General features: G+C 40.4%; 2 protein-coding genes across 4 annotated transcripts; one reads left to right on the top strand and one right to left on the bottom strand.

Moving 5' to 3' along the window:
- The first annotated feature begins 89,514 nt into the window (after positions 1-89,514).
- BHLHE22 (basic helix-loop-helix family member e22) lies at positions 89,515-92,663 on the top strand. The gene has a single exon (XM_048938775.1). The coding sequence runs from the start codon at positions 90,312-90,314 to the stop codon at positions 91,227-91,229; it is 918 nt and encodes a 305-aa protein (XP_048794732.1). The 5' UTR covers positions 89,515-90,311; the 3' UTR covers positions 91,230-92,663.
- A 6,718-nt stretch (positions 92,664-99,381) lies between these two features.
- LOC125690437 (cytochrome P450 7B1) lies at positions 99,382-221,222 on the bottom strand. 3 transcript variants are annotated; one of them, XM_048938767.1, is made up of 6 exons: positions 221,012-221,222; positions 120,768-120,904; positions 113,538-114,134; positions 112,887-113,093; positions 106,445-106,623; positions 99,382-102,493 (listed from the first exon to the last, which is right to left on the bottom strand). In XM_048938767.1, exons 1-6 carry the CDS (start codon positions 221,104-221,106, stop codon positions 102,197-102,199), a joined length of 1,512 nt encoding a protein of 503 aa, XP_048794724.1. In that variant the 5' UTR covers positions 221,107-221,222; the 3' UTR covers positions 99,382-102,196. The 3 variants fall into 3 exon arrangements, with proteins under 3 accessions (XP_048794724.1, XP_048794726.1, XP_048794725.1); XM_048938769.1 differs by lacking the exon at positions 221,012-221,222 and adding an exon at positions 174,742-174,760; XM_048938768.1 differs by lacking the exon at positions 221,012-221,222 and adding an exon at positions 171,136-171,164.
- Positions 221,223-288,358: the final 67,136 nt, after the last annotated feature.

Raw genomic sequence — 288,358 nt, 5'->3', positions numbered from 1 at the left:
TTTTTCCTGCAATCCACAGGGGATTCAGTGTTTGCTGTCTCAGTGCATTTGTTAAATAAAAAATAGTACAAATTGCTTTTTTATCTAAGGTACAGCTGTGCCTGTCCTGCTAATGGTCTGAACTCTGGATTTTGCCATCATGTTCTCCACTCAAAATAAACAGTTTTTTTCCAGTGAGCTAAACATATCAGTACAAAGTTACTCAAATAATTTTCACGGGGGTAAGAGACATGAATTTAATAATATGGGCTATGAGATCATCATCTATGCATATTTCATTACAGAGAGATACCAACTCACTTAAGAATAATTAAACATCCTTAAAAAATGATCAGAAGATAACAAAGAAGAAAAGATCCCCCTGATTTCCCCCCGAGAATTAAAGCCTCACTTCTCGGATCCTTTAAGATCCTTTCCCACTGCTCCCTTCACACAGAGGGGTGTGAAGATTTTCCCTTAAATCTCAGTTCCTTCTCACCCCCAGCGCTCACCGTTGAGCCCTCTGCAATACACAGCACTAGAAAATCAGGAGCAACAACAACAACAGCGAGCCCACCACTGCCCTCAGCAGAGCCAATAAACGGCACATTTGCCTCTCTCTCACACCCTCTGGGAACGAGTCCTCACACCACCATGGCCCTGACACCTCATCCATCAGCTCCTCACGCACGGGAGCAAACCCCACAGCAAACCTCTTCTCTCCTACGCCATCGCCAGAGCTGAGGCCCAGATGAGGAGCAGCCTTGTCTTCCAGCACAGCAAGGATGAACCTCGAGGATCATACACCATGGCAATCTGACCTCAAGCCATCCTTACTTGCAAAACAAAGTCTCCATCATCTTCAGAGCAAGAAGGGAAGAGAGTGAGAGAGAAAACAGGGGTGGGGGTAGGGAGAAAGTCCAGTCCCCTGTGACCTGATTGGAAACTTTGTTGTGGAAAAAAAAAAAAAGAAAAAAAAAGCTTTGGCCAGTTGAGAAAGTGCCTATGGTTGCTCTTGTATTGGGAGGGTCTGTTCTGGGCTTCTCAATCTTCTTTTCTCTCTCTCTTCCCCCCCTCTTTCTCCCCTTCTCTTGTTTCGAAAGGGGCCTCTGGTCAGCGCTGATTAATAAGTGTTTTTTGTTGTGAAGTGTTGAATAATAGAAGATGGCCGATGACCCAGGAAAGACTAAACCTTGTGCTACTTTATTGTGGCAAGCTGAGAAAGGGGCTTTAGGACAGAGACCCCAAGCACTGACCCGCACACATCCTGCGGATTCCCTATTCATTCTCACAGCCTTACAGTCGCCCAGAGCTCCCATTGTTTGCCAAGCAACAATAGAGATTTTGCACAGAAAGTAAAGCTCTTTTCAGATTCCTCCCTCATGTTTTGCATTTGGGGAAACAACCATCCTCAACATTTTTTTCCCTTAAATGAATATCAGGAAAACTCCTAGGATTTGGGGTTTTATTCCCATCTCTCAAGACTTTCTAAATAAACCTTAGAAAACAAACATTTCCTCTTAATAAATGCTTTCTATATTTTTTTAATTACACAACACGTTTTTCCTGGAGAACTGCTTCCCTAGTGATTTGGGGAGGGGGGGGTGGAAATGAAATTTATTTACTTAGCATATCACTATGCTTTAATGCACATTACATATCTGTGCGGTTCCTAAAAATAACCATATTCGAGCATCCTCTCTTTTGAGTGGGAGCCAGCTGAAAAGTGCTGCTGCTTTCCAAAAAAAGAAGACTGAAATCTCTAGGTTTATTTCTGCCCTGATTAGGTGAGCCTGGCTGTTATCTGCTCGCAGCCTGGCCCCTTCCCCAAACAAAGGGTCCATCTGTAGACACCAAGAAGGGCAAACGCCATGCACAACCACTCTGTTTTACCAGTAGGGCCCGAGCCACCATTCCCATTCCAACCCTAAGCATTATTGGCAGTCTGGGTGGGAACACAACAAGGTGGATCAGAGCCCCAGAATTGCGGAGTTCAGTTTAGTCATATTCCCTGGCCATTATAATGCGTGTTTCCATTCCTCTGTGGCCTCCACTCACATGTCACGAAGCAGCTGGGCGGTCTGGTTGTGCCTGGTGGGGTTTGGGTGTTGGGTTGTGCCTTGTTTTTGCAGTCTGTGCATCTTGTGAATCTACTGGGCACTGAAAAATAATAATAGTAATAATAAACAGGGGGAAGTTGCAAATCAATAGGACAAATTCCTGTCAAATGGCTCAGAATCTCTTCCTCCTCGGTTACAGGAATGTCTAAGAGGTGACTGCTCACATCAGGCCCACTGCTCTCCCGATGCTCAGACCTGCGCAGGAGGTGAGGGAGGGAGGAGACCGAGAAGCCCGAGCACCCGAAAGGGGAACAACAGTCTTTATGAAAGACGCTCGCTGGGCAGCAGAATTATCTCGGGGGAGGGGGAGTGGGGGGGGGGGGGGGGGGGGGGTTGGGAGGGGGAAGAGGCGTTGTAAAATACCCATTTGCAAAGGGCTTTCAAGCTGAAACTCTTTCATCGGCGGCGAAAGGGGAGGGGGAGGCAGGGCGGGGGCTTGGAGCCCCCAACCTCTCCATTTGTCAGCGCCGCAGAGGAGGGGTCGTAAAGGCGGCGGGACAAGGGGTGGGCTGCCTGGTGGTCCGGGGGCTCGAAGCGGGCGGCAGCCACTAGTGCGATGAGCGCGGGGGCTCAGCCGGAGGGAGCCCTGAACATCCCTGCGAGGGGACACGCCGGCCTCGGCTTTCACTTTCATGGCCACCAGAGCTACTTAAAGCATTGGGAAGGGGAGAAAGGGAAGAAAAAAAGAGGGGGAGTTGGGTGGGGGGGGGAAGCGCCCTTGCTCTATTGTTCCCCTGCTCGATTGATATGCTAATTCCCCTTGTGAGGGCATAACAAAGAACACCTTGCACTTCTGAAAGACTTTTGTGTCCTGGCCGGAGAAGTTTATTATCAACTAATTAGCAACAACTTCTAGCAATGAGTTGAGTTACATTTTCATAAGCTTTGAACAAACATCCTGAGCTGCGTTGTGTCAGGGGTGATAGGCTTGCTAAGGAAAATAGAGTCCTAAATCAGGGAAAGAGGTTTAATAATTAGCGCCTGCTGTACATGGAGCCTCTGTCGACGTCGGTCTTCCACCGAAGCGTTTGATTCGCGTTGCTTCCAGGCTTGCAAAGGATCGTGACACTCACTCTACCAAACAAAATCTTACTCGAGGATGACTAGCCACTTTTTTCTCACGTTAAGGCTCTCTTCTTGCAAGCAAAGAGCATTTCAGGCTGCCCTGATAATGCACCAAGGATAATCAGTCTGTGAAGGAGCTCAATACAATTAACCTATACTCAAATTAATATTATTTAGAGAGGCTAGGTTTAGACAGTCTGGTACTTCAAATATAAAAATTGTCTGGGGAACAGGAAGGTTGTATTTGAAATGACAAACAGAAAACCTCTTTATATTTCACGGTTGTTTTGTTGTTGTTGTTTGTTTGTTTGTTTTTGTTGTTATTTTTACTTGTTACTCATACCACAGCCCTTCCAAGGGACAGAACTGGCCCAGGACTAGCTTAGTTCAGTGCTGTTTCCATCGCATGCTTTTTGTCCATCATTGGAAGGAAAAGTGTATCCTCTTTCATTGGTTTAAAGTGAACCTAGGAAAAAGCAATAAGACTTTATTTTTACTAATGTAGCAAGCACCAGTTATTTTCTTTCTGGCTTTACGTAAACAGAATGGAGCAGAAAATCTTCTGAGGCAAAGTACACTCTAACCAAGTTTACTGGTTTTTAATGGCTGTACACTGAGAGCCCCGCGTTATGCTGTGGGGGTGGTTTTCTCTCAAGGTGTGAGGTTTTCTGGGGGGTGGGGTTGATACTGTTGCTCAGACCATTACCAAATCGTTTCTTCAGTTTTTGGATCTGCAGCCTGGACTTCCCCTGGTCCTGAGGAGAGCTCTGAGGAGCTGTGGGCCTCAGGCCCATTCAGATGCACTGCTTGTTGGGACGCAGAAGCGAGCAGCCTCACTGCCACCACTTAGCAATTCACCTTATTCTATGCCATTTGGCTCATGGAATGGGTAAACATACTTTCAATCTTTCTGCCTCTTTCTGTCCCCTTCTCCAAGAGATTTCATTTGTTTAAAATCCTAAAAGGTGGTACGAGGTCTTACTGCAGCCCAGTAATGTAAGGGGTAGGAGTGGATTAGATTCCTTCATTTCCTTTCGGTAATCCTAAATGCAGCTATCTCTGGTTCCCTAATCTCCTCTAGAGTCGGATTACCGCCCATTTGAGCGAGTGCAGCTGGAATTAGGAGATGAGAAGGATGGAAAGAAAGTGCCAAGTACTGCTGAGGTTACCACAGAGTTGGCATGGCCCAGCCCTGCACACCCCATGCTCCCCTATGGGGCTGCAGGACCAGGGGTGGCACCCAGCATCCTGCTCAGTCCTGCTGTTTTCCTTCAGTCGCAGCTCCCATCACCAGGACTGGCCTCATGGCAGGCTGCTGCCGGCCCTCCATGTATTCATCAGATACAAGAAGCACCCAGTCATACAGGGATGCATATATATTTTCATGTATATGTATCTATATGTACATATATATGGAAGCACCTGTGCTGCCCAGAAGAAAGAATACACAAAACATAGCAACCAATGGGTGGAGTGAGTGCTACCATGTTGACACACATCTCTGAATCCCATATATATGTGTGAGACTGTTTTTTGAAACAATCTCTCATATTCAGTTGAAATGGGACATTCTGGCATGGGTATTTAAGATTAAAGGTTTATTTTGAAAGGCTGTAATCCTTCCAGGGAGATTTTGTTGATACAGGACTTCACTGGAAAGTAATTGTGGGTTGCACAGGTTGACCTTTGCAGGGTGCAGGTCTGCCCAGCAGAGAAACATGGGGCATCCATTCAGTGGAAAACTCTGCAAACCGTCTTAGCGAGCACGCAAGTTCAGGAATTTATTTAAAAGGTTACAATTAGTGGTTCGATTGTCAAAGCTGGGGATGTGGCATTTTTACATGGAGTGAAATACATGATTTAATTATAGTAAAAAGGAAAAAAAAAAAAAAAAAAGACAGGCCTTCTGCACAAATTGGAGGCAGCGAAATGCTCTTTTGTGCCTGCAGCTCTAAGGAGGCTGTGATGCATGTGAAGGAAAGCAACTGACTTAACTCACTGGGATTCAGGGAATGACCTGCCCTCTTTTGGAAAAAAAAAAAAAAAAAAAAAAAAAAAAAAAAAAAAAAAAAGATGAAGAAGGAGAAGGAGAAGGAGAAGAGTAAGTGTGCATGTGTATGTGTGTGTGTGTGCGTGCGCGTGCATGTGCATGCATGTTCGTGTGAGAGAGAGGGAGAGAGGAGGGGGAGGCACACACAGTGCTGCTTTCCTGAGCTGCCGCTTCCCAAGCAGAAACTATCGGGAGAAACGCAGCGTCTTGGCTCTTTCCTGCATTTACACAATGAAATCACTGCTTTATTCCTTCTAACGGGCTGCTTTTGTTTGCATCCACTCCGAGACATGGACAATGGGAACAAACAAGTGCTTAAAATCAAATAGACAAAAAAAAAAGAGAGAGAGAGAGAGAAAGAAAAAGCTCAACCATGCTGGGATGCTGGGATGAGGATTACTCGTTTAGCTCTGACTGTAAGTACAAATCTCCTGCTGCATTTCTGTGAGCTACTGAGAGGCTGTTACAGTTTGGGTTTGAGTTGTTCAGGTTTGGCTTGCTTCTTTGTTGTTCTCTCTCTTTTTAATATCATCGCCTCTTTATCAGCCTCCTGCCGAGTTACTTAAATAAGGCAAAAAAAGGGAGAGCAGCCCCACATAGAGCGGAGCAGAGCGGAGTCAGGAGCAGGAGGCAGGGAGGCAGAAGACAAGGGTGGGAGATAGGGAGGTAAGGAGGTAAAGAGGCAGGAGACAGGAGATAGGGAGGTAGGAAGGTAGAAGCGGGGAGGCAAAAGGCAGAAGACAGGAGGCAGCTGAGCTGCGGGAGTCCTGCGATCGCAGGCAGTGTGCTGGAATGTTGGGTCTTGGTGGTGCTAGGGACACGGGTATTTTCAACATCAACATGTGAGCTTAGCTGGGCTGGAAAGGCATTTTTCTGGCACGGGTCTGTGTGCGCCTGCATGCATGCATACACATCCTCAGGCAGCGTGGTCTTGCTTGAGTCTCTTTGCTTCAACATAAGCACGCCCAACTTGAAGGAATGCGGTGGACAAAGCATCTTTCCAGCTGTTTTTATTTTGTTTTATTGGGCGGTTTATTTTTTGGTTTTGAGATTTTGTTTTTTTCCCTCGTGCGTACAAGTGACAGCAGGACCCGGCAGGACTTGATTTAAATAACCAAGATAAAAAATGCCTTCCTCTCTCCTCAGCCAGCTGCTTTTCTCCCCCTCCCCTCCTTTCTTCCTTTCTTTACATATGTGAGCATTCCTGGGAAAGCGGATCGGGCAGAGGGAAAGGCTTTTGAAACGGTGGGGGAAAATGTAAGAGAATTCAGAGGGTCCGGGCTTTCTTTGTGTGGTACTGAAGCCGCGGAGCTGCTTTGTGCTTTGGAAGGAGAAAATGGCGAGTCCTATTGTGTTTAGGCCATTTTCTTCCGGTACAAGGGTTTTCCCCCAAATCCTAAATACCTCAGGGCTCTTTTGAAATAAGTCTCCCAGACCACGAAGAGTGAATGGCTGCAGCTCTGCCTTTTCCCCAGCCAGTAATGCCTCCTATTTGAGAGAGCCCACAGATTTCTCCTTGCAAGGCGGCTGCACAATTCCTACAGCCGCTGCCTGCAGAGCCTCTCTCATAGGAGCAGCAATTGGAGCTTCTCTTACCACGTTCTTCAGTTCATGGGGACAGGTTATGGGAAGAAGGCACACTGAAGAAATAATTACCTAAGCACTGTCCTTGCTATAAAATGCTAAAGAGAAACGTTAGCCAGCTAGGGGAGGGGGAAGTTCATCAGAGAAAAGACTTGTGAACCATGGAGTGAGGATCTGACTCACGCATTAAATTACTTAAACTTTATATATATGTATATACATGTATGAGAGTGTATGTATGTGCATATGCACGCAGCTGTGTAGATGGAGGATGCTTTAGGTTAGGAAAGAGGTTGTGTAGATTTATTGTGAGGTTTTAGAACATATTTAACCATTGTCGACAAGTTATTTCCGTTGTAATATGCAAAGAAAAGACAGCATACAACCTTTCAAGTCACCCTGGAGGCTATACTGCTTACCGAAAGTCACCTCTGAATTTGTACGTTAATCCGTTTAAGGAAACAATTGAGAATCCGAGGTTTTAAGACCGTTGTCGGATATTAACCACTTTTCTTTGTAACGTAGGCTTGCCCAGGCATCAGTGATTAAAAGCACTTTGTAACTAGGGAGCTGCCAAATATACCCCAGCAAAGGCAGATTCCAGCCCCCTGCCCTTCCAAGGTGCTGAATAAAGGCATATATCTGTGCTTATTACTACTCATAGAGCAGAAGCGGTCCCGTCGCCCTTGGCGGCAGCTGCCGGCCCTCGCAGCGCCCGCCGGTCAGCACCATGGACAGAGCGCGGGCGCGCGGCGGGCGCGGAGCGGCTGTCACCCGCGGGAACGAGGGGTCACCCGGGCTGTGGGCACGCACAGGGCGGCGGGATGCCTCGCCGGGCCGCCCTCCTCGCCTTCTTTTCCTTGTGACTGCCAGAGTTCCCGAACAAAAGACCGAAGAAACGACATTTAGAATCTTCCGTCATGAGAGCAAGCTCTATTACACGCTACCAGCTTTCTCTTCTTACTGCCCGTAAAAGAAGTAGAAAGATTTCTCCATTCTGCTGCTTTTTATTTTTTTACCCTTTCCGAGGCAAAAATAAATCTACTGCTCACATCAGCTGAATGGCAGTGGTGTAAATTAAATTGATTTCATCAGTGATCAAGTTCCACAATTGGAAAAATTAAATGCCACTTTGACAGACAAGGATAATATGGAGCAGATCTATAAGGCGGCTCCTTTGAACAACAACAACAACAACGTCAACCCAACAGGAGGCCAGGTAGTGGAGATCCCTTCTTCCTCATCCTGCTCTGTTATGTCACATCATTAAGTTTGCCTTTCTGCGGCACCAAAATGATTGAGACCATTGTTTGATGCAAAGGGACTGACAGTGATGAGTCATGGACTCTATGCCACAGCAAAGGCAACAGACAGACAAGGCTCTCAGGCAAATTTCTCTTTTATTTCGCTCACGCTTCCAATCAGACTCCCCTTTCAGATGCACTTTGCTGCCCTTCCAGCTCATCCCAAAGCTCTGCATCTGCCAGCACCAAACCAGAGCTGAGCTCTGAGAACGACAACTTGCTCTGTGGCCACTTAGGAATGGCACAAACACGCACACGGGGGCCGTTGAACAGAAAAACCGACTTCTGTACCTCCCACAGGCCCCTCTGAGAGGAGGCCTTGAGCAACCTCGAGGCTCTGCAGAGCACCGCAGCACTTCAGAGCCGCAGAGCGGGCGTAGGGCTGTGCTGCCCAGCACCTGCCTGTGTCGCAGAGGGGACAAAGCCCACAAAGGCTGTTGGCACACAAGGGCTGGGGGTGGCAGTGGTGCAGTGAGGAGGGATTGGTGATTTGGGAGAGCGGCCTTTGGATGAGCCTGGGAGCGGACTCCTCTTCCTCTCCAACTGTACAGATTCATGTGACATTGAGGCTGGGGAGGTGGGAGGAAGGCGGAGTGGGGGGGAGGGAGAAGAGCAAGAGAGAAAGGGGAGGGTTGAACTTTCCACCAGGCTCGGCTTTTCACACCTTTCTCTCCCCATCGTGCAAGAGGACGTTTGGGGAGAGAGTGGCCTGGTGGGGTCCCCTCTGAGCGGGTCCCCCTCGACCTTGCGGGGACCCGGCCGGGCGGTGCGGGGCTGGGATTGTGCCGGATTTCAAGGACACGGGAGATGATCGGGACTTTGGGAGCCAACATCTGCCTGGCTGGTGACGTCAGCAGCCCCGTGTAATCCTCTTGTACTGAAGGCAGATGCCTTATTTGTTTGGCTGGAGAGGCATTAATCCCTAATTCTGGAGCAGCAAGCGAGGGGGAGAGACCGGACCGCTTCTTACCCCCCAACAACCGCTCACGGGGCTCTCCTCCTCTCTGCGCTCTGCAGCTCCGGTTGGGCGGAGGACGAATTAGCCCTCGGCAGGTTTGACCATTTGCCTTTTTATTACTTCAAAAACAAAAATATTTGGAGAGGGTTCATAGTTTCTTTTTTTGCTTGTTGTTGTTTGGATACTTGGGTTTCTCCCCATGCACTCCATGCTCCTCAAGCCGAGAAAGAAAAGGGAACTGCTGTGTTGTTGGTTTTTATTCCTTTCCACTCTTCCACTCTCATCCATTTTCCTCTTTATATATATATATTTTTTTTCTTGGGAGGGGTGGGAGTAGGCTGGATATTTCCGCAGTGGCGGGCAGGAGTTCTCCCCGTGCCGGTTCCCATCGCGCCGCAGAGCCCCGAGCGCCTGCCCGCCCCGGCTCTGCGGTGATGGGCGTTTCGCCTCTCCCTGCTCGGCCGCAGAGGCTGGGGGCTGGCCGGCCCTAGTTCCGCGTCAGTCCGCGGCCCCCCTCCGCTTCCCTTTCCATCCCTTCCCTTCCTCCCCATCCCCTTCCCTCCCCGCCCTTCCCCTGCTCTGCCTCCCCCCTCTCCCTTTTGTCATTGGCAACCGCGCGGCGTGCGGGCTCCTGGAGCCCGTCCCTCCCCGCCTGCCTTTCTAATTCTCTCGCTTTGTCTCTTTTCCAGGCGCCCGCACGCAGGAGCCGCGCTGCCGAGGGAGGGGGGACCTAAGCCTCCTGCCCGCCTCGCCCCCGGATGCCCTGGCAAGCGGCGGAACAGCCCCCGGGAAGCCCAGGTCGCCGCCGGAGCCCAGCGCAGCGCAGCCCTCTCCCTCCCGGGCCCGAGGCCCCCGGCAGCAGTCGAGGTCAGCCCGCATGGTTCGGGGGGTCCGGCCGGGTCGGTGCTCCCGGCGCGCCGGCGGCACAAGGGGCAGAACGGTCCCGTCCTGAGCGCTGAGAGACGGCCGCAACCGTAACAATAAGAATACAAAGCGTAGGCTGGTTTTTAATTTTTTTTTCCTAATTATTATTATTATTCTAATGAGTTCATCCTTCATTTCCTCGCTCGCACAGCTCGGTGTAGGCAGGCCAGATGGGCTGCCCCGACCCTCCCGGGAAAAGGGCAGGTGCGAGCGAGTTACATTTTTTTTTTTTTTTTCCTCTTTACAAAGCGAGATGCCACGTCCCGGACTTTTGCTTCTCCCCGCCGCCCCCGGCCGGGAGGAGCGGTCCGCCCCGGCTGCGGTTCTCCCTGGCCGAGCGGGCCCTGCGGCCGCTGTGCGCCCACAGCCGTCGGGGCGCTGATGCCCAGTGAGGACGAAATTACCACCTGGGAGTGCGCGATCTGCACGCGCTTCATTTCTGTGATTTTTCTTTTTAGTCTATTTCGCACTTATCGAACAGCTTCCTGGGCATTGCAAACAGCAGATGGGCGAGTAGAAAAATTGGAGAGCGAATTACACCCAGCCCAGGATGGGACCGCGGCGGAAGGGAACCGCCTTTTTTTTTTTTTTTTTTCCTTTTTTCTTTCTTTTCTTTTTTTTTTTTTCTTTCTTCTTATATTTTTCCCCCCGGAGATACGTCGCCATTCTATTTACAGAGAGAAGGCGCGTGAGCGCTCCCAGGCTCTGCCTCTCCGTGTTCACAGCGGACCTTGATTTAATGTCATACAATTAAGGCACGCGGTGAATGCCAAGAGCGGATCCTCCAGGCGGCATTAAGGAACTCGCTAAGCATAACGCTATCAATAAAAGCAATAGCAGTCTGTCTCGAATCAGAAAGGAGAGGGGAAAAAAAAGAGCAGTGACAGGCTCGGAGCCTGTACTCACCTCTGCGGGACGCGCGGCCGAAGGGGCGGCAGACACGGGCGCTCCCGGCAGAGATAAGGCGGCTCTGCAGAGCACCGAAGCGGAACGGTGGCGGCGGTGATTTGCGAGGCAGTGCGTCCCGACCTCTCGCTTTCCTGGGCTAAGCCATGTAACGTCGCTAATGGGAAATAAATACATTTTTTTCTGCTATTAATCACCGCGAGGATCGTTCTTTGCGCATCGCCCCGGCGGCAGCTAGAGGTGTCCGCGGGGCTCCGCGGCGCGCTCAGCGCGGAGGACGAGGAATGCGGGATCGAGGGGCCGCGGAGCTGCGTGCGGGACAGAGCTGCGGGCGGCGTTTGCGTCCCCAGGGGCGGCGGGAGCACCGCGCGGTGTGGGCACGGCGAGGGGAGAGCGGAGCGCTGCAGGATGGCTGTGTGTGCGCAGGGCCGGAGCGGTGCGTGATGGCGAGGGCTCGGGGGAGGCTGGCGGCGGGAAGCGGGGGGGCGGCGGCGGCGGCACTGAGGCGCGAGTGGAGGCAGTGCATGCGCGGCCGGGGCAGCGGAGACAGGGCTCCGTTGGAGGCGGCGGCAGCGGGGCCGCGGAGGTGCGGTGAGCGGAGGGTGCTGGGAGGGGAGAGGCCGCGGGGCTCCGTCGGCGGCGGCGCCTTTGTTACGCGGGGTCCGAACAAAGGAGTGGCGGGGCCGGGCCGGGCCGGGAGGGGCGGCTGCCGGCGCTGTCCCTGGTGCTGGCGGAGGCGCCCGGCTGCGCGGCTCCGTCCCGAGAGGAGAGCGTCCTCCGGCGGGGCGGGCGCGGAAGGAAAGCGGGGATCCGGACCGGGCAGGGCGCGGCTGTGAGAAGGGCTGTGAAGCGGGTCGGCCCTGTGCGCCTGCCCCGATCGGGTCTACGGGTGCGTAACCCAGAGCATCCCTCCCGGCAAGTCCGCCTCCGGCCCGGCGGAGAAATAGCCGGGATGGAAGCAGGTCCCTCAGGGGCTCCGTCCCGCTGTCAGTCGCGCTCCTGTCCCGGCCATCGCCAGGCGGCGCACGGCACCCCGGCGGCCCCGTTCTGAGCTGCCCTCTCCCGACCGGCGGCACTGCCGGCAAGATCAGGGATGCCTTCAAAGACCAGATAAGGCAAACCAACCCTGTAACAGTAATAACAAGAGCAATAATAATAGCAGTGCTATCCGCTCGGGGTTGTAGTCGTTGCCTTATCTCTTCTTGTGCTCAGCGAAGAGCAGTGATCACAGTTCTATTTTTTTGCCAAAGATTGGAGTGCAGACTGGAATGGTCATCTTCTCAGAAAGGGTATGAAGGGCACAATCCCTGTCCGTTCCTCGGCATCTCTCTCTTCCACTCACCTTTGAATTGACCTTGTGTGGGCCAGCTGACAGAGGAGGCACATGAGATACTCTGTATCCAGCTCAGCAAATTGGGATCAAATCTCTCCCCATGCACTGCCTGCTCCTGCCATTCCACAGAGTGGTTCTCATTTTTTGTTTAGAGGTCTCTGTATGTGTACAGACCCCTGTGTGCACAGATTTGCACATCCGTGTGTGTTTATGCAGGTTTAGATTGTAACACTAAACTTCTCAGCACTTCTTGTTTATTTTGTAAGACCTATAGCCTCATAAGTTCTCAGAGGGGCTGAGCGAGGAGCAGAGCAAAGATCATCTTCCCTTGCTTTGTGCATGAGCCAGAAAGAGCTGCAGACCAGATTGCCCCTTGCACAGGCAGAGAGTGGGGAGGGCTTTTCAGCCCCGTGTGTGAACTGAAATGTCCAGTTAAACTGTAGGATTGCAAAGCTTAGTTGCTTTCTCATGCATCAAGGCACTGTGCCCATCATAACTCACTTATATTATTTTTCTTGCAAACAGAAGCTAAAGATTCGTTATAAATAATATACAGTACCATAGCAAAAGAGATATAAATATGTACATGAAACTGCCACTGTAGTCTCCCAGTGTATGCTTTAAAATATTTCTTCAGGCTTGGAAAGAAACTGAGGTCTTTTTTTTTTTTTTTTTTTTTTTTTTTTTTTTTTTTTTTTTAAAGACGGAGCCTTCTTCTGTAAAATTTCCAAAGACATGGAACATTGACACTTTCTCACTTGCAGCAGCAATAATAATGGTGGTGTTGATGATGTAGCACATGAAAAATGGATGTAATTTAAGGTCTGATCTAGCAGAAACCTGGGTAATGCCACTGTGCATTTCTCGCTTTGATGTCATATTGCAGCAGCAGGAACAGTGAGGTTCTGGTGGCAGCCGCTGAAAGCGACCAGTGTTTAATATTAACCACTTTCCTTCCTCCTTCCAGAAAGGAACTAAAGCCCTGCTCTCATCAGCTTTTCCTGTGGGCAGCCTGATTTCTGACACTAACCCCATCGTGGCTTCCCACGGTGAGCCCCCTTTGCAGTAAGAAACCTCAAGACCCTCATTCCTTTCAATTCTCCCCATTTTTTCTTTCTGAAGAGAAGCTCCTCCGGAGCCACGGGAGCGGAGGGCGGCAGGGCTCTGCCCTTTGGAGCGGATGGGGCGCTGCGGGGCACGGCGCTCCGCCGCCCGCCATTGTGGCGCCCCCTGGCGGCTGCGGTGGGCGCACGCCGCAGCACAACCCGGCACTGCGCAGCATAGCGCAGCGCAACGCGGTGCCCCGCACTCCCTCTGCGGTGGAGTTGGAGCGCCTTCGAGCGTTTTGCAATGCAAAGCGGGGCATCTTTTCATGGTTCTCCTTTGGAAATCAAAGCTATGCCTGTCAGGCACATTCGGTGCTGTAAAATACGGGCTGTGAGACAAAAATATGAAGGGCAATGGTTTGCTGCTTGCCTAGTAGGGCTGCTGAGGTAATCTAGGGCATCACTGTTATCCAGAGACCTGTGATCCTCTTACTGTAAGAGGCAGTGCCAAGTTATTGCCCAGTTGCAGAGAAGGGCTTTCTTCAGAAAGTTAAAACGAAGCCTTTAACCGGGCTTATGAATCAGTCTAATTAAATGCCCACGTTTCATTTTATTTCACCTGTCCTCCTGTATTCAAAGCAGCAGTTACAAAACACGTAGCCGTACAAGCTGCTGAGCCCAGGTAAGTGAGGCAGTGAGCAAAGCAAACCCTCCTCAGGACAAGCACTCTCCCACTGCCTGCGCGACCACAGCCTGCCCTGGGAGCAGCACCTTCCACAGCATCTGCACCAAGAGATGTAGACCTGAAGCACCATGTCCAGCACCCCAAGGCTTGGTGCACAAAACCACAGTGGGACAATGTATGAGCCAACTAGGAAGGTATGACATGAGATTCATTTCCACGCTCTGCACAAACCTCTTTTCATTTCTTTTGTATTATTTAGCTCCGTTGATGCTGATGAATTACCACAATAACTAAGGAGTAAGATAATAGCAGATAGTAATTTGCACTCTAAAGTGAATTAATTTTCTTTTAATCAGCCATTGCTAAATAGCATGGTGGGAATAGAGTACAGTGTTTCTTAATGTTAAGTATTTGCTCGCCTGAAGTAGTGCTAAAAAAATATGACTGCTCAGGAGAAGCCCTGCAAAACAAGGGAAAGATACCAAATCTGAAATACACTGCTATGATAAAGCATAACTGAAGGACCATTTGATTTACCTTTAACACCTGGAAATAATGAAATTAATTTCATGTACTTTTCATGCTTCGGTTAGCTTATAATTCACTGTATTAACGTAATTCTGTTCATTAGGCAGAGAAAGTACAGGTTGAGTGTTAAACAATTTTAACTTAAATATGCACTTATTACTTAGCCAAAAGTAGTTAAAATCTAATCTAAGGTTGTTATTTGAGTCAATAGCATATTTTATGTAAGCATTCTGTACAAGAAAATACAAGATGAAACATTCTGTTTACAGCGTCAAACTGTGTACTTGTAAATTGATTATAATTAATCCAGCTGGTAACAGGGTTAGTAAGCAAGGCAACAGCATTTGTTTCTTAACAATCCCACCAGACAACTGTGGAGTTCTTTAAAGATATCTCTTTACAGTGCCTGGAACAGGGAATAATCAAACACTGGTCTTCTCTACTACGAATTTTAAAGCACACAATGGTTTTGTGCCTTTTTATGACATTTTTGTATGAAGGAACTGTTTGGTCTTTTCCAAACATAAAACTCACCCCTTACAACATCCAAATCTCACTAACCTGATCTGTTAGAGATACTGAATGTATTTTAGCCATCTAAAGAGTTATGCTTTGATTTAGTACTATGCATCGTAAGCATAGGACAGTCAGGTGAGGGAACACTTTTCAGTGAAAACTGCACAGATCACATTAAAATATTCCTACATTTACACCATTATTTTTCAAACCCATTTATTGTTGTTGTTATTTGTTCTTTCTTTGGATTATATACTTTTTGTCTACAGATATTCATGGATAAAATGAAAAGAGCAGCTTTGACAGTAAACTAAAAGAACATTCTTTAATTTTTTACCATATACCCTGTCAGGTAATCTGGCAGTTGGGTTTAAATGGATTTAAGATTAAGAAAATTGGGATATCTCTGACTTATTAAGCATGGTGAATTAAAAAAATAATAACTTTAAAAGTCTGTTGCTAATTAAAGCCATATTTAGTAAGATGTTGACCTATTTTAAGGATTTTTGTAGTTCTTCATCTCTGTTCTGTACAGGACTCTGAAGATAGAATAAATCATTTGCTTAAAAAGAGTGCCAGAAATAGAAAGAAAGAAAGAAAGAAAGAAAGAAAGAAAGAAAGAAAGAAAGAAAGAAAGAAAGAGAGAGAGAGAGAGAGAGAGAGAGAAGAAAGAAAGAAAGAGAGAAAGAGAGAAAGAGAAAGAATCCAAAGTTTTTCTTCTTTGTATTTCTTTGGCTCAATATCAATCAGTTAAAATGTCAGATTACCTCCCTTAGTCAAATCAGTGAAAGCATGCATAGTTTACAGGTCACAAGTATTTTTGCAATACTTAGAAAGCCCAGTCTTCTAAATTAACGGGAAAAAAGAAGAAAGTTTAGTTTATCACCATCAGTATAAAATTGAAATAGTGTATGTGTTTATTCAGATAGATCTTCTGCATTTACATCTTCACAAACTCAATTTTAGCATGCTTGACGTTTTCGCAAGACCCTTAAGGCCAGGAGTAAGGTTTAAGCACGCAGGATGAAGATTTGAAGTGCATAGGATGTAGTACACATTTGGAAAGGAATTCTTTCCTTCTTTGCATGAAGCCTCGGTTCTGGCTGGCTCTGCAGCATGCATTGCAGGCCCCATCTGTGTTCAGGCCCCAAAATTGTGCAGTGGGGTGAGTGAACAGATAGACAGGATACAGCAAACACTTGAGCTGAATGTTCATACGTATCAAACAAATTGCACAGGTCATGGGTACCCGTCATGGGTATTCATATACTGAAGTCAATTAAATATCATCTAATGCTATATGTGTGCGAAACAGAGAATTCATTCTGTATTATAAGACAAAGTGTTCAACAATAGCAGAAATGGTCCCCAAACACTTTTCCTGGTCTGTGAAAATTGTCAGACTTTTCGAAAATTACCTAAAAAGGGACATAATGATTTCAAGGATTGAGAACAGTAGAAATGGAATGAGATGTCACGTAAGGATGTGGAAGATCACACTCTGGAGTTAAAAAGAGATTATTTCATGTTATAAGTTAGGACTGCAGTGGCCGGGGGAAGTAGGTGGAAAGTATTTTGGTATTTGATTTGATTGCATAGTATCAGCATATGATATCCACCTAGAGAAGGAAAAAAAAAAAAAAAAGAAAGAAAGAAAAAAAAAAAAAGGCCAGTGAGCTGTTATTATGGGAAATTATTTTATGTTATAACCTTAGGTGCAAGCAAGGCTTCACTGGGAATACTATGTGCAGTCATAGTCAGGAAAAGGGTTGCCAAGACAGCAAAGAGAAATAGGAACCTCCTGTCTGTAAGGTGGTCAGAAGCTGGTGCATTGGCTCAGCAAAATGAAGTCAAAGGTGGAGGTGTGATGGCTGTTTTGAAGTGTCTAAGAAGAAGGAAGATTAGGCAAAGAAATGGTTGTGCTTCAGTGTGGAAGCACAGACGCTGGCTTGGAAATAAATGATGTAATCCAAGCATAAAGGGAAGTAAATTCATGTACACTCATAAGACTAGTGAAGGTGGGGAACACTGACTTGCAGTGGGAGTAACTGAATTCATTTACTGAAGATTATGCAGTAGATGATTTTTTTTTTTCTAACAAACTGAAATACCAAAAAAAAAAAAAAAAAAAAAAGAGAGAGCATTCTAAAATAAAAGATTAGTTTGAAAGAGGGAATGAGAGAAAGCAGATGACCAAGAGCAAGAGAACAAGAATATGAGAGAGAAACAAGGCAAAGAAGAAAGAGGAGGAGGGAAGGGAAAAGAGTTGTTTTCAAATAAAAGGAACTGTTTACAATAAGTATTTGAATCCACTCATTTGAAGTACTTTTGAGTTGGGTCATTTACCAAAATGTACTCCTTTTTTATTTCAATGAATCAGCATTTTCTTTCATACCAAAAAAATTGTTACAAAACCTCAAATCCACTACTACACAAATAAGTTTCTGTTCTTTCAAGTTTTCCTTCACTTGTGATGCATAATCTGTATATTGATACAGGCTTAAATACGTAAAAAATATGGGAAGCTTACAGGAACACAAAATTGGACTATGTGGCGATTTGTTTATCGTTGCTGGAAAGAAATTCTCACTTAACGTTCTCCAAATCAAGGGATTCAAAAGCTTTATTAACTTTTGTGATTTTAAACACGGAGACAAGGAAAACACAAAGCCTCTTTTTCTTTGGTAAGTTATGTGGGCTGAGAGGAGAACTTTGGCTATTTTTATTTTCTGCTGACCACATAGAGGCAAAGAATTCAACTGCCGGACACTCATAATTAAGTGTGCATTTGAGCTCAGATGTACTGGATTTTGTTTGCATGGTCATTTGAACATAGGCATATATAAGTTCCAAAAATACATACAAATAAATTATACACCTAATATCAACTTTATTATATTAATGTATTTTCAGATAATCACTGGTTCATGCAGGCATGCTACATCATAAATGATCTTCAACAATATATAGCAGTATTTGTGTTAAAATATTTTTATTTTCCGTCAATTTTTGAGGCAAAGCAAACACTGGAATAGAAGACATCTAATGAAGCAAAAGTTTGAGGAAATCACAAATGCAGGAACATGAGTGGTTAGAACTGAATGCTCTTCACTGCTTTTACCTTCTCTGTCTACAAACATGACTCTGTGTCCAGACGCAGCACATGAGCCTCCACATGACTGTTCTACGGCTCATGAGTGGGAGTGAAGGAGAAAAGAAGGAAGACTGCCCAAGTCAATCCAACTGGAAACAGCAAAAGTGCCTGGAACATAACAGGAGTATAGAAGCTCACTTTATTTGAACGAATGCGACCGATCCTGAGTAGACAGGAGGACTGAGATATTATACAAAATTAAATCAAGAGAAATAATTCTCCAGTTTCAGAAGATTGCACTGCAATACAGAGAAGCACAGAAGTGATGCAAAGAGCAACAGGACTGTGAAAATTGCATTAAAGTATTTTGGTTTGTTGTTTTATTTTTTGTTTGTTTGCTTGCTTTTGTTTTTTATTTTTAATACATTTTCTTCAATTGTGTATCATCATCCTTTTATGTTGAGCTTAAGACATTTTTATAAGCAAGTTCATTTCCAGCAAATATTAACACTTGGTAAGTAAGCACAAAAATCCCCACATTTTTATATCTTCATGTGCTCATGCTCTCACTGAATTACTCAAGCACCTCTACCAATCAAGTAAGGACAATTCTGTTCAACAAGAAAGATCCACAAAAAGATTTCAAGTAATAAAGAATGACTTCAAAGAGCTGTTTTTTGATGAAATCTGAAACATCTACTGAGCATATTAGAGAAAGCTGTGTCTGTTCACACATAGGTTGGATTCTGGACCACAGCATATCTTTCCTTAACCCACGTGAAGAAAGATGAAGGGAAAGGAGATGGGGATAAACCTTGAGCACTGAAGCTGTGATTTCAAGCCAAAGTCTGTCCTTATGGAGCCTTATGGAGGGATTATGAAAGGCTTCTACGGAACAGGAAAACAAGTCCTTCTTTCTTCCTATGTACATCAGAGGAGTGAGCAAAACGGAAAGACCCGGAATTGAGAAAGAACAGTAAAGGAGAGCAGTAAGTTAATCCAGACAGGAAAATGCAGAAACAACTCTCATAAAGGATTTGCAAAGATAAGTTATAACAAATCTGAGAGAAGGTTGGACGATCGTGTTAAATAATTCTGAAATAATTATTGTAGAATGAGTGGGAGAAATCTGGCTTTGAATTTGTTAGAATTATACAGAAACATTAAAGTATTGTCTCATCAACACACACATTAATTAATGTAACACAAATCAATGTAATGCATAACAGATTTGCATAATCTCCCTATATGAAATCTGATGTTTCCCTGTTCTGCTTCTGTTTGCCTCTCTATGTTTTTCTTAATTTTAGAAACTGTCCTACTTGCAGCTATGGCTTTCCTGGCGGAGAATGACAGGGTGGGATTTTAGTCATCAATGCTGCTCAGCTAGGGAGTCGAATTGTGTTAAATGAACCCTCTACTGCTTCATGAGATGCTGTTGAGCTTGGACACCTGAGCTGCCTGCAGGATTTCTCTTTCCTAGGAGAGATGGCACATTTACAAAGTGATTTCAAAGGAAAGGAGTTAGTGACCATCATACCAGTGGTTCATGTTTTCTGAAGGTTCTAGAGGAAAACACAACTATCCAACTTACCAACCAACCAACCAAACAAACAAACAAACCCAAAAAGCATCTGGAGAGGTAGTTAAGCAGCTACTAATGAATTTCTTACATTTTTCCTAACAGTAAGGGAAAGTTTAGTGAAATAGAGGATCCTACATGCTCAAAAATTGTCCAAAGTCTCCCATACAAGCAGCTTCAGAAAAATTCCAAAGAAAAAGCACTTGGAAGAAAAAAAAAAAAAAAAAAAAAAAAAAAAAAAAAGTCATCTATGTTCTCTCTTTACTTTGTAGTTTTTAAAAAGCTTTTGGAAAAGTTCATCGTCTGTGAAAAATCACAGCCTGGTGGAAAATATCCTAATTTATCGTTTCAGTATGATACCACAAGGATACTCAACTACTGAAACAAGAAAAAGCAATTTTAAGAAGTATATTTACCCACTTTTCTTCCTCTGAATGTGATACAGCAGGACTGACTACCATTTCTGCAAGGCCTGCAGAACCAATTCAACAGCCTCAAACAAAAATATTGCCAGACAACCAGTATCTCAATGCACCAGTATCTATAATCTCCCAGCTGATGACATCTCACTGTGGAAAACCATAGGAATAAGAACTTGCATGTGAGGCCTCATTTCAGTACCAGCACTCAGTCCAGACTACCACCCTACAGCACATGAGATCTGCCCACGCTGGCAGCAGTGGATAATCATGCATATGTGTTTCACACAGCCATCAAGCTGTGTCCCCCACGCCAGGCTGTGGGCAGCACAATAGAGCTTGTTTAAGTTCCATTTAAAGCTTCTCTGTTCCCAGAATAAAAAAACTGTGGCAACTGTGGTACTGGTCATTATAAAAGCTCTGTCACTGGAAGCAATTAATAATAAAGTGGAACAAAAACTTACACGGGCCAATCTCTGGCAGGGCAGATGAGCAGCTTGCAAATGTTACATTTTCAGGACCTAATTCATGAGATTCTATCTGCTGCTCTGCTACTTTTCTGTATAACTGTATAACAAAGTAGGGATGGCAGAGACTGCTTAATCAGGATAGTCTAACCTATGGGCAATTATCCAAAATCTCATACTTTCTAAATTCTGTGCGGAAGAGAAATGGAGCTTAAGAGCTCTGTAGGGATCAGAGCTGCTAACTGAATTGTAAGAGGGGCTCTGGGGATTGGAATGGGAATAATGAGAAAATCTGTATATTCAGCATGAAGAACACTCCCAATTTAACTACAGCTACGTGTAAATTAAATTTGTATTTAATGTTTAGAGCCATACAGTCCACTTTCAAATTTCTCATGGAACAGCACTGGGAGACATTGTATAGCCAGTGATTGTTCCCTCTTTTGTTATTAGTGTGACTGAGAGGAAGTCCTGGGAAACTTGATCAAGCATATTTGGAAGTACAATCATACAACCAGACTGTCCTGCTGGCTCCCCCTTTATCAGGTTACAGCATCATGCTATGTGGTTATTTATTTCCATTTGTCATGTTAAATGTCACATGTATCTGTATACACACTGATATACACTCATATTTATAACACATCTACTAAAATGAAGATGTCTGGAAAAGCTATATAGTACTGGAGTTACAAAATAAGAGGAAAAAAGTCTTCCAGAATACTTCATCCTATGCTTTCTTCCATTATTCCTTTGGCAAAACATAAAGTGCTTCCAACATATTTAACTTACTTAAGTCTGAAGACATCCTTGATATTTACATTTATTTCTAATCCAGTTCTTTAGTTGCTTAATCAGTTTAGAAAAACTTCTCTGTTCAGGAAAGTACTTAAACATGCACAGAAGGACATTCTTAAAGGTAAGTGTCTTCCTAAATAAATCTTATAATTTAATGTTAATAAACACTCCTTAATAAACCATCACATTTGACAAGTGTCTGCAATGCAGTGATGCTTTTATACTCTTTCATATTGCTTAGTTTTTACTACTAAGAAAAAAAATAGGACATGGAAAGGTGTAAATTTTTGTAAGCCAAGATTAAAATGGTTTTGAAAATCTCATTTTCAGCAACACAACTTCAGAAAATCAAGTTCACCATGATAAACTCAATGTCTGAGGATCCACCATCAGTAATTATTTTGGAAATCTTGACCTAATCTTCTAGGCAAGCAGTTATATCCATGGCAACAAACAACTTGGCTTCCTGTTTGATGCACCAATGATTGAATTGTGACTACTTGTTGGGATTGATCACAGCTGATATGTGCAAATGAGCATGAGTGTGTGTGTCTGTGTTTGTATGTGTACAAAGCATAAACCACATAAACTCTCAAGGAGGGAGTGAGCTCCCTTTCCACAGACTCAATCAGACAAGGCTATCTGAATATAAACAAAGTGTTCCTGTAACACTCTCATCACATCTCCTCTTCCTCTGCAAAAATCATGCATGTTAAACTCAAGAATTGGGCGAATTCTGCAATCAAGGACTTTCAGCTGTGGTACAACAAAGCTTGTGCAGAAACAGACAGCGGCTTTAGCAAGGGCATTTCCACTTTCCCTGTCAGTGTTCCTGGCTATGAACTCATGCTCTCCCACTGCTCTTTCAGCCGTGGAGCTCTAGTGTGAATCTCCTTGCAAGACTGTTGTGAAACCTGTTCTCCTCACACAGTTCAGCAAATAGTACCTTCACGTGCTGTATTTGCACAGTTGAAGGAAAAGCACAGTGAATAAGCAACAGGAAATAGAGAGAGGTGACAGGGAAAAAAGCCAACAATGTCACAGGATCTATAGGAACAATAGCAGACCTTGATCACTGGTCACATTTTATAAAAGTCTAGGGACTATCTGTAAGCTCTGAATTGTTCCTCAGTAGCATAATTTGACAGATGTCCTGAAAAGTAATCTTACACCAGAAGAACTCAGAGGAAGAAGATGATCTAAATGCGTGTGGCATGTAAATCCAATCAGCTGCACTTGCCACACAAGAGGGATTTATCCTCTCTTTGGATTTTTAGTTTTATAATGGCCATGGTGATCTTAGGTGCATCCCTGGTGTACTTAATGTATATAGAGCAGAGCAGAGCAGGGCGGAGCGGAATGGAATGGAATGGAATGGAATGGAATGGAATGGAATGGAATGGAATGGAACGGAATGGTATAGAATAGTTGGAAAAGATATACAAAGATCCAACTGCCAGACTGCTTCAGGGATAACAAAAATTAAAGCATATTAATGAGTCCTCTTGAATAGTGACAGGTGTGGGGCATCAACCATTTCTTTAGGAATTCTATTGAGGGTATTTGATCACCCTCAAGGTAAAGAAATGTTTCCTAATGCCCAGTTTGATCCTTCCCTGGTGCTGCTCTTTGCCATTCCCATCCTACCAATGGTTCCCAGGAGCAGAGCCTGGCACCTTCCCTTTCTTCCCTCTCAGGAGCTGCAGAGAGCAGTGAGGTCAACTCTCGGCCTCCTGTTCTCCAGAGTGGACACGCTAGCCACTCTCACACAACATTTCCAGCTCTGCTACCACTTTTGTTGCCCTCCTCTGGATGCCTTCAATGACCTTAACATCACTTCTATATTGTGGAGAAAAGGACAGCATGCAGTATATGTGAGACTGCACCAATGCAAAATGTAACAGGACAATCATGTGATTGTCTGGCTATGCTGTGCTTAAGGCATTCCACAAAGTGTTTAGCTCTTTATTTTCTTAATAAAGCGGAACTGGTTAGAAATAAAGTTTTGCAGAAAAAGTGGAGATTTCAAAATTCATGCTTTCAAAATTTGTATAAAAAGAGAAATAACATTTATCATATGTTATTGGAGGGGAGGTTACACATCAAAATACCCATATATCCATGCATAAGAGAGCAAAAGACATCTCTTCCCCTGCCCACCTCCACTCCTTCTTACTAAGCTCCCCTTCCAAAGCAGAGCAGCCCAGATGTCAGACCAACCCCAGCAGAGACACCCAGGTCAGTTCTGCCCCTGCAGAATTTCCATCTTGCTCCTTCCGAGCCTTGCTATTGAGATTTTCTCAAAGACAACACAACCTCTTCTTCCTCAGCAGTGAGAAAAGGAATGTGCTATTGTGCGCCATGTTGCAGCTATTTGTGTAGCCTCTCTCACTATGAGCATTTGGCAAACTCCCATCTCTTGAGAAACTGCATTTAGTTTGTGGCACTGCTACAAAAGTAGACTGTGAAAGCAGCACTTCTACTAACACACCAGTAAAAATCCCAAACTAGATATTTTGAAGGTGATGTCAATCCAACATTCCTCCTACACATGTGAAACCAAAAATTGCCATAAAGACTGCTATAGATTAAAATTCTCTTAAATGGGCTGTTACAATAAATAAGCAAATTAGTTCTTAGAACCATAGAACACAGTTCCAGTCAGAACAGCGCAGAAGAGTTGGGTTACATCAGGCATATTTTCAAGTCTGTTATCAAAACTATCAATCATGTTCCATCTAACAAGAATCCTGCAACATTATAACTTCAGCAAATACAGAGATTGTCATAGGAATGAAGATTGCTTTAAAATTGTCTTTGCTGTGAAGCACAAAGTTTGCGTTCCTGTAGCTGTATCTGTCTCTACTGACCTCAGCCAACCTGCAGGAAGATGTAAACAAGATAAAAGCTGTCTAGAGCTACATGAGCTAACCACAGCCTGCCTGTGGACTATGGATACAATCTCTCCATTTTGTCTCAGATAGACAGGAAAGAAAAATATTCTCAGTTACCTTGATGACAGAAACCTCAGAGATAGATTGAAGATCCCCAATCAGAAAGAAAGATGTTACTCAGCTTTAATGTGGTGCTGGCAAACTTCACTCGGATGGAGGCATCAGAGCCAGAGATGTAGCTATCCCTCGTATCAACAATGTCTGGATAATCTCAACTGGAAACACTAAAATCTGTCCATCGACTATAATGAGAACATACAGGTTTATAAGCACTACAGATTTACTATACTTCTGCCCAGGGCCTACTTGCATACTTTAGAGAGCAGTCTTTTTGAGGAGAAAACATAAGACAGACTGACTTATAAGATGGTGATGAGTTCAGTTTCATGTAAAATCCAGTATAAATTGAACAGCAATTATAACATTACTCTTGCTTTCCCTATATTGACCCTTTGCTTCTGTGCATGGGAACATATGCCTAAGTTTTGTTTGTGGTCAGCTTATAGATTACATATAGGCTGTGATGCCTTGTGGGTCACCAACTCACCACTGGCTACTGATGAGAAACATCACAGTCTCTCTGAAAGTCCAGTAATTTATCATAGCATGAGTAAATAGGATAACAATGACAAATGCTTCCTATAAGAAAGAGGAAAATGAATCATGAAATAGCCTGAGCACTCAGTGTAACTGTCCTTCTTAATCTCAGACACTCCAAAGAGGCACTCCAAAGCCAGGGCTCTGCCCTTCCAGGCTTTATATGCATAAGCATATTGACCTCCTGTCTACTGAACTTGGATGGATAAACAACCTTCAAAAAAGAAGAAAGATGAAAAGGAGAGGAAGAGGGAGAAGAAGGAGGAAAAGTAGAGGGAGAAGGAGGAGAAGGAGAAGGGGAGCATAGGATGCATTCCATCACAGTTCAGCTTCTGTAGTAGTTGGGAGTAAAGTCTCAGCTGAAAGAAGGCAGGTAAGAACCAAATCTGTAACTTATTTCCTTACACACCAGAGTGGTCACTGCACTTAACCTAGTTTGACAAGTCCCACATTCATTAACCCTTATGGCTAATTCTTTCTCAGAGATAAAAGGGATGAAGGAGCTGTAGTTAGCAGTGGAGAGCTGGAAATATTCTCACTAGCCAGTATTCTAGTACTAACCACCATATTGCAATAAGTGCTATGAATGTGAACTCCCAAGATGCCTAATGCTGAGGGAAGGGTGAAACAAAAAAATGGTACTTCCTGTAAAACTAGGAAAATGTTAAAAATGCTTGGTGTCATAACTTGCAACCTTGTTGTGAAATCCAGTCATTTTGCTGATATATAAAAAACCTTCTACTCCATTGTATAGTTTGCTTTTATTTGCATGAAGGGACAGAGAGATTGTACTTGCTTAAGCTTGGTTCCCTATGAGAAATACCCGACTTCTGGGGATGAACCTGCTCACAGAGGTGCCTGTATCTCTTTACCTGCTCTGAAGGAGCTCTAAATCAGTCTGGATGTATCTCAGCACTAAAGTCAGGCAAAGTTAATCTTCAGTTTCCCTTACCCCCTTCTCCAGAAGGGTCTGAAAACTGTAAGATTTGGACCCATTACACCGAGTGCAAACATATAGGAAGAAACACTCTAGACCCCAGGGCATGGTAGATCTTTTAGAACAGTGTAAAAGCTAACAGAGCCATATTTTTTCCTTTTAAGACTCCCTTGGTAATGTGATATCTGCATCTACTGATAGACCAAAACCAATTTTCTTGGTCTTGCATTCATAGCACTTCCTTTAGAGGAATTAGGTCTCTTCCTGGTTGAAACAAATCAAATAGTGTTTGATCTATATGTTTCAGATGATTAAAACACATTCACTTGTGAAACTCCTTATTTCCTGCAACAAGGAGTGAATTTTTCAGATTATGCACATAACAAAAAAGACATAAATTGTGTCAGTCATATCCATAAGCAGCATGCAAGCTAGCAGAAGCTATTACATTTCAGTTACACAGGTGTGATAAATTACTCAGTCAACTGACATCTGGAATGAACTACAAATTGTTCTAAAAGTTCTTTTACAAAGATTTTTATATTATTAATTTGCTCTGTATGTCAAAGCATATCACACACACAGCTACCTTGAAATTAATTAGCATTCTCAGAGATCACACTGAAAAGACCCACAAAACCACTGGAATAATCTCAAAGATACCAGGAGGTTAAGATGTGCCGAAACAACTTGTCTTTGACATATTTCCTTCAACCCATCTCTGAAAATAAAATACAATAAATTATTTTAAAACAAACTCTCTGTAATGTATCCGTAATTTATAGAAATTATGTTTAGAGGCTTAGATTTCATTTGCAATTTATATCACTAAAAACAAAGTATTTAGAAAGAAAAAAATGGTGTATTTTTATTCATTTTCTATCAGCTCAAACCCACACCTAAAGAAAATTTCCCGAGTTTACTGCAGTCCTTCAAAATACCTACCTAGGAGAATTCTTTCATTAACATCTCAATAAAAATATTCTGTTATCTGTCAGATCATAGAAAACAGGGTTAAATTCAACAGCATTTTTATTATTATTATTTTTGGCACAGATGGAATCTTGTTGAAATCTTGCTAAAATACTATATTTCCAAAGTGCTTATTACATTTCTTTCCTTAAAAACAGAATATTTCACCCAAAGCCTGTATTGGTAGATACAGTAAACAAAAAATAAATAAATAAATAAATAAAAAATCACAGAGAGGAATTAGAATATGTCATTACGGGTGTCCAGGAAGCATGATTGGTTACATGGCAGCATAAGATGACGTGAAATACTTTTCTTACCCCTGATTGCAGCAGATAGCTCAGAAAGCAGGAATAGATGGAATGCAGGACACCCAAATTTGGTAGTTCCTGCTTCCAGGATTTTGAGCTTCACAAATTACTGCAAATTATTTAGCAGTGATTCTGAAATATGCTCTACAAAGGAGGTGCTAGATGCCCACTCACCAAGCTGCCGGATTCTTCATAGCATTTACCGCCTATATCTATGTGCCACTGAATACAATTTCTTATGAATATAGAAAGCATATGTCTTTAAATATGTAAAGGCTTATTAACTCTCTTCTACCCAGCAACAAAAATTTCACTTTCAGAAATATCATATTTGAAGGTGTATCAAAAATTCAGTTAGTAAGTGACATCAGCTTGCAGAATGAAGGCACCATAGTCATCAAGAACTCCGTGTTCCGAGATTGCTTTTCAAAATAAGAGGTATGTGAATTAATTTCTTAATGGCTTCCCACAGTCTTTGGTTTGAACTTAAAAAGGGAATCATGAAGACTGCAATGGAAAAAAAAACCTTCAAAATTGACATAACTCAGAACACGTGTACAGAAACACCTGCCCAGATCTGCGGAAAGCCTGAGACCATGTTAAGAGTGAAACAAAGAAGGGAAAAATATATTTTACGAGCATGTTCCCTGAACAGGCAGTAGTACCAAACAAACAGTACAGTCAGCAAGAAGCCCAAGATTATCAACAAGATGTATGTTGGGAGGTTCAGATTGGATATTCAGAAAATTTCTTCTCTGAAAGAGTGACTGAGCGCTGGAATGGGCTGCCCAGGGAGGTGGTGGAGCCGCTGCCCCTGGAGGTGCTCAAGAAATGTTTAGATGCAGTACTAAGCAACATTGTTTAGTGAGGACATACTGGTGGTAGGTGAACAGTTGGACTGGATGATTTTTTCCAACCTTGGCGATTCAATAATTCTGTGATTCTGTGTGAATGGAAAACAGAAGCCTTTCAGCACTACTGGTCTTATCCATATCACATAGTTGAGGCAAATGCAGGTACCTAAACTACAGACATTTTGTTCCCTCCCATGGGTTTTCCTTACATCCTTCTCAGCTGACACCAGAGGCAATTTAGGCTGTGTCTGACTTAGTGCATATCACAGCCTGACAGGGTGGATATGTAAAGCGTAGGCTTGAGAAAAGAGCTCAGCATTCCCAGCTTGGTCAGGGAAGTGCTTCAGCTTCCAGTGTTCTTCTGAGGTCTAAAACTTAACAGGAACTGTGTGTTTGGTGAGTGTTTCTTCTGTACTTCTTCCAGAAAGACTTCTTGATCTCACTCTAAAAAGTCCAATTCACGCCCTGTGAGATTACTCCATGATATGATCCGAAGTACTGTAAGGTCACATGAGTGCTCCTGATCCAAAGTAAAGGGGCTATACAGCAGGGCTATATATCAGAGGCTATGCAGACTATCAAATCATAGAATCATAGAATGGCCTGGGTTGAAAAGAACCACAATGATCATCTAGTTTTGACTCCCCCACCTTGGACAGGGTTGCCAACCACCAGACCAGACTGCCCAGAGCCACATCCAGCCTGGCCTTGAATGCCTCCAGGTATGGGGCATCCACAACCTCCTTGGGCAACCTGTTCCAGTGCGTCACCACCCCCTGTGTGAAAAACTTCCTCCTAGTATCTAATCTAAACCTCCCCTGTCTCAGTTTAAAATCATTTCCCCTTGCAAGCAAGAAAATGTTTTGACAGTGCAAATATCCTCTCTGGCTTTTCACATTATATCTTCTGAATTATATTTAAGTAAACTGCCTAAAGCAGTCTGACCCAGGTGCTGCCAGCATCACCCCTTTGTTAGACGCGTAAAGGACAGAAGGCTGCTTTCGTTCTGTTGGAAGTTCTTGATGTCCTGCCACAAGCGTACTCAGGAACAGCATATTTCTTCCGAAGATGCCCCCGTTGTTAGACATCATTGTAACAAGCCCCATTCTGCTCCGAGCCGGGACAAAGCTGCGCGCCGAAGCGGAGCGGCGGGAGGGGGAGCTCCGGGGCGGCCTCCGCTTCGCAGCTCTCAGCCCGGTCGCGTGGTGCCATCTAGTGACCGCCGTCTGGCACCGCACGGCTCGGCTCGGCTCTGTGCCTCTGGCTGGCAGAGAAAACCACGCATCTTCAGCCAGAAAGCAGGCACGATCCAAAGGGAGTCCCCAGGATCAACCCTTAGTTGGAGGTCCATGACATCATAAACACAAACGTTTCCCTAGGGACAGAGTGGCAGGAAGGAAGGCAAAACAGATCGGCGCTATATTGTTACCATCTCAATAACAGCCTAGAGCCAGGGCTAACCAGACTCAGAACTAGAAATTAGAAATTGGTATGGCCCAGGACCAAAGTGAGGCAGTGGTAGTGTGAGACGAGGCTAGAGTAATTACAGATTTTATCTGCAAGGACATAGTGACATACTACCCTAAACCTAATCGTACTACCCTGAACCATTGCCCTAGGGTAGTATGGTTAGGTTGTGGTTGGACTCGATGATCTTTAAGGTATTTTCCAACCTGAGCAATTCTATGATTCTATGACATGTTTCTATAGTTCTGGCTACACCAGCTAGTTTAGTAAAGACAAAATCTCCAAGACAAGTTCTTTCTTATGGAGTTCATGAGTAATTCTGCAGTATGTTGATTGATACGGAAGCCAAAGTATAGTCAACAAGAATGTTCAGAACCTATGAATAAGGCTCCTGATATTAGCCCAGAATTAATGAGGCATGAATTTGCAGGGGAAAAGGAAGATGTGTTGATCAACTGTCTGGCTTTTTACGCCTATGAGATTTTCAGCATACAATTCAAACATTTAGTCACCTTTAAAAGAAGTTTCAGATTCTAATACAGACATAATGCCAGGAGCTTTGGGGTTATTAAAGAGGGAAAAATCCCTCCCTATCACATAATTGAAAGAGTTCGTAGTACTTTTTTTTACTGAAAAGATCAAGACTAGAGCAATCAAGCTAGCATGCCCGTTTAAAGGAGTTTATAAGCCCATGGCCCCCCACACAGGGTGTCAACTTGTTCTGGCATAGGCATCAAAAAAAAGGCCTTTCAACTTGTTCTGGCATAATCATCATATTTTCAGTGAAGCTTTTAGCATTTTTCTATTTCTCTAACTGTCAGTAGGCAGTATTCATCCACCAGCATGCAAGATATTAAGATTCATTAATTACATTAAGATAAGACATGAGAACTCAGCAGCTCTTTCCACTTGAACTATCTATGTAGGAGTCTTTTCCCTGCATGCTTGCTATGGGAACAAAAGAGACTGCCATCCCTCCTCCCAGCCATGGCTGACAGCCTATGATAGACTATCTGGCAAGCTGCAGATACATTACTAGCTTACTGGGAAGGCTCAGGAGACATCTATGATGCCATTTTCAGGCAGGGCCCAGCACCTGCTAAAAGGTTGGATAATTCCCAATTGAGAGATCCTTTATGAAATGCCCTCCTGAGGGTTCTGAATGTTTTATTTAGTATTTTCACATCAAATGACTATACAAGGACTTGAAGCATGTCTCTATCTCTTGAGGGACACATCTCCTGATATTACCGTTCAGGGCCCTTCAAGCTGTCTTGTCTTTCATATATACCTCATCTCTCAACTGGTGATGAAGGATAACCTCTTTTGGCACTTCCTTCAACTGATCTGGACAACCCTGGAGTACGCATGAGTTAACTTCCTGCAGCTCTGCATCCTGATTGACGCTTTGTTGTATCAACTGGATCCTCCCCTCGAGATATGAAGACTTTGTCATATGCTGACAGGCACAGTTGTTCCACAAAGCAACTTGAGTTTTATTCTAAAAGAGTTGCTTTGTCTCGGACAGCTTAATTAACACAACCTTTTCTGAGTAAAATTCTGCCTAAACTTTTTTTTCTTCTTTTTTTTCCCAAAGCCACAACTTCAAAGCAACTATCCTTTAATATGTAATGTCATATTGTTATTTCTAATACCCACTTTGTAAGAACATAAAGAGAAGTGAACCAAGCTTTTACTTGTACTAATCACTAATGCTACACAAGGATGACCATTCACTTGAAAAGACTAGAGAAACAGCATAAGGTGAGAAAACTTTTTCCATTATAAATCAGAGAGATTAGAGAGTTGGAAGGGAAGACAACTATAAAAAAAAAAAGAAAGAAAGAAAAGAAAAGAGAGAAAGAAAAGAAAAGAAAGAAAGAAAAGAAAAAGAAAGAAAGAAAAAGAAGAGAAAATAGTACTATTTGTGTGTTTGTTTCTTTTCCTTTTTTTTCTCCCACATTTAATAGCCTGGCAGACTGATGTTCAGGAAATAAAAGCACACTTTTCATGGTACATCTCATTTGGCCTGGTGATGATGCTTGGCCTCCACAGCAGAATTCATCTAGTTTGACTGGGAGTTCAGACTATAACACATCTTCCCTGGCTGTCCACAAGAAAACAATGCTGGTCATGCAGATTGCCAAGAACACGATAGTAAAGCAGCCTGCAAGGAGACCCCACCTGGCAAAGTTGTGCTACTGTCATAATCAACTGCTAAATGCCAGATATAATAGCAAGAAATGTGCCAGAAAATAAGTATTCTGCTTCATGAGTTGTCATTGCGTCCAGAAGGGCACACACAAAAAATTCCATGTAAGAGTAAAGCAAAGTAAGTAAACAGCCTGCAGTAACAATAACCTGAGAGTCAGATGAGTACAACCAAATAGCTGTGCAAAACAACTGCATTTTATTATCAATTTTCCAAGATTTTGGTGTAATTTAGAAGGGCTTCAATCTTGCCACCTGGGATTCAGAAGGATAAGTCAAGCATCTAGGTCTAGGTTTCCATAAGTATTTCTGATTTTGGACTACTCATTTTCAAATGCACCTATATGAGTAGGTCTCAAGCACCATCGGACTCAACAGAAGGAAGATGTGAGTCAAAAAACTGCCTTTGGATATGCAGTAACTATCACAGATGGATGAGTTATCTGTGCCCACAATTACTTCAGCACTAAACTATGTTGAGAAGGATTGCACACAATGTTTAAATACCATGAAATATACAGTCCCAACAAATAAACCTACTTAAAGCCCATTCTACCCAATGCAAGCTCAGGCAATAGGCTGCAACTAAAAAAGCAAATAATCTTAATCTACGTATCTTCCAATAGTAAACAGGAAGAACTGATTTTTTCCTCCAGCCTCTGCTCTGTCCTCTCAAAGAGTTTGCCCCACAGATATCCCACCTTCTTTTTACCTTTCTTTTATATATCTTCCTCATGTTCAGATGAAATGTCAGTCTCCTATTTTAAGCCACAGTTTATGCAAGATGAACCTTTCAGTTAACCACACAACATTTGCAAAAGCAGACTCTAGGAGGATTCCTAGGTTCTTGTCCTAGATGTCCCCCCACACTTATTTAATCAAGTCTGTAAAAAGAAAGTTCACAATGTGATAACTATGTTCATTTTGGTCACACCCCACCCAACCATATGCTGTTGTTTTTTAGCACACATGGAATTTTTGCACGCTAGCAATATGTTGGAGCTTTTTGGATTTTAAGTGCTGAAATTAAATTACTTCTGGTGTGAAAACTGAAACCACCTCCAGCAACACGCAAGAATTTCTGAAATTGTTGTAAATTCCACAATATCTTCAGTGAGGAATGGAGGAGCTGTACCTCTTCTTTACTGTTTTCTTAAATCAGTTTACAGTGCAGAGATGCTTCAGCTAACTCGCTTAGGGCACATATACACAGCATATTGTAGTGTGGCATGAGCATGGTGCGGCTTTGGAAATAATTAGCCCTGTTGAAGGCAAGCAGACAAAGACAAAGTGGTAACATAGCAACATTTTGCTTGAGATTTTTTGATTAAAACATACCAGCAGAAAACACAGAGAGCTACAAGTCATTTATTCCAATGTGTGGTATTTCATGCTTGTTTTGCATAAAAAAAAAAAAAGTAATGCATGATGAAAGCATCCAAATAATTTTTTTTTCTTTTAGTGAACCAGCTGCAGTTTAAACACATCCTTATATGATTCAAAAAAGTAGAAAATGGAAGAAACACTGCAGTTCCTTCCTCCAGATGGAAAGTTTTTGTTACTCAAAGACACTAATAAGTCATTACTTATCACATATCTGCCACAGTTAGTTTTAAAGGTATTAATTTCTCTTTCCTGAGAACTGATGGAAACTCAGAATGTATAGCATCAGATTTAAGAAATAACTTTTGATACACATTTTGCATTCACCAATAACAAGAAAAAAATAAATTTGTGTTATGAAGCTGCTTCTTCTGGATCTGGGATACATTTGCTACATCGATAATGTGCTTTATTGTTCCATTTACAATTTTTAAACACTCAGTTGTACCATATTCAAATAACTTACTATATATAGCTCCAATCATAAATATTCAAGAATCCTGTAATTTTTAATGTACTTACCCACATGCCACCACAGTGATACACTTAACAAGTACTCTAGGAAAGAAAAAGAAACAGAAAAGGAGTTCCCAATTTCTCAAGCTAAGTCAGGAGCAGTCCTTTCTCCAGGTAATAGATTCATTACTGTAGGAGGCTGTCACAGAGCTCAGCCTCTAACACAGAGAGAGAAAAAGAAAACATTGTCTCACAAGAATGCACTTCTTCTTTGATTCCACCCATCCTGAGTAGCACAGGAACATCTCTCTTGTTCTGCCACCCCAACACCTCCCTTTCTTTCTCTTCTATCTTTGGTTCTTATCATCACTTTGATAGATATTCCTGCCAGTAAAGATTTGAAACATTTCTCCATTCTCTACCTTCTGAAAGCCAGCTACCCTACCCATTAAATAATTCCATGGCTGAATGAAGGCATCGTTTCCTTTTCCTCTCCCAGATCACTCTCCAAATAATGGGCTGCTTTCGTCCACCTCATTCTCTTTCGCGGTGCACAAAGGGCATATTCATTCAATGAAATGTGGATTTCTACCTCTTTCCTGTCTGCTCTTTCCTGTTCTGCTGGAAATGTAGCTTCTTTTCCTTCCACCTCTTCACCATATGAGACCCAAAGAAAGCTGATTTACTTTCCCAATTTCTCTTCCTTGCTCTGTCTTCCTGAGTACATTCATTTCTCCTACTTTGTTTTAGTTTTGTATCGCTAAAGGCTTCTGACCTCTATTAGAGCATACTGAGTACTTCGTAAGTTTACACAGAGACACACTTTCCAATTTCAGCACAGAGATGACCCTCAGGCCTTGCACATGGGGAAGGTTTCTATCCTGTTCACAAACCCTGCAGACCTTCTACCAGAAGACAGCCAGATTGCAAGAAGCCAGAGTCACTATTGTGACACTTCTTGGGCTTTTATTAATTACCAACAATATATTACAGTTTATTAAAGTGGGAGTTGCCTTCTTGCTTGATTGTTCCTGCCTTAACACCACACCATACTATGAAATAGAGTATTTCTGAAGTCACAAATGAGAATTGTCCTGGAATTATGCAAAAAGCAACAATGAGAAGAAAATGAAACTAAAGGGAATAGAAAAGCCTGAATGTTAAGCCACAGTGTTTGGCTAAGATATTTCAGTAACTGACATGACATAAACCTAAACCTTAGGCACTGATGGCATGGTACCATTGAAAGTGTTAGCATAAGCAAAAACATTTAATGGGAACCTCTAGTAAGAACTCCACACCAAACCTCATTTTCACTCTATTTGGATCCCTTTTGTCTTCCTTACTGCAATGATTCAAGCACTGAAGCATTTCTTGACAGAACAGTCTCAAAAAGTCTATTCTAAATTCAGAACACTTCCACTTCAATTATGGTGGAATTAGGAAATACTTTTAGTCAAATTTCCAGTTGTAATATTGAGTTTAAAAAGCACAGAACTGTTTTGAGGTTTATAGACATATAACGAGCTCAAGGGGAAAAATAAAAGGAGAAAAAAAAATCTTTCGAGAGCTTTTCACTCAAAACACTTAAGAGAGATAAGGAAAAGTATTATTTTCACCATCTCTGAGAAAAGCAATATGTTACAGGTAAATCTTCCATCACCCTCAGCGAATGTGATTTTTTAAAAGAAAACAAACACCTCCCTTTCCAAAAACAAACCTTAAATTAAAACTTCTTTGCAGAAGCTTAGATACTTCTTGAATAAGCCTTAAGTACACACAGATGTGGTTTTTTGTTTGTTTGTTTTTAGAACAAAGACTCACAAAGATCAGCTTCTTTCAGTATTCCTCTATCATCACAAACCAGCAGGAATCACAATGAGTAACACCTGCTTAGGAGGCTCAGGAAAATGCTGGCATCTACTTTTACTTCCAGGAAAACCCAAGCATAGGTCTGAAGTGTTTTGCAGACCCTGGAACATTATTTTATTGGATTCTAAATATAAATGTTTATTATGATTTGTGGTTCAAGCAAGCAGCATTCTGCACTGGTGTATTACAGAGCCAAAGGAAGGTCTACTGACGATATGGCATGATATCTTTCCTCCATTTAAATGTTCAGAACTACCTTTGGACAATTAGACATAAGACTATATCCCTAAATTTGCATAAAATGAGAATCACACAGATGGACAACACATGCTTCCCATAAGTCCAGTGTGAAAATTACTCTATCACTTGTCGTTGTACCCAATCTTTCCACATTTCTGGCAATTCACATCTTAAACAAACAAGAATTGTGACAAGCAAAACAGATGGTCTCTCCTCCTCCTTCCTAAAAAGTTCCAAACGCACATTTCCCAAAATTCTTGCTTTATAATGGTGCCGTTCCACTTGTCATAGCAGTTTTGAAAGAACTTTTGGTAATACACAAATAGCAGGCCTGAGTTTCATTTACACTCAAGTCCAGCAAAACCTGCCCCTGAGTGCCAAGGGCCCACACAGGAGGTGAGCTAAAACCCCCAGAACTTCAAGGTGAATTTGGAGAGGTGTCAGTCAAGCCATTTAAAGAGACTTGCCATTTAAAGGCTGAGTGAAAATTCTGTTTCCTTCTCCGTTTATGATCTAGGTTATTACCTGGCATTTTGTGTGAGCGCATTATGCAATATGTGAATTATCAAACCTAGAAATTTGCTAAGGAAAGAATGTCCTGCCACAAGGTAAGCACATAAGTACATTATGTGTGGCATGTAAACCCTTTCACTGGGAGTATTCACAATGGAGATACAGCTACGAATGGCTTTGTGTGCCGCTATAGCCTTAGAGCATATCAACTTTCTGATTCCTCTTTTCTCTCTGCTCCATGTGGTCTGCTCACACGTGCCAACTATGGCAACAGTTATTCATCTCTGCAGTGTTTAGAGATGGTACAGGCAAATGTGCCTTACAGGGGTTATGGAGAGATGGATCACCATATGCTAGGAACTTTTGAACAAGCTGATGATGGGAAAGAGTGTCAAGTACAGAAAGATCTTTGAGGAACCCATAAACAAAACCCTCAGAAGAGAACTGAAAGGTAAGCAAGTGCAAAAATGTGTCCAAGAGTGTAAACTGGTTTGGTCTCTAAGCAACACAGCCCGAAAAAGCAACTCCTTATTTCACAAGAAACAAGTATTAATAAACAATACATCCATCCCAGAATCATACCAGTAACTTCCTCAGCCCTTGCAATACCATCTCACAAGCTATGCAACTACATGCATACTACTCCCTCACTCTTATACTAAAAGCCTGTGCCCTTTTTATTTTAGACAAGGAATTGCACATTTCTCAGTAAAAGTTTTATGTGTAAATTCAGATGCTTGTAAATATGAAAAGGAAATGACAGAAATGCACACTTCATGCACCTGTTGTATACAAGACAGAATGCTTGTTTTCTATCCATATATTTTCACAGAGTGAAAATTGTCTTCTATCCGTAAACCACTTTATTCATTGAAGTTAGTTCCATAATTGAGTGGATAGCACCTAAGGCTGATTTTCTGTTAAAATAGAGAATGCAGAGCCTCTTGCTAATGATCAGGATCTGCCACTCTCACTTACACTGAATATCATATCACTTCTAGAATTGTCTCTTTAGTTCTTGCTGACTAGGTCAAGTCATTATTAAATTAGGCTGAGCAGTTATTTATGCCAAAAATACTCCTACTGGTAATACTAGACTATTTCTGGAATAAATTACTGTTCGTGTTTATCCCTGCCATTGTTCCCATCCACTACGTAATGCAGAACACAGCAGAAGTAAGGGTAACATCATATTAAAATGCATGACAAAATAAGAAGTCTTCCCTGAAACATTTCTGAACTCATGTACTTCTATCTAAACATAACTGCTAAAATCTCAATCTATTGAGGGTAAATATGTACCTATACTTTTAACAGGAGGATTGGACTTGATGATCCCCGTAGGTCCATCCTACCCCTACAATTCTGTGGTTCTGTGATACTGCTAGATCAAGACCTACATCGCTGGTAGTCAGTACGCAAAACCAAAAGAAAGATTTAAGATTGTGTGATACTTGTAATCCGAAAAATAATATAGATGCGTTAACCTATTACTTCGTGAAGGGTACATTCCAAAGACTGAAAACTTCTATCTGATTATATATTCAGTACATGCGATCACTCGTTTCCCCATTCTGCTCTGGCAGTGTGTTTTGATCCTCACTTGAAGGGATCAGTTGTGAAGCAAAAAGCTCATTCACTTTCTATACCCAGACAGCTTATTGGAGTTTCTGCTTTGCTGTTAAAAGCTGTGTCAACACTACAGTCAGGACAAACTCTCTGTTTCAGTTGCATTCAAAACTAAACGATGTATCTCTAGATTTAGTGCTTACATCTAGAAAATGGATATTTTTTAAGAATGGTAACTTATCTAAATATGAACAATGGTTTTTTTTTAATTTTTTTTTTTTTTCTGATGAGAAGCATCATGCTAGCTTACAAGCCAAAACATAGAACTCATTTTGCTTGACACAAATGGGCCCAGCCCATGAAGTGTGGAAAAAAAAGATTTGTTAATAAGAAGTGCATATAATTTATCAGCACAGTGTTTCCTTCCAGGAACATGGATCACTCTGTTATCATCAGCTACAGAAGGACTCCAACATCATCAGAAGAGTAATTACACCACACTAATGATAGGCAGCTATGCACAACCTCTGCCTCTCAACACTTATGAGGTGGAAACTGGAAGGCAAAAAGCAAGGAGATACCTGGAAACAGCTGTGTCGTTTGCCATGTTACCTTCTGGTGATGAAAAATGCTGATGCAGGAGCATCCTCACCAGCCAACTTCAAAGGATCTGTGTCCCTCCTGATATACCTACAGGAATCTGCCTGTTTGAGGATATGAGGGATATGAGAGCATTGTGTAAGGAAGAAATGACATAGGCCAACTTCTTTAAAACTAATCGCCACCGTCTGGCAATTTTTTTGGCTTGCAGCCACCCTCAGCAGCCATTCAGAACTGCCAGGTGGTTCTATCTTTCCAGCAGGATGATTTGGCAGAGATTTTGAAATGAAGCAATTCTTAGTGAGAATCATCTGCCCTTTCCAAACAGAATTATCTCGAACACTTGATTACATTTCAATCCATTATAGATATTTTTCAATTCAAATTAACTGACAGCATTTTTTGCCCTAACTTGTCTGGCTGATTGTGCTTCATAATGACTTTGCAGTATTTCTGCACATTACCTTTGCTCAGGAATGGACTGTATTATGAAAATTGGCAGAATATATTGTAAATGGAAATTAAAATTTGATAATCTTGGTAAATAGGAACTTCGTATTGATAAAAACTTGTGAGCTACAAACTTCCTGCCAAATGGTATCTCATCTTCAGCAGTAGAACTTACTAAAAGAAAGAACTGATACTGGTTGCTAAATGAGAGCAGACGTTGTTGAGAGGCTGTTAACGTATTTAATTTTTATTATAAAACATTTAATAGTCAAATGAAAACCTGAATTAATTTTATAAATTTTCTGATCTCACAAAGATTCTTGAAACTCTTCTAATTTTTATGAGTTTTAGTTCCCACTCATATTATTCCTGAGTTGGTATTAAAAATAGACATCTTTTTTATTTCAGAACTTAATCTTATTTGCACCATGAAGAGTTAGAGTTAAAAAAAAAAAAAAATAGTAACCTACCCACTTGCATCACAGTTCAGTGATATCACCGTGCATGTCTGCTGGAGGAAGCCACCCAAGTTGCTTAGACAACATATATATTATCCTCATCTTGTCTTTTTACATGTGGATAGCTCACAGCTGTAAGTTCCGTGCCTTTTATCCCCTGCACTTCCAGTTGCCCTGCTCTTTAACATCAGATGAGCCTTTCAACTGTAATTGGTCACTTACCTATCAAAGAAGGAAAACCATGCCAAGTGAATTCACTACAGGTTGAACTTTATTACCCATAATTCTTGCCATTACAAGTAGTACATTTGCAATCAACAGAACAAAGTATCAGGTTTTGTTTTTTGCTACAAGACAAAAACTGTAATTAGCTAAACATCATAATCACGAGTTTCACAATGACTAGAAGACTGAAATAAACACCTTCACAGTTATTTTAAGACCAGTGGGGAGTTTTCTAAGCTTGTCGTCTTTCATAGCAGCTTGTATAGCTTTTTTTCTAGCAATTCCTTCTGTGGAATTCTGTGGAATTCCACTAATCTGTGGTTTAGATGTAGCAGTTTTCATCCTTTTTTACTTGAACTTTTCAGTGAGAGGTGTTAACTTCTGTCAAGGCTCTGGGCAGTAAAGCTTCCTACTTAAACTCTCCTTTGAGATCTCTTAGAAATAGTCTATGGAGCCCAGCGGAGTCCTGACTAAATTGATTAGAGTTTATTATATTCACTGCTTCAACTATTTGCATCCCCATCACCAAAAAGTGCTCTCTGCTCACACAGACCCAGGCTACCCTACAGAGAGCAGTAAAACTTCGATCCAGATGTGATGCTTATGGAATGGGGGAGCCAAGGAAGACTTTCCCCCCACCCAGTGTAAGTGTGCCACCATCTGGACAGTGGTCTCAATCACTTTTTCCAGACCACCAAAATCCTGAGTTCTGAGGTCAGTTTTGCTAGGGGGGTCCAATACACTGTGCACCAGAACCAAAAGCCATCTGCATCCATGTAATGCTGAATCCTGCTTAGCCCAACCAGAAGGAAATTAAAAGCTTTTTGGTACTAGTTCTGTAACCCACTGCTGAAAGCAGATCTGATCATCAAGCGTTGCAATTCATTTTCAGATATTGAATTGGACATGCAAAAATCTAAGTCATTTGCCTCTGTCTTTGGACCACTCCCCTCCTTTCCATTTCACCCACTGCAATAAGCACATGAACTGCATCACCACTCAAATTAGAGGATGGCTTAGAAGTTTTTGCATTCTCTTATGCACTGACAAGCAAGTCTTCTTTACAAAGAGTGCTAAAGTAAAATACAAATGGACTTGGAGAGCAGGAGACCAGCAAACCAACCTAATGAATGTTAGGGCATTGGCCCTCCAGGTGAGGAGCAAACTGTATAGAAAATTCTTCCCTTCAGAGAGATAGATGCAGCTCAGCAAAATCTCTGTTTTTCACTGCTGGCTTGAGGCCCTACAGTTTATAAGCTCACTAGATTTCCTTCAAGTTTCATTATTTGTCACAGCATTCCCAGGTCAGCTCAGACTGTTTCTTCTTGAGTGAAATCTCTAGATTATGTTATTAAACCCTCCTAATGGAACATTACTCATTCTTCTTGGAAGCAGTGTGCCTTAGTGAGTAATTTTTTAAGTGATCAGATTTGGAATGGACTAAAATGCGATAAAAGTGCTACATAAACCAAGATAAAATTGAAAGACTGCATTTATAAAGTAGGTCCATCTAATGTTTGATAATAAGAAGGAAAGAGAGATCCCTACTGAAGAGATCTTTGTTCAAAACATCTGCCCTCACTAGGCAGTAAATTGATCAACATCCTATTCTTAGGAAGGCAGAAAGTAACTTACCACAACTGGGCTGTGAACTTAAAATTTGTCTTAGAAGAAATTCAAACTTAGAAAATCCATGCATTCCATATTTTACGAGAGAAAGAAAGAAAATTGTCCACATTTCGTTCAACTGTTCTGTGAATAAGCATTGTGAGATTAAATATTCCACTGTGTAACTCAGAGTACAGACTGTGACATGACCACAGCACCACACTGTAGGTTCATACAGCATGCAAAATAGATGATGTGAAAAGTTGTATTGAACTTTTCCTTGTACCTTCTCTCAAGGGAAGGTTTGGGCACTGCCACAGCCCAATCTTTCATTGAATATGAAATCATTTATTGGTACTTGGAAGTTTCTACTTGGATGTCATTTCACAGCAACTAGTCCATACACATTATGAATTTGTCTCATCAGCATGCCCTGGAGATGTGAGCAAAGGCACTTCACAGAAGGTAGGCTTAGGCACAAGGTATTGGGGTCCAGTTTAGTTGATTGTTCTTCAGGTAGTTTTCCAAGCATAATGCAGTAGAATAAAATGAAGATAATTTTCATACATATAATTCCCACAGCATAACATTTCTGTAGTAGAAATAGAGAGGTCATTGACTTGTCCGTGTTATATTTCTGAGGTGATCTTACAAACAAACCATTAACTGTCTGCAATCAGAGTATTCCTACTAGTTAGCAACTGAATTAAAGTTGCAAAGGCAAATTCCTGCTCTAAGTTTCACTTTACATCACTGTATTATTCCTTTTGCACGTCTTGAAGAAAAAATATTCACTTTAGGCACAGCTAAATATTCTTTCTATTGTCCATGCCCTTTCTATCTGCTCTGTTTCACCTGTTACTCCCCTTGCAAGGGCCAGTCATTTCCTTGCCATAGGCTCAGGATTTTGTCCTCTACCAGCTATTCCAAACAGTATTTTTTTCCAAGTTACTTCTTTCCTACCATTTATTTATCTGGTGTTTATCTTTTTACAATTTATTTATTTATTTATTTATTTTGCATTACAGTGAGGCACTTTTGAAAGGAAGCAAGACAAGGTGAGAAAGTTCAGCACTATTACCAGCTGAAAGCCAGAGCCTTATAACTGAAAGTGCTAGAGAATCTCAGCTAAAGAGTATTGCTGGCAGCTCCATCTTCAACGGTTGAAGTGTGCCACAACTGTGTCTTTCAATGTCAATGCAAAGATGACAGTTACCTCATGATTACTAAGCATTGCCTCAGTCAAATTCTCGTGATGCTGAGCTCTCCAACTTAGCAACAATAGTACTATAACTTCAACAGCTAGAGGAGGAAAAAGAAACTACAATAAGTTAGTAAAATTACTGGTTGTTTAAATTACATCTGCACCAAGAAAGCTCACAAACCTCCCAGCTAACCTCTCTAGCACAAATTACAGACCCTGAACTTGCTTTAGAGACAGTCACCAAACAATATAGAGTTTCCTTGTCTCATTGTCCCAGAAAAATCTTTAGATACAGTTTAGGCTATTCTCTGCTTTTGAGGAAGAATCCTGTAACAGCTGTACCACAGGCAGGATTTGAGCTTCTTGTCGGTAAAATGCAACTCTTGTTTTTAACTGATCAGCTGATCTATGTGATTCTATAGTTCATATAACACGTAGAACGAGTTGTAAAGCAAAGCTTTCCTAAATCAAGCTCAAGTACCTCTCAGCGATGGTATTTAACCTATTACATAGTCAGTATATTTTCCAGGTTAAACACAGGCCAAGAAGAATTATAACCACTTTGTCTTTTTGTCATTATCCTGCAGGAAAAAGGAAGAAGTGAAGAAGCTGAAAAAAACCTCCATGTCAAAAGATTATTCAGTGTCTGACACTTAGTGGCCAAAATCTAGTATTGCAGTTACAGCCAAACTACAGAAATCAATGCCTCCTCAAAAATAACCCATTTCAGAAGTGGCCACACTCAGAACATCAAAAGAAATATTAAATGACACACAGTCAAGCATCTTAGTGGTTTATAAGGATGTATTTTTAAACTACAGGGTCAATACAGTGAGAATAAAGCCAGGGTTTCAATTATAGATAACAGAATATGAAGAGAGGTCACAAAATCCAAACACTGTAATTTAGGCATTTCCGAATTAGCGAAATAATTTGTCTAATCATATATTACTGCCAACGTGCTCTTTTCTTTTTTCACATTTTTGTGCCTTAAAAAATCTAGTCACATTATTAACATACTTTGAAAAACTCAATAGTTGGCTTATGCCAACTACTTGAGAAAGTTTGAGAGAAAAAGTATTAAAATGTCATGTTATTCTGCCAAAATATTGTCTACACACAATCACTGCAGTCAGTTTATTTCAAAATAAGCCATGAATTAAAAATAAATAGATGCAACTAAGAATTAGTAACAAACTTCATGAAGATACGTGCTGCAAGAGAAATCCAAATGTCAAAGTACATTTTTGTAAGGCACCCTGTAAAAATTATTACAGCATGAAGCAGTGAAAATAACATTTAAAAAGAAATGCCATACAAAAAAAAGATGCTCCCTAAAAGTCTCTCATGGCATGGTATCAGAGGAGTTTGGGTTTTGTTTTGTATCCACAGACCTACGTTCAAGACAGACCGGTGTGAAACCCAACCACATGTGACAGGGATGAGAATGTACTCTTCTGAGAACATTAGCTACAAAACGTGGTGTGACTAAACCACTCTAGCCTTAGTGAATAACCTCAGCTGATGGTCAGCATCAGAAACACAGGTTTAGTGAACCACAGATTCAGTGAACTTCATTCCTCCAAGAAATGGGCAGCTCCTCTGCTCTGGGCTGAACAAACCCAGGGACTTCAGCTGCTCCTCATATACCTTGCCCTCCAGACTCTTCTTCATCTCTGTAGCCCTCCTTTGGACACTCTCTAATAATATGTGTTCTGCTGTATCTCATATTTAAAAACTAGGAAGAGCTCATCAATGATGTGAAGGTTTGGGGCAGCCTTGGCTGCAGTGACTGTGGTATGGTGGATCCAGAGAAGAGAGAGAAAAGCCAATAGTGGGATCCCTGTATCTGCACCTGAAGAGACTCAGGCCTTCCAAAATCACGGACCCCTGAGACTAGTGGGAAAATCTGGATAAAAGAAGATTTACCTTCATTGGGAGGGCTCAGGTTAGGGAATATTTAAACAAACCGAACGCAGGAAGCAAGTGCGTGGGCCTGACTGAATGCACCTATGAGTGCTGAGGGAGCTGGCTGGTGTAAACGTGAGGCCACTCTCAATTATCTTTGAAAGGTCAGATTGATCAGGAGGATTCCTGAGGACTGGAAGAAAGCAGCTGTCACTCCTGCCTTCAGGGACAAGAAGGAGGATTTGAGGAACTACAGGCCAGTCAGCCTCATTTCATTCCTAGGAAGGTGATGGAGAAGCTAATCCTGGAAGACATTTCCAAGAGAAGAATCAAAACAGAGTCATGGGTTCCATGAAATGGACTATGTAGTATCTTCATCATCACTTGATCTTTTAAAGCATTTCTGTAAAAAAGTTTAGGAGAAATAGCTCCTAACTTGCTCATCCAAGGTGAGTCAGAGAATTAGTTAATAATGACAAGCCTACTACTTTTATCTCACAACTCAGTATTGCTCAAAGAATGAGAATGGCAGATTTCTGATGGACAATAATATTCAATGTTACACCTTATTAGACCTGACATGATGCCCTGAGCAGCTGAAAAAATAATTCCTTATTAACAATCAAACTAAATATGGTTTTAGTTGGTTTTAGATTTTTACTATAACTACACCATTAAACAGAGCAGTCTTCTGATAAAAATTATTCTGACAGTTTTGACAAATGACCTGCAATTTTGGTAAGTGTTGTATGTCCTCAAACTAACTGTAAAACTTGTACCATTCTATAGTGTGCTGTTTGTAAGGAAAAGAGGTAACAAAAACACTTACCAGAAAAGTTTTTCAGGTATTATAGAGAACTTTCAAATGCCTTCTGTTTTGACAAAACTAATTTGTCATTAGTTAGGTTTTTATCTTTAGAAATCTACCTATTCAGGCGCAGTAGTAGTATTTTAAAAGAAGCCTTGAGCTCTACTCTTCAAAAGAAACAGTAACAATGAGTGATGGGAAAAGATAACTTAAAATGTCACTAGATAGAATCTGTTAATCCTTTTTGGAGTAAACATTTTTGATAAAGCAAAGGCATTCATGAACATTGTCTGCTGGTGTCAGAACAAGTCAGGAGCCAATGCTTCAGTATTCTTGTGCAAGAAAAATGCAATCAAGCAAGGGGCAAACTAAATTCAGTAAAAAGCAAACAAACAAACAAAAAAACCTGCAGTTTTTTAAAAGCCTTGCTTTCAGTGAAAACTATCTTGCCAACTTTTATCTCACATCCATCAGAAGGCAAAATTCTGATGTTAGGTATTCTTTTGCACACATATGCATCATGTTTGGTCTAAGGCCTGTTAGTCCAGAAGAGTTTGATTTAGAAGACGAAATTTCATTTTTTGAGGCAGAAATAAAATACTTGATTATTTGAATGTGTGTCTTTCTGTAATCTTTACTGAAGAAGACAAATTAATGACTACAGAAAAGTGAGATGATGAAAGATAATATTAGTTTGCAGGACTGCTAAAATCAAGCACGCATATATATGCTCCAGTACATACATATCTATATGCATTATATTCCTTGTATCTGACAGTAGAAAACCAACCTTCATCTGCATTAGGGGTGAAAATGCACTCTGCAAATGAGGATACAGCCTCTCCAGTACTGTTTGAAAATAATGTGACTGAAGCTACGTCAAGACCTTTAGTTACCTGCTTCCTTGTCAAGAAAATCAGGGCTGCTAAAGTCTTCCATGGTATCATGGGAATATGTTTGGCGGATGCTATTTCACTGGTAGCTTTTTGGCTTGAACTGACATTTCTCACAATTCATACCCATCAGTGTCAGAAACTATATCAGGTTTTACAGCAAAGTTTCTGCATCAGCCTTAGAGGGTGTCAGTCAGCTTGCACTCTCAACAGCCAGACGGGCTCGTCGGGCAGCAGGACTCCCAGCTGCGCTAAAAGCAGTCTGCACAAACACTCATGCTAGACACCTAACCATCCTGACAGCAGATATGCTCAGAAGAGGGAACACTTTTCCCCACACAGCTGATGCTTTCCCTCCCTGTAACTGTAATAGCATTTCTCTGGATGTAGGAGTTAGTGTTACTATAGTAGAGTGTTTTAGCTTGTGTTTGTTGAAAGGTGTTTGATAGTAAGTGCAGGGCTGAACGAATGTGTCATCTGCCAGACTCTGTACGCACTGGGTAGAAGAGAAAGAAGCTGAGCAACCAAGCTGTTTTCAAAACATATCCCCCAGTGATTACAGGGTTTGATTGGCTGCATCCCCCTGTATCTCATCTCAATACCTTGTTTAGATTCTATCTTTGGAAGAAAGACTCTGAATACAGGAGACAAAACGGTAAAATTAATATCTGAAACAATTTTTCAGTCTGTGTCCTACAAACAAAAGGGTACTGTTGTTTTAAACTCCAGAAGGAATACTCATTTTAAACCAGCTAATAACATAAAGAATTTCAGGAAATTTCAATTCTATATTCTAATCTTCTTGCAAGAACCTATTTTATCACCACTTCATGTCAGATTTTCATTAATATCTTTTCTAAATGTATAATCAGCCACCACAACCTGAAAATAAAAACAGAATCTAGCTCCTAAAAGAGCAAGATGTTTTGAGCTTCTGTCTTTATATGGGAATACCTAGGGAAATGACCATTCCAAGATTTCATAGTCAAACTTCAGTTCTTGTTGCACTAAGCCTCTATGACTCAGTGAAAAAATTACCCACAAGGTTCAAGTTTATTTGCATGTATTAAAAAGCAATGACTAACTCCAATCTAATATTTTTACTAAAAAAAACTCATTTCCATCATCAATAAAACTCACATTTGGCCACTTGTGTGTGTGAGGATGCTTAAATGAGATCTCAAAACAAAGATGTAGTTCAAACACTGCTCCAGATACAAATTTGCTTGTAACTTCCCTGCTTGAAATTTTCAGTGAATTGAGACCTGCAGCCTTCTACTTGCCACAAACACTTAAAACATATATTCAGACCTTTCCTAGAATAAAGCATATAAGGCTTCTACCAGAGAAAGAAAAATAAATAACTTTTGACCGATGATTACAAGTAGAACCAACAGCAAATAAATTAACAAAAAGGAGTAGTTAACATGAGGAAACAGCAAAGTTAGTATGCTTAGAAGCTATCCATCTAGTTATCATGTCACAGGAAATAAATTTTCAACATTTTTCATGGAAAAATTGATCTACTGAGATCACTCGGTGGAACAGTTGGAAAAGAGAAACATTCTACTACCAGTTTTGAGAACCTGAGGGCAAAACTGTCATTTTTGCCCCTTCGTCAACTTTGGGAATAAAATGGAGAGAAGTGTGCACTGAAACACAAATTTCAACACATCTTCCACAAGTTGGACTTGAATTAGGGAGTATTCACATTACAGACTGCAGCTGTTAAAAGTCCCAGCATAGACTTCAAGAAGTATTTTATTGTGCAGATTCACCATTCTATCTCATATTTGCACTAGTGGCTTTGATTTCCAGTGTTTGAAGGAACCAGTGAAAGTCACAGACTGAAGGAGTTTGAAGACATCAGAGAATATCCTACAGAAACAGGGATGTGTATGCAGTATGGCTGGAAAAGGAAAATCCGTGCTTATTCTTCCATCTTGTTTATGTGATTCTTGCACAAGGAGAGCAAGATTTTCATACAGGAAGGTTAAAATGATATCTACCATATTTATCTATGCTATTTGTAGCATACTTTTCTCTTTCCACTTTTTCCTATTGCCGCAGATGTTCAATGCCAACAAAAGTAATGAGTGACCTGAATTCACCTTTAAATCCCTTATTATTAAATCCTTTATTTATTTAAATAAATAAAGGAAACTTGAACAGCCTGTATCTACTGAAATAACAGTGTTATTGCAACAGCTTTCGATAATAAACTCCTAACTGGACTGACAAAAGTCTCATCTTTGATGAATATCTACTCTAATCATCTTGATACAGAACAAGATGTTTACTTTAATGTTTATTTTCTAGAAACACATCAAGACTTCATTGTTCGAATTACTGCATAAATACATAGCTTAGAAACAGTCACTGGTGACCATTATTCATGGATGCAGAGGTCTTAAATGATTCAGATTCTGTTTAACTCACATCCTCAATAATTACTGCTACAAAAGGGAACAAGTTTTAAAGAACAGGATGTGAAATTAATGTTCTGAAGAATCTGTAAAACAAAATCTCTGCAGATTTTTTCTCGAGTTCACTGTGTATTGTTACCGACTCCTAATGACTCAATCAGAAGCCTTCATTTTAAATAGGTAGGAAGCATGTGTTGCTCATAATAAAAACAAAAGACAATGGTTAGATAACTAGAAACTTTCCGAATTATTTTATATCACTTTAGACAATGTGATGTTGTGCTCTTGCTTTCATGAGAATATACGGGGTTAAAGTCATTGGACTGCGATGTAGAAACTAGACCAACTCAATCAACATCCATGAGTCTCCACTTAGCTCTGAGCCAAAGTTGTTGGAATGCTTACTGTAAAATTCTTTGGGACATCCATTTGAAAATTAGAAGTAGGTTTTTCCTACTATTCTTGTCTTTAATGAATCTAATAAATGGATTTTAAAATAAATAAATAAGCAAATAAATAAAAGCTCATCACATGGTATTTAGACAGCTGCAGACCTAACATTAGATTAGGTAATGGACAAACATTTCTATTCTAAGACATGAAAAACATGTTTTACAAAGATTAGCTGAACAGCTCTTTTGAATTCATAGATATTTAAACAAATGCTCTGTGATACAGACCTGTTTCAGAATTACTGACTTCGCTAATTGACTGTACCATGTGGCGCTACGTTTCATTTCCCATTTGGTTTGAAGTCATGCAATCGAGTGTTCACAATACCAGGTGATGCAAACCATTTGCACTACAAAACATAATTTAAGTGACTTATTTGTATGAAGTATCTGATAAGTACTCCTGGATAATAAAAACAGTTGAGCAGACAAAGACTATTTAAAGGCAATGAAACAGAAAACATTTTGGCAAATGTAATCAGGTATCAAATATTTCATAAAATCAGAAAATTCCAGAATTATAGAACTATTTTTGTTGAAAGGGACCCTTGAAGGCCATCTAGCACAACATCCCTGCATTGAACAGGGACACCTACACCTACATCAGGTTGCTCAAGTCCCCATTCAGCCTGACCTTGAATGGCTCCAGGGACAGGGCATCCACCATCTCTCTGGGCAAGATGTTTCAGTGCCTCAGCAAACTTACTGTAAAAAACTTCTTCCTTATATCCAATTGGAATCTCTCCTCTTTTAGTTTGAAATAATTTCTCCCTATCTTATTAAAAAAAAAAAAAAAAAACAACCTTGCTAAAGAGTGAGCAGCCTTCTTTGTTATATCTCCTCTTCAAATGCTGAAAGGTCACTCTCAGGTCTCCCCAGAGGCTTCTCTTCTGCAGGCTGAATAGCCCCATCTCTCTCAGCATGTCTTCATAGAGGAGATGTTCCACCCCTTGGATCATTTGTGTGGCCCTCCTCTGGATGTGCTCCAACAGGTCCATGTCTCTCCTGTACTGAGGACTCCACAACTGGATGCAGTACTGCAGGTGAGGCCTCAACAGCACAGAGGAAGGGGCAGAATCACCTCCCTCAATTTGCTGACCATGCTTCTTTTGATGCATCCCAGGACATGCTTGGCTTTCCAGGCAGTGAGGACAAATTGCTGGCTCATTTTCAGCCTGTCACCCACCAGTATCCTCAAGCCCTTTATAGCAGGGCTGTGTTCAATAAATTCGTACAGTTTAAATTTTTGTATTAATTTGAAACTTTGAATGCTCAACAATCTGATGAAATTTTCTCAACTTATTTGAGATGCGTCCAGATATAGTAGAGTGATATCATAACTAATGTTTGTATTGTAACTATAAGGTGTTAATCTAACTAATGAAGTAACTACCTAGCTTGTTGTTTTGTTTTTGTTTTTGTTGTTTTGCATATTCACTTCAACAGCTTGGTAAAAAGATATGACCAGTAGGTTTGATAGACAACCTCCAGGGTTCCTTTACAAACTATTTGCTACTTTGAGACTATTTCCAGAGAATTCCTGAGGTTTATAATGGAGTAAATACTGCATTCAGATAAAACATTTGCATAGAAATATTTTATGTTCTTCTCTAAATTTAATAATGTTCTTCCTGATATGCAAGGACTGTATCATCATAGAAAATAAGGCTAGATGAAGAAGGTGCATGTAGTCTATCTCCCTTGTTTGAGTCCATCTAGTCCATGATAATCATTTCATTATGAAGCTGACATCCATAATAATTCAATAACAAAAGTTCTGTTAGTACCATAGGACACTGAATGGGCAATTAAAGAGAAAGTTGATTTCACATAGAAAGTTTTCCATTTAATTTCACACATTTGGTGGTATACATGTCAATTATGAAAAGCTCAGGGCAATACAAGATGAATTTATCCACTGAAGATTGTTCCCTAGGAGCTATCCTTTGACCATTCAAGAGCAATAACACTACAGCTGCATCACTGAGGGAACAGAATTTCTCTGAAGACTGAAAAAGTTGTGGTGTTTTATTTTGTTTCAAATTTGAAGACATAGTCAAAACAGAGAACAGAAAAATATGTACATCATGGCAAACAGTGAGGTAAGAGACCAAAAACATGCAAGGTCATAGTGCAAGTAATGGAGGATAAAACCATTGCAGTGGTTCAGGAGAGAAAAGTGATAAGGGAAAACAAGTAGTAATAGATGTCCAGATAAAAAAGGGGTGAGGAACGGTTAAGCTAGTGGATATAAAGAAGACTGTACTAATCTTAATCATTGGACAGAAACAAACAATAAAAAAAAACTTGTACACAGGTATATTTTCCATAATTCAATTTCCAAAAAATCTTTAAAAGCCTTGATTTCAATTTCTTTTTTTTACTTTTAGGTTTCCTAGAGCTGGCATATCACTGCAACAATGGATCCTTCCCGAGTACATCTGCATGTTTTAACATTGTGTTCAGATGCAGGCAGATGTCATCTGTCATCCTGCTATCTATCAAGGCAGACAAGGAACAACACAGGAAGATGTGATAAACTAAAAAACTACACAGTGAATAGTATTGCTCAACTTCAGTTCCTTATCAAAAACATAAGCTTTCTTCTGTTTCAACTCCCTCATACTGATCCAAGGAGTCATTGTTTTCTATGAAGTACAGGAACGTGTTGAATTGAGAGCTATTTTGAATAGATTTTCTGCCTATAAACTTCTTGGTCTCATCCCATCGCAAAGAATAAAAAACAAGCAGTCTGTAACCACTCTTCCAGGGATAGAGAAAGGATAAACAGCTAGAGAACTTGCGAGACATCTCTGAAAATCGTGTCAACTCGTTGATGGATACTTTTAAATTCAATTCAATTCACTGTTTTGAAAAATTGTCTCTTTTTTTGTTTGCATTTAACTCCTGCCTTTATGCATGCATCTGTTTTAAACAAACCTTATGACTATTGATCCAGTGAAGTTTTAACAGGCACTTAACAAGAAGTCTTGCATTCTGAGTATGAGTATATCCTGAAAAGATATGTGTTGGCAAAATTTCTTTAACCAGAATCATTATTTCAGACCTTAACAGTCTCTAAAGTTTGATGATATGGTATATTCACTGGCCCAGATATCATCTTCTTTTCTCTCTTCTTTCAGTGGTAGTCAAATGAAAATCCAAAATCTAAACATCTATTAGGGAAAGCATAGAATTTGCTTACAATAACACAGTCAAATCCTTTGTGCAGTGTCAGAAATTTCCACTTAAAAAATGTGGGCTTAGAAAAAAAATGCAAAGATTTTGACTGTGAAGAAATCTTCAACCTAAAATACTGATTTTTAAATGAGTAAGATCCCTATTTTTCTAAAAATCGAAGGACCCTGGACTTGTACTACTTGCTCAGTTAATGTTAAACGGAGACATTTTATTTAGTTTGTTTGAAACCAGTCTTACCAATATGAAATGTGCCACAAGGTGATACAAAAGGAAGTGGGATATAAGAAGAAACAGAAATTAAATTGATCAGTCAAAGTAAAATGAAAAGTACATATATAAGTGACACCTATCTCTCATCATATGTTCTCTTGTTACTGAATAAACACATTCCATTTTGTCAGGAAAATACCAGCAGCTTTTGCATCTCTCTCACATCCATCATGAGAGGGCTGAGGGTAGCTTTACCACAGTCAGGGACCATTCTCCACACAAGCAGGTTGTTCTGCCCCTCTAAATGAGTGCAAAACTTGGGCTGTCAAGTTTTCCTCCATCTCTTCCGTGGTGCTCTTTCAGCTATGATTCAGCCTTCAGCAGATGAACTGAGATTTGCCTGGAACCTGCCTCACGATTTGTACTATCTGTTGTTTTCTTTTTTAAAAATCAACAGAATTTGAGGCAAAGTTTTGGGAAGCGAGCTGTGCAGCAGGACAACTGATGCCACCAACATTACACTCCTTGTGACAGTTTGTGGCTCGCTCAGCCTGCGATTGTCTTCTTCCACAGAGCTACACCTACCAATTACTTTTGGTGTCTGTCGCGGAGCTGTCAGCCCCTGATCAGCTGTCAGGGAGGCTGAATTTCACTCCTTCTGTGCCTCATCACAAAGCCCCTGGCTGACAGGCTTCCTGCGGTGTGTGCATCTGACTGCCATGGCATGCTGCCAGCTGAATTCGCCCCCGCCAAGACCACGCTTCAGGTGTTTGAGCTGTGCTCCCTGCCAGGCTTGCCAGGGAATGGGGAAACATGGGTTACAATGAGGGTCAGCAGCACAGAGAAGAATGGAGCAGCACAAGGCGTGGCAGTGGCCTTGCTTCCACTCCTGGACCCCTCAGTATGTGCTCCTTCCTTTCACCCCATGGTAATCCTCCTGGGGAGCAAGCCTATCTGCTGCCTCAGCTCTTTTATCGGGTGCACTTCTTATGAGCAGTTCTGGCCCCGGAATCAGCCCTACACAGAGTGGAGGGATATGGGTATTCAGTTCCATGCACATCAAATGGATTGAAACAATGTGCCCACACAGAGGGAAGTCCCAGTCATTCCAAGCACAGAGAGGTCAAAACTTCAGAGCAGAAATCACTATGTCATCCATTATATTTATCTTTTCAGTGTAGCCTCTTAGAATCATAGAATCATTAAGGCTGGAAAAGACTATTAAGAACATCTGGTCGAATCACCATCCCATCGCAACCATGCCCACTAAATCATGTCCCTCAGCCTACATCCCCTCCATTTCCAAGTCTCTTGAACAGCTCCAGGGACAGTAATGCCACCACCTTCTTGGACAGCCTGTTCCGATGCCTCACAGTATTCAACTCAAACCTCCCCTGGAGCAATTTAAGACCTCGTCTTGTTGCTAGTTACCTAGGAGAAGGGGCAGACCCCCATCTCACTAAAAGCTCTTTTCAGACAGTTGTAGGGAAAGATAAAGTCTCCCTTGAGTCTTCTCTTCATCAGACTAAACAATCCCAGTTCCTTCAGCCTCTCCTTGTAAGACTTGTTCTCCAGGCCCCTCGCAGCTTTGCTGCTCTTCTCTGGACATGCTCTGGGCCTCAATATCTTTATTGTACTGAGGGGCCCAAAGATGAACACAGAACTCGAGGTGCAGCCTCACCAGTGCAGAATACAGGTGAACAGTCACCTCCCTACTCCTGCTCTGAATCTCTGCACCTTTTAACTACTGTTAGTGTTAACTTGCTCACATCTGCTTGTGTTCCTCTTTCTTGTGCTCTGTCTCCTCAGAAAAGCTCAATCAAGTCCAGTCCCTTTGCACCTGGGTGCTTCAGATCCACAGCTCAAGCTGTAGAGAGGAATTAATGGAAAGAGTGCTTTGGCCTTTGAAATTAAAGAATAGACTCTTGCAACTGTGGAAAATGCGTGGAAGTATTTCACATCAAATCTCTAAGATAAAGTCAATCTATATGCATAAAAAATACTGCACATTATTGGCTTCCCATGCAGAAGACAGACCCAAATGACCCTGCTGAGCCTTGCTACAGGCATGAATGAAGCAACTTAGCTAAACTGCTGGCTGCCTCAAGAAATGAGTGCCATGGTCTATTTTTCACAAGTAGGTTTCATTTGGCAGCTAATCAGCCAAAAATTGAGATATTTAAAAAAAAAAAAAAAAAAAAAAAAAAAAAAAAAAGCCATGCACAAAGCCATAGTGATGTGGCCATCTTCTCTTTCTTTGTTTATAACCACTATAATCTGAAGCCTAGGTAGAAACTCAAGTGCTGTTTTTCCTTTTCTTTTACATATAGTTGTATTTACACATGCATATACAGTTCTACACACTCCAATTATTTTTGCAACTTTTCCTTTAAGTATTTAAAAATAAAAATAAACAGTAGGAGAGGAAATTGTTTTCTACAGCACAGCTGAATTAAAAGACCTAGGCATGTCCTTTTCCAAACCATAACCCTCCTTCCTTTTTTTCTACACTAAACTTGAAAGTGTTTTCTGATAGCAGCTCAGCTGTTCTAAGAAAAATCATGATTTTATGTTTTGAGATGCAATTTTGAAACAGTTATTTTAGTAGTTCTTTGAAATCACAAAGGGAGACCCATTTTCAGCATTTAGATACAGTTGCTCCTGATTTTCTTCAGGAAAGGATGACAACAGCAATAAAAATCATACTGCTGTTAAACGCTGACACTGTCTGAATGTTTTTTGTCCCTTTCAGATGGAAGAAGATAGGCTAATATTGTGAAAATTTTTGAAAATAGAAAAACACTTCCCTTTTTTCTAGTATATGCAACTAGGTGTGTGAATTGCCCTTCACTTTTCCCTAAAAAACATTTCTCGTGGGACTGTAGTGTGATGCTACAAGGTGGGCTAGGTTTGAAAAGAAAACAAAAGAAGAGCAAGTAATGCGTGCCTTGGTGGCAACATGCAAGATCTGACAAGTCTGGAAATGAATCAGCATAATTCATCACCTATCAGTAGGCTGCTCGGTATTTCGTTCCACATTAAATGGAGTAAGAAGAGGAAGGAGCATCATAGGAGCAATGTTTCATCCTAGCTGCAGGAGTGACTTGTATTTGGGAACTACCATTAGTTCTTGTTCCTCAGTTTGAGATCGAATCAAGTTTCCAGAGCGCTCTGGTGGCATGTTTTTCTTAAAGTTTCTTCAAAACAAAGTTTCTTCAAAAACTTTGTTGTAGCTCAGCATAGAAACAAATGGATACAGTTCTGGGCTGGACAAAGAAATTGAGCTAAACGACCTCACGGTGCCTCTCCTGACCTCTGAAAACGGCTCAGGGAGCACTCAATTTCTCTCCCAGAACAGAAAGAGCAGATTTCTGCCCAACAGCTTCCAGAGGTGGTGGCATATTCTTCCCCTCCAGGGAAATGAAAGCGGTAAACACCTCTTAAAAGCTCTGATCTGTTCTTTTCACGAGGTTTGCTTTATTCTATGTGGCTTGATTTCTTTGCAGTAAACAACAAAGGAAAATGATTTTACAAAGGGACTTGGGTATGGAGTACATTCTTCCCTGTCTTCAGCCTGCCAAGGCCCTTTGTTAATTATCATTTTGTCTGGAGTTTCAAGTAAGATTGAGACTGTATGTCATTCTTACCCCTTACTCTGTTCCTTGCTCATGCTATCTTCTTACCAAGCCATGGCCTCTAAGGAATAAGTGCAAAAGTTTTCAATGGAGAACGGAAAGAATGAGGCTACAACTTTGTGTTACTATCAGGAAGGAAAAAAAAAAAAAAAAAAAAAAAAAAAAAAGCCTGTGCAAGAAGATAATTTAGAAAGCCAACTAGCTATTCTGCAAACAGATCATAAGGTTGTCTGGTTAATATACACCCAAAAAGGTAATCTACAGCATATGCCACAATTTCCTGATCTCCTCAGTCTGGCTCCACAGTATTACTCCTATTTATAGACTGCAAAACAAGAATAGTCCAGAGCAAATGCTTAGTCTGATATTCCGTGTAAGAGAGATTTTAACATTCCCCTACATCAATTCTTGATCCAAGTCCAAGAGTCTATTTATCTAGTCCATTAGTTTTCAACCTTTTACAATTTGCATACCCTTAAACTTTTCAATAGGCTTGAGTATACTGTAGAAACATTTCAGGCCCACTGGTAATGAACTTGTCCTTCCTGATAGCCTTTCTTAGACCCTTTTGCAGTAGCCAAAGTTCTCACAAACATACAGAGAGAGAGAGAAAAAAAAAAAAAAAAGCAACACATGTACCTTTCAAAAAGCATCCAGTCTTTAGTTTAAATAAATTAAATAGACATTTTAAGTTAATTAAGGAGTCTCCCACAGCAATGATTAATAAATTACCATCACAAATAAATCTCACAATTTCTTACCCAAATTTCCCTTGTTTCAGGCAGCGTTCACTGTTTCTGTTTGCTGGCTAAGCTGAAAAGCCCTCCATTAACCATGCTCCTCTCCTGATGTGGACTCTCAGAGACAGATTGTGCTGCCCTTTTGCCTTCCCTTTGATAAGTTAAATGGATTGAGCTTCCCCCAGCCACACTATAGGATATGTTTCCCCACCCATTAATCATTCTCCATTATAATGTAAACAAAACCAAAAGATATTAACTACACTCTTTGTACTTCTCTGTTCGTACTTATGCTACTGCCTGGTTTAAAAGACAATTTTATCAAACTAAGTTATAGATCATTAAGCTGAAAAAAAGTTTGCCCGTTACTGCTGTTTTACCATCTTGCCCCATCTTGTCTCATTAGCAGGAGCTGATTGAGCATGAAGGTGTTCCCTGGCTGTCAGTAGATAAAGTAGGTGCTCTTGGCTTTCATCTGTTCTGAATTCTCCTTGTCTCATTATCTTCACAAGGTCAGATTCTTTGACACCGGGACTGCTTGCTTAGCACTCCATTCTGGTAATTACTTGCCTGGCAACCTTAACCATAAGTAGATTGCATGTATATGGCAGCAATGAAAGTATCAGCATACAGGCCAACAGCCATATATCCATATAACACAAATACCATTAGAAATGTGTTCATTCTACTGATGTAATTGTTATGCTTCCATATTATCACACTGCTGCAAGCATGATGTACATATTAAAATGCATGGTTTATATTGCAGCACTGAAAATAGAGTTGCAATTCAGCTTATTTTTAGGGCCAATCCCATGGTCTTTTTTCTGCAAGAACTGTAAAGGACTTATTCAGGAAGGGCTGAACTGCATTTCTCCTTTGAATGTGCTTTTATCCTGTGCTTAAAAGATGTACTCAGCTCTTTAAATTACAAAGTTGATAGAGAGTTTGGGAAAATTCGGAAGGTGATACTCATTGCTAATATAAAGACTATCCTCAAATCAGTTCACAGTCTTCTGCAAAATGAATGTTTTCCCTTTAATCTGTTTATTGTGAGAAAACAAAAATGTAGGATGTGATGGATGCCTCATAGAGCTCCCCTTCTATTCAATTCTACATTTACAAAATTACTTCCTCCAAGCAAATCTTACCTTCAGAGTTGGTCAGCAATATCAGACTGTATTTGATTTATTTATATCTGCCAAATTGTAACAGTAACATGTATTTTATTTATATTGAAAGAAAATTAACAAAAATGATAAAAATGTGAATGCTCAATGCCTAAACAAAAATACCTTCATACCACTGCAGTTCAAACTCATTTATAGCAGATTTAAACATATTTCTTCTGCTAATGCAGTGCATCCTCAGATCATCTCATTCTTCTTAATGTGTCAGCGATATTCAGATTTATGACAAAGCTTTCAAATCACCTATTCAATGTGATCTCAAAGGTGGTCAAATATCTAAATAAAAATCTGCCCACGAGGCACAGGGGAAAGGTATCAGGTTGCACTTAGATTATGACATTTATTGAAGGCAGTCACATCATTCATATTTCACAGATGGAAAAACTTACACCCTGAGAAATTAGATGACTTGGCACTAATCATACAGCAAGTTAGAAGTAAACTTAGATCTGCTGTATCTTCATTTCCTAATCTAATCGTTCTAGCTCATTTTATTTTGAACTCTCCCATAGTCACAGACACAGGCTCCGTAATGAACCTTACCTTTCCCACATGAAAGCCCCTGCTTTGCTTCCACTTCTCTCCACAGCTCACAGCCCTGCCTCCCAGGCTGAGTTTTTCCTACTGTCCTCTTCCCTGCTCTCCATCTAGATAGAAAATCTATCCTAAGCTTGAAGCATCTTCAGTAACAGACATTCTTGCCCCGAAATGGTGCTTTATTTTCACTCAATTCAAAATCCCAATTAAAGTCAGCTGAAGACAGTAGCCCCACTCTCCCTTCTCCTTTCCCCTCTTTAAATCTAAGTTTCCTCCCCTTTGTCCCTTAAACTGTACTAACAGTTTTTAAATAAAGTTCTGCTTCATTTACCAGTATAGAGATGCCTGTAGAGGCTGAGTCTCTTGGTTTTCAATTTACAGGGTGAAGCTTTTTGGAAAACTTTTGTCTTCTTCTCAATAAATCTATTCCAATTTACGGTAGCAAGTGAAGATCTTAGTCTTAGCACTTGAAGCCCCAGGCATGTTTTGTCAGAACAATCCTTTAACCATCTGCAAGATGGCATTCACTGGAATACGGTCCATCTAGAGGCAGTACATGTCCTGACATTCCCACTATCTGGTCCACCTTCTAGTGCCTTTTACTAAATGCACTGATGCCATAGGGCACATATTATATATCTGCCTCCTGTCTTAGACTGAAAATATATCTGTGCCTGTTACATACGCACAGAGATGAGATAGTAATATATTTGAGTATATATATATATATATATATATATACTTGTATAATATATATATACTTGCCATGTGCTTTTCTTTCAGCTTTTAATATCCAAATACAAAGGTTACACTCCATGAGACCTCATGGAGACTCCATGAGGTTTTACTACTATCATCATCACTTAACATTAAAAAATGAAAACTGCTCTATGACAATATTCAGCAAACAAGAGAATTGTGTTGAGGAAAACTGCCTTTCATTTCATGAGGAACAATGGCTCATGGTGTTCACTGATATGTTTCACTGAACACACTAATAATCCATTGGTTGTTTGAAGATGGCCAAAGAGTCAGAGTATCACTGCAGAGTCCTGTGCATTAGCTTAGTCTCTCACAGTATATAGTTTACAGAAGCTGATAAACAAACAGTGGAAAGAAAGCTATGTATATTTCAATGTTTGTCTTAGCTTTAAAGTCTGCCTTATGGTGCAGCAGGTAGGATGCAACATCTTCACAGCCTTCAAGCTGATGATCCACCTTCTACTCTTCTCTTTCACACAGATGCTGGGGACACTGCTTTCTTCTAAGAACCTTCTCCTTTGGCGAAGTTTGAAGTTTTCCTCTTTCCTGCATTCTTCACTGAAAGATTTCTTAGTCCTGAACTCACTCAGAACAGAGAACTTCTTTCTCTTTCTCACAGCAGATCAATATTTACACTCTCCTGCTTTGGAAAACTGGTGCCCTGAGTACATTTTTTTTCATCACTTGAGAAAAAGTGATTTAGTTACTGTTTGTCTGCTTTCACTTAGGTAGTCTGTAATAAGATGTTTTCCATCCATCTAGACAGCAGCCAAATCTGAATGTGAAGTTTTTTCTTGTTCTGAAATTTATACCCTATGAAAAATATATGTTTGCTGACATGACAGCTGGGACCAATGCACATAGTGCTTCACTGAGATTAGGAGGAATGTTAGCTCCCTTCAGGAAACCTAAGGGTTGAGAGAAGTAAATAGGAGGTAGCCAAAACATACTAAGTAAGCAATTAGTGCCTTGTATTAGGAAGAGGAACTTTTCAGGGATGAAAAAAGAGAAACTTAGGGTGGCAGGCAAAGGAAGATTTACAGTAAATGAAGACAGAAAATGAAGGAAAAAAAAAATCATCTTTGATGCTGAAATCGAATGGAATCTTGAATTTTCAGACTGGGTTTACAAATCTTCATTTTGAGCATAGGAAGCAATATCCTAGAAACCTTCCATGGAAAGTAGACCAATCTTGCATCTCTGTAAGAATGCCTATGGAAGACAAGTTCAAGCAGAATATTTTACCACTTTTCCAGGATCTCTTTTTTCAAAGAACATATGTGGGATGGGATAGTTTTTTTTCCCTGAATTACAATCTGCAGCAGTTATTGCTCTTTGTTTCCTTTGGGAAGTTCATAGTGTCTCTCCAAATAGATACACATTGCACACTGACAAATGATAAACACATCCAAAAAACAGTTATGGTTTATTAACCACAACAACACAGCTTTCTCCTCAAGTCTTAACCCAGTTTTAGGAAAGACAGCAGCCAAGCCAATGCTCTAATTCAGCTTTCATTCCCAAGGCAGGCCTGAAAAAGAAGCAGAGTATGATGCAGATAGTCACCCATCATCAACTGGTGTAATGTAAACAACTGAGGTCTTTGATCCCAAGAACCTACAGAGGGATTAAAGCATCTTAGAACACTGGGCATTCATCAATGACACGGAGTTCAGCAACGAAAAATATCAATTGCTACACTTGGGAGGGAGTAATGCTGGACACAAGCACAGGCTAGGAGACGAGTGGCTGGAAAGGAACTCAACAGAAAGGTACCTGAGGTATTGGTGACAGCAGCTCAGCATGAGCCAGCAGTATGCTCCAGCAGCAACAAGGGCAAAAGACATTCTGGGGCTCATTAAACACAGGATAGCCAGTTAACCAAAAGAGGTAATTCTTCCACTACTTAGCATTGGTGTGTCTTCACCTTCAATACAGTGAGAAGTTCCAAGTATCCTAAAAGGGATATTAAGCTTACTGGCAACTGTGCTGGCAAATGGTCTAGAAGGCAAGTTTTTGAGGAGAGGCTGAGAACACTGTGTTGCCCATTCTTGAGAAGTGGAAGCTGAGAGATTACCTCATTGCTCTCTGCAGCTCCCTGAGTAGGGAAGCAGAAGGGGAGGTGCCAGGCTCTGGTTCTTGGTAACAATCAGTAGAACACTAAGGAATGGCATAAAACTTTGCCAGGGAAGTTCTGAGTGGACCACTGAAACCGTCAATAGTGTTTTGTTTCATGGAGTTGGGATTTTCCAGTAAAATCTTGTTCTAAGAGGAAATTTGCAACCAATTCTACCATGGAACTGCATAAGTCTTGTGCTTGATTTCTTTGGAAGTTTGTCACAATAAAAACATAACAATATAAAGAGATATATTATATAAAGGGGGAGATTGTATTACTCCTGTACTCCACTACATCTGTAGTGGTTAAAACAGCTGTTGTGACAAATGACCACATTAGCCTTATGCACCACCAAAGTCCTGTTCAGGACATTTTGTCAGACATAAGTGATGTGTGAGTACTCTGTTGGCACTCTGCACAAAGGTCAGTTCATCCCATGTAACATTGATAAAGTGTGGCCCTTTATCCCTAAGTTTAACCTAGAACTGCAGATCCAGCTATCTCAGCAGATTCCTGAGCTGCTGCCTCTGCAGCATGTTAAGAGTTTCCCACCAGTATTAAAACCATTGACCCAGCCCAGCTTGTTTTATTTCCTCATTTACCCAGGGAGAAAGACTCTGATATTTTTTTATTTTTCATGAAGGACGATGTATGACGAGTCTTTGTGGGTCTTCTTCAGTGTAAACAGGCAGTAATTCTTAAGGTCAAACAAGTACAGATTCTCAGGAATGAGAAATTAATAGGGATATACAAAATGTCAGAACTCAAGTTTGTAGAATTTGCTAAAATACAGACAAATTGGAATCTGACAAAAATGAATTGTGTTTAATAACCCTTAAAGATGTGATTCCTGAAGCATACTGTAGTACCCAAGTCTCTTCTTGTCCAACTTCTTTCATCTTCATTTGTACTAGACAAAGACTAGTGAAAATAACTTTTAAACTTTCAGTAATAAGATCAGTTATAAAATCACTTACTTTATAACACATTAAAATGCTTTTTTTCACTATTGCTTTTTTTAACCTTCCTGATTATTTTTAGTGACTGCAGTTTCCAGCTTAATAGAACCCCCTTCTCCCAAAGCAGCCCAGTGCATCAGGGAAGGGTGCCAGGCAGACACAAAAAGCAGCACTGTCTTTTACCCTCTGAGCTCCAAGGTCGTGCCAAACCTTGTGACTCCAGATGGAGCAACACTAAGTCCTGGCTATCAAGCCAGAGAAATGAAATAATATACAGGCTTTGGCTAATTCAGTCAGGTGGATTATAACTGATGTGGAACAGAGGCAGAATGGGGTCACATGTAGGTAGACCTCATGGGGAAATCACAAGACCTTGAGGGGTGAATTACAGAACAGTATGTAACTCTTCATTTGTGCCTCTTATGTAAGTCTTTAAATCTGTGATGCCTTTCTAATATTGGCATCAGTTCAACTTTATCATCAGTCCATACAGATGAACTATTTTTAATTTATGTCATTGTCAAATCTGTTTCACTGAAAGTACAGAATCAAATTATCTAAGAATAATGAAAATAAAAAGGTGAATATTGATTTGCTATTTATTCCACATTGCCCTACTGGATACTTCTTGGTCAGATTCATAGATTAACCCTACAATTTAGAGCTCTAAAACCAGAAGAACCCATGGAATTTTGAAGTTGCTTGCAGTGAGCAGTGAATCTGAATAAATCCAAAGTGAAACAGAAATGAGAGGTAGAACTGCTCAGAAGAGGAATCATGTATGTCAGTTCCTCTGCTTTCAGGAAGAGGAAAATGGAGCTGCTGGTACTCGCTCTTCAATGCCACAGTCCAATAATGGATACTGTAATTACCCACAAGAAGGGTATCTCTGGCACAATTTATTTCAGTTCAAAGTTTAGGTAAAATTTGAGGAGAAGCACAAAGTGGATGTGAGCTAAGTGGGCAGGCACTCAACATCTGAGTGAACAGCATATTTAAGAGGCTCAGTGCTTCTCACTCAGGCTCTCTTAGGTTGTGCCTGCGCTAACAAATAAAATCAGTCAGGGCAAAGGCTGAAGTCCATGACCACTCAAAGAGGTCAGACCGCTTTCTGGCACAATTTTTGTCTGTGACAAGCAGCAGCATCCCAGGCTGCCTAGGCATGGCTCAGAGCACAGTACATGTCAGGGTGCAGGCCCAGCCAGTGCGTTGGATATTGCACCTTTTTTTCCAAGGGAGAAGAGAGCTTTGGCATGCAGAGGTGCATGTGTTGAGCTGCTTGGCTGCACTGCCAGAAACTTGTCCTGGACTATTCTTCAGCAGCACAGTGACATGGCACAGCTTAGCCAGGTTGTCACCAAAAGACATTTTTTTTCATATCCTTCTGTTTGCTTTTGCATGTCAAATGGGCGTGAACTCTCACACTCTACAATTGATGTACATGCATTGACAAAGTCAGCTGGTCCACTCAGAGACCTCTCCATACATAATCTGGAGCTGCAGCACAATCTTTCTCCCAGTTTGCAGTTACTCATTAGCTCCTCACAAAAAGTTGAGACCTTAAGCCCATATTCTAAACCTATCAGATTATACATTGCTGAAGCAATCAATTCTTTTTTCTTCTTAAAGTATGGTTTCAGAGTTTCTACACTTCTGACAGAAAACAAGAAATACAGGACTTCCTCTCTCTGTCATTCAAAATTTGTGTTTCAAACTGAAAGATGTCCATATTTCACCTAAAAAGACTTTGCATCATAGTTTACATGACTTTACTTTTTTTTACTCATCTCAGACAGTCCTCTTCTATGTTTTATGCTTGATTAATTATCTAAGCATCTAGATATAGAATAAAGGAAAAAAACACACTGAAATAGCACAACTATTTCCATATTTATTCCACTCAATGTTTTTTGATGCAGTTACACTGCTCAGAGTTCTCGTAAGACTGATAAATTTCAAATATAGGTAAAAACTTTGTTTCCAGATGGGTACATAATGTAAGGAAACAAACTAAGTTTATCTTCACCAAGTGAAAAAAGTCTCAAGAAAAAGATTTGTCTCCCTCCATTTCATCCATTTAACTATTTATCAGTCTGGATATTCTTGCTTTTAATAATATCCAATCCTATTTAGATTCTTATTCTATGCAACATCCTAGTACAAGGAATTCCCCCATCTGTTACCTTTTATTATTACTGAGCATTTCACCTCTCGGATCCACAGAACGGACCCTGATTTCTAAATCCATCTTTACCTCTCTAAATTGACTGTTAGCACATTTATCACAGAAACTGTCAAAACCAAGGTTAGAGGCGGTCACATTATCACCCAAAAGACAGTCGTGTTTTATGTGCACTGTCTCAAACTATGTGAGCTTTTAAAGAATGCTTAGCAATGCAGAATGTGGGATGAGCCTGGGATTTGAATTTTGCTCCGCCTGAGCCATGGGCTAACAATCTGTTTAGGGATTAGCCAATTTCTAGTCCTCATCACTGTCAGTCATACCCAGGGGACATTAGCATTTCCAAAGTACAGGCAGCCTTGTTCTCCTGGGAGGAAACTCAGGACTCCCACCTCATACAGTTAAGGATTAGGAAATAGAGAGTGAGAAGATTTGAATCTGAATGGGACCCCCTGAAAGCCCCGGAAATGGGTTAGCACCTGAAGGCAGGTGTACTTTCCCAAATCAGGGCTCTTCTTTCTGTGCTACCTGGAGGCAGAGCAATGCAGGGTACCACAGGACTGAGGAAAGCATCTCCAGCCTGAATGCTGAATAAAGAAATGGAGAAAGATCTTCCTTTATATGACCCTAGAGACAAAAAAAAAAAAAAAAAGGTTTTTTTTTTTTTTTTTTTTTTTTTTGCAACCTCTTGTCAGTGACTTTATAGTGTTCTGTTACATTATCATATTTCACTTTTTCCAAACCTTTTGCACTCTCCTGATTTTAGGCATAGCTAGCAAAGCACTAAGCCTAGCAATTCTACAGGAGCAGTAACCCCTTAAAATGAGCTAAAATCCTAAGTAGAGTTCATTTAGTTTAACTGATTATTGTAACAGAACACACCTCTGCTTCGTTGTATAAAGTCTTCCAAAAACTGGAAGAGCCTGGGACTTTATGGAAGAATTGTCTTCTGATCACCAGAAGTAACATGGAAAGCTTCCAGTCAGGAGCAGGAATTAGCGAGGAGAAAACACATTATAAGAATGGGCCACAGATGTAAGCACTCACTCCCCAAGTTCAGCAATCAGATGAAATAAAGGTAGTTAACAGTTTCCTGACTAATGTCATCTTGAACATCTGCAGATCACACATATCTGCTTCCTATCTTCTCCCTCCCTTAAAATAAACAAGCTGCTGCTCCTGTCTTATACAAAAATTGATCATCACAATGGGTGCAGCCATCAGCCAACTAAGTCTGGAGCTAGTTTTTAAGAATCAGTAATCTGTGTGTTGAAATAATACTTGTCAATAGCAGCTTTTAAACTGAATGCTTTGACATCTGCTTTTTATACTGAAGCCACTCCTTCACCATTGGTATACCAAAGCAGAAAGAACAGCATCACCTGTAGTGGCACAGTAACACTGTGTTTCTGGAAGCTAGTGAACTGCCTTTTAGGCACTATCAGAACTAAATTATCAGTAAGTAGGAAAGCATCTGAATCATGCAGACAGTTTCACAGTTGCTGGAAGGCATTATATTACTGCCACTTGCCTTTGTAGTAATGTCAGCCCCATGTGTAAAGAGGATAGCGAGAGATCTGTTCTCTGGCTCAAAGCACACACAGTGCAATACCATATGGTCCCATCAGAAGGAACTGTGGGTGCTCACAGCCAATCAGGATCAACCTCTCAATTAGGCAGATCACAGGGTTCAAACACAAAGGAGAAGTGGTAACTCCCAGCAATGCTCTTATCCTCCTAACCATGTTATTTCACTGTTGGGTCATTGCTGAAAGGCTGTGGAGGAAAAAAAGTGCTTTAAGGAGGAGGTGTCACAGTGTGTCATTTATAAGCAGTGAATTATATTGCATCATATGCATTTGTAACACATCCACGTGGACAGGTGCAGATCCATGCAGACTGCCTGGTCGGTGCTCTCAGATGGCTGGATACAAGCCAGCTCTACTCTAGAAGCTGTTTAGACACAAACCAGTAATATGCACAGCCTGTCACCAGGCCTTACTGACTTGCACACAGTAAAACACCAATATGGTTCTCTGGACCAGAAATGGCTCATGGCTGTACAGCTCAGAGCATGGGGACACACCTTGCAACTACATCCACCCTCAGGAGGTGCCACAAAGGTCCCCCAAATCTCGCCAGACTCACTAAAGAAGGTGCCAACATCTGAGTTGGAGGCACTGGTGTAGGGCACTTTCAAACTCAGACAGAATTTCAAATGAAGTCTTTGCTAGAGGGATTAATATCTATATGGGTCTTATCTCTCTTTGACGTTTGTCTTCTATTTTTTTTTTTTTCAATGTTCATAGATATGCTGATAGAAAAAAAAATATCAGTGTTGCATGTCTTTCAAGCATATGGCTCTCCTTAGAGCCAGCAAGGCTTTTGTATGAAAAATGAATATGAAATCCAAGCAAGACTTTAGTACAGCAAGTAAATTTCTTCCAACGCCATGTAAAACAAACAAAAAGAGGAAAGAAAAGGTAGGAAATCTGTTAGGTAATTGAACTACCAGTGAGCTTAACTCAGGTACACAGGCTACCTCAAAGAAAAGATACAGAACAAGCGGACAAACAAACAAAAATCTCCTTAGAGATCGCACCAGTCAGCCGGCCAGAAAAAAATGCCAAAGCAACAGTGTATTGGTGCCATCTGGCTACTTTTCCTCTCTCAGATGGCTCCCTGCCATATTCCTGACCAGGATATTGGAAGAACCAGATACAGGCCACATCCAAAAAATCCTCGCAGGTTTTATACTGGGCCCAGTGGATGCTGGAACAGGTTTCTGGGAATCAATGTTAAATAAATGTCATGCAGTGTGAACATGCCTGAAAAGACTAATAGCTGAATACCAAATCTGTGTGCTTACGGCACACTGGGACTTCAGCAGCAGTAAAACAGCCCCACATTCAAGACACTTCAGGTTAACAGGGAGCAGCGCACAGAAATGTGCTGGCTTTTCCTCTGTGGTTAGTTTTCACTTCAAACTTCTCTTTCAGATCTGAAACAAGACTGTTGTCTTGAGGAAGACAAGATTTGGGGTCATTTTGCCAGAAACTGGTCTCTACCTAAGTTAAAGAAAGCCAGGTTGTGATTATCAGACAGTTGTATTTATTTTGTTTGACATAAATGCAATCTAGGGATCGAAAGCAAAACACTACATATTCAAAAGATAATTCACAGTTTTAGATATCAACTGAAAATCAAAATATGCACCATTTGCAGTCAGCAACATTCGCAAACCACATGTATAGGGTATGTACAGCTGGTGTAGAATTTAATTTGAATGCTATTTATGTGCTATGCATGCTGCATATAAAACAGACTGTCAACTGTTCACTTCCAAAAAAGGAAATAAGACACAAAAATTAAACCAGCAAGCCCTAGGAGCCTCAAGTTTTCAAAACAAGAACAATGGTCAGAATAAGGTTTACATCACCTGATTTCACAAGCTGATTTTGGCAGCTTAACAGAACCATGCATTCTTTTTCTGTGCTTCACTAAAACATCGTGCAGTTTGTAATTGTTTATGTGAGGTTATAAAATTCATCTCTCTCTGAGGCACAGGAATGACCCCAGCCTAGTGAATATATTTCTCTTGGATTTTTTCAGCTTCTAATATTTTAATACAAATAATTTATATCTGAAATGATTTTAGTGCTTTTAAAAAGTTTAAGATTGCCGGATTTTTAAGAGAGAAATGTTGTTTATTCATATAACTTACACAGTACAGGCCTCTGCAGTGCAAGTTTCCTGACTCTGTCCTAATAAATAAGCAAAACACAGCTCCTCTCATTGGAGACTTGCAAACTCTACTTCATGTTTGCTTGATCTCAACTAATATGACAGATTTGCACCCCACCTATTTGTTATTTTGCAAGCTAGATCAGAATTACCATTGAATAACTCATGTTATTCACTTTGACTTTCTGAAAAAGATAAAAAATAAAACCCCAAACTTTCCTTCATTGAAACTCTTCCCCCCTTATTTTCTCTAAGAATGTGAATGGAATTCAGCCCTATGCAAAAACAGTACTTGGGTCACCACTACTGAAAGCAGATACTGATAGTCAGAAGTGGAAAGGATCCTATTTATTATAAAAGACACCGGGTGATCTCCTTTAGAGCTTGAGCAAATATTGTATGGAATAATAAAATAAACTACTAAATTGTCAGGTCTGTGTCAGTAAATGAAATAAACAGTGGTCATTCGATGACCTTGAAAGAAAATGGAATGGTATTGTGCGTCCAAACTCTTTTCTACCCAAAACAATGTGGCCCATTCTTACTGTCTATTGAGAGTTCTTGCTACCTACTAAATGCTAGACATTCTCTGTAAGAAATAGCTTACTCCATGTGACCTCAAGATGAGAAGGATCTCTAAAGCAGTCAGATCTCTCCATTGTCCCATAATACTCAAGGAAATGAGGATTCTTTCTACCACCACTGCCAGTGGATGTCTAATAAAATAACAAATATGGGACTAATTCAATCTGGAATTACAGAGTGCTCAACTACATTTTGGCTGTTAAGCAATATGCTCTGAGGATACTTCTCAAACAATCCATCCATTCTATGTTTAAAACAGATTACCTGACAAAACTGATTTTTTTGTCCCCAGTTTACAAAAGGCATTTTATGATCTGGAAAGTAATAAAGTCTTAAGGTGATTTTAAGGAATTTTTACTTTGGTATAAACATGTATTTGAATCTCAGAAACTGAATTTTTCTCCTTAAGCACTTATTGAATCTTTGCCCTTCTTATCAGATATTTTAAGAGATGTACATTAATTTGCAAATATCTCTACAGAAATTCATGCTTGCTGGGGAAGATGAGTAGGAAAGTAAAGATTTCAAGAGTGAAGACTTCAGCTTTCTCAGGAATCTCATAGGAGGCAACTGTGAAGGGTAAATGGAATCAGAAAAGCTTGCAGTTCTTGAAGAACTACTTCCTCCGAGGACAAGAATGGTCCATCCCAATACTCAAGAAAACAGCAGATGTATTAGGATATAGACTTGTCTTTAAAGAGATATAGGATAAAAATCCTTTGGGGAAAGGCAGCATGGAAGAAATGGAATGAGAGAAAGGCTACAAAGAAGAATATCATAAACATTGAGATTTAAAATATTATTATTTATCAATATTATAAATATTGAGAGATGTCTTAAGAAAGTCAGATCTCACCTGAAGTTGACTTTTGCTAGGGATGTGAAGGACAACAAGAACTTCTACCATTGTTTTAGTAGTAGCAGTAAATAAACACTGAACAAGGAAAAAGAATCCATTTATGAACGAAACAGCTGATCTACTGACAGTTAATACAAATAAGACTGATTTACTCAATGCCTTTTCTGTTTCAGTCTTCTCCAAAAAACAGTCTTCCAGTCCTCCTTGCTTAGAAAGTTTCATAAGGAGAAGGATAAGCAGTGGCTGAGGAGCAGATAGGGATTATGTAAAAGTAGATGACCCATTTATCAAGCTAAGTCCAAGGGTGCTCAGAAACCTGGTCAATGTCCTTTCAGACATTTCAGTGTCCTGCCATCTTTGAAAAGTTAAGGAGACTGGGGAAGATCCACACCTCTGCAAGCATTACACTCATCTTCAGAAAAGGCAAAAAGGACCATCCAGGAAATCAGCCAATCAGCTGCACTTTGGTCCCTGGAAAAAAACAAGGAGCAAGACATCTTGGAAGACATTTCTGGACACTTGAAGCTGATGACTGAGGAAAGTCAGCATGTATTTTGTAGAGCTGTTATGCCAGATCAACCTGATTCTCTTTCACAACAGCCTATATATATGCCCAAGAGTAAGGCCAGCAAACAGAGGGATCTAGATAGGCTGGAAGAACTGGTCAATTAGAACTTTAAAAAATTTACTCCAGCCCAATGCCAAGTCCTGCATGTGGGAAGGGAGAACTCATTGCAGAGATAAAAGCTGGAAACACAATAGCTGTGGGGAAGTTCTGCAGGAAAGGACATTAGGTTTTTGTAGACAGCAAGCTAAATACGAGCCTGCAACACATTCTGGCAGACAAAAAAGGACAATAGCATCCAGGATTCTATCAATGGCAGTTTGACTAAAACATCAAAGAGCATGAGTATTCTACTTTGCTCATCAACTCTTAGATGACATCTAGAGTAATGCCTCAGGTTTTGCCCTCACTGGCACAAGGAACAAGTTCAGCAGAAGAGCAAAAAGGTGGTCAAGGGAAAGAGCACTTGCCCTGTGAAAAGAAGCTGAGAGACCTAGCCTTGCTCAGCCTGGAGAAGAAGGGTTCTCATAGCAACCTTCCAGTACCCACAAGGTGGTTCTCAATAGGATGGAGCCAGGCATGTATGTGGATATATGACTTCAAAGCCTGAGCAGGAGTTTAGGCTACAAACCTAATCATTTGAGGATTATGTGATTCTGTTTTGCCACCAATATTCATGTAATACCCAGTCTTCATTATTTAATCCTAACATATGCATGTGTAGGGCAAAATTATTCCTGCAGTGGATCAAAAACTTGTCAGTTCTTTGAATTTGTAACCCATATTCCTTTCTATAGAAAGATTAACCACCACAAAACACAGGGATCTTCTTTCCCACTTCCTAGCTGGAGTAAGTAAGTAAGATAGCAGGAAAGTGTTCTTCACCAAGACTGTGATCAGGCACTGGAACAGGCTTATCAGGGAAGTGACTATGGCACTGGTCTTGATGGAGGTCAAGAAGCATCTGAACAATGCTCTCATCATGTGCTCTGATTTTGGGTGATCCTGCATGGGGCCACGGGTTGTATTAGATGATCTTCACCTTCAAACTTGAGATATTCCGATTCTATGATTCTGTGATTTTAAAAGCACTTCCCAGATTCTCTATGCCTTTTTCACAACACCATTCATAGATTAGGCTTCTGAAGTTTTCACATAGGTTTTTTCTTCCACACTGTCTTTTTAAGTTGGCTGATGTCTCTACAGATCATACTGAACAAATGGGTGAAGTTTCTAGCACCACATGGGTGCAAAACCTTTGAAGCTTCATGAGTTTCAGAGACTGAGAGGTAACACTGTAATAAATAATATTAAATAAAATAAAGCATGTGTTTCTCTCTGTTGTGGATTGTTTCCCACCTCCTTCACTTATAAAGCGTAAGTCCTTGGAATACCAAAACAAAGAAATATAGAATAGGAGGGATATGATATTATTCTACAGATATTTCAGAAGCAAAGTTAAAATTAGGAAAAATGCAGCCCTGCTACTAAATGGGGCAGGGCACCCTGGTGATATGAGACAAGAAAAAGGACAAAATACTCAATATCTTCTTTGCTTCAGTCTTTACCAGTAAGACAAATCTTCAGAAACTGCATGCCTCTGAGAACAGAAAGTGCAGAGCAAGGAAGACTTACCCATGGTGGAGGAGAGCAAGGTCAGGGAAAACTTAGACAAACAGAACATACGCAATTGCATGGATCTGACAGGTTGCACCAAGTCCTGAGGGAATCGGCTGATGTCATTGTGAGGTCCCTCTCAGTTGCCTTTGAAACATCTTGGAGACCTGGGAAATAAGTGCCATTCCTATCCTCTAGAAGTACAAGAAGCAAGATCTGAGGAACTACAAAGCAGTCAACCTTATCTCAGTCCCTGGGAAGATGATGAAAATGCTCTCAGAAACCATTTCTAAACACAAGAAAGGCAAGAAAGTGACTGGGAATAGTCCATATGGATTTATGAAGGGAAAATCATGCTTAACCAGTCTGGATAGCATTCTACAATGAGATAACTAACTTGATGACAAGGGGGAGAACCTTGCTGTCCTTGATTTTAGTAAGGCTGTCTCCTGTAACACCACATCTCCCATTGTCTCCCACAGCATATCACAAAGTACAAATTAGATAAGGGGCAGTGAGATAGATTGAAAACTGACTGAACAACCAGGCAGAAATCACAACAGAGAGCTGTGATCAGCAGCACAATGTTCATTTGTAGTCAAACCAATATTGATGTATTGCAGAGTTCAAAATGGAGTCAACACCATTCCGACTTTTCACTAGTAACCTGAATGTAAAGTTAGGACGAATTGAATGGACTGAACAATTGGCTGTTCATGAAGTTGTACACAGGGAAATGCCAGCTCCTGCATCTGGGGAGGAAAAATCTCCCAGTACCAGTATGCCATGGAGGATGACCAGCAAGAAAGCACTTCTGCAGAGAAGGATTTTTAAGCTGATCGTGAGACAACAGTGCATCCGCGCTGCAAAAAATAAACAAAGAATGAGTGCATCCTGGACTGTGTTAGGAAAAGCATTGCCAACAGATCAAGGGAGATGATCCTTCCTCTCTTCTTAGCACTCATGAGGCCGATGTGGGGTGATGTGTCCAGTTCTGGACTCCACAGTACAAGAGAGAGATAAACTTACTGAAGGGTTACTAAGCTGTTTAAGGGTATGAAGCATCTCTCATATGAGGAGAAGTTGAATGGTCTGGGAATGTTTAGCCTAAGTAAGAGACAGCTCTTATAAGGGAGAATCTTATCTTATTATTTTTTAAATTTTACTTACATAATTTTTAAATAAGGGTTAGATAAGCATAATTAGGGATCAGTTAGTGATTTATTAGCACTTTATTTTACATGAAGATTAATTGCTAGTGATCCACGGTGCCTCTAAAAAGAATGTGCTTTGCCCTTAAATGCATAGCAGTTCTTATCTATATTTTCCTTTTTACTTACTTAAAAATACCCATCAGGGAACTACAATTATCTAAGCAGAATGTGGTAATTTGTAATGACATATCACATATGAAACCAGTTAAAACTTGCTCTGTTCCTGTGGTATAGTTTGGGGTGTCTTCTTGTTTTATAGAAAAATACAAAGAAAAAAAAATGCTATTTTGCAAGTTAACCATGCAGTTTGCATAAGTCTACCGTATTTTGCATTTATCAACTTCGATATGGACAGATGTATTTTCTGTTCATCATAAAATTGTGTAGATTTATTTTAAAAGGGTTACAGCATTTATACATGCCCTGACTCTCTCTAGTGGTTGTAATATTTAATCAGATAGTATGTTCTCCAATGAAAACAATAATACAATGTTGACTTATTTTTGTGCTTAGTAAATTCTACACTAAAGAGAGAAGATGGTTGGTTTGAACAGGCAGAAGGACTGCTTTGTTCTTCTTACAGATGATGTAAAGCATGCTAGAAAGAGTGGAAAGTTGTCAAAGCATGTTTGCAGTCTTCTGCTCTGCACTATTTGCAACTGCTTTGCTTCCTAGAGTTCCCCTCTCCACGCTTAAGATGATAAGGTTCTGCAGACAGCTGCTCACAGTGTAAGACAACTGTAAAACTGCTGTTTTTACTGCAGCCAGCAAAGGGAAATTACTGTCTAATTTTTCATTATAATCACTATCATTATATTCTATTTGTGCATTGTATAAAAAAAGTACAAAGCGGTATTAAAAAGCCAGATTTAAGAAAAATAGATGGAATTTTGCAGAAGCTCTTCCTCTAGACTTTATCACCAAAATTCTTCTCCTGTGCTGTAATAAGAGATAGCCTTTCCATTTGTTCAGAGGGCTGGAGCACCTCTCTTATGAAGAAAGGCTGGAGGAACTGGGGTTGTACAGACTGGAGAAGAGTCCAGGAAGACCTTGCTGTGGCATTCCAGTACTTGAAGGGAGCTTATAAACAAGATGGTGATTGACTTTTTATATGATCTGATAGTGATGGGACAAGGAGAAATGTTTTTAAACTAAAAGAGGGGAGATTTAGGTTATATATTATGCAGAAATTCAATATTCAGAGAGTGGTGAGGCACTGGCACAGGCTGCCCAGAGAAACTGTGGATGCTCCATCTCTGAGGGCATTCGAGGCCAGGTTAGATGGGCCCCTGGGCAACTGATCTGGTGATAGACATGCTCACAGCAGGGGGTTGGGACTGGATGAGTTTTAAGGTGTCTTCCAACACAAGCCATTCTGTGATTCCATGATCTTACGATGAAATGACTGCCTGGTAGACAACGTGAGAGCAGTGAGTCTACTTACACTTTGTTAGGGCTTTTGACACATCCCATTGATGGGTGGGTCAGATGAGCGCACAGTGAGGTGCACTGAAAAGCTGCAGGAGAGTCTGGCCCAGGGGGCTGCACACTGCCAAGTGTGAGCAAGGCCTAAGGGCACTGATTCCTTTCTGCTTAAGCTCTGGCACTGGGGCAGGAACAGCCAGAGAGTAGTCTGGTGCTAAAGGGAAGCAGTGGAGTGGTAGCAACCAGTGCATGCCTCCGAGCAGGGCTGAGGCTGGTGACTGCCAGCGGAGGCTGGGGACCTGCACTGCTGGCACTCTAGATACCCAGGAGACCACCACAAGGGCACCTCCAGCTGCCCCTCTCTGCAGATGGGCACAGCATGTCTGGCACTTGAGCTCTCAGAAGCCTCAGAATATGTTGAGGCCATGGCTCTCAAACACTGATAGGCATGGAGCATCAACCACCTCTCTAGAAAGCCTCTTCTAGTGCTTGACCATCCTCACAGTAATTTTTCTTATCAACATGTATAAAAACTTGATGGAAATAAATGGATAAAAGGGAGTCAAGATCTCAGCAGTTCTTATAGATGAGACAAGAGACAATGGGCATAAATTAAAAACAGGAGATTCCACCTGAAAGTGCTTTTTTACTGTGAGGCTGGTTGAAGCACAGACAGGTTGCTCAAAGAGGTTTTGAAGTCTCCATCTGTAGAAGATTTCAAGACAAATGGACATGAATCTGGGCAACCGGTTCTAGATGGCCCTATCTGAGTGTGGGCTTGAACCCAATGACCTTCAGCGATCCCTTCCAACCTCAACTATTCCGTGATTCTGTGACTGATTGTATTTTAAGATTTAGAACTCATAATAAAAATGTTAACAGTTAATTAGACCGTGATGATTTTTTTTCTGTCACTGTGATAGTTTCTCATCAGCTGAAGCCTCTGAATTGTAGAATCACCAAAGTTGGAAAAGACCTAGAAGATCATCCAACCATCCACCAATTACCAATAGCTCTCACTAAACCATGTCCCTCAACGCATCTAAACATTCCTTGAGCACCTCCCTTGAGCACCTCCAGGGACAGTGACTTCACCACCCCCCTAGGCAGCCCATTCCAGTGTCTGACCACTCTTTCAGCAAAGTAGTATTTCCTAACATCCAGCCTGAATCTCCCCTGGTGCAACTTGAGTCCATTCCCTCTCATCCTGTCACTAGTTACATGACAGAAGAAGCTGATCCCCAGCTCACTACAGCCTCCCTTCAGGTACTTATATAGAGCAATAATGTCTCCCCTGAGCCTCCTCCAGGCTAAACAATTCCAGCTCCCTCAGCTGCTCCTCATAAGACTTGTGTTCCAGACTCCTCACCAGCTTCACTGCCCTTCTCTGGACATGCTCCAGGGTCTCAATGTCTTTCTTGAAGTGAGGGGTCCAAAATTGAACAGAGAATCAAAAATCAGTCGCTGAATCAATCAAGACAAACTGTCTGCTCCAAAGAGTTGCTCCAGCTTACTCAGAAATTAGAAGCTATTTCTGACAAGTCAAGAAAAATATCTGCAGTCTAAATCAGATGAAAGTTAGATCAAAATGTACAACTTAGTTTATCAACGTTTCTCTTTGTTTCTTGTGCTGAACCTTTTCTGTAGTCTGTGAAGTGCTAGTAAAGAGGGATAAAAGTATGGTAATATCATGCCACATCTTAAAAACAAAAACGACTTAGTTGTGAATGTCATCTTGACAAAGAATGGAGGACAGTATTGTTAAGGGGAAAAAAACTGGAACACCAAGTACAACTCAGGCTAGGGAAGTTATAAATGGGGAATATCAAGTAGGGGACAGCTTCATATTCAGGCTTCATTTTCAAGTGCCACTTCAAGAGCCACTGAGCTCTTGAACCAGTGCAGATGGAGTAGTGCCCAGTTCTGTTGCCCACCTCTCAGGAAGGCAGCTCATAATAGTGAAAGGAAATGGAAATAAACCAGAGTGACTGAGAGGTGTTTTAGCATGATAAACTCGAGGAATCCAAAATGCTGATTTTAACAAATGTGAAGTTAATGGCTTCATTACTTGAGTTAAAAGTGATCGTTAGCCTAGACATAGAAGGTATAAAAATGCAATGCCAAGGAGCCAGATTCAAACCAGGAGAAAGCTGCATGCTTTAAAGCTATGGGAACAGCTGCCATTGGTACAATTTCTCTAAGGTCATGGTACATTAACACAGGAAACTGAAACATTATGATTTTCTTTCCTAAAGACACAATCTAGTTTAAACTAATTCATGACAGTCTTCTGCATTGACACAGCAGGTCAGATCAGATGCTCACAGTAGTTCTTTGGGGCATTTCAACCATAATCTGTACTTTATTACTCTCTTTCTCTCCTCTGGAGTGTCACATGCATCTAAACGCTGCTCATACAAGTACACAAGCCTGCAACTGCTAAAGGAGGATGAATTGCACCCTTGCTCCGTAGCACTGAAGCCCACATGTTTTCTGCTGCTGCATTTGACTTTGGCCCCAAAAAAAAAAAAAAAAGAGAGAGAGAGAACAGCTGTTGTTTAGAATCCTTAAGAGCCAAGGAGCCCGACAGAGGTCTGCTCCACATGCTGCCTTTGTGTGAATAGATCAGCACATAGCTACAGAAGCACAACACAACAGCAGTTTCCGTAGAGCAAGTGCCAGCACAACCCCAAAACACACTTTCCTACACCTTCCCTTCACAGGCACACACTGCCGTCTTTGTCACCTTCCTAGAGTAAATACAATAAAGTCCTCCAATTTCTTATAAACAAACTATTAATTAGATGAACTGATGCTGAATTAGACATTTGTCATTTGGACCTCTAGGTCTACCCTGATGCAGCCTTTTCCTGACTGTGTCATGTTTTGGGACTCAGTCAAATCTACCTGCTGGTTGTTGCCTGAAAATGTCTTGTGCAAAGCAATCCACTTAATAACTCTATCCTGCTCTCCTTTTGGCAGAGCATTTGTCCATCTGGAATCACAACCTCCTCTGACCACCAGTCTACCTCTCACAACACAACTGATATCCTCACATATACCTATCTGCCTTTAGCACGTGGTGGCAGTTCGTAGTTACACTGGTCTTGCCTTATCTCCCTCTTTTATTCTCTCTTGATTTATAACAGATTATTTGCGTCGATTTCTCATGAGAAATCCAAAGCTGTGTAGACCCTGTTTCTTTGGCAGCATTCTGTAATAGCGGTACTAAACATAGTCAGAAGTCGAATTTGTAGACCTTTTTTTTTTTCAATGGGTACTTTTTTTTAACAGTGACAGTTTAAAAAAAATGAAAAAGAAAAAGAAACAGATTGAAGAAAATGAGGACTAACGGGCTCTTACCTAAGCCTACTTTACTGTGAACTGCTAAACTGATGTCCACTTAGCTGAGACTGTGTGATTCTAAATGGTGCCTGCTGTTCCAGGCAGATCAGTGAAAATGATCTGAAATACAAAAATGTCCCATTTAGTCACAGCAAGACCGTCTCAGGGAAGTGAGAAAAGAGAGGACAGTGAGGTTACTCAAACACCTCAGCAAATAATCTATGTCAAATCTGACCTAAAGGGACAAATCTTCCCTGCACCTGCTGTGTGGGGGATGTGTATGGGGATAGCTAGTCTTTGTGTCCTTTTGCTTTAATTTCTCTGTATGTTTTGCATAAATGATAACCCTGAAGAGTGTTCGAACACTCCATTTCTTTGCAGACATTATAGTATTCCTCTAGCATTCCCCTTGAATTTTCTAGTTGCCAGATGATTTTTGTGGATTTTTTGGGGGAAGGGGAGGAGGAAGTTTTTCCTGTAAAAGTTCAAGAATCACAGTGCAAGCTGGTATCAAATCATTTGAAATAAAATATAGTATAATAAAATCCCACTTAGTTCCTACCCTTTCCTCAAATGGACAGTACTTTTTTGTTCGAAACAAGTTGTTCTGGCTGCCCTACATTAATATCTCTATTTTTTTCTTCCAAGGTTTCATTGCAGCTATTGGCAGCTGTTGCATGCCTTTCATTTGAAATTGAATGGGTTTCTATTTTTCTCCTAACATAATATAAACATGAAATAGCACTAGACTTCGTTTCACTGCATTTCTATCAAGTACAGAACCTCAGTCAGGTTTGTGTTCAGTCTGTGGAATCACTAATTTGGAGCTGAAAGAAAAAATTCTATAAGCCCAAAGTAGAAGCTGTCCACCCTGCTTAGTGATGTCAGTAAATGATGTATGGTCTGTCTCTGAGCATAAATGTCTTTACTCTTCATTATTAAGGTAAAAATGTTTAAATCCAAGGACTGAAACTAATCAACTTTGAGTTTCTATTGGTTCAAAAAATCCACTGGCTCTCTTTACCCCTTAATTTGACCAGTTCAGTAGGACAAATTTCTACCCATCATTTGGCATCCTGGGGAAACTATGCATCCTTCACTTATCAGCTGAAATAGCCTCAGTAATGGAGGTCCCAGCTTTCAGCTTTCAAACTGGATCCATATATCTTTTACCTCTTACTATATTAACAACTTTACCTTAAAAAAGAAAGAAAGAAAGAAAAAAAGAAGCAAGAACCTTGTTATCTTTGCAGTAACATTAAGCCTTTTATGCAAAAGCTCTTCAGGTCCCATAATCTATTATTTTCAAAATATCTTTGAGCCTAATGTAATACGTACCCTCAAGGCTGACTGCAGCCACTAGGACATTCCCATCTGGCCTGCCATCTTGTCAGTAGCAGACAGAAACCAGATGTTCAAGGAATTAAATTCATGGGGACAGATGAACTTCTTCCCATGCCTTCCCAGCCTGGTGTGGAGAGAAACACATCACTACTGTGCCCATCACAGCTGGGGTGAGGATGAGAGGGTTAATAGAACTGTTTCTGCCCTGCCCTGGTTTGTTCATTAGAATCCAAATTAAAATCTCAAATGTCTCCTTGCTTTCTTATTGAGCACCTAGACACATAAGCAAGATAATTTGATATAAGCAGGGCATAAAACACAATAACTCCTTGAGTGCACTCTTGTCTCAGGCTAAAGCTCCTCATCACATGGTACATGAGAAGTAATGTATATAAACCCACATTTAGCACAGGATGAGTGCATGTAGCCATTGCATGTAAACAGGGAGCTTACAGGACCCAAATGCAAACATGGTCTTTCCCTACAATTTATTCTTTTGTTGATACCATGATGAGTAAGTCCAGGAAATGCAGGGTGTGCAGCTGTATCTGACTCCTGACCCACAGGCCCTACAGATACACTATAGGTACACTAAACTGTAGCCTTTTCTCCTTGCTGAAGGCATTTGGAGGAGGAGGAGCTTAGAGTAGAAAAGATTCTTCAGGCTGCCCAAAGAGGTGATGAGTCACCATCCCTGGAGATGTTCAAGAAACAAGTAGATATGGCACTGAAGGAGATGGGTTAGTGGGCATGGTGGTGGTGGGTTGATGGTTGGATTTGATGATCTTAAAGGTCTTATCCAACATGACTCCATGATTTCTTGGTCCATAACAGAGTCAATTTAACTGAGCATTGCAAAAGAAGTAATGTACAATTTTTTCCAAAATACCAAAATATCATATGAGTAGAACAGACACCAACAAAGTGTATTAGAAAGGTTGAGGGAAAGTATTATTTTAATAGTTAAAGAGAAGGTAGCTTCAGGGAGGACTCCCTGATTACCAGTGCCACTGAGATCAGCCACTGGCACTAGCAAAGCCAGCACTATTTGTGCCAGTTTCCCAGTGGGAGTGATTGATTAGAGCTGGTTGATCTTGCTCTGTCCAGAGCAGGTGCAGAGCAAATTTGCCCTGACTCAGTCAATTAACTTTATCAGAGAATCAGAATCAACAGCATGAATATAATAACTGTGTGCTACAGGCTCTGTGTCTCTCACTATGCCTGCTCTCGTGCTACCAGCATAATCCTGAACTCATCACTAAAAATGGTGACCAAATCTTGTAATGTGTTGACACTTCAGCTCAGGTTCATCCCATGTGTGGGCAGAAGGTTTGTGAGCTCACTGGATCTATGCTCCACTGCAACATGGGTTTCATTCAGCATAGAGAAAAGAAGGGAGATCAAAATAGAAAAATCAAAATAGAAAATTTTGATTTTTTGAAAAATCAAAAATTGGACCAAAAGACCAGATGTCCAAATGCCCAAAGGGCAAACCTGGTATGTGCCATGTGACACAGAACCTGTGTCCCCTGGGTGACAGGTTTACCTGAGCTGAAGGCAGTGCTGCAGCCTCCATCTTCCATACTTCTGCCATTATGTCAGGAAATTCCTACATAGTTACCTATGGCCAAAGTTAGGAGAGAGAGACAAGGAAAATCCCTTGCCTAAAACATGTGCCTCAGGAACCCTCAAGCAAGCATCCTTTGAGTCTAATGGCCACTCAGATTGGCATGAAGCTGACCTCAGCTAAGTCTCCTTGCAGGCTGCTTGTTTTGTTCCTGGTCCAACCAGTACATTAATCAGGGCTTCTTTCACAGAATCACAGAATCAACAAGGTTGGAAAAGTTCATCCAGTCCAATCATCTACCTACTGCCAATATTTACCCACTAAATCATGTATCTGAGTACAACATTTAAATGTTTATTGAACACCTCCAGGGATGGTGACTCCACCACCACCCTGAGCAGCCCATTGCAGTGTCTGAACACTCCTTCAGAGAAGAGGTTTTTCCTAACATCCAACCCAAATCTCCCCTGGTGCAACTCGAAGCCATTCCTTCTAGTCCTGTAGCTAGTTAAGCAGAAGAAGAGGCTGATCCCCACCTTGCCACAGTCTCCTTTCAGGTGGCTGCAGGGAGCAATGAGGTCTCCCAGAACCTTATATTCTCCAGACTAAACAATCCCAGCTCCTTCAGCCTCTCCTCATAAGACTTGTGCTCCAGATCCCTCACCAGCCTTGTTGCCCTCCTCTGAACACACTCCTAGGTCTCAGTGTCTTTCTTGTAGTGAGAGGCCCAAAACTGAACACAGTACTCCAGATTTAGCCTCACCAGTGCTGAGTACAGAGGGATGATCACCGCCCTGATCTTGCTGGCAACATACCTCTAATACAGACCAGGATGCCATTGGCTTTCTTGGTGCACTGGGCACACTCATGTTTAGATGAGAATCAACATTTACCCCCAGGTCTCTGCCATAAGACTGCATTGCCTGGGGTGGTTGCAGCCAAAGTGCAGGACCCAACACTTGGTATTGTTGAACCTCATCCCATTGGCCTCAGTCCAGCGATCCAGCCTGTAATCCCAATTCCTGCATTAGGAATTTCCTGTATTAATTTCCTGCATTAATTTCTAGCATTAACCCAGTGTCATGCTGTATGTAGAGGCACGTACAGGGCTGAGATGTGAAGAGGCTGCCTGTGCCCTTTCCTTGAGTGCCTCAATAGCTCACAAGTCCCTAGCTACAATCTTAGACATTCTGTAAATTAGGTGCCTAGTCTTGCCTCAGGCCACGTCGTTTGTTTTCATGCCCATTTGAATTCAAATAAATCAAATTGTTGTCCAAACGGATGGTCAGCAAGAGAAGTTGGACCGTCATGGAGTGAATAAGTCTGAAATATGTTTAGATCTCACTGCAGACTTGCCTCTTGAGAGATGACTGTCACCTTGGTGGATTCAGCCTGCAGGTCTGTGGAATCCTTGCCTCCAGCAGACCTCTCCTGGAATAATCCAATAACTCTGCAGAGGAAACAACAGTAAGTCTCTGTGACAGCCCAAGGAGGGGCTAAGGACGCTAAGTGCTTCTGTCAGCCCTCAAGCGTTGACTGGTCACTCGTCCTTACTCTCAGAAAGGAAGCGGTGCGTCAGCTCTGTAGTACCTGAGCATTTCTGGGTATCTGAAGCTGTGCTACAAAATGCTCTGAATAAGCCGAAGTTTCTCTAAAAGCTGAGCTGTAGTGCTCTGGGATTTTTTTCTATGTTGTCCTCTGCCCTTATTCCAAAGGACAAAGCTACCAGCACAGTGAAGAGCAACCCTAAGGCTGCCACCTCACCTGCCCGTGCCTCACTGTTCTTCTTCCATAGAATCATAGAATGGCCTGGGTTGAAAAGGACCACAATGATATCTAGTTTCAGCCCTCTTGCAGGGCAGGGTCACCAGCCACCAGTCCAGGCTGCCCAGAGCCACATCCAGCCTGGCCTTGAATGCCTCCAGGGATGGGGCATCCACAACCTCCTTGGGCAACCTGTTCCAATGTGTCACCACCCTATGAGTGAAAAGCTTCCTCATAATGTCTATCCTAAACCTCTCCTGTCTCAGTTTAAAACCATTCCCCCTTGTCCTATTACTATCCACCATCGTAAACAACCATTCCCCCTCTTGTTTATAAGCTCCCTTCAAGTACTGGAAGGTCACAATGAGGTCTCCCCAGAGCTTTCTTTTCTCCAAGCTAAACAAGCCCAGTTCCTGCATAGGAACTTTTCCTCATAGGAGAGGTGCTCCAGCCCTCTGATCATCTTAGTGGCCCTGCACTGGACCCGCTCCAAGAACTCCACATCCTTCCTGTACTGGGGCCCCAGGTCTGAACGCAGTACTCCAGATGGAGCCTCACAAGATCTGAGTAGAAGGGGACAACCACCTCCCTCTCCATGCTGGCCACCCCTTTTTTAAAGCAGCCCAGAACACAGTTGCCCTTCCAGACTGCAAGCGCACACTGCTGGCTCATGTCCAGCTTCTCATCCACCAGGACCCCCAAGTCCTTCTCCACAGGGCTGCTCTCAGGGTGTTCTTGCACTTGGCCTTACTGAACCTCATTAGGTTCACATGGACCCACTTCCCCAGCCTGTCCAGGTCCCCCTGGATGGCTTCCTTTCCCTCCAATGTATTGACTACACAGCTCAGCTTGCTGTCATCTGCAAACTTGCTAAGGGTGCACTAGGTTCCATCGTCTATGTCATTGATAAATGACATTGGTCCTTCCCTTGGTGTGGCTGCAGTGTGGTGGGATCCTCCAGTCTGCAGCAGCAGCTCTCTGCCCACACACAGCCCATGGTAGAAGCAGGGCTGAAGCTGGCTGATCTCATCCCTGGATCAAATTGCAAACTCAAATCCCATCGCAATGGTTTGGCTCAAAAGCACGATGAGCTTGTGTCACAGTGCTAATCAGAGCTAGGCACTGTTACAAGGAACTCTCTTCCTGGTCGTGATCTCTGCTGTTATTAAAGGATATTGTCACTTTGAAAACAGGGTTGTTCCATCTCAAAACGAAGCATGGCCATATGGTATATGAAGAAAGAACACAAGGAATCAAGAGAGCAAAAGCAAGCAAGGAAGAGAAAGATGAAAAAAAAATACAGAAAGAAAATGAGAGGCAGAAGGACAGAGACAGACAGTCAGATACCAGTGAGATGTTACTTCCTCTCTTCTGTTACATGCCATTTCCCCAAACCAGTCTGCAGCCAGAATCACTGTATTATACTACAGTAAAGGAAAATAAAAAGAGTACCCAGGAGAAGAAATGTGATGTGAAAAAGGGAAAAGTTCCCCTACCTCAGATTATGTGCAATTCCAGGCAGCGTAACCATGAAACATGAGCTGAGATATCCCAGTTTCTGTGAACGTGCTATGTTTTAGAGGATGTTACTCTTGTAGCTTCTAAACTTCATGATATAAACAGCAAACCTAATTCTGAAAAAAGCACCTACCACACCTTATTTCCATAACCAGGAGCTCACACCTTTAAATCAAAAGTCAGTTGAGTTGGAAAAGGTTTAAGTTTTTTCAATAAATTACTTTTTATAATGACTATAAAAGTTATATAGCACACAGAGGCTTGCTCGAGGTAGATACTTTACTGTACCCGAATTGCTGGGAATGCTTCCCGAGACATAAAGCTGACAATCAGACATCTGAGTGTGTTTGAAAAACATCATCTACCTGGAGATTAAAGTGTGAATTCAACAAAGTAATCCAGGAAGGAAATCTTTTGTTCTTCCTTATTACTTAGCATGGCGACAGAAGTGCTTAATGAGAAAAGAGCTTACACCTTATTTCAAAAATAGTTGAAATATAGGAAGAATCTGAAAACTGAATTATTTTTCTCTGTTAAATATATGGATTTTTACTCTTACTGAGCTGTATTTCAGCACATTTTTATATTTTATGTCCATGATAACTTATTAAACTTATAAAATTACCTTATTTATAGAGTGTAACAGAGTTGCTAGCAATAGCACCTGTATTTTTCAGTACAACTATGTAGATGTGTCCAGATTGTAGATGAGCTTTTAATTACAAAGGGAAAGGAATTGCTAGGAATAAAAGATGTTTGTTGTTCTACGAAGAAGGGAACAAAAGAGGTGATGATGCTAAGTTAGCAAATACACTGAACTGCTTTTTAAAGAAAAATAAAGCACAATCAGAAAAGAAATCCATGTAGCAAGAATTGTTGAGAGAAGGTCATAAGAAAGGTTGAAGGGGGAAGAAACTGAGTATGTGAAACTGAGCATATCCGTAGGATATGCCTCATAAGGAGAGAAGGGAATTCACTAATGAACTTATCCAAACTACTGACAATTATTTTAAAGCATTTGTGGAGAATTAGTGAGCTCTACAAAGTCTGAAAAGAAAGGGGAACGTGTTACTGGTCTTTAAAAATGGCAGGGGAAGAGGAAGAGAAAGAGCGATCCTGTCATCTACCATCTGGTAAGCCTAACTTCAGGCTGCAGTAATATAGCAGGGAAAATATTAAAAGGTAAAAGTCCTGAGCACTTAGGGGAAAATGGATCCGCAGCCAATAAACAGCATGGATTTATAAAGAAGGAAAGAAAGGCACACACAGGCATTTTTTTCTTCCTGTAATTGCAAAGTGGTGACTGAAGGGAACATAGTAGGTGTAATATACGTGCCTACCAACATATAGATTTGGAGTATGGGCTTCAGTAAATTAAATAAGATCCAGCAGTGAGACCAAGAAAAAAAAATCCAATGTAATTTTTGGACTTGTAACACAGAGGCATCGTGTCAGATAGCCAGGAAGTGATAGATGTCTCTCTCAGTACACAATACTGATGAGATAGCACCTCGACTGCTGCTTTCAAATTTAAGTACTTTCAGTACCAATAAAGGTGAACTGGAAGGAGTTCAAGAAGCATGGAAGGGAAGGGAAAGGAAAGGAAGAGCCTATTGGCAATGAAATATTAACTGAAAATAAACGTCTCCAGCTCGGCCAAATGGGAGTGAGGAGAGTAAGCTCAGTGCCACACTTGTTACAGTGGAAAGTTTCCAGTATAAAGAAAATAGAATTGAGCGTAAGCATAAAAGATGGACATGGAGTAAATATCAACTGCTCATGGCCAGCACTTCAACCCCCACTCCTGCTGAAACCCATCCTGACATTTCTTGGGAGTGTTTGAAAGGGACGGAGAATGAAGACTTGCACTGAAACCTAGTGATTAGATAGATCTGCATAGGGCAGAACTCAGGCTGAAACAAATACCTAAGCACTGCAGATTGCTCAGTCAATCCAGGGCATATTTGCTAAGGAAGGAAGGAAGGAGATAGGTAAATTGGATGAATAGGAATGGATAAAGTCTCGAAGATGCAAAAAAGAGGAGAAAGAAAGGAAGGAAGGGAGGAAGGGAGGAAGGGAGGAAGGGAGGAAGGGAGGAAGGGAGGAAAGGAAGGAAAGGAAGGAAAGGAAGGAAAGGACGGAAAGGAAGGAAGGAAAGGACGGAAAGGACGGAAAGGAAGGAAGGAAGGAAGGAAGGAAGGAAGGAAGGAAGGAAGGAAGGAAGGAAGGAAGGAAGGAAGGAAGGAAGGAAGGAAGGAAGGAAGGAAGGAAGGAAGGAAGGAAGGAAGGAAGGAAGGAAGGAAGGAAGGAAGGAAGGAAGGAAGGAAGGAAGGAAGGAAGGAAGGAAGGAAGGAAGGAAGGAAGGAAGGAAGGAAGGAAGGAAGGAAGGAAGGAAGGAAGGAAGGAAGGAAGGAAGGAAGGAAGGAAGGAAGGAAGGAAGGAAGGAAGGAAGGAAGGAAGGAAGGAAGGAAGGAAGGAAGGAAGGAAGGAAGGAAGGAAGGAAGGAAGGAGGAAGAAGGAAGGAAGGAAGGAAGGAAGGAAGGAAGGAAGGAAGGAAGGAAGGAAGGAAGGAAGGAAGGAAGGAAGGAAGGAAGGAAGGAAGGAAGGAAGGAAGGAAGGAAGGAAGGAAGGAAGGAAGGAAGGAAGGAAGGAAGGAAGGAAGGAAGGGAAACACATTGATTTAGGTAAGACCTTTTGGTTTTCCCCATAAACCTCAGCATAATGCCGCAGCATTTGTGCACCCAGTTTTGCCTCTGAAACTCAAATACCACCAGGTTCTTCTAGACTATTTCAAGTACACACATTCCATGATTTGGGACCATGTAAATGTGTAGATAAAACATACAGAGTCTTTTGACTCCTACCCAAGCCCATCCCTTACCCCCTAGGCTTCGGCTTTCAAAGCAGCACAGTCAGATGGCAATTCTTCTCGGTGCCCCCAACCCCACGCCGGCCCTTCCCTGCAGCCCGAGCCGAGCCCGGCGCCTCGCAGGAGCCCTGCACTGCGCCCGCTGCCCAGGAGATGGTGCTGTGGATTTTGGATCGGGAGTGCCGCGTCGGGACCGGGGCTCTGCCCGTCGTCTGCGGGGAAGGGGTCGGTTAGAGGCCGGGGGTCTCCCCGGGGACCCTCAGGTGGCACAGATCTCTCAGACTTTTCCTTCCTTACTCCTAGGGCCGCCCATTTCTGGAGGAGCGGGGCCGCACTCTCACTCCAGTACGGTTCATATGTGCCCCGCTATAGAGTCAGCACCTGTGCAGCTCTCCCTTCGCTTCACGGCGCCGGGATGGGGAGATGCTCCCCCCGCAGCCCGGGGACGTCCTTCACCCTTACATGGAGCCCTTGCCAAGTCGGGAATTCACAGACTTCTGCGGAGACGCCTGTGAGGGCTGTACACTAAGAGGGGCTGCAGTGGGGCCGTCATTGTCATTATTTTTAACCCTTTATTTTTCTTCACCTCGAACTCACATGAACTTTGCCAACGAGAGAAGAACAAACGCAGGGATCTGCAGGGAAGGCAGAGCTCTCCTCGAGTCCCGCGGCTGTCCGGGCAGCTCGGTCCCGGCGTGCGGTGTTGGAGCCGGGGACAGGCGGACCGGGAGCTGCGTGAAACCTTCGGCCTGAATCCCACCTCTCAGCTCTCCTCTCCGTCCGGCTGCGGCCGGAGAGGGAACGCGGTCGGGATGCTCACTGCGGGCCGGGCCGCGCTCCCTCCTGCGGCTGAGGGCCGCTCCTACCCCGAAATAACGCGCAACCAATGGCAGAGGGCCACGGTGCAATTAAAGCAGGTAACGAGGATCTGGACAGATGTGTTTTCATTGCGCTGTAAGATAAACGCGATGTTAAATGCCTGACAACTTCCCAGAAGCAATCAGCAAAAGTTTACGAGTGCATAAACCTCAAAGACCATTCCTCGGTGTTTTTATAAGCCCCGCATTTAGAGCTTCTATAAATTCTTCTGTCCGCTCCCAAACTCAAGTTCTTGAGACTACCGAACAGCTCGGGCAGCGAGACGGTGACGGGGTGGGCAAAAAGATCGGACGGACGGAGAGAAACAGCAGACGGAGAGAGCGCACCTGGGGGAGAGCGGAGAGGAGGAGGCCGGGAGTGCAGTCGGCCCGACGGGACGGGCCCCGAAGGGTCAGGCAGAAGGGAGGGAGGGGCAGAGAAAGCGATGAGTGGAGAGGGATGGAGACGGAGATCTCTGTCTTCGAAGCTGCCAGCGGTGAAACGTTCCCCTTAGCCGTCAAATCGGAGTAACAGCGTCCGTCATCCTCAAGTGACCGCGTGATTTTCATAAGGTGGCTTTGATTGAAATTTAAAATAACAATAATAATAATAAATAAATACTCTGCGGTGACAAACGCCTTTGTTGAAGGTCCCAAGGAAAAGGAAGTTGCTAATGGTGGGCGGGGGGGAAAGGCAAAATGCTTTTGGATCGCTAACGATGGAGGTTAACGCGTGGCAAGGGGTGGGCAGCTCGGTGGCTGCTCGCTTGGCCGGGACCAGGGAGAGGAGCAAGGGCAGGGAAGGGACAGGGCTGGAGCAGCCCGTCCTTCAGGGCCCGGCTGGCCTGGGGACACCCGGTGCCGGGGTGTGCATTGTAAGGTCCGCATTATAGTCCTGTCCTCGCTCTCTGAAATCTCAGTCAATTACTCGGAGATCCGCAGCTTGGCTCCTTTTCATTCTTTCCAGGTGAAAATTCAAACGTTTGCTGTTGTCGCCTGCTCCTTTCTTCCCTGAAACAAGGCACCCAACTGTTCCCATATTACCATTCAAAAACAGGTTCTGTGGCAAAGCTCATTTGTGAATCTATTACAGAGATTAATAGATTATTTCTCCTTTTTCAACTAATTCTCAGTGGGGAAATTTAACCATATGGTAAGGAGAGAATTAGAATTTCATCACATTAGAGCAAAATGTAATGAAAAGAGTCCAACACCTGGGGCCAACTCCGAAAGACACAATTAAAAGGTTTTTAATGAAAGCGGGGAAACCAAAAAATTTCATAGCCCTCGGTAATTCTGCCCCATAAGGATGATTTAGTAGAAGCGTTGGGAAATATTGTCTTTACTGATGTCGCCGAAACGAAAACCCGCCGCTAAATAGTGGGTGCTCTCAGAGCGCTCCGCAGTGGAGAAGGAGAGCGGCTCTGAGCGGGGAGCGGCTGACGGAGCCCGGCGGGAGGGGGGGCGGGGGGTGCGGGGTCCCGGGCTGCCAACGGAGCGGAGCCCCGAGAGAGGGACGGAGAGAGGGAGGGCGCTGTCAAGAGTTGGGGGATCGTCTTAAAAAGTTTGGTGGGTTCGGGACCGTCTTGGTAGGTTCGGGTCTTACTTGGTGGGTTTGGGGCTTTCTCTGCCCTCTCTCCTCCCCAGATCGAGGTAAATGCCGGGGATTTATTTTTCCATAGGGACGCGCGGGATAAGCATTAGCAAGAGGCAATCTGCTGCTTGGAGAGGAGGGGAACCTCCTCGCGGTTCGGGATCTCTCTGCGGGTGGGGGTGGAGAAGGCTGGGACCCCCCCCCCCCCCCCCCCGCCCCCGGGAGCACCTCGGCTCGAGCTGGGCCGGGGCTTCTCAGTTGTCTCTCTCTTTTTTTTTTTTTTCTTTTCCCTTCCGCGGGGAGGGGGGGAAGGGAGGGGGCTCTGAGTGGATGTAAACGCGGGGGGCGGGTGGGCTGCGGGGGGGTGGGGGGGGAAGAGGGTGTCCCTCCGCCCGCACGGCCGAGGCAGTGGGAGTCGGGCGGCTCCGGCGCGGCGCGGGGCTGCAATTTGCTGAAGGAGGCAAAGAACATCCTTCGATCTAAGTAGGGCTTTTAGTGTGCTCATTGATGAGTGAAAGTCGCCACACATGTCAAGCTAAAGGCAGTTGTTGGGTTACTAACAGGACACAACGTCTTGCAAACATATGCGTTAAGCTGTGTATACAGATGGCAGCGAGAATAATGGAGCGGGCGCCGCTTATAAAGCTCGGGCTGCTGCCTGCCTGCAGACCTGGGAAATGAAACTATTCAGACTCGGGGCCAGATAGCGCCTGGGATTGTTTGTTACCGTTTTAATCCTATTAATTAAAACGTTAACCTGATTGGGTAGAAAGCTCTGTCCCAACAGGCGACTCTTCTCCATAATAACCTACTCTCCGAGATAATGATGTAAAAGACTCCCCCGTCTGCGGCGGCTGCTGGTTGATGGGTCCGGAAATCTCTTGAAGGTGAATCCAAGCAAGATAAACGGTGGAAGCGGCGCGGCTGGCAGCGCACAATGCCCCAGCGCGGCGCCTGCTGAGGGCGAGCCGGAGCCGGAGCTGCAGCGGGAGCCGCCGCCGGAGCACAGCCAGCCGCCGCCGGAACCCGGAGCGGAGCGGGGCCACCGAGCGCGGCGCAGCCCCGCCGGGAGCCGGGAGGCGCCTTTCGCCCGCGGGACGCCGGGGAGCCGCCCGCCGCGGCGCGGAGGAGCCTTGGAGGAGCGGGCCGGGAGCTGAGGGGGGCGGAGGAGGCGGAGGCGCCGATGGAGCGGGCGCTGGGGCTGCCCGCGGAAGAGGACCTCTTCCACAAGAGCCTCGCCGCCTCGGCCAAGCGCATGGAGTCCGCCTTCCGCTCGCCCCCGGGGCTCGACCTCTCCCACCCGCGCGACCGCCAGCCCTCGCCGCTCGCCTGCTACGAAGCGCCGGAGCCCGAGGCGCTGCTTCAGCCCGGCGTCGGCGGAGATCCGCTGGCGCTGCCGCCGGGCTCCGTCTGCGTCAAGTACGGCGAGAGCGCCAGCCGCAGCTCGGTGGCCGAGAGCAGCGGCGGCGAGCAGAGCCCCGACGACGACAGCGACGGCCGCTGCGAGCTGCTGCTGCGCGGCGCCGGGGGGGACCCGCGCGACGCTTCGCCGGCGGCGGGCGGCGGCGGCGGCGGCGGCCCGGGAGGAGGGGGGGGCGGGGGGCTGAAGGCTGCCGAGGGCGGCTGCTCCAACGGGCACGGGCACGGCGGCAGCAAGAAGTCCAAGGAGCAGAAGGCGCTGCGCCTCAACATCAACGCGCGGGAGCGGCGGCGGATGCACGACCTGAACGACGCGCTGGACGAGCTGCGGGCCGTCATCCCCTACGCGCACAGCCCCTCGGTGAGGAAGCTCTCCAAGATCGCCACGCTGCTGCTGGCCAAGAACTACATCCTCATGCAGGCTCAGGCCCTGGAGGAGATGCGGCGCCTCGTGGCTTATCTCAACCAGGGCCAGGCCATCTCGGCCGCCTCCCTGCCCAGCTCCGCCGCGGCGGCGGCGGCGGCGGCGGCCGCGCTGCATCCCGCCCTCGGCGCCTACGAGCAGGCGGCGGGGTACCCGTTCAGCGCCGGGCTGCCTCCCGCCACCTCCTGCCCGGAGAAATGTGCCATCTTCAACAGCGTCTCTTCCAGTCTCTGCAAACAGTGCACGGAGAAGCCTTAAGCCGCGCCGAGCCCCGCCGCCGCCGCCTCTGCCTCCGCCGCGGCCCCGGGGAGATGAGAGGGAAGGAAAGGGCGCCGGGGGGCCGCGGCCGGGCCGGGCCGGGGGGCGCAGGGGCGGCGGAGGGACTGAGAGCCGCCCGGATCCCCGCCGCCCTCCGCTCCGAGCGCTCCGCGGGCTCCGCCGGGACGGGACGGCCGCGAGAGGGGGCCGGGGCGGGAGAAGGGGCGGCGGGGGGCGAACACTGCAGCGGGGAGCCGCGGGCTGAGCCCCGGGGGGGCCGCTGCATGTCCGGACAATGGGGCGGCTGAGAAACAGCGGCCGGGAGGGAGACAGAGCGCGGGTACGGGGGAGCGGAGCCGTATCCTGGCCCGCCCAGCACCGAGCGGTCCAGGTGATGGGGAGCGGAGGTGGATGGGACAAATCAGAGAGGGCACGCGAACGTAGGGTTTTTTTTTTTCTTTTTTTCTTTTTCTTTTTTTTTTTAATTATTAGCAGTATTATTATAATTCTTCTGAGCCAGGAAACAAACAAACTTGAAATGTAAACTTCTTATTTAAGCGACTCGCAGAAACAAAGAGACTGGAGCATTGCTTATGGAAGACTTTGTATTTTTTAGCGTCTCGAAACTTTGATCCCGTGCAAACGCGCAAAGTTTTGGTGAGAGTGATTAAAAAAAAAAAATAGGAAAAAAAAAAAAAAACCCAAAAAACTACGAGAGAGATTAAAAAAAAAAAAAAAAAAAAAAAAAAAAAAAGCCTCCCCGATCCGAACCCCTCCTCCGTGTATGGCTGAAAGCACCGCGTTTCTGAACGAGGGATCTGTGTGCACCTCGTCCTCCCCCACCCGCAGCGCTGTACAGACGGGACGTATTTATTTGTTCTTCTTTGGGTGATCCTCCCGCCCCGCCGGTAGTTCTCATGTGTTAAGGTCAGGGGTCTTCTGTGCGGTTACTTTATAATGCTTCTAAAATTCTGTTTATGGATGAACTTAAAACTGTGTGCCAAGTGTTGAAAGCGTTTATTTGCCAACACCGTATAACCGGAACTGTTGCTGTACCCGAGCTGCTGAGGTTTCTGAAAGGTCATCTTGGATTTTTGAGTTGCATCATCCCTGTATCTCAATTGAGCTTTAATAAATCGCTTCAGTCCAAAAATGACAGGAAAGGTGTATTCTTCGTGGCTCGGCCACTGATTTGGGAAAGGGCTTTGCGTTAGGGCAGGTGATGGCCGTTCCCTTTTCCCGGGCTCAGAGCAAAAGCTGCTATGCGAATATCGCCAATGTTTCCCAGGGCGCTGTGTTTGCAGAGGTATCGTTTGGACCGCTTTTAATGTGTACGTAAATCATTCCTTTCCGACCGTGGATGATAATCTTGAAGTTGAAACACTTGAAAATACTTTGGGCTGATTTCCCGAGAGCGTGTGGAGTTCTTTTCTTTTTTGGGGGGTGGGAGGGAGGGCGGGATGGGCTTTTTTTTTTTTTTTTTGGGCGGGGGGGGGGGGGGAGGGAAGAAAGATGAAGAGCAAGAAGGAGCTATTTTCCCAAAGTGAGCCTTCCGCTTGAGTTTGCATGGCTGGGTGCTGCCTCTCTGCCAGTTGTAAATCCGGATTTTGTAATTATTCTTTTCTTTTCTTTCCAACCCCGAGTCCTGCTATTTTCCTCTCCTCGCAGATAATATAAATTCGGACTGTCAGGTTGGATGGCGCAATGGGAGCCGTGATGGATCTGTTGGCAGGTCACGGATGTGTAAAGAGTGATATATATTAAATAGGTCAATCAGATTATGACAGCAATGTACGATCGTTTGTATGTGTACCTATGTCGGAAAGAATCTTTATTAAAATATTTTGAACAAACGTTTGTAATCGCGCTGTGCTTTGTGTTAAACATTTACCTCCAGGTTTAAGGAGGTGGACGAGGGGGGTGGGGGGAAAGGGCATGTGGAGGGATGACTCCTTTCCTTTGCTCCCCAGTGCCTCCCCCCCCGCAGCCCTCGGTTGCCTCCGACGAGGGGCTCCTGCTCGGAGGTCTTCCTCTCCTATTGGGCCCCGACTGCCACTCCAGACCCCCTTCTCTCCGTCCCCGAGTTTTGGGGCCGCCTCCCCCCCCAGGCCGATGCCCTCCATACCTCCGCTCCCGTCGGCAGCCCCGCACGGGGGGAGGGAGGAGAAGGGGATCAATCTTTTCCGCTCCACTTCCCATCAGAAAAGATTAATCAGAACCTGTAACTTTTCAGGAAACATAACTGTAAAGTGCCACGGAGCGGTGGGAAGGCGGCCCGGAGAGGGTGGGCAGCTCAGCCCCCGGGCGCCGGGAGCAGCGTCTCTCAGCATTTGCGAGACAAAGGCTGGGTGCGTCTAATTATGATTATTAAAACAATTTCCATGACGATGTCTAATATTATGTTAATTTGAAAACAACTGTGTATGAAAACTGTCGACTATAATACCTAAATTCATTTAATGAAACACATCGTTAAGGCAATTAAACCTCCTGGATGTGATTAAGGAACATAATTACGACACTGTTCTGCGCCATAATTGGGTGTCTTTAATCAAGGGGTAAAGTGATCAGCAACACAGCCATTAGTTTGTATTGTTCCGTCTCTGCTGTCCATCATTCTGATTAGGAATTAACCACCGCCACCAGCTTGGCGTGGTGCGTGCCCGTGTGTGTGTGTGTGTGTGTGTGTGTGCTCACAGCATCGGGGAGGTGTTTGCCTCAAGACTCAGCACTCGGTACCTCTGGTTTCCTAGAGGGCTGCCGGGGGCTGTCCCCTCGACGAGGTCACGTCGGAGCGGCGGGTGCCGGAGGAGGAACTCCGAGCTCGGCCGGGGGCTGCGGGGACTGCGTGGACTGCCGCTCCCCATCGGGGCCGGAGGGGTGAGCGGCTCTCACCGCCGCTCCGTTAACCTCTCTTCTTCCTTTCCTGCAGATGGACGTGGCCGAGGTTTCTCCCTCCCGCTCCCCAATCCTGGCTCCGCCGGCGGGGAGGAGGAGGGAGGGAAGAGTAACGCCAACTCTTTGCCGTCCAGGCCGGCCCTGGGAGCTCGCTTGTCACCTCCAGGCTTTTTCCGAGGGGGCAGCGTGGTGAGGGGTGCTGCCACCCCCTGTGTCCTCCTGCAGCGTCTCCGGGCGGCGCTGGCAGAGCCTCCCCCGCCCCGCCTAACGCCTGGCTGATGGAAAGAAACGTGGTCCTTTCCAAAAAGCCCCCCATGTCCGCAGCCGCACCGCGCCGCATCTCCCCACCTCGGACCCTTCCCCGGCCCTTACCCCGGCTCTGAGCCCGAAATGGTCCCAGCATGAGTGACATTGGCTTTCCTAATGTGATGACTTATGAAAGATATAATCATGTGTTAAATTGAATCCTCTGCTTAACTGTTAATGGTGTGCTCTGGGCACATTTACGTATTAGATGCTATGGTAACTAATTACCACTAGAAGAAGGGATAATACACTTTCCAGACTTTGACAAATAATTATGAGTGTTCACATCCCTGCTAGCAGCAGTGGCGGCGGATCTGCTGGAATGAGTAAGTGACTAAATGAATGGGTAAGTGAACTTGTGTGCATGGAGGGACCGCATAACGGATAGTGGTCAAGTGAGTTTTCTTATTAAAACCTTTAATGAAAATGTGATTTAGAGTGGAAGAGGGGGGGAGGGGAGGGAAGTGCGACGCTAACTCTAAACGTAATTAAATCACGCAATATAAACATCGGAAACATAAATAAGTTTGCTTTTAATTAAAACGCGGCAGTCAAAGTAAATTATCCACGTGTTCGGAAACTTTGCGGCAATTAACACTCGGGTTCTTGTGCCGAAGAGAGGATGTTGGGGGTGCGAATTCAATGACTCGGGACCCCACAGCTCTCCCCGCAGCGTCGCTTGCGTTCCCATAGGCCAGAAGGGGACCGAGGTTCCCAGCAGAGCCGCTCCCGGCCGGGGCGGGATAAAACTTGGGGTAGCACACCTAAAGGGCCGAGCTCAGAGCCGCTGGCAGCCGCACGTCGTCCCATCATCCCTGTGTCCCCGCGTCCCCATCAGCCCCGTGTCCTCGCATTCCCCTTCCCTCCCCCGCGCTCCGCCACCCCCCCGGGGCCGTTCGGACTCTGCCCCGACGCGGCCGTCCCGCAGCCTCGGAGGGGTTAATTCCTTCCCCCGCTGCCCTTGTCCTCGCAACCCGACTCCGAAACGTGTCATAAAAGAAGAAGCGAATTGATGGTCTGTTTCGAGCACTTTACTGCTGTGTTTTTAAATTCATATACGCGCATGTAAGAACTATGATCTGTGGATAATTTGAGATGCCGTAGGGAAGTGATGCGGTTTAGCTCCAACACAACCGTTTGCTTACCGTTTGAAAATAAAGAGAAAGACGCACTTCGAACAGAGACAAAGCTGAACGTCTAATGACAGCCATAAACTGCCAGACAGCCATAAATTAACGTCTTCATCAAACACTGAGGGGATCAGCGCTTATCTAAATCAACAATTATTTCTTCCAAGAAGTTGCCGAACAGATTGCCCCTCTAATACTATTTTTAAACCCCTGTAATTGAGGATTAGGGGCCAACAATCGCCTTTCCAGTGTAAACCTCCTCACCACCGGCTCCGAACTCACCCAGCGCTCCGAGCGGGCTCACTAGGAAACCTCTTCGGGCTCCCGTCCCCGTCCGGGCTGCTATAAGAAGGGCGGCCGGCTCTCCCTGCTTATTCTCAGGGGCTCTGGGGAGTGGAGAGCGCCGAGAACAGGGAATCGGAGAGCGGGCAGCACGGCACCCACGGCTGAGGTGGGACGGGCTCAGCCCCGGGGTGCGGAGCCGGGGCAGCGGGAAGGGCGCTGCACTGAGCGTCCGAAGCGGCTTCGGAAGTCCACGGCGGCTTCTGAAGTCTCTGCCGGGAAGAGTTCCTCCATGGGAGGCTATGGAAGACGCGCTCCGCAGCCGGGCGGTTCACTGGCTGGCAGCGTGGGAATGTGCCTGCGGGAGGCTGGCGGCTGAACTCTTGGGAAGACGGGGGTAGGGGGGAAGAGGAGCTGATGCAGAAGTTCATCGGCAAAAGTCACCACGGGGCATTTCCTTACTGTTCCCTTTGTTGCCAGATCCCAGACTTGCGGTCAACTTTCTTGTGATAACAAGTGTTGTTTAAAGGGAAAAACAAATAATAGTAATACAAGCAGCGTAGCAAAATACGGCAAGACAGACTACTGCAATGCTCATGGCAGAGACAGGCTGCTTTTGAGGTGCAAATAGTTGGGAAGATATGCACACTGATGCTATTACAGAAGGTGTGCAACCACAACCTCAGTACTTGAGGTCCCAGGGAAACCTGCTGCACATCACAGATGCAGCTTTGTGTTGTACGAGGATCAAGATTCCACTACATTTCAGTACTTCGCTTCCACGTGAAAAAAATCATATTTTAAAGATTTGCATATTTGCTTCTTTGTATGCAGCAACTGCTTACTCATACTTACTAACATTTATGAATACAGCCATTCAGCATCAGTGCACAGGTGTAGCTGTAAGTGGTTCTTTTGTAATTAGACCAGTTTCTTGGTGTGCTGCAGGTATTTGGACACGGCTGGCTGTGGTACAGGCACATGTTCAGGTAATGGGCAGGAAAAGACTTCACTTGCTATGGTCTGACAGTTGAAATAGCTCCATTCATATGAATTAAGCATGTGTCATGCATAAATTGATGTCTCGATTTTAAAATAAAATGCGATGTAAGTAACATCAAAAAAGCACCTGGTGTCCAAACAAATATTAGACATAATACAGTACCAGGAACTACTATAATCCTCTCTCCTCCCCCCCTCCAAATCTGCCTTTCACACCACAAAGAAAAGCTCACGCAGAAGAATGGCCTTCAGGGTACCTAAAACAACATCGCTTTTTATTTCTGAGCTTTTGAAATAATCTGGAGGCAGTGGAATTAAAAAGTTACAGAACCATGTAGAAAATGCAGAAAAATGCTGCATGTCCCTCTTCTGTGCAACGTATCTCCAGCAGTCCTCACAGATACACCTCACATACATTTCTGCATGATGGAATGAAGAAAAGAGATCTCTTTAGGCTGTGTGTGAAATAGCTACTGGCAGAATTCATAGCGACAGTGCTGCTTAGAAAAGCCAAGTTGTGCTTTGCTGGTGCAGTGCAGTACACTGAAACAATTTTTGATCATTTCTCCTTCTAAAGTGAATGATCTAAGAGTGCAGAGTATTTAACAGCAGGTAGTACATCTACTGCACAGAGATTTGGCAAAAGGAAAGGACTAGGAGCTGTATTTAAGAAGCGATCTTTATACTGGGAATGCGTATCTCTAGTCTGATTCAGGATAATGCCCTAGGAATGTCCGAGGTCCCACATTCCTCCTGATAGGAAACTGCTTTAATTTGATGGGGTGTAAAGAAGAGGCGATCATTTCCTAAATTCCAAGAAGATGCTCCATGCCAGTACTGAATTAAAGGCTTTTTTTGTTTTTCTTACAGAAATATTTTTCAAGATCAAGCAGCACAAAAGTGCTGTGTGCTGTGTTTTAAAATGAAAGCAATAGTTGTGTATCTGTGAGAAAAGTGCAAATGCAAGGTGGAAAAAAATCAACACAGATGCTCATTCAATATTAAAATAGATATATTTTTATGCGTCCTTGAAATACAAAAATCACTTCAGATGTTAGATAACTAAAATAATGAAGTTTCAATTTTCTTGCTTAGAAATTCACAATGTATCTTATTCGACCTAAGAGCTATAATGATGGATATTAACTATTAAAGTGAAGCCTAACCACTGTCTATCTATATACAAAATGTCAGTTTTTGCAATTAAGAGTAATTCACAATCTTCTGAACTACAGAAGCTTCAATAACGATGACATAAAAGATCATTTGTAATTCTACAAGAGAAATTTACAGATCAGCAATCACTCAAAAAAAAAAAAAAAAAAGTAATAATAATAAAAGAAAAGAAGTGCAATGCCAAAAAACAGTGACGTGCACAACGTTCTAAACAGCTCTTACATTCTGACATGGTTTTAGATTATTACATGATGTTTCAGCAGAGATGTGGAAGTCAAATTTGCAAAGAGGTGCACATACAGCAGCATGATTCTTTGAGACACAGAGCGGGTTAGTGAGTTGGTGGTGGGTCACAGCAACAGTGAACGACAGTGCAGAACAAAGTGTAAATTAAAAGAATAGTGGTAAAAAAAAAAATCACATTTCAGCATTCACATTACTAATGATGAATTCACTTTCCTGCTCAGGTGCTACAGATGAGACATCCTGATTTAATAAACCTATTTTATATCAGAAGAGTTTTTTTTCTCCCTTAACAGCAGATGACAGTATCAATATAACTGTGCAGTGATAGCCTGTAACTAGGCCAGTACAGCCCAGCACAGTCACTTGTAACACCTAGCGGGCTCCCCATGTCACCCAAGGCAGAGTGGAGGCTGCCCTGGCCCTGCAGTATTCTCTAGCTGTCCGAATGATCAGCAGTGAGGCCAGCCCTCCATAGCTGACAGCTGACCACATGCCAACACAGCTACTGCAGGTTTCTACGTGAGTGGCTTAGCCATCACAGTGCCTAATTGACCGGCACCAAGCTGGTACCTCCTGGATGCTATGGCCAAACACACAAAGCTGGTCTTCTTCCCTGGGCAGCACTCTGTGGCCATCTTGGCTCCAGTCAGGCCTCTAGGGATCCTGCAGGCCTGTCCCGTTTTGCTGCTTATCAACCAGGAATTACCAACACCATGGACCTTGTTCCCTGCTCCAAGGAGAACAAGCTGCTCCCAGTCAGCCGGCTGCTGACTCACCGGGTCGCTGCTCAGCTGCAGAGTCTGTGAAACAGCAGGATGGCCAGGCCTAATGCTTCTTCTCTCCTGCTCTAACACTGACTTTAAAGCACTGAGCCTTACCGTGCCTGCAAAAGGATGCAGGTCCCACCTCAGTGATGCACCGCTCTCAAGCAAAAGCCATCCATCAGGGATGCAGCTTCAGGCCTTGCTCCAAGTTCCGTCATTTTGGTTCCTGAGCAAAAAGTGCAACAGGCTGACTTCATACCACGAAAGCCCTGTCACCCTGTGTGATGTGAGGTGTGTTCTCCAACTCCGAGGCACAGCTTCTGAGTGCTCTCACAGAGCTTTCCTTCAGCTCCCAGAAGGACTCTGACGCCTTGTTTCTTTCCTTTTTCTTTTTTTTTAAATGAAAAAGAGAGGCCTACAACTTTAATTTGCTGGTTTAGAAGCAATCTAGATCTCCTTTTAATTCCAAAACAGATACTCTACAAACTGATTAGCAATTAATCTGAAATTACTAATGATTTGCATGTACTTCTGGCACAAAAGTGTCCCACTACATTACACTGCAGCCTGTGCTATACTAATTCAAAATCCTAAAAACAAGTCTTATGTTTAAAACAAAAATCTACTGTTATTTTTGCAGTTGCTTCAGGTTTGTTTCAAAGCTGGATGCCAAAGAAAGACTTATCCTAACTGTGGTATGAGATATTCTACAGCTTAAACAATAATGTAATACAGTCAACAGTGTAATGATATCAGCGTATCCTCTTTCAATAAAATAGGCTCTAGTGTCCAAACTGAATTGTGAGCTATGGCTGAGTACAAAATAACTCAGAGTAACTCCTACCAAGTAAGTACAGCAGTAAGTAACTTGAATGCAAGAATCTCTCCATAAAAACAAATTTTATTCTGTGACAAAAAGCAATAATCAGCTTCTGGTGTTGATTAAATGTTGAAGCAAAGTTAAGGCATTTAATCAACCGCAAAGCCCATTTAATGTAACTGTACACCAACACTGTAGGCATTATTGATATTACATATGAAGAGAAAATATCCATCTCACAAAAACACGATTTCCTACTCAGAGGATTTGGAATGTGGCTGTGCCAATGTCTGAAAGCCTTTCAATTGATGTTTATTTAGGATAGGTGCTTTACATGAATAACTAAACAGTCTTCTACATGAGTAACAACAAATAATTCTAAACTTTAGCAAGAAAATAGCAGTTTTCATCTATAGGCTACCAAGTGCTTACGAGACAAGTAAAATTTCTGATTTTGGAAGACATGCAAGATTGAGGCACAAAAGATTTCAGCTGAGAATTCTCAAAATGAACCAGTGGCTCCGATGCTCTACTGGGAAAAGACAAATCCAGCTGAAGTTTGCAGAACTTTGTGTCTCTTGTTTGAAGTAGAGTATCAGGTAATTTTTTTGAGCATCACTAACTCTGTCAGAGCAGGACACTCTGAAACACAGGAATGCAGACAATGAGAAAAATATTTTTAATGATTTGCTTTGCGCTGACTAATAATGAATTTGGAGACTCCAACTCCAGATGAGCTGGCAGTTCATCCGACAGTGTCCAGACAAGGGTAATAGTTCTGTGGTTGTTTAGTGACTTAGCAAGTTGCAAATTCTGGCGCAGAATAGATTCAGGCTTTACTGCACAGGCTAACCTGCACTTGCAGCGATTATACATCTTTCTTTCACTCTGACTTCTATGTTTGATGACGGGACATTTGGGAGCATCATGTAGAGCACTGTTGTTCATCAGCTGGCAATGTGGGCAGAACTTTGGCTGGTGTTTCTCAATCAGAATTTTTTGGGAACACAAAGCAAGGCCAACAAACATGGCTGGTCTCACATAACAGTTATGCTCACGGCAAATTGAGACTGGACAGCCTCCATCTCCAAAGTGAGAGAGGATCTCACTAGAGAGATACAGGGTCTAAAATCTTACATTTTGCAAACTGCACAGCAAAATAAATTAATGTTTGAAACAGGATCACCCAGTGGCGCAGGTTGTGCAGCCCACCTGCAGTCAACTACTGTGTCTGCCTGGTGTTTTTACTTGCTCAGATTTTGGGCCCAAAGAAGAGCCTGTTTTCCATCTTGCAGAGAGATAATTTTGTTTCCAAACAGAGGTCACACTAGTCTGCTTATGCACAGCTTAGGCACATTAAAATACTATTAAAAAGCAGTTTTAGACACTACACTTATCCTTGAAGCCCTCTCATTCTTTTGCCTTTTTGGAGAAACTAACAAACACAATAAATTGTCAAACTAAACACACAGATATGCTACTAGTAAAATGGTAAGACAGACATAAGGTAATTTTTGAGATGATGGAATCATTTCAAATGGGCTCATAAATTTTCTCTCTGAAGAGTATACATTTTTTGGCTCAAAAACCCAAACAGCTAATTTCAGCTTGATCCAAAACCTATTAAAATCAACAGAATCTCCCCTATGACTTCAGTTGGCTGCAGGAAACATCACAAATTTTGCAAATCACCCCCATTCCATATAGCTTCCATTACATCTCCCAGATAAGGACTAAGACACCCATAAAAGGGAACAGAGTAAACACAAAGTTAGAATAATGATCTCTAAAAAATCCCTTCACCCTCTAGAATTAAGACCCCCCATTCACACTATTATTTTTCTACAAGCAGACGATGTCATGCTTCCTGGTGGTTGGTGACTTCTCAATCCAACAAGGGAGAACATCATGGCACAGTGATGGTAGGAGGTCTTTTGGCTCTGTCAGTATGCCTGCAATGCATCTGGACTGTCAAGTTTCTGAAGAATATTTCCCTATATGTGGCTACTGAGCCTATTTCCAATGTGATGGCCTGGATTCAGCTTGCGATCATCTTCCCCCAAACCCTACTGAACTCATGGCCAAGAGTATGGGGATCCTTCGTATTGGAATGGTTTACTCAGCCAAGTTCTTGTCATCTCACCTCAGCAGAACATGGGCAGGACAAACAGAGGCTCTTATGTCTCTGTGTGTGTCATCTACCTCCAGCCCACGGGCTTTTCTCCTCAGAAAAAAAGGAAGGAGCTGAAAGCAGAGAGGGTAAAAGCAAATACTTCCAAAAATACAAAGCTGAGTGAGGAAACAGAGGAAACAGAGATTAGTAGAAGGCACAGAGGCAATCGTTCAATTTCTTAAGGACCTCAGCTTGTAACGAAAGGCAATATCAGCGTCTGGCAGGAGGATACCAAGGCCCATACGACTGTTATCAAGTCTGACAGCTTTGTTTTCCCCTAGTTCTACATCAAAATGAGCCAAAAGTAAGAAAAGAAACATCTTCATCTCATTCATCGCGAGGAACCTCCCTGGACACATGCTGATCCCAGAGCCAAAGGGCATTAGGAAATACTTCAGTTTTCTTCCTGCCTTATAGAATGTAGTTTTCTTTTTGCCATTCTCTATGTAGCGATCAAACTTGTACTCCTGAAAATTAAAGAGAAAGAGTGAGTGAGAGATATCTAACAAAACAGTTGCATGAGTAGCTTTGTTTGCATGACTGCGATGCTTCTTAAACCCCCCAAAAAAGATAAAGAGGAAGACAAGGAGCTGACAGCTTTTCCTTTTCAGCCGGTTCCCTGAAGTTTCATTAACTCCCTTTTTCTTCCCTGCAAGGAAAACTACTTAAATCCACTTACTTAGCTCAGCCCTTTTACATCAAGCTCCTTCAGCTCCCATGTCTCATTCACTACAGTGTCTGGCCTGTATTGATTGCAATTAGATTTTGACTGCTTTGTAGCAGGGATAATGAACCTTAGTGGAAGGACAATTTCTTGTAAAGCATCATATGTACTTGGTGTGGTACATACATCATGAATAAGGATAATCCACAAATGCTTATGAATAAATTAATGCACTGCACTGATACTGATCCTGTCCTTGCAAGGTAAAGCAAAATCCTTTTTTTTTTTTTTTGCACCCAGTGATGCACATTATTCAAAAAACAGGCCCAATACTTTACAGCCAGTTTTACCCCTCGGGTGGAGATCGTTGCTGCTTAATTTGCCACATCTGACCTTCACATGGCTTGCTCCAGAATCAGTGAGCAAAGTTGGAACTGCCAGTGACTGACCATTAAAAAGAATGTGCTTTCAAGTGAGGTTTGAGGTTGAGTTTGTAGCTTGCACTCCATAAACTGAACATCTTTCTGACTATTTTCCAGCAGCAGGATCACTGTTTAGAGATAATTCATGTTTTTGAATGAAGGAGATCTGGCACCCTCACTCAGTCAACGGCAAATTAACCACTTACAAAATCCTCCTGCATGCTTTGAATAAAAATGACAGACACTTCTTGCTTATGGTCACTCATTAGCATTTGTCCTGCTTTGCATACATCTGCTATAGCAGCAGCCATTTGGAGCTGGCTGGGAACAAGTCAGTCAGACAGAAACCACCTCAACTGATTAAAAAAACCCAAATAACACAATGATAAAACACACTGATACTGATCTACCCATTAGATTAACAGCTCTGAAAACCCCACACTGAGGGTCTGGCTGACAAGAAAAACAGCAGCAGGGGAAGTGGCCTACGAGAAAGGGACAAGGGGAAGGGAGGGAATACAACTTTGGATGTTGATGACCAGGAGCCTTTTTCTCTAAATGGCAAGGGCCTGGATCTCCCAGATAGCTAAAGGCAGTTGTACGTGTGTTTTCACCAGGAAGTACTTCTTTTCAGTTTTTGTGAAAGGAAGCATATTTTTTTTTTGGTCTAAATTACTGCGTCATCTGAAGGAGCACAGTAACAAGTGAAAGCCCAGAATACCCCCTCTTCCTTAAAAAAGAATCTCTTCCTGAATTATAAATTCCACTGTCAGATAAGAACTGTAACTGTCTGAAAAGAAAAACCCAAAGCTCTTCACTTCACAGGAGCATTTCCACAGGATGCACTCCTGCTGTCTGGAACTATTGGGAATGGATGTATTGCACACATACACATACAGGGCCAAGCCTTTCTCATAAGCTTTCTCACAATCGTAAGAGCCACCTGAAAACTGTAGTTCATTTTAACAAAAATTAATGTGCTGTGCAAGGAACTGAAAAAGCAGAAAACATGTGTGATATCAAAATCACGCTTGTGTTGTTGGGGCCATTAGGCTGTGATAATTTTTATAGAGCTAGTGAGATTGCTTTTAAAGAAAGGCTAGCTTTTTGACAACAAAGGGGATTTCAGCCATGCACGAGGCCTTCTTGGAAGGGAGACTGGCAATTGTGGTGAGGAAGATGTGAAGAAACTGGAGATAATGTTCTTTGTGAATGGTCTGCTCACTGTATTAGGAAAACAGGAATCTCCTATGACTTGTATAAGTCTCACTCCGTCATGTCCTGTATTTAGCTTTGTTTGGGAAGCCCCCTTGTAGGGTTTCCTGCAAGGTTTCCTTTTCTTTTATTCTAGGGAATTTGCAGAGTTCCGTTTACTGAGCTCTTAACTGTGCTGTGATTTGCAGGTTTACTTATCCACTTTACAAAAATGGACTCATTTATTTAGACTTTCAGTGGAGAAAGAGGTCAACAATATATGCTTACACATATACAATATGGTGCCAAAGCAGAAGATAACTTGATAGCTCTTAAATTTATGTATCCAGGAGAAAAGCATCGCTACAAAATTATCTCGTCAAGCTGCCTGTTTTCCCAGGAAAGTTTTCCCTAAATACTTGACAAGCTCAAGACTGCACCTTTCAAAAAATTCATTCTCCATTTCTATCTGATCTTCAGTAGTTATTGTTGAAAGCACACTGCATATTTTAAGAACCAAACAGAACACTGATTTCCCCACTTTTCGAGAGGGCCCATGTGCTGAAATCAAAGTACTGCAATGTGTGGATTGCTCATTCACTATCAAAAAGATAAAATATATGAACTAAAGCTGTACTGTGAAAGCTGAGCAGAACTGATACCAAGCAGATATATTCAAGGAATGGAAATATGGTAATGTATTCTTACAATTATTGAATAAGGGAGGGGGGCACAGCTACCACTCTGATGCTTTAGTCTAGGACCTAAACAAACAGATGGACTTTTGACAAATCAATAATGTTCTCCAAAATAAAGTGTTAAGAATAAAACGAAAAAAAAGCTTATTTGTTAGCTGTGACTTTTTAAGGATAAAAGTATTAATTAACTATTTGCCAATACATTATTATTTTTTAAAATCACTAATTTTATCAGTAGTCTTTACCTTCATTTTGGGTGGGAACAGATAGCAGGGTCCTACTGGATATTATTTCCATTTTCATGGCTCTTGTGATCATACCTGTCTCTACATCCTGCTCCTTCTAACCCTAACACACACCACAACTCCCCTCCGCCTCTGGCAGGGTTCCTGTATAGCACGATGATGCCCTTCACCAACAAGGCATCTGAATCTCATCCTTCCTTTGCAATCCCACATACACATCTTTACCCTTAAATTCCCCAAAAGTAGAGCCTTTGGGAACAGCATCTCTAATACGAGGTTTCTATAAACATGTGAACACGCCTAATGGAATCATGGAATAATGGAATCATGGAATAATGGAATCACACCTCATGGAAATCAGCACGGTAGGGAGAAGGCTGCTTTCTTAGGGTAAGGGGGATGAGGAGTGATTCAGGAAAAGCTCCCATCTCTACAGCTGAAAAGGCCAGATTACAGACAGCCTCACTTCCTACGTGGCACACTGGACCACGGACAGCGACCGAGTGGAATAACCTACTGCAGACTCAGACTATTTAATTTGCATGCAGGTGGTGAACTTCTGAAGCCATATTAAGGCTGAGGCAGGGTGGATTAATTTCGAGTCTTTGATATTCATTAACTTGAGCGTCAGAGAAAAATACAAGGAGATGACACAATTACCCTCGGAGCTTCGCTGTGGAGCAACAGCTTTACGGTCTCAAGTTCACAACGCTATACTAATTGATAGAGAAGGGGTGAATCCCTATGAAGAGAGGTGAAAAAGCATAAGGCTCAAGTAAGTCACTGCTATTATAGGGCTTCAGAGAGTCAATGATGCTTTGGGGGCACTTAGCTAAATGGCCCACATTATTTGCTATTTAAACCACCTTCTATTATTCAGCCCTCCTTGGGTATCAAATGATCCACTGACAAACAAAACCCACATTTAGCCTAAAGTTTATGGTAGTCAATGTGTAATTGTCAATTCCTTTGAAAGCAGTAGCAGTCAGTCTCATCACCATATTTCTCTCTTCAGGCCATGAATCTTTTGACCTGTAGGGCCCTCAAAAATACATCTGAAAGTCAGAAGATTTGTTCCACAAGAAGGAACAGCAGGAAAAAAAAAAAAAAAGAAACAACAAAAATACCCTTCACAAAAGGCCTGGCTGCCACAATGTGCCTGAAGTAGGAAGAGCGGCACCAGCTGAGCATTTACCTTAGGATCTTCATAGACCTCGGGGTCCATGTGCAAAATCTGAGGGTAAAGGGCTATCCAGTCTCCTTTCCTCAAACTGACTTCCTGATCCCCTTCGAGCTTGAGAACAAAATCCTCCTGGCTGATGCGAATGTTCATGGAAGATGAGCACATCCGTAAACTCTCGTTTAAGGCACTCTCTGTGATTAAACAAAAGCGGAGGGGGGGAAGCATCAGAAATATGGGAGATGACTGCAAGTTATACATGGCTGCAGCTGCTGCATTTCGACAGGTTTAGTAGGGCAGGCTAAAGGAGGAAAAAAAACAACAACAAAAAAAACCAAACCATAAACAAAACAAAACATGAACCAGACACTATGAGAAGGTACTAAACAGTCCCGCAGGGCGGGGGCCGCGGCTCTGAGCACTGCGATGTGATTCTCGCTGATGGTTCTGAGAAACTGTGTCGGCTGGAGGCAGCTCCGGATTTTGGGTAGAAAGTCATTATTCAGGCACCATGTTGAAAACAACACAATCAGAAGACATGAATGCTTTGTGCATTTCCTTTCATTTTGGAGCTTGAGAGCAAATACCAGCGAAAGCATTCGCAGAGCTATTCAGCTTGCCTTTCAGAAGCTGTTGGGTGTAGAGGCACAACTACATGCTAGAAAAAACACTTCGCTTGCTAGTCTGAGGATTTTTAAATTTATTTGCTTTGTTTTCAGTGAGCGACACTGCCAAATGGTAGCATCTCTTATGGACAAAGTGAATGAAAGCAATTCATTATCTTCCTGGGAGTTTTAAGAGAGAAAGACACTTTTAATTGTCAAAGAGAAAACAAAACACAGCCCTTTCAGTACAGGAGAAGCTCAGTTTCTGTCTCCACCATCACATCCTGGAAAGCTCCAGAAGCTGAATGTCCTTGCTTTCCCAGTGGCCTTCACCTTTTGCTCCTAGCACGACAGATTTTATGGCTAATTTCCGGCAATTTATCCTGGCAGTTTGAGGAGGAATTCCTTTGGGAATAATATGCATAATTTGCATAAATCATTCTGATAGCATGTATATCAGCATGTAGCTCCTGTCTAAGGCTGCATCTCTCACTTTGTAATCAAAACTGACTATTTTTCCACCAGCATGTATGGGTGCTGTTATATGTGACTGGATTCCTTCTAATCGTCAGCTTGAAAAACAGCCTAAAATTGGGTTTCATTTTCTCATAACAATCCATTTGTGCCCATTTTTATGTTTGGGGATATCAAATAAGCCTTCTCTAAGCATTCACCAAGGCGCTGTAACTGCTGCACCCGAAAGGTTAGCTTATTAGAGACAGTAGCTACCCAGTGTAGATGCAGCTGAAAAAAATAATAACAAATGCTCTTTCACTAAAAATTAAATCTGGTGCAGCATGCATAGCAAATAAAGTGGCCCTGGATGCTTTCTTGCAAGAGGTTTTTCCTTAAGCATGCATTTGTCTAAAGAAATGAGGCTGCGGTCAGCTCTGTGTGGCCAGCGCCGTGATTCAATGTGACGTACAGTGAGTCTGTGCATATTCTTTTGGACTGCCTTCGTTACTATAATCAGGCAGAGTCAAATCGGCTTGTTGGTGACGAAGCCAGAGAAGAACCCTGGTTCCAGAATATGGCCTCTACTGCGAATAGCCACAAGGCACCTGACACGATAGATTTCAACTGGCAGTGCTCTGGCAACAAAACTTTGCATGGTACAAAGGAAGGGTCCAGCCTCCACTCCCAGTCTGCCCTCAACCTTCAAAACGCACAGCTCGGAACGCCACAGTTTTGGAAACGGCGGTGACGCATGTGGCAACACCATTCACCCAGGAAATCAAATGGGGTCGGGGGGGTGGGGAGAGCAAAAAAGGAAAAATAATTATTGCAGCGCTGCTGTGAAATACCGGGTCTGTGTTTAACTTGACCAGTGCTGCAGTCACATCCTATCGGGGGCCGTCCTCTCGCAGAGCGCAGCAGTCGGTGCCCACTGCCGGATCGCAGATGACAATCGGGCAGCATATCTTATGCAGAAGTTAATCACAATAATGGAACACAAAGTGTGGCTTAGCGGTCAGATCGTAAATGACAAATCTGTTTTACCTTCCAGTACCAGTTATGTGTAGAAGGCGAGCTTGGCTCTAGCTCTGAGCGATCATGCCGATAATCATTAGATGACAAAAGTAATGAGTCACATTATGATCAACAAAGGAGGATGGAAGCTTATACTGGTTTGCAGGCAAACATTAAAAAAAGAGACAGTCAGCTTTCCCCAAATGCCGGGGCTATACGTTGGGAGGAATGACAACTGCACAATAAAGCTGCAGCCTTTGCTTGCAGTTGTCATAGTTGAGCAGACACCAGCCATCGCCGCTGACAGACCAGCTGGGTAGCTTGGGAGGCCTTCCATTCTGCACCATGAGGTACAGTAAATTATCCAGCGTGGTAGAGCAACATCTGTTTCTGTGCTTGTGCCGAACAAACAAGGCAATTTAAAGCATACCAAGGGATAACCAAGCAGCAAATGAGCATGACCCTCATTTTTTTCCCCTTCTTACACACATGAGATGCTAAACTTTGCTGTACACTCACTACATAAAGAAGCCAGGCTGTTGTTTGATAAGGTGTTGTCAGAGAGATTTAACATATTTTCTAGAGAGAGAGAGAGAGAAATATCTCATAGTATTGTTATTCTTAGAATCCTCCCACTTCTCTCTTCATTCCTCTTATACTAAAGCTAGCACTCAGTCTACAATTCATTCTGGATTTTTTTTTTAAACTGTTTCAATATACTTATAAATATTCAGTCTTTAAACCCTAATTTGCTATACTTAGTTCACATGCCTTCAAGCATTTGTCTTCCAATTTCCACTGAATAAATGCGTACTAATGAGAAATAGAGCAAGCTGCTGAGGCAAAGCTGGGTGACTTGAGCCTGGCCTGCCACCAGCTTGTGATAGGCAGGCAAATTGAGTTAAAATGAAAAGTCTTGTCAGCTGAAATACAACATGGTAGCCAAACAGCAAGCTGTCAATCATCCAGCCAAAACAAGGGACTGCAGGTAATAAAAGGTCACTGTGAATCATAAGTGCATTTGGCTTTCATAGGCAAGTTAATTTTAATTAAACATGATCTCGATCTGTAAATGTTTTATAAAACTTATTGTGCATAATGGATTGTTAATTTTACACTAACAGCAGGTAATAGGGTACTATAATTATTAGAGTGCATTATAGGAAAAAAGCAATTGGGTATGCAAATATTTGGGGGGGGGGGGGAGGGTCGCTAACTCACATGCACAGCAGTGTGCCTACACACATGACAATTGGAAACAACTACATCTGTATCTTCCTAAGAATTACATGGTACTGCCCAGCCGCCTCCAGGAAAAATATATTTATTTACCTTAACCCAAATAACGATGTTAATGCTTATTGCTCGTGTTACAGTTACACACTCTGCGTTAGCTCTTTTGGGGTTCCTGTCCTTTTGTCTATACAAAACGATTTTTCAAGCTGTGCTTTCTTTGCAGGAAATCTCCGGGATTCAGCAGTGACCTGGGGCAAGAATACTTCACCATATAAATGAATGGACTAATACTGAACAAACGAACTGACTAAACATGCCTAGCGTTACACATGCACTAAGTGTATTTCTGCTCTACCCTTTGCATTTCCCTTATAACCATAAAAACCGACAGACCGTTCTCATGTATCGTTTACCGTATTAGAGCTCCATTGTGAGTCATAATGACTAATAATGTATGTTACTCTGTGCACACAAGCACGCGTGTTTTGGTTGCTGGAAAAGTCTTAAGCAGACAACACGAAGTGCGCTGCCCCAGAAATGCCATCGAAAGAAAATAATCAGGGCCACAATGTGTGACAAGAGGGTTGAAAGCTTTTTCTTTTTTTTTTTTAAACCACATACCTGTGTTTTGAATTTGGAAGTAAACTGGGACATGTCATTCCCTAGACCCAATGAAAGTGGCCACAATAACAACAATGCCTCTCAGAAGGGCTTTTTAGCAATTCCTGCTTGCTCTCCATAGCATGAGGAATCCAAAAAAAGGCTCTTGTTTCAGCAGGCCAAAAAGAGGACGGGGAATCAGAGTGCTTAAAACAGGAGAAAGAGATGACAAGGTGATAAATAGACAAGAACCCCACCTGGCTGCCTTACCCAGGAACAGAGACACAAATTCCCATTTCTCTGTGCTGCAGGTCAGTACAGGGGGAGAGGGAGGAGGACAGGCTCCTTCTCATATGCCACGGCCAGAAAGCTGTAGGTACTCTAAGTGTGGGCGGGGTTGGCTCATGGCTTTCTCCACACAGCTGCCAGTGGAGATGGGGAATTCCTGCTGCACAAGCAATGAAAATTTGAACCTTTGTTCCTTCTATACATTTACTAAAAAAACATCCCTTTCTCCTTTCCACTGAAGCATGAATTTAATTCTCTTATGGTACAGTTTTTTTTCTATATTATTATTTTATGGGACAGTATCCAGCCCTTTAAGACTTAAGTGCCAGAAGAATTGAAATCATTTCTTACATATCATATTATGTTTAACACCATTATAAAATTTAACAAAAGTGTAACTTGAATACTACGGAATACTACGAAGTAAGATGCAGCATTTTCCTCTTAACACGTGTATCAATGATCCTGAGACCTCTGACAGTTTCAAGGAACAGCAAGAGGATGACATGGTCAATGTCGGAAACTGTTTATCCCATTTTTCACCAGGTGATTTTAGTGCGTTCTGTGCTTTTATTTTTCTTATTCCTGCACTTCTGGGGTACTTTTGTTTTTCCCTTACCAATTTCACCTCTTGTCTCCAATTAAAAAATAAATTTTATCTTGACCATCGTAGGAAAAATTCTTCTCAGAAAGAGTGATGAGGTAATGGAAAAGGCTGCCCAGGGAGGTGGAGCAGTCACCGTCCCCTGAAAGTTTTCAAGAAAAGGGCGGATGTGGCACTTAGGGACATGGTGTAGTGGGCACTGTGGGGATGGGCTGATGGTTCCACTAGATGATCTCAGAAGTCTTCTCTAACCTTTATGAATCTATGACTTTATGATCTCGATGCTTGGCAACTTTTCTTCTCTATTATCTTTTGCTGGATGCTAACTCAGATGTGAAACAATTTTACTTGTGTTCCTAAGTTACATGAATTGCTTAGAATGTCACGTTACTCTTGTTATTGGATATCTTCCCATCATCAAAAGCCTTCTCCATCAACTACAGATAAATCTGCATCAAAAGAGCTGTAACTCCAGATGAAACCAACTTACTAGAGCCACAATGTATTTGGTTAACAACAATGCTTTAATAAGAAGTAGCTGAATCAAACTCAATTTTAAATTTGTGCTATGAGAGACAATTCAGATTGAACCACAGGCTCTCAGTATATGCCATACTGGAGAGTGGAATCCTTTATGTAAATGCTCACCAGGTGCACTGATCCCACACTGCTTTACTACTCCATCTCATAACAGCTTCATTTTAGAGCAGACCACCAGGTCAGGACAGGAGCAGCCGAAACACACAGAGCTATGCTCAGCTTTATTGGGGGATTGCTGTCAGCATCTCAAACAAAAGGGATATTCACCCTTTATGCCTTTGTAGAGCTCCTGTCTATTCTGATAGCACTATCTATGGGGATTTTCAGATGCTTTGAAGCTAGGCTGCTCCCTGCTACACACACCTATGAATACTTTCCTCTCTCCTCCCCCAGGCTAATTTCATCATTCATCTGACCAGTGTCTGTGCGCTAGGAAGTGAAGTGAAACCACTGGGCCCTGAAGGCTCATCCAACCCCAGAACACAACTTCCCAATGTGACTGGCCAGAGTCCTTCTGTGAGCCACTGGTCTACAACTGGGAGACCTGGATCTCCCTCTCTGTTTTGAATCAAGGTACTGCTTTCAGTACTCAAAATGTCATTTCTCATCTGGAAAGCTTTAGTTCTTCTCTTTAGTTCAGAGGCATAGCTATGCTGAAGCCTGCTTTAGAACTCTTTTTATCACGTTAGGGAGAGAAAAAGAAAGAAACTGCTTGTGAAAAAATTACATTTGCAGTTTAAATGCATTACCCTACTTTAATTTCAGAAAAGGGTCTTTCTTGGCAGTACCATGCTGAAGTATTTGAAATGCATTAACACTTCGGCAGATGCTCAGAATCAAGCAACTTAATAGGCATCAACTTTTTTCAAATAATTGCAAAGCTTCGATTTAGCCTTTTGCATACCTTGCATAGTTAATTACCTAGGCTTTAATGTTTACATGCAATGAGAGTATCTACAGCTATAAACTACATAATTTATAATTGATGTAAATGGGTGTTATTATGTCAATTAGGCAGCTGTGTCCTCCACCTTCTCAGTAAACAGAAATGAGTGATAAACCCAGTTTGCAGGGAGAGACCCTCTTCTCTTGCTAACAGATAAAAATAAATTACCCAGGTAGACCAGGTTGTCCAATTGTTCTCTGGTGAGGTGGATGTTATACGTGGGCCCTCTCTTCTGACCTGTTGACTGCAGCAAATGGTCAATCTCGTCACGCACCGCTGCGAGAGCTTCTGGGTGCCGCAGCAGATAATACATGGCCCAGAATGTAGCTGGAATCGTGTTTCCCACAGAGGCCCACAGGAAGGCAAAATGATGTGCTGGGAGAAAATAAGTGAAAAGGAAGATTAATAGCGTTTATTACACTGATTAGATTTGCAGTGTGCTAATTAAAAGATGTTAGGACACAGACCCAGCCAAGGATCAGTGAATGCTAATGAGGACCAATAGGCTTCTGAAGTCTAATTTTCTGCTTAATGAGAATAGTTTGAAATGTAATGTCGGGGGGGTGGGGGGGAATAAGGGGAGTAAATGCAGCTCAGTTATAATCTTTCTCATTATCACCATTAAGTATCTTGTTTTACCATCTCAGCACAAAAAAAAAATCAATTATCATAGAGGGTTGTTTCAGAGTAAAACATTTTATCATTAGCCAATTAGAAAGAACATAAAAAAATTTCAAGGTCGCCATTTTGCCTTTTTATTTCAAAGGTCTATAGTAAATTATTTTATTTTAGACAAGCTATCATTCATAAGTTTCCTACCTGCTTTGTCATAATCTCCAAGCAGCTCATATTTCTCAAATATATCTTGTCTGGCTTGGACCACTTTTGACCCTCCCAGCCATTTTGTCATGTTCTGAAGTAAAAAATGATGTATAAGCTCCTTCCGAACCTTCTTGGTAGCTCCTAGCAACTCAATTGGTATGTTTGCAGCTAAATAGGGAAAGCTGGCATCAAACTTGATAAATTTGTCTCTGATTTCACTAATAACTTTGCGGCCATCTGCAGCAGGAACTCTTCCATATAGTGTTACAAAACTGGCTTCAAACATTACAGAGCAGCAGAATTTGTACATTTTTTCTGTTTCCCAATCTGTTGCTTGTGAGCATTTCCATTCAAATATATCCTGGAGATTTTTCATCATGTGGTCAGAAATTATTTCCAAAGGCTTGCCTTGTAGATACTGGTAGATTCTGTGCAGGTTTTCCTTGAGATCGGGGAATTTTACATTTGACAAAGCTGGGTAGTCAAAAGTTTTGGAAGCCATCTTATCAGCAAATTCGTGGAACTCAAGTTGTTTGCTATTTCGGATGACGTAAACATATTGAAACGGGTCCATGATAAAGGTAATATATCTGCCTGAATAGAAGAAAAGAAAAAACAGACACGTGGCTTTGTACTCTGATGCTTTTAAAGGTAATAACTGAAAATAAGTACCATCAACATCTGGAAGAACATCAAGAGAATTGCCAAAGAAAAGATCTGTGAGGAGATCTGCAAAGAAAAAAAAAAGAAAAAAAAAAAAAAAGGAAAAAAAAAAAAAAGGAAGATATAACATATTGTATTTAGTTTTGGAAGAAAACACAATACTTACTCTCCTTGTAAGGATTTCACCTGCATGTACTTTCACAGCACTTCTAAAATCAGCACGAAAACACATTCCAATTGTGGACTGATCTACTGGTTTTGGAAACAATAGGGTGTGACCTGCAATTATGGCACTTTGGAATAAATCAGTTACTACCCCAGTATGACTACCTCAGATATTACATTTATGAAATGTAATGTGGGATCATAGCAGCATTGTAATTTTTTTTTTTTTTTTTAATAGCACTAAGAGATTTTCGTATTTCATCTGCATAGAGGAAAGTCTATGAGGGAGGCTCAAGTGGAAAACTTGTTACCTAGGCAGATTTTCTTCAAGGAGATGACATCTAGACTGAAAATCTGCTGGCAATAGTTTTAATTGCATGTTGTAAAGCCCCAACATTTAAAGCTACATCTGTATTTTCCTTTCATGGTGTCTCAATTTTTTTTTGCTAAGAAGTTGCTTAGTATCAGTAAAATGACCACAACGGAATCTGACTTTGAAGCCCTGGCTTACAAAAGAGGATCTTACTCTTACAGTGCTTGCCATTATGGGGTACGCACTGACCTGGCACGATCATTCATTGTGTAAGAGTGCATGGAAAACTTTATGGCCTTCTTGATGCACTTGAGGAGCTCTACAGCAGATTCTCCAGCTTTGGATAGTAAGGTACAGCACTGCCATGGTACGATGACTTTTGAAATTGCCTATACCAGAAAAAAAATCTAAATTTTCCCCCAAGTTTGAAGTAAACTAATGAAGAACATTTTGGTGAACTATTATGAATCAAAATGCTAATACTCCCAAAGCTCAAGTAAGCCTTAACTCTTTATGGGTGATTCCCATGTTAAGTCTAAATTTAGAGCTCTAGATTCTTAACTTGCAGGGACAGGTGCATTAGGGAAAAAAGGTACCCATTAAAATGTACACATTCTCTGTGAAATATCCTAGCTATAAACCCAGAAAACATCAAAGCTTATCATACTTACAGTCTAATTCTGTCTTACTAGAGGGACAAATCTCCTTTGATTTTAATGGGAATGCTACATGCTTAACTGAGGGCCAAATTTGGCTCTGTGACAGATGTCCTGAGATAAAGTAGTCACTACCACTAAAAATGTCAACAAGTATCCATGGTTACCATGTAGTGATATTTGAATGATCTTAGTTATTCCATATCCTGACTTGCACATACACACCCTGCTCTGTGGCAAAGATGGGTGCACTCTGGACTTTCTTTGCAATAATAACCAGCTGGTGAAATTTTCATCCCATTTACACTCCCTGCAATCCCAGTGAAACAAAGGGAACACGAGGGAAAAATCGAAACAGAATCTCACCCCCTTCTTCTCAACAATGTGTGAAGGTTTTTGAAGTACTCATGTAGTTTGCTTTACTGTAATGTAACAAACTACAGATATAAATCAATTTTGAAGAGCAAGAAATCAGCCTGATGAAGAGATCCTCAATTCCCAGTCATTTTCCTGACCATTTCTTCCTTTCCAAGGCTCTTACAAATTTTTAGCCCCTTAATTTTTTTTTACTCTAGCAGGATATTCCCAAGCCTTTGTGAAGAGTCCCAGCACTGCTCTCCCTGCACTCCTCTCACCCCATCTTTCTCACAATTGCACACTCTTCACTGAGGCCACCATCTTTGTGATCAAAGCTTGGAAAGAATGCCCATTGGAGTGATTTTTAATAAATAGACTTGGAGTGTTATTAACCCTAAAGATGAAAGCTGGCTTCCTAACTTTGCGTTTACAGGGTAAACAATTTAAGTTAAGATTTTTAATTAATATTAATTTAAACCATCTGTCCACCATCTGCTTATTTCTGATGCAAAATATGAGTTTCTTTGTGATCTTTAATCAGACTCTTAGCAAACACACATCAATTCTTATCATTTTTAAGCAAGAAAATAATTTTCTGCAAATGGGTTTTCAGACAAACAAACTATTTTAGCAATAATTTTAAATCAAAATTCCCTCAACACTAGCACATACTTTGGAAAAGAAAAACTCTGACAAACTGAATAGCACAGATCCTTATTTTTATTATTCTCATCAGGTTCCTGGTAGCAAAAAGTAAGTATATACCAAAATAGAATTCATTTTGTAGAATCAGCTTGGGCTCCAGACCATAGCATTGCAAGTTGGTGATATATGTAAACACACAAAACAAAATACTTTGTTACTGTATTTATGCAATGTCTCTATAGTCAGAATAGTGGAACCCCTCTATAACAAAGGCAGATTGTGTATGTACCTCACAGAGGATCCACAGAATCACAGAATGGCCAGGATTGGAAGGGACCTCAAGGATCATGAATCTCCAACCCCCCTGCCACATGCAGGGCCACCAACTTCCACATTCAATACCAGACCAGGCTGCCCAGGGCCCCATCCAACCTGGCCTTGAACACCTCCAGGGACGGGGCATCTACAGCCTTTCTGGACAGCCTGTTCCAGCACCTCACCACTCTCTCTGTAAAGAACTTCCCCCTGACATCCAACCTAAATCTCCCCTCTCTCAACTGAAAACCATTTCCCAATTTTAGATCTCTTTGTTAGAAAAAGACTAAAATGTAGGACTAATTAACTGCAGTTAGAAAGTTATTGTTGCAAGAGTACGGGTGCTTACAGACATTAATATCATGCCCTGCACACAGACACAGCACCACAGGTTTGCTCCAGTGCCTTCTGGAGATACTGATGACAATTACAAACTCATGCCCCAACACCTCCCATACCCTAGGCAGACTTTTAAACAGCAAACAACCAAACTTTCTGACCTCAATATACTATTTTGAGGTATCATCAATACTGCCATGAATTTTGCTTTTCAGATAATTTTGTTTTCTGCAGTTGAGGTCTCTTCCCACTTAACATCCCTGGTGGTGTAAAATATCAACAAATGCAAAGTTCTTCCTCAAGATTCTCCTTTCTCTGCAGTATTTTAAAATGCAGCTGCCCCTCCCCTCCAATACCATTCCACTGCAGCTAATGCCAAGAACTACCTCTTGCAGTGGTCTTTTCTAAAACAGTACCAAAATACTGATGCTCATGATTTTCCATCAGAGTACTGGTAAAGGTAAATGACAGATCAGCCAAAAGTGGAGGCACGCCACATGCTTTCCAATTTAGGAAGATTTAAATATTGAACATGTTTATAAAGAAACCACTAGGGACAAAGCCTGTCCTTGTTAGAATATAAAAAATTCCTTTGGCATAAAAGAGCAAGTAGACTTGTCCATACAGAAATGTCACACTGAAAATCCCAATAGTTTAAGTCACGGAGCTATTTTATTTAGTACAATAGAAACAAGTCAAAGTAATAGATGTATACTTGTTTCTGTAAAAAGCCCTCTGAGTTATTTTAATATGGATACAGAAAATTTATACTCCTTGTCCAATCCTTCAGTTTGCATTACAACCGTGCTGCAAATAGCCTGGTTATCTCCATTTAGTTTATAAACTCTCCTAGAAATAGAAGATTGATGTGAAAAATATGAAAATTGTCAACTTTGGTAAATCTGAGCACAGAAGCCAGTATTTGTATGATAGTTAAGAAATTACTCTAATAATGCATTCCGGAGCTTTTTAATGCTAATGATGAAAGACAAGCGTTTCATATGCCATATAATGATGGATGTTATTTCAGTAATGCTTGCAGCAGACTTCAGCTTTGTAAGCTGAATGGAAATTACCTTTTGCCTAAGACAGAAAAATGTGGTACGTTACTGTAGGCGTGTCATGATTTAAAAGATAAGAATGACTTATTAGCAGAATTAAAAAAGGCCACATGTGCTCAGCAAAAGCACCGAAAGACAGATTACTTTATTAAGATTTGAGTCAGACAATCTCATAGATGGCGTTGCAATGCCCACTGTCATTTCTAATAACGTACCAGGAAAAGGAGACAAAGTTTAGAGCGGGAAACTGTGACAAAACTGCTTCAAGATCGTTAAGTTCTTACCTAGCTGTCTGCCTACGCTGCTGATCCTTAGCAAGCAGAAAGGCTGAGCCAGGAAGTACTACCATCTAAAAACAACAGACTCGGGAGCTTTCTCTCTCATCCCTTCCTTCTTCTTTTCTTTTCTCTTCCTCTCTTTTCCTTTTCTGAAGACTATCGCTTTTACGTAATCGTCCTCTTATTAGGAAGATTCTGCTGAACTGCTGACAATGATGTACAGTAGTGCTTCGCCGGTATGACGTTTGGGGAAAACGATTCTGCTGCACCACCACACAAAACCAATTAGAGAACTATTTTCTGCGACAGGTCAGGAATTTACATTGTTTCTCATAGAAAGATGTGCTTTTTAATTTCTTTATTAAGATGACATCCATGTCCCTTGCGACTTTTAGGTATGACAATCATTTGCTCATCACATGGGAAAGTACAATCAGCGAAATCGCATTACCGGTACGGGGCAATGCCAGAAACTCCAAGCATCGTTCCACATTTTCCAAATGAACTACTTTGAGAGCCAATAATTAGAACAATACATATTGATAGGATTTGTTGACAGGACCTGTAGTCCCTCACCAGGGGGGTAAAGCAATGATAGCACATACACAGCCGGCTGCGTTATGTTTGCTGAGCATACAAACATCATCTTTGTCAAATCAAAGAGATGCACAGAAAGCCTGTACATCTCAACATCAAGACAGGATACGAGCTACTAACTGGCTTCGTCTTCCCTTCTGAGTTGTGGCTGACAGGCCGTTTCTGCTTAGTGAAGTCCTGATGGTCAGTATTTTTAGACTGGAAAGAAGTCAAGATAGCATCTCTGATACGACCAATTCACAGAATCAAAGACTTCTCTGTATAGGGTTGAAATGACATCCATAACTCACTATTTGCTTTAACCTGCATCAACGAAGGTTTCCTCAGAATGCTTAAACACAGGGGGATTAGTAGAAAAGGAATTCCGTTTATTGTGCCAACAGAAATTAGTTAAACTAAATTATGTTCACAGATTGCTGAAAGACACAAATCTCTAAATACAGTCTTAAACAAAACAATAAAAATAAAAAAATATTTAATTAAACACATTACGGATTCTCAGGCGTGACTGCATTTCCTTTTGTGAATGCACTGAGAGTCTTTCAATAATTATTAATTTTGACTCATAAGAAGCCATTACTGTGTGTAGTATGAATGTACATCAACAATAAAAAAGAGAATATTTCACAAAAAAGTTAGTCTTGTAGATGAACTCATTTTCAAGATACAGAAATATCTAAACATACCAGTTTCCAAAGGAAAAAAAACAACACAAATGAATAAAAAAGCACAGTTAACAGCAGTAAAAATGCCCTTCTAAAAGACAAAGAACACAATAAGAGGGAGTAAAAATGTATTAATTAAACATACTGCATGCAAATTACTTGATTTTCGAAGGAAAAAAATTGTATTGCAAAATAATTAAATGGAAAACTAAAAATAATGTCACCATCAAAAAAATTACAAAGCAAACTTTGTACTTTCATTTTTCTTTGAAACTCTTTAAAAATACAAGGATAGCTAAAAGTGGGGTAGAGGACTCTGAAATAATAATTGATGCAACTATAAAACTGATCATTTGAACAAGGATCTCAGCTTTCAGGAGGGGCAAAAGCTCCATTCTACTGACCCTGTCAGGTAAGAGTTTATCTTTTCCTGAACAAAGGAAACTAGTTGATTTTAAGTTGATTTTAGTAAAAAGTGTGTATGTGTATACACACAGGTATATATCTAAATTTATATATTTAGTTTTCATTCAAAAATCCAGTTTCCTTCTGTGCTTTCCTTATGCTTTTAAGCATCTACGTGAAATCACTCAAACGTCTGTATTCAAGCTAGTGTAGTAAAACAGCTATAAATACAGAAAGCAGCAAGGTTGTATCATACTTTATTATATTGTTATTTTCCGCAAGCACGATCAGAGTAAGAGACTGGCAATGGGAAGTTTCTGTGTTCTAGTCCTGATTGTATCACTGAGTCAATGTGTCATTCATTCCCTTGTGTTCCTGTCAACCAGTTGTAGAATGTGTGAGAACATATCCTGCACTTTTTTTTCTAAAGTGTTTTCTAAATTTAATCTGATATTTTTTCTGTGCAGTGTCAAGATGATGTTAGTTTTGCCTTCCTTAGGAAAAAAGCAATACACATTTAGATGTGTTCCTACATTACACTACAAATTCCGTTGATATGCATGTATACCTACAGCTACATACAAATACACATACTCATAATTAAATCCTGTGGATACTTATGACATTATAATACATTTGAATTTAACATATTGTGTCCTGTGCTACAGAGGAATGTTTTTAGTTACATAAGATTCTAAAGTAAGCATCTGAATTGCTATTTAATATCACTGATGGAAAAACCAAGAGAATTACTGAAACATTTCTCACCAGCAATATGTACAGTGAAAATATCTCCAAGTTTCTTTTGCTGATCCAGTAAGAATTTGAAAGCATCTTTTCTAAAAAGCAGAGCCTTCCCCAGGTAAGGAATCCATCCATTTATTAGTGGGGGCTCTCCAGTCTTCCTGTTGAAAACATAAAAAAAAAAATCATCAGGAGTGAGCTTTGGCGACAGGGCAACTCATCTTTATATCTATTTATGTATCACAGTCAGACCTCAATGTATAATATTTTGTACAGAAAGCTCTTCAGATACGACGGCAGGTTAAGTCTAATCACACCTCTGAGCACAAAAGGCTCTGTGCGGTGATTATGAAAAATAAGAGTGAGAAATTGAGACACGTTTAACTACAGGTTTTCCAGTTATTACCACAAAGTTATGAACACGGAAAAATTACATATTGACGAAAATCTCAGAGAGAGGAGTCCTCTCATTTTCAATATTTTGCATGTCAAAGAGAGGCGTATCAGAAGGCATTTATGACAGATTTAGGTAAATAGGACGCTGACGTAACACACAAAACAAATAGCTTTACAGATAAGGTTTTAAGAATTCCTGTTTACCAGCATACAAAACAGCTACTGTTCTAACTACGTATCTTTAATATATAGAATAATAATAGAGGCTGAACATTCACCGTAATAAATCACAGTCTCTGCATATTTATAGTCTGCTAAGCTAGAAACCTGCATGAACATTTTAAGATGAAATTCTAGATAACTGTATTTGTGACCCAGCCTGAACAAGCAGTCACGCTGTGTTGGTTATGTTTGCAGAACAGCTTAAAATACCTTTCAAGACTCTTTTAAGTTACATTTTCCCTTGCAAAGGAAAAGAGGTTAACGCTGTCCTAATCCTAACTGCAAGTAGATGCCTTTCCTCCGTGCTGGTCTTTACTTGCTTCAATCTGATTTACAACAAAGAAACATAAAGCATGCTTGCTCTGGAAAGGATTTAAACAAATATTCACGAACAACTCTGTTGCTACATCCCATCTGTGAAGGTGACTTATACTACATGCAGAACAACTCATTCTGATTAAACAAGATATTTACTAGCTCGGATCTAATCAAAGATCAAGGGATCACAAGCTTTACTACTATCATACACAGCATGGATTTTTGTGTAGCTGGATTAACCCTATCATAGTCACATTCTCCCGTGAACTGCTCACACAGAAATAAAACAAAACGTAAACGTGATATGTTGAACTTACATTTTCTATTTTTCTAATCAAAACTTTCCAAGGAGCAAATTACAAGCCCGTGATTTGCACTCGCACTGCAAAAAGTTGTTACAAATTCAGTTAAAAATGAACAGATGCAGCCAAACCACACTGCACGCCTTGAGCTCCTTCTGTTTCACTGGCTACTAATTACAGATGTTGGTTTTCCAGAAAATCATTTTGCAAACATTCTTGTAGCAACCAGAAAAATTTACATCCCGCACATTTGCACTGCTGGTTTTTTTTTTCATTTGTTTGTTTCTTGGAGTTCTGAGGGTTGGGGCTTTGTTGTTTGTTTTGTGATGGTTTCTTTATTGTGGGAAAGGTGCACCCTTTCTCTTTCGTGTCTTGCATAAGCCAACATGCTATGCATCCTCTCACAGGCACATAACCCCATGATTTACTACACTGGGGCAGCAAACTTTGTATTGCTTAATTCTGCGCTCGGTGTAGACAAGACAAGAACTAATCTGAGATTACATGAGAGGGATCACCAGCCCTGGAAGTGTAGCAGCCCACTCGATATCCTTAATTATCCCCTCAAAGCCTGTAACAAATCTGGATGATTTACCAATTTTTCCCCCTGACTATGCAGTCCCACCTGCGGTCTGCTTTCCTTTCCTGGGTGACACCCCGTTCGTAGCCCTGTGACAGATATTTAGATAGGCTTTTTGTCATATTCTAATTTAACGCATCTCATTTCCCACTGCACGTTCTGTCAGTCGGTCAAAAGCTGTATTCTTCACCAGCTTTCCGCCGGGTAAAGAGGACGCAGCTCAGAGATCCAGGGGGAAATTATCTTAATGCTCCCAAGTCCGCGGGATCACATCAGGGAGACATTTTGCCATCACCAAGACGTGAGGGTCATCGTTCGCTTCAGCCGCGTTCAGCTCAGCAGCGATGAGCTTAGCGCCGTTAAACACCGCGGCTGGGCTCCGTGTGCTTCACAGGGAAATGCAGCACCTCTTTAACTTACGACCCATAGCAGGCTGCTCACAGAAATGTGTCTTCATTCCCATCTTCGCTGCTCTTTGGGAGACGGAGGTCATCTTAATGACTTATAGTGCGCCAAGACACAGCACGGTGCAGGTTTTCCTGCTCCCCTAGACATGCTTCAATGCACACACATTCAGGCAGTACTGCTCACCTTACCTGAGCTGCCTGAAACCTGTGCTCAAAACTCTGTACAGGCTTTAGGGTGATGCAATGCTTTCACAGCGATTGGTCTGAATCACCAGCAAAGTCTACGCAAACTTCTCCCCATCAATTAAATTTGCTCACATACTTTAACTTAGAGCTCACGCTTCACAGCCTTTATGAAATGTGGTAGTTAGACCAACAAATGTTGAAAAATGTTAAAAAAAAGTTACCACTTTCTCACGGCCTATTTTTTTTTGCATCAAACGTAACATATATATGAATTAAAAAAGAAAAAAAAAAGAAACATGAAGTGTTTTGATGGCAATTTTAGATTGCAGCTTTTTTAATTCAAGCACTGAGAACTTACGACCTAACAGTCCTATGCATGACGGACTCATATCTAGTTTAACCACTTATATCTTAATTCGCCTTACACACTTAGTATCTCATAATATTTATTCCATGTTCCATTTAGGTTGTTTTTTTTTGTTTGTTTTTTGTTTTTTTTTCCCTGCATATTGGCTTATTTTTGCACACATACAAAATATTTGTATGTATATTTATTCTTTCATGAGAAGTCCATTTGAAGTCTGTAAAACTTAACGGTCAGATTTCTGACATATGACTGAATTTTACAAATAAAGCATCAGCAACACACTCACTGTAAAATCTAGAAGTAGGAAAATCACCTAACAAATGGAGGGAAACCAGCACTGCTGTATTATCCACCATTGCTAAATGGATGACTCCAAATGGCGTTCTGCAAGAAATCATCCGGCTACAAATATGGTGTGTACATAAACTGAACAGACAGATATCTGCAATTTACCTCTGCTTTTATTTGAAAAGATATTTCCTTGTTAGCAAATAATAAAGTTGTAATTCTACTCAATCAAAGAAGTGAAGTTTTGGAGTTTGTTTACAGTTTCCTTAAGAGATACATTTGAGTTCACTTAAAAAAATTCAGTCACTAATTCAGGTATGATTATTTAGTTAAGAAGCTGAAGCAGCACAAGCAATGTGAATGTTGTGCCTATTCTGCAGTGCTTAAATAAAAAAGAAGAAAAATGGGCTGCAACATTAATTATGTGAAAAATGAATGAAAATATTTATTTTTTATGCCAAAGTTCTCTAAATATTATTTTCCATTAGCAAAAGCGAATTATTTGGGAAATTCAAACAAGGTCATTATTTCTGAAGCTCTCCGACTACTAACGTATTTTTTTCTATAATTCTTCAAGAAAAAATATAAAGATTCACAAGAAAACAGACCTTGCCAACATTTATCTCTAGTAGAAATGCTATTGCTTATAGAAGTATTCAGGTCTATTCTTTTGCTGGTTACATCACTGTAACTCCTGTGCAGTGCAGGGCATTGGATCAGTGTAAACGAGAGAAGAATCTTTCACTCATTATTTTTATTTCAAAGGAGCAGATGCCTTCCAAATTATGCAAAACTCCACAGAGCATCTAGTACTACAGCAGATGAACAGGTTAATTTTTCTCTTTGCACATAATAAATCATAAGTGCTTTAACACCCATAGTCGCATTTCATGAACATGAACCTTCTGTTTAATAATGTCTGTTTACAACTAGAATCAGACATACAGTAATCTCTTGCCTGGGATAAACATTAATCCAGATCTGTCTAGAAAAATTATACAATTCATTACCATAAGTAATCTCTATTGTGCCCTGTGCTTAACCTTCATCTTTTTTCCTGTCCTATAATCTTGCAAATCCACTGGTGGTGTATGATTGGCATCTGGTGCGAGCGCAGCCAACGCTGCACAAAGAACAACCGAAAAAGCCATAGATGGCAATGTCACTCAGTGGGGAACTGCTGCTTCACTGCAACTTTCACCAGCGGGTGAAAGAATCCTCAAGCTAGGGAGGAAAAGGGCCCAGAAAAGACTGGAGATTATCATTTGCCACAGAGGGGCCATTTTCACTTTCTAAATTATTACCATCCACAAAAATAAAAGGTGTTGGTCTGATTTCCCTGTAGCACTTTTGGTCCAACTGCCACATTCTGTGTAAATACTGGAACAGACCATGCTGAGGGACCTCAAGGAATGGAAATGTATGGGTGCAGGAGTAGAACAAAAGCTATTATGAGCATGTCAGATCAGTCTGAGATTATTCACAGGCTCGATCACAATATTTAAGCAACAAGACATGACAGACAGTGTCTTTCCAGGGGCTTATGAGCACTCTAACAGTGAGGAAAAGAATGAGGCCAAAGGCTTCAACCCCAACAAAGGTAATCCCCAGAAATGTGATGTCTGGAGTGTCTTGTTGTATTATAAAAAAGAGACATGGGAAACTTAGGACAGGAGAAAACCAGCAAGTCTATCTTTCTTTCTTTCCTTCTTTTTTTTTTTTTTTTACATTTGGCAGTTAGTTTCTCCCAAACCTCTTCACAGCATTAGGTGTTCTGCATCTATGAGAGGACAAACCAACCCCCCTCCCCCCCATTTTCTTTCAAACATTTGATCACAATAAAAATTTTTGACACATTCAAAACTACGTACGCCTTAATTACCTCGTCAAAATTATTTGCCTCAGTGATACCCTGGAATTCTAAATTTTCTGGACTGAATACATGTAATATTAAAAAGTACTTCCTGCAGAATTAGATGGACACGCACTTTGGTAATATAGTTTTTCACCTTTGAATTCCTTGACTGAGCACTCCTACAGAGGTAAGGATCAGCTGTTGCTCCTACCTGATCAATATTTGCAAGTTTGTGTAAGCAAATGGATGCACTGGGCTGTAGCTTGGCAGGGGGACACAGGATAGACTCATTGAAGAAGATCTCTCCTCACACATGGAAATGAAAAGCACACTGCCCACTGCCTGCACCTTCGTCTAGGTGAAGTGCAGATAACCTCCTGTCTTTTTGGAGGATAAAGATCACTCCTAATGAAGTGGAAAAGAGCCCAAGAGGGGATGAATCTCTTGCTGTCCCCTGTTATGGCTAACCCAGGACAGAGCCCTCTGCAGTGCTCATTTCTTGATGTGCTGTGACAGCATGCCAACGAGAGGAGAACACAGGATGATTTTGCAATGTTATTCACATAATTTCAGCTTAAAAAATGTCAAAAAACAATGGCTACACCTGGAAAATGCACCTGTGAGCACATCAAAGAAAAAATTTGTCTGCTTTTCCAAAAAAAGCGTGCTGATGAAAACCAAGCAGTGAATATTTCTTGTGTCTTTTTTTTTTCTCCACGCAGAAAAATGCAATCTTTTTACTGACAGATTTTTTTTTGGCAAAAAGTTCTGTTGTTTTTTTTTTAACTAAAATACTCCTCTTCTGTAAAAGCATGCAAGCTTTTTGTTTGTGCTCTAACTTCCACCGCAATCAGTTCTTCACAGGAATCTCTTTTTTTCTTTTCCCTCTTCTCATTTGGATCATCCCTAAAAATCCCCCAAATACCTGTACTTAGCAACATATTCAGTAGCTCTGAAATACTGCTACCTAGGAAGTTTTTTATTTTGCGTTTTTTTTTTTAGGCTACATTATCTTAGCAGCTATAGGTTCACATTACACATATCACCTCATCAAAGTTCTGTGTGGAAGAATACAACCACAAATACAACCACTACTTATAGTGACTGGTTGGAGCGTTGCCTAAAAACCCCAAAGATGGGAAATCATCATTTTGAGGAACAGTTTAAAAATGGAAACCTACTGGAAAAGCCCTTTTGGCTCAGTCTTGTCAGAGGTTGAAAATTCCAAGAAGGGTTCTACACAAAATGTAATGTGAAGTTTCGTAGCAGCCAGAATTGGAGTAATGGAAAATACTCAGTTAATGCAAAAATTGTTCAGCAGTAATAGAACTTAATACTGATTCAGTGCTTGTGGCCTTGCCTCTGAAATTCTACACTGTCTTTGCTCTGGGTGAAGTCAGTAAGAGCAGCCATGACTGCTCAGCACATTCCCCAGTCAAGCCCACAGTTATTTTATTATATCTTGATATTTGAAATCACTTGTCCCGTCCCGTTCTATCTTAGTTCAGCTTTAACCAAATTAAAACAGTTCAAGTTAGGAAGGGATCCAGAGCAGATCCTTACTCCATGCCTTGTATTCCAGATAGGCTACTGCATGCCAACATCCTTGCTCATATTCACCCATGCTGCTCTTGCAGATATTCAGTAATAGAATTTCCAGTCTTCCCAAGCAATCTGTCCTTACCATCAGAAAATTTCCCCTCACGTCTACCCTTTATCTTCATGTTGCACTTCAAGTCCTCTACTTCTGATTTTGTCTAAAGAGGATAAGAGAAAAAATAACCACCTTCACCCCTTTCAACAGGAGCACTTTATATATTCAAAGGTACTCATAGTCTTCTCCTTTAGTTTTCCTTAGGTTAAGCAACTCCAGTTTCTTACAGAATTTCCTCACAACTGTTTTCTGCACCTCTATGTTCTCACACTCCTGCCGTCTTGATTTTCCCCTCCCCTTTGGAAGCACCATGCCTGCACTGAGCACTGCACAGCGATTACCTCAAGCATCTTGCGGGCATCTGCATCCCAGCACAACCTCAGCTTTCCATGCAATATCTCTATGGTGTTGAGAAAAACCCAGGTTAGGAATCATTACAGCCTTCAGCCCTTTCCCAGAGAAAAGATCCTGGTCCTATCCAGATGCTGCTGATTAGTCCTCTATTTTTTCAGTTTGCCATTTGGAACGCTAAATCCCTCCTTTGCAGGTTTGCAGCCCCTCCTCTTAATATTATCCACAAACACAAATGCTTTTTTTCCCCTGCATTCATGTTAAAGGGGATGGATCAGAATACAAATTTACCAATACTTCCTTTTAGCACTATCAGGAACATATTTACACTGCACATTGATTGACTTCACCCAAGAGAACCCAACAACTCTCGTCTGATATCTATCTCTTCCATAATCCATTTCTGTACTTTAATATATTGCCTTACTGCAACACATGTTAAAACTGTACACAGTAAGTAGCTCAAAGTAGGAAATCATATTAACCGTCTGGCCTAGAAATGACAAGTGAAGTGTGGATAAGAATGTCAGCACTCCACACAGAAATATATTCAAAGATGCAGAAATCATTCCTTACGTAATAAAGAGCAAACAAATAAATTCAGGCAATTTCAGAAACAGTGGTGGGACTTCATCACATTAAAAAAACCATGTTAACAAGGGAAAGGAGGAGAATATTGCATAACGATACTGCATCTTCTATGTGCAATCAACTGTATTTTTCCTTGAGTACAAAGTATGGAATTTCAGAAGAGAAAAAATGGTAAAAATCAATTATAATTTCCCCTGAAACATTATGAATGCTAGATAACAAAGGATGTGCATTTAAACAAAACAGGTATTGAAAATAGGCTTCATTTCATGTAAGTGAGCTGTCCAGAAGTCTTGCATCTTGGTTAAGCTGGATATCTTGAAGTTCTCTACTATCAGTAGATAGAAAATGTGCGGAAGGTTTTTTTGGAAGTAGAAACATGCATAGAATCATATCATATCAAAGAATAATATAATGGCCTGGGTTGAAAAGGACCACAGTGATCATCTAGTTTCAAACTCTCTGCTACATGCAGGGTAGCCAACCACCAGACCAGGCTTCCCAGAGCCACATCCAGCCTGGCCTTGAATGCTTCCAGGGATGGGGCATCCACAACCTCTCCCCAAGAGGGGGACAATCACTCTCCCTTCTGGCCACCCCTTATTAAATGCAGCCCAGGATACAGTTGGCCTTCTGGGCTGCAAGTGCACACTGCTGGCTCATGTCCAGCTTCTCGAGCAGCTCACCTAGGTGGCAGCTGATGAATCCTCTACCACTCCCAAACTCTTTCATGAGTGCTCCCACGCTTGGTTTTTCACTCCATTCGCACCTTCCATTCTACACACTTGTCCAGGTCAGTTTTCCTGGTCTACTAATTTACCACCTTTTTCCTCCTCCCCATGATCCCTCTGTACCCTCCCAGCCTTGCTGCCCATCCTTTCCCAGGTTCCTCAGTGGATTTGCCCATGCTGTTGAGCCCTTTGCCCTGCAACTATGCTTCTCATACCAAGCTGCTATTCAGGTCTGGGGAGCCTCCTGCAATACACTCCTAGTCCTACTATTGTCCATCTGGCTTCCCTTGCAGCTCATCTTCAATTAAATCTCTTCTTGAATCCTGCACATCATCACAGCTACTGCAGAGCACATCCATAACGCACACAGAGTCCATCCACTGTGGCCTCCTATCTGCCTACATCCATCTGTTGCCTCTTTGCCTGACACAGGAACAGCCTTCCTATAGTGTACGCCTGCACCCTATCTCATATAACTGATCTTCACTTGGGAGATGGACCAGTGTCAATGAAATACTCCCTCTGTCCATTCCCCATACAGGGAGCATCTGCCATTTTCAACAAGCAATTGTGATTCACTAAAATGCATGTGTGTGTGTTGTGTACGTTTTTGTACACAAACGATGTGTATATAAGAAAACTTATTTCTATACTTACATGCAAAGTTATGCACCCAGAGAGTATTTTCACTGTAGGAAAAATTGAGTATAGATAACATTTTTTTTTTTAAACAGTAAGAGAAACATTTAGTTTTATTGTAATAAACTTCTGATGTTACAATCATGGTCATCCTTCTGAGCTGAGTTGCCTCCAAAGGAATCCTGCAGAATGCTCTTTTTCCACTTGCTCTGCCTACCATGCACATGATTTGCAAATACCAGCAGCCCACTTCTTATTTGTCAGGGTAATTAAGTAGGAAAACAGGGCCACATTCTCTGGCTTGAAATCTGCATATGTATAGCTCTGTATGAATTGGGGGGGGAAAAAAAATTAATGTTTAAAGAAGATGGAAAGCAGGTAGGAAGATTTTCACTAACAATTTAATGACTTCCACAGTTATGACCATGTGGTCCCCAACTGGGTGCCTAGTAGCAGAGGGAGGCCTAAAAGTAATTGCCCTCTTCTCCCTGGCAGTTTTGGATGTCTAACATTCTGTGAATCGTAGTACAGAATTAACTGTCAGAACATACACATTTTGCTCATAGGTGTATTGAAAGATTCCAAAGAATAGTCTGAAGAGCTGAACAAATACAAAAATCTCCCAGATACCCTACCTAGTCCACCTATTTGCAAACACGGTCGAGATGGTGCACTGAGAGAAGGAGACAAATCTTGCCACTAATGCATACACTGCAGGAAAACAACAGCTGAATGCAGTACTGAATGGTTCAAAAACCTTAATGCTTTTCAGATGAACATTTTATCAGAAGGTCATGTTTTCTTTACTGTTAAAGAATTACACATGCTTACATTCCAGAGCCTTGTTTTTTCTCTTTCCCTTCTACCTTCTCAAATCTATTGCACTTTAGGATAAACAGCCATGAAATTTAACTCTCCACTACAAATTTCTTTTCTTCTGCTTTACCTCCCTATGCCACCAGCCTAGATTAATATCTGTTTCTCCATCCAAATTGATGCTGTATTTGAAATCCTAGCTATCTTCTGTCATCTTTGCCTCCATGCACTCTCCAAATTCAGTTTTTATTTTTCTCAGCACAGAATATAGGAAATTCAGAAGAAAGCAACTTGCAATCTGAGTTCCTCTTCTGCTCCTCACCAGCTGTAACATCTCCTTTTCTTCTCTATCCATAGATGTGCTTCTATGTTCTTCCCTCAAATCTCTCCTCTTCTTCCAAAAATTGCCTATTTTGTTCCTCATTTCCATTGAATCCTTCCCCTCCAACTTTTCCTTCCCCAAATTCCACTCTAGCTCCGCACCAGCATACAAGACCAGTTTGGTCCTTCCCAAGATAGATTTTTATCATAGCCTGATAAATCCCCTCCATTTCTTAACAAGCTTTCACAATTAGGGGCAACACACTTGATTTGCAAATGATGTTCCTTGGGCTGGGCAGTGATTCCTTTCACAAGGCTGTACGTATGAGAAGCACTCTTCTATTACTTGAGCTGCACACTCTGTAACAGCGGCATCAGCCACCATTTGGTCTGACTGGATATAAAGTGCAGTCTTTTACTAAACAGTCATGGGTACTACTAACCTGAAACCAGATCTCTCATTGTGGGGAAGATTCTCAAATACCCTAAAATATTTTTATTTCGAATTATTAAAAACAAAAATAAAAAAGACCCTTCAATATATTTCCCACCAAACAGCTGTTCTTCAGTTTTATTTAGCAAATACCAGAACGGAGGCAGCTGCAGCCCCCTCGGTGTGCTCACAGAGCTCCCTGCTCCAGCAGGACCAGTGAAGGGGTGGTGGTGCCCCTCTGTTCCTGGTGGAGTTTTGTGGGGCTGCCTGCAGACACCCTGCAAGCTGGGAAATGGGCTGGGCTGCTCACAGACAGCCCCCCTGGTCTCCCCATGGGGTGCCCTCATCTGCTTTTCCCTCTCCTGAGCCTAAAACTCCGCTGAGCCTGTAACAGATTTAATATGTATTAATTTAAGAGCTTTGGTGTATTGCTTGAAAACAATGGTTTGATGCTTGGGAAATATGCTCCTTTAATTGGTCTGCACCCACCCTTTTAAAGCATTTATCTAAACTCTATTGTGCTCAAGGGCACAAGGGTTAAACCTCAAAGAAGTTCTTGGCTTTGTACTTGTTAGCGTACGGTATCCGTGTCAGTTTTAGGTAAACTAGCTAACTCCAATTCTAGGTAAATTGGAAATACATTTTCATTCTGCATTCACGGAAAGCTAAAATATTAATTGGAGATTGCAAGATGGAACAATAACAGGAACACTGCGGGTCTGAACATGTTTTAAATCCCTCTGCTGTGAAAGAGAGAGTAGAAAATACAAATACGACCCTCAAGATTTTAAAATTATACTGAGGAAATGTCAACTTGGGAACTTAACAGAGGAATAAAAATGGCAAAAAAAAAAAAAAAAAATTGTTTCGCTGCATGAAATAATACTTGGGTTACAACAGGATCATCTTTCTGAGGAGACCAAGATTTACTGTCCTAGACTAACTGGAAAATACATATATATATGTATATATATTTAATTAAAAAACCAAACAAGTATTCTTCATTCCATCATTCAAATATATATATTATTGAATAAATATTCAATTCCATCATTTCCTTCTCTAGTTCAAAAAGTATAGGATAGATCTCAATTTCATTCAAATTTAGATTTGAAATTTGATAGATCTAGCTTTGCATGGCCCTGTTCAGTCATATATACTTCAACAGGTAGAATCCAAACACCACATCCAAAAGGCACTTTTGCAGATTGTGACTTCCTATCCCCTGTTTCTCTTAGACCGCTTAACATGGAAATGATTTAAAACGTCACTACCACCGCCCTTCAACAGTGTAAAATTTCCAACTGAAACCTATTTTCTAATTCAAATTTTGTGACTTCAATCAGCTTCTGATTAATACACCTCCTGCCTCTAAGCTCCCTGGCATACACAGCAGGAAACAGCAATTTACTCTTCCCATCAAGTAAAAGACTGAATATGATAATCAGTAGTTCAGTTTAAGAAACATTCAATATTTTATAAACAGCTATTACAAATGAGCACTATCACACCTGTTTTGAAGCCCCACCTTATTAAATTGCCGAATGCCAAACAGTTGATGTGGCAGCCTATACCCAGAACACAATGTGCTTTAAAATGGCAGAGCTTCATGAATCTCACAAGTTTAGAACATATCTACTGGGGAGATAAGTGTTACACATTCTAGTGCAAAGCCAATGGATGCAGGCAAAGAAAAATTCTGGACACCTCATCTATCCTTACATGAAAATGGATGCAAAGGTGTGAGTTCAGTCAGGTTGCTCATCCATTCACCCTTCTCCTTGCTGAACCACCCCCAAGACTGGCTGTGGGGCCACTCATCAAGTATAGAAAACCATGAGTGTGAGCAATTTTTTAGCGTACACTCAAGGAATTTCTCTCATATGGTCCTTCTCATTGTCCTAATATTTGAAATTCACTAAAATTCAACAATTTTTATTTACTTAAACTGAAAGCTATTATGTCTTGTGAGTACAACTTTCACAAAAGGATGGATATGAACAGTATTGTGAACTGATGGAGAAACAGTTCCAAATGTGGACTTACTAAAGTCAGTTTTTTACTCTTCAGAATAACTGCCTCATTTCATGTGCTGTGCTGCAGTCAGGTACAGCCTGTGCTCTGAATCTCCTATTAAAATTGTCATTCTGTCCTGCTGCTCATAAAAAAACCAGTGCTATCATACAGGTGACGATGAGTGCATCCAAAGGCATGGTCAAATCCCGAGTAATGGTTTCCCTAGCTACAGGAAAAATCTTAAAGATTCTTTCGTTATAATTTTGAGTCTTTACAGAAGGAACTGGAATTCTGCTTTACAAACAACTGTTCAATTTCTATGCTGTATCATGTACCTTTGACTTTATTATTTTTCAATAAGAATCCTAAGAAAATGAAAATTAGAAATGAAAGGTTATCAGTGACAATTTTAACATTTCAATTCCAAGCATTTGCACCATTCCCATCCAATGTAGCCTTCTGTTAATGGTACATCTGTCATTCATAGACACTCCTAAACAGCTTTATTCTCTTTTCTAATTAAGAGACAAAGCTGATTATGTCAATCTATGAACTGACATCTGAGTGCTGTTGTTATAGCGTAAGAAGCAATGAATATGACTATTGTTATGCTAAAACAAAAAAACTTGGGAATATTAACTGAAAAACCCAAGATAGCAAAATATGTAATAGCTAAATTAAAACAGATTCTTCCTATTCATGCAAAATGCATGTGTGATTGTACTATCTAATTAAATGAAGATACTGTGTGAAAAATTAATTTTCAGTAATAGGAAACATAAAGCAACAATGATACATAACATGCCTTACTAAAATATGTGAGTTGAAGATCATAAACTATCTCAAATAAATAAATGACAGATTAACTCATCAATCCTCAAGGAAAAAAAATTAAGCTATTAAGCAATCTGGAATTTTTGCATGCAAAGACACGACTTCAGCTCCATCCTGCTGTTAAATCAAAGATACCTGCTAAGGGGGCTCTCCTGTGCAAGAGGATATTTTCTGGAAGTACTGTCCAACACTGACCCATGTGTCAGCTGGGAACACAGAGAATAAGCAGTTTTCACTGCCTCCCCCAAGCTACCATAAATGTTCCTCTGCTCTGTTAAGCAGAACTAGCTGCAATGACTGCTCAGCCTGGTGAACTGATTGGTGCTTTATGACAATACTGAATGAAATGATGAAATGCTCGCTATAGTGGGAATGTCTTCATGTTTGGATGGATGCAAGAAGGTACCTGAACAATCTCCCGCATGTCCACATGAATTGACGTAATCTGTGTTACCTGAAAAGGCTGCAGAGAAGACAGCAACAGGCAAACTACAGAATCAGAAGATATTCAGTATTTTGGGATGTTAACAGTTTTCAGACTTGAAGATAACATTAAACAGTTTTCCCCTCAGTTATGACTGAAGGCAACAGACAGAGGTTACATGTCTCATCTGACAGCACCAGATCCTCAGTACCAGTGCCTGTGCTGAACAACTCGCAGTTGAAGCTGCTGGCAGGGGAGCACAGAGCCCTTTCCAAGGAGCTCGACTGCCTCCATGCAAGGGATTCCTGCAGATGATGCTGGCTGTCCTCAGGACAGAGCTAAAAGTGCTGCAGGCTCACACAGCTCTCCTGGCACCCACTGAGCTATGTGAATTTACACCCTGAATTGCTTCTGACTTTGTCAGCCAGTGCTATAGATGTATCTTCTGTCTTTCCTTTAAAAACTTGTATTCTAAATTATAAACAAAAGACAACATTTTATAAGGTACAGTATCAACAGACTTCCTGTTTTATTACAGATTACAGCATCCGTGTTCCCTAACTTGCAAACTGCACCTCTACTTCCAAATTATCCTTTTACCACTTGCTAGTCAGAAGAGCATATCCTTCTCCCTTAGCAATTAGAGGCGGCAACTGATTGAGTGTCTGTGACCTCACATTGGAAAAAAATCCTCTGTCTGCTCCTCCACTGACTGTTAGTCAGTTGGGAATACACCTCCTCAGATTTTTATTAAAATACATCTGGAATGATAAACGATATCAATATATGTATTTATCTGCATAACCATAGAGAGATTCAAGACAGGTGGGTTACTACTTATAAAACCAACACATCACAGGGTACCTAGCTGACTCAAAGTGAAGTGTTGTAAAGGAATTCTTACAAGGAGTAATAATTGTCCCTCTGCCTCACTGTCTCCTCTAACAGCATGCCTGTCATTACCAGTCAGTTTGATAGCATCCCATGCTGATAGCAGCCTGCTAACAAGGCTGGGCTGCTTGCTGCAGCGTGGGAGAAGGTTTTGGAATGCATGAGCTTTGGTTTGGAAAAGAGCACCATCTTCTCCTAAGCCACAAACATTTTGCTGACATGGAAGTAATAAGATTGGGAAACCTACAGAAGAGTTGGGAAGCACATCGTGCTCCTAACTGTAGCTTCTATCTGATGTAGGGTCACCTCAGGGGAACTGAAAACAGTATCGAGGTGTCCTAACCCAAACTGTAAATATTTGCACGTTGAATTACCAAACAAAAATAAATTACTATTGATACCTGGTACTGTCTTATGTTTTTCTCCTGATCTGAGATACATGTTTTGTTTCTAGGAGTGGGTAAATAAATAAATAAATTAAAAAACAAGTTACAACTTGTGAACTTGGCTCTTCAGTATAGAAGCATTCATACAATTTACACATTGCTATGGATAGGCCAAATAATACCATGTAGGCAATAGTGCTGGATTAATACTGGTGCACAAACAAAGCAGCCTGTGGCAGTGGCAGCATGCACCAGCATGCACCAGAGCAGGATCTACATCACAGTCAGCACCGTGATGGGATTCCCAGGGAAAGGGATCCCACAGAACTCTCCACAAAAGCCTATGAAAAGCAGATCTGTAAAACACGGTAACAGAAACCTCCACAGAATCTGGCCTGTGCACAGTTCCAGAGCCTCTCTCAGCTTCACTGGGTCAGCTTCCTGCAGTACCCCAGCTGCCTGCACTGGACCCTCGCCTGCCCCACAGGAGGAGCAGCACCTCCCAGCAGAAAGGCGCTGCGGCTGCTTCCAAGCTGTCCCTGCTCTCCACTTGCTGACCCCCTGCTCCCTGCCAGCTCCCCTGGCTGTGCTGGAGGACATGGCCAAGGCAAGGGAAGCGCAGCCAAGGCTCTACCATGCCCCAGCAGCTCCACACTGCTGCGATGGGGTCATGGCAGCCAGGATGATTTAGAGTAGCCTTCAGGCTGTTCTATGTTACTGTGAGGGACTCGACTGACTCACTGCTGCTCCCGGACTGTGGGAACATAAAGCTACCTTAGAGCCATTTGCAGACATCCCTGCTTCTGAGCTAAGCTATTTCTTTATCTGCAACTGTAGAAGAAATGAGACCACAGCCTGCTTGCAAGTCTTGCAGCTGAAGCAATGGGATGACTTTGCCTTTCGCATGCCCTGCCCATCAAGAACAGTTTTATAATTTAGCACCTTAATTTTTAAAAATTCAGCTGGTAGTGATAGGCTAAACTGCTTCATTTCAGTCTTAGAAGCTTACATTTTTACTCCAGAGAGACTGGTTTACTGCATTAATAATCTACTTTGTTAGTGTACAGAAAATAACAAACTACATTTATTCCCCTAGTTTCTGTGGTACCCATGCACTTACTGTATACCTTCTGTTTTCTCTTTATTTTTAGATTCACCACTTTAATGTATTGCTCCTGACTGTATTTTTTCCACACTCTCTCTGTCCTTTTTTTTTTTTTTTATAATATCTTTATTAAATCTTTTAGAAAATCTTTTTAGAAAAAAAGTACTTCCATTTTTTTAATGTTATTGCTTCTTCTCTATCACTATCTGGGTTTTACATCTCATTAAGCAGACAGCTTTAATTTTTCTTTTCTCTAGCTGCTCCTTTGATTAGACTGTTTCTTGTCTTGACCCTTTCATTTTATTTTCTCTTCTGTAATTTGCTTTTACTCTGCCTAACCAATGTGCATCTTGTTTCAAGTGTGCTTCAATTCCATGCTACTCTCCTTTTGACTTTGTTGCTCAGTGCTGTCAGAGTTCTTCACCAACCCCTATGAATGACATTGACAGCATATGAGTGGTAGCTGGCAGATTCAGGCACAAGAAATATATGTCTGAAAAGATTTTATTTGGTTTTATTTCTGTTTTGACCATAAAACCAGACCTCTCAAATCCTAGAGCACCAGGGGGCATTGTTTCATTTAGGAAATAAAAATTGTCACGATAGCTATTAACTCCACAACAAGTCCATTGCAATACTAATCAGATCCAAATGGGGAAAAAAAAAAATTAAAATGGAGCTATTATGTCAATTGCAGCAACCAAGGCGGGTTACGGGTCAAATGTTTTAGTGCTTAAATATGGGTATTATTCTGGGAAGCTGCTCCATGGTAAATCAGAAGTGTTGCACCTCTGACCTTCATTCCTGTACACCTCAGTGTTCAACTACAGCATCAAAAAGGAAATCAGAGACCAGAAGGTGCAATGACAGCTTCCAACCAGAAACCTGAACTGAGACAACGGTGGAAAATACTGCCTGGAGTACTCAGAAGGAAAAGGCAATGATGTCCAAGAGGAATTACACAAAAACATTAAAAAAAAAAAAAAAAGCAACCTGACCTGCCTTTAAAACGAATGGAAAGGTAGAGCAGTAGGAAGAAGTAAGAGTGTTAGCCAGGATTGAGCCCAGTGACTGCATTTTGGTGAAGTCATCAATAGGTGCATTTCATAACCAAGTGCATGGCAATAACAATTATAAGTGCAACTTCACAGCTGGCTACACTTGGAATAGCAACAGGCAACTCTATTAACACTAGTGAAACAATACTGTTTGCCAAAGAAAAAGAGAAAAACAAGGCAGCAAAACTGCCTACAATTATGAGGGAAATCATCTATGTAACAACTTAACTAATGCCCAGAAGCTGAATGACTCACAGCATTAAGAAAATTGGAAAGGGTGCTCAGTAGTATTATATAATTCAGGGCATGTACATTAGAATATTGCAGTCTTAACATACCGGCAACAACTTTAAGCACTGAGCTTAAATGTATGGCTCCAAACCCTGCAGAACATAAGCAAATGCTTAATTTAAACTACTCTGTACAATTAAGCATGTAGTTTTGACAGATTATGGACCTAAATATCCAAATGTGGATTTTTTAAAAATTGTTGCTTGTTGTTATGGGTTATTTTTTAAATTTAATTTGGTGTTTGGGTAGCTTGAAGAGTTTCTGCTCTATGACTTGGGCTCTAAGTGTGTTTGGAAGGAGGGAGAAGCGTAATGTAGATACCTCTGAACCGTTTGCTAGAGCTGATGAACTCATGATGGAACTGACTGACACCGAGCAATGTGTGAAACATTCATTCCACTGCAACAACAAGCATAGCTCAAACCATCATGACCCAAGCTCAGGACCAGGCCACACACAAACCACACAAACATATTAAGACCAAGCTTCATGTCATATACCTCATCTATAAATCTGGAATGATTTCCATACATGTGTAAAAAAAAAAACAATGAAATTTGGCTTTTGCTGCTTTACAATAAGGAGAATCACAGCCTCTCCTGACCGGGTAAAGCCCACAGGTCTAGATTTGCCTTAGGGAGAAGCCTGCAGGTGCCAGTGCTGCCCCACTGGGATGTCAGTTGGAAGGTCATGCCAATCAGACACCAAGCTCAAAACCCCTACAAAACCCCTACAACCCCTCAAAACTCCAGTAAAGCTGTTACAGAGAAACTATTCCTTAATGCTTCCAATTCTTTAAGCTGCCTTCACCTTCTTAGCCTCTGTCACTGCAACCCAACTACACAGTACTGCTTAGAACATCATATTCTTCCTCTGGATGGCATATCGACTTTTCACAGGAACGTGAATCATACAGCAGACACTTCATGGTTTGTTATAACTACTTAATTTTTGAGAAACACATGTCTCTCTCTCTCCATATATATATATACATACAAATAAATCAGCAAGCAACAAATGAAAGACAAAAACTTCTTATTACCCCGCCATGTTTTTTGCAAATGTTTTCCTACTACTTGCAATAAATACATTGTTACTTCATTTTTACAAATAAAGCTCATGTTGATATATGTCCTTTCTAAAGAACAGGACAACATCAAAAAAAGCGCACACATTCACATTATACATAAAATCATGCACATTATTATATGCACGTTTGCAGAGCTAATACAACACCAGCAATTTGCCTTACTGTGCTGTATTTTCACTTGCTGGTGTATTATCATTTCACTAATACAACTGATAGGATTTTAAATGCTTATTTTCTTATTATATTGTAAGCAACCTGTTGAAATCTAATTGAATACCAGACAAGTAATTTAATCTTGAGCTTCCACTGCTATCTATAATATTCGCAAAATACTGTATGTAAATTATATCCATATACCCAACTGGTTAAGAATTTACAGTTCTCCAACAAAAAGTTCACCACAACAGCTTGCAGCATCTCTGTGTATTAATTTCCATTCTATTATCAACCATATCTTTCATGTATTTTCCTGTAAATTTGCATTTTATAAATCAAGTATTTATTTTTGTTTCCTCCATTATTATTTGTTTTGGAAATTAGGCTAAATCTAAAAGATATTGTTTGTAATTAAAGAAAATTTATGTTCAACGAACACTTTTGGAGTAAATGTTTTTTAAGAAGGGCTGGATACAGCTTCATTAACCCATCATCCTGATGAAAATTCACCTAGGGAATTTGGAAGCACTGTCACAATGCAAAGCCTATAAATACAGTTTAGAGTAAGTCTTATAATATCTCTAGCTGAAATATCCTTTTATGATGTATAGAGACATATCTTCTATTAATATCTATGGATTAATACAGATCCGCATCTTCAAGAATTACTCTGAAATCTCAACCTAAGCAACTCTGTAGAGCTGCAGCTATATTACATCTGTCATTTCCTAGACTGTCATGATGAAGAGAATGTTATTGTTAATTTCAATTTAATGTGTGGATAATACTGTCCCTAGGCACCAACTTTCTGCTAAGGTTAGATTATTACAATACCCACATAATTAATTGCATTATCAATTTTCCTACTTTTTAAACATTTGCTTTTGGTGAGAGAAAATTGTTGCATTGTTTCTAAAAATGTCTTTACAACTAATTATCTTTCAGTGCAGCATACAACTGCAAATGGATATTAATCATATAGGACTTTCTCATATTGCTGGGATTATTTCATTTTTAATTACGGGTGACAGAAATGGTTATGAGCTCAGTTGTTTACGTAAGGAATGTGGCAAAATATTTACAGCCTCTGTATTATGCCATTTTACACAGCGTTCAGTCCTGTTACTTGTTTATATAAAATATTCCAGTTTGCTTGGAAAGGCTCTTTAGCCTTTAACATCATCTGTTGAGAGTTTCATCACAGAAAATGAATTTCATTCATCAGATCGGGTCTGCCTTGCAGCCAGTGAGTCAGGGACTTCTTCCTAGGAACTGTTCCCACCCAGACAACATGTAGGAATGTGAGCATCTTGTTTTAAAGAGATCTCTGACATACTAAAGGCCCACGTTCTTGATTAATTATGATTCCAAACTTGAGCTGACAATCCCACTAAAACGTCCTTTTCCTAGCTGCCCAATATGTTCAATCCTGTGCTGGTATGACTTCCATCCTCACTGACCAGTTTGGTTTACTAAGTGAACAGAGGTATGCTTGGCTGTGATATGCCCCAAACATTTCACTGTGTGTTCTGCCCATGGCAGTGGGGTTGGTATTAGATGATCTTCAAGGTCTCTTCAAACTCAAGATGTTTTATGATTTTAGGATTCTATATTTCTCTGATTCAGTGCTCAGCTAGCAGCTCCCACCTCAATGCAAAAGCACAGCAGACATCTTCCCAATGACTCATGATGAGAAGAGCTGTCTGAGATAAATTCCTGGAGAGTAATGAAAGAAAGGATGGTGAGAGAGACAGAACATGATCAAGAGCAAAACCATGAAGAACATCAAGCTGAAAAAGAATTGAATAGATCTAGAAGTCATTCAGAGATCTAGGAAGGAGGAAAACAAAAGAAATGAAAAATGCTGAATCCCAAGGAACAAAAAGGCAACATCTTAATCAAGCTGGTCCAGATCCTGTAGATTTTTAAGGGCTGTCCTTTCTACACTAAGATCTAGAGGGCATTAAATAAGCCTGAGAGGGTGTCCATAGAAACTGTACTGTAGAAACTAGAAGTTTGTCACATTAATTAATCAAACAATTTGAGAAATCTGTGGATGGAAGTTTAAAATTACAAAAATAACGTCTGTATGTTGGAAAACCACTGAGTTGCAGTTTCATAGAAACTAGGGGAAGCAGAAGAAAGCACCTCTGTGTTTTGCTTCTTCCATGTTACTCTGTGGTAATACTCACTTCCAGCCACTGAAATCAACAAGAAACCACACCAGTGAGCTCTTAGACTCATCTGACCACTCTTGGAATCTAATCTTTGAACGTAGCAAGGTCTATTGTGACAGGACCAAGAGGAAATGCTTTCAAACCAAGAGGGGAAATTTAGATTGGATATAAGGAAGAAGTTATTTAAAATAAAGGGGGTGAGGCGCTGGAACGGGTTGCCCAGAGAGGTGGTGGATGCCCCATTCTAGGAGACATTCAAGATCAGGCTGGATTGGGCTCCGAGCAATCTGATTGAGCTGTACATGTACCTGATCATGGCAGGGGAGTTGGATCTATATGGGTCCCTTCCAACTCTAAGGATTCTATGACTACAAAATGACAAACATGAAAACAAAAGTTCCTTGTGAAAGAAAAATAGTAGATAAAAAAAGCAGAAGACAATAAATGATTTTTAGTGAAAAAGAAGTCCCATCTCACAGCCATAGTGCTGAAAGTTGTCCTGCTTTGTGTTTGCTCACTGTACTGCTCACAGTTACTTCTTACGTAAAATCATTGCTACCTAGTTTTTTTATTTCATCCATTTAAGTTTTAAAGGAAGTTTTAGCCACATTTAAGCTACACTTCCTGGAATAAGACTTACCTCGTTATTTTCTTTCATAGAATCATAAAGGTTGGAAAAGATGTCTAAGATCAATTAGTCCTGTTGATCACCCATCAACAATGTTGCCCACTAAACCATGCTCTTTAGAACCACATTTACATATTTTTTTAACACTTTCAGGGATGGTGAACTCCTGGTCAGTTCTTCCTAATATCCAACGACCTGTACCTCCCCTGGCACAATTCGAGGCCATTTGCTCTAGTCCTATTGCTAGTTAGCTGTGAGAAGAATCCAACTCCTAGCTTGCCACAACCTCCATTCAGGCAACTGTTGGGAGCAGTAAGGTCTTCCCTGAGCCTTCTCTTCTGCAGACTGAAAAATCCCAGTTCTCTCAGCCATTCCTCATAAAACTTGTGCTACAGAACCTCACCAGCTTTGCTGCCCTTCTTTGGACATACTCCAAGGCCTCAATGTCTTTCTTGTAATAAAAGGATCAAAACTGAACATGGCACTCAAGATGCGGCCTCATCAGACCTGAATTGAGAGGGATGATCACCTTCCTCCTCCTGCTCCAGTGCTGGCTGCACCGTTTATAATCAAGCCAAGATGCCATTAGTCTTGTTGGTCACCTGGGCACACTGCTGGCTCATGTTCAGCCAAGCACTGATCAGCACCCCCAGGTCCCCTGCGCAGTCTTCCAGCCATTCTGCCCCAAGCCTGTAGCACTGCATGGAGTTGTTGTAACCAGAGTGCAGGATCTGGTACTTGGTCTTGTTGAATTTCATCCCACTGGTCTCAGCCTAGCAATGCAGCCTGTCCGGATCACTCTGTAGGGCCTTCCTACACTAAGGTGATTGACACTTCCTTCCAACTTGGTGTCATCCACATACTTACTGAGGGTGCACTCAATCTCCTCATTCAGATATTAAATAGGATGGGCCCCAGTATCAATCCCTGGGGAACAGCACTCATGACTGGACACCAGTTAGTTTTAACTCCATTCACCATTCCCCTCTGGGGCCAGCCATCCAGCCAATTCTTTACCCAGCAAAGAGTGTACCTGTCCAAGCTATGGGCTGTTGGCTTCCCCAGGAGAATACTGTGGGAGACAGTGTCAAAGGCTTTGCTGAAGTCTAGGTAGAAAATGTCAACAGCCTCTTCCTTATTCACTAGGTGGGTCACCCAGTCACAGAAAGATGAGGTTGGTCAAGCAGGACCAGCCTTTCATAAACCCACGCCAGATGGGCCTGATCCCCCAGTTGCCCTGCTCATGCCATGTGATCTCACTCAAGATAATCTGTTCCATAACCTTCACTAGCAGTGAGGTCAGAATGACAGGTCTGTAGTTCCTTGGATCTTCCTTGTATCCCTTCTTGTAAATGGGAGTCACACTGGCAAACCTCCAGTCATGTGGAACGTCTCTGGTTCACTAGGAACGCTGACAGATGGTAGAAAGTGACTTGGCAATCATTTCTGCCAGCTCCCTCAGAACCCTCAGGTAGATCCCATCTCGTTTATGGACTTGTGACAGACTAGACAGAGCAGAAGGTCTCTAACTATGCCTGAATCATGCAGGGTTTATTCTGCTCCCCATTCCAAACTTCCAGGTCAGGGGATAGAGTACCCCAAGGATAACTGGTCTGACTATTAAAGGCAGATGTAAAGAAGGCATTGAGAATCTCAGTATTCTCCTTATCCTTAGTGGCCACATTCCCCACCACATCCAATAAAGGATGGAGATTATCTTTGACTCTTCTCTTACTGTTACTATATTTTTAAAAATAATTTTTTTGTCTTTTACTACAGTAGCCAAGTTGAGTTCAAGACTGGCTTCTGCCTTTCTCATTTTCTCCCTGTGTATCCTAACAACTTCTTTATACTCTCTGTGAATTGCACAAGAGTCTACCTTCCTCCTTCCACAGGGAGGTAGATTCTCTTTTTCTCATGAGTCTCAGCAGAAGTTTCCTGCTCATCCACATCAGACTTACCCTCTGGCTCATCTTACAGCACAGGGGGACGCCCTGCTCCTCCTGCTCCTACACCTTCAAGATTTCCTTCTTTCCTGGAGCCCTTTACCCTTCATCAGGACAGGGTCCCAAAGGATTCTCCATACCAATGTCCTAAATAGTTCAAAGTCTGTCCTCTAGAAGTCCAAGGCAGAAGTTTTGCTGACCATCTCTTGACTTCATCAGGTTTCATGTCAATTTCTGCGTACACATTTACTTGTTTATCTAAAGCTTAAAATCAAGCAACTCGTGGGTTATATAAGGAAAGACCATTAGATCTAGCTAACATTAATTACAATTAACTCCAGCACTTGGCATTCATGCTACTCAGACCTGCATCACCTCAAAGAAAGATTTCCACAACTCACCTGAGAGGGTACAGCAGACTTTCTGATGTGCAAACTGCTTTGTTTTTCTCAAAGAGCAGTATCTTTCTGATGCTAGCAACAGGATGAAACCTTCTAATTCTTACAGGTGATATCAACTGCAGTTGTTCTACAAAAATACGGACAAACCTCTGCCCAGCAATTTTGTTTCCTTCTGCAATCTCCTTCATCTGAGACGCTTCCCAAGTAAATGAATAGGGAGGGGGATATGGCTTATTCTCGCAAATTTTGCCCTTATGATGTATTGAGGTTTTCTTAGGTAGAAGAACAGAAAAAATATTGTCACAAAGGAAAAGAGGACAAAAGACAGGGGGTTAAGCGATGTTCATTTAAAGCAGCAAGGTGCAGAAAAAAAGTACAAGACTGTATTTCCAAGAGGACTTAAAAAGATCATTCAGAAAGAGAAACTGCAAAGAAAACATCATAACATCAAGGAGGAAATGGGAAAACAGAGATGCAGAGTATTAGTGATGTTATAGTGTAAATTCAATCCGTTTTCACAACATGTTGTTCTAATGAAAAAAAAACAACTCTGGGCAGAATTACTCTCCAGTTAACTATCACAAACAGGTTCGTATGCTATTAAATGTGCTAACTGGAATTTAAATTCAAAGCCTACATCTCTTTCACAGTTACTATGGAAGCGCCTACCCTCTGTATATTTCAGATTTACAGGCCTCTCGAAGCTACTGGAAATAGTTCAGTGAAGTCTCTGCTCCTCCTTCATTCTGACCACACTATAGCTGGGTTTTTTTGGTGGGGACCAGGGAAGGAAGCTGCCTTGTCCTTCTGCTTTCTTCATTCCTCTGTATCAGGTACAAACTGCTCTTCTCCAATGCTAAGACTTCCCAGCTTTGCTCTTGGGAAAGACAGTTTCCAGCTCAAGTTCCATTTTGTCAAACATGCTCCATCTCAAGGCCACAGTATCCATTTCCCATTATGCTACCAGTAGTTGGGAAGATCCCACGTACCCAACACCAAGGATGATGGCACCTGAAAAAACAGTGTGGACTTATCCCCTTTATTTGGGCTGTTAGATATACATATTCCCACACTATTTCATATGGCTACACAACACCTGACTAAGATTTGACCACTCCTGGCTTTCATGTGTGGCTGTTTTCTCACTCTCAGCCAGCGACAGACAGAAGCTTCAGCTATCTATTGGCTATTGATAGCCAGGGTGAAATGGATTCATGGCTCATTTCTAGATGGTCATATACCTATAAAACGACAATTAAAGAATTGAGGTGATCATCCATGGCAGATGTGCAGTACTTCATCTGCACATTTTATTAACTTCTCATGCAGACATCTCTCCACTGAAGATCAAGACGCCTGAATGACTGATACCATGCTGTACCATCTCTACGGAGTAGCAAAGGACTTTAGAGCTGTCTGCAACATTTCCCATAAAATCTGGAAGTGTATGAGCAAAAATTTATTAATTCCACATACACATAATTTTTTGTACTTATACTACAGGCTGCGTATGTCTCTGGATTAACAAGCTGAGGACCCTTGCTGAGGGCAGAACTGTACTACAGTGTAAGACAACATGTCTTCTGAGATCTTTACCACCGTGACACAACCTAGACTTCAGGAATTTTCATAAAAATATACAATCACTCTAACACTGTCAAAGACTACCAAATGGTCTCTGGAAACAAAAGATCAGAGTACAGACTGCCTACCTATTCTTGTCTAGAACAAACCAAAAAATTCCTCATTATTTTGAAACAGCAGTTCCAAATCATCAGTTACTCAAGGAAGACAGGGAATTAATGATCTTACTTGCATTTCTTCCATGATTACTTTTAAGAGAAATGTCTAGAGATGCAAAAGTAGCAGTTAATCTTTATGAGGCAGCTCTTCGCAGGACTACGCAGGATAGGCATACAAGAGAGCATTAGATAACGTTACTGAAAATAGACAAGAGCTAAATATGCAGGCTCTGCTCACTTTCCAAACTTTTTTTTAAATGCTGACCAAGCTCAGTCGGGCAAGACCTGCTTAGTGTAGTCATTTTCACATTTCCACTGAACATATCAGTCTGACAATATATATATATTTTAATCTCAACAGCAGAGCGTACTACATAATTCCCTCTAACACAGCCAAGGAAAAAAATATTTAAACCTGAGAAACTAAAAGTACAGATCCTGTGCGACATTAAATATCACCAAATTTTACAATGGTCCAATGTCCCCGATATTTTTATCTTAACACATCAAGGGTGATAGAAGCTTCTTTTTGCTGTCAAAGTGATCAAAGAGAGGTTGAGAAAGAATCTATAAACAGATGCTGCCCAGTGACAAACCTTAAAGAACAAGACTGTGGGGCCAGATGTTTGAGTGACCTTCGGACTACAGAACATGTTGGCATGGTGTTGATTTAGATAGCTGTTGGCAGGGGCTTTCAATCCAGCAGCTGAAAAAAAAATCTAAATTATGGAAATATTTTTTCTCATCTTTCCTCTAACTAAAAAAACTGAAACTACTGGTCAGCCAGGCTGATGGCTGTCAAAGAAGTTGAATTCACCACACAACCCTGCCAGTAGGTATCACATCAAAAAGGAGTTAGCTGAATGAACAAGAACATCTTCAGGCTGTGCCATTTTGCATCCCCCTCAACTTTCAACAGCTGTTTCTTGAGTGAATACAGATGCAAAATAATTATATGAAATGTTTTACATTTTCAATATTCTACCGAATGTAAATATGGAATCTATGGGTACCTATTGGTGATATAACATGAACCACCATTAGGAAAGGAACTGAGAAGTGGAACAGGAGAAAGAACGATAATCAATGATGGTTACTTTCCTAAATCATGTTCTTTTTATAGAATTTCTGTCATTAAAAAAAAGGGTAATTGATCATATGCATATTGTTTATGTCAAACAGTAGAAGACTGTGGGAATTATTATTGCATGAAACATCAGCTAAGCTGCACTTTTCTGGATCTCAGACTCAGGAAGTCCTTTTGTTTTTTATCACAACGTGTATTAGGAAATATAACAACAAACAAATTGTTCTCAAACCAAAAATTCCAGCAGATACTCAGGTATGAACCTCTACACATTAACAGAACAAATGAAGAAAGCAGAAAAAGTCTTGCTTGGTAACATTAAATGTGATTGAAGACTGTACAGTTCTTCTTACGCTTTTAGACGTTTTGTCACTTTACCTGGAGAAATATACACTGCTTATTCTGAATTGCTGCTGATGTCCAGCACTTGTCAAAACCGCTATCTGTCAAGCACTTCACAAAGTGTTGCAAAATGACAGATCAGGATGTCTGAATAGATGGAGCCCCAGGAAAAACAGAACAGATAGAAAATTCATGACTCTAAACTACATCAAAGCGACTTCTGTCAACATCATGTCAAAAGAAGGAAAAAAAGAACTGTTCATTTTAGAGGGTTTTTTTCATTATATAAACACTTTTTTTGTGTATGAGCTAAGTGTAAGGAAAAATTAACTTGGTGTACAGTATGATCATTCAAATGTGCCAAAAATACTCTTTAAATAATCCAGGAATAAGGAAAGTTCTAACAGTAGATACTGTCTGGCAGTTAAAACCAATGACATACAAAAGAAATGCACGAAGATTCTATCAGCTTAAAATAGGACAAACCATCTGGCTCCAAAGAAATAAAAGTACTCCTTTCTGCATGTTTGTTGGGTTTGCAGAATCCTACAACTGGATTAATTTTGCATTTCCTCTCCAATCAGTTTTGATCATCTCTGCTTAGTCTGTCAGTTGTACAACACTAATTCAATGGTATATTCCAGGCAGCAGATTTAGTAATATCAAGGCATTACTTTAATTTAAAAAAAGAAAAAGAATCACCATCAATATCCCTGGACCTTCCATCACAGATAAATCTTTTAAATAGTTCTTTCAAGGGAGACAAAAAATAAGTGGGTTATGATTCATGACTGTACTCATTCAAATTATATATAATCAAATTTCAAGCAAGGATCATACTCCAAAAGCTATGACTAGCACAGATCTAGAAATGCTGGCTGTCTAAAACACTGCAGGCAATTGCCTTCAGTACTGAATTCAAAGAAGTTTACTGACGCTGCATAGATCTCTAGAAATAAACAAGCTACGTGGCCACGTGCAATGATTTAGGTGGCTTGGATGCCACTGGGAAATATGAAATGCACACAAGCTTGGAGAAGGGAAAGCAGTGCTCCATGCACAGTTGAGTAAGCATTAGCAAAATATGGCAATCATATTGAGTTTGGAACTCCAGATTTTCCGCATTTACTGTCTCCTGTGTCATCTCTGCTTGCTGGTATTTGATTCCTGCCACTCTTCTACCCACTTTTTGAAAAGGACCTATAAAGTTGCTGCTGCTGCTGCTGCTGCAGGCTGCAAGACACTGGCAGCAGTGACCGCTGATCCAGAAACCAGTCCTTGCTCAATGGTGCAAATATGCTCTGATTTTCCTCAGAAAAGCTGCCTGCCTGTTAACTGTAGCCAAAAAAGTTTTGTTAGCTTCAAAACACTTGCAAGACAGGAATGAGCCTGAAAAAGAATAACACCTTCTGGTCTGGAGATTAGAAACATGCCTTAGGATGTCCTGTTGAATGAGCAGACATGGTTGGGAATTGCAATCCATTAATGCTGGAGTGCAGTGGAAGGCATGCCTGCTCCTTATTTCAGGCAGAACTCAATATATCTTGCTTCCTACTTATAAAAAGATGTTTATTACCTGTAACTGTACAGAGGTGTGTGCTTCACAGCAGCAGTGATTGGTAATAAGCCTCCTTTTCTCATTTACATTGATAGCAAGCATTAGTGAAGATATATGCATTTCATTTCATGGTTCAGAAAGAACAAAGTATATGTATATGTGATAGCAGTGGGTGGTTAATGAAATGGTCTGACAAACATAAGCTAATACATAATCATACCAGAATGTGGACTGGAACACCTGTTCCTGCTTCACAGGCTTACAATTCTTAAAGAAAAGTTACTATGTGCAAGAACTGAAATCACTACTATTTAGACATCAATATGCTCCAAGGAAATTTTAGTCATTTTTTGCATACACTAAAGGAGGGGGGGGTTAATGATATCAAATCTCTTTTGCTCGTGTCCTAAGAGTAATGAAAACTTCACACATGCATGAAGCTCCAGTAATTATTTTAAACTGCCTTCTGTTGTCCCCCTGAGGAACACGGTGGTATTTGTTTGATGCAGTTTAATTAGTGTCAGGGTAATTAATGCTATGCTATCTACATGAGATCAAAACCCTTTCTTTGTAACACTCTGGTAACTAAGAACTAAGAAAAGGAAGTGGCATGAAAACGTGGAAGCTTGGCAGGCTAGGTTCACAAACAAACCAAATTGCTCAAATCTGCATTTATGCATCAGAAATATTAAATGCATCCAGCAAAGTCAGCACCTTCAAGTGTGAGATTGGGATCATAATGCATTAGAACTGCATGGTAAGACGGGAGACCCACGGCCTCCCATGTAAGTGAAATTCTTTTTCTATGGATGTAATCAAATTAAGTGAGACATTCATGGACACCATACACCTTGTAAGGAGTTTAAATCCTTTAATAATGAAATTATATACTTTTGCACAACCAGATCACCACAGTTATTTATAAGCAGCATGTGGTGCTACCATGTGCTGATATATTTTTCTAAATAAAAGCATCATTTGAGTTTAATGAATGAATGTGATTCTGCTTTAGTGTCTGAATAAAATTTGCATTTAATTGAATGTTCAGTCTCCACTTCAAAATAGTGCCCTCTACTAGCAGGACCAAGGAGATATCAGAGTACTAAAGTTCCAAATATGCACAAGAATTCTGGACACACACACTGCATGCAATACATAAATCCTTTCTAACTGTTTCTTTGGTAATAAGTAACTGCGGTATAAATCTCACAACACACAAACTCAGGCTGATTATAGGCTTAAGGAAATAGCTACAGTTATCTTGACTGGATAAATTATTATATCCTAGAGGTTATTCTGTGTTATTTTTTTTTCCCTAACAAAGCTTCCTAATGAAGGAAAGGGAGGGAGGGAGGAGGGGAAGGGAAGGAGGGGAAGGAAGGAAGGAGGGGAAGGAAGGAAGGAAGGAAGGAAGGAAGGAAGGAAGGAAGGAAGGAAGGAAGGAAGGAAGGAAGGAAGGAAGGAAGGAAGGAAGGAAGGAAGGAAGGAAGGAAGGAAGGAAGGAAGGAAGGAAGGAAGGAAGGAAGGAAGGAAGGAGGGAAGGAGGGAAGGAAAATTAAAGAAAAGAAAAAGAAAAAAGAAAAAAAGGAAAAAAAGAAGTAAAGAGAATGAAAGAACAAAATAAAGAAGGAAAGAAAGAAAATAAAAAGCTTGAGAATTGTTTTTTCTTAATCAGTGAAATTATGGGCTTGCATGTGTACTTTTGACACTATTAATGTGAAGAACAGAAAAATGTGTAGAGCCACATACATAGGGGAAACATTTTATGCAATTCTATAGAATTTCTGTGAGGTTTCTTGCTGAAAACAAAACACTGATTTGAAGACAAACAAGGTGAATTCTCCTACCCTGTTTGCCTTCAAATCAAAGGGAACAAGCAGTAAGAACCCAGCTCAGGAACAGCAAATATTCTGCCAGAAAGCACAAGCGGCAGCTCTGCGCACTCTGTAAATTGCACTGGTGTCCATCGCCGTTAAATTAACGTTTATCTTTACAACGGGAAATTTCACCAGCTTCTGCTGGTGGCACTCCACAGTCCAAGCGGCTCTGCTCAACGCCGCTTCCCGAGGTCACCCATGACCAAACACCCGCTGGGATCAGGTGACTAGCAAAATATGCTTTTTCATATCTGCAGTTCTGCTCCCTGCAACTTGGTTGTTTATCAATTAAAGTGATAAATACAAATGACTTTGATAACACAAGCAGCACATTATGCAGTAAAGTAAGCCCCAGAAAGCCCGCTGTAAGAACTGCACGCAAAGTTCAACAACTGTGAAAGAACTATTAAAAAGGACACACAAACAAGTGACCTTGACTGACAAGCGCACTTCATTCCAGCAATAAACAGCGGCAGTGCTGATAAGTGTTCATTGGCGCAGAGAGTAATTACCTATCTGTCAGCGTTGCTGGTGTGTGCGAAATAGTATAAATGAAACATACATAATGTACGGCAATAATATCGGGCATGCAGAACCTAATGTATTATCATCATTCTCAGGGCTCAGGTTTATGTGGCTGCCACCACTGAGTAAATGCCTTCTAGCCATGATAATTTCATTCTAATCTCTGTTCCATATTATAATTTTCATAGCTAAAAGATACTGAGGAGCAATACGTTTCAATCAAGGGCTAAATAGAACACAACCTGTAACCGGGTATTTTATACACCTATATATTTTTTTCTTTCAAAAAAAATTTAGTCAATTTATGAATAGACTGAAATAAGCTGTAAATTTATGGATGACAAACTCTGTCTGTAGCAATGTCACAATGTCTGGAGACAGGCTTTACATATCTTGTAAAAGGAATGCCAGCTTTGTCTATCATATCTCACAAAAGAATTCAACCCTCTGGAAGAATAAAGGCTTCTATGTCCCTTCCTGGTATATTATCAAACAAGGTTAACTTATAAATGAACAAAAGAAGGGTCCTACTGAGTTAAAAAAAAAACAAGCTTGTAGACAATGTGTGTTCCTATTTTAAGTGCTGCTTAAAATTCTGTTTTATTGCATAACCTTCACAGCCGGACCACCAGTGCGGCAAAAAAATCTGCATGCTTCTCCATTAATACACACTTTAAAATAAAGTCCTTGTATATTTTGATTTTATTTTGGAAATCTTTATGAGGGAGAACCATAGTGATTTGCAGGCATCCTCAGCCTCCCCTCCCCCCCACATCATGAAAAAGAGAGAACAGAGAATGCTGCTTTATCCAAGTACCGTTGACTGTATTTTAGTATCGGGGAAAAGTGAAGTAAAATGTGCATTGGAGCCTACACGATACCAGCAGTGGGTGTCATGTGGATGACAAACTGTTGCGCTGCTGGCACCCTCCCAGAAAATAGAACCGAGACACAGACCTCACTCATCTGTGCTCAAGGAGCCTCCAAATGGGCCTCCAGCTGACTGAACGCAGAATGTGTGCATGCTCCAGCTGGCTGCATCCTGGCAGGCAAAATGGTGCCACTGGGGGTTGCTCGGCGAGGGCTATGGGTGGTGTGTTGGGAGCAGCCCCTTGCTGGAGGCAGGAGAGGAAAGGAGGATGGGCACCTGGAGGGCAACTTCGGCTGAGTCCAGCCTTCTCCATCCTGGTCCCCCACAGCAGTTTCCACCCCAGCAGGCTCCAGCCCTACCTTCAGAGGGACACCCACCTACCTTCATGGACCTCAGCTGTGCTGGGATGCATTACATCAGTAACATCAGTCATTACATCAGTAACTCACATCCGGAAAGATAGGCAAATTTGAAAGTGCAATGAACAGGGGTGGGAGGTACAGGCAAAAGAGCAGCCCCTCTTACAATTTGCTTTCTTGACCTTCCACCTAGCAGAATCTCAACCCATCTGGACCCACCTCAGGGGTCCTACCCCAAATCTCCCCAGCTGCCTGCTTAGCACAATCCCAGGCCTCTGCTGGCCTCCTCAGGAAAGCAGACTTCACGAACCACCTCCTTGATAAACCCAGACTGTACTTCAAGTGGTATGGAAACCTGAAAGCTGGCATGTTTTGCCTGGCTGGGAGTTTCACTAGAGAAATTTCACATGGCTCTAAATATAACTCAACAGCAATATTTATTTTATTTAAATGTTTCAGAACATTGCATTTGACAGAAGACAACAGACTGGAAAATTGCTTATACAAAATGCAAGAGGTGGTCGCAGTATTTCTTGGCATGTGGCATTCCTCCGCACTTGGCTGACAGTCACATCACCTGCCAGGCAGCACTGCAGCCTTCGTGTGCCTGTCCCCAACACTCGGCTGCTGGGTGACAGAGCCCAGCACGGCGCCGTGCTGCCCTGTATGCCAGCCCTGCTCTCTGCTTCCTGACATCGCCCCTTAGATTATGCACTTTCAGACATTTGCTGGGAATCCAGTATATCAGCAGATGTGGGACAATGTTTTGATGCTGAAATTTGGGTTTTTGATAATATTCTAGTTGCGGAAAGTCAGAAGGGTGAAACTTTTAGGCAGTTATTCTAGACGATCTTTGAAGGTTCCCTCCAACTGAACTACTGTATTTTATGCTAAAGTTTTGTACAAAGACGGACATAGCCAAAATATATATTGAACTCAGACTGTAAATGTTATACTGGTGATCTGCCTCGTAAATTTAAATACAGATTTCACTTCAGGGAACAAAACGGTATCAAATACTATACATTTCTTCTGAGATTAAAAAGGAACCAGAAAAAGCACCAGGAAGATTGCTGTGTCCACCATACACAATTAGAAGTGTGGCCCACAATACATTGTCACCGTTTCCTGATTTACAGCCAAAAAGAATTTTTAGATGAACAAAGATTAGAAACAAAGGGCTTTTTTCATTTGTTTTCAACAAAATGAAACTGGCTCTCAGAGGGCAGAATAATAATGGCAGCCTTTTTCCCTGAGAAATGAAGGGAAAATGAAAATGTTTTTCAGCTCAGCTCAGAGCACTGGTATACGAAAAGCAAACACAGAGCTACTCCACAGCTCTGACATCCATTTGCTGACATGAACTAGAATTGTACCTAGAACACAAAAAGCCTCTTTGAAATGCTTGCTGACATGCAGACAGTATAGAAAATTTAGTGCCGTGCTCCAGAGTAACACTTGCAGGTGCAATAAAAAGGAAATACAGTATGTTCCAACACAGCAAGAGGCACACTCCCCATTAACAACTGCCTCGGCAGAGTTCTTCTCTTTGTAGCATGCATGTCAGCCCTATGAACAGCAGAACAATTAAGAATGCAAAAACTACTGAGGCTCAATATACCCTGCAGTACAGCCCCAGCCTTCAGTTCAGGCTGTGTCCCCAACTGTCCTCCATTCCTTCTTTGTTTCTTTTTAAATCATGCTAGATAGGGCACTGTTCAAACGTGATGTGCATACCCCCTGTAAAAGCTGCTGCCTACAGGATAAAAGGCTTATTACGCTTTCAGCTGAAGTTGTTAATCCCCTAACAAGCTGAAACAGCATGTGCTGTAGTCTTAGAGGCCCAGGGTTCAATGAGTGATCATCGCATATGTAGGAAGTTGTTGCTACAATGGCAAGCAACATCATTCTTTCTGGCTCTCAAAAAATACAAAGGAAACAAACAACCTAATGGAATTACATTTTAAATCTCAGTTAAAGGTATGTTGCTTTATCAAGCACAAAGCGAAGAAGTATTAGAATTAAAGCTGCCCCGTATCAATATTTTATTTCCTAAATATTATGACCCACTCATTTGGTTACAGGCTGCATGTGCTCTCTTCTTCCACGGCCTCAGTGCATCATAAAGATCATTTTCAGGGAGCAAATTAAGACTCTGCAGTAGGTGAGGCTGTTTTCAGCAAGATTTCTGCCTCTAAACGGCAATCAGGGTCAGAGATGTTCAATTAAGAGGTACAGAAATGGAAGTCTTATGGAACCGGAGAAAAACATCAGTGTGGTCAAGGGAGGTGAATGCCACCAAAACAAATCCTGCGCCTGGTGCTCTCAAAGATATTTTATTTCATGCGTGACAGAGCCTTTAAGCCAAATTTTTACAGATGTCTTTACTACGTATCCCATTCTTCAGATGCAGAATTTGTGGCACCTGGAGCAGAAATTGAAGCAGGCCTGAAGCAGTTGCAAATGTCATAGGCACATAGCAGGGGCTGGGCCACACAGCGTTCCAGGCACTGGAATGGTATGGCATGGAGCAGTGGGGGCTGCATTCTCAGGAGGGGGTCACACCACCATCCCGCACTGCTTTGCCACCTGAAAAACTATTCCACTTTCCCCATTTGCAAAGTAGGACTAACAGCAATCTTTGATCTCCCAGAGGATCTATGAGGATTAATTAAATTCATATTTAATGGTCTCCAGAATACTGTACTGAAAAGTATATAAAAAAACCTAACTAACTCAGGGTTGGTTTCAGTTGCTAATGCCGTGAGGCACACTTCCAAGAAGTTCTTACACCATCCTCCCCCACTCTATCACAGACTAACTCATTACCTGAAGAATTAGAACTCAGACAGCACTCAGGTGGCAATAAAAAGCTCATTGTTGCTTACTGAATCTGATCTAACCCTTGAAGGCTTGGGCTGAGGAGGGGCCATGGGGGCCACGAGGGCTCCCACAGCCTCAGCCCTGTCAGCCCACCTGCCTTACGTGTGACATGGAGACTCCATTCCTGAGCTGGCATTTTAGAGAAGGCAACTTGAAAGGCCCGGCAAGTAGAGCTGAAGCCCTGCAACCCCACTTGGGAAGGGATGCCAGGAGTTGGGCTATCCTACATATTCAGGATAAAATATTCAAACTCTTGTTTTGTGGTAGGCTTCTTTTGTTTGTTTGTTTTTGTTGTTTTTCTGGTAAAAAGGTTCTTAGCTGTTTCCCTTTTTTTTCCCACCTATATGCAAAAAAAAAAAAAAAAGAAGCAGCAGAGGAGTCTGCTGTGCTTTGCTGTTCCTCTTCCCAAATTCAGGCTCTACCCAGCACACGGCCAAAGCAAAAAATGTGACTCTTTGTTAAAGCACTGTGATACATTATTAGCTCGCCCCAGGCCTAATCAGCCAGAAGGATTCTACTGTTTTTATTTAATTATTAATAAACTCTCCAACTGTTTGTATGGCAGAAGCAAATAAAAGTCCAATTAAAATTTGGAATCCCTTGTAGTAGGTGCCTCCATACCTGCCTCCAGTGTCCTTTCGTGTTTCTGTCAAACACAGAATTTCCCCCAGTATACATTTTCCTGTTGGAAACCACTGGCATCCTCCCTTCTAAACAGCCTTGTCAGAGAGTGGACTAAGGCAAATTACATTGAAGCCAAGAATATGCCTATTCTGGCTATATACTTATTTAAAGTCAAGGACATTTTAAAGAGCAGCTCCGAGCTACTGCAGAGATGCCAGCCTATGATATTTTGTGAAGTATGTCTATGAAGTAAATAAAAATAATAATGAAAATCCCAACACATTAAGTAATCTTTAACCAGAAACATAACCCGTTATACAATAACTCTGAAAAGCACAGTGTACCCTAGCTGTTACTCTGCAAATAAAATACAATCCACGATAATTAAAACGCTCTAATATGCATTATCCATCCCCAGAGATGAATTATTTAAGAAATTACAAATTGGTATTTTTTCACTATGTGCCTCATATTGACACATTCTTTCTATTGAAGTAAACTACTCAAACGAGCAAAAGTGGAACATTTGGGCTTTTATTCGCAAACTTCTATGTTTCACTAATTCTCTGGAAGGTCCATTTCGTAGCTAAAAATGCTGTGCTATGCAGTCTGCAGACCAGTAAGGATTCCTGACTGACTAGTGAGATGTTATTTTTCTTCCAGGAGAGAACGATTAATAAAATACTGCCTGAGCAATGAGAGATGATAATACATTTCTAAAATAAAATAAATACATAAAATAATATTTATTTCATGCAGTTAGAGATACCTACTGAAAGTTGTATCTCATCTTGTCCAGGATATAGGTGCTCTGTCACCTATACCATATACCAGATCGTAATCTCAACAATGAAAAATACCAGAGCTTTTCTCCCAATTTTTATGTAACATTATTCAGATCTTTGTAACTTTCCGATAGAAGAAGACCGTATGCCACAACACAACATATACACAAAATGTCTGAGTTATGGAGTGTTACAGAAATATAAACACAGAGCTGTTTCACTTTTATGAATTTATGACTTGGTATCATTTGAATGTATGTTTTATGGTCTGATTTTTGAAAAAGGCCTCACATAATCACTCATTTCGCATCCACAGCTTAACAGTGTTAAATTCAAATCTGCACCCATAGTATGCACAGAAGTAGGGTTATCTTATCAATATAGCTGGCTGCACTTACATAGCATATGTTGTACTGAACATCCAAATGACATTAGCTACATCCAAGTCTACTTATTATACAAAAAAGGAAAGAGTAAGGGCTTAAGGTTTTTAAAAACAGACAATTCTCTTCTTTAGTATTTTTATTACATATAAAGAGTATGCACACTCACATATGTACATTAACTCTTCTTACAGAAGGGAATAAAACATATCCATACTCCTGTAAAAATGCCCATACACTGAAACTGTCACAGTACTTTCAATAGTTCTGCTTTGAAATATTTCAATTAAATTAAGAGAAAGCTCTAAAAACAGTTGCAATTGATGTTGAAAATGCATGTTTTCTAAAATCACAGTGCAATAATCTCATGTTATGAACTGCAATGTAATGGAAAGTCTTTTCAATTGAAGAGAGGCACACATAAGAAAACATGGCCATGCCTAGAAAGGATACAGTTTAAATCACTCAGTTTTTATCAGCTTGCAGCCTGGCATGAGTTTGAACCCATGGCTGGAGGTGAAAGATCTCTGCACTAATTTACTGCACCACTGAAATGCTTCCTAATCCTTCCTTGGACTCCAAATGAGTTTAAATCTGTCCGTATACATTTCCCATTGCGTCCTAATATATTCAACAACAACTTCTGTGAACATGGAAGATTTCTCCCCCCCTCGTAAGCAATGAACGCGAATGGATGTCAACAACAGCAGCATTTCCCGTCCAACACCTGACTGAATCGTCTGGATGTGAATCCAGCACAGCAACATGCACCCCCACAGTCACGCAGGTTGGAAGCAGGAGCTCACCACCCTTCAAGTCTTGATATAGTTTGCTTTTAGCCCCCGTTTTCAAAGCCTTTGAGAAGCTTGCACAGCATTCACAGAATACAGCCTCCTCTCCTTTAAACGTCAACTGCTCGTGGCAGCTCTGTCCCTTAGGAACTACAAATCCTGAAGGATGAATCCGGTGCTCTCACAATAGGGCTTCTCTCAGTACCCAGCTTTCTCAAAAATAAGCTGCACATACAACCTGTAAGCATGCACATGGGAAGGCGGGGGAGGCGGGGAGGAATAAAGTGGGCTCTGCTGTTTTAGAGAGGATTACCAGGATAATTTTACTTTATAGATGCAAAACAACTTCTGTTCTTCTACTTTTTTTTTTTTAATGGCACATGTTTTCTACTTAAAAAATACATACACAATGAGTTATGCATATACATAAAAATTAATATTATATGTAATTAATTTTAATACCGTGGTCTAGGATGCAGTCTGGAAATGTGGAGGAATGCTTTGATTTCTGTTTCTCCTGGAGCTTTAGGAAAATTCCTGATGACAACCTATTTTGTGCTCAGTTCTAATAAATCTTCCCAACTTTGTAATTAGAAGCAGTAAAAAAAACACCCCAAAAACTCATGCTGCAGACTACCATGGATTTGGGACAAAATGCTTCATTCAGTCTACTTTTCAAATGCCTCCTTCCATAATTTTCTAACTTTCTAAATTTCTAATTTCTAGTGTTCTGAATTGATACCTTATTTTATTTTGTTACTGTGGGGGAAGATGACTGAATTCAAGTGGGGATATGTTCACGCTGAAGCAAAAAGAAATGCCTTGAGAGCATATGTGAGTGCAGGGCTTCTAGTGCATCTTTAGGATAGGTGGCACTAGAAACCACCTAAAAGATGTTATTGCACAAAGGCCAGAGACACCTGAGATAGTCTTCTGGACTGTCAGTTTAATTTAGGGCAGCCACCGGTCTCAGCAAGCAAATCTCTGCAGTGCTAGAGAAGTATAAGTTCAGTCCAGAGGGCTGATTCAGTAGTCCAAAGCCCTTTCTACAAAGACCTGCAGATGGCCTTCCTATTCAGTACTTAGCAGAGTATGGACTGTATTTGGATTTTTCTAAGGGCTTGAGACTGCAGTACCAATAACCCAGAGGCACTGAAAGGCAGAGAAAGACCTGTGTTTATCTTAGAAGCAATAAAGGCAGATATGAAAAGAGCAATATTTGTGAGTTAAGGCGGGATGGGCTGGGTCTCCAGCAGTGCTCTGCTGATTTATACTGCCCAAGGTCAAAGGAGCTCTGCTAACTTTCACCAACAGAGCCCCTGTCCTATTTATCTAAAAGCACTCTGCATCTGAATTTTCTGCACAGTTATTTCAAGTGCACATCCACAAGACTGTGTAAATGAGTCTGAAGCAATCTGTTTACATCTATTCAATGTGCATGCACAAAGAAACAGTAGCAGAGGGGTGACAGACACGTTAAAGCTCCTCCTATTACATCTCCCCAGAAGTGATCAAGCCCTTAATGGTTTCAAAACACATAGCATTTTGGTCAGATACAGGAAATTTTAAAGCTTTGCTGCTTCTCTTTTTTTTTCTTACAGTCTCTTGGAAACCTACCTCCCAAATTTCAGCACCAAATATGACACAATAAAGATTGCCATCACTGTCCTGATTTAGGTTAAAAAAAAACATGTTTTATCATATTCAACAGCCCATTGCTGAAGTCCTTCTGATAAAAAAGGAAAATAGTCATCAACATAAGGAACAAAGTGTCTATTTAATCCTTCTTCCTCTGTTGCTGTGTCACAAGGCAGATCTTTCCATCACACCGACCCTCACTGCACTCAAAGCTATTGCAGAAAGCTTTAAAATGAGATATATGGGCCATTCTGCTCAGCTCCTCTGAAGTCTTTAGGGCCCTGTGTGTCTGCCAGATTATAATTTGCCTCTGGCAAAGAGGCCGCTATTTCTTTTTGCTGAAAATAAGAATCAAAACTGAAATTCGTGTGTAAGAAACTCAGAAGTTATTTTCTAGGTATCTATTCTGGTAATGTCTACCTAGTCAAAGAGTATCAATGAGAAGGAAAATTAAGGGAAAAAAAAATCAAATGACAGTTAATTTGGGATTTCTCCTTGGTATCTATGTGAGGTTGTTTAAAGAGAACTTTAAATGCAGTCAATTAAGGAACATGGTTTAAAAACAGCTTCGGGGCCAGCCCTCAAGCCAATTTACCAGTTTTGTGGGTTTGCAACCAGGTTTGTGTATTTTATGTTAAATTTAAAAACAAAACAAAACATAACACCAACCTTCTTTCTGTATCGAACAAACAAACAAATGGCAAATCTGACTAATGCTTCATTGGCTTCAACAGGCTTTGCATTCTCATCACTTCCTTCAGGGAAACACTGTAACAGTTTATAAACAAAATACTGTAAAACATAAGCAAAGGGAGAAAATACATTTTCTTTTTTTTTTTTTTTCCCTCAAGTCATTAAAATGACTTGGAATAGTAACACAAATGAAGCTTAAATTGCTGGTGGCCTTTATTTTTCTGTTCTATTGTCCTGAATCATGATGGAAGGTTTTAGTTAGCAATGTACTTACTTTATAATCTCTGAACGAATTATTTTGACTTTGAAATTCACAGGAATTTAAAAGTAATTGCTTGCAGGTAAAAAAAAAAAAAAGAAACATAACCAAAGCTATCACAGCTAATCACAGGAATAACCTGCATTTTATTATTCTGGGGAGTAAGTCTATAATCTAAAGCATGAATCTGGAACCCACTGAATTTGTCACTGCTAAAGCCACAGCAATTGAAGAAGGCGTGATCTTCCTCAAAGGTACTACTTTAGACAACAGACAACAGTTATTTATAGACAGAAGAAAATAGCAAAATGGCATAGGAAAAGCACTGAGTTAACACTGACTAGCAGTCATCTTGACACATATGCAGATAAACTATTTTTTGCATCATCACGAGGATATGTAAGCTCTGGAAGTCATCTATCAGGGGCAATATCCTCAAAGATGAACTGGCATTTTGGGCAGATAAAGGACAGTATGTAAATTTTGGATACAATATGAAAGAAAGGTTAGGATGGTCCATGAGAGGAGAGACCACAAGAAACTTCAAGAATGAAATTATGTATGTTGCATTTTATGGGCTCAGCCCCAATGCTTATATTCTGAGATGCAATACCTGAGGGATAACAGAGCAGGTAACAGAAGAACCACGCTAAATAAACAGAGACAAGGAAGGTGGTATCTTAAAGACGTTTCTGCAAAAAGTTTGTAGGATTTGAATAGGAAGACCTGAGCAGACAATAATCTGCATTACATGCATGATTTGTAGGAAGACTCATGGCAGGGAAGGACAGCAAAAACAATGGGAGTTGGAAGGTAATATAAACCTCTGTTTCTTTTCACAAGGGTGGAAATGAGGAAAGACAGCGTCCCAAATAAAAGAAAGCGTATGTATACTTTCGCTTTTAAATAAATAAGTGCAGTTATATTACTGATATTTAGGTTATTAGAAGCTAGATTTGATTACACGGACTAGACAATTAACAGCTGCAAGTGTTTTTTTTCCAAAAGATAAGCTCTGTACTGTCAAAAATACACTGGTTTTTCATCGTAAGACCAGTAATAAACACTGAAGAACTAAGTACTTACTATATGGCAAGTAAACTCACAGTGAACTTACAGAATCAAATGCAAGCTTTCTTTAAGGATAGTAACTATCAGTTGGAGATTGTACAATATTCTGCAGAAGCCAGTGTTATCTAGGTAATAAAATGAAAGGGATGTCTGAAATGTTCTTTTACGCACAAACAGGCCTGACCTGCAAAGATGAATGACTTGTCAGGAATTAGCAATAGCTTGCTCAAGTTCTGAGGACAAGTTCCTATAGACATAAAACACAGAAAAGTTTGTTTCATCCTTATCAGAAACTGAGCTGTAGCTGAACATCAACAAATGAGTTGTTAATTTTCTGTCAAATGGAGAAGGTGAAATAGCTATTACATTGCTCAAGGGTCAAAAATCTGTATCCAAGCAGACTGAGCATATGCATGCCTTGACTTTACTAATTTCATGGAAAAAATGTACAAGTTAGTCCACAATGAGAACACAGCCCTGGGGTTACACATTAACTACCTAATTGGTTGCTTCACTACTATTTCCCGCTTACCTTGAGTTATGAGTAACTGCCAGATATCTTGCATGTTTCTAGCTCTCTGTAGATATAAACATTCTTTTCCAAGCTCCTTTTCACAAATATGAATGGCATTAGACACAAAATACATAAAAATGACAGTTCTTAAATTTTTGCAAAATGCTTCCTGATGTACATATTTTGTTTTTTGTTGTTTTTTATCCAAGGGATCAGACAATGGATGGATTCTCACCCAAGGCAATAGGATTTATCATAGCAGAGACTGGCACATCTGGGACCAGTTTCTATGATAGTCTCTTTACCAGCTGTAAGTCATGTCAGAGAGTTGCGAAATTGGTATACATCCAAATGGATGCAATGTGTGTTCTGATGATACATCATAATATTATAGCAGCAAAACAAACATACTCTCAGTAACAGTATACTTTTAATTCTGCTTTCAGTTCCTCCCATTATTATTTTCCTTTTAAATTTCATGATCTCGCTTTCTGCGTGAGTATACTTTTCTGAGGGAAGTTTGAGCATCAACAGATTAGCAATCCACAAGAAGTGAAATAAAGTCTTGCCATAATGCAAGAATCATTGCATCCTTGCTTTAAATAGCTCTCTAGTCAAGATGGCCACAGTTGGAAAGCCAGCATTTGGCAAGAAAATTTCTCTCAGTGGGAAGATATCTTGGCTTCTTCAAAGGAAAACTTGCTCTGATCTGGTACATTCTTCTCAGTACATTCTTAAAAGTTCACAATATAAGGTCTGCTGGAGTGAAATCCTGTCTTTGACTCATCTGATTTTGTACCAAGCCCTGGTAGCTATGGAGCAAGTTGGTACATGAGCCTATTCGAGTGCCCTCAAACATACACTGGAAAACATGGGGAAAGTTAGTGCTGTGAAATGGCAGGGATGCCCAAAGCCTGGAGAAAGCTTGTGCAGGTCTCAGAAGCTCTTCAGAAGTAGTCCTGTCACCTTCCATGACTTGAAGGAGCTGTAATAGCTAAAGCGAGGATACCACAGCACTTGAGCCACTCTGAGTACTTGTATTGTAAGTATTACCTTGCATACAACAAAACTGATTTATTTCAACAACTCAGGAATCATCTGCCCAATAATGAGTGAAAACCTAACAATCTTCTCCCACTTTTTCTTTTTTTCTTTTTTTTTCTTTTTTAACAATAATATTTTTGCTGGTATTGAACCAGAAAAATGGTGTGAGCAGTTTTAGCTGAATAGTCTGCCTCACCCTGGATTGTGGAAATCAACCACCATCCAAACCCAAAGTTGCAATACCTTGAAAGCCAAGACTCCAAGAGGAAAGTTGATACGTTAATAATAATGACATTATCATACTGTGAGCACCTCAGTACTGCACTGAGAGTCTGCTAAGCTTCAAACTTCTCTATGTTCTCAAGCTTTATCTTCTTGCTATCAGCAATACAATTTTTTGTATCTTAACTGATTGGAGGTCGTTGTATTTCTACATATTGCTTAAAGCCCCTGCCCAGACTCCTGTACATGTGCCTGCAATTATGACATAAAAAGGAAACCATTCAGCAACGGTTTCCTGTACTGCTTGATGTCAGGGCACGAGTCACAGAGCAGCAGCCCTATCAGAAGCCACAGAACCCTGCTTTCCCCTTGCCAACCCACCAGTCTCTGAAAGGAGCCACTGCTTTGATGAAATCAAGGCTTAAAATGGCTGCCAACACTCTTTGTTTCTGGAAGACAAACATAGTGATGTTGCTTTATTATTCCTCATCAATGCAGGTCACATAATTTAATGGCAGTTTTACTCCCCAGACAGAAAATTAGAGAGACAGGTTGTGCTGCCTATAAATTTCAATTCTAATAATGGAACTAAGCCTTTCGTTTAAGGGAAACATTCTCCCTAAAAAGAAAGCATGAGATAGCTGGGATTTGCCCTGGACTTAGAGGAATATCTCAATTTTGTCACTGGACTACTGGATGTGTCTGCCTATCACCATCTCCTATTTTTCTATATTTAGTTTCCATATAAGCATATCATATCTCACCTCCCCCCGACCTGTTGGATTGCCAAACGATTGCTTTGAGACAAAAAAGCATTGAGCTTTTCTTTCAGGGGAAGTATTTTTCCATTTTTTCCCATTACTTTCATGAAAGTAGCTTCATATATTACACATTAACAAGCACTCCAAATAAAAGGTGAACTCACAAATCTTTTATAAGCATAAAAACATTTGGACTCAATGGAGTATAAATCAGCAAGTTTTTGCAATCTGGACTTCCGTACAGAAAGCAAGCTGCTGTGCCCAGGAGCAGTTTCCTTACAATTAACTTAATGCTGGAATGGTGCTGACATACTAAAGCAGTATGATAAATGTACAGTAATGTTATTTAAATGTTACAATGTATTAGTGTTTTTTTCTGCAATAGCTTGCAATGAAATCCAGATCACAATAGAAATTGTTTTAAAAAAAAAAACAACAAACAGAACAATACAGAAATTATAGCTGGGTGGGGAAGATGCTTTTCTGTCATCAGTATAGTAAACCCAGTAATAGTCAAGCACTAGAATCAAACAACATCTGAACTATCTGTCAAGCCAGAATCAATACCTTTAATGGAATAAACTAATGTGGAGTTCAGGAGATAAGTGCAAGTTAGTGTCATTAATAGGCACTATACAAATTCAGACACGATCATGCAAATTAGAAATAACCACTAACAACTGTGATTTGAATTACATGCCATAGATCTTCAGTTACATAGTAATAAGATGCTCAGAAACAAAGCTGAAAAACCAAAGACTTTCAGCCATTGGATGGAATTCAGATTTTGCTGCCTGCATAAACTTGTATCCAACTAGGAACAAGCACACCCACATCTCTACACTGAAGAACTCCAAAATTTACTTTTCCTGAAAAGGTCAACGATAATAAACTTTGAGTCTCTGAACGGAGCAGCATTTAGTGTAGGAGTTGGTCATAGAATCGTAGAATTGCTTGAATTGGAAGAGATCATAAAGGTCACCCAGAGAAACTCTCCTGCAATGAACAGAGACATCTATAGCTACATCAGGTTGCTCAGAAGCTGCTTCAAAATACCCTGATGTCACCCGTTGGATGTCCTCTCTTGCCTTTCTACTGAGGTAACCTGAGGGACAGGGGAAGAATGAGTGGATGGGGAAGACATGGAGCATTTCCAGCATTACTAAACAGACTGTTCTGTTTCCCTGGAATACACACGCATGAACAGGGACAATAACCAGTGTGATTCGGTGGGTGGAAAAAAAAAAAAAAAAGGCCCACCTAGAACATTTATATCATGGATGTCCATATTACAGCATGTCATTGTAAGTGACTGTATAGGTATTGCAGAATGGTAAGTTAACAAAAAGACATCACTAATGCTGTTAGAATGCTTAATTTCAAACACATGCGTTCTGTCTTTAAAATGCCTTCTGATCATAAAACTGAGAGTCTGCATATTAAAGTTATTTCACTCAATTTAAGCCCAAGCTACCTAAGAACCTAAAGACATTTAGATTTGAAAACAAAAAAAGGCATTCAATTTTGCATTAATAGATTAAAGTAACATATTTCTTGTTAGTATTGTAAGGTACTTTGTTGGGTAGTTTATGTGAAGAATACAACCTGCTAGAGGATGCCAAGGTTTAAATTATGGAAAGACTGTTGCTCTAGTAATGCTTTAAGTAGCCACTAACTCCACACTGCATTAGGAGAAAGTTACATTCCTAACAGAATGGTTTTAGAAGAGTTTTCTATGACTCCTGCCCAAATAAAATCTTGATTGAAATCCAAGTGGCAGCACTGAGAACACAGGGTTGACAGAACAAGTGCCACAGCCAATATGAACAATTATGAGCCCAAATCTGCCATCATTTACATATACATATGATTCCAGTTGGTGAGCAGAAATTTTGTATGCACAACAGAGAATACTTCACTAACTCCAAGTTTTGCAAAAAATACAATGGAAACTCAAGTCAATAAGATTTGAGCAAAATAAGAGATACTTGAAGGAATATTTTAAAAATTACTTTGATTCCTGTGTTTGTCCTAAATGCTGCAAGAATTTGCTCAGTATGAGGTCTGGCAGGCAAACCACAGAGCCTGAGTAGAAGAGGAACTTCCAGTGGGCCTGCCTAGCCCACCAGAGCTCTGTGCAGCCACAGAAATATCAGCCATGTCATCGTAACAGCCACCACAATCAGTTCTTCCATCATCCTCCAGATGCCAGTGGTTTTCAAAGTGTAATCCACGAATCTCTAATAATGGCTCTTGGATATCCACAAAGGTCAACTGAAGAAAGCAAGTCTCTCACAAACCAGAGAGATCTGCATCTCCATCGGAGGAAAAAAAAGATCACGGATTCAAATCTTTGCAAACATCTAACAGCTTCCACTGCACAGAGCCCAGCAGGGTGAAGGTGATCAGCTGAAGTAGGCCCTCTCAGTTTTCATGACAATGAAGTGAGGAGACTGATGACCTCAATGATCTTTGAGGTCCTTTTCAACCCAGGCCAAATTTCTTGCTTTCTTCTACACCTTGTTTCTTGCATATATAATATAATATATATATATATATAATCCCTCTTCTTTGAAGATGTGATAATGCCATCTTTGCTTCATCTCCAAGTGCTTTACACAAGTTAAACTGAGAAATCACCAACTTTTCAAAATGAAATACTGAACTCATGAAAAAAAGCCAGCATTATCTAAGCTGTGGTTGAACATCCAGATACTATTTCAAAATTCCAAAACATTTTCCTTATTTATTTCATTTGCTCTGTATTTTTTCCTCAATACCATTATTATTGTTCTGTAAAAAGACTTTTTCTTCATTAAAATAACAAAGGAAGCTTTTTTTTTTAAAACTAAGAACACATACTTCATTCAAATAGTAAATGCTGATCTCAGTACTTCATTTGAAGGGGATCAATGTATTTCTATCTACAGTTTTCTATCTATAAATGTATAAATCAACCAAAATATTAAATACTGTAACACAATTATCTCTATAAGCAAGATCTAGGGTATCTGATACTTTCTGAGATCAGTGTGCTACTTTAGCTAGATAAACCAGGCTCACTGCTGTGTTCTTCCATTTATGGTGCATCCTTCTTCTATTCCTTTTATCAAATATTGAGTGTTTCAGCAGAGAACAACTACATTACAACCAGTCTGAATTTAATGATCAGCTGTTTTTCAAGAAATGGGCAAAACAAGACCTGACCAAAAAATTATCGCTCATCTCACAGGTAAGGGCTGTAGCAGAACACAGCACATAAAACTAACATAAAATACAACTGACTTGCATTGCTATAGTACAGCAAGCCATTTGCTTTTTTGCAAGCATACCTAGAAACATATATTGAAAACAAATGGTGCATTTGACCTTACTGATAGTAGCACCAGAGGGAATCCTGTGTTGTTTCAGAGCTGGTAAACCTGTGTGTATCATCAATGAAGTGCAATTAATTTTCTTTAAAAAAAAAGCAAATGCTCCAAAATCAAATAAAAACCCCTACAATGAAAATAATTTTTTTTTTTTCTTCCCATCACACACTGTTATTTTAAAACACTTTGTGTTAGTTGATATACAACGACATTTTCTGGAAAGGAAATAAGGAGTCAGTTGACATCATGAGAGTAAATTAAGTTTATGCATGTGTAAATACAAATGACAAAGTACTATGTTTATGGTGTGATATGATAAATTAAACCAACCTTGCGTGATTCATGATGAATAAATTTATTGAACTCTATTTCTTACCTTATGGGCACATACATTAACCCATGAAAAGAAATGATTCCTTGGCACTATGCTACTTTTAAAACTCATGAGAACCCCCTACTGTAAGCAAATAATGCATAAAACCTGCATACTGGGGCAATGGTGAGGAGGTTAAACGACAGTGAGGGGCACATAGAAGCAAGATAGAAAGATTTTCACCCCTTCCAGTCAACAAGGGAGTGTTCCAGCTGACATATGCAGCCTCTGCTTGCCCTTTGTCATGTATGTGTTTCACCTCAAAAACTGTCAGTGACTTGTCAGAATCAATCAGAAAACCTAATGCAATTCTGCAATGATGTACAAGTTTGGACAGCATGACATCAAATTTCTGGTAGTGTGTGTCAAGTACCATATGAAAACAGATGTCCTCATTACTCCACTGCTTTGGTACAAAAGAGTACATCTTACCTTTTTGACCCATATCTGGCAATTGCAAAATTATAATAAAAGACAGCAAGCAATTCAGCCTCTAGCTAGTACTTTTATCATATAAATCGAATTATAATGCTCCTTATCTTCTGGCAAAAGAAGTTTGCTCTATCAACTACAGTTTTCCGACTGGATATTGCTTTATGTTCCACAGGCTTAAAAGTAACTGTGTCAGAACTCTTTGGACTGCCTTGCTTAACACCATAGGGTCTTCTAAAGCCTCAGACATTAACTGTTACAACGTGAACAGCAAAGCCAAAAGCCTGTCACTGAGAGGCTGTGCAGCTACTGGATGGAGCCTCCACTCAGAGCACGATGAGGGACTTAAAAGGCTGCCTCAGGGAGGGTTACATACACCCCAGCCCTCTCCTACAGCCAAAATACTTACTCCCAAGACATTCTGGACTCTAACCACCCAGGACCCTTTTGCCAAGCCTGTAACTCTTCAAACTGGTGAAATCCTCAGATGAACTACGCTATCCAAGACTGTGGATTACCATCCTTCAGGACTTCCTTGAGGGAACAAGCAAATTCTCTAAGTCCATTGGTACAAGACCTAAGGGAACCCTATAACCTGATGTGCACCAGCAGGTAAGAGAAGCTTGATATAGAACAGATTTAACTGTAAAACAAATAAACTCCTATCGCATGTAATTAGTAGGAAAGGAATAGTTTTATCTCATGAGGAAAATGCAATCACGCCTCCTTGTGCCAGATAATACCCAAGAATAGATTCATAATTAGGTGCCTCAGGAAAGAACACTGCTCTCCCTACTTGGAGACAAATCTGAAATCTGAATCTTATAGAATTCTCTTTGTGTTAACAGGGAATGGCTAAGTGGGTCTCTGAATGACTATGCTGTTTGTGCCTCCTGCTCTCTCACTAAACACTTTGGGGTGTACAGCCTGCTGATGTTGAGGATGTCTGTGCACCCTCTAGAAAGCAAGGACTGGCATCAGCAAGGGAATCAGTCTCATCTGCAAGAGCTCACACTGCCTGTTCCCCAGCAGAGAGATTTGCTTGCACAAAGCCACTAAGAACAATAGAACACAAAATATAATACAGTAATGTCCAGAGTTCAGTATAGCTATTCCTGTGCAAATCTCAAAGCGTGTTATAAAAGAGAGACAGGAACCAGTAAAAAGATCTGATTCATGGAAATATATGATTTCTGCTTTAATAATAGGTCATGCTATCATCATTTCCTAGAACACAGTATTCAACAGCAATGGAAAAAAGGATATAACAAAGATGGAATTGACATCACTTGGAGTAATATGGAATTAAGCCCTTGAATCCTTCTAGTCAATGGCTTATCTGAAAGAGCCAAAAGTATCCCACACTGTTCAAGAGATGATTAAGGTTTATGACTTTATTTGAAACTGCGACTAGTACACTCACAGGCACCTGGGCACTTCACCTCAAGTACTAAACAGTTTTGGTCAACACTAGATTAGCCCGATCTTTAATTTGCTGTGGAATTAGCTTTGCCTGCGTCCACTCCTTACAGAGATTTTACTGTCTTTCCTCCAAGTGTTTTTTTTTTGCTTTTGTATTTCAAAGCTTCTTTTTCTAAGTTCAGTCTTTTCAACTACTGACATCACAACACAAATCCTTTTCATCTATTACCACATCTAAAACACTTTGAATTAAAACATGTTTTGCAAAAGTATGGCAATATTAGCACACTTAGCACATTAAAAACATGGGAATAGTATGAAGACTAGTGTTGGCATATTGCACTGCAAGAGTAGCTACTGCACTGCAGATCCTATAAAATATCTTATGTACTTGATTCAGTCAGTTCTTAATGCAGATTGGTACAAAGTTTGGAAGCACCACAACTACAGTCTGGAGTCCTTTGGTGTATATTATGTGGATCTATTTGACTTCCCACACTTTGTATGTTATGGCTATTCCTTGTATAGGGGTGTTAAGTGGAAATGCTATAAGTAGTAGGTTAAGAGCCAAATCAGCAATGTTTTTCCCTTTGTTTATTTCCTGTTTCTGTGCCACTGCTCCTCACAGGCCAAAATTATTCTGGAAGATGGACAAAACATAGGCCTTTGAGTGAGAAAAGTAAGAAGCATTTTCACCTCCATCAAACATATGAGTAAAGAATGTTGAACAGTGTTCAGTGCAGTACGAGTTATTAAAGGAACTGTATCACATATTAAGATGAAGTAAAAACTTTTCTTCAGGCATAATAAGCATAAATCAAAAAGATTTGCCTGCCTTCCCCACCTAAATGCATAAGTATATGCACTAATGTTGCTCTGATTACTACTGCAGATTAAAAACTCACCCATTACACTCCATGTGTCACTGGAAGATACTGAGTGATGACGAAAAGGACGAACCTCAGAGGGTGAGAAGGGCCAGATCTGAAGTCACCTTCCTGCAAGTGGTCAACAGACATTCAGGGAGAAACATCTCTCTGCTTCCCTGCAGCCTCACTCACCTTCTCCCTCCTGCCATTCCTCCCAAGGTTATCCAGCATCCCCCAGCTGGACAGGGTTCTTCACCTGCCTCTTGCCCCAGGCACCAGGAAACTCTTGACACACGAGGCAGCCCCACAGCCTACTATCTTTCCACGTATCTGTGTGACACCTTCAAAGTGAGGTCCTGTCACTCATTCACTTATAACACAAAAATTGAAATGAATGGCTTTTCTTCAGTAAATACAGAGAATATTTTAATTTATATTTGCTCTTTTGCACACTGAGATCTCCTTGGGCCAAGTGACTGCTCTATCTGTAAATTAAATCTCATTTGTCACTGAAAAAACTCAAAACCCTGCGTTAATATTCTGATTATTTGCTATACTGAGTATGAATTTATTTATTGTTCTTTCGCACTTGTGACTCACTTTTGTGCTGCCACAAAAATATTCTGCTAATTATCTCAAACATTAGAACAGGCTTATAGCTGTTAAAATTGTTCTTTCTCATATTTACTTTGTTCAAACATGATCAAGGACAGGACTTCTGCAAACATCATGTTTTTATGAGAAATCAACAGGGCAGCAGATACATGCATTATGAAGTTAATGGTCTGTCAAGATATTAACAGTGCTGATTCCTGAAGAGAAGTCTAGAATTTAAAAGACAAAACTGGGTTTATCAGATAGGACAGATTGCTGCTTGTCTGACTGACTTAGTTTGTGTGACAGAGCTATGAGCTGCCTTTGGGTTCACAAGTCCTTCAAAACCAAAGATTCATAATAGAAAGCTTTTCAGCATAAAGCACCCAACAATCAGAGTTAAAGTTTTATTTATTGGCTCTGACCATCTACTTCTGTTATCAACCATAAGGGCCCATACACTTCATCAGCTCCCAACAATAGCTGCAAGCTTGGACAATCTGTCTTGTGTCTTCATCGGGTAAAACTTCAATGGAGCAGCATCGATTAAAGGACAGCTCACGCATAAAATGGAAACTCATTAAAATAAACTTTTTCAAAGGGGGAAGAAACTTTGGTTCCAACTGAATTGAACTGTTTTTATTTCAGAGATGAAAGCTCCATTACCCAGCTATACATTCATGTGCTCCTGCCTTAAGTGCTTTTTATTTGACTTAAACTTTTGGTTCCTTCCCATGTCTTTTTGGAGGCTTGAGAAACATAATAGGAATTCAGACCTTATTGAGCTTGATTGGAACACAGTATCTGTGAACCTCATAATAATACCTCCTGGACCTTTATGTTGATCGTCTCACTGTGGCCTCTTTTGTGTGTTTTCCTGGCCTTTCCTCCAAGAACAATTGTGTCCTTTCACACATATTTGCAGAGTCGTTTTTAATGCTTTAAACATTTTTAAATGAGTGGCCACAAAATAATGGAGAAATAAAAATAACGCAGGTGTAGTCATTTACATTATGGATGGAAGGCTGCATAAGCTGCTGATGTCAAGATAGCTTTTCTGAAGTGTTTATATGAAAACTGACTTGCAGCTTACTGCCTGAAAGCCTCACCTTGAACTTTTTATGAGGGCAATAAGAAGAAAAAATACAGATGGTAACCTGTGCTACATGGAAACTTCACTTTAAACAGAGCCGGCTTAATACTTGGTAGCTTACTCATTTATAGCAAAGTTAAGCAATAATATTCCAAACGCTTTGATTTTAGATGACTGAACACTAAATGAAATGAACTATATTCTCAGTTACTTACATACACTGAATGTCAACATAAATTTGTATAACACTGTGAAGCTATACAGAAATATTCGCCAACTGTGGTGCCAAACACCCTGTGCTATAGAAAATGCTTTAAAAAATTTCATTCTGCTATATGTTTTTGTCTTCATATATACTTCTAAGAAGCAAAGTAATCCAATTCCATCAAAATATATGCATCTAAAAATTTCTTAAAGCTTTTTTCTTAAATAGCAACACACAAGTTACAAAACATTTAACATGCAGAATATGAATGTCAGTTTGTACTTCAAGACCACCATAATTTTTTTTTTCTTTTGGTCTAAATTCTGGTTTTGAATGAATAATCTAACGACCTTTGATTTCAGTTAGGCACATGCACACAAGCATAACTCGGTTCCTAAAGTTTACATATGACCACACAAACAATAAGAAACCAGAAAAGTCTATTAGCAATCATCTCCCTAGAAAACAAAGTATGTACTTCATGCAGCATATTATGAGTGGGCATTCGACAGATTTTAAACCTGCATTATTCTAAATTTTTGCATAAAGACTCAGTGTTGATTATAAATTAGTTTCTCTTATCAATGTGTTCATTCTCACACATTTAATTCTTCAGGCTGATAGACATTAGTCTAACACTTAGACAAGGCAAGGAGAGTCTGAATGCTCAAGAGAGCCACGCAAATCTGGGAATCTGGGACTTCCACATCTAATCATAATCTTGCAATTTCTGTATTGGGTATGTCCTTAGGATACATCTGCATACTGAAGGAAGGGACAGTTCACTGCCTGGCTACGAGAACTTCAATTAGCTTTCATCTTGGTCCTCTAGACAATAACATCAGTGAAGATATACCTTAGCTGCCCAGCTGTGCTGAAACAGTGTCATGACCATTTGTTATTCTTGTTTTCAACTCAATGAAAACCTGCACACTTATGGCAGCCAGCACTTCATCTGATGTGTGGAGAGACCTATTCCTTAAGAAATGGCATAGGAAAAATTCTATGGGAAATCACTGAGGCCTCAGCACAATAGAAGATCCATTTGTTCATTCTCTGCCTCAGTTTCTCCAGCTGTAAATGCAGCCTGCTTCATGGAGACACTGTGTTAATTGGATAGTGTTGGCACTGATCTGTGTTCTCAGCCAAAGTATTATATGGAGATCAGTTTTCAAAAACATTTCTTTTAATGTATTCTACAGCTTTTTTTCCACTACAAAAACATTTACTTAACCCCTCAAAAATGTCTCAGCGCTAGAAAAAAATATTTCATGTATTTTTTACTTAAAATTTTAATGTAAAATGTCATTTGAGAAAACAACTTCACACTGCCCAGTTCAACAGAACCAACACACAGCACTTTTCTGCACAGAAAGGGTCAGAGTGCCTGAGAGTGACACAAGAAATGTCAGGTTGAGTACAAATAAGCTAGTTGCAACATAGACTTTTTAATGCAAAATTTAAAAAGCAATTTAGAAAGAACATAAAAGGTGAATGTCAAATATAGAAATGTCTAATTGGCAGTGTCAGTAATAAAACAACTCAGTTAAACGTTGGTGAAAAACGTAGGATTATTGAGAGCATGATGCATATTTTCACAGTTCTTCATGCAATTCGCAGTTCAAATATATTTATACCTGAAGTTGGATACACAAACCGAAGCATACATCTATAAAACTGAGCTATGCTTCTAACTGTCGTGTTCCTAGGGTTTATGTTCAGTGTGTGCTCAACTATCACTGCTACTCACCACTTTCAAGCCAACTTCAGGGCTTTAAAGAAGAAAGCAGAATTAGAAGGAAGCTGAATACAGAATTCTTGATTGCACAATGGTCTTCACAGGCCATTTCATTATTGCACAGGTGGTTGCAATCTGCTTGGACTTTAAGAGGACAATGTTAGACACAATCATATTCAAGTTCAAAAGTGTCTTTTATAGTCCAGCACTGAATTCTGAAGTTTAAAAAATAAAATTAATATATTCACTTATTATTAAATCTACTAATTTAACTCAAGACTATTCTTTTTCTCTTGTTCACACAGAATATAAACTTGCACTTCACATACATGCACAAAAAAAATTGAGAAAAGTTTGCTTACAATATCATTGCAATTGCTGGCATGGAGATTTATCCCAATTAGACATTAAAGAAATGTACTGTCCTATAATCTGAGTGTGTTTTTAGAAATGGCAATCAAAGAAATATTCTAACATGAACAAGTGTTTCTAAGTGCTAATTATTCATGGTATCACTTGCTGATTGGTGCCTGCGGCCATGAAAATTTATTTCTAGGCTGTATTTACAGTAAAACCAAAAGTGCTTAGTGGCAAGTAGCTTAATCAAATTTAAGAACAGCAGACAGATAACATAGGAGAATTTTTTTTTTTCTGTTGCTTTAATCCTCTCATTTGGTTTTGAAACATAAGGCCCTGTTCACTTCATTTAAGTCTCACAATGACTGGAAGCCTGATCAATCTGTCTTGTGTCTTCTTAGGGTGAAACTGCAATTGAGTGGAAGCAACAGATGAACAAAGCCCACATTCAAATCTGTAGCTCATTAAAATAACGTTAAAATAGGGTAAAATCGCAATTGTAAGTGAATTGTAGTTGGCTTCTTTCAGCTACATACATTTGATTAATAAACCATACATTCATTAGCCATGAACCACTGGTCGTTAAAGTAAATTTGAATGAATGACCCTGCTTTTTTGATCTTCAGTCAGTTTTGAAAACATTTATGAAATAAAGCTTAAAAAAATAGGTCAAGGGCTGTTTCCTACAGGCCAAAGAGCTAATGGGATACAATCTGTCAAATCCCATAATCAATTCACATTCTGATACAGAAACTTAGAAAGCTGCAAGTTTACAAGAGACATATTGTAAAACAGCTTTTACAGAGGGGAAAGAAAAAAAAAGAAGCATTGTTAATTTGCTTAAACTCACAAGAAGTCCAACATTTCCAAGATAGTTAAAAAAAACACTGTAATGAGTCAATCTCAATTAACGTAATGGCAACTCAAAAACAACAACAACCACACACACACACACACTAAAAAACAAAACAAAACAAAAAACAAAAGAATCCCCAACTCATACAGTTTTCACAGACCACCCTGTTCAGAAAGCTGAAGGAGGATGCTCTGTGTTCAAAACAAGAGTAGACACTAACCTAGGTGTTTTTACATTGATTTTCCTTAAAGACCACAACTTGCATTAACCAGAACTGCCAAGATTTCCCACTGCATCAGACCTGAGTCTGCAGCCTCCTTGCCACCATCAACTTTGTCCCTGCAATGACCTCCCATAGGCAAACACAGGGTAGGATGGCAGTACTTTCTGTTTGGACAATCAGTATCCTCCCTGCTTTTCAGCTTTGATTCTTAGCCTTGTAAAACACTCAGCACTGTTGCAGGTAAGTGAGTAACTCAAGTCACCATCAGAGGGTTGGAAATCCAGTAGAAGAAGCTGTCCACAATCTCAAACTGACCCTGCAGGAGTAGAGCCAAATTTCTGCAATAGTTACTCCTTGATTGCTATGGGACAGCCAGACTCCACTTTTATTTCATTTCTAAGAAAAGATCTTCTTTGCGTTTTCCAGAGAGAAGAAAATAAAATGAAGAACACAGCTTTGTCTCACAAATGGAAGTCATTTTTAGAGTATAAAAAGAATTACCAGGAACTGCTACTACAGCACAGAAGTTTATTCTAGGAACACTTCAGTATTCCTGGGGTATAATCAGCAGTTTCTCCTTCCTTCCCACTGGAATAATCCCAGTTGTTTGTCAGTGCTCTTTCATGAATTCCCAGTGGAAAAGACACGGGCTGGAGGTCCTGCTGACAGCTGGGATAAGCCGTTGCCAGTACCGTTTCTAACACAAAATCAGCAGGCTGTGCTCTTAAAGATGAGCAAGGAAATAATTCCTAGTCCAAATTCAACACTCAGTTCAACACCTGAGGCTGTCAAACACCAAACCTATGTATGTGCTCTCTGTCACACTCTGCTGACTATCTTATACACTTTAGGAGCCCTATCTGAAAATATAACATGAAACAATTTAGGTCCACACTAATGCCCTTTAAATTAAAGCAAACAGTAGGGATCCTAAACACCCTGTATATCCTATACAACTACTGGAAAGTATCACTCTTCCTGTTCAACTGTGGAAGATCTGAATTCCCCCACAGAGATACCTGCTTTACCACCCATGAGTGCATGCATAGGGACAACTAAAGCCTTCACTTGAACAGGCCAGATGCAAGAATTTAAGAAGGATGAATATACATCTCCACTTTTTATTTAAAGATAAGCTTGCATCATAATAGCTTTAGTTTACTAGAGAGCAGCATCCCACTTACCAAAAAGACACTCAGTATTCTGCTTTTGGCCTCATACAGGGGATATTTAAATAGATATTTTAGATTAAATAGATGTATCGTAATGTAGGTACCTAAAAATGCTGTATCCTTATCAGTACAGACAGGGGAGCTCAGACTGATTTATTTCAGCTCAAGTAGACAAACAGGGCTCAGTTTGGTACCTCAACACAGGGAGCCATGCAGTGCCATAAGACACTGAGTGGTACTCCATGTTCACGCATTTATGGCAGGTGTGACATTACCACAAAGGGAGCACTGCATCCTTCTGGACCAGCAGGAGACCATGCATGACAGACATCTCCATTTTGGAGAATGCACAGTTGCCCTATCTGTATTCATTACAGCATTGGTATAAACAATTTCCACAACACCATCACTAGCACCTCAGGATAATTCTAGGGACCGAACTGAGGACAGAATAACACTGGAGCAGCTCTGAAGGTCGTTGAACACACCTGAGGCTCAAAGTGGTAAACACACCACATTACAAATCCCACCAATCTCAAATTAGGGGTCTATGTATTACATCAGAGCTACAGCTAATGCTCAATTAAGCATGGCTGTACTTCGTAAAGAAGTAGTTCTGTGCCTGAACTTCTTAACTACAGGGGAATATAAGAAAAAGAAATCTAACAACTAGATCCAAGTAGCATCTAGAAAATGAAGAGGAAATTAGTTGAAGCAAAGCTCCTTATCTGCAGGACTTTTGGGAGGCTGAGGTCAACTGTCAAATTGCCAATGAAACCAAACCTCAGGGAGGAAGCGTGATGAAAAATGGACATCACACAGGGACTAAAAGATAAGCATTTCCACTTCCTCATGGGCCAGAAGTGAATTTATCCTCGAATAAAGCATGAATTTTGATTTGTTTGCTGACAATATCTGAATAATATCTCAAGTAATTTTAGCAAAAGTTACTGCCACTGTGGCAGCCATTTTTAACTCTTCATATACCTGCTATTGTATGGTCATTCCCCTAAGAGTAAATTATCCTGTCTGATCAAAATGCATATCTCAGCCCAGTTGGTCATGGGAGGTATTAAGCTACACTCTTTACATCTCTCTCCTGTAGCAGCAATAGGAGATTTAGAAATGGATCAACTAGATTAACCCTTAGTGAAATTTCTCATAAAATTAAGAAAGAAACCATGAATTTTACTACTAAGCCTTTATGTAATTGTCTAAACAAAACTGTTTCTTTTAAATTATGACAAATACTTATTTTAGTACAATTACTGTTCACTGTTTATACCTGTACGGAAATCATCACTGTGCTATTTTATTACATAGTATTTTCCATATATATTTTACATTTTGTTTCTTGTGTGTTCAATATCGGAAAGACATTGGCTTTAAAACAGAAAGGACTGGAGGTGAATAAGTATCCATCAATAAACAATGCAAGGATGGTAGAAAAGTATTTTTGACCTACAGTGCTTAAGATTCTGAAACAAAATTGAAATTTATAACCTTTCATGTGTATTTCATGCATAAATTCAGTTAATTTAGGACCATTACTATCATCAAACTTTAATTCACTCATTGCTGGAACAAGAGAGTTAATGTGTCACTTAAGAAGAAAGCCTTCACTTTAAGTTGAAAGCAGAGTACAAATTCCTCATTTGATGCAGATTAATAATATTCATGCCTATCAAGGACTGGATGTGCAATATTTACCTGCAGTGAGTGCTGAATATCAAATCTGTTAGACAACCTAGGCACAATCTATGTCTTACAAAAGCCACATTTCCCACTTTCCCAAATTAAAAATCCACACAGGAACTGATAGGTCAGTCAGTGATTTCTCATAATGAAATACAAGAAAGCTATTTCAGAACCATCCTCACTTGAGGAAAACACAAATAACTTCCACTGTGCTGCTGACTAACCCTGCTTTAAGGTCTGACCCCACTCAGTTACATGAGAGGTACTGCAGTGCAGCAGTAGCTGTTCTCATTGTTTTAGGATTAAATCATGGACAGCTTTGGATATGAAATAATGACAAATAATGTTAGAGGAGAGGTATTTTCTGAGATGACTTAAATATGTGACTTGGTAGAATTTGATGAGCATCCTACAGGATTCCTATGGGATCTCTAATTACCATAAACAGTCTCATTCTTTAAAATTCATTTGCAAGATGAGGATAATTTTTCTCTCGGTATGAATGGATCCGTATCTGTTGGCTTATACTTGAAAAGAAGCTGGAAAGAAACCTGTTGGGACTAACAAGTTTCTGACTAAAAATAATTCAGAAATGATAATTCAAGGTGATAAATTGATGTATAAATATCTATCTTGTGACCATAAAGTGTAAATAAACTTCATTTTCAAAACCTGCAAAAGATTACAACTCAAGAAGAGTCTTCTTTGAAAGACCACTGAGCTAATTTTTGCTTGAAATAAATTCAGTATTCAAACAAACCAGAAGTTGCACTGTACAGTTATGCCCATTTCCTTCCAATGGCAACACACAAGAATCATAGAATCACAAAATCCTTAGAGTTGGAAGGGACCTTTAAATTTTATATAGTCCAACTGTCCTGCAATTAATAAAGACATGCACAGCTATCAGGTTGCCCAGGGCCTCATCCAGCCTTGCTCTGAAAGTCTCCAGTGATTGGGCATCAACCACATCTCTGGGCAACCTGTTCCAGTGCCTCACCACCCTCACTCTAAAAGACTTTTTTATATCCAACTTAAATTTACTCTCTTTGAGCTTGAAACCGTTTCCCCTGTTCTGTCATCACAGACCTCACTAAAGAGTCTGTCCCCTTCTTTCCTGTAGCTCCCCTTTAGAGACTGACAGGCTGCTGTCAGGTCACCTCACAGCCTTCTCTTCTCCAGGCTGAACAGCCCCAGCTCTCTCAGCCTGTTCTCATAAGAGAGATGTTCCATCCCTTGGATCATTTTTGTGGTGCTCCTCTCGACGTGCTCCAAGAGGTCCATGTCTCTCCTATACTGAGGACTTCACCAATAAAGTATTCATGAGAACATGTAGTTGGGACTCATGAGCAACACAACCAGAAATCACAAAAGAGAAAACTGGGGTGACAGTAAATGAAATGGAAGATTTGTCAGGTAGCACTGAGAAGTCACGCACTTCAAGTCAGAAACAGGAACTTCTACTGAGTGCTGGGGTTTCAATACTGAAAACGTAGAGGAGGCTGAAAGGCCTCCATCTAATATTTCCTTCTATTCCAATAGTGATGCACAATCTGAATGTTTTCCATAGAAATACTTGTATCGCCTCCAAAAAGCCTCCGATGAAACATCATCTCAAATTTCAAGGAAAAATTAGTGTGCCATTCTGGATATTGGATTAAAGAAAAAAAAAAGTTGAATTAATATGGCACAGGAGCGAAAGCAGTTCTTTGGACATCATAATTAAGAAGACACATTTACTTAGCACTGTAAAACTACAGCTTCCTAAAAATATAATGGAAAGAAGTGCAAGGTGAAAACAGCGGACTTATTCATACTGGAACAAAAATGTTGGCACAGAAATGCGTTTGCAAATTACCACTGAACTCATTCAGGTTTGAGATGAGAATTCTAATTTTTTTAAAGGTTTTACTTCATTCTCTCTCCTTTATTTCTAAACAAATAGAAGAATGATGTTTGGGACCACAAGTCAAGGAACGTGTTTGTATTCTTAACAACTTCACAAGCTGAATCCCTTTAAGATATAAAACAAGAAAAACAGTCTTCCCAGTGTTCTGACACTAACAATGAAATGATAGTTTGCCACAGTAAGAATGAAAATCATATTTCTGCAAGAGAAGTCCTTCCACGTCACAAATTAGGGTTGATAAATTAGATGCCTTGTCATAAAAGTTTTGAATTTATGTGCCAAATGGGGGATAGCAGGCAGTCCTGATTTCTCACAGTGGTGAAAACCTGTCTCTGACTGAAATCATGGGTGATGTGAGGATTCTTAACAATTTGACAGTTAAAAACGTGACCCACCTTCAAAACACAAGCATATGGCTTTCAGCACCCAATTCTGACAACGTTTTGTCCTTATTCCAATTTTGTGCCAAATTCTCTAACTGTACTACATTTTTGCCTAACATACTGCTCACCTCGTGAAAGGATGTGAAATAGTATCATTGTCAAAATGTTTCTTTGGGAACAAGTTTTCCCCTTCAGAGAAGGAAATTGCCTCAAAAATCTTCCTAGGGTATCATAAGAGAAAAGTGAAAATAATATTTCCATTACTGGGAGGAAAACAGGTTTATTCAGATGTACATCTGTTTATACTGAGAACTTTAAAATTGTAAAGGAAATAAGGAAAAACAGGCTTTGTTTCTGTGTGCTCACCTCAAACAAACATTATTTATATTAGACCATCATAGTCCTGTCTCCATCAGGATTTAAAAATCTCCATTATCTTTCACTGTGTAAAAGCAACTCCCACTTTTTTCCTAATGGAAAGAAGAAAACTGATGTTAATAAATACACACAGAGTACTAATAGCTCTATGTCATAGCATCAACCTCTACACGTGCCCAAATCAGGACATGTTCATCAGGCTTGGAGACTTCAGGATGACCCAACAGAAGGCCAATTCAGTCCCAGACCACACGCAAGTAATTCCTACCAGATACCTCAGCACAGAACTACAACCCTCCACCTGCAGCTGATCTCATCTCCAGATTTTCTCGGATGAAAACCAGTCATGGGAGGAGGTTAAAGTGTAATACAGTAGTGAAGTACTGTTTCCAAGGCCCTGCGTTCTGTGTTCTTATGTATTTAAAGTGCTCTTCATCGGAAGCATTATCACCAAATGCCAATCTTCTGCAGCTCCTGCCTGTGTAATTGCATCTGAAGTAAAGTGGATGCAGGAATCACATTCAGTAAAATCTCGGGATTTGACTAAGCATTCATTGTCACATAGCCAATATTTGGTGAAACTAAATAGCTTTGAACGTAGGCAATGAAATCAATCACTGGAGGCATACAAAAAAAGGAGGGTAGTAAAAGCCAATGTCTGGAAAGTTGCAGGAGAACAAACAAAAGCTAAGAGAAGCAAGAAGCTGGAAACGCTTCCAGGATGGGAATGAGCCTTATCAGTACTTTGTGTGGCGTGCTGCACACAGCTGAAAGCATCCTTGAGCAGGTGACATTAGCCTCCACTGCAAGATGAGATAAACACAACCTGGAGTCTCAGCAGTGAGGGAAATTTGAGCAGGTTTTCACAGGGGCTACAGAGAAGTACCAGGTAGTGAACAAAGATTTCCATGGCTCCTTCACCCCACCCTTTCTGGGGAGTGAAGACAGCAGGTGCCTTGGCTTCTGCTCAGCCTGAAGTTCCCCGGTGGTGCAACTTCTCCCTCTGTCTCTCTCCTGCTCAGAGGTTTGGTCCTCTGGCAACCAGTGAGTAGGTGTCTGATACGTTTTTTTCAAACTTTATGGCAAGGATTTCACTTTGTTAATACTGCCAGACATATATGATAGCTGTCAAGCTGGTGAGTTTTTTTAACGCTTACAGAACTGGCTCTAAAACAGTCAGGTAGCAAAGTGCTAATGAAAATGATAAGCAAATGAGACAAATTAAGCATGCTACACTGTCTGTCTTAGCATCCCTTGTTAAGTCTGGTAAGAAAAATAAGTCTTTTTATGGGCTGTGCTTTTCCAATTTCATGTCTGTACTGGCCTTGTCACCTGGTACCCAAGCATCCACCTGCAATTCATGAACTGATGTCTCCTAAGAGTGCCCCACTCTCTCCCCTACTCCCTCCTGGGCCACCCCATGCTGGGCTGGGAGAATTGCACATACAAAATTCTGGTAGTACTGGTGCTTTTATTCCTTTTACCAACTCACAGTTTTGATCTGTGGGTTTTTCTGCCAACTTTACAGAGCTTTTCATACAGATGGACCTACAATTGCTCTTACGTGCAGAAGTTTCTGAACAATGTTGTTATTTATTATTTAGTAGAAATCAAAGAAGAACTATTGCCCGAGAATCACATCATTCACTGAAATAAAGTAGCATATATTTGACATGAGCCAAATGAAGGAAACATTCACGTATCCTAGTAAGAAAATAACACACAGAAGTTCATAATGCTGGAAGAGCAAATGGACTGTGTCCTGAGTTTTACCTACATTTTTCATATCTTATATGGAGGCCACACAGAGCTGACTCTAGTTTAATAATAGGTTAATGTAGGGTCGGATGTCCCTTCATAAAATTATGCAAGCAGTCTGAAAAGGGAATAGATTTGAAAAGCTACTCTATGGCTGTGAAAGGAAACGTGTTGCAGCTGGTGCAGGTGATCATCTTTTAATACAGGCTGCTGTCCTATTCTTGTTTCCTTCCCTCCTACACACACACACACGTCATTGTTAATGTTAAAAGACACATTCTGCATTTTATTTCCTGTGCAGTTTCTTTACTATCTCATAATTTTCATCTGTGAATCACAAAGAAATAGAAAAAAGATTTACACAGATTAATATATATCAAGCTTTATGTGACTATGATGATTTTGAAAGAAATCATCACCTCTACCCACAGTTGTTGACAATTGTAATACATTTACTAAGGCATAATCACAACTTGATTGGAAGTTTAGATTTTGTGATATCAAACATAAACAAAAAGGATGTATCTGTGTATTGTAATTGGCTGATCATACAAATACTTATTAAATATAAACACATATGCTTTTGTAGATTTGTTAGAAAGATTCGTTAATTGCTTAATGAAAGATGTCTTTCAGATACTAATTCCTTCATTTAGTTCGACAGATTAAATTTTATATGAGGAGATATTAGCATGCATGCAATGAAGTGACAAGGACAACTAAAAAGCTTAAAATGTTAATGGATGAAGTGCAGCATTCTCAGTTACTCTAAACTAAAATCTATAATCTTCATTACATGCACTAAAGATCATCTTTTCCCCTGCTTTCTGAAGAGATAAGACAGCTATATTTAACACAGAAATGAACACTACAATATGTTTCAATTCAGCTGCTATATTTTCATCATCATAAATAAATTATGAAAACTTTAAACAGTGCATGAATGATTCTGCATTAAAACAACAACAACAAAAATGCAATTAATTTTTATTGAAGAGAAAATTGATAGTTGACATCCAAGCCAATCGTTCCTATATTTCACTGTGGTAGCTTTAGGTAATTATCTTTCTGATAAAGTCTTTTTGCAATGTGCTTGCAGAAGAAAAAAAAAAAAAAAAGAAAGAAAAAACAATTGACTTTAATTACCAAGGCACTAGAGGGTTAATGTCAACAATTGCTGTAAAAAGCAAATTACTAGCAATACCAACAGTCCAGAGCCTTCATTTTTGCTGTAAACTAGAGTTCAATCTGGCAGCATCTTTTCTTTTTCCCCAGTAGGGTGCAGGGAGCCCTCTAGCTTCCATGTGGGTTTCCTACTGTGGTACATATTGGCCAGTATACAGCTGCTCTAAGCAACTATTTGCATCTACAATGCGGTCATCCCACCACCTCCTTTTCAGATCAATATGATTGGTACAAACAATAGTTTGATTTTGATTGCTCTATAGTACGCTTGGGTAGAGCCTCTGAATGCGAGCGGATCGCTTCGAAACAATGGGCTGGTTCATCATCCAAAGGGTCCCTTTTCAAACAGCTGCCTCTGCCACACTCACCCTGACAAACGTCCAGAAAAACAGATGGTTTCAGCATTCATGGGCAGTGTAGTGAAAGCCCCAGAGTCAACTATTCAAGACATTTTATCATCTATCTGATAATAGAGCACTGCCGGATGATAAAAATTAAAAATACGTTTAAAAATTCTATTAATTCACACCCACACACAGCTCCCCGCACATGCACACAAAACAACTTTTCTGTGTCCTATAGCATTTGGAAGTGTGAACACTAAAAGGAGCTTAATTCTTAATTCCTTCTGTGGGATATCCACATTACTGTGAGAAACGGCAGCCAGCGGGTAATCTCACACACCCCATATACTGCAATACTCACAAACAAAAGCAATGAATTACTAATTGAATGGCAAGTTCAACTTCAAGCTGCATGGGTTTTGCTTGGATTAAACCAGACCCTATTATTTTGTGTGTATATACATCTGAGAAAAAGAGAATTTTTTTTTTATTGCTTTTTCCAGGCAAACATGAACATTTTTACATTTTTGAGGCTGTGCATTGTCAGGAAAGGTAAAGGATAAGGAGTGCTACAGATCCTGCTAGCAATTATGGACAAATGTGTGATTTCCACTCCAGCCACAGGTATAGCAGTCTCAAAGCCTTTCTCTGCACAACAGAGTCAAGGATCTCCTTAAGGGATAGCATTCAATGAATGCCATGATGCAATCATGCTCTAGCTCAGTACTAAGGACAACCTGAAGCACAGTCATGACCATGGCTCTTCAGCTCCACAGGCTGCAGATGCGACCTAAGGACAGTTCTGTTCTGTCTCACCCCATTTATCATTTACAGGATGCATGACTATTTCCACTTGCCCCACAAACCCAGACAACCTTGGGGAAGCTTAACTCCCTCAGCTGGCATTGGAAGGACAAACTGGTAAGAGAGCATAGGAAAATTTGGTCTGTAGGGAAAAAAAAAAAAAAAAGGAATTATATGTATTATTCCTTGCCTAGCAGCTTACACACAGGGTTTCATTATCTACTGATCTGTTAATACCTTGTTGGCGAATACATCTAAATAATGGAAATTTTTGCAGTAAGCATATGAACGGATGAGCCATACAGTTAAAAGAAAAGCAGGAAAGTAAGAGCCATTGGCAATTATTCTTGCCAATGCCTTAATATCTAAATGCTGCAATTCAGAAGAGATATTTTTGGAACTGAAAAATAAACACACACATTAAAAAAAAAAAAAAAAAAAAAAAAAACAAAACAGGAAAAGTCTTCCCAAACGCTGTGAATGTGTAGTTATTTCCTTCTTAAAATTTCTACTTTCTCATTCTCTTGCATTTCTATTCAGGAAAAAAATATAGAAAAAAATATTCCGGGTCCAATCAGAAATCTCCACTAATGAAAACTTTACAGAAGGAAAACTCAGACTGTTGAAGGTACCAATCTGTCAAAACGATGATACTGAAATGCATGTTGTCACACAAAAATAATAATCACATACCAAGTGGTTTTTTTCCACACTACTAATGATGTCGGTTTTGAACACTGATTTCTTTATTTCCTCCATAAATTCATTATCCTTATTGCGACACTCACACAGAGAAATCCTTGTAAATCACACCGAGTATCTGCTTTCTCTTTCGGATCTTTTCTGATGCCTCTGTCATGACATCAACTAACTGTGATTTAGAGGAATATAAGTAAGTCAAATGGCCGAAATTACAGATTGAACTATGAAAACATAGGACCAGGAGAAACCTCAAGAGTCTGTCTAGACCCTCCTGCCTCAAAAACGGGTAAGGGGAATAAATATTCTAGGCAAATCTAACTCCTTTAACCTTTCCTTTTAAATCATGCTTTTAAAATTCTTCATTTCCTCGTGATTTCTTTTGGAAACTCTCCAATTTATCTACATCTTTCTTTATATGCAGTCCCCAAAACTGGATTCAATACTCCAGCTGAGGCCTCACCAGCACCATATGGTGCAAAATAATTACTTCCCATGTCTTACACATGACACTCCTGTTAAAGAATTCCGAAAAAAGAGGTGCTTTATTTGCAATAGCATGTCCTTTGTGAGTTATATTTCACTTGTGATCCCCTAAAACCCCAGACACTTCTCTGCCTCCCAATTACTTTTGTATTTTGTCTTTGTGCATTTACCATATTTTTTTCCAAGGGCAGTATTTTTGCACTTCTTTACTGAATTTCACCTGGTTGATTTTTATCATTATAGAGATCTTTCCGAACACATTCATTCCTTCTTAGCTTTGCAAACCTCATCTCCCCCTGCATTCATCCCTGTAAAAAGAATAAATGTGTATTTTCTCATTAACAGTTGAATGATGGGCCAGAGAACAAAACTTCCCTGGAAGAGACTGCCACATGAGCTGCCTCTGCAGCTGGAAAGAGAACCACTGGTAACTTCTCCTGGTGAACATTTCTTTCAGCTGCTTTGCAGCCACTTATGGTGATTTCATCTAGGCCATATTTTTCAAGCTTGCTTATAAGAATGTCATGTTGGACAGTGTCAAAAGCCTCACTTAAGTCAAGATACATCACATCTCCTACTTCTCTGTTAACCACTAGGCCAGTTACCTTGTCAAAGTAGGAAATGAGATTGGTTTGACACAATTTGTTCTTGACAAATTCATGCTGGCTGTTTTTTATCACCTTATTATTGTCTAGGTGCTTATGTATTGTTCTAACATCTCTCTGGGGGGATCAAACCAGGGCCAAACTGGACTTGGCAACTGGAAAAAGAAGTACCTGTGGAACTGATGACAAGCCCTAAGCCTGACTTTCTTCAGCCCTGCTAGGATATTTCTGCTTACATTAAACATACTTCATGCTTTTAGATCAAAGCCCAGCCACCTTATATGTTAGGCCCACTTTTTAGTTAACCACTGCAGCTGCAGTAAGAAAGCAGGAGCTGTTTGGACATACTTGGATCAATTCTGTCCCAAAGCTGCAGAGGTAAATCCCTACTTGCATTTTCTTCACTGAGGCTGGCATTTTGGTTCTGTGCTGTGGAATGAATTACTTCAGCTTTCTTCTGCTCAGATGTTCAAAGCTGTCTCTTAATGGTGTGTTGTTGCAGAATATGGACACATACTTAGTTTTCTAGCACATTTAAAACGTTAATCACTTGTTTATCTTAATGAAAATCCTTACACTGTTTTGCAGTAAGTTTTGCATCAGGCTTCAGAACATAAAATTTATCATCTTTGTTGTTCGTGTAGTCTCTCTCTCTCTCCCTGAAAAATCCTGATTTTCTTCAAGACTTGGAGTGATACTACAACAGCACTAAGAAATACTACAGGATAATGAGAAGCTGGGAAATCGGGAGATTCTTAGCCAGAATGAAACAAAAACCATGAAACAAAAGACCACCAACTATCTGGGAGCATTCTGTTTTCTAAATAATAATAATAATAATAATAATAATAATAATAATAATAATAATAATAATAATAATAAAGAAAGCCCCTTCCCTCTGTTTGCTTCCAGTTTAATTTTTCCCTGTTCAGCCTTCCTTTTCACTTTGTCAGTGTGCAAATGAGATTTTCTTCAGGTAGAACTGCTTATACAAGTGTCTATCACGAGATTTTTTTTCTTTCTTCCTTGTATTTTTCTCAGGCTTCCCATTACCTCTTTTCCTCTTTACCCTTCTCAGTCTCCCACAGATTCATTTCTTATCCTATCATGCATTTTTGTTATACTTACTGCACCTTTTCTAGTACTTAGTTCTTTACAAGTCTTCTTAACCATACAGACATTTACACAGGCATTCAACCAGGTGTTTAACATTATCCCATGCTCACACCTAGGTCACCTCGATTCAACATTTGATGCTGTTTCCATTCTTATCTTCCACAACACATCTCACCCTTTGCATGACGGAGCTTACAAAGAGAAATAGTGCAAGAAAGAGCCTGGGAACACCAATTTCAGTGCCTCTAAAGACAAAGGTATGTAGATAGGAAAGATAACTCACATTTGACTGTGGTCATTTATCTTTCTCAGCTTTGTTTGTTTCTTTGGTCTCATCACATCTGTGGAGCCAATGCTGGATGGCTTATGTATACCTCAAATGGCTAAGCTAAATGAAATTCTGATTCATTATTTTAGGTTGTACTGAAGTCATTCAGCAATACCTCATAACAAAACTAACAGAAGAAAAACTATTGAGTAGGCCATTCTAGTTCATCTCTGTTTCCTTTACAGCCTGTCTTGTTTTCAAGACTCAAGCTATTGAAAGAGAAGCTATTTCCAGCTTTTACCACACTCAGCACTGATGTAATAATAAATAGTCCAACACTTATATGCAAAGGTAATAATACAATTAAATTCTCTAATCTCTGTTTACTACACGCAGATGGAATTGGGGTAAATAATTCATAAAATAATTTGTTTTAAAAAAATCTTCATCTATTTCATTGTTACTTTGCATAAATGCATTATCCCCTTCTTTCGTTACAGCCTTGCAGTACGATGCAGGAGACAGACATCATTAAAGAGGAAAATATAACTGCAGAATTACAGAAACTGGCAAGGTAACATAGAAATAGGAATATTTCCTGAAAGCACTAGCTCTTTTTTTATGAAATGACTGGGTTTCAAGTTGATGTTGTCAGCGCAAGTAATGTTAAAATTTACACTACAGCAGTTTGACTATCTCAAGTCAAAGGCGGAAATGAAAAATTCCTTTTTGAAAGTTTATGCATTAAAACTTTGAAAGTCATTTGTTAGCTTGATGAGCGTTATTATCTACAGAAATATCTGTTTTTTTCTTAAGACCCATATGGCTAAAAACACTTTGCTGCAGTGGCATCATCACAACAATCAAGTTTTAGCTTTTCTATCTACCTGAGTGCTATGAAATCCAGTAACCTAAGCATTAGTCTGGAAGTCCCCTTTTTTGCATTTAACACTTCAAAGAAAACAAAACGTTCAGGGGTTAAGCACAGGATTAGAATAAGTATATCCTGTAAATTTTATCTATGATATAGCCTGCATATGGACAGTTCTTCCATCTGCCTTGATGACTACAACAGAGATACAAGTAGATAAAATTGCAGTTAATTTAGTAACATGTACCCACATTACTGCAAGCCCAATTTTGATTGAAATCATTTGAAGGTTCTAACATTTGCATCTCTTCAATCAGCTTTCATTTCTCATAGAGATTCGTCCTCTCAGTATCTATCTGGATTGCATGTAAATATGGACTTCCATTAATTTCTAGAACAAAAACTTGAAACTAATCCCAGAGACCATCTGGAAGGTACGGGTAGCATAAAAATTCATCTCCTTGCCTGTAAGGCCACATCACTTAAAAAGGAATGAAAGTAATCATATAAACTTACTTTACATTCAGTTACAAGAGCAATTCAAGGCCCTCTCTCTCCCAGTCACACATCTAAACCATAGTTGTAATGAAGGTATTGGGGTTCCCAGACTAAGACGTGAAAAGTTTATGAAGAAAAACAATTTTTAAAGCAATCACTTCCCCTAGTAGCTGAAATAGACATGAAAGGCAATAAAAACATTCTCTTGATACATAAAGAAAGGCCAAACTGAATAACAACTGCATGTTTTCAGAAAAATCTTCAAAACATTTTTGATCCTAATTAAAGGTGTCTATGTGAACATCTTGCTGGAAAAAAATCAAACTGTCAAGCCAGATAAAGAAATGGTAGATGACACAAGCTTTGCCTCGTGCTACTATTACTTAACTTACATGCATAGCTTCATCGCAGCAAGTTTGCTCACATGCATAAATAGGAGTTTATGGGTGTGTACACAGGTAAATCTAAACAAAAATTTCTGGTTTTTAGCATCAACAAATGTATTTTCATTGTTCATCCTCTTCAAGAACAAAGCTCACTGTAATAGTTTGAAAGTTATGCACCACAGCTATATTAGAAACGTGCTTATATTGATTAGTGTCCTGAAAGATATTGTCCACATTTTGTTTCAGTACTAAAATACATTTGGGGGAGAGCGTTCTCATTCAAAATAAATGCTTCTTTACATCCACTTTATTTGTTTTCTGTTGATTTAATCAGATATGACACTGATTTTATCCTGTATTCAGAACCTGTTAGGTATTCTGTCCAGCTGAGATACAAACACTGTTTCAATTACAGAGGAAGGCAGGTAGAAATTAAAAGAGGCATTGCTCCTTTAGGTTTAAAGTCACTTGGATAGCCAGATCTTCAAGAAGAATCTCCATTACTGAGCTTAAGATTTAAACAATCATGACTTTCAAAAGTGTGTTTCCACCCCATTAGTGATATAGTAGTTCACATCAGAAAGAACTACTGCATTTTACAGAATTCAGCAGAGAAATGATTCTTCTCTAGTACTCAGTAGCAGCAGTATTTCAGGTTTTTTATGCCACGGTTTTTACTATCCAAACACAGAAATTAAATGCCTGTAGTCATAACTCATATCCTCCAATTGCTTTAAAATGGACATTTAGCTCTTCAAAGGGGTTGACAGTGTCTTTTTAAATTATAACTGCTGATTTACATCACTGTAATATGACAAAGTAGACTTACACTCCTCAACTCTGAAGATAGAACAAATATTCTTTGCACACAGTAGTGGGCAAAGGTTCTTCACAAATAAAATATGCCTGCCCTCTACTGACCATCTAAAAAACTCTTATTTTCCCCTAGCATTTGCACCAGCAATTTTTTAAAATCAAATTTTAAATTTAACTGTTTTCCTCATTCGGAAAGTCTCAAAACTTCATTTCTCCAAATTAGATTTCTAGTCTCCACAAATTTGTTGCATCCCCCAGAAAGTTTAAAGCCTATTGGTTTGCATAACATGTTAGAGGTATCCAAGGATTTTTTTCCTTTTTTTTTTTTTATTTTTTCACTGTCTCTTGAGAAAATCAGAGATAGACAACAGAGTAGCCCAGATTTTAAAATCTGACTTTCTGCCCAGATCTGTTAATAAGAAAGATTCCTTTGTGTCAGCTGTTACAAATCAAGAAGCAATTGTACTTTGGACATACACAGAGTATGAGTTTTATCCTCGGGAGAGCTTAGCAAAATAGAAAACTGCATACAAAATTTAATGGATACCAAATTTCCAGATTATTTTTGATCCAATGTGAAACACTGTGCACATATGATCTCCAACTGTGAAACACTGTGCACAAATGATACTCCAATTTTGAAAAGTAACAACAGAAATGAAGTCCTGGCTAGATGTGTGTGGCCATTATTTGCTGAGACATGCAAGGGGGCTTTCTGGTTCCACTTTCATTCTTCTTGTCTTATGGGGTGATGGTCTCTGGTTTGACATTTGAACGAGCCATCACCCACTGTTAAATTCCCATTCGTCTAATCTGTTTTGGACTCAGACAAAATGAGATGAATCATGCTCTAGTAGAGCTCCCTTCTCCCAAATGCACATGTGGTCGGATGAACCCCGAGGAAGGTCCTCTGTCACATGTTCATATTTAAGCTACTCGCAAGCAACTGCAACCCACAGTGAAGAGTGACAGGAACAAAAGGAACTGATGCTCTCACAGCAAATCCAAGGGCACAAGTTGCTTCATAGCATGAGGAGTTCAGTCCAGTGTAGATTTTACCCTTGGACTCCAGGGAAAAGTGGCATTCCAGAGAGTGATTTTACCATCATTTCTATAGGATCAAGTGGGACCAACACAGGCTAGGACTAACTGCTTTTAAAATTTGCCTGAGTACAGTCAACATGAACCAGTTAAACTTATAATTGCACGCAGAATGGTTGGACCTGAATGGTCACTTCTCCCTTCAAGAATAAGGAAACAGACAGAAAGATCAACATCAAATAATTCCACCAGAATGTTATGGTCAGTCTCTCCAAACTTGAAGCTGATTTCAGCAGTGGTTTCAGTACAACTCAGATCAACTCAAGTGCTAAAAAAAGCTGAAGACATACCATAATTAATCCATTGCTTTTGTCACTGAAAACCCAGTTACTCACCAAGCATAGCCCTGCGCTACTGTGGGGCTAGCACTATATTTTCCGTACTAATTCTACAACTTCCTATATTCACTAACAAGTGGATCTAATCCAGGATTTGGAACCAAGTGGGTAGCTTCAGATACCGTAGATGGATTTAGGTACAAAATTCTACATAGGTGAATGGATAGCACTAAGATAGATGAGTAGAGAGCTGGAACACAAAATTCCATCAAGGAAACAAGTTTTTTTTTTGATGTATGCAGGTCGCTCCAGAAGTAATGCCTTCTATTTATTTCCATAGAAATTACAACAAATACAAACAGCCCAATAACAGTATTTGATAGAGCAAATTCTCAGTTACTAAACACTATTTTCCAACACAGTCACCACCATCAGCTATGCATTTTTACCATTAATGAACAGGAGGTTGCATGTTTGTCAAAATCTGCACCACTGGAGCAGTCACACTGCTGCTGTTGCTGATGCTGAAATGCAACACCCACCCCTCACTGTGCTCACATTCACTGTTTGGTCTCCATACACATTCAGGAAGTGTCACTGAACATCAGTGGGTGCCATTTTTTCCTCATAGAGGAATTCAGTTCCACCCCTTTTCTTCACATGCACTTCCACGTCAGACGTCATTTTGTCAGACTGCCCCTCTGCTGCCATCTGTCACACAGCAACAACATATAACAGAATATTGGTGGGAAGGTTCAGCCTCTACTGCCATACCGCCAACAACCACCTCAGACACCATGGACCAACACAATAGATGGCATTACTTTCAGAGCAGCCCTTGTATACCCAAAGCTATGCTATGTAAATAACCTGGGAAGAATAAAAGCAACAGAAGTTGTATGTTTTAATTAGCCATGTGTCTGGCTTGCCCTTTCCAGAATATATATTTCTATATATGATATACAAATATAGAGAGAATACGCTGATATATATATATTTTCCCCAATAAGAAAATCAATAACTGTATCTTTATAGAGACATACAGTAATGGTGCTTCTGCTACTGCTGCTAGACTGCTGCCTAATGCCTGTCTGAAACTGTTTGCAAACAACTTTCCATAGATGAATAAGAAGAAAAAATGCTAGAACTGATAATTTAAAAGAAAAATAGCATCACCTGTTCATGAGTCAAGATCGAGCAAGAGCTTTTTAGAATCAACTCTCCACCTGTCTGAGCAGTCAAATAGTCTCCTATCACTGCAACTCCCAGAGCCCTTCTTTGAAGAACTCTGTTGGGAAGCTGGGGCTCCACTCTGGAACCACACAGCACAGGCAGAAATGCCACGAGCATTCGGTCCCTGGAATCCGTCCCTGGAGAGAGGAAGGTGAAAGGAGAAAACACACCAACTGCACTTATATCATCTGTTTAAAGATGAGCTTTCAACATATTAAAAATACGATAATGATAGTAGTGACTGGTGGAATTACTATGCAAGAATAACATACGATGTGTTCATCTTGCCTCCAGTTCCTGTATCAAGACTGACAATTTGTAGCTAAACAGGAGTTTCAAATAGCAAAAAAGTTTATTTTGACCAAATTCTGATCATTAATAAAGTGAACATAATCCTTCTTGCATACAACTGAAGTAATTACTTATCCATGTGGAAAGAACAGGCAGCTGTCTCCCAGTATTGATAGATAAATTTACAGATAAATTGCTCTGGGAAATTTTCATCACTCTTTCCTTAAGAATAGCCACAGGCAAAAAAGGTTGCCCTGCTATCTTATACGAACATTAATCACAGCCTGCTGGAAAACCAAACTACAGCAACACTGAAAAACAGAGGCCAGAGACATCTTCACTATCTATTTCCTTTCTATAAACTTCGATATAGATACCACCACAACAGAGACAGATGCACAGTATCAAGAAAAGCAGTTCTAAATGCTGCCTCTGCCAGACTATTGAGCCTCACAATGTACATAAAAAAGTGTTACCCCTGAGGCAAATAAACATAGCAAAACACAGTCCTCCAAGAAACACGACACAGCATTGGAAGTGTTATGGTATATTTAAATCCTGTCCTCTCATTTTAATAAAGAAATATTGGTACTGCAAGAGAAAATTACTCTTGCTGCTAATTTAAAGCAGACTGTTAGCTTTTGCAGTAGGACTGCTACGTGCGCTCTTATGGCTCCCCTAATCCCCAGTTTATCTTTGCAGACAGAGGTGGAAGAGAGCAGCAGGCCACAGCTCTCCTGCTGACACTGGAGAAGCTTGCTTCCCCTTGCTTTGGAGATATCTTCCTGCACCTCAGTGCAGAGACAAGCTCCTGGGACCATGCACAGCAAGTCTATGTGGGTTTTCACAAGCAGAGAGGATGCTAATCCGTGCTCTGTAATTGGCTGTTGAACACTTTCTAGATAAAAACAAAATAAAGTTATCTCTTTAAAAACATTTTGAGTACTTTCCCCTTTTCTGGATGGCAGGACATGAGACTGATTGTTGTAATCCCCTATCTTTAAAAAAGAAAATCTATCATGGTAGCTTTCACTTTCTGTTACACGTTTTAGTTCTAATCTTACATTTTTTTATTCTCCTTCTTCATTTCAGCTTTCTGAAACCATCTGCTTTCTGTTAAGATGAATTCTTAAAATCCTGTGAGCTGCTCATATGAAGTGAGTAAAGGTTGGATTTTCTAAAAGAGGCAGAGAATTGCAATGTAAACAACCTATATGCAGCTTATATCTTCATTCAGGTTTATAGCAAGTGGGCGGATACACTGCATAACTACATTTCAGAAGGGGTAATTAGGTGCTGAAATGTGCTTTTGATTATGTACTGAGCCAACTGTGTTGATCTATACAAGCATGCATATCTTTGTGCCTCTATTCATTCCTTCACCTTTTGAAAATGTGATCTCATGAGAATTAATGTTCAAGGTTATAAGGGCTTACAAATTCCTTCCTTCCATTGCTACAACTTTGAAGCTTCATTGTCTCTGGTTACTCTTCACCACATAGGAAAGTATAGTGAAAACATTTACCCTGTGGTCAGCTCAGATTAATGCAGTTTATAAGAAGCTTAATAAATACTAAAAAATAATAATACAATAAATGCATCTGGTTTGCAGACTTTGGTAGGCTCCACTGCAAATGAGCAAGCCTCAGCTGAGGCTGCAGAGCACTGTGATGCACCTGCTGAACTTTATATGCAGGTTCTGGCCACGTCGCTGCCTCACACTGCCTCATAGCTCCTCATTGTTTAGACAGCAGTTCTGTTCCCATTGAGTTGCTTCTTCTTGATTAAAAAACTAATTGAGATGGTCTGCAGGTCACAGTATTATGATAGAAAATTAATAAATGTTCAGCTGACATGTCCAACGCCCATCCTTGACACAGGCTCACTGCTCCCATGGATCCAGCTCTGTGGTGGCATCCTTAAAATCTGTATCTGTGCCTCAGAGGTAAAGACCTTATCCACAGAGGTCATTTCAGCCTTTAATCACATCCATATCTTTTGCTCAGACACATTACCTTGTTCAGCCTACAGTTAGTGATGAAGAATATCTTCAGGTAGAAGATCCCTATTAAGAAATAATTCTGGAGCCTTTTGCATTGAAATTACAGACAGCTGTGTTTGCCCTCCTGAGAAGTGTGAACTGCATTTACAACATGATTTTGTCTTGAGTCCGCTTCACAGCATTTTGATCACTTTGGCTTGACAGATCTCAGTGATGCTACTAAGAAGTTCTGAGCAAAGGATAAGCCCCCCTGCTTGTCCAATCTACAAGGTTGGACAGGAGGTAGAGGTCTGACCACGGGGCTTAGAGCCATGGTCCTGTGGAGGGGACCCACTGCCAATCTGCTCCTGCTGCTGGTGGGGCATGGAACTCATCCCAAGAGCCTCTACCACTTCAACAAGGAACAAAAATGAACTATGTATGACTTACATGCTTTTAGGTCCTCCTTTTAACCTTAATAAGCCATTCTCACCAAATCCAACACACTGATGGACCAGTAAGACTAGACAATATATTTTCAGTGATTAAAATGTCCTTAATTTCAATTTTTCTTATAATTCTCAACTTAGAGTGCAGGTGCCTGTAGGGGACAACAGCATCATTTTCAAAATCTGAATTAGAAGGTTATTATATAATCAAACACCTACATGGCAAAACATGCCCTGTTTCACCAATGTTGAGCACAAACAAGTCTGATGGAGGAGAGAGCACAAAGACTGACAGCTGTAAGGAGATAATGCAAGCACAATACATCTCTGCAGAAGAGAGCCCCAAATCCCCAAAGGTGATATAATCTAATGGGTTCTTAACCCCATTTAGAGCTCCGTTAAACATAAACCCCAAATAAACATACAGGGCCTGAGTTCTTAAAATGTCTATGGTGTGAGGCATCTCTGGAGACACGTGAGTGGTGAAGAATTTAATTGTTGGGCAAAGTGCTCCTCTCCAAACTAAATGGTCACCATAAAAGTGGTAAATTATGTTCAGTTTCAAAGGAAAAATCTGAGGGAGAGCATTAATATATCTGCCTTCTGATGAGGCTATTCTGTTATAAAAGCATTTGTAAGCGTATTAACCTGTAGGAACAAATTGCTGATGGGTTGCAAGAGATTGTTGTGGAGGACTATTAACTATGAGAGAGAACAGTCACAACAAAGGGTGGAAAGTACAAACTAGCAGTTAGGACTCTTGTCTCTTTCCATTGCATCAACAGCATGCAAACTAGTATACCTTAACATACGACAGTACTTACACTTAGTTGAACATTTCATAATTTAACTTTGCAGGCATTTTTATTTCAAAAAAAATCTAAAGCAAAATAGAACAAAACACACAAAAGCCTCTTTTCTTTTGAATTTATATTTTTTAATTATAACTACACACCACATCTGCTCAGGAATCTAATACATGACTGGAGAACTAATGGGACTGTAACATCAGAGGTCTCAGCCCAAGCAAAGTGCAAAAATTATTTTTAACTGCACTTTTTAAAGTCACTTTTAATTCAAGGCCAATTAATTAATTCACTCTAATTACTAGTTTATAACCAGACAGTACCTTATAAACCATGTCATATAACTGAGGTCTCTGTGGTGGGATATTCAAGAGTTTCTGAAAGGCAATTTTTAAATACAAATAAATAGCTCAGATCCCTTACAAGTATTTGACGGAAAAAGAAGTAGGAATTAATTTAGGAATTCAAAATCTGCTAAGAGTCACTGCAGAATGAGAATGCTACAAAACACACGTAAAGGCGAGCTTAAAAAATACCAGCTGAGGAATGCCAGACCTCACACTACTGAGATTCTCCACTATAAACACAGACATATTGAAATACATTGAGCAGGAAGAGAGTCGAGTGCCATGGATCTGATCCTGATGGCTCAACCAACAGGATTTTTATGTCCAAGCTCAAAGACAAGGCTGCAATCCACAATATGCTTCCAATAACAAAGACAGCAGTGAACAGAGAACTGGAAGGTAGATAAGGTACTTCTGACATTAAAGTTTGTGCATCGCTAACATCACGGCAAAGGCCACTTCTCTTGCAACACTGGGACTCCCCACAGCTTTTAATGTCTTTCTTCTAGATTGGTGTGACATTTCCTGTGACATTTCCTAAAGAAACATCTAAGTTTGTCCAGAGCAGGTCCCTCTGCCAATATAAAACATACAAGATTTTTCAGTGTTTGGTGCAAACAGACAGAAATAAGAAACAAACTCAAAATAAAGTAAGAAAGACCCCAGCAATGACACCTCAGATTAACTAAAACTCTGATGGAAACCATAATACTTAATATTGCTTTCTTTTCTTCTTCTCTCTCTCTTCCCCCCCCTCCCACCTCCTCCTAGGGGAGTGAGAAAGAGCACACACAGTCTTTTCCCCAACAAGCACAGATAGCTGCTCGCACTAACTATGAACATCCTCTGACCAAGCACTATATTCTGTCTTCTCCACAAGCGGAAAAGAGATGGAGAAATGCCATTCCTCATGGCACACATCCAACTTCAGAGCAGCTATCAGCAATATCTATTGAAAGGAAGAAAGAAAATCATTTCTTGCTAAGAAAATAACATCCTACTTTGCCATGAATTCCTTTGTTAAATTAAATTTTTTTCTTTTCAACCTTATTAACAAACAAAATACTCTAATCATGTATTTAAGGATTTGCATAGAAGGAGGCCTCTTGGACATACTTCATCAGTTCAAAATATACAGTTTACACCCATGAAAATGTATCAAAGCCACAAATGCTTTGGTCAAGAAGTTTCACCCCTCTTGAATTGACTGATGATATCATATGTTCTAGGAATATTTTTATCATCTGGCATGTTGCTCGGCACCATATGGCACAGCACACTGACAAGAGAGAAAGGACTAGTTTTAAATATTATATATATAGGTAGATAAAAATAAATGTTACACTTCTATACAAGTATAAAGACACTATTGCACATTTCTGCAAATTCGTATTACAGTAGGGGATCATTACAGAAGGTATGCCTTTTGTCCTCACACTAGTATACAAAAGTAAAAACTACAAAAGTGCAGCATAGTTTCAAAAAAAAAAAAGAAAGAAAGAAAAAAAGAAGAAAATGCAACGCTTTAGAAAAAGAGCTTGAACTAAACACAACACTTATTTTCTCACTTACAAATGCTTCTTTTTCCAAGAATTGTAATCATTACAATGACATATTAACCCTTTCTGTTGGAATTAATTCCCTGCAGTTATCTCTGACAGATAGACACATTTTACAGTTACTTATCACTTGTATACGAAGTAATAGAGAAGGAGGCATTTTTCTCAGCATCGGAGGATGAAGCCTGCTGCTTTTTTCAGGAAAACTTTTAAAAGAGAAGCTCATGTCATTTAGCATTAATGTACAGATATATTGTCTCAATTTTCAATCATTATTTAAGATAAAATATAACTATAAATTGTATGAGTGCTGTACTCAATATTTACTTTGGTTGCTCCACAAGAAATGCCTTCTATTTATTTCCCTGGAAACTACAACCAATACAAAGAGCACAATAGCACCACTTGAAAGAGCAAATTCTCAGCTATTAAACTCTATTTTTCAACACATCACCACTATTAGCTATGCATTTTCACCACCAATGAACAAGAGCCTGCATGCTGCATTTTTAACAATCTGTGCCAGCAGAGGTGATCTTTATCACTGCCCACTGCCTCAGTGCCATCATGTCCACCGCTTGGCCTCCATACACATTCAGCAAGCTTCACTGAACATCAACAGGTGCCATTTTTTCCTCATGAATAAATTTAATGATACATCTTTGCTCCATATGAACTTCTATGCCAGACGCCATTTTGTCAGACTGCCCCCCTGCTGCCATCTGTCAAACAGCAACAAAATATAATGGAATATTGATGGGAAGGTTCAGCCTCTACTGCCATACGATCAGCATCTGCCTCTGACATCGTGAGCCAACATAATGAAACAGGAGGCATTACTTTTGTAGTGGCCCTAGCATTGTGAATAGTCAGCAGGAATAGGGAGGTGATCATCCCTCTGTACTCAGCACTGGGGAGGCTGCACCTCAAGACCTGTGTTCAGTTTTGGGCCCCTCACTACAAGAAAGACACTGAGGCCCTGGAGCATGTCAGAGAAGGACAACAAAGCTGTGGAGGGGTCTGGAGCAGAAGCCTACTGGGGAAAAGCTGAGGGAACTGGGGTTGTTCAGTCTCCAGAAGATGAGGCTCAGGGATGACTTCTGTATCACTGTATCACTTCTACAACTGCCTGAAATGAGGCTGTGTAGTGGTGAAGGTCAGCCTCTTCTCATGGGTAACAGCAATAGGAAGAGAGGCAATGGCCTCAAGTTGTGCCAGAGGAGGTTCAGGTTGGATATTAGGAAAAATTTCTTCTCCGGAAGAGTGGCGAGGCATTGGAACAGGCTGTGCAGGAAGGTGGTGGATTAGATCTTAGAAGTCTTTTCCAACCTTAACGATTCTGTGATACAACATTTTTCAACTCTGTTGCTGCTCAAATCTTTACTAGCTGGTCCATGCCCAGAAGTGCTAGCCCATCACACATGCTGTGTTTCATTCTCCTCCTGCTTGTTCTGGCACTGGCATTTTCCACATCCTTCCCCATGGGCTCACTACTCGGAGTGGAAAAATATCTACCAGTTCCAGATCTTGGGAAATGTCATTTAGACTCCTCATCAAGCCTCCACAATATTTAAAAACAAATTAAATTACAGAGTTTGCTTTTGCATATGGTACTGTTCCTACTGCAGCATATACTACCTTAGTACAGGATAAAGACACTAGGAAAAAATAAATTGTTTATAATCTGAGTATTCTTACAATGCCGTCTACATATTAGAGATGCAATGAGATTTAAAATTCTTCAAGATCACTACGGTATCTATTAGCTGAACTATCAAAGCTTGGAAAATTACACAACATGGGTCAGTAAAGAACTGAGGACAACATTTACTAATAAAAAGTAAGAGTAGAAATGGATGTTGTATGTATATAATAGAAAATATAGCTTTACCTTAAAAAAGATATTTGCTACCCTTTATTTGTGATAAGTACTCTATTTTCTAATTAATGAATTTGTGTAAAAAAAAAAAGTACATGTGGTTGGTAGAACTGAGAATAATGGAAGAGTTCAAGCATATCAGAAAAAGTGGAAATTACAAAAAGAAGGAAAACTGTGAACTTGTAACTAAGAATACTGGCTGGCAAATCTGGGTAAACATTAATAGGGGGGGCTTAAATTCCAGCTTTCAGACATTGATAGGGTTTTAACCCAATAATCTCTTACATCATCTCTAAAAGTGAGAAGTGGTCAATGCAGCAAGAGTACTTCCAGGAACTGCTGCCTCAGATGGCATCATTGCTATCTTGTGATAGTAGTGGGAGCTCTGCCCACTGCTCACCTTCATGGATACCAGCTGAGGCTGCTTCCCTGCAGCTGCAGTGTGAGACCCACGCATAGCAGCAGCTGCACAGGGGTCCTGTGTGGCCCAAAGTCAGCATCTGGGGCTGATTAGGAGAAGGAACGTTTTCCAGTCCAACAACAGCAAAACAAGTCACAAGAACAGAACCAAATACCTGGCAGTTGGATGAAGAAGCTTGTAAAAACTCAATTAAGTCTTAAGTGAAAAATTGAGCCTTAACAGGCTTCAAGTCTTGGAGGAGAAAGACATAGCAACTGCCAATGACTAGGAAAGGATATATCCAGGTTATAGATATGGATCCACAAAAGGAAGTGGCTACCAGGAAAGATGAGAGCTGTTTTGGAAGATGTTTGTTCAGCAAAGGGATGTTGGCCTGGCACTGTTAAGTGAGATGCCAAAGCTTACCTCAAACCGAGGGTCAATGTTCATGCCCTTATGCTCTGGGATTTATAATCAGAGATTGTAAAACTGAACAGATTGTGCTCAGAACAGGCCTAAGCACAAAAAGGCAGCACAGAAATATCTCCTCAACAGCAGCTAATCAGAGACAAAATCCCTCAGTCGTTACTTTTCAACTTACTTTGTCCCGAGTCCTCTCTCCCTGCCACCAAGCCCACTATTTGCTTCATTTCCCTTCACTGCGACTACTAGATTTTGTAAACTTCCAAATCTTCGCTCCTTATAATTTTTTCACCATCTCCAAGACCTGCCCAGGTCTGGGCATTTTCATAGGCAGTTAAAATGCTGGAGTCCCTGGATGGGTTCCAGCCACCATTCAAGGTGACAATGAAAGGAACACTAGGCTTTTATACACACACAATATCAAAGCTAATTCTCAAATAAAGTCTCACATGTACATCTGCAGAGCAATGAAAAATAGGCCAAATTATCCACAAGACTCTTAATTTCTGTCCACAGGAACCTCAACTTTTTATTTTAGTATTTAAGGATGGATTCTGTATCCAGCAAGTGCATCTCAGCAGGCTTAGCCAGCTTGAAAGTCTGGCCTGTAAGGATTATCTTTTCTATATCAGGCATGTTAACGTGAAAATTAGATCCTTTTACTAACTACTTGTTCATAAATACTTTCATGTAAAAATTAATATCCAGTAATACCTCCAGAATCAAACCTTACACACCTCCATTTCTAGAATATTTGTAAAGGTAACAATTTAATTTTTATTATAGAAGTACAATTTTATTCATCTTTGATTTTTCAGCCTTGGGAAGGTCTCAGTCAAGAAGGAATTTGTCAAAGCAGTCAGTGAATGAGAAGCCTGTCCTCTAATTTTTACAACTTACGTTAGCACAGTTAAGTAATGCTGGTGTGCAAATGGCTATATCATCTATCCACATCTTTTTCCTTTTAAAGTCAATGGAAAAACTTCATTTGATATATAATTAAATCAGGCTCAAGGAGCTTTATTGATAAACACTATGTAAAAAAAATTAATGAAGTCTGTGATACATTCTTCTTCAGTGAATCTAAGCAGTTGTTCAAGTGAGTGGAAAACCTACCCATTCAATGAAGTGGAGGACAGATGCATGGTAGCTAAAACTCCACGGAATAATCTGCCAATCTATGGGTATATATTAGCAGCAGAATAAACACTCCCCTCCAGCTTCTGACAAAACTGAAAACATGGAAACAAAGATGTTAGTTAAACAACCCCCTTCTGAAGAATGCTAATTAACTTTTATAGGTTACATTTTCTTGATATACCGAAATCAAAATGACACAGCCATTTGTTTTCCCTGGCAAAGTCATGCACACCACTGATTATTCAGGTTTTCAAAACTGTGTATAATACATACTACCACCTACACAACAGCACAACGCTGACATTTCAGCGCAGAACATGTTGAAGCAGTATGTCTGTACTGGAAAAAAAGAACAACTAACAAAGACATTTCCTAGAAGGTATCCATCGAAGAGATGAGAATAATGTATAAAACATGCCTCTTCTTGAGAGCCTGAGGTTACAGATGCCTTTTACACCACATCATGTTCCCAACATAGCAAATCTGGCAGAAGCACCAGGTTGAAAAAGAGAAGGGAATTTTATTTCGATTTTGTGGAGGAAAAGATGCTTATCAACATTTTGTGGTATTTTTTGCATGGTAGAGTATATTTAGGGGAGTTACAAAAAAGTTGCTTGAATGTCTTTGTTTCATACTCTTTCTTTCTTTAAAAATGTATTCATTATGGCAGTCACCACTTTAAATAAGCCAAGATGAAATGACTGTATTCCTCATACTATGTTAACTATCTTCAGTTACTCCTGCTTACGTAGAGGTTTTACTTTCCATACACAAGGAAGTCTCAGTGATCCTATCTAAAGTCCTACCCAGACAGCCTTCTAATTACTCAGAACAAGTGCACAGAGCTTCCTTATTTAATAGGATGCTCACTGCTGAGAAAGGGAGCTGCTTGTTGTAGGCAAATGGAGGCAATGCAACAGCTGCTCTCCGATCTACAGGGATAGACAAGCAACATTCAATTCCCTGCTGCAAATGAGTAACTTGAACAAAGTCAGTGAAGTTCAACAGTACAAAACAGGTGCAAAGGACATGGAAAGCAGGCTGTATCCTCACAGCACTCCTGGCACAAACATGAGGGTGGAGTAGCAATGCTTCATAGTGAGTGCTGCGTGTCCCAGGATCTCACATACAGTAGAGAGAAAACAAGGCAGATAGCCCAGAACAGGAATCCCAAATCCTGACTAATCCCTTGCTGAACTCCTTGGTAATGAGCCTGCAAGAGGAGGTCAAAATTTCTGATGACAACACATGGCTCTGGCTGAAGCTGAAGTTTCCTATGAACTCCAGAATTGTTATTTCAATGAGGCCTTGTCTAAAAAATAGTGATTTGAGCCACAATGTGGCTACATTGCTGCAAGCACATAGCGAGGACAACAAAACCTCAGCATATTCAACCACAGATGACAAGGTTTCAAGCTATCCATACAGCACACACCTAACATCAAGCATTCAGCCACAGCAGCACAGTTCCACTCTGGGGCTACAAAGTCACAAATCTAAGGAAAGCCAAAAGCTGATGGCAGCCCGGTTCCACGAACACTTTTTTCATTATAAGAGGAAAAAAACCACAGGAAAAGGGAAAAAAAAGCAGCCTCAGAAGATCACACTTGAACTCAGACAACTACTTTCAACACATCAAAATGGAAACGACTCTAAAGTTGGATTTTGCTTCCAGTTTCAGCCTTCAGATTCAGCTAAAGATACCCAAGTATCTGAATTGATAATAAATGGTAATTCACTCTAAAGAAAATGGCCACAAATATAAATCAGTTTTAAAGAAAAATAAAGAGTTTCTTTTCTAGAGAGGTTGTAGACTGACAACTGGTATTGTGTTAAAAGACATATATCAATAAAGTTGTACCAAATTAGCAAAGTTCAAATTTTGACACCAGACAGTACAGCTAAGTGAATATAGAGGAAACTTGAAAGTGAGCATCTGAAATATTAACTTCAGGAGAATTAAAGGAAAATTACTTAGCTCCAACCATCCGTAATCACAGAATGATTGTGATTGGAAAAAGCTTCTGGAGGACATCTAGTCCAACTCCCAGAATATACCCATTGTGATTAATTAGTACAGTAAGATGATAGGAACATTTGAATCTGTTTGTAGTCAAAAGATTCATAAGGTTTTCACTCTACTTTTCTCTTATGAAGAGAAAAAAAGCCCTCTTTGTTTTTTAAGAATTTACTACTTGCTTATACTTGCTTAAACTACCTACCCAACGCTTCCACTTTTCAATCATAAGCAGGCAGTTATCTTCCATATTGCTTGTAGTCCTCAATCATTCAGAAAAACTACTTGGCTAAAAAAGGGATGATTTTAAAGTTGAGGCAAAAATTGCCAGTTTACAGTTGAACTCAGGATGAGAAGTGATACTTGGTGTACTAAGGAAAACAAAGGAGTCAAAGGACATGGTCTCTCCATGGCCATAGCTGCATAAATACGATATAGATGGTGAGGCAAATGCACCATGATTTGAAGAAAAAAAAGGAAAAGGAAGAGGAAAAAAAAGAAAAAAGGAAAAGAAGGTCAGTGTGGCTATGTCCGTGGACAGAACAAGAATCACCTCCTAGGTACTCAGTACTGTTTATCCATGCTGGGATTTTTCTCGGCCTCCCTTTGTTCTCCCCTCACATCTGGTTTCTGTGGGAAGGAACACATGCACGTGTCAGAAAAAGCCCATTATTTCTATTAGCCACAAAACACCTGTGCAACCTGGCTTACCTGTGCAACCTGCTGTACGCAGCCTGCTTTGGCGGGGGGTTGAACTTGATAATATCTACAAATGCTTTCCAACCCCTACAATTCTGTGATTCTGTGACATTTTTTCATACTAGAAGGAACTATCTCGCACAAAAACAACATGAAGAAATTCTAGAAAATTCAGTTCTGAGCAGCTGAGGGCTACCAAGGGCAGTTCTCACGTGACAACTTTCTCGGAAACTTGGAACAGATTTGGTTAAAGAAGCAATTCAGTATCCAAACATAAACAAACAAAAATACTATAAAGTCACAAAATCTTTGTGGCTCAAAAGGCTCAAAAGCTCCTTCATCACTTTTAGTGACTATGTGATGAAGTTTGTCATCCCAGTTGCAGAAAATTCGCATACTATGTGGTCCACAGCCAGAAGACAGCCATCCTCAACTGTGTTCTTATATATAGCATACAAATGAAAAAACGCTTTGAAGGCTTACGCTTTTGAACACAGAAACAGACTTCATTTGCCTTGTGTAAGTCAGTAGAATTATGAAAGGAGATTAAAATTCAGCCTGTTTTTAAAAAAAACATTAGTATCCTATAAGTTTGCCAGTCTATGGAAAGAAAAATAACAGATGAGTTTTGCAGTTGCATGACCAGAAGACAGTGAGTGTGCTAACTTCAGCTAGAGGCACAACTGCTGGTGCTACCCAGACCCAAGAAAAATTAGGAGAGACAAGTCACTGTTTCACAGTGCTAGGAATGTGAAAAAAAACTGCCTCATAATCAGGGCCATGTGGTCAGAATGGATTATAGCAACCATACAATTTAAATATACATAGAATTTTATTTGAAAGTAAACCTAAAATTGGCTCCAGCCCTTTAAAGTGCTAGCCAACATGTACATTCTTATGGAAGTAGAAGTTCTACTTTGAAATAGCTTCAGTTGCCAACCAAGAAGTGGTCTCAAAATCTACAGACTTTTAGGAGATGAGAACTGCATTCTAGATTCTGAAGTTTAAAGGCCTTCTAACTGCATCAAAACTGAGCTTTGAAATCTGGTTTAGAGCCTAAATTAATGCCAGATTTCCTTCTTCCCCAGGAATCAGTACCACTAAGGTGAGGAAGTACTACTGTATATTTTACATTATACTACCAAACCTGAAATTCACATTTGCCTCAGTAAGAAAGTGCTAATCTGTCAAAAAAAAAAAAAAAAAAAAAAAAAAAAAAAAGAGCTTCTGCTCTGCTTAGCAGCACAAATCCCACTAAAATCAGAGGCTATTCAAAAGCTTTTAATCAGTAATTGCTTCAGCAATTCGCTGAATCACAAGTTAAAGGAATTTCTTAGGAAACCCAACGAAACTTGCAAGTATTATCCCTAACATTTTAGAGGTGGTGAAGATGAGATCAAGCAGATGCAGAACTTGTGCATGATCATGCTGCAAATCATTCACATCAGGATTTACTCTCTTTCCCATGGTGCAGTCTGCCATACCCATCAGAAAATGCCATGCAAGCAACTATGTCTACAGCATCACCATTAAACTGGTTCCTCAAAGCAGGTGAGCTGCCTGGGCAGTTCCCCCCGACACCGTATATGACTGCAACTGCCCCAGGGCTTCTGCAAGCACAGACACCTTGGTGAGAAATGAAGAAGATGGATGAACCACTCTGCTCTCTAGTACAATCAGGTTGGCAAAACATGGTCCTTAAAATGGAATTGAGAAATTGGCAGAATTAGAGACCTAAAGGTTAAAAAAAATGGCATCTGTAGTAGATGGTCCCCATCGTGGGGGCAAAGATAAGTACATTAAAAAAAAAAAAAAAAAAAGGGAATTGAGGTAAACAAAGAAAAGGCTACACTGAATGATAGAAAAACTGCCAGAAAAATCAGAGAAGTATTAAATGCACTAATTTTTACTCTGTCTAAAACTGTTTAAAATCAGTTTGATCAGCCAGTCAAGAAGATTAAGCTGGTGTCACAACAATGACAAAATTACATAAATGAAGAGCACAGTGACTGCTCTAATCCCTTGCTCAGATGAAAGGAGGAGTCCTACAGAAGACAGATGTCCTAGAAAAGGCAAGAAGCTTTCAAGCTACTTTTGACCAAGTCAAAGATAAGAAGGAACTAGAGGATAACTCAAAGTTTAAAGCTAGACCAAAAAATCCCAGCATACATTGATTTAGCAAAAACCTTGAGAAATTCATACTATAAATTCTGTGGTTCAATAAATGTAAATTTTCTTCAACAGACAGAGCATAGGTCTACCTGTGACACAGTGAGGCAGTCCACTCAACTAAAAGCTGCCATCTTATTCTTGGGGCTTGACATTTATGCAATCAAATTCTCTGAGAACATTCATAAGACGTATGAAACTTCACTTCTTCCTACGTGTAGACCAGGTTTTCAGTCCTTATTTTCTCTTTCTTTCTCTCTGCTTCTGATTGGAGATGTATTATGGCCTGTTTGCAGGTTTCATCCCATCACTTGAGGGGTATAAATCCTACTCAAGGAGATCAGAGGGGAAATAAAGGGCAATTAGAGGCAGTGGACATTAAGAAGACACATCTGCTGACAGCAATGTTGAGGATTCAGAAGGAATTGCCAGGTGACATATCAACAAAAGCACTTAATTTTTTTATTGTCATTTTGTCTATGGAAAATCCCCTTACAGGTTCCAGTGTGATAAATGCAATTAGCAAAACCTACTCAAATGAAACAAAGAAGGGTCTCATTAGCCTAGCTTATCCCCTGAGCAGAGCAATGGGAATTGATGAAGACAGTTCCTATTCAATGAAGTGAATTTTGTGAAGAGTAAAAGGGAAAAATTGATAAATCAGGAGAAAAACACCCTAATACCTGGTGGTAAAATGATACAAAATACAAAGCCTGCTGAAACAGGACAAGGGGATAAAGACATCATCCTTTACTGACATAAATCCAGCATTACCCACTAGCCAATCTCTGCATTCAGGTTATAATGATTGTCTGCTGAATTACTGTAGGACCTTATTTATCCTATAGAATTCAACTTGTTTTCCATATATAGAGCAGTTCTGAGGAATTCAGCATGCAAAGACATGTTTGTTGCAGCAGCTTTGAGCAGACCAACCTTGGAAAATGGAATGGATGACCAGATTCTGTACTGACTTATACAATTCATACCTCAGCAGCGAAGCATCTCATCTATCCTTTCTACATTCTTGAGAAATGAGCTTGCTACCAGGGACACAAAAGACTTTCCCTACTGCCTTTAAGGAGATGACTCCATATTTGCCACAAAGAGTAAAAAGCAGTATTCAGCAGGGTTTGATCTGTAGCTCCAACTGGTTAGAGTGGCTGGACTAAATAGGATATCAGAGGTACAAACGATCAATGGTAGCCAAAGCAGAGTTTTTGTCACCCGGAGCCTTTGTTCCTGTTCCCTGAGAAAAACTATGGGAGATGGCCATGTTGTGCACGTGTGGGAATCCCAGGGCAGCCTCCACTCTGGACCATCACCACAGACCATGTGAGAACTTCCATCTTCCTAACATCTCAAACAGTTCAATCCTGCACTGAGAACGGAACCAGCTGTGAAGTCTTTATTTGGATGACTACTAAGGCACTAAAACTGCACCTCCAAAGGACTTTCCTAACACTGCCAATTTTGTGAAAATACGCAGCTATAAGTGTACTGTTTGGGATTTTTTTCACGTGGTCTGATAACAGAAGTCATTTGACATTCCAAACTAGCACCTTATATTCATGCTGAAAACAAAACAAGAAAAACTTACTGAGCTTTCGCTCTGGGGAAATGAACCACAGCACTACAGTTCCAGTTGCTATCCCTTGTATTTCTTTTGAGTATCATGCATTTGGAACTCTAAAAATGTAAAACACATATTCTTGGCTCCTAAACAATAGCCTCAGAGGTATTATTAATAACAAGATACATTGAAACAGTGTACAAAACCAACAAGACCTATTAGTATTTAAATTTAAAAAAATGAAACATGAGTTCATCTGGTCTTGTCTGAATTGTCTCTGTTTTTTATAGCTTTGGTTAAGAAAACTTAACTGCTCTTCTGCTTTTCCCCAAAACAAAAAAGCATTCAGTGCAGAGACCACAGCACAGCAGCAGGCAGTACAGGTAGAGTGGTCCGTACAAATGCTCTTGGAGTGGGGAGAAAGGATACACAGAAATCCTTAATAACTTGATAACGAGACAGGAGGACCTGCCTGCACCTATAAGAAAGAATCACCATAAAATACAAAATACTTATTTGTAACAGCACTACACAGTACTTTGAATAGGACATGGCCTGAAATAGTTTCTGGTGCCACCTCAGGCCTCTTTCACTCTTTAATTAAAACTTTTCACTATTTAGAAGGACACACCATCCACTCATGATATTGAATTCTTCAAGCAAGGACAGAAAGATTAAGCGGCAGTGCAAACTGTGGGGTGAGCACTGGATTACTCATCAGGAGGGACAAATAAACCAAAGAGGACATCTTCCCATACACAATATTGTTCAAACACAGTTCAATTTAGCTAATGCTGGGAGTCATGGCAGTGGCCTAGACTATGGAGAAAATGAGACTGGATGAGTCCAAATAACTGTGTTTTATTTGAAGTCTCTTTCTGAGTGCAAAACATAAAGGGATATCCTACTCCTCCAAATGAGATCACCAAACCATGAAGCCCAAACCATCTCTTGAGTCCATCAGATTCTCAGCACTGTCTGTTTTAACTTCTTAGCACTGTAGAGCCAATGGGAGTGATATGCAAGGCTTTATTTTGAAGTCTTTATAACCACAGGCTTTTAAGGCTCTAAATTTATCATGTCTGATGTGGTTCTACCTATGGAAGTCCATGGATTATGAAATAATTCTCTTCTAAGTAGGATCTAGCAGCATTTTCACTATATTGGATGCGAGAAACTAAACAGCTTACAGAAAAAAATTCACTCCTTCACATATGCAAGATTTCTTTTCTTGAAGCTTAATTACCATTTTTTCTATCTCGGAGCAGCAATGCCAGAAATTCAGCTGTCTGTTCAACCACAAACCAGACATTGTGCAAGCAGCTGTTTCCCAAGCCACTGAACAGTGACACAGGCAAACTCTCCAGTCCTGCTGTGAGCAACTCTGTTGCTCCTTAGTGGTGACAGATAATTCAACCTGGCTTTAAAGGATATTACATGCAAGCTGCTGGGTCGCAGACTTCAAATTTCACTCCTTGGGTCCTCAGGAGTCCCAGATCTGAACCCTCCATGCTGCACTTCAGGATCTGGAAGTAAATCCTTATCAGTCACACACACTGTAATGGCAACTGCTACTGAAGGGTCCCAAACATCTTTTATATACCATCATGCACAATATTTCATCATCACATACACACGACTATGTTCTACTGCTATATCTCAGGCATGCATTTTGGAGGCAAAAACAGCACCAAGTATAAGCCTGTCCTCCCAGTACATTCATTCTTCCTCCCTTTTTTGCCCGAATATCAATTCTGCAGGTTCATCACATTTTACTGTTAGTTCTTGGATGAGTCCTGAACTGAGAGACATTTTCACTTCTTGCACAGCTACACAGCTGCTCCTTTTCAAAAGGAATCACATACAAAAGCCATAGTACAGGGTCTGGCGACATGCCTCACCCTCAGCTCTGTGGCTGGGAAGTTAGCAATTGAAGCAAAACATGTATCAGGCTGAACGCTAGAAGACATCCAAAAATCTTTAAAATACTTGAAAAAATTCCATCCAACACGTAACGGAAGTTTTCAAAAGGTACAAGGAAGAAACACATAGTCTACTGGATACTTTTTACAGCTAATGATACCAGAACAAAAGCAAACCTTACACAGAAGCTTTTTCCATCTGAATAAAGTATAAATCTGAGGTATCACAGATCAATTCTTGAACAACTGAAGAAAAAAATTATACCTTGTTACCAATTCCACCATTCAAGTCAGCTTCAGAGAAGCTTCCCAAATGAGAATCCTGAAGCTTCTCATGTTGAAAAACTAGCTGATAAGTAGTACAACTGTGACCTACCCTACACCAAAGCTCTGAAGAAGTGCTATTGTAACCTACACACCATGGCAACACTGAAGAGGAAATCAGGAAACAGTACTTTCCAACCACAGAAGCAATGACCAAATGCTACTGAAGCATCAGTTGAGTGCACAAAAATGTTGAATAGCACAAAATGAGATATAGGAGGTTGTCCTTCCTTTGGCCAGCACCTTTCTTTGGTTAAGCAGAATAAATATAGACAGTTATCTGAAATTACAGTCATTTTCCTTAGAGCCCTATTAGAACGTTAGACACAATCTCTTTAAAGTCTTCAGACGCTAAACTATTACACCATGACAAAGGGGCAAATCCACCCCCATTTTGGCATGTATACAAAGGGAAAGTACAAAAAGACTGAAATACTGACTTCTCAGGAACTTCATTTTAATCACAAATTCCCTGCAGTTTCTGTCTGCTTTGCTTCAGCAGCAGTAGTTTCTCTTGTTAAGGAATATGCAGGCTCCTTTTTTCTTTTTCTATTCTTTTTAAGCTAATTACTTTCAGAGCTAGTAATTGCAAAATTCCTGCAATGCTCACACAACACTGAAGTGGGACCATCTTTTTTTTTTTCCTAAGTACTTTGTTACTTAAGAAGGTAATCAAAGTGTGGCAATTTTCTGTGATTTTTTTTTCCTGTGTCACTCAAAATGTGCCCACTCAAGGCAAGTGATGTAAGAACTCATAACGATTACTCAGGAAATATCTGGAGATGGGCTTTCTGAAAAGTACAGAGCTTGGATGAGGAAGGAACAGGCTAGTAATGAGTTTGCTGATTTGCTGGGAAGCCACAGGAAATTAGACAGGCAACCACATTCAGCAGTGCTCCCCCCTCCTGGCCATCAGGAATAGATGGAATTCCATGGGTGCAGAGGAAAGCTGTCAGCAAGGAATACGAGGAGCTGGTGGAAAAAATACCCATACTCTCTCTGATAGAATGCTGGGATGCCACAGAACAGCAAGGAGATGCTTTGTCAACTTCCCACTGTGGCCACAACCTTGCAGAGTGCATTGTTGCAATCTGGGTGTTTGACACAGCATCAGAAAGGGTCAAATGTGCGACTGAGAGTACACTATTCTAACATCCCCATGTTAGCTTCGTTATGCCCATCTGTTCTTCCTTCACCTGCCTGCACAGGGCTTCAGTAGGGCACCCTGCCAGGGCACCAGGCAATATTCCCCCCGATAACAGAAACACATCCACTGTGTTCAGCTAGAACCTCCTACTGCCAGGCCTCCAGCATGGAAGAGAATATTCTTTCAGAACATTAGAATATTGCTTAGGAAACTACAACATTAAATCACTAGAAGCACAACCATCGGATTTTTTTTTTTTTTTTTTTTTGCTGATTTGAATTAAGAATAGAAAGTACGAGCAGTTAAGAGGAAACAAGATATGTTCTATATGAGAGCCAAGATTTTTTTTCCTGACATGTGCCAAACAAAGAGAAGAAACAGAAGAATCTGGCACCATTAAAAACAGTTTGTGGAGAAAGGAACTGAATATCTACAGCCAAGCTCCATGTGGTTTGCAAAGAGGAAACTTTTGTTTTATGGGACTCTCAGTCAGCCAAAATTCTCCCAGACGGCGTGCAAATGGATATTAGCCTTAAAACCTACACGCATCTTGTAGAAGAATCAGTAAATGGATGGGAAAGAAAAGGAATACTGCTGAAGTTTTAAATCAGAATTCAAAATCTGCCTCGTGGCTTAAAAAGTTAGTTTACCAGACAGCTATAATGTCATATATGGTAAGTGTGTTGGAAGGGAAATGCAGGAAGTTAAGGCATGAAACTAGAAGTCAGGAAAATGAGTTCCAGTCCTGGCTCCACTACCAAGGAGCTCTATAAAACTTGGATAAAAGAGAAGAAGACTGCCAACTTAAATGTGAGATTTTCCTTAACTTCTCATAGTATATTAACACTGCACTTATGCTGCTTCTTTTAGCTTCTATATTTTCCCCAACTCCCTAGCATTCCTAGAACTAAGTTAAGTAAGTGATTTGGCAGAGCTCTAAGAACAGTTACATTACCTGAAGAAAACAAGCCTGCCCAATTTCTGAAACTGAGTACTTGACTGAAATATAAATACATAAATAGATAGATAAATAAATAAGTAATTCTCATAACTGAGCAAAACACTAAAGCAGCTGACATGATACAACAGCTTAGCTAAATATTTTGACAAAATGTTGCATTTCTGACTTAAAATGGTAACTAGAACTTGTACTTGAGCATACAGGTGAACAGGAATGGGGAGGCAGCAGCTCTTTGATACATACTGAATGGCTACGCCATGGAAGAAAGCTTTCAGCCAAGAGATTCTTCTCTGGCTACAACTGGAGCACGTGAAGCACTTGGCTATGCTATTTGTAAATCAAGAGAGCACACTGACCTCCAGCTTGCAGCTGAGGAGCTAAGGCAAACCAGCAGGCAGGTCTTTGGGTTCTGCACACATCCAGGTCCATACTTCCCACTGAAAAACCTTCTCACTGCAGGAGTTAACAGGTCCAGGAGGCTCTGTGGGTCGGACCTCACATCTGCCCTGAAGTAGCCTGAGGATAGAGATATCTACTTGTATTGCTAACGATTAAAATGCATTAGGTGGCAGTTTTCACCATCGTGCTTTAGGGAAAAGCAGTTAATACCTCCTGTAGGGGATCCTGGGAACCCTGCTCTGAGTGTCTTTGACAGAGGAGGGGTTGGACCAGATGGATTCAAGGTCCCTGCCAACTTCCATCACTCTCTGGATCTGTGATACTAGGATTAAGATTTGCCCTGTTTCCCCTTCCTTTACAGATAACATTTCAGCTAATTTGTCAACTAGTACTGGTTTTCCTTCTCTGAGTATAGTAGTAAGCCTGAATCTAATTTTTGAAGCAATCCATTCTGCACTCTGTATTTGCTTGGATTTGTCTTGTAGGACTATCAACCTGAAGGATAACTCCAGGGGTTAATTGTTCAGTACTGCCTCTAAACTAAGTGCATTTCTGTGAAGTGCTCTACATGGATGCTCCATGTTTCATTTTGCACTGGAGTAACAAAAAGAACTAACGATGATTCCTTTTAATTCACACACTTTGATTTTTATTTCTTCCAAACAATAAATGAACAGGAGAAAGCAAAACTGAAAAAGAAGCACAACAACAACAACAACAAAAAAAAAAAAAAAAAAAAAAAAAAAGGAAGAAAGAAAAAGATTGGCATTTCACAAAAGCACTGGAAGGAAAAATCACTGAAAAAGTGAAAACCACTGTATGTTAGAAAGAAATCTGAAGCCAGCAGTTCTGACAACCACTAAATATATCTTTGTCTCCCCACTCCATACATTCACCAGCGTGGCATCTATTGATGCATTCTAGATGCTAATTAAGAGCAGACCAGGTACAAACTAAAGCAGAACCCCTGACAAAGTAGGTCAAGAAAACTGGGAGGGAAGAGAAACTGTTGCTAGGTGGCAGTGTACCTTAAGCAAAGAACACTGTAAATCATAGATTATTGAAAAGCTGGTAGTCTGCTAAAGTAGGTGTCATCTTCAGTGTCATCTTCAAAACCTTGGCTGGAAACAGAACCCAAGATGTATACACTACACAAACAGTGTTTCAAGTAGTGCTGAAATAAAACTAAGAAAACCTATCTTGGGATACACTATTATGCGAGGTCCATATGATAATGGCTCTCCAGGTCAATAGTGCAAGAGAGCTCAAAGGCCAGTGAACTGAGTCTTGTACGCCTTGAGAAGACTATGGTTTTGATGATGCCATTTTATTCAATCCTTGCTAACTTTTGCTGAAGATAAAAGCAGAGAAATTAGCTTTTATCACAATATGGCACGGTGGTGAATGTATACAGAAAACCCAAGAGCACTGATGAAAATAAACTTTTCTTAAAAAAAAAAAAAAAAAAAAAAAGACCTCTAAGTAACACAACTGCTATTTTTTCCCTTGAATAGTTTCAATCTTCAGTCCTAATCTTTTCAAAGGTAAGAGTGGGCAATGAAATTTAGCAAAAGGTCATAAAACTTTGCACTCTGTGTAACACCAACAAGGAGGATGGAGAAAAAGGTCAATATACAAAGCCAAGGTAATACAGGAGAGGATTGATTTTTCTGATTTCTTTCTATCTGTCCTTCCTGATGTTCTCTCCAACAGAAAACTACCTTAACATATTGCCTAAATTAGCAGAAGTGGTAAAAAAGACAGGCTGATGACATCTTGTGAACTACAATTCACTTGGTAAGAGAGCTGTTAGCAAGCTCACAGCTTGTCACAGAGAAGGATAAGATGTTCTTGAAGGCAAAGATGGAATCTATATTCTTTTCAACAATGACTATCTGGGTTCAAGAGAGCAATTTTAAAAAAAAATATTTTAGATGAATATTGGAGTACGTGTTTGAGGTAATTCAGAGGACAGAATAAAGGACAGAAATGAAAGACACTTGACTCCAACAAGGCTTTAAATCCATAGCTCAAAAGGTGACAAAATTCTGTCAGATAAATTTATCAAGTATTTCTTCTCACATTAAGCCTAATCTACTATTTTCAAGGTTTTTTAAATACTGTGTTCTGACCCAAGCATCCAAAAGTAGGCATCAACTCAAGGGAGAGGAAGTGGAACCCCTGTGTGTCAGTAGGAGCCAACCCCTGTTGATCTCAGGCACGCTTCCCTGACTTCAGCACATCACTGCTGGAAGACAAGCAGGAGCTGCCTTCACCTGCAGTGCCACCTCCCACTCCATGAGACTGCACACAGTCAGTGCAAAAACAGTTTGAAAACAACAAAAAAAGCAACATAAAGCTGAAGCTGATTTAGCCATTTCATAAACATAAAAGGGAATAATTAGCAGGATAGGAAACCACCAGGTTTTGCCATAGCAGGAATACTTTCATGCCATACACAAAAAGGAAGCATTCTGGAGAAAACATTCCCCAGCAAACAGCCTGGATATGCCCTTCTTCATTACCAATAAGAGGGAGATCTTTTTGTAGCACGCAGAAGGCACTGAACCTCAGCTGACAGCAAAGTTTAACTCAAAATAAAATTTTCCGTGATTAAGGAAACTTTTGTTCTACTTCTGTTTCTTCGCCATCTGTGATACGAAACCTGGCAAAGACTCCAATTAGTTTCCTTTGTGTTATTACTGCCACCAGCACTCAAATGATAAACATTTATGCAAAAGGAAATTCCTCTGCATTTCTTTCTGTTTCCAAACACTGGATGTAAATACTTTAATAAGAAAACCTACACTGCACTTACACTGAAATCTGGTAACACCAGATTAAACCAAAGGCACTGCAGATAAACATAGTAGCAGGTTAAGACAGAACAAAATCTTTGGTATGGTAACGAGTACTCAGCCTGAGACTGAATGAAGCTGAAACACCTCAGACATGAAAAGCAAAATCCTGCAATGTCTACTTAAGGAACCCAGGGACTGATGTGGGGAGTTGTGTTCCTTGGGACACACAGCCCTTTTTTACACTCTGGAAGTGCAGCTCTAACAGCCTCATCGGTGGTTTTGCCTGTCCTGAGCTGAGCAAGACTGAGACATCATCTCACAGAATAAACCTAACCCAGCCTTCTAAGGCAAGGTTACACTTGGCTGTGTGCATGTACTTAAGCTCTCTATTTATCTACACGTTGTTTATATATACACATTTGACTACTGTAGTTATCCCAGGTAGAAACCACACATAGATGTGGTAAAGATGTTAAATTTGATTATTCTGGTAAAGCTCGTCTTGGTACCTGAATAGTGAGAAGCAATCCCATTACAAAGAGTGAGTACATCAGTATAGGCACACAAACATTATATAAGATCTTCATTTTTATAATAACACCCGCATAAGTGAAATAGCAACATTTTCTTTCATGTAGGGAAGCTCTGCAAAACCAAATTGTTTATGTCTCAGTCTAAGTGGGTATGTTCCATGTCAGGGCTACAGTCTATGCCTTTGGCATTTATTCATGCATTATTTTGCCAACAGTCACCTTTCCTATGTCGACAGGTTCCCAGATGTCTTCTGTGTATGCCTGAGCAGGAGGGGGACAGCCCAGCCGGCTGTTGGGATTAATACATTTAGATACAAGATAGGGAGAGAAGAGTCTGACAGTCGGAGGAAATATGGAGGTAGAGACACAAATAAATCACAGAATCATAGAATTGCTTGAGTTGGAAGGAACACTGGAAGACCATCTAGCCCAACTCCCCTGCACTGAGCAGGAACACTTAAAGCAACATCAGATTGCTCAAAGCCCCTTCCAGTCTGACCTTGAGTGTCTCCAGAGACAGGGCACTTACCACATCTCTGGGCAACCTGTTCCAATGCCTCATCACCCTTACTGTAAATAACTTCTTTCTTATATCCAATCTAAATCCCCTCCCTTTTAGTTGGAAACCATTTCCTCTTGACCTATCACAACAGACCCTGTCTGTCCCCTTCCTTCTTACAGTCCTCCTTTAGATACAGAAAAACCACCACCCAGGTCACCCCAGAGCTTTCTCTTCTCCAAGCAACTCAGGGTCAGACAAGCAAGGGCAGACCACAAAACTGCCCTAAATCCTTGGTGCACAAACTTAACCTTATTCCCAAGTTTTAACACACTGCACCCTTAGCACAGCTTTCTGTACTGTAGAGGAGAAGGCAGCCAGGCTGCTGCCAGGCATCTCTAAAGACCACATACAATCTCTCTTCTTCCTTCAAGCTAAAAAAAAAAAGAAAAAAGAAAAAAGAAAGAAAAAAGAAAAAAGAAAAAAGAAAAAAGAAAAAAGAAAAAAGAAAAAAGAAAAAAGAAAAAAGAAAAAAGAAAAAAGAAAAAAGAAAAAAAAGAAAAAAGAAAAAAGAAAAAAAAGAAAAAAGAAAAAAGAAAAAAGAAAAAAGAAAAAGAAAAAAGAACATCTTCCCGGAACAGGACAGCGCTTTTATGCCAATGCCTTATGCCACGGACTGTACTGCACAGAGGTTGATGGGTTTTTCCATTTTTTATTTCCAGTTGCTTGCACACTGGTGCTTTGTATACTTGTTAGACAAACAGCATGGGATTTACACAATTACTTTATTAATCACATAGCCATTTGGTTTTCAGGGCAAGACAGCAGGCCTTCTTGCTGAGGCCTCCTGTATAATTTCATTCTGTTGCACAACAAACATCCAAACAATTTTACTGCACACTGGTTAGAAATAGCTTCAAGAACTCTACAGAAATGAGGGTTATGAAAATAACCCAAAATGGGTTCTTTGGCCTTTTTTGCCTACCGTCCACATCTGCCTGAAAACCAACAGTAAGGGCTTCGCCTGCCTCCATTTCAAAAAATTCAGCCTATTACAATTCTGCTAGCATTTCTATGAATATCAGCATTTCTATGAATGTCAGCAGCTGAGTTGATGCGACAGCACCTAACCCCAAAATATACCCACTGCAGTTTGCCATGACCATGTCTTCACTCCTGTGCCAAGCTTGTTTAGGGAGTTCAACCTGCAGAAAACTAAACCTGTCAAAAGAATAAAGAGCTTTCTGTTTATTTTCCTTGCAGAACTGGCTCAGGGAGGCTGAGAGAGGCACAGGAGATGACCCCACTCCAATGCTCAGAGAGATGTCTTCTCTGCACTCTTATGAGATGGGTTGGGCTCCCCATTTCAAAGCAGAAACATCACAGCACTAACCCACCTCAGTGACCAAATGCCTTCTGAGCTCAACGTGAGAAATTTCATGATTTCAAAATTTCCTTATCACACAGTCCCAAAGTTACATTTGGTCTAAAAGCTTCCACGCCAATTTTTGACCATTCTTAATATGTACAACAACTACTTTTATTTGCACTTGTACATTTGCTACACCTTCCAGAACTTCCAATGATCTAAAAAAGTAACTATTATTTAAGAATTAAATTTATTATTTGCTATGAATATTATGTGATTAAAAAAAAAGAGAACTCCAGACCCTCCATTCCTTACTCCTCCTCTCCTCAAGCCTTTACATCCATTTATTGTTCAGCCAACTGAGAGGAACTGATACTGGAGAACATCAATATGAGCAACACCAGGGACACCTAGGAGAAGGTTTGCCATAAGGGACTGGTCAGAAGCAGACAGCCTCCTTCCAGGCAGTGCTTCATGCTCCCTCAAAATGTCTTCTGTCTACTGAAAGTACCCCAATGCCTCTGTGTAACTCCTGAGAAGTGCCACGGCAGAAGCAAACTAAAAGCAACACAGTGGGATTCACCAACAAAAGCCGTGAAGATGCGCATCACACTGCTGTCACACAACGCTGCCCTCGGCTGTTGCAAGAATTAGACACAAAGTGTTGCCCAGTTCAAGCCATCTGAGTCAGGCTCTAAAATTGAGATTTGCCAAAGTCTCTTTGCGGCTGTTGCAAGCCAGCACCTCCCTGGAGCAGATTAGCGCAGCGCACCTTGGACTCCGAGCGAAATGCCACCAAGAGCCGCGCAGTCCCTTCTGCTACACAGGCCACACAGCGAACAACTTCTCACCAAACCACGCACATTCACACGCCAGCCCCAAGGCCGTGCGATGAGCTTCGTGCGTGTGCGCACGGACGCCCGCGCATCCCCACCGCCCTCAACCTCAGCCCCCCGAGGCAGCTCGGCCCCGCAGCGCACCACGCGCGGCCCCGCCGCTCCCTCGCCGCCCGCAGCCCCGATGCCCCGCCGGGAGCTGATAGGGCTTCTCGCGGCGGAGGGGCGGGCGGAGGGAGCGCGGCCCAATGCGCGGTGCGCAGCCCACCCGCGGCGCCCGCCTCGCAGCCCCGCTCCCCGCGGCGCCCCGGCCCCGCTTCCCCCGCGCCGGTACCTTTTCCTCCTGCAGAGCACGCACACGGCCCAGAGTAGCAGCGCGGCGGCGGCCGCCCCGCCGTAGGGGCCGAGCGGCAGCGCCTCGGGGCCCATTCCCCCTCGCCTCTCCTGGCGCCGCTCCGCAACCGGGGAGCAAAGTTTTGCCCGTCCTCCCGCTCCGCGCGGGAGAGGCGCCCGGCCGGCCGGCCTCCCCGCCCACCCCGCGCCCGGGGGCTGGGTTTGGCTGCTCCCAGCTCAACTTGGCGAGCGGGCACGCCGCGACCCGGCCGGCTCCTCCCCGGGGAGCGCCCCGCCGCGGGGGGGGTGGTCGCTGCCGCTCGCCCCGGCGCCGCGGTGGGAGCCTCGGCGGCGAGGTGGGGGCTGGCCCAGCGGAACGGCCGCGGAGAGCCGGGCGCGGGGCGATCACGCCGCGCCGGGGGACGTCGGCCCCGGGAAGGGCTCCGTTTGCCCGTAGGCCGGGCCTCGTGTCCGGCTGAGACCATGTGCTCCCAGTGCTGCGCTGGGGCCGTTCGCTGTTGGGGCAGACGGCCGGTTTGTGCTTGCTGCTGAACAGTCCTCCTCTCGTTTATAAAACCTAAAGAGGCCCACCGTAAGAGATGTGGGTAGTGAAGGTTGGCTCTGATGCACTGCGTTAGGTGCTGGGCCAATTCCCAAGGTAGCACTTTCAGTTCTCTCAGTCCCATGCTGCCAGGACGAGGGAGGGGGTCCGAAACATGAGGCAACTTAGGATCCCACCTTGACCAAGTGTGAGGGGTGGAGACAGAGTGGGTCAGGGGAACAGAGTCTGCTTCTGTGACATCCACACAGCAGACAGGGGCACGGCAGGGCCTTGGCAATGCCGGGCAGCCCTGCTGCTGTCTGTCTGTCAGGCTTGGTCAGAATCACAGATGTGACACATGATGCGTTTGCAGTTAGACTGAATGCTGACAAGGCAGAGGTCTGTATGCCACACTCATTCTCAGTTGCACACACCACTACAAACGTCCTCATACTTCATAATATTGGGTGCTGCCTTACTTCTTGTAGGCACCATGTACAATTCTAACTTTCTGAATTGCTCTGTTGTAAGCTTTCTTTAAATTGCAGAGACCCAGATGTACAGCAGCAGATAAAAATGGGATTTGGATACAAACCCGTCCTGACTTTGGCAAATCTCAACTTTAGAGCCTGACTCAGATGGCTTGAACTGGGCAACACTTTGTGTCTGATTCTTCAAACATTCCTGCTGATTTTAGTGAAATAGTGAAAAATGCCATTCTGTTTTTTGGAGAAAATATGATTGTTGTGTCTCGCATTGAAGTATCTGAGCAATGCTGCTTCGAATTGTCAGCTGTTCTTCCTGAGATCAAACAGCACACTGGAGTTGGGCAATACAACGCACTGAGAGAAAGCATAAGAAAAACTAACATTTTACTACAGCTCTCTAGGGCTTTTTGTAGGAACTCTGAAATCCCCAACTTGGGAATCCCAGTGGGTTTCTTAGCAGCTTATCCTGTTATTTCTTGCAAAATTAGTAATTTAAAACTGAAAGGCATTGCACATTAAGAAGTTATACAGTCAGATTATGCAAGATGAACTATTACTCATTTTACAAATGACCGCTGCAGCGAAAATTCAGTGTTTCACTTCACTATGGAGAGCATTATCTGTTCATTTACAAGTACGTAGCTACAGCAGCTAGAGTAATCCCTCATCCAGATTCAAAACACTGATATGAGATTGCAATAGCTCTGGCAGAGGGCACAGAGAGGGTTGGGTTGCAACACCATTTCTGTATTTCCACTGTTTGTATTTGCCAGAGTTACTATCTCCAATCAATTTCAAATGGGGAAAAAAATGCCACGAGGAAAGCACCAAGATCATCTTATTTTAAAATGCAGGGAATGCAACCTGAAGGATCTAAATAACCTTTAAGTGCTGTGTAGTCTTCTGTATCAACCTTTTGAAAAGCCCAAGGGGGTAGGTTAATTTCTCCTCTACTAGCAAAGGCCTATGAGTTAGAAGCCCAAAGCTGCAAAGTTTTTTGTTTTACAGAAATAGGCTGTCCCAGTGCTGCTCTGTCTGGATGATATTTGCACACAGAATGCACAAGTAAAATTATAATAGATGCATCCATACAAACTGGCATCTTAGTGGACTACATAAAGAGGATTTGGCTGAATAGTCAGTTTTAACACAGATGTAGCAGAAAAGAAAAAACATATTTAATTTCCAAGAGGTGAAAACCTAGTCTTACAGTGATATAGTGCTGAAAAATTATGCTTAAGAACTGGAAGGATTTTTGGCTGTTAAGAGGTCTTTATGGAGCTCTTACTGCAGCATGTTCTTAAGTAGGGAAAAAGGATGCAAATACCGTTACATTTGGAAAAGAGTAGTATGCTTTTCAGCTAGATACAACTGTGTCCATTTCTTATCCATACTCCTGGCATGTAATTGCTGTTCTGTGACAGCAGCATTAGCTCTTTGGCAAGTGGCAAATTTTTTTCAAGAGCAGTTCCTAAGCTTACAAGGCTCATGGAAACATCTGTAGCATGGAGAGAGGTGAAGGCGTTTGCAGTCAGCAGGAGGGGGGATAGAGGTGGGAGAGGTGAACAATTTGTAAAATAAGCCCTGAGGTCTTTCCAATTAACAGACACCTAAGATTTCAGTATGTTCTTAATACTGTGGTAGTAAGCCTAGCTGGATCACGGATAGATGCTCTGTTACATTTCCCCTGTTTAAATTGTGAACATTCTGTACATATGCTACAGTTCAAAATGCATACTGTGTGTATGTTTCATACTGCCAATGTTGTAAGATGATATAGATCATATTTTTTTGTCTTATGAAAATGCAGAAGACTCAAAATAAACTTAGAACAGTATATACTGCAATCTGTACTGTATGTTACACATCACAGTGTGATTTTGCTATATGCAGCACATGGACAAATGCCTGTTCTACTGGGTAGCTTTTGTGTGCATGAGGATTTAAACTACCAGGCTGAGACAGGAGCAGATTCTACATCACTGAAACACCACTGAGATATGTGTTATAAGCAATGGCAGGAATGAGGATTACTATTTTCAGCACCTTACAGCTCTGCTATAACCATTGCAGTTGCAATATTGCAAGTCCATTATTGACTTCAGTATAAATGCATATGAGTTATTTCAGCCAAAACAGTCTACATGTTTTTCTGGAAAATGTTAAGAAAAAATACCCATGTTAACAGTGATAGTGATTTTGAGAAATTGAACCACATTAGACATTGGAACCAGGTCAACAAAATAACCTCTGTGTCAGAGATAAGCTGTCCAAATTTATTTAGGTTATAAGTCTCACAAGAAGAGAGGTTTTCTGTACTCTGTAGTGACCTGCTGGACTGCTGGAGCACAATTCCATGAAGATGCCACTGGAACTGGGTCTGCTTCCAGCTCACAGCTCAGCAGCTGTTTTCTCTGAAAGTGAAGCTCTGAGCTAATAGGCATCAGGCTGAATTCAGGGCAACGGAACTCAAAGCCTTTTTGTTCGCTGCTCCCTGTGCGTCTTCCTGCTGGAAAACAGGCCAAGGGAAGTGCAGTGATTTAAGCATAGGATGAAAAGGCTACAGACCTGTCAAAGCTCACTCACTAAACTTAAGACTGATAGATTTGATTCTTACCTTGTGTTCTTCCTGCCTCATGTTCTTTTCTCAGTGAACAGATCAATCCGTGTTAATACTTCTGTAAGGCAGCACTGCAGCCTCCCTCTGCTGATCTCCCATGTCAGTCACAGCCACTTGGACTGGTCTGTGGGCAAGACCCCAAACTGAGAGGAATCATCTTTCTCCTGCCACCCATGCCACAAGTCATACAGTCATGTAATTTCCCTTTTGTCCTGCCTATCATGTGATCACAGTAAAAACTATCTCTACGTCCCAATCTGACAGAAAACTCCCTGAGAAAGGAATAACGCCAGTCAAGCCATGGATTCAAATCCTCCTGAAGCTATGCAGTCTTTAGTTCATGCAAATAAATGGAGTAGCAGCCTAAGATATGGACAACTGGAAAATGGGACATGCTATTATGAAACTTAAAGGAGTTTTGTTAGAAGAGCATGAGGAGTTTCAACCCTGGTGATGTTCATAAATATGCTAGTCTTATGCTTCTTTGGGGGTATTTAAATTTTCACCCTTTTTAATGAGGAAATTTGAAGATAAATACGTACTTATACAGAAGTAATTTAGGAATTAGCCTTTACAGATAGATCAACATTGTGTAGACAGGGAAGGTGTAGAGTTCTTCCTGATTTGCCAAAGTGCTAAGTGCACCAAAAATATGTATCTTCTGATATAAAAAAAGAGATGTACAAAAAAATATAATGTATTCAGGACTTGCCTTTTGAACACATAAAGCACTCTGAGCATGAAAAAGTTGGCATTTAATATCCCTGCTGATGATTATCCATGAAAATATTAATGCTGGTGTACCCTAAATAGAACTTTGTACTGTATTTGCAATACAGTAAGGTACTCAGGGCAAACTCACAAAATTTTGAAGAATGCCTCATTTGCCTCATTCTCTGCATGAGCTTATGTGTACAGACTTCCACACATCCGCTTGACTCCCCAACCATTAGTTATTTCTAAGCAATGATAAGATCCCCCTCAGGCTTTTCTTCTCCAGGCTGAACAGTCCCAGCTCTCTCAGCGTTTCCTCATACAGGAGACATTCCAGTCCCTCACCATCTTTGTGGCCCTCCGCTGAATTCTCTCTCGAAGTGCCCTGTCTTTCTTGAACTGGTGATCCCATAACTAGACAGAGTACTCCAGAACATTTAGCAAGGTTCTGTGGAAAAAAAATACATAGAACTACATCATACCTTCTTGAAAAGCCTTCATTTCTGGAATTTCCTAACTTTCCTATATCAGACTTCATAACTTTCAGAACGTGCCTTTTATTTTCATTGCTATAATTCGGTTTATTTTCCTTGGGAATACTGCCGTCTTTGTTAGCAACAAATATTTGGAACAACTCAACAGAGTTTGTACTACTATAAAAACAAATACAATCTATTAACTCATTAACTGGCAGGTGTACGTATATAAACAACATCTGGACAGTTTCATTTCTCTGGAGTACTGAACATAGCTTTAGCATAAACTGTAAGACAGGTGGGGAAAAGAGGTGAAAGGAAAGAAGAGGAGAGGAGAAGGATGAAATGGAAAGGAGTTGTAAAATATCAGCTCTCACAGTCTTCAAGTCCTGTCCATTATAAGGATGAATAAGCAATATGAGTGGAATATCCTGACTTGCAAACAGTTGAAGAGAAAGGCTCAAGAGTGCACAGTTATCCTAGTGAAAAGAATAAAGGATTGAAGATTGCAAAAGAAATATCTAAAGACTATTAATGAGCATATTAATGATGGGCTGTGGTGTAAGAATATTATGTGGGCCAAATGGTTATGCAGTAGAAACAGTGGGAATGGCAGAAAAATCCAGACTTGTTTGTCATGCAGGATATGGTGGGATATGATATTCATATTGGCTACAATACAACTAGGAATCCACCCACAGACATTTCTCAAGTCCCACATATGAAAATGAAGGAAATATACAAGCAAAAGAAAGTGACTGTGTGAGGAATCTTCCTGATTAGTCAGGGATCATAAAAGCTAACTCTTGCAAAACAGAATAAGTACACGTGGCAGATGTGCTAAAAAATAATAATAAAAAAAAAAAAATTAGAAGAAAGTATTTTAAAAAGAGGGTAGCTCTCCTAAACTACAGTAAAATCAGTAATACACTCAACAACTAAAGTGATTTAGCAAGATTTGAGAGGGCTGGATACGCTTGACTGCATTGAGGGTAGGGTTAAACATACTCCTGCAGGAGGCCCACTCATTGAGTCACGAGGTTCAGAGAAGACCCTCTTGCTTTCTAAACATCTTGAACCATAGAGGAAAGGATCTGTGGCTGGATCCAATACTAGTCCCAGACTTTGTCAATGATTTGTATCTAAGGGATCATATGTGCACAATCAAGGATGTAATCTCAGCAAAGCTAACAAAGCTAACAGTCAGTCTAAGATATAATCCTAGCAAAGCTAACAAAGCTTAAAAAATAACTGCTAGGCCTTTACCAAGGATCTGTATCGGCAAGGCATCATGATGTCAAAGTGTAAGGGATCTCTGAGCAGACGTAATCTTGAGACGTGTCCCTGCGCCTGTCATGCAGCCGGCTGCTGTGCAAAAGAGTTCTAGGGGTTCTTGGGCTGCTCACAGTTTGTGGGGTAAAATGACCGACTCACAGTCATAGGTTGCTTTTAAGATGTGTGTTCAGTTGGCCTTCAGTTGTTGAACCAGGTGTCTGCTATTAGTTCTTTCAGCCTCCTTCTTCTCCCCCAGTTTGAGATAGATTTGTGGTCATGAATCTGTCTTAGAGAGAGAGCTGTCAGTATTGTTGCACATTGTCTTGTGCAAGGCCTGGTGTGCAAGGCCAGGCTGAAGGAGGAAGCTGGGGGAAGAAGTCTGTGTGACATTGTCACAAAGGGGTGGACAAAGTGCAGAAGAAAATGTCTAAAGAGCAATGCTAAGGCTAAACATGAAAGTTAATCAGCAGTAAAACACTGAGTTATTATCAACTAAGTTCGCATCTTCTGTCCAAAAGTGGAGGTGCTCCAAATGCATGTTTTGTGTCCATTCACACTGGAGAGAAATTCAGTTAACAAGTGAGGTTTCAATGAGAAAAAGTCAATGTGACTTAATTTGACTTAGTCACAGGATCTCTGAGTCCTGATGCCTTATACTGGACCTCAGAGTATTCCCAAGGTGCTAACTATTCTCTTGCAGTCAGTATTTCTTCCTTATCAGCCACTTCTGAATCAATACTCATAGCTTATCAATATGTTAGTGCTATGATTTTTTTTTTAAACCATGCCTTTAAATATGATAACTTTGCTCTGTTCAGATTTTCGTATGTTACTGCACCATTTGTTTACCTGATATTACCTTGCATTAGTGGCCTTAATCACAGCATGGTTAAGTATTATTTAAAAGATTTGCATTTATATTTTATTGCTCTTAATCATTTGAATTAAGCCGTAGTATGTAAAACAAAAGCAAACATCATAGCACATCATATTATAACAGTGTGATAGAGAGTCTAAATGTTGATTTAGCAGCCAGTCATTCAGAGTTAATGTGCAACCAGTTAAGTCACAGAATCATCAAATCATAGAATCATAGAATCACCAAGATTGGAAAAGACCTCCAAGATCATCCAGTCCAACTGTCCATCTACCACCAATATTTCCCCACTCAGCCATGTCCCTCAGTACAACATCTAAATGTTTCTTGAATAGCTCCAGGACCAGTGACTCAACCACTTCCAAGGGCAGCCCATTCCAGCACCTGACCAATCTTTGGAGAAGAAACATCCATTCCTAACATCCAAGCTGAATCTCCCTTGGTACAACTTGAGACCGTTCCCTCTGGTTCTATTGCTAGTAATGTGGGAGAAGATGTGTGTGACCCCCACTTTACCACAACCTCCTTTCAGGTTGTTGTAGAGAACAATAAGATCCCCTGAGCCTTCTCTTCTCCTGACTAAACAGTCCCAGTTCCTTCAGCCACTCCTCATAAGACTTGTGCTCCAGACCCCTCACCAGCTTTGTTGCTCTTCTCTGGATCCATTCCAGTGCCTCAATGTCTCTACTGTAGTGAGGGGCCCAAAACTGAACACAATACACAATGTGTGGCTTCACCAATGCTGAGTACAGGGGGATGACCACTTCCCTGCTCCCACTGACAGAATTACTTCTGATACAAGCCAGGGTGCTATTGGCCTTCTTGGCCACCTGGGCACACTGCTGGCTCATGTTCAGCCAAGCACTGACAACACCCCCAGGTCCGCTTTTTCCACAGTCTTCCAATTACTCTGCCCCAAGCCCATACTGTTGCCTGGGGTTGTTGTGGCCAAAGTGCAGGACCTGGCACTTTGTCTTATTGAATTTCATCCCATTGGCCTCAACTCAGTGGTCAAAGGTAAATGTACTAAAGATTGCTCTGCATGTTATACGATTGACTTTTTAAAAAACTGAATCAGTTATACCTCCAGATGCTTTGCTGCTTCCTTCTTTTCCAATAGCTTATCAATTTATTGCCATTATTGTTTGTTCTCTTTGCAAGTCTCTTGATTTGAAGCCAATGCAGAAGTATGTTGAATCTAAATATACAGGGGTTTAACAGCAACACAACAGCAGATTGAAATCTGAAGCTGTTCTTTACCACTTTCCCATGAAACACTCTGACTTCTGCTCCCACTCTTGAGACAAAGACCATTTGATATGCTAGTGAATCGTCCTCTGTTCCATCAGTTTTCAATTTCCTACATTATGGTGAACCGAATCTGATGTAATATTTTGCCGTTTTTTGAGCTAACAATAAATGTTCTTGCCTCATTGAAGCTGATAAGGCTGGGGCAGACACTCATGGCCCATCATTATTTCAGCCACCCGCATTTGTGCTGTAAATCTGCCCATGCCCAAAGCTGGTTTGTAAAGCTGTGGGTTTCCTATTATGCTGTGCACACTTACAGTAAGTTTTGATTAAAGGAATTGAGTGTGTGAGTAAAGTCTGTACTTTGAATTCCATCCTAAATAACTTTTTTTCCATTAAATCTCCTGATAAGCCTAAGTTCAGGCAGGTCTACCATCAGATCTCAGAAGTGGATTTAATTGAATTTCTCCCTAAAGTAAGGAGTGAAGCAAACATAGTCCTTTGTCCTTTAAACAGGAGGCTGAAATAGATGTGTGCACCCAGCTTGTGAATCACAGAATCATAGAATCATTTGAATTGGAGCAGGCCTTTAAAGGTCGTCTAGCCCAACTGCCCTGCAATGAACAGGGACACCTACAGCACAGTCAGGTTGCTCAGAGCCTGGTTCAGCCTGACCTTGAATGTCCACCTTTTCCTTCAAGGGCTGTGAAATGGATCTGTGCACAATTCACTATTTATTACTATGCATCTTTTTCTCTGACAGCATAGCTTTTTTAGAAATCATGTAGAAATGGCTCCATGTGGAATGCTTTGCCTTTAAAAAGTATGTTTGTTTTAAAAATTTTCTATGAAAAGAAGCTTCTGGCCTAATATTCAATGCTTGGTTATAAACTGAAAATTGTACACTTGTGCCCATGGGAAATGTATTTAATGTATGTAGTGGACATGTCCACATTTTAATTCAAATGAAAATGATTTCTTTGTAGTTTGAAATCTAGTTTGCAAATGCTGAAGGAACTAAAATAATATATTAACAGATAGAAATAGCAGAGTTTTCATCAAAGCAACAATATCCTGGTAATATTATATTGCATCATCACAAAAAAGTTGGTCAAGGCATAGTTCAAAAACACCAATCAAAAATACATCTGCTGAAAACGTAAGCAAGTAAGAACATATCAAGAAATCCTGTACTGGGTTTACATGGCAAGGTTTTGGTAGTAGTGGGGCTGCAAGGGTGTCCTCTGTGAGCAGAGCCCAGCACTGCCCCATGTCAGATCAGAGCCTGCTCCAGCTGCTCCAAAAGGCACCTGCCACTGCCAGAGCTGAGCCACAAGTGATGCTGGGTGTGCCCTGCGAGAGCAGATTTAAGGAAGGGAAACACTGCTGAGCACTCTCATATCCTTCAAGAGATGAGGGATCCTCACATAGAATCATGCTTCAGGATATTTCATACCAACATCCATTGCACTCAAAACATTCTGTATTAATTTCTCTTAATTTCATTTCTGTGATACTGTATTGGAGTTTAGGTAGATCTTTCTATAGAACATTTTTTTTCTAGGTAAATTAAAATAATATTCTAAAAAGTAAAATGGTTATTTAATTAGTGATGCCAAATTCTTGTTACATTTTGTGTTTCTTGAACATCTCTCAAAATTATCGTTTACTTCTGTTTGGGTCTTGATGACTCAAAGTTTGGACTTCAGAAAGGAGAATGAAAATTAGCTTGCTTAAATAATCTTATTTATATTGAATAGCTTTGTTTTATGCTTAAATATCCCTACCAATCATTTTATTCTCTAAGATTTTGTTGTATTTTTCATTATATATATAAATTTCAGGAACACAAATAGTCTGCAGTATATCATTTGAGCACACACTTAGCCTTAAAAACCAGAATTGTCTTACTGAACTCCAACTGAGAGACTATATAAGAAGTACTACTTAAGACATAGTAAGGATCATATGCTGGGAACTTTTTACTTAGACCAATGCTATTTCAGCTCAGAAAACAACTCCAAGGATTTGATCCTTTAAGTCATTTAGAGCTCCTACCAGTTGTAGTCAGGGGAAAACTTCATGAAGCAGAAAAGTGTAATAGTGCAGTCTGCTGGAAGATGGCATATTTTACTATCACCTATTAAAATAAAATGGATACCCCTTACAGGTTTCTATCTGAACAAATTTTAAAGCAGTAAAATATGTGCAGGAATTGTTAAATATATATATATGTATTTATCTATTTATTTATTTATCTATTTATTTATTTATTTTCCGAATCTTAAAATTTTGTCCTTAAAAGATAAAAGAAAGTCAAATACTTTAAGAATATATTCTCTACTACATCTATAACACCAGTGAGTACTTCTGTAAGCAAAACCTATTCACTTTTATTGTAAAAATTGTTTTAACTGGTAGTAAAACAACAAGCATTTTGCATTATGATTTATCGTCAGTTCAGTATGTGGGGTTTCACATGAACGTTTGTCTTCTGGCATAGTGTGGAGCAAAGAGGCTCATGAAGTAAACACAGAAAATGCAAATAATTCCATTGTTCGTCTGTGCACTGTTCAAGAATCACAATATTAGGGTTATTTATTGTAAATATGAAAATCAGAAATTGTGTCTGTAGTGTTTGTGAAGGTAACTTTTCCCTTTCCTACTTGATATTCCTGTTCAGAATGGCAGTATGAGTAGTAAGGCAACAATCAGGTCATTCATATGTATCTCTCTTGTCTTCAATACAGCTATACCAGATTACATCAACTGAGGATAAGGCCCAGAACTCTGTAAAGTAGGAATTCTCACACCGGCTATCACGAGTGGTCTACTCTTTTTATCTTGGCAGGAGCTTGCATCCAAAGCAGTAGCATGAGGTACCAGGTCCTTGCTGAAATTGGTTAGAGAATAATTTGTGTGAAGGATAAGTCTCTGAGGGAAGTTCTGCTTCTGCTTGGAACACTTAAAAAGTATGCTCTTTTTCAGACACTCAATTTACTGTCATAATTAGTATTGTAAATACAGACATACTTGTTATTATTTCCCTACTAATATTCTCTCATATCCCATATCTTTCTCGCGTAATATCTGATGATTACTTTTAGAAATGTGTAGTCTTGCCAAATACCTGACGCTTAGCCTTCATCTTGAAAGGATTTGTATTCATATTTAGCTTTGAGCATATGATCCAAAACGTACTGATACTCTGTCCCCAACACCTTGACACAGAGCTGCTCCTGACAGGGAGCTAGTCTGCACCTTGAATCTCTGGTCTGATCCATTTGACATGTCCTAAGCACACTTAAACTGCATCAAGTCCAGCACAAAATTCAGTGAGAGTACATAAAAGTACAAAGTGACCAAATCTTTATTACTAATCTTGAGGCTTCATGAGAAGGAGGAAATAGGTCATCCTTTGCTCTAAAAACTGTCTCACTTTTCAAGGAAGAGCTCTGTCTATCAGGCTGTAGGACAATCTGTGTGGGGTTGTTCTTCACAGGTGTGTATGATAAAGTGAGAATGAATGGCAAAGAAATAGAAGAAAATATATGTTCTTGTTCCTTAGAGGGTGTGACACTAAGCTATGAGGGGTGATGGCCCTGAACCTTGCTCCAAGTATAATTACATTGTTCAGTGCAGAACGTTTACATGGAATTTTTGAACTTAAAGCCTTATGTCAAGCCTTATGTCAAATGTCACCCTGTCTCTGGGTGTCAGTGCAAGCCAGTAGTTGTCAAATGGAGACATACACTGAGCTAAGTTGTGGCTCCCAAGACAAAGTTTATGTCTGTAAAACCGAAATTTTTCAGGGGTGGAGGTCTGGGCTTCCTTCATTGTGTTCTGACATTTAGGTGCCTGTGTTCTCATTAAAATCCTCAGTACCCTCTTTGGCTCTTGTACATTGCTCTTTTTAATTTGCCTATACACAATTCATTTCTTTAAAGAAAGTCAGATGGTAGGGTATTTATTTTTTATCATTTGTCCTTGTCTAAAACTAAGAACTTATTCAGTAAAATCTCACTGTTAATACATAAGCCTTGGTTTAAGGCTAACATGATATTAAACAATCATATGCTTTAAAAATGGAAAAACATATCCTAAAGATTTTTTCCTTTTATAGCATACAGAATCGCAGAATCACGGAATGGCCAGGCTTGGGAGGGACCTCAAGGATCATGAATCTCCAACCCCCCCACCACAGGCAAGGCCACCAACCTCCACATTCAATACCAGACCAGGCTGCCCAGGGCCCCATCCAACCTGGCCTTGAACACCTGCAGGGACGGAGCATTCACAACCTCTCTGAGCAGCCTGTTCCAGCACCTCACCACTCTTGTAAAAATCACAAAATCAATCTCTCAGACTTTTCATCATAGGCTGAATATAAAGTTCACAGTTTGTCTCAGACTCAGTGGTACAACTGGTAGGTGTTTAAAAAGTACTTTTACATTCATATGCAATGTGATACAGCTGTAGTATCATTCACCCTAATTTCAATAATAGGAGTCAACAGTGCTAAGCAGCTGTGAAGGCAAACTCCCAGTGTGTTACCTGTATATATTATCCTGGTAACCATTTCCTGGTAACTCATCCCTTCACCCAGCAATCAAGAGCCTCAATTCTTCATTCTTTGCTGGATATTAGGAAATACTACTTTTCCAAAAGAGTGGTCAGGCACTGGAATGGGCTGCCCAGAGAGGCGGTGGAGTCACCAACCAACCCACCTTGAGGTGTTCAAGGAACATTTAGACATTGTGTTGAGGGACATGATTTAGAGAGAATTTTGGCAGTAGGTGGACAGTTGGACTAGATGATCTTGTAGGTCTTTTCCAACCGTGGTGATTCTTTGATTCTGTAATTCATCCTAGACTGAAGAGTTTGCAAATTTATTTGATATTAACACCATAAAGATGCCTAGCCCAGGTAGCACATATCTTAACTTAAAGCTAATAGAGGTTCAACAAGACATGGCACCAGAGTCCAGATTACCTCGTCAGAACAGCCAAGTTTTTTCCAGAACACAGCCCCCACTGCACCTTTCCCTTGCTGAAAGGCTCTTGGAGTTGCAATTGGCAGTCAGTAGGTTGTTTCTCCAAGTGAGAATTTCAAATTCAGAGACCATCCTGATCTTCAAATGTCAACAAAACACCTGCTCTTCCATTGTCAAGAGGCTATTGATGAACCACATATGCCATTTTTAATTATGTAGAGATCATTATATAGGAACTTTAAATTATCTCTGCAAAATTTCTGTTGTAAGCTTAATAAAAGACGGAGTGTTCAGTCTGCCCAAGCATGCTGGAAACTTCTCCCATAAAACACACTACTGATGCTACTCAGCAGTAATAGATTCAGCAGTTTCTTTCTGGTTTTTTGTGTGACAAGCAGGGTATTGATCCCAAATATCTGTTCTGTCCATCACTCTCTGTTTTTCATGTATAGCATTTTGAAAAGTAGTGACTAACACTAGTAGCTAGTCAATTGCTGCTGGTTGCCCTTCTGATATTGCTTGGGAAGATGGAAAAGATGCAAATGATTGCAGACACAGGATTAATGATGAAGTGCTGTATTCTGAAGACTTCGTTGTTAGTGCTCATGTGCACACAGAAACTGTATCCCTTTTGTTTTTGCCTGAATTCTGCTGATCAAGTTTATGTGACACTTGAATGGACCTTTCAGCCTTTGCCATCCCTCTGCATTATACTGTTTTATTAAAAGCCAATGATAAATGCAAACTGTGGTCCACCCTTGGAGATTTTCATCAGCTGGCTGAAAAATGTCTTACCTGATTTGATCACACATTGATGACAATCCTGATTCAAGTGAGAGGCTACACCAGAAAATTCCTTCCAACCAGAAAAAAATGAAATCTTTGCCCCTTTTGCTGCATTCTAAGGATTACTGACATTAGCATTCTGTTTTGAAAAAGAAGAGCAATTGTTAACCATGGACATTGAGAAACAAAAGCTTTCTTTAAAAAATAAGAATGAATACAGATATTAATTTTTGTATATTAAAATGAAAATATACATGGCCTCAGAGATCTACAGTGGGAACATCTCCCTCCCCACTGGAGGTTTGCACATATGGTAGCCCACTTTGCATTACTCTGAAACTTTACCACAACATTTGCAAAAAGTGATTTGTGTTTTGGGACAGTAATTCATTTTTTAGAAACTTTCTTTTTATTGACTGCTAGAGATGGGCTGAAGCCAGTTGTGTCTGAAATGAAACCAGCAGCCTCATGAGCAGATGGCCTAGCATGTTCAGCAAAAGTGCTATCTGGAAATGTGATATATTCTTCACTAATGAAGAACCTTGAGGACTATGCTCCCTGTTTATCATCAACCTTTGAATGTGTAGCATTTCCTTATTCTCATAGGCCCTACTGCAAATGAGAAATAACAAGCAGGAATAGCACTAGGATTTATAAGTCACATCATATTCATGTTTTTGTTCTACAATAATAAAATTACATTTGGGTGTTTGCATTCTTTTTCCCAGATATCAAGCAGTACAAATACTTGTAAATGTTAGCTTGCCCATATATATTTAAGAACTGGAATATATCTGTACCTGTAAACTGGAACCACATTAAATCCGTACATGTACATTTTGATATCTCTTTCAATTTCCTTAGCTTAGGCAGCTTCATCTGATTTTCCTCTCAATTTGTTCACTGCACTTTCACTTGAGGGGCAGTAGGGAAAGGCACGTTTTCTACATGCTTTCTGCCAGTGCCAAGGTAGCAATCTTCTCCATCTTCTATTTTTCTTTGGATACCTCAGGTCGTGCTTTCTGGGCTTCAGCTGCCATGAAGTAGGTATTCTACTTGCCTCCTGTCACATCACTAACTACCATTGCAATGTAGCATATATAATCCAGACTAGGACACTTGTGTTTTAATGTGCAAATATGAAGATTTAGGCATCTACAAATGAGGCAGGCACTTAAACTCTCATTATAGTCAATAGAGATTGTTACCCTCAAATGGACAGGAATTTCAGTGATTAGCTCGGGGCCACACACGGTGTGGCTCTCCATTGAGCATCAAGTGAAGCTGGACACCTACAGCTCATCTAGACACCAACAGAATAAGCCTAAATTTAAGGTATCTTAATGGGGATCTAAACCTCACCCTGGCTGACTGCCAGCAGGACTCACAAAAATTCACATTCAGATTTTTCCTCTCTTCCTTTCTCTTGTTTTTATGCCACCTTTGTTCCTACATGAACATGAGATAAATATCCCGTTCAATCCCTTTGTTGTATTGTTTCATCTCAGCTGATCATTTGTTCTGGAATAATAATGTATTCAAAATCTGCACTTGACAACTTCTTATTTGTTTCACCTGCCATTCCTGTAGCATGGCTTCCTCCTCCTGCCAGCATGTTTGACACAAGCCCTCTCACCTCAATCATTCCACATATAACCAAGCATGTTTTCTTTTATTTTGTTCTGTTTTCTGGGGGAAAGAGATTCATCATCAAACTCAAGCACTCTTAAAGAAAAGGGAATTTGTCACAATGGGTTGGCCTTTTAGCTATCTGTTTCTAAACAGATACTGCCTATATTCATGTTAGCATGAGTGATCCTTGGGCATGCTAATTTTTGAAAACCTTTAAAATACTGGGGACTGTGGAAGCTTAATCCATCTCACGATCTCTGTGAACATTTTTCTTCATGGTGTTTGCGACCATGCCCATATACAGCACAGCAACAAAAATATAACCAAAGAGCACAAGTGTAATCACATGCAGAAATTATGACAATGACAATGAAGAACCCTCAAGATCCCAATATTATATCCCCTGGAGCAAATATGAGAAGACTAGCTTGCATGCAGCAAACAGTGAGCTGTATCCTGAGCTTTTTTTTTACACTGGTTTAAATTTGGAGCGATTTAATTTACTTTACTCTGGCACATCTGAGATCAGGAACTGACTTCTCTGTCCATATAATCAATACAGTTAGGCATATAGACCTAAACCTTCTGGAAATGAATAAATACTGTCATGAACAGTCCTCTCTTAGGGAAACAGACAAAAACACCTGACTTTAAACAGACTTTTAAAAACACATCTCTTATGAAATCTGTTGGGAGCAGGAGTTCTTTCAGTCTCCCAGGGCATAGCAAGCAAAGCAAGGTAAGCTATCTTGACACCAAGTCCTCAAGCAGCAGGTCTTCGGGGAAATGAACAAAGTGCTCTGCAAAGCCAGCCTATCTTATCATCAGAGTCATCTATACCCTTGAAAATTACAGCTGGGGTTAGGGAAGCTACAGAGAACACTTCTGTTACATTGACGTGCTTCTCCATGCAAAGGAATCATCTTGACTTCAGTTGCAGGGTAAATATTCTCTGTGTTCCTTCCTCCTGAGGGGGTTTCTATTGTAATCCATTTATTTGAATTGAAGTTATTATGTGTATTTTTATTATTTTCATTATTTTATTTTTCTTAAAAAGAGAAACACAATTGAAGAAAAATCTATGCTTTTCAAGAATCTTTCTAATACAGAAACACTGTGTGGATTATTTCCAGCAATTCTGAACTTTGCAGTTGGATTTTTTATTATATCAAGTAGTTACTTTGCTATACAAATCTCAGAAAATATTTATTTCCTCTTTTTTTTGTGTACCTCAAGTAATTAGTTGATGTTTTGGGAGCTGTAAGGCTCAATGAGAACAATACCCAGTTGGCCAGTCTGCCAGGAGAAATAAGTCTGTATTGTAAAACAGGATACAAATATATTTTTTTTCTTGGAGTTCTGATTGCTCATTAAATAGTAAGTTACTTTTGACAGATGTGCTGTAGCTGTATTCATTTTTAATCTCGGCCATATGGAGGCATAGTGCAATGATGTTTCAGACATTTTACCAATCCAGGGTTACTAAAGATGATGGCAGAAATGTCAAATCCACAAAAACATACAGACGGTTTCTTTAATATTTTTCCCCCAAAGAGGGTCAAAAAAAGGAGCTTCTCAAATATATTAGCTAAAAGTCCCAGAAGATAAGTGACTGGAAGCAAGACAGACTGGAAATTCTGTGATGAGTCAGTAGGATTTTGAGTGGTGGTGTACTTGGTTCAAATGAGGATACAATAACTTGTACTTCCTATCGTAATCCATGTTTTCAAGCAGTAATTTTACACCAAAGGACTGATTTGATTTTTTAAAACTCCAAGCTATTACAATCTAAACAAATGATGTTCAGACTAGAGATGGAAGCATGTGCTGGCAACAGGGGAGCTCCCTTGTTTTCCAGAAGAGGAATGTGAATTGCTAAGGAGAAGACGAATACTAGTTGTGCCCCAGCCAGAGTTTTCAGGCTACTATTTCTGAAAGAAGCAATTCTAAATCTAACATTTCATCTGTTTATTTATCACATGCAGGAGCCTGGTTTTCTCAGTTGGTTGTTAAACAAAACAGCTGTCTGCTACACATCTGTTTACAAGAAATATTAGCAGATTGTGCAGTGGAAGATTAGGGAAGCTTATTTTAATTTGAAATGAGATAATGGGACAATCTTAAACCCAGGAACTGATCCTGAATCTTTGTTTTGCCACACAAAGCAATGCTGATCAAGTAGCACTTGGTATCTTCCCATTGACCTGCCTGTCAATCTGGACTACACAGTAGCAGCCTTTGTTAACATCTTCTGACAGTGGTCAGCAGACGAGTCAAAGGAAGTTCATAACCCTTTAGAAAATGATACCCCCTGGAATAATTTAATTGTAATAAATAATATTATAATACAATAAATAATAAAATGAATCTTTCAAATTGTGTTTGAGTGATCTAAGCATGGGATTTGAAGACCAGAGACAAGAGGAATGTTATTGTGCATGAACTATGCCTCTAATGCCTCTCTTGTCATAGATTGAGGATGGCAAGAGTTTTTCTTGGGTGGGAAATAATTTCTTTAATTGTGAAGGATGTTTCAGCTAAAAGAAGCAAACAAAAATGTTTACAAAGTGCTGGGAAGAGGTAATTCTCTGTGGCATAAGCTAATGACCCAAAAGTCATTTGAATAAGGCCTGAGTGATTTCTTTTAGGTGAGTGTATTGCAATACCTTAAAAAATATGGTCATTAGAAAACTGCAGGCAGCTGCTCTCTGAAAATCAGACCCACTGAAGATAGCTGAAAAACCAGTTGTGTTCAGATGGGCAGTCCTAACAGAGCTTACTTGATGCAATAAGAAACAGCAAATTTATGAAAGAAGGCAAAAAATGAAAAAGAAGGAAACTACGTGTTAAACAGTCAGAGATCACTAGACACCTCATTTTGTCCCGTAGGCAAGCTTCTCTTTGCCCCTCAGTTGAGTTTTGTGAAGTTGTTGCCTAAGACGTGGATTTTTTGCAGCGCACAAGGAAATGTAACATCAAACAGGAATGGCTCTTACTGTTACAAAGCTTCCTGTCTCCTACTGTGTAGAATTTCTGAATGCTAACAATTATTTTTTAAGTACAAGATTCACTCATTTTTGTCTTGGAAAATTCCCACAGCTTCTCATTTCTCAAGGGGAATTCCAGGCCCACCAAGTGAAAATTGCTTGAAAGAACATCTGTTTTCACTCATAAATTGTATGGCAACATCTTAATAGAAACGCAACCTGCCTATATACACTGCTGTGCTTTCACCCATTAATTACAGAGAACATTAAGGTTCTGTTTTGTTGTGTTTTAAACATCTGGTGCCAAAAAAAGCAACAAGGAGAAGGGAAGCATGATTATGTCATTAGACTCAGCAGTCCCAAAATACTGATCAGCATTCATTATTGTCCGTTGCTTCCATATGTAAGTAGTGTTTTATTGCAAGTCATTGCTTATAACTATATATAGCTTATCAAATATACCTTTAAAAGAAATAATATAAAAATGGGTACTGTTCTTCACACTGTACAATATATTTTAACAATATGAATTTATACTAGTTAACAAAAGGACCATGTGGTCTGAATTCAGATAATTCTATAACCAACTTGGTACCACATCTCAATTCTAATCTGATTTTCCTCAGGTACATGTAATACTTAGAATACTTAAAACAACACCAGGAAGAGAACTGCAGTCTAGCTTTCAGTTCAGTCCTGCAATCACCATGTGCTAAAACAAGCAGCAGAGGCAGAACAAGCACCATGGCACCGTGGGAGCAAATCTTACTTCCCATTTGCAGTGCTTATGACCAAGGCGTAGTACTGATAGTACTGACATATTACAGCAAGACTTGGCACTTCAAAATGATTTCTTGATCGAAGCCAGCCATAGCAATGCCAGCCAGGTCTGCATTCATGAAACAGAAAAAAATACTAGTGAATATCTACAGGTTTTTCAGGGAAGGCTTTCATTTGATTTGAAACTAAACCAGCTCCAGGTTCCAGCATCTGTTTTTATGCTTTAAATTACCCCAAGTAGTTTCTTCATTTTCCAAAATTGCACTTCCTTAAAGTGCTTCCTATTATACTATCGCATTTTACCGTGCATTAAACATCTGGTATCAACAGCCTAAACAACAAAAAAGCATGATTATGCTGTCAGACTTAATAATTCAGAAATATTAACCAGCTCCTATACTATCAGGAGTTTTTCATGTGAAATTGGCCCTTGATGTGCATTTTGCACTTATGAGACTCTCTGCATACCAGCATAAGATAACAGTGTTCAATCTTTCATGTAACTAACAGAGTTAATTTGCCTAAATGAAATCACTTTATCAGCAATACTCTTGCCCAGAAAAAAAAAAAGGATAATCACAGTTTGTTAAAACATACCAAACTGCTATTTGGAAAATGGAGACGGGAGGGACTTCTTCTGTGCAATAATAGATTAGGAAAACTATTTAGCCTTAAGCAAACTCGAGAGCTATGGAGGTTGAAACATGTGGAAGGAGACCATAAAGCTCCTTGCCTGTTCACTAACCAAATGACTGCTGCTTAGTTAGCTGTAAGCTTCAGTTTGAGACCTTTTGCTCCCATATTTAATTAAAACATCATTGTCATCTTCTGTGAGTACTGAGCTGTAATACTGTAGGCCTATTCAAGATCTGTTTCTTAATTGGTCTTAAATAGGTTAATTGCAATTCAAAGAACAAGTCATTACCAGTGGGATGCAAGTGCATGATACAGTGGGACAGAGCATGAGCTATTGGCTAGAATGCCTGATGAACAGCATCGTTTATTATCTTAAAGTTATGGAAATCTTTTCATTACAGAGATTTCTGGGGTTTCTTTCACCAGCCAGATCCTCCTTCCTACCTTTGCTCTGGAGGATATGCTCTCTCAGTGGTGCTTCTCTGTGCTAACTAAAGGCTTTGGTAATGTTTGGTGAATGCAACAACACCAGCAATGGTATCTTAGAGATTTTTTTCTAAATATAAACCGATGTTGCACTCTTAAGACAACAAAAATGATCTTACTGCGGCTACCTGTGAAGTCTCATGGTGTACAACAAACGGCTTTTGTGGGATGCCTCTGAGATGCCTCTATCAGAGTGATATGAGCAGGTACCCTGGATTTAGAGCACTTTTGTCATGTTAGGAATGATTTTGTAATCAAAGCATTTCAAAATGACGCTGCAAGCATCTGCTAATTTTGCTAGTATCACTGGATTGAGTAACTCTGTGCAGCTTTGCTTCCCAGTTATACCGAAAAAGCTATTCATGTGTTAATGCCTCTTTCTGGGGTGCTCTGGTTAGCCAGCCTTCCCAGGTAATCTCCTTAAAATTGTGTTGTATACGGAAATGTATAGTTATATAACCCTCAGAAAGTCAAAGTAATTTAGGCATTCAACTAGGTAGATACAGATTTTGCATGAATGTTTTAAGGAAAGCTGCATTTTTAATCATTTTACTGGCTTCTAGTCCTGCCAGGCACACAGTGAGATCCCCTGGAAATTGAGCAGAGGATAATGTAAACCTCTTCAACAGGCAGCAGGACTATCATTTTCCCCAAATGATCTGAAGCGTCAGGGGCTGGCCGGTTCCTTGGCATAGGGAATGAAAATAGCTGACCAACTTGCCCAGCTCTTGCCTCCATCTTCCTTAACCTCTGATTCACCTGTACCCTCAATGGTTTTAGATGTCGGAAGCACATTATTTCTTCCATACATCTCTGTGTCTTATATTGCTGCCAGGAGCCCTGGCACTACATGGAGGCATTTGCAATTCCAAAGTGCACAGAGGGATTTAGGGAGTCTCCAAATACATTGAAGGCCAAAGCTCTGTTGGGGTATGGCTTTCTCAGATAAGAATTTGAGATGGAGAGAGAGAGAAAGGTGTTCAAATTGTTTGCTGCATTTTCTGGGGCTCAAATGGCTTTTTCAACATTTCCTAAAGCTGTTTTCCTCTGGTCTGCTGTTCCTTAGCCAGATGCCCTGAACAGAGAATGCTGCATCCCCAGCTTCACACTCAGCTTTGTGGTCAGCACAGTCTCCAATGAATGTAGCTGTCAGCAGGATTCATAGATGCAAATCTGGTGCACCAGGGAGTTAAAACATGAATTATTTTGATAATTAGGACAAAGGTCTTAGTTGGCATTGAAAAATTATATCAAGGCATTAGAGGACTTGACTGCAAATCCGTGTTTGGGAAGTCCCTGTCTCCTGATAAGCTGTCTGGTATGTTGCTGGTTGGTACTAGCTCCAGACAGTAGAATTTGCTGTCAAGATCGGGTAAATCTATATTCCTCTCCTTACTCTTGTGTTTGGCATAATAATTACCTAATGAGACTGTTTTCAAATAGGCACAGGCAAGCACATTTAACATGCCTGAACAAATATCCCAGATGTACAGGTAGTGGGAACAGAGCAGGTGGATGGCAAAAAAAGAGGTTATTTTTATTTTATATATATATTATATATAAATATATATATTTGGTTTATTACAAAACCAAAATCTGAAGACTCAGAGCATGTCACGTAGGTCACTGAACAGCTGTCAGACGGTGAGCACTCCTACTCTGTATTCAAATAAGTGAGCTAGAGGTAGAAGAACAGATTTTCTGGTACTGCATGTTCTCCTTCAACTATTTTTGTTAATAACATTTTACAGGTAGAAAAAATTGACAGCATTGTAGGTGGTTTTCGTCTGACCAAATAAAGATATCTATATAGAAGATTGTACATATAAGTTATTTGCCTTGACCACTTTGTTAGCAGCAGAGAAATGCCAAGTGCAATTAATTCCATCATAAAGTAGGTATCTAAAGCAAGCTAGATACATTCTTCTTCCCGCTGACCACCAAAGGAGCCTAGGTAAGCAATCTCATATGTAGCCAACAGTCACTGCAGACATCTGAAATTTGAGAGATCACACAACCCTTATACCTATGCCAATAAAGTCAGAATAATAGCTCAAATTTTATGAATTCATATTCATAAAAAGTTGGATTCAGAAAAATGCTAGGCAAAAAAACCTGAAAAACTGAAACAGAAAGGTTTTGCCATCTAAATGATATCAATACAGGGCCATTTAATGATTCCTATGTGCAGTATCAAATCTGAGAAGATGTAGACAAATGATCATCAGTCTTGTGTTTTTCTTCAGTGGGAGGATTAACAGCCTCTGAAGCTGTCATCAAAACAAGCAATAGAATTACTGCTGATAACTATCCACATTTGTTTAAGGTAATGCACAAGTCATGGTTTGCAGACAGAAGCAATATCAATCACCAGAAGAGCAGAAGTCACTGGGGAAGCTACAGATCTTAAGGCTCAAAATGACTTAATTGTTTTTTTTGTTGGTTGGTTGTTGGTTTTGTGGGTTTTGTTGTTGTTTTTTGTTGTTTGTTTGTTTTTTGTTTGTTGTTTGCTTGTTGTTTTTTTTTTTTCCCAGACAGAGAAAAAAAAATTCAGAGCTAAATACAAATGGAAAGTACTTGTCTGGCTGCGTGTTACTCACTAACATAAGGCCAATTTTTAATGTATGTTTAATGCTACATTCTTCTCTGAATAAGTTTTGTTGTACCAGTTGGTTATTTGTGGAATATGGCCCTATTAACTGGATGTGTTTAATCATATATAAAACTTGATTCAGATGAAAGAACAAAAGATTCACAGATGAGAATAGGGAAAACAACAAAATACCGTAGTAAGTCAGCTGCTGGGGGAAACTGAAGAGCCAGGTAACTTGGACTTATCAGTGTCTATGTGAAGGTCTGTTCTATATTTTTTCCCACATTTCTGTTCATATTTCATCAATTTCTGCAATCCTCCAGTGACAGAGATGATTGAAACCCACATTACAGTTTGATAAATACGTTCTCTTAAAAAGATTCCAAGACTGATGTCACATTACAGAAAGCAAATCTTTACTTTTGAAATCTCAACAACTTTCTTGTCCAATTCTTTCAACTATTGCAAGAAGGATTCTGGGATTTGAAATAATTTCTTTTAAGCATGGTATTTTACTCTTTCTAGAACAACAAATTATTCTCCCGTGATAACATTTGTAGTAAATATTTGAACAGACAAAGCAGAAATCCAAGGGTGCCTGGCATTATTAGTCTTCCTTATTTGGCAGATGGGGAGTGTCTGTGTTATGAGATGGTAAATATAAGGAATTTATGTATTTCATTTGCCCTTTTCCACTCATCCTAATTACTCCAGATGTTGGTAATGTTTAAAGGGAAGCTACCTATTGCAGTAACTTATTATTCTGTCCTGTATTATTTATTACTATAATTTTGGAATTTTACAAACCAATGGTTTTCCTATTGCTCTGCAGACTCCCTGAATTTCAGAATTAGTGTGTATATACTTATTCACTTAGAATCAAATATATGTGCACCAAGACATACATTGTTCAGAAGAACTGGAAAAGAATGAGGTGAAGACTCAGTAGAAAAGGAAAGATAATGAATTAAGTGTTCTTCAGTTTGTGGGAAACAATCTTCTAGTTAAATGTCCAAGCAAGGAACAAAATTCTAGCACTGTAAGCACAAGCATTAGTAAGGAAAGAAAAGGGAATGACAGAGAGCCCAATAAAAACTTAGCAGCAATTACAAGAATGTTTTACATAGCAAAGAAGAAAGCCTATGAATCAGCTGAGACTAAGAAATGAGTACAGTGTGAAAAGAGCAGCTGAGGATCACAAAGCATAGCAGATGAATTCTCTGTGCTGATAGTTGTTCTAGACTTTCTGTCCAAAATATTAATAATCCAGAAAAAGGGGTGGTAAAGTTGCAGATGGTGCAAAATTATTCTTAGTAGTGAAGATGTCTATAAAGAGCTACAAAAGGGGCTCACAGTGCTGAATGACCAAGATTAATGTAGCAAATCCAATATCCATAGATGTCGAATACATATAGGAAAAAGTCATGAACAATACATACACAGTGATGAGCTCTAAATTAGCTACTACCACTCAGAGGTCTTGATTCATTGTGGGTACAAAAATGACAGCTTAAAATTGAGAAGTAGTTAAAAAAAAAAAAAAAAAATAGATTTTTAGACATTATTGGGAAAGGAATCACATACAAAACAGAAAGATCTTTATGACACTGTGAATGTCTGGTGTGTCCCACAAGCATGGCATGTGTTTCTGATCCTCTGTATATCCAAAGGCTACAGTAGAAGGAGAGTGTGAAAAGGGCAATTGGAAGAACAGAGAAAGGCTTCCTTTATAAGCAGGGATTAGAGTCAAATTCCTTTTATTTAGAAAAGGAAAGATTGAAGGCAAGTCTGTAATGTCACAGATGTCAAACTGGGAGCAACTATTAAGTGTTTCTCTAATGAAAAGTCAAGGGGAACCCAATCATGTCATGCAGTAAAGCAAAAGTCTTTATATCTTTCATTTGTCAATTAGATTGCAGAGCTCATATCCAAACTATATCACAGAAGATATAGTTGCATAGATGGACTTTAAAAAGGCTATTTAAATGAAAAGTTGTGGCTAGTATAAGACAGTGGACATTCCATAAGTCTTTATGAGAAGGAGAGAATGTATTTGAGGGAGTACTGCACGTGCGTGCTCTAGCATTGTATTTTTTACTATTACAGCTCACACACTGGATTCAATGGAACTTTGACCCAATCTGATGTGGTGAACTACATCTCAGAAGCTTTCTTAGCTTTCACTAGATAATGGCCCTTTACATTCTGTCTGGTAGGTATGAGTATCATATAATCACAAAGGTTGGGAAGAGACCTCCAAGATCATCCAGACCCACTGTTTATCTACCACCACTATTTGCCCATTAAACCGCGTCCTTTGGTACAACATCTAAGCATTTCTTCTTCACAGCCATAGATGGTGACTCCCCCACCTCTCTGGGCAGCCCTTTCCAGTGCCTGACCACTCTTTAAAAGGATAAACTTTTTCTAGTTTCCAACCTGAATCACCGCTGGTGCGACTTGAGGCCATTTCCTCTAGTCCTATTGTTAAAAGGAGATAATTCTTTTTAAGTAACAGCTTATTGTTCACTGCCTTTATGTACCAAGTAACATCACTTTTTAAGAAGGGAGAGGACTAACGAAGAGAGAAAAACTCAATATGTGAGTTACTCAATCATTTGGGTATTTAGGAGAAATGTTAGAAAATCAAAACCAGTTTTTTCTTTTGCTCTCTTAATACCGTTCCAAATTCTGTGAGACAGTAAGTCCTGCTGAAATTTGTATGGCTTACCTATCTCTGGCAGTAGACACCAGCATCTCTCTTTATGGTCTCTCTTAATGATGGCCATTCTTCATTGCAGGCAAACATTTTGCTCATTTCTGGTTGTAGCAACATTATAAATCTTACTTCATGCCTAGTGCTGTAAAACTGCTTACAGCAGGAAGGATGAAACAGTAGCTGCAGAAATCATTATGCTTCAAGAAATTAAACTATCATAGTACTGAAGACTTCTGTAGCAATAATTTTATTGTGTCCCAATATTTGAGGTCTTTGTGCTATGTTATATCCCACATCTGGGCCTTGGCAGGTGGAGAGGTGCACTTAACTTCCTTCAGCTCTGTGCCATTACCCTGTATTTGTTTTCAGTGTTTGCACAGATGTAACTGTAAAAAACTTTACTCTAATGAGAGCAGTGAGAGATTGGGAAAACCCACCTGGAAAAACAGCTTGTTTTTTTATTTATTTTGTTCAAAAAGCTCACCAAACTTCTAGGCTTAGGGAGCACTTAAAAATAAAGCCAGTGGAGAATTTTAAATAGAGGAGAGGGAAGAGGGGCATGAAGCAGAAGCATGACAGCATAACAAAAAAGATGAAGTGAGCAGGCAAACAGTTAAAGGGGAGTCAGAAGTGCCAGTCACCATTGATTTGCTGGATGAAATGCATAAAGAGTGCAACATATCACAGCAAAACCACCAAAGGATTGAGCAGACTTCCTCTGACATACTGTAAAGGACACCTGGCTGCTGCCTCACTATTGATCTGCTGAGGCTTGTGGGACACCGGGAAAACCATGTGTGGTCTGAAGTTAAGGGTTCAGTACAACTCACAGGTTCAGTACTGTTATTTTGTCTGCTGCTGAGAAATGGCCACAGTGCCAGCAAACTTTGCAGGCCAAACACAGGACCTTGAGATACCTTGCAGATGTATTCAAGTGTAGCAAGCCTGTACAGATGCATGATAGAAATGAAGGGGCTGAAAAGGGATGCCAAGAGGTCCTTTGTTCCTGGCTGTGATTCCATAAGAAGAAAGAACAAATGTTTAAATTCCGGAACAAGTCCAGTGTGCTCACCAGCTTTCTTGTCAAATCAATGTGAGCAGAAATATGTTTGTTGAAGTACTATTCCAAGTTTAATGTTTCGGTCAGAAATACCATGAAGCATTCTCTGATAAGGCAGTGTTCTGAGGAGGGAATATTTTCTGTCAGTGTTTGATTTGGACCAAGTATTTCCATTGCCATCTCAATGTCATTTCATTCCCCCAAATCCTCATGTTTCCCAAGTGATGCAAGGGCTAACACTTCAGAGCTGAGCTTGATGCCAAAAAATAATAAACAGAGGAGAAGATTTTCCAGCAACTTGTAATTTTGTTCTGACGACTGAAAAACAGAAATACTCATACTACAATGTCCTTTGGAAACTAAGCTGCATTGAAAGATGGAATCTGTAGAGTGATGGTGTATCTATCATTTTTGCAATAAGGAATTTTTTTTTTCTTAAGTAAAGCCTATTTTAGATTTTGAAGGGTCTGACTATTCAGGCAATTGTAAGTGACAAAAAAGGGAAACCATACAGTAACTTTAGCCCTTTAGGTAATAACAAGCTAAACTGGTATTTATTGTTATAAAGAATTGGACAAATACAGGGCACAATAGACACGTACAGGAAGGCAAGAATGTTTCTAAGAAGTTAATGATAATGAAGGTAGGAAAAAATATTCAAAATATAGGGAAAGTTTTTTGTTTGTTATTGTTTGTTTTTTGTGTTTCTTCATTTGTTTCCAATTATAAGCAGTCAGAGGTAATAATCTCAAGGATTTATTGCGTTTTACAAGGAATGAAATGTCTTGTACTGCCTTCTGGGTAGACCACTTTTAGTAGAATAGATTCTTACAGGTTGAAAACAGAAGAAAATCTTCAAGTGATCCAAACAAAGCAGAATTTGTGGGTTTTATCTGAGGTGGTCAGGGATTTACCAAATGCCGATCCTAAAAGGCCATCTAATGCTTGATGTGATTGATAGATAAGCTGGGAAAAATGGATTTTTTTTTTCCCATTCCATCTCTTCACTGAGATCTCCACCCATGGTTTCATTAAATGCTGCAAATGCATCTCAGTTGCATGCCTGAATTCGTGAGCAAAACTGAACCAAAGACAGAGTTATAGGCTAAATTCAGAGACTGTATAAATTAATGTACCTCTTCTGACTTAAATTTTGCTAAATGAGTTTGGACATAGCTATCTGGAAAGATTTTCTATTCGAGTGACCAACCTGAATTTCAAAGTAGATATTCTTGTTTCAATTCCCTTCTTATTTGCCTGTAGTTTCTGCAAAAGACAACTTAAACTAAACCATAAAATGACATCACCCTGCTCAGAAATCTGCTGCCTGTGGTGATCCGATCTGCCTCGGAAGATCTAGTGTACTTATAATCTTGTTTTGCCTTTTGTTAGGTTTATTGACACAGTTCCCAAAAGCACTCCTTTGTAAGGCTCCAGTGATGTCTGGTCTATGGAAATGAAAGCTCCTGGATGTGAATGCTTTTCTAGCCATAGTTTCCCCTATATCAGGATGTGAATTTCATACCATTTTCATCAAAAAGAAAACCATGAGCAGCCAGGCATGAGACATGTTGATTTTTACCAGAGGCCTGTCACTGTGGCACTAGAAGTCAGCAAGAGGAGACTGAGGCAAAGACATAGTATGACTAAAAATGTAATTAAAGACAAACCCTAAGTCAGACACAAATTATAACATGCATGTATGGTGCTCTCAGAAGAATTACAAAGGACCACATGAATTTATGGAATTTTGCAAGATTGAGTCTGTATGGTGATATCACAGAATCAGAATGGTTGAGGTTGGAAGGGACTTTAAGATCATTTAGTTCCAACCCCCTGCTCTAGGCAGGGACAGTGTTATTTGATTATGTACTTGCTGGAAATAGATATAAACTGTTATATAGTCTAGCTTAACTCATTTTGTTCTTAATTTTTTCAAATTAAGGATGGGATTTAGAGCAAAGTGGCCTATAGTATCATGATTGGCTATTACTTAAATGAGCAATAACCACGCCACAGCCAATTAAAGTATCTATAACTAATATTGTGTTTACAGAAGCTGACTCAATCATTCAATTCATTGGTATAACCCATATTTTCACTCTACAGTTTGGTAAAATATAATAAAGGACAGCTATTCTGAAGTACATGCCAAAATTAATCCATGTGCTATTGGAAACATCATACTAAGCATTAAGGAATGAATTTTGCAACAAAACATTTATGATAAAAATGAATAATTGGCTAAAAAATCTGCCTTACTGCATCACTAAGTGCAATATAATACTATGCAATGTTACCAGCAACAACTGTCCTCCCACTACCATTAAGGACAGAAAATGCTTTGGTATTCCTCTTAGAGAGTGATTCACCCATCACGGGCATTTCCTTTGATCTAATTTATCTATCTATTTTTAAAACTTTATTTCTAGAGACCCATTAAGCGATTAAAACCAAATGAGAGTATAGAAGACAGTTGGTGGAACAACATAAATCATAATCGCCAGCATCCTGGTAATATAACACTGCCAGACATTTTGAATGTTTTGTGAGACTCTGAAGAGCACCATGGTAGTATGGCTTTTTAGAACTACTCAGTAGTTAAAGGGTATTCAACCTGATCTGCCTTTGTTGATAGCTGATATTATTTGACATTTTAACAAGGTTCTGTATTTGCAGAAGCATCTTATGGCACCACTTTCAACATCAGAGTCTATCACAAAAAACATTTTAACTGTTTTGCAAACAAACTTTCTTCCAGTTAATAATTAAACAGAGGAACAGCTTGCAGTATATGCTTGGAACTAATTTTACTATATATAGTTGGAAATGACAAGAGCACATGAAGATGTGACTGAAGCCTGGTAGCATTTAAATACTCAGTACTTCCTCTGTTACCTTGACTAGTGTAAAGTTGGTTCCCAAGGTAAAAACTAAGTGGTCTGCTGGCATATGGTATAACCTCCATTTGAGCGCTAAAAGCTGGATACTGTTTTTGTGAAACAGATGTTGTTGAGTGCAGCAATGCACAACTGACTCTATCTAACAGCTGGGAATCCTTCGTGACCCATATAGCTAGAAATAAACATGGTCCTATGCTTGGCAAAAGTGTAAGGAAGCAAATTTTCATTTGTTAAGGGCTTATCAAAATGAAGAATAAATGTTTTTAGCCATAAACTGATTTTATTCACAAGAGTAATCTTTCCAGCAGCTTATGCGATGGCCTCATAATATTACAGGCACCCTTTGCCAGATGAAGGCTGCAGTTGCACTGACATACAGTGCAGATGGAAAATAAACATCTGCCTCAATCAAGAGAGAAGACCAAAGACAAGGTTGACGAATATTATCTGGCATGACTATCTTTGCAGGAAAGCATATAAATGCTACAGGACCAAAACCACTGGCATCGTCTGGTGTTGTCCTTATGTGGTTACTGACCATGAAGAGAGATGATTAGTATGCACTCTCCAAGGAGGAGTAGTGCAGATGCTCAGAATGATATGATTCCAACTCACTAGTATGTGTTTTGCTATAGCAATACTATGCTAGTTACAGAGCAGTTCAATATTTTTTTTTTTCTCAGAGCTTCAATGACATTTCGTATCCTCAAATGTTCTCTTTCTCTCTCTCTTTGATTGGGGGAAGAGCAGGTTCAGCAGCATTTATACTGTTAAACATATTTAAAAAATGGAAATATATTCAATTTTCAATAATTTTTTCTTTGAGCACATTAGGAAAAATTATATATGTCCTGTTCTACAGTCAGTTTGCAGAGAAAGATTTAAGCATTTAAACCATTCAATTGACAGCAGACTATTCAAACGATTCCCATTTTACCTTTGGGACAGAAAAAGAGTAGTGTACAATTAAAGCATTTAAAGTGACTCTATATACACACATGTAATCACATACCTATTCTGAGCTGGTGGGGAGTTTGATTCTTCCACAAGAGCTTGCATGACAGAGAATAGATGCACTTTCACAGATTCAATTTCTCTATGAGGATTTCTTTGTTAGATTAAAATAGGAGCCTTCTGTTCATTTTGATGATGTTTCATTTTGTACTTCATTTTTGGCTGTGTAAGTTCAAGCTGCCTCTCTTTACTCTGGAAGAGAGTTGAGAGGGTCACATGAACTATTGTTTAGTCATATTTAGTCGGTGGTTTTTTGAACATTACGCATTAAATATGTAGTGTATACCAGCTAAGTTAATAATATATTTATTAGAGATATGAAACAGGATTAGCATTGGGATGAAGGTATAAATTTGAAAATGGAAGATCTCAGATCCGAGCAAAACCTAGAGAACTATATGTAATGTGCCCAGCACAGAGGGAGATAAAAGAAAGGGATCTGAAGGAAAAAGCAGACCCTTTTACCTGCACTGAAGTCCAAAAACTGCATGGTTGTCTATTGGACACAGTTTGGAGGATAGATACATAGAAATCTCTTCAGTGTTTCCATTCCTGTTTGTTCCCAGTACTGCATTAGGATTTGGACTTGGGTTTCCTAGGGGCCTCTGGAGGCAATTGAGGCCACAGAAACACCCACAAAGCAAGTATGAGGAACTGGAACAGACATCATGCAATGTCTGAGGCTTAGGCAGCTGGACAGGACAGATATTTCTATAGAAAGTACTCTATTAAGGAATGTTGCATGCTACCTGCTTTCACTGCACCTGACTCAAGTGACATTAAGGAAAATAATAAAGCGAACACAATCTCAGAATATTTACGATGGTCTCCTTGCTGTCATGTTTTTTCTACTATTCTGTCCTATGAATAGAGCTATTTTGCTTTCAGATGATAATTCAGAAATTCTCTGGGAGCTCAGAATATGACGAGCAAAGTTTGATAGGTGCATAGAGCTATAAACAACACATTTCCTTTCCTTATGTCACAGAAGATATACCAAACTGGAGGGCTAAAGAGACATCTACAGCATCCTCTGCCCCTCTTGATGTATATCTGTTGTAGTTCAGGGTACAATCCCAAAAGCATTTGCAGTTTTAGGGTTAATAAGTTGGGTTCTTTTCCACCAGATCTTGAAAGTCAACTGTGCTAAGAAAAATAGGCTAATGCAGGCAAAGCCTCAGTTTGAGTTCAGAATGTTACAGAGGATCAGTATCTTTTCCTCAGTATTGATCTCCTCTTCTTCATCAAGAATTGTTTCTTCTGGTTGCCTCTCACCTCTTGCCTGCTATTCAAACAGAAGTGTGTTTCCTTTAGGCAGTTTCCTTTCCTTATGTGCTGTTTTTATTTCATAGCCCAGTCTGCAGACTTGTCTTTCCAACTGCAGTCCCAGAAGACATACTCTCTAATGCTCTAGTCTTAAAAAATTAATTTGAAGTAATAGGCTAAAACAAGCTTGTTAAGGATGGTGCTGGCCTCGCCAATCACTAAAAGCTCTTTCTATATTTATATGCTTATTTGGATGTATGGTACAGGGATAATAGGAAAGTTTCTTTGACCATTCACAAGTTATGACAGTCTTCAAAATAAAGAGCAACATTACAACAGTACAATGAATATTACCTTAAATATCTTCTCCACAAATTGACTCTTTTAACGACAACTATTTCCGACATTAAAAGTGAGTTCACTGTCTAGATAGATAAGATAAAAGAAAACTCAGATCATAATGTAAAGCAAGTTAAAAGTTGGGACTGATGTTCTCCTCCTAGTGACACCTTCAGCAAGGCAGAGTAGCTCCAGTGACTTCTTTTGATATGAATAAGGAATTACCTGGATCCAAAGTCTTCTCAAGCAATAGTCACAGGATGTTCTTAACTACTTTTGTCACATTACCATGTAGCAAGTTCTTCCTGCACTTAAGGCAATTACTACAATTCTTGCCCTTAAGCTTTTTCCAAACATCTTGAATCTGTTTTGGATTTCAGTGGTTTTATCATTTCAGTCTGTGCACCAGCTAGCTTTTCTTTCTGATACATGGACTAAGAGGCAACACACTGAAATGGCAGAGCACATCTCTTGTTCTAAAAAAGTGTTACTTGACAGGTATTGTCAAGTTGTAATCATTCCTACTAGCCAGACAAAACTTTATCAACTTGAATGCTTAAGTACGGACAACAACATTCAATTTGTAGTACAATTAATACAGGGAAGGAGAAAACTTACAATGTTTACACATCTCTCTAGCTATGTGTTTTTTGTTCTTTCTTTTTAGCAGCTCTTAACAGCCTGAAAAACAAGGGGAAATTTCATTATAATCAAAATCTTTTTGTTCTTTCAAAATTTTACAGGTTTTCATCTATTTACTCTCCTACATTCCATAGGCTTTCAGTTTGATACTAATTAGCAACACTGACAAACCGTGGTGATAGATGCTGATAAAGTGAGATGACAGATTTTTGTCATCCCAAGCATGCTAGTCATTTGTTTGGCCTAGTATTTCTGCACAGGATACCAGATTGTTCAATAATAGGGTGTTTCTCACATGATGATACCATCAGCCAGGCATCTCTATGGTTCACACCCTCACTAGTATTGTCTGCATTTTCTATCTATAAACAGGTATTTAAAATTCTCTATAGACATTTCATTACATTAGTGACATCATTTTTAGGCTGAAAATGAACGTACTTATATAATTTTGCTTATTTACAGTTCTTATATCCTTGTGACTTTTTCAATATTCTCATGGAAACTGAAAGGCTGCTATCAGGTCCCCCTGAAGTATTCTCTTCTGCAGGCTGAACAGCCCCAGGTCTCTCAGTCTGTCCTCATAGGGGAGGTGTTCCATCGCTTGGATCATTTTTGTGACACTCCTCTGGATGTGCTCCAACAGGTCCGTGTCTCTCCTGTACTGAGAACTCCACATCTGGATGCAGTACTCCAGGTGAGGCCTCACCAGCACAGAGCAGAGGGGCAGGATCACCTCCCTCGACCTGCTGGCCACGCTTCTTTTGATGCAGCCCAGGATATGGTTAGCTTTCTGGGCTATGAGAGAACATTGCTGGCTCATATCCAGCTTGCCATCCACCAGTACACCCAGTTCCTCCTAAAGGACTATATAGTCAATATGGACAATATAGTCCTTCTTCTTTAAATACTTATTTTCAGACTAGTGAAAGTGCTGGTTCAGCTGACTTAAACTGAAAAACTAATTAGGAAGCTTTAGTTAGTGTAGAGAGATAAGTCTTTGTTTATGTGTAGATATGTGTAGCAGTGGGCAGTATAACACAAAACACAACACAAAAGACGTTTCTGGGTCCTCACTTTCTCCTACAATAACAATACGGCAGGTATTATGTTCTTTCCAGTCTTTACCCTTAAATATGGAAAAAATGATTTCTTTGTTAGGTGTTTGATGTGGGTATATATCAAACCCAGTACATATATAGATATAGTCATGAAATATAAGGTATCGTTACCTCTGTTATGCAGACCCCTTAGGCAGCAGCAGGAAAAGCTGCTTAAAATAATGCAACAAGTTAATGTCAAGGCTGGATTTAAAAGGTCCATCTTTCAATGTCTCAGTCATGTTTTCATTCATCAGGACCATATTTCCTCAGAAAGCCATGACTTTCTTAGTTCTTATACAGTCAATATGCTATTTTTGCCAGATAGCATCTATGGAAGCTGAAATAACTCCAAGTTACTATGAACACCAGAAATAAATGAATAACAAAGTGTGGGAGAACAAGTTCTACAGGTCACTTTAGTTGCACTGAACTAAACAAATGAATGAAAGAATTGTAGGGCTATATCAGGAATCATTTTCATATAAAAGGAAAAAGCCCAATAGTAATACACAGACGCATAATATTTTATTTTTAGAAGAATGGTAATATTTCTCTGCAAGTAACACCTGGTTAAGCAAACTTATTGAATAAGGTCCATTATGTCTGCTTGAAAAAGCTGTAAGTTGAGACATTTTAAGGTAATCAGATTGTAAAAGTGCACTAAATTCTCACCATTAAGCTACTTCACCTTCATTGAATCCTGAATTCTCATTACAACTAATCATACTCCTTGCAAAGTAAAAATAATTCAGGTACTTGAAACTGGGGTATATTCTGCTCTCAATAGCCACATACATCTCTTGCTAGCAGTAATGGCAGTCAGACACAAAGTGGCAAATATCTATCTCTGAAGGTATTTACAGGGTAACAGATTCAGTTATTTTGGTGAGCAGAAGAATAAGGATAGGAGCCTATGTGTTTCACTTGTTTAGTTTCACATCTGAGATTTTCAAGCAATTGTTAGACTCCAATGGATAGTTCATCTTCACCGAGGAGGGGGCCCATCTAATTTAGTGCAAGCCAACATAAGTTTGATGCCCAAATCCAAACTGATAATTTAGAAATATCTTTTCCTTTTCACCACTAAGGAAGAAGACACAATAATTTTAGGAGGGCTGAATATGCTGCTGTCCTTTGAAAACAGCTGAAAATTGAAATCAGAATCAGATCAGATACCTCCTGGCCTAGATATCCGTTAGGAAAATGTAGTAGCTTTTATGTGGCTTCATCTTCCTGTGAAACAATGGAAGAATGGTGACAGTATTCAATTTTCAAATAAAAAATAAAAACCTTTGTTTTATTCCTGCTTCTGATAACTGACACAGGAGAGAAACATACATAATTTGGCAATGTCTAAAGAGGACACATAGAAGTTACACACATTTACGGCAACACAACTTCTTTCCTAGGTCTGCCCTCATCCAGAGTCAGTCAAAAAATTACTTGAAAATAGCATTTACTATTATTCTCTTTCGTGCTTTCAATCATCTTAACTGCTATCTAAACAAAATCAGATCACTGAGTCACAGAATCTTAGAATTGTAGGGGTTGGAAGGGACCTCAGGGGGTCACTTATTCCAACCCCCTTCTAATGCAGGTTCCCAACATTAGATTACACAGGAATGTACCCAGACAGGTTTTGAGTATCTCCAGAGAAGGAGTCTCCACAGCCCCTCAAAGCAATGTGTCTCTGTGCCCTGTCACCCTCAAAGTGAAGTTTTACTCACAGCTCTACAATATTTTTTTCTGTCTCATTTGTCAGTGAAACATTTCTTAAAGGTTAATCCTAAAGTTAATCCCCAAATTTGAATAATTTCAAAGATCTCACGTCAATTTAAAAAAAAGACTTCACATTTCTACTTCATTTAAGGTGTTTCTAATATTTTCGCACCAATATTCCCATGAAACCTTCAAGCTTTGCCTTTTCATAGAATACATAATTTATCTGCTGAATGAATTTAATCACCTGCTTAAGACTTCTCAATATAATTTGGGATGTTGAATGTCTGAGTCATATTTTAGTGTGGCACTGAGTTGAACAATTTATGTGAACTACCTCTGAATATTTGATTTTCAAGTGTGTATCACTTGTCACACTGGTCACTGGTGCTTATTGTTTCTGGGAAATTTAGACTTCATGAATGGAGTTCTAGCACTTTCAGAAAGTGTCAAGCAATAAAAATCACTATGGTCTCATAGAATGCTTCGACAGGTGGAATTCAAAAGTGAAGTGAAGATGACTGCCTTTCTGCCGTTTCCTTTTACAGTCCATCCTACTGTAAAAAGAGCTGCGCTGTATACCTTGCAATTTCCACGGTGGAACCGACACATTTATTTTTTGGCTAAAAAGAAGTATTTTTACCACTGAAATGGAGCCTTTCTGTCCTGCAGCATGATTGAAAAGGAAGCCAAGCTGGTTAAACCCGAAACAAAACAATGAAACAGAACAGCATGCAGCTGCCTCCTCAGGAATATCCCTGCAAGGCAGACAAATGGATACGTTCATTTTCCCAGATTTATTTGCTAATGCAAACATCCCAGTGAAAGCATTAGCACTTCAAATCATGATATAGTTCTGAAGCAATCTTGGGAGGGGTTGAGTTACAATTAAAACAAATTAGTAATTTGAGATTGCAGTAACTCCGGATATTACCTTGCTCTCTTACATTTCATGATATACCATGCAAAAAAAAAACTATTCCTCAGCAGATACTCAAAGCTAAGCAGCACCTCGCTACATGAACAAACTGAGCAAAATCAACAAAAAAGACTTTTGCTTCCTTTCAATTTTTCATTTCTACTGACCAAGCAAACCCAGTGATGCTTTTAGGTTTTCAAAAGCTGCCGAAGTAGTAGATGATACAATGTCATGTTATTTAGCATAAGAAAGCACAACATTTATCAATTCAAATAGAAAAAACAAATTTTTTTTCCCTGCCATGGAAAACACCTAGCTTGCATTTATATGTTCATCTGGTAGCAAGTGGACGTACCCTCAGCGTAAGATGTTCACATCCCTGCTGGAGGCAAAGGATGGGCCCATTTTGCTTAGCAGAGCACAGGCCAGGGCACAACACTCTTTCCACCTCCCTGTATCCATTGCAAAAGACTCAGATATCTGCATATAAAATCACAGCAGATTTGCAGATGTACTTTTTTAATGGAACTACAGGAGGCTGACAGTCAGAGCAGCGTTGTCACTGTTGCGTGAGTGGGAAGGACCTTCAGTGAAATGTGAGCTGCCCATTATCACCCTTCCCAGCAAGGCAGAGGATTTGGGCCAATTTTTCTAAATAGGTTCTGGGGCTTTAATCTGTCAGCCTGTGTGTGTAAAAATGAATCCTGCCCTGGGTTATCTTCTCGTCTAGATTGTATGCTGCACATAACGTAGATGCTGCTTAAGTTAAACTAATGCTTTCACAATGCTGTATGTCCTATAACATTGCAACCTGAGGGGACTGCACTGTATGTCCTAATGTCCTCTATGCAGAAATTACAGAGCCACCTCCAAAGAGAGACAGCACTGCAACTTTCACCTGAAATATGAAACAGGAATAAGTTTTCATTCCCATTTCCAAAGTCATAACATGTAGAGAAGATCAGTTACACATATCTACCTGGTGGCAGACAGGCCAAATGTGTGGAATGTCATCCAACCCACTAATCTTGAAAAATTAAAATTACATTTTCTATCACAGATATGTCTCAATATTTAAAAGAGTTTCCTTTAAAACTAAGCTTGTTTTGCAACAATTGGTCTGCACAATATTTTAGTTCAGATTTGAAAGCTACTCTAGGAATAACACAGTCAAGAACCAACAATGGAAACAAGTTTTCATCTTTTTTTTTTTTTCCAATCATTTGGAGAAGGCATTATGAACCATATAGGTAGTAACATAAATCTTGCTCCAGCCATGGACTAATCTGAAAAAATAATGAGGAATCTGCTTTAATCTCAATTCAAGCATACAGATAGACAATCAAGAGACATAACTTTCTCTGATACAGGAACAAGCAATTTCATCATAAACTATATAGTTCAGAAAAACAAAAACAAAAAAAAAAAAACCACAAAAAACCAAACAAATTACAGCTTATTTTCCAGCTTCTTTTCATTAATTAGGCTGTTCATGTTGTGTATATGTGAAATTCTACAAGCATTTAATAACTTCTGTCAATATGGATAAACCCTTTGACTCAAACCTGGAGTGTTACAGCTCAGTTTTCCTTCATATGCATTTTGACAATCCTACTACACATTTTTTGCCCTTGATTTCCAATCCTTGCAGAATGTTTTACTCTATCTAGACTAATAACACATAGATGGTGTTTAAATAGAAGCACAAAAACATGAGCCTGCAACTGTGCTCTTCAACATCTTCATCAATGACATAGATGATGGCATTGAGTGCACCCTCAGCAAATTTGCAGAGGGCATCAAGCAGTGCAGGCAATGCATTGGAAGGAAGGGAAGCCATCAAGAGGAACCTGAACAGCTTGGAGAAGTGGGGCCATGAAAACCTAATGGGATTCAATAAGGCCAAGTGCAGGGTGCTGTACTTGGATTGGGGCAATCACAGGTATTTATACAAACAGGGGGAAGATCTCCTTGAGAGAAGCCCTGTGGAAAAGGACTTGGGGGGTCCTGGTGGAGAAGAAGCTGGGCGTGAATCAGCAGTGTGTGATGCAGCCCAGAAGGTCAACTGTGTTCTGGGCTGCATTAAAAAAGGGGTGGCCAGCAGGGAGAAGGAGTTGATCTGTCATCATCTACTCGGTTCTTGTAAGGACCCATCTGCAGTATTGTGTCCAGGCCTGGGGCCCCCAGTACAGGAAGGACACAGAGCTCTTGGAGCAGGTCCATAGGAGGGCTACTAAGATGATCAGAGGGTGAAGCACCTCTCCTACAAGGAAAGGTTGAGGGAACCAGGCTTGTTTAGCTTGGAAAAGAGAAGGCTTTGGGGAGATCTCACTGTGACCTTCCAGTACTTGAAGAAAGCTTATAAACAGGAGAGGGAACAACTATTTACAAGGGTGGATAGTGATAGGACAAGGGGGAATGGTTTTTAACTGAGACAGGGGAGATTTAGGTTAGATATTAGGAGGAAGTTTTTCCACTCAGAGAGTGGTGACACACTGGAACAGGTTGCCCAAGGAGGTTGTGGATGCCCCCATCCCTGGAGGCATTCAAGGTCAGGCTGGATGTGGCTCTGGGCAGCCTGGGCTGGTGGTTGGTGACCCTGCACATAGCAGGGGGTTGAAACTAGACGATCATTGTGGTCCTTTTCAACCCAGGCCATTCTATGATTCTATGACTAACCACCAGGCTCCAGCAGAAGGGTGAGGCAGTGCAGCATTGTAGCCAGCTGTTCCCATGAAATCTGGGAAGAAGGCAGAATACCACTTGACAATTTCTAATTTTTCTGGAAGAAACAGTTGGAGATCGTATGTTCTCTAGCAGTTAGAATACCAAAATAAGTAGTACTTTTGCCAGCAGCAGTAGGAAAACAATTTTTTAGTCCCTTCTGTACTTTGTAGTATGCTTCCTAGAAACTCATATCATGGCCACGTGCAATCTAAGAGATTTGAATGTTCAGAGCTAAAATGTGATGGTTTTGCTATCTCATGGAAAACAGACTCTTTTCATTGTTTAAAAAGAAAGAAGTGAAAATGCTCATCCATTTTTGTACATCTGATGTACTTAAGAGGAATTGTTTCTTCAGAAGTATTTTTATGAGTCATAGGACCATAGAATGTTTGGGTTGTAAGGGACCTTTAAGATCATTTAGTTTCTACCCTCTGCTGTAGGCAGGGACTCCTTGCTCTAAACCAGGTTGCTCAGAGCCCCATCCAGCCCAGCCTTGAGTGCTTCCAGGGAGGAAGCATTCACAACCTCTCTGGGCAACCTGTTCCAGTATCTCACCACCCTCTCAGTAAAGAATTTCTTCCAAATACCTACTCTAAATCTCGCCTGAGTCATGTCTGTCAAAGATGGAGAAGCCAAGGGTGGTACTTTCATCAAAAAGGAAATAGTCCAGCCTGTGCTCTGAGAAGTTCCCAAGCACTCCCCCAGCAAATGACGGAGCTGGAGAACCACAGACATCTCACTTTGTGCCACTGAATCTGGAAACTAGAAATCCCATCACAGCTTCCTGCACTATGCATTAGTCACACAAGACAAATTACACAGGAGTGTGGATGTAGTATTTCTCAGTTGCCCTTAACAAGTTCTCACTTGTGAGTAGGACAGAAAACCTTGCTCTGGAGAAATTCTTTTTGATTTATTTTCAGACAGTAGACAAGAATGCTGAGGACAGAAACAGAATTACTGCCTTCATTCTCTAGAGTCGCATGGAAATACCAGACACCTTTTCACGACTGGCTCCTGGGTCTGTTATTAGAGTAAACAGTGGCTTGCCATATTAATATAACCTGAAATTCCTCTGCTTTTTCAGACCTGCATCCTTCTGTTTTGATAACTAATTGCAGCCTACTTAAGGCAAGGACAATTGAAATCATATATTCTTTGGTTATGGGAACTCAAAAATAAATAATTTTTTCTGGCAGCAATTATCAAGGAGTTTTGAAATCCCTTTTTTTCTTTTTTCTCCTCCATTCACTGGCTGACTTCACCCTCTGACTTGTGTCTGGAGTGCTGCTGGTAACTGTTGAAGCTCTTTTACCTAGCTACCTATAAATTAAGGCAGAGACCCACTGTAAGCACAGGGAGTGCTGCAGAGATGGATACAATGATCCAGTCTAGCAGGCTATGTGGGAGTATTGCAAGTCTTTAAGCAGAAAGAGGATGTGCCTAGGCTGAAAACCAGCATCAGAAAATGTAGGCATTTTCATAGTAGGCATAGAGCAGAAATAACAGCAGTTAAGAGGGGGTGTTCTGGAAGATCCTGTAAGCTGTCCACCAATGAGCATCATTTTCCACCACCCCAAGTAATGTTTGACAACGAGGAGTATTTTCTTTCAAGAGATGCCTGCTATCAGCTAATGTTTCGTTTAAGTTTGAAGTCAGTTGTTTATCTTGACATTCCTCTCTAGATACTATCTAAGGGTTAACAATAAAGAACAGCTTCTGACTTAAAACTTCCCTGGAAGTGAGCCCAGCCTGCACACACTGCATGCAGCAGACAGCCAGTTTGCACTGCATAGCTTAAGTAAAAGTTATGGGAAGCTATTTCTTTTACTGCAGAAATCCACGTTTCACATTGTCTTGGTTCGCCATCCAACAGATTTCTAAATGATGCTCTTATTATTATCAAGCCAATATGGCCTATTTGCTATTACAATGTTTAACAGCAAAGATAGCTCAAAAGTGAGCTTTTCCCATTTTGCTGCCTGTGTTCTGTTTCTAGCGTCATGGAACTAAAGAATTAAACAAAACATTTCCTTCAGTGTTGAACCCCTAACCAGCTCTCACATACACCCCCTACCTTATCCCCATCTTTTCCTTATTTTCATGCTATAATCCCAGGCCCACTAGCACAAATGACCACATTATTCCCTTGACTAAGTTTCTTTTTGTTAAAGTTTTCCAGAAGCTTTTGATAGAATGAAAAAAAACAACCAACAAACAAAAACAACCAAACCACAACACAATATGAAGAATGTCACTGTAACAATGTAAATTGTATGCCCGCATTTTTTATTAATAAGGCAAAGCTCTCTAAGGGACTAAGTTACATTGTTTTATGAGATTAAATTATTAGACCTGGAACTGGGAAGGGCCTTGTCCTATTGTTGAAGAGGCTGCTGGGGAACATGGAACTGCAGGGAGCATTGGCGAGTTGTGGTGATATCTTATTTCTCCACAGAGAACTAATATCCCAGCTGCTCCAAATGCACCTGAATGGGTACTAGAGAGACGAGGAAGCTAACTCATGGCAGATGGGACCAAACCAAATGGTCAGTGAAATGAACACATTCAACTAATGCACTAACCATCTCTAAACTGTTCTCCATCAATAATTTAAGGCCTTATGTCATAGTTTGTTAAAAATTATATTTGATTAGTTATGTTATTAATACAATATGCATATTACAATAGTGTCACAATTTCTATCCATCAAAGTCAAAATAAGTCAATATAAGTACATCAATAATTTATACTGGATGTGCTATTCAATTTTCTGCATGCAATAACATTGACTGCTGGCAATTATGGAATGCAACTGGTGCTTTTACCTCCATGTTCACATTTTTAATTAGGTCATATTTATTTTCCTGAATATATGTAATACTGGATTATTTGAGTTTTGCTATTGATTTTCAAAATCTGAAGTGTTTTCTTGTTGTTGCTGTTTTGCTTTTATTTTTTTAAACTTAAGGCTAATTAGAATCAAGCAGACAGTGTCTGCGATATTTCAGAAATAAAAGTGGTGTGCTTCCTTAAAATTAGCAATGAGCAAACCCTTCTATCATTTTTTTTTCCTAGTGTCAAATTAAATAGGAAGTAGTATCTTTAATTTAAATGCATTTACAGTGTCATAGAAGAGAATTTGAACCATCAATTTGCAATCCACATTTAGTTTCACATACAAGAGTACCCCCAGTGAAATCTTAATTCACATGAGAGTTACAGGGACAAGAAAAAAAAAATGTTACTTACAACTTGGGTAGGGCTTCTAAATAGCCATAACTTTTTTTTTTTTTAAATGCCATTAGTCTTACATCAGCAAAGAAGCTTCTCCCAGAGCTCTACAGAAGTCTGCCTTCAAGGAATAAGGCCCTTCATCCAACCAGAACTGAGTGCAATAGTGTCCATGTCAGCACCAACAGAATCTATTGTTTACTCACTTAGAAAAAAATTATTTACTTGATTTCTGTATTTAGATAACCTCAAGCATTTTGTCTTCAATACAATTTTCCATAATTTTGAGTTCTTCTGTAAGGCTTCTTTCCTATTCCTCTGACTTTGTGAAATTTGGAGCCTTTTTTTTTTGTGTGTGTGTGATTTTTGATGTGCATACTGCACATCACTTATGTTATACAGCATATATTGCATAATAATTCTTTTCTTCAGTAAAATAAATCTGCAGGAACCAAGTTATATCCTCTGCTATTTACAGAAAAAGGCAAGTGTCCGATTCCAGGCAAAAGACATGGGATACAGCAGATATAGTATTGGGTGCTGCAAGTCAGCAGATATTCCAGGTGGCATTACATCCTGCTAGGTAATAAAGGAGTCCTCAAAAGCAAGCCTACTGGACATTCACAGCAGATACCAATAATACTAGCAATATCTGATCTAGTTTTCTTATTAAAATAGAACTATAGATTCATATATATTTATATATATTTACATAGTCTTTTCATTAAGGATTAGATACAGAAGCCAGCTTCTGATCCTTTCAGTCTCGATAAATTTCTATATCTATACAGCATGCAGCTCAGGAGAACTGAAGTCCTTACAGGAGAACTTCTAACTCCTTACCTACTTTTGTCTTAGAGGCCTAGAATAAATAATTTCATCTCTCTATTGAAAGAAGAATTTTTAAGCATAACAGAAATGCTTTGGCAGCCTCAGCCTCTACCCCAGTGACAGGGCTCTACATGTCAGAGCTGTAGCTCCAAGCTGCCTCAGAATTCCCTGCACTGCACTGTAACTGCCTTCTGCTGCTGGAGCAGTAGATGTGCTTGGAGTGGGGTTAAGGTGCTTGGCCCCCATTGCTTCCCACCTGCTCCCCAAGTGATTTGTTTTCATACCATCAGCCCTACGCTTGGCATTCTTGTCACGCTCTTTTCAGTCTGAATGGTCTTCATTCTCACAGCCACAAAACATGACAGAGTTCAAGATACCAGCTGACACTTGTATACCATGGAGCCTCGAGAACTCGTCTTAAGGAGCTTGTTCTCACTCTCTCTTTTACTGTTGGGATTTGTAGCTTCCCAGAAGTCATCTCCTTTTTCTTGTGTCAGGAGTGACCTGGATTTCAGACAAGCCTCCGTAACCTACTTGCTAGAATTCCCCAACTTAGGAGGACAACCTCAACAGCATATGCTATCATCATCATGTTCATCAAAAGCAATGTGTATTTCCATACAAAGGTAGACAGGTGCTGTGCAGTAGGGAGAGATGTACTACATAGCACCTCTCTGAGAGCCAAAGCCCTTTGGTCCCATGGCAATTGCTCTGACTGCTTCTTTTTGCGTGTAGCAGTCAGCCTGTAAGCCAGCTGGAGGCCTTATAGCATGAACACCAAGGCAGGGAAACTAATTGGTACTGTCTATACCAGACTAGTAATGTACTAAACTTTCACTTTTTTTTTTCCCCAGAGGTACATATTGCTTAAAACATCTACACTGTTTCTCAAATCTTTATGATAGATTCTGTTGATTTATGAAAGCTAAAGTGAAAACAGAAATCATCTCCAGAGCAAATGCTGAAGTTATTAGGACTTTCACAGCTCTTAATTATAAGAAAGTCTATCATTTGGAAAGCAAAAAGTGAAAATTTAACTTAATAAAGGGTTCCAGATCTACTTTCTGTAATAAAGTGCTGTAGGAACTCAGATCTAGTCTCCACTACAGAAAGCCATTTAATTTATAAAGAAGTCTCCATGCTGCTGCAAATCTTGGCTAAAAAAGCAGGTTCCTATTAGCCCCTGTGGATCATCAAAAATAGCCTGAAGTCTATCTTTTCAAAGCACAACATGGATATTTTGAACCCAGTGCAAGATGCTTCGATCACAAACCTAGCACATTTGCCTCTGTTCTGTAGTCTGTGCTGAAACTTGCAGTACAGGAAAGCTGAGAACTGTAGAGAAAGTGAACGTATTTAGAGCAGAATTCTGTCCAGCCCCCTTCGTTGTTGGAAGCAGAGGCAATTGAGCTAATAATCTCAAAGATTAAAAAAATTAATATCTAATTATACTGAATCAAGAGTTCTCGCAGCAAAGGGAAATTAAGTCTTCATTGGGAAACACCATTCCTGTTGTTCCATTCCTGAAGAACACAGTGCCAGCTCTAGATTTTTACCAGCAGCTATCAAATACTCTGGGATTTCATCAGGAGTGTGCATTTAAGTGGACTGCATGAAGTCTGACAATTGCAGAGATAACTGCAACGGAAAAACATTCTTAAAGTAACTCTTCTCTCTACAAATAGTATGGAAGATTGAAGGGAGTATCTGAATATTAAAAAAAATATATTTTACTAACAGAAGCATTCTCTTTCTCCCTTCCACAAAGATTTTTTTCCACTAAACAGCTGTTGGGATGAATCACACTTTAAAGAGGAGCTATCAACAAAAGGGTGTTTTAATAAACACTGTTCTTTATTCCTTGTGTTTTAATGACTGATATAATTAGAATGAAAGTTAAGGGAATATTTGTTTTCCTTCCCTTCAGGGCTACTTTGAAACAGTTTGACTTGCAAACAGGATTTCAAACTCTCACAGCTATACTGCTGAAGCATTTTGATGCTGTACAAGAAAATAAATAAACAAGCAAACAGGCAGCAAGAACATCACCCGAAATCTTTATCTGCCAAGTGGTTACAGTAAAGGACTGTGTGGAAGTTAGCTGTCCCAGGCTCTGTGGCTGATTCAGCTTTGTAAATCCCCATTGCTAAAACAGAGAACAATGACACATTTCAGAAATATCATGAAGCTTGACAGCTCAGGCTTGTCAGGAATTTTCTAGGGTCCAGTTACAGACTGTCTGTAGGTCAATACTGATATTCAGTTATTCGGAACTAAAAGGTATTAGTTAAAAGCTGAAGCCACAAGTTATTTTCTGCTAGTTCAGAATAACTGACATTAGAAAAGTTTCTTTTATGAACTTCACCATGAACGGATCAGAGACTGTGTTGCACAGTCCTTCATTCCGTTCACCTTCATGAAAGAGTCAACTGCTAATATACTAGAAGGCATTTTATCCAGATGAGGTGTGGATTCACAATTTTCTGTCAATAAGTTAGAATGCAGACTCATTCTATCTGTATATATTTATGTATTGCTCTGAGTTAGCAGAGATAAGCTAGGCAATGCCTGATTTAGCAAGCCCTTACAGCTGCATGCATAGACAGTACCTGATATGCCATAAAATCTGCTGCACAAAGACAATGCTTTTGGAAAGTTTCAAAGAATTTGATCTAGCTGAAACAGCTTATGCCCAGTCAGCACTTCGAGTGGCACTGCCAGTCTGCCAATAGGAGTCCTGAGGCTGAACCTCAAACCTCAACCACAGGCTTCAGAGGAAAACAGTTATAGACTTCCAAGAAGCTGTGGAGATCCTAAAATTTGGTTTGAGTTAAGAACCAAGTCTTTAGTCACTCCAAAAATTTTTTGTGAAACATTAGCAACTCATAAAGGATCATATATATGTAATATATATAACTTTTGGGTGCTTGACCTGCAGAATCAAAACCACAGGTTTTTTCCTTTTCTGTCTGAAACAATCTCTGCAAAGACATGTAAAGCTTCATAGTTTTCGTGGATTTTATTTTGGAGGTAGAGTAGTCCAAAGAGTGCTACCATTCATCCTTGCCATGTATGTATACTCAGCTATATCCAGAAATCTCAGACACACTCCCTACATGTAAGCAGATTAATAACAGCACACCAGTCCTATTCCTTCAAGAAAATTAGATAAATTTTCCATTCCATTTACAGTTACGTATGATCATGAAAAAGCAGACCTTTACTTCTGGAGTTGATGGTATAAGCAAGATCTACTGAATGTAGGTAGACAGTTTGCTGGTAAGGTCAGCAGCAACATCCCTATTAGCTGACACGAAACTTTAGTGAGCCAGATACATTACAAATCTGCTTGAATCAGTTGGACAAATTGTACATAAAATACTCTTCCAAGACTTTACAATGATTATGGGCCACAAAACACAGGAAGGCAGAAGTGCAGAAGCAGAGCACAGAGTATTGTGTACAACTTAGCACAGCCATGATTGTAAAGGAGATGGCAAGGTCCCATTGAGAAAAATCAAAGATGAAGCTCACTGTGGGGACCTGGAGATGTCTAGGTGGTGTTGCTGACGTGTAAACAGGCTAGACAGGACAGCAGATGATGCCACAAAATCTAGTGACTTAGCAGGAATTTTGAGATATTTGATAATTGAATGTGGATTCTTTCACATCTACATTGGAGACTCAAACCCAATGCTTTGGGTCACTCCAAAAGTAATGCTCCTATTTATTTCCACAGAAACTACAACAGATACAAAGAACACGTTAACAGTATTTGACAGACTAAATTCTCAGCATAAGGTAAACATAATCAGATACATATCTCAAAGCCCGATTTTCATTATACATCAAAGAACAAGCTGAACCAGATCCTAGCCATATAGAAATGATGTATATATTTTTTCTCCTGAGACAATATTCAGTGTATCAATGTCAAGTGTGTAATGGTTTGTTTATATTTGATACAGAGAATGTAATTTATACCAGCTGCACCAGGCTCAGTGGCAAGAGGGCTTTCCCTGCCTGCAGATAGTGGCTGCCTGTGTCACACCCTGTCACCATGCCTGTGCTGCAAAGAGTCTCTTCAAATTCACAGCAAATTAAGAAGACTAGACATAAACATAAAAGCATTAAATGACTGAGTTCAACTTCATGGTCATAGGCAACATTAGCCTTACTGGTAGCAGATCTCACTGCTCTGGGAACAGAGGCTAAATTTTGCAGGATCCTCTCTCATCCTATTGGCTTGAATTACCATTCACAGACATCCTACTTTAGGAATTTTTTGTCCTCCTGCAAAGCAGCCCAAAGGGGAAATTCTAGAAGTTGCACAAGAAAAATAGTCCCTGCACTGTCACTGTATAAGACCACGACCTTTTTTTTTTTGCTTGAAAAAAGCAGCAGCAAGCAGTGAGGTTTTTTGTTTGTTTGTTTTTTGTTTTAAATGGAAGACCATAGCTACAGTATCCAGATCCTGCATCCCCCTCCTAAGACTGTTTCACTGATTCAGCTTCCCTGGTTCATAGAGGCTTGGTATCATTGCTTTTTCCAACTCTACCTGTCCTGAACCTGCCAAGCAACATGCAGAGCCAGGCTCTCTGGCAGCCTGGTGCCTAGCAGGTTTGTGCCCACCAGCAGGGGCATGCACCTGGCTGTGAGTGCCACCGGTCCCCAGCCCTTCTTGGAAGCAGTGCTTGGGTGGTGTCATGCTCAAAGGTTTTCCTCACATTTTGCTGTAAAGCAGTGCAGTTTCTGCTATTATTTACACTATAGCATCTTCCCTGATCTACCTCAGGCTACTGGCATGAAGAAGCATCACTTAAAAAGTAATTTAGCAAACAAGTATACTTTCCCTAGGGTGCAAATAAGAGGAAAAGTTGTAGTCAATAGCTAATGTAAGCAAAAGGTGCCTTGGGGGAACCCTAAGAATCACGTCTTTGAAACCAGCAATAACTTCTGGTGCTATTGGTCCTGAGGCAGCAGCAGTCAACATTGTTTAAAAAAGCTCCCTTATGGTGTACTCATTAATTAACTGCACTGTTTGTTGATTCTAGATTGATTCAGTTAGTTCTCTGGAGAGTGTTTTTGGAAACTCAGTAATGCCTTGATGCAGAATTTCATCTTCAGGCCCTAAATTCCCAGGATGCTGCTTTACTGGGACATATAGAAGACAAAGTAAAAAAGGAGAATTTGCTAAACAAAAATGATAATCACAATATTTTAAATTCAGATGTAATTTTTGAAGATTTTCCCCACAGAGCTAAAAAATTACCTGCAGCAAAGTTTGACAGACAGGCAGGCTTTATCAAACACAGAACCAGACAAATAGCATGCAAAGCAGATAGGAAAGTATTTGCTCCTAATTACTCAAGAAAGCATTTTAATTAAGTTGTTTGCCAATTAATGCCTCTTTTCTTAGTATTCCATAAATATTTAAGCATGTTACATAAACTTTTCTTCACAGGAACACTTACAAATATTAGTAAAGATATTTTGGGAGGATCGTGTAACACAATACACTTTAAAATGTGAGTGTTCTTTGCTATTCTTGTGAGTAAATAAGCACAGAAATGTGCTTTATTTTGCAGGAGAGCTAGAATTTGAAGGGAAATACATGCAGATCCTTCTCCTCTTTTTGTATTCCTCCAGACTGACAACTCAGTGGTTTATACAAGCAGACCTATTACGATAAACTATTTCACTTCAAAAAAGCTAATTAAGAACAAACAAGAAGCAAGAGGGGGAATTAAAATGACCTCAGCATTTCGCCCAGGTATAGCCAGGTCTCTGCCTGTCTCCATCAGAGCCTACGTGGCACACAAGCTATCTGTCCCAGCCCACTCAGAGCAGAAGGCGCCCGTGAGTGGAAATGAAATACTCAGCCTAAATACACATCCTGCTCCATTCCAGCAAGCCTACAGTGCTCCGAGCACAGAAAACAAACCTCTCTTTCTCCTCATACGTTAACGACTTCCTGTTTTTATGGCACAGCTGACTTTAGATCTCCACATAGGCACTTTATCTGTTTATTTATTCATTGATTTGCTCTCCCTGGAACATTCCTTCCTAGCCCAAGGTTTGCTTGCTAAATGACCACAGCTTCCCCTTATCTCAGAAATTTGTTTTAGATTTTGAAACCAGTATCCTGTCCCATACCCCTTTCACTTTCATTAGCCTTTTATTACTGGAACAGGCTTTGCGTGATGATTCAGGAGAAACAGCTGTTCAGGATCAGAGGGGACACAGGCAGTGGGGCTTGTGCTGGGGGAGATCAGGGAGAGGAGGACACTCAGATCGGTGAAGCCTCAGCATCTCATTGGCATTACAGTGCATGGAGCTGGCTGCTGCGTCTCACCCAACATTTCCTCAGTCCATGCATTTGTAAGATGGAGGGAAAGCCTGAAAAAGACCTGTTTGGATACCTCAGCTAATTTTATCACTCTCCCCCTTCCTCTTCTCTTGCACATTTCTGTCTCCCCCAGTTCCTCATTCAGACATAGGGTGATTTATGGGGCTGCCTTGCCTATGGAGGCAGCCGAGCGACAAGGTCAGAATGGAGACCTGTTTGCAAAACAGAGTAGTAAGTTATTAATTAGGTTAAAGAAGAATTTTCGCAATCTGTGCTTTCAAAATCATCAGGGAATCAAGCAAATGAAATGCCAAATAGAACTGTTTATTCATAAATTTCTTTAAAAAGAAACAAAAACCACTCTCTGTTCAATCTATTCCTATTACAAGAAAGGAAGGTGCTAAAGACAATTTTCCCTAGAAGGGGGGTTTCTTTGTAACTGAGTCACAAAATAAAACACAGAATCACAGAATCACAGAATCGTAGGGGTTGGAAGGGACCTCCAGAGATCATCGAGTTCAATTTACCACTTTTTTTTGCTTTCTCTGCTGATTTTTAGAAACAAGACAAAGCAGGAGATGACAAGCTCCTGAGAAGAAAAAGCAAACAAAGTTGCAAGAGGCTAAACAGAAAATAAGAGCTACATGACAGGTAAATAGGATAAAGTTCTCAAGTGTTTAAATGAAAGTTTGCACAAGGGGGTCCTGAGTCTTACTGAGGACCCTGAGTTCTGCTATGCCATGAATAATAAGCAACAACATGACTTCATCTTACAATATACAACCCCTTTCAGGGCTTTTGCTCCTGGTCACATCTAGAGTCCTAAAAATGCACATTAAGAAGTACTTCTACAAGTAGAGAAGTAGAATCATGATTACCTTTCACCAAAATCAGCATCTTATTTCCAACTTGCGTACAGAAAGTACATAGATACACTGCACAAGGGTCCCTCAGCCACATCACATAGGACAGCTCAAAGAAACAAGACCTCCTTCACTACAGAACATTTTATCTCTGCTCCTTAAAACAGTGAGATCAAGAGCTGAAAGTTTTCACCTGTGTTGATAGGCAACACCTCACTGCTGATAAGAACTAGAAAATTTTCTATAATTGTAGCTACTTATAGAGAAAATAAACTGTCTGAATAAATAGCAGAGGCTCATAATACCTAAGAAGTCTTAGTGCTTTGCAGAGGGTGTGATCCCTACGTTATGCAGGTCAGTATTTAGGCACTGAGTACAACTAGGGAAGCTGTCCACCATAGGGCTAATACTGTACATTTGGGAGAAGCAACTGTGCTTAGCTCACCAGCACGCCTCCAATTTGAGGACGTACATCAGTAATATCAAAGGGTGGGTGATGCATTTACCAGTGTCATGCAGAACAGCCAGTTGTGGCAACAGTACCAGCGTGCTGTGAAAGGGAAGCGGAGCCCCATGTTTCCTGTGTTCAGGGCAGCCAAGCCTTTCTTCCATTTGCTGTTTTGAGCTGCAGTTACAAGCTATAGATAGTTTTAAATGAATGGCAAGCACAGGGACAACAATGTACGTGTATCAAGCACAGATTTTCCACTAGGCAGACAAGCAGGTTTTAGTGTTAAGCAATGCCTGCCTGAAGTCTTTCCTTCTCTTGCAGCAGCTGTATGAAAGAGACAAGACCTCTGCTTAAGGACTTGTTTTCTGGATTTTTCTGAGTCCAGACTTTTCTGGTGGCAGTAAGTCAAGGCTTCGAATTTTGGAGCAGTGACTTTGCATTGCCCTTCAAGCAAAAGGAGGGAAAGGTATACTCAATGTAATCAGTTTGCAATTGGATATGTAGGAAGAGTGTTTCTTTTCCATCACACACTCTGCTTACGATGATTTTTAAAAAAACTTTATCATGTCTCTTCCTCAAATTCAACAGTTAATGAGATTTAAGGAAATAAAATGTCCGTGTCTCCTTAGCAGTAATCAATCTGATGGCTAAAGCAAGGGATGGGAGAAAAATAGGGATCTTTGGCCCTTAGTACATTTGTTACCTTTGTCTGCCATAAGGAAAGACATCTATGAGAATCTGGAGGAACTCCAAACATTTGCCAGCTGGTTTTGAATGTTCTCAGCTGTGTATGCTGTTGGATAATCTTACACTTATTTTGTGCTGTTTGTTGCTGCCAGATAGTGTTACTGTTTAATGACAGTGTTAGAGAAGGCAAAAGTAGGTCCTGCTTCTGAGCTAGAAATAAGCTTGCATATTTTCAACTGAAAGTTGATCCAGTCTAGAAAGAGGAAAATATCCCCCCATGTTTTCAGTTGGCTGCTCCTCCTAATACTGATGGGAAAATAAACAATTTTCAAGTCTTTGATTTTGTTTATCTTCCCTTCCATTATTAAGGCCAATACTTTTCACTTATATGAAAAAAAAAAAATCAGAGTAGAGACTAAAAATGCTTGCAGAATTTCTGACAGATCTGAAGATCTTGCCTTAATCCTCTCCCTTTACCATGCAGTAAGTTTTGATGTTTTTCCAGCCAGGATCAAGTTGTGGGGTTTTTTTTTTGTTTGTTTGTTTGGTTGTTTTTTGGTCTTCTCCTAGATTTAAATCTAAATTTCATAGGCAGTCAGATACTCCTGTTTTCTAAACGTTTACCCAGCAGTTCAATGACCCATTACTGTTCTATTTTTGTTTTAGAAAAGATGCTCTCAAAATACATGTCAAGGACAGCAAAATAAATAGGATCTTGACCCCTGAAGTCACTGTCAGCTTCTTCCCAGCACAAAGTCTAATTAAAGACACTAGTGATCTGTTGGAAATTTTGTTGGGCTCTGCGAAAACTGTGCATTGGAATTTGTTTAGAGAATGTGATGTGTTTATTCAGAGAATTAACTCAGAACAGCTGAAATTCTTAGTTAAAGATACTCTGGGTTTGATCAATAACATATACTTTGTTTTTTAATCTGCTTTTATGTTAATAAATTCTCCACTCTTAGGTACTTATTTCTCCTTTTAATTCTCCTCATGCTTTTAGCTATCATTTTCCTCCTTCTTACAGAAATGTTCTACTCCTAACTATGGAAATAAATCATCAGTTACAACACTATTCACCTGTTAACTTTGTTTCAGTTAGGCTGATCAGTGAAAGAATGGATGCCACCAAAATCCACAGTTAGTTGTAAATTAGCTTGCATTTCTAGAAATCTCTCATTAATTATCTCTGTTTTCACTCCCATGATTAAAACCTGTTAAGAACCCCTTTTCCTGCAGATTACACCCTCTGAGGTTAGAGTTTTTGGACAACTCTTAACAGATAGATTCTATTAGGAAATAAAAATATGTTACAAGCAAAAGCTCTTCCCAGCAAAGAATCATTTTGTTCCAATGTCAGCTTGTTTTGTTTTGTGTTGGAATTATTCGTTTTTTTCCATGGATGCAAACCAACAAACAAACATTAAGTAGATATCCACTTCAGAAGAATTTTTGATTACAGATTTGCTATAAATAAAGTCCAAACAATAGTCTAACATTTTTTTTTATCCCAAAAATATTCACCAAGGTAGCTTTTGAATCTTCTGGGACAATTCTCACTGAATCTAAATCACATTAACTTGTTGGGTTTGAATTGACTGCTATTAGAACGAGCTTTGTAGGCAGAACCCCAGATCTGGCCTGCAATTAGCAAGGCTCTGTCTATGCTGTGGCACTCGGGCAGTTTCCAGGAACGTGCTGGCTCTGAGTGGCTGAAATGTGGGGTTTTTGCCTTCTTTACTTCACCATCCCAGAACTTCTTTTTTCTTCACATAGAAAAGCTTCCTGTGTGCAGACATTGGGCAAAACACACAGTATGCTGCCAAACACCTGCCCTAATCAGAGAGATCTGGGCCCTGCTATATGCATGCAACCATACATCTGTTTAGAATCATAGAATCATTAACATTGGAAAAGATCTCTAAGATCACCTAGTCCAACCATCAACTCATTCTCACCATGCCCACTAATTCCCATCCCTCAGTGCCACATCTCCACAGTTCTTGAACCCCTCAAGGAATGGTGACTCCACTGTCTTCCTGGGCAGATTTTTCTAATTCATTACCACTCTTTCTAAGAAGAAATTTTTCCAAATATTCAGCCTGAACCTCCACTGGTGCATTTTGAAGCTATTCCCTCTCATTTAGATGCAGCTTAAGCAGGATGTCTGTAGGCTGGAATGATGCTCAGGGCCATGTAATTGAAGCAGCTTCGAGGAAGTCTACAAATACTCTTTCTTACAACTGGCATTTTACTTTTACCTCCAGGACACTTTCTAAGTGACACGTGACCATAAAGGAGCACAGAGTTTTGCAAGAGGAATATTCCCTCAGGTCCCAGAAGGGCTTGAAATTTCAATTGTATGGTCTCCACATCTAGCTGATATAGGAATAAAAAAATGAATAATAGCTTTGTTCAAATAGGACAGGAAAATGAAAACTCCCATGTGCATCTGGTGCTCTGGAGATGTGCAGCTGGCATAGGGGGTAGGATGAGCAGGCAGCAGCTGCTCTTTGAGGTACATTCCTCTTGGGATTGAGCCTACCTCTAGACAGGAATACATCTGGGAGTTAGCACTAGCTGAATGAGAAGTCCCACCTAGCTGAACCAGTCAGTGGGGACTGCACAGGGGACTCATGCTGTGGAGGGAAGAAGACAACCAGCAGCAGCCTCTGCGAGTGTACAGACTTGTGTTTCATAACCTCAGAGCGTAGACCACGTATGTGGCACTCACCTCCCTCCTCATCCAGGCTTTTCTCACTGTCCCACTGCTAGCACAGTTAGAGCAGATCAAAGCACTCAGCACAACCCTCTCTTCTGAAGTGCTGCTCTCATCTGCTACGAAAAGACCTATGCAGTCACAGGGAATTGCAGTCCACAACAAAAAAATAATGGAATCATAGAATCATGGAATGGCGTGTGTTGAAAAGGACCATAAAGACCATCTATCAATCATCTTTCAATTTCCTGCCACAGGGTCGCCAACCACCAGACCAGGCTGCCCAGAACCACATCCAGCCTGAGCTTGAGTGGCTCTGGGGATGGGGCATCCGCAACCTCCTTGGGCAACCTGTTCCAGTGCATCACCACCCTCTGATTGAAAAAACTTCCTCCTAATATCCAACCTATATCTCCCCTGTCTCAGTTTAAAACCATTCCTCCTTGAATCCTGCCCCACCAAGAGGCTTTGGGTGGATTTAAGGACCTACTGAACAGAGGAAATGAAACTGGGTGTCCCACCTACTAGCTTCTCCAGGTGCTGTCACTCAGCAAACCTGGGCTGCGCATAGTTTATTAGTTGATTAAAGGGAGACGAAATCCCTGCTTTCATGAGGTTTCCATAACCTGATATTTATCACTCCTCTCAGTGGTATTCCAGCATCTGTCTGCTTTTAAAATCTTGTGCCATGCCCCCTGCTGACTTTCAGCAACCCTCTACTTCATGCAGTGTCCTTTTTAAACCTCACTTCAAGCCACTTAACTCACCCCAACTACCACATGTGTAGTCTGCTGACTTCTCAGACTGAAGGTCTGCCACTACGTTTTCACCACTATGAATTTTAGATGCAACAGTGGGCTTGGCCTGTAGGCCAAAAAATGTAAAGCTAATGTAAATTGGCAACATGCCCAGCTGGATATCCCATGGAACAAATGTACAATTTGTCAATTTCAACTTCTATCAGAAGTGCTTATGTGTAGATGTGTAGCAAAAGGACCTTTGTGAGGGTATATGGCTCAGTAGTTAGAAAAAAATCATCCTGAGAGTGAAAATCAACGTCCAATTTTACCATTGCATGTAGTTTTCAGTCACTAGCTCACAGAATTACAGTCAGGGTCCCACATCCTGGCTGTCATTAGCAGCAGTCTGCAATAGTCCCTCACATGGGATTTACTTCCTCCTCTTTTCTTTATGGACTCTGATAGAAAGGAGTATTTAAGGTTTTTCATTGTGCAGAGATATAAAAGGCTAAGAAGAGGCAGTGCATATCTACCATGTCATTCAGATTCTCCTTGCTTTTAAATTACTTCAACCTGCAACTATTGATGTATAGGCAAACAAATGTCAGAATAAATCCCTCACTTTGTTCTCCCCTGACACATTACAAAGATAACAACTTCCACTAAATTTGGTTAAGTCTTTTCAGAATATCTACTGACCTACTCCCAATCCAAACCTCTTAACGCTGAGTCTAATTTTGTCGCCATCCAGACCACAAAAATATCTATGATACATTGAGATATATCTAAAGTGAATAAAGAATTAAGAGTTTTCACTTTAGTTATAAAAACTAGGTATTAAAAAAAAAAGAAAAACAAAACCCCAAAATATCTCGAGCTGTAGAGATCTCCTGTCTGCATCATGGTCCTTTAAAATCTGTCCTTGACTCTTCTATTCTCTTATGGGTCTCCAGAATGAAAATAGCTTACTTATCCCGTATCTGAGTATTTTCCACTACAGCCTGGATTTTGTTAGTGAATACAGTTTTCAGAACGCAAATGATATTTAAGCTCAGTTGCAAAGACAGGCACACAAATCCATTTTTATATATGTCATCCACTTCTGTAGGGATGAAGATCAAAATCCTTAATATCCTCCTTCTAGCCCTCTTTAAACAGAGATTTACACACAGATTTATTTCAATTCCAGTTGATAATGACTTATAAGAGTCTTGATGTCTTTGGAAAAATCAGCGTTGGCAGTTCTCCATTGACCCCCACAGTCAAGAGCATCACATCAGCTTGAAAATGGCTTATTTGTGTGGCTGAAAAGAAAATCCAATCTATTTACATATTAGGTCAATTATTTTCATTAAATGTTATCATAAGTCTTCTGTTAAGTGTGCTTGGCATGATTCAAGTCTGATGTTCTCACAAGATATCTGCTAAATATTTATCATATTGATATTTCTATTAACATAACCTGTTTTCAGGTTAAAAGGTTTACCTTTTGTGCCAGGGGAAAATAGTATGTGGGTTGTATTTTGGTCACAGTAAGTAGTGGTGTATTCATGAAATATCAAACACTTTTTGCACAGTATCAGTTATTTGGAGGAGAAAAAAATCAATACAGTGTAGAAAATGACAAGAGTAAACATGGAAATTAACTCCTGGCACATCTTTTGTTCTGGGCTGTAATACTCATATTAAGATTGCCCCTTTTTAATAGCTTTCGAAAGAATTTCTTGCATAATGGCATTTTAGTCATCATGTTAATGTCAACAAACAAGGCAGATTAATGCTTATAATCCTGAGCTGTCTCACATTCTGCTTATTAGAACTGTAGGCAGATCTTCATTAGGATGAATGACATCTGAATCTATAAGCTCGTCACAACAGAGGCACCTTCTTGCTGTGGTGTCACCCTGCAGATGACAATGTCGGCCATTATGAATGACACTCCACAATTCGTTACTTCCTGCCTCAAATTGCAGTTAATCTTTCATCCAAACTGTACACATGTGCAGCTTTAAGTGGGCTATCACAGCAAGTACCCAGTAATGCTGCAAGCACATGGAGAATGACAGAAGGTAAATTGCTTGTCAGGAGGTCTGTATTTCAATTCACAGCATATTCCAAACACGTTGTGGTGAAAGCTCTCCACAACAGCTGCTTTCATTGCTAACTATTTTTGATGTAAATGTCAATAAAGCTCCAGGCCCTTTCATATTTTTGGCCAAGACTGTCCATCTTTCCCTATGCAGGCTGGCAGGTTGAGCTCCATTTATCTACTCTTAGGAACATGTCCTATAATAATGATTGTCTCTGGAGACCGTTTAGAGTGATTGAAAGCAGTGATTGGGACAATAGGCTGCTGAATTTCATTGCTGGATTGGGTTGACAGGTGACTGCTTTTATATCCTCTAATCTAGAAGAGACAGAAATAAAAACACAGTTATATCTAATCAACAGACAGGCATCTACAGATTGCAAACCCGTACCTTCCGCTTACCCTTCTCTCTGGAATGACTTGACCACAAATTATTACAGGGCTCACATATTTCTCAGGTGGTCAGAGGGCTTTGAACAGAAGGGAAAAAGCAGCAGACGTGTTGCCTCCCTAGAAACGAGAAGCAGGGAAAGAACTAGTCACAGGCTGTGTAGATCTACCAGTAGAAACACCAGCTGCTGTTTTTAGTAGCTGCAGTTAAGGCATTCATTTTGCTTAATGAAAATCCATGGGAGTTACAGAAAGAAAGAACTTCATTTTTAATCAAAGAGACTATGAATGTTATATATGTTTTCCATGAATTTTAACATACTGATTATAGCAATGCACTTTATTTATTTGCTTTTTCCTCTGGCACGGCTGACATGTTTTGTCTGGCATCTGAGCAAAAGTTCTGTAAACTCACTAAACTTACGGCAGACTTTCAATTTTTTTTAAAATTATTTTATTTAAAAAGTTGATAATTAGCACACCACTGGGTTTTCCAGTGAAGATGGGAAGATGATCAGGTAGAATACTGAAAACAGTGTGGCAAGTGGTCTAAAATATTCACTCAGTACCAGCATCTGGCTCCTTGGCAGACCCCAAAGGCAGTTGTGCTGGCACCTTTGAAATTCCCTGTGAGTCTGTGTAGTTGCCTATGGTTACACGGCAGCTGGGCTCTGGCTTCCTTGTCCTTTCTGCTACCACCTTTGCTTCTGTAAATCACATGCACTTCTACCCAGTCATGATGCCCAGGTTACGTACACTTCCCCCCCTCCTGATTTGTAGATTAGGGGCAGAGGCTTAGAGAGTTTATCCTTGCCCATCTCCTTGTATCTAAATCTGCATTTATGTACTTTGTAAACTTTTGTTTATTTGAATACTGAGCAGCTTTCTGTGGCTCTAGGCGATGCTGACAGAAGTCATGAGAACAGTATGATTAAAAGCAGTTAACTGCCCAACCCTTAGTTGGGCACAACTAAAAACACAAATCAAAAAACTCCACTCCCCAGTGCCTGAGCTCTAGCTTTCAATTAGAAAAAAGAAAAAAATGATAATAGAATAATTTTTGAATTCAATAAGCCTACACCAGTAGCAGTTTTATTTTGGAATTTTGAGGGGAAAATATTTGCTTTGTAAGAAATATTTATGGGAAATTTTATTTCTCCATAGAACCAAAAATGGGTCTTTTAAATAAGATTCACACTGGATATTTAATGTAGAAGTTATTCAGAAAGGGAGAAGGAAGTAATTCATTCCAGATCTTGAAAAACAATCCTGTACATTGAAAACTTGTGAATTGCAATCCATTCTGGTTTAAAAGCTGGTGCGAAATGTTTAAAATCTGGTTAAGATTATAAACAGATTATAAGCCACAGAAGTGGTCATGTAAAATTTTACTTTCCTAAAGACAAAAATTTTTTTTGTTGGAACTGTTCAGGCTTCCAGCAAGATACAGCAAGGTAATTTCTAACAGAGGAATTCTGAGTTTTTGAGAAATGCGTGCAGAGTCTATTACAAATCTCCTTAAATGTATTGATTAAACTGAATGACTGTAATGAAAAAAAGGAAATTGAAGCCAAACCAAACAAATAAATAGCAAAACAACACACACACATACAAAACACGAAACAAACAAACAAGCAAAAAAAAAAAAAAAAAAAAGAGAGAGAGTCCAAGAAGAAAAGAAAAATACATGAAAAAAAGAACTCATGCTTTCTTTTCATACAAATATTCAATTTTTACACTGCGGGTGGCTAAGAGAAAGGGAGACTATTAGTGTTTCTGTTGGGAGGGATTAGCAAGCATTGCCCATTCCCCATTGCTGATGCCATAGATGTCACTCTGGCTCTATGTGATTCTTCATCCTTACCTCATATCTTACCTTAAAAATATATCAATGAAAGATTGATTGCCTTGTCAAGAAATGCACAAAAAGCCATCAAATGCATGCTATTTTAAAGACAGAAAGTTTGCTGTGTGCAAGAATATCCACTGAGACATAAAAATTGGAAGTAACTGAGTTTCACAATATCACTGCAGAGCCAACAGTACTAATAGCAAAAACACAGGATCCTGTTCTCACTTTACATATTATAAAAAAAAGAAAAACAACAAAAAAACAACACAAAAAAACCACAAAACAAACCACAGATTGTTTTTATTCAGAGAAGTACTGAAATGCATTCGCTTCTTATCAGTAGAGAAAGGAAAACCATGGGAAAACACTTTGGAAGACACTAAGGAGGAGGAAAATCAGATAAATTAATACTGCATTATATGAACAGGAAATGTGAAGCTGTGATCATACATAGAAGCATCACTAATTCCTCAATAATTTTCAGAAAAGAAGTTGTCCAGTTACTTGAACTAGTTTTTCTTGTTTTGTCTTTGTGGGCAAGCTACCAAAGAATTCTGCTACTGGAAAGCCAGGGAAATTGCCTGTTAATTTGGAAACATGAAAAGTGAAGAAACTGCTTACTGGCTTGCTTCTCATTTCATGTAACTTCCCAGAACACAAATTATTGTTGGATGGGTCTTATTTTCATTCCAATTTTTTCTGCTTACCCAGAGATAATATTTGACACATAATCTCATGAACATTTAATAACACGTTTCATAAGATTTTTAATGAAAAAATAAGATAAAGCCTGAATTTGAGTTTTGTAAAGTAGGGCTGGGAAGGGCAAGTAATGGTATATGTTTGGATCTTTACAAAAATGAAATAAGTGCTTTTTTGCAACTGAAAATGGTACCCACAAGGATCACTGACTCCATACAGGACCATACAAAAAATCAAATTGTATTTCTGAGAGTTTTGTCCAAACATTTCCATAGGCATAGCATTGGTGGGAACCAAGCTACGTCCCCTTGACAGTGCTACAGCAACTAAGCTGCAGCAAAGGCTGGAATGGCACGGTTTGTTGTGCAAGTTGTTTTATGTGTAAAGTCTAGGAGAAAATCCCATAGACAGAGCCCACAGGGACAGTTTGACCATTTGTCTCCTGAACACAGTACCATTGATGTGTGTGTTTCCAGAAATTCATCCATATTCTACATGTATTTCAGAGTTGTGGTGCACATCCAAAGCAGATGTGCTCCGGAATTCTGAAAGTCCAATGTCCTGGGCAGGGCTGTTGCCCCAGTCAGAGTGCCAAAGTTCTGGAATTTCTAGGCAGATTTTCAAGATCCTTAAACTCTATCCTCACAGAATTTCTGGCAGGAAAAGGGAGTGTGTCAAAGTGGAAGTTCGATATATGGTAGCCTTTCATACAGTTCCAGTTAAGAACAGCATGGCTTTCTGCGTAAAGTCGTAGATCACATAGGCTGCAGCCTATGTTGAGTGCATATAGAGCATAAATGGAAAGAAGGTAAACATATTATGCAGTTTGCATTTTTGCAGTGGAAGGGGAAATAAAATCTAATAAAACCCATATCCTAGAAATTACTCATAATGTTGTGTTTTGAGTGAATTTTTCCTTTTCTGGCTTTACATTACTTTTTCTATAGGAGTGAAATCCTACGGCTGACTTGAAGCTTGTTACAAAACCTTAATCTCTTCCTTAATTGTATGCTGTGGTAAGTTTATTTTCCTTTCTTCTGCATCATCCTGGACTAGACAAACTCTGTCTTGAACAAACTCTTTATGGAACACTTTCACAGAAAATTTACATTGCAATCTCTGTCACAGATATTTGCCTCAACTAGATCATATTTTTGGTCTCTCACAGAGGCATCAGCAAGGTGAAATATGTTAGGTAATGTGTGTGTGTGCATGCACACCTCTTCTCTGGTAAAAAAGAACAAGATATCTTTTGAAGGCTTTGAAATAGCAATGCTAGTTTAAACCTAGTCAGTTATCCTCAGCAGAAAAGATAAAATCTGATATTTCTGCTGCTAGAAATTCTCCTTGGGTAGTTGTGACTCTTGTGTCTTTTCAGAAGGTCATCTTAATCATAGGATCATAGGATCATAGGATCACAGAATCATAGAATGGCCTGGTTTGGATGGGACCTGAAGGATCATCAAGCTCCAATCTCCCAGCCACAGACAAGGCTGCCAAGACCCACATTTAATACTAGACCAGGCTGACCAGGTCCCCATCCAACCTGGCCTTGAACACCTCCAGGGATGGGCATCCACAGCCTGTCTGGGCAAATTTAATCCATGTACCTTTTGGCTCCTCACTGAACTTAATAGGCTCAGTGAAGAGCGAGAGAAAGAGGGAGAGAAAGCAGAGGGAGGTGAGTCTTCATGTACCAACATAAAACCCAGTGAACTTAAGATGTGGACCATCTAGATAGCTAACTTAGTCATATCATTTATGTGTTTAAAGTTAAATGGAGTGAATCTCTCCCAGTTAAGGTTAAAACCAAGGTAGATGTAAACTCAAATCACTCTTGTGACATACTCAGGAGTCATGAACTCGTCTGATGTGGAATATGTTCAGACATGAAGACTAGATGGTTTATAGATAGTCCACACTCCATGAAGCTTTTGTGAAACAGCAGCCCGATGCACTGTGATAGATCTGCATCCAAAGTGCAGACTGAGAATATTTTTCCATGGAAAGCCAACATTCATGGTCTTTCTAGGTTTGGAATGCACTTGAATAATAACAACTTCATATTAAAACATTGCTTTTAAATTAATTCTGTTAAATTTTGCACTTCAATAGAATCCTCAGTGAAAACCTTCAGTAAGATATTCATTGTATTAAAATGAACTCCGGCTTCTTCAAAAAATTCATGATCTAAATCTAGTGAACATACTCTAGAAACTTGATTTGAATGTCTGACAATAGCCTGTGTCACATCAGCAGTGTTGTATCTGTACTGTGGCACGGGAACAGCATGGAACTTTTGATGAGCAAATTTAGCTTGCAATATTAGATGAGTAATTAATCTAAACTTTTCTTAAACAGGTGCGCAAGGCATAACCTGAAAAATGTCACAAGCTGTAAAACAAATCTTTGATATATGAAGATGTGAAAAAGTGTGTTAGGCAAAGTGTGTAATAAGGCTCTTTTATTTACAATAAAGTGACTTTTTATTGTCTCTATATTTTTTTCCCTTTAATTGTTCACAATGGAGGAATTAATGTTCAAGAGGAGAGTATCAATAAACTCACATCAAAAAGTCAGAAGGAGAGTTTGTCTCCAGAAAGATGTATCAGTATTCCATATTCCCTGCAATTTGGTGTGCTATCAGACATGTATCTCTGGAAATCTTGAATCAGCTTACCGAAAACACATCTACCACAGTCTTACAACAAATCTTTGAGGAAGAAAATTTATGCAGTAATGATTGACTGTTACACAATTAAATGTGATGTCATGTGGTAATGTGGTAGCACAGTAACATGGAAAATTTGTCCATTGCTATATATTATGTAAGGGATGATTCATCCCTGAAAATTTCTCAAAGGGGTGCAACTCAATCATCTTCATGCCAACTGCACCTCTGACATGATTATTGCTCCTTTGAAATCAGCTGAGTTCTTTCCTAGTGGCATTATTAATTTGTGCTATTATAAGGCCAGTACAAAATTTATGAAGATGAGTTGGCATATAAATACACGTCCAGAAGGACTGTGAAAAGGAAATACATTGAACTATGCATGATTTCAGGCATCTATTTCATTGAATAGGATATGTCTCAAAAAGAGCATTTATGAAAATATTCCAAATGTTTATTGCTGGGGCAATTGTGGGGCTGTTAGTTTTTTAAATGTTTTATTGTTTGCTGTCACTGGCATGGCAATAAAGAAGAAGAAAAGCACAACACTAACAGCAGATCTTTCCTAGCATTGATAAATATATGTACTACTCCAGTATCCTGTAATACATTATTACAATGTGAATTTCTTCTATTGGTTCATCCTTGCATATATTTGCAGAAGGTGAATTTGAATAGTCTTTGCTAGTACAGAACCAAGCAAGGAACCAAAATGTAGTTTGTTTTTGTGAGCAGGCAGAGGTTTGACCTTGTAAAATCTGAAAGGTGACTACCATTTTCAACCTCAGTACAGATTTGTTATGTTCTGGAAAACATGAACAACTATTTCACTAGTTTGTCTGACTGAAACCTTCTTAAGAAATATTCATTTTGTGCTGGTTAGATGTTTCACTTTTTCCAGTCAGAGACTGAAAATAAAAGGAAATTGCCAGAAAAAGATCTATAAGTTGCTGATACCGAAAATCTTTAAAAACATTTTGGAGAATCCCATGACCCAGTTACATGAAACTTATGAGAGAGAGGTTACCTCACATGAAGTGTCAGAAAGAGAAATTCAAACCCAAGAAAATTCCAGTCAGAGCCTGAAGATCATAACAGGTCTCAGGCTGATGCTCTATATGAGGCTGAATCATAGTTTAACAAAAGAAATCTCTACTAGATGAATACGTCAATAGTTGCCACTATTTATATAGAATTGTCTATTTATCAGTTCTTGAAAAGGCTTTAGTTTCAAGAAATGATCTGATACGAACAAGTGGTAGACATAAGGAAGAGTAGTTTGTTAATGATTCAGGAACACCCTTTTTTTAAGGACATAAGACAGAGGAAGAAATATTTTCACAAACTTTTTCCATATGCTGGTTTCTTGCTCAATTTTTTGTATCTTGAGTTCTGTGGGCATCAGCAACAACAAACAAATCTCAGTCATTTTAGATGAACAAAGCTTCTTGCACAGGCCAGAAAGACCAGGCAACAGATGCTGCAAGATGACTTGGAGTGTGTTCCCCACAAAACACTGAAAAAGTTTGAGAGTCACAAAGGAAGAATGGTGAGGAGATAGCTACCTCTCTACTTAGCGTATGGGTGTGGATGAGTCAAACAAGCACACAGCAGGAAGCTGGCTCCTAATGTTCACAGAGCACATGCTTGCATTTATTAGCAGTTCCTCCTTGCTTTTCTGTGGGCACCAAGTCCACATTGTGTCACTGGCCACCAGCAGGATGGTAGGCTTGCATGGAGAGCCTGGAAGATGAGGGTTGTGGAGGGGAATGTGGGAGCCCCTACTCCAGGCTGGCTGTGTGGTGGCATCAGTATCAAGCAGCAGGCAGTGCAGACAATTGAGAGCAGGGGTGGAAACACACACTTCTCTTGTGGCTCCCTTTGATGCCTGGATCACATCCTCTCTTGGACCAGCAAACTCTAACACCTCTTCTGAAATCAGCTCCAACTGGTGATGAGCTACATCTGGCCTGTGAAATGAAAATAGCAAAACCTTTGATTGAGTCCAAGTTAAGTGGATCTTCATCATCTGCTCAGTCAACTTTTGCCAAGATGAATGATACTGTGACAATATTCTAATAATTTCTGAGGTGGGTTGCCTCTTTTTTTTTCAATTTGTTCTGAAAAGAACAAACTGCAAACACTTGGAAAATTTACTGCTGAATTTTGCTATTCAAGCACATCCATGGCATTTCACTGAGTGAAATAGAATGCTCAATGTATGTATTCAAACTGAAAAATACAGACTTCAGTGTTAAAAGAGGGATCAGATTTTTCTGTTCTGTCTCAATGGCTACTTTTGTTTACATCATTTGTATTTTAGTGTTTTTTCTACAAGTAGTTGTATTTGACAGAGCTTGGATATTTTCTTTTAAAAGCTTTTTGCCTGTGTATGAACTAGCCTAATTCTCTGGCAGGGGGAATTGTCCCGTTGCCACTTCTACCAAAGAGCAAATTAAAACACATCTTTACTAACACATCTACAAGCAAGTTTATAAAAAAATCAGAAACTGACATTTAGTGGGCAGTTATACATTGATCATTTGTTTTATTCTGCAAATTTGCTGTAAAAAGTTAGTTAGATTCCTATACTCACATTGACTCTCAGAGTCATGAGGATAACTATTAAATAATTCCAGCATCATTTTCTGTGAATTAGTTACTCAGTATGAGAAGATATTCAGCAGCCATGCAAGGTAGTCATCTGAGGCTTTCTTGCCACAGTGTTTGTTTACAACATGGCAAAGGCTCTGCCTCATCTTTCAGTTTCACTGTACGTCCCAGTATTTTTCCAGCTGAAACATCCATGTAATACAGGAAAACTCTGCCATCTTCTACTTACAAGAGTTTCAAAACCCCCAAAGCCCAGACTTGTCTCTCCCTGTGGAGCCAACTCTCATCGGATTTTTCTTCTTTCTCAGGGTCTTCAGAGCACAAAGAGAGCATTTGATTCATAACTAGAAATTACTGAGTTACAACCCAGTGTAATGCAGTCTCCAGACCTTTTCTGCCAATCTTTCTTTTCTTGATTCTCATGTTAGCAGAAAACTGAACTTCCTGATGAAAGAAACCACACAAAATAGCCCTTTTCAAGAAGCCTGAAAACATGATATATTTGGTTAATAGATAGTAATGTGTTATATTTGTTTGCGGAAAGGAAGAAGAAAACAACAGTATATTTATTTGCTGGAATTATTTGGAACCAGATTTCAGAGAGAAGGACTGCTGATCAGTGTCTGTTTAATCTCTAACAGAAGATAGTTCATGTTACCAAATGATTTGACGTTTCAACACAAATGACAAACTGTGTTCAGAGAGCTCCAAGACTCTGCCAGCATGGCTGGAGACTAAATCACCTTTCCTCTTTATAGTAGATTAAGTTGTCCTTCCAAACCAGGGTTAAGGTCATTGGCAGGGCAGTCTGAGAATGAGAGCATCTGTCTGAAATATACCTGGGCTGCAGATATATTCAGAGATTGAATTTCTGATGCTGCCAATCCCTTGACCTTCACAAGCACACATGCTTACAAAACATACGAAGAGAAAAAAAAAACACACAACCATCCTGGATATTTCCATCTCACTTCGGTTTCAGATTCATCCAAATGGATCCAGAAGATGCACTGGATGGCATATGCTGCAGAGCCACAAGTAATCACGTGCCTTGGAGAAAAAATAAATACATTTAATCTTAATTTTGGCAGAAATTGTCTGTTTTTGTTTTTGTTTTTGTTTTCTTCATATATACACACAATTGTGCCTGCAAATTATTTGACTACCCCACACGCTCTTTTGACAACAGCTAGATATTTTCTGAAGTCCTCAAGCAATCATTCCTTGGAGTAGGTATACTTAAATCCCCATGCCAAAAGACAAGCACAGGAGCCCTGAATCCATGTTTGAGCACTTTCCCCACAGGTCACTGCTCAGAGGGATGCTTTGCATGTGCTCATAATGTTTCCTACCACTTAGGGGAGTGGGTGTCTCTCGCAGGTGACCACTCTACCTAGTCCCAGGGGGCTGTGGTGCTCCAGGGGGTTGACAGGGGCTACCTGCTTCACTCTGCACAGCAGCGATGGGAGCCATATGTGGAGCTGCAGGAAAACAGATGCTGTTTCTCCATTTGTGAAATCAAGTTGTTGGAAAGTAGTCAGCTTTGCTATATATGAAAGATCACTGAACCAACCTGTGAAGAGATTTGACAATATTTTTGTATTATTG

The sequence above is a fragment of the Lagopus muta genome, chromosome 3 (genome assembly GCF_023343835.1).
Source record: "Lagopus muta isolate bLagMut1 chromosome 3, bLagMut1 primary, whole genome shotgun sequence".
Lineage (NCBI taxonomy): Eukaryota > Metazoa > Chordata > Aves > Galliformes > Phasianidae > Lagopus > Lagopus muta.
The sequence above is the reverse complement of the archived record's forward strand: the minus strand, read 5'-3'. Positions and strand labels throughout refer to the sequence as shown.

Excerpts from the sequence above, each read along its gene's own strand:
- BHLHE22 (XM_048938775.1), top strand. The coding sequence starts at position 90,312 with ATGGAGCGGGCGCTGGGGCTGCCCGCGGAAGAGGACCTCTTCCACAAG.
- LOC125690437 (XM_048938767.1), bottom strand. The coding sequence starts at position 221,106 with ATGGGCCCCGAGGCGCTGCCGCTCGGCCCCTACGGCGGGGCGGCCGCC. Across the intron at positions 114,135-120,767 it reads TTTCACTGTACATATTGCTG|GCAGATATATTACCTTTATC; the intron begins GTGAGAAATGTT and ends TCTTCTATTCAG. Across the intron at positions 113,094-113,537 it reads TGGAGATTATGACAAAGCAG|CACATCATTTTGCCTTCCTG; the intron begins GTAGGAAACTTA and ends ATTTTCTCCCAG.